This window comes from Mustela nigripes, chromosome 8 (assembly GCF_022355385.1).
Source record: "Mustela nigripes isolate SB6536 chromosome 8, MUSNIG.SB6536, whole genome shotgun sequence".
Classification (NCBI taxonomy): Eukaryota; Metazoa; Chordata; class Mammalia; order Carnivora; family Mustelidae; genus Mustela; species Mustela nigripes.
The window spans coordinates 34,192,154-34,480,511 of NC_081564.1; the positions used below are offsets into that span (position 1 = coordinate 34,192,154).

At 45.1% G+C, this 288,358-nt stretch overlaps 2 protein-coding genes and 1 pseudogene across 9 annotated transcripts; 1 reads left to right on the forward strand and 2 right to left on the reverse strand.

Moving 5' to 3' along the window:
- Positions 1–24,949: 24,949 nt before the first annotated feature.
- Positions 24,950–149,135, reverse strand: MTCL1 (microtubule crosslinking factor 1). Of its 8 annotated transcripts, XM_059409206.1 has the most exons (17): positions 147,682–149,135; positions 137,740–137,964; positions 135,708–135,866; positions 75,542–75,601; positions 73,977–74,054; positions 68,992–70,329; positions 67,741–67,872; positions 60,182–60,274; positions 57,992–58,222; positions 56,558–56,755; positions 48,238–48,405; positions 44,542–44,796; positions 39,217–39,513; positions 37,512–37,543; positions 31,684–33,208; positions 28,885–28,941; positions 26,055–26,146 (listed from the first exon to the last, which is right to left on the reverse strand). In XM_059409206.1, the coding sequence occupies exons 1-16, from the start codon at positions 148,750–148,752 to the stop codon at positions 28,903–28,905; spliced, it is 5,901 nt and encodes a 1,966-aa protein (XP_059265189.1). In that variant the 5' UTR covers positions 148,753–149,135; the 3' UTR covers positions 26,055–26,146; positions 28,885–28,902. The 8 variants fall into 8 exon arrangements, with proteins under 8 accessions (XP_059265186.1, XP_059265185.1, XP_059265187.1 ...); XM_059409203.1 differs by lacking the exon at positions 28,885–28,941 and having other exon boundaries at positions 24,950–26,146; positions 73,977–74,051; XM_059409202.1 differs by lacking the exon at positions 28,885–28,941 and having other exon boundaries at positions 24,950–26,146.
- Positions 149,136–157,335: 8,200 nt separating this feature from the next.
- Positions 157,336–158,502, forward strand: LOC132023895 (dnaJ homolog subfamily A member 1-like; annotated as a pseudogene).
- A 40,837-nt stretch (positions 158,503–199,339) lies between these two features.
- Positions 199,340–224,671, reverse strand: RAB12 (RAB12, member RAS oncogene family). Its single transcript, XM_059409210.1, has 6 exons — positions 224,122–224,671; positions 210,473–210,533; positions 203,587–203,725; positions 202,493–202,582; positions 201,759–201,863; positions 199,340–200,543 (listed from the first exon to the last, which is right to left on the reverse strand). Exons 1-6 carry the CDS (start codon positions 224,642–224,644, stop codon positions 200,430–200,432), a joined length of 1,032 nt encoding a protein of 343 aa, XP_059265193.1. The 5' UTR covers positions 224,645–224,671; the 3' UTR covers positions 199,340–200,429.
- Positions 224,672–288,358: the final 63,687 nt, after the last annotated feature.

A 288,358-nucleotide genomic window follows, 5' to 3' on the forward strand; every position in this document is an offset into this window, starting at 1 on the left:
GTCTATGGTGTATTTGTTATAGCAGCCAGAGCTGACTGAGACAGTATATTTTTACCATAATTTTTACAGAGTGCAAAATGACACAGCACTCATCCTCTGGTTCCCTTTCCTGTTCTTTCTAGATTAAGATAATTCACTGGGGATGACACCTGACTTATGTTTTAGCCAAATGTCACTGTGTTGGGGGGTAACATGCCTAATGTGGGACTTGCTTAGTTTGGACCTCATTCTTACCCAATGTACACCAAGACCCAGACTGAGAGAATCTGTCAGGCCATCAATGTCATTGCTGGGTCATGGGGGTGAGCAGATGGCAGCTGGGCTGAGAGCCCAACAGGGTCAGTGGCCTCTTCCTTACCAGTCACACTTGCTTCCTGGCAAAGCAGGACATGGGCACAAGGACCTGACTGAGTCTCAACAGATGAGCCACCCCCAGCCCCAAGGAAGGAAAATGTATTTGCAAAGAACGAATGGAGATGACATCATCTCCTGACAGAAGAAGACTGTCCCTTGGAGCAGAGAACCATCGAGCTGGACAGCGGGGTCTCAGAAGGTGGTGGGAAAGCAGTCCGGAACTCTTTGTTGAAGGCAGCCGGAAGGCATGGGATAGAATGGGAGGAGGCAGAAGGGCCAGCAAGAAAGAGTGACAGGGCTTCAGGGATGCTCAGTGACTTTGTGAACAACCTGAAAGCAGGTAGGAGACAAGCCCCGAATGTCCAAAACACACAGGTGAGTGAAGGGAATTGGGGCTTCCATTCCCACCAGTGGTGGCATCTTTGAGATGCTGTTTCCAACATTCAACAACACAGAGGAGGCTACAAAATGTGATGTTGGACTGAAGAAGCTAGACAGAAGAGTGCATGTAGTATGATTCCATTTACATGAAATTCAAAGGCACAAACAAATCTAGAGCGGTGGATATGTGAGCAGTTATATTCTGGCTAGGGATGGCACTGTGGATGGGGAAAGGGAAGTAGGGACTATTCTGGGGTGATGGCTCTCTATCTCCACTGGGTAGTTGATACCAGGTATAAAACTCAATGAAGAGTTGAGTTTACTCAACTTACTTTACTATGCAGTTTACTGACTTATATTACACCCCAATAAAATTAATAATAAACACACACGATTATGTCCAATGTGGCACTCTCCTTGCCCTCAGAGATGACGCAACACACACACAGGTCGATGCACAAGCTCTTGTTTATTCCCTGGACGATCTCTCTTCTCCCCTTCTTTCTCCTTCCCCTGCTGGGAAGTTCCCTTGCCTTATATAGGGCATAACAGCCAATCACAGGGGTGTTCACGTGAACAGGGAGTATACAGCCAATCACAGGGCTGTTCACGTGGAGGTATCTGGGGCTCGCAGGCAGTGACGGCACATGGTGCTCATGTGATGAGCACGAAGTCACGTGTGGCCAGGGTGGATATTTTTTAGGCTGTCCATACTGCTCCGGCGCCATCTTAGGGGCGCGACCGGCGCCATCTTGGGGAGCGTGACCCTGACAGTCCAAGTATACAAAGTTTTGTGCTAGATGTCTGTGGGCATTAATCCGATGAGAATCTGCCCTAAGGAAGCGTGGAGCAGACAGTTGTATAGATTAGACAAAAGACATGGTCAAAAGTCATAGAAAAAGAAACCTGGTGATAATGTCCTTAGACAGGAAGGTACAAAAGGACACCAGAGGCTAGAGGAAGGAGGATGATTTCTAGTTGCAAGAAAGGTGTTGGGCTTCATAGTGGAGGTGGCATTTGTGCTGGGACCCTCAAGGAGTTGGGCAAGAACCTCCCAGGCAGAAGAAATAGCTGAATGAAGGCAGAGTGAGAGGAAGTCTAGGAAACAGCACAAGGTTCCATTTGGTGGAGGTGCAGATCACGAGACGAGAGCAGTGGAAGAAAAGGTTAGAAAGCAGGTGGGATCCATCTGCACAAGGGTCTTGAATGTCAGATGGAAAATTCTGGTTTGACTAGCAGGCGGTGGAGGATCTTCAGGAGGGGATGTGATACTGGTGTGATGTACAGGTTAGACTTGGAAGAAGGAGGCTTCAGGGTGAAGCTTGGTTTATAGTCATGCAGTGTCTGCTACCCAAAGAGCGACCCATCACCAGCAGCACCAGCATCACCTGGGAGCTTCTTGGAAAGGCGAACTGCCCGGTCGAGTCCCCCAAGGGAATCAGAATCTGCATTTTGGCAAGATCCCCGGGGTGTCCTTGTGCACATCAAAGTTTAAAAAGTACTGTCCGCAGATCAGATCATGGAATGATGGTCTTGTGTGAGAACGGATGGGGGATTCTGAATCCATCCTTTGTTGCCTGAAGTCCCGAGCCCAATGGAGGAAGGTATGTAGATGCTGGATCTTGGCGGGGCTTCAAGAATGGTTCATTTTCGGTGCCTGCAGAAGAGCAAATGAAACTCAGTATAAGGCTGGGGCAAAATATCCAAGGCAGGACTGCTGTCACTCCTCCATTTCTCATTGGCATCCTCCAGCAAAGTCCTCCATGGGTGAGTAATGGTAGAATCAATACTCTCAACTACAGAGAGTGGAAGCCAGGAGTGTACTTCATTTGAATTATTTATCATCCCCCAACATAAGGAATTGAAGACTTGCCAACCACTGAGTTCTTGAAAAGGTCATGGTCCCTTTTTATCTTTTTTTGTCTGTCCTTTCAGGCCAGCTCCAGCTGCCAGACTGTGTCAAGATAATTCTAGGACTTTTTTTTAAAACTATTTTGTCCACAGTGAATTTTCCTGTTTAAAAGAACTGACTTTTGAGCAGGGCTCTGTTTGGTACTGAGCACCGTGGGTGTCTGGTCAGTGAAGGCTATGGTTGCCGGGATCCCCAGTGTTTATCTCACTTGTCCTGTCCTATAACCCAGGTGCTTTGGTCCCTGTCCTTGCCCCCTGGCCTAGGTGAGGCTAGCAACTTGCCTGGCTCATGGAACAAAAATTTCCCCATCAATGTATATCATGAAATGTTCAGACACAAAGAAAAGTTGAAGGAATTTTATAGTACTCACTCATCTACCCAACCACCTAGACTTTGCTATTAATACCTACTATCCTTGTTTTATTCCGTATTTATTCATCTATCCCTCTCTCCAACCATCAATATGTTTACGTTTTCAGATGCATTTCGATTTTTTTTTCTTTTGAGGTAAAATTTACGATCAAAGCAAGGCTCACAGCTTGAAGGTTTTCACTTCTTGAGTTTTGGTCATTGCCTAAATCTGTGTAGCATAAGTGCCCACCTCCCAAGTGACAGCACATTCCTCTACCTTCATGCCCTTTCCCCACTGGTTTGCAGCTCCTCCCTCACCAGACACACCCCTGAGCTGAGCTTTTTTCTATCATAAGGTATCTTTTTTTTTTAGTAGATACTTTCCTTTTTTGCATATGTTCATTTTGTCTATTTTAGAATGTCAAAGAAATGGAATCCTATGGTAGGTACAGGTACCTGCTCTTTTCTGTCTGGCTTCTTTCCCAAGTGTGATGTTTTTGAGATTCAGCTGCATTGTGTTGTATATTGGTCATTTGTTCCTTTTTCTTGCTGAGAAGTGTCACGCTGTGTGAATATACCTCAGTTTGTACGTCCGTCTCTGTATGGGTGGACACTCGCGAGTCCCCAGTTTGGGATATTATTAATATCCATTCTTTTATAAGCCTTGTGGGTATATGTTTCATTTCACTTGGAGAAACGCCTAGAATGGAACTGCTGAACCAAAGGGCAGGTGTATGTTTTAGTCTACAAAACTGCCAGATACCACAATACAGCCGCCAACAATATACGAGTTCCGGCTGCTTCACTGTTGGGGCTGGTGTTTTTAAAATGTATTTTTTTAAAGAGTTTATTTATTTAACAGACAGAGATCACAAGTAGGCAGAAGAAAGGCAGGCAGAGAAAGAGGGGGAAACAGGCTCTCCACTGAGCAGAGAGCCCGATGCGGGGTTCAATCCCAGGACCCTGAGATCATGACCTGAGCTGAAGGCAGAGGCTTTAACCCACTGAGCCACCCAGGCACCCCAGGGGCTTGTGTTTTTAATTTCATCTGTTCCAGTGGCTGAGTAGTGCTGTCTTGTGGTTTTAATCATCTCTATCTCCCTGTGGACTAATGGGATCCAGCAATTTTTCTTGTGTTTACTGGGCATTTGTGAACCTTCTTTGCAAAGTATCTATTCACATCCTTTGACCTTTCTAAAATCGGGTTGTCTTTTTACTACTGAGTTGTAAGAGTTCTTGATTTGTCCCAGATACTAGCATTTAGTTTTTTGACTATTTTATCTAAGCCTATGGGTGACCTATTCATTTTCTTAATGGTCACTCGATGACCAAAAGATCTTAATTTTGGTGAAATCGAATTTCTTCTTTTTTTTTTTTCTTTTATGGTCACTATTTTCTGTTTCCTGCCTCAACAATGTTTTCCTACTCTCAGAGTCATAAAGATGTAGGTTTTCCCTTAAAAGCTTTATTACATTGTCATTAACATTTGCGTTTAGGTTTATGGCCCATCTCCGGTAACATTTTCTGTGCAGTGTTGGGGGGGTGGTGGAGCAGATACTGATGTTTATTTTTTCCACTGGGACATCCACTTATTTTTACACCATTTGTTGAAAGGGCTCTCCTTTCTCTTTTGAATTGCCTTGGAACCTTTGTAGAAAATCAAACAAACTTTTGCTTTTGGCCAAAACGGTGTAATGTGGACCAGATTTACCACTGAGTCATAAAACACTAGAAACCTGGACAAAAATCCATGAGATAACAGTTTTGACATTGGACAACAGTTGGCGCAGGAAGGTCATTCTTGAGAGAGGGGAGACAAACGAGGCCATCTTACTGTGGTCGTGGCTGACCCACCTGGTGAGTCTCCAAGATGCAGCACGGTGAGGGGGACCCAAATCGGGCCTGGTGGTCTCCCTCAGTGGAGGAGTCAGAGGAGGGGATCAGGGAAAAGAAGGCAGCTAGAATTTCCAAGGCAGAATGCCAGAGAGGGGAAGGGGGCACCCCAGTTCTGTCAGGCTGTGCGTGAGGGGTGGAGGCAAGTAGGTGTGGTCAGGTTGGGTTGGGGGCCATTGTTGCTCTGGTTACCTTCAGGGCACCACCGTGCCTTTTCAGTCTCTGCCTCAGTGGGCAGCTGTCACGCTCACGCAGGGCCTGTGGGGTCAGAGGCTTTCTCTCACCTCCTTCGTTGGTTCCTGCATGTCCACCATGGAGGGGGCCTCTCTGCCTGTTTGTGCCCTCCTCCAGAAGACTTGTGTGGCTTGTTCCTCTGTGTCAGGCTTGTGTAGGGGGATGAGGGCTCTCAGTTTTTTGGGTCCTTCTTCAGTGTTAGGCACAGTCTCCTGCCTGGCCCTAAATTTTCTCACAATGCCTGATAGAGGCCATGACTTTCCTGGGCTGCTGGTTGTCCAATGTCAAAATCATTCTGTCACAGGTTTCTAGTGTTTTATGGCTCAGTGGCTAATCTTGTCCCTGGCACACCATCTTGGCCAGTAGCAAAAGTTCATCTAATGTTTAACCAAGGGTCCAGGGCAACACAATGAAAAGAGCTTGCATGCAAGTGCAGACCACTGCCCCTTGTATCCAGAGCTCCTTATCACCCTGAACTGTGATACTTGGGCCACATTTCAGAATTTGTTTATTTTCAAGCTATTTCCTTCCTACTCGCTTCTCATGGCAGCCATGTGTTCCTCCATCTCTCTTAAAGGCAAATCAGTGATGTGTACCACCTTTTCTTAGCTCATCACTCTTCAAATTACATTTGCTTCATTGTCTAGTGGCTTTGTCTCTTTGATGGGCTCAAGAAAAGTAATGATGTTTTTAGAGTGTTCAGTTTTTTCTTGTTAGGGTGGAAGCCAGGAGCTCCCACCAAGGGAAGTGGAGCTCTGCCTCATTCACTTTAACACACATTTGTTGAATGCCTTGCTCGCTGGGCTCTGTGCATGCAGAGGAGATAAGACACGGTCTTTGCTGGCTGCTGGTTGAACAGCTCATGCACTAGGCTAGCAACATCACAAAAGGATGTGTTCACTGCTGGTATGCTTGGAAAGTGCTGGAAATGGAGAGCAGCCAGCACCCAGGCCTGTTGGGGCTGCCCTGGAGAGTTCAGCTGGTGCTGATGTCCTATTACATGGAAGAGCAATGACTTTCGGGTGGACAGAGGAGATGAGGACATTGTGGGCAGAGAATCACCATACCTATAGTCATGTAAGACATAAGAGCATGGTTGTCCCCAGCAGGGTTCCAACCTTGATTTCCAAATTTGCTGCCGGCTGCTGGAGCTCCCTGACAGTCATGTCTCCAAGCCCAGGCATCTCTTTGATACCACCTGTCACCTTGATTTTCTATCAGACATCAACCAACACGATTACAAGCCTGGGCAAATAGTCTCCCACTGTTCTGTCTGAGCTCTGTTACACACTCTCGTGCTATGCAATCCCTGTGCCTTTCTCACGGACTCCACCAGACCTCAAGGGCAGCGGTGGTCTTTGCATCTCTCCCTGCCAGGCATCCGGTTGTAGCTGGCTTGGTCCGAGCTCTGAGAGTGCTGTATGAGCTAAAATCAACTAATGGTCCAATCCACCCTGTCAGGGGCCAGCCCACTCTCTGGCTCTCAGGTCTGAATGGTACTCCTGCCAAAATCCTGTCTGGGAGATGAACATATAGATTCTGGAGTCAGTTTATTTATTTCTAATTGAAGAGAGGGGACCATCTTATTTCAGGCTGTATCTTCCTCTTGGAATTTGCAAGTCTGGTCTTTTCTAAATGTTAACTTTTCATGAGCTAAATTATTCATTCATTCCTCTAACCCAGTGACATTTTGATTGCTGCATTCACTGTTTAAATTTTGAATGATCTCAGATTCTCCTTGCACCGGTCTCGGCATAGCGATTAACGGCAAGAGGAGGGGAAGGAATTGCTTGCTCTGCAAACACTTGTCCCAACTGTACTTCTACAGAGTAAGTGACACTTGGTCCGGGGACACAAGGCATCTGTTTGCAGCTGTGACATTCTTTCCCATGGGAAATGCTTGCCCGGGTGTTTCACTCCTGTCTTTTGCTTTTGCCTCTTTGCCTCTTCCTAACAGAACAATGTCATATTTTTTTTTCCAGAACACAGCTCATTCTTGGTTGGGTACGTGGGATGAAATGATGTCTTGAAATATAAAACATGAAAAATTGTCTAACTAGCGGTGAATTTTGGAAGACTCGGGGTCACGGGAGGCAATGTAAAGGATAGTTTCTCTACATGCGCTGTTCAGTAATTACGCAGATGTTTAAAATAAGTAAAGCAGCGGGCCACTGCAGTTGTCCTCATAGTCACAGCTTTGGGGACCGAGCCAAGGCAGGAATGAAATCCCGGCAGTAGGAAGGGAAAGTGGAGCCATGGCTCCAGGAAGTCAGGGCGAGGCTGGTTCTTGAAGGCCGGGTCAGTGCTCCTCGGGGATGATCTCCCAGATGAGAGACAGCAGGTGGCAGGCAATGCGTTAGCTGTGGTCTCAGAGTCAATCTATGCAATAGGAACGAAATACTTATTTTCCTCATCTCCCCCGTTTTACATATGGTTTATTTTTACCTTTGTTTTTCAGTGAAACCATCCCACTACCTAAATTAACATGAGCTCTTTCTGGATGATCTGTTCACCTTGCTGTCCCTGCCTTATTTAATCTCTCCATCCCATTTCTGTTTGACTCTCCTTGCTTTTGTGATTTGGCTTCACACCCTTCCCACAGCACTCCAGAGGTCCTCTTTCCCCCTCTTGGGTCCCGCGACCTCCCCTGTTCCCTTCTGTCTGCTGGCGTGCAACGAGGCGGCAGTTGGCCATCTCCTTCTGAAGATGAACATGACCGAGTCTGGAGAGATCAGCAAATATTTGCACCAAGCTCTGTTTATATTTTCCTCACGAATATCCCCTTAGCAAATGTTTGGTGAATACCTACTATGGAGACAGGCACAGGAACAGAAATCCTCATATGTCTTGTCAAATCATAGGTGATATGATGTATTAGACACAAGGTGAAAGCGCTGTGTGACCCCAGAGGGCTGCCCTTCTGGGCTCGTGGAAAGCATAACAAGAGTGGTGATCTGGGGCAGATGGGGAGGGGGCTCAGGCTTGGAGGGCTCTGAAGCTCATTCAGTTTGGATGGACTTTTAACCAAAAATATCTTCTATTCTTTTATACAAACACGAAATATCCATGTAAACACATGGCTCCACCCTCCCATGTTGTGGTAGTAGAGGCCCATGTGAATGCAAGTCCTGAAGCTTACATTTCACTGGCTTCATAGTAAATCTGTCACTGGAGATGATGTTTGAATTGTTTTTTTTTTTTTTTTTTAAGATTTTATTTGTTTATTTACTTGATGCAGAGAGAGAGAGACAGCAAGAAAGGGAACACAAGCAAGGGAAATGGGAGAGGGAGAAGCAGGCTTCCCGCAGAGCAGAGAGCCTCATGTGGGCTCCATCCCAGGACCCCGGGATCATGACCTGAGTCAAAGGCACACGCTTAGTGACTGAGCCACCCAGACCTCCCTGAGGTGGGTTTTGAAGGCTGTGTAGGAGTTTGCCAGATAAGGAAAGAAGGCAATAACCCACCTCGCGAAGTTATTAGCATTCGTAAAGGCCAAAGATGTGAAAATGAGGTGTATGATGGCACTGATTGATTGGGATGAGTGATGGGGGATGACACTGGAGAAAGAATCCTGGGGTCAAATTGAGGATGACCTTCATGTCTCAGGGGTTTTGATGATACCCTATATCATATGCTAAGAGAGTTTTACACAGAAGTATCATATGGGCAGATATGTTTTTTCAGACAACTGTTCCAGAGCAAGACGAATAATAGCTTGTTATTGGAAGTACCTAAAACCGTTGATGACTGATACTGTCTACTTACGGAGTCCACAATTACTATACTGAGGTTTCAATGAATGAATATATTTCCAAATAAAGAGATCCTGGAAACATACAATGAAGTGGATAAAGCAAGTTGTGGAACATTGGAACAGAATAATATCATTTATGTAAAAATTGTATAAATCCTACAGAACCACACTGTGTCCTGTTTATGGATGCACACACCAGAGGCTCTCAAGAACCTCACCACATTTCCCCTGAGAATAATTGGCTAATTAAGCGCTCATGGCAACGCTGTAGAATGTAACGACCATCGGTAATGAGAATCAGTGTAATTTAAGTAATACATAAACATCAGCAAATGTCAGCTACTCGTTTTTTTTTTTAAAAAGATTTTATTTATTTATTTGACAGATAGAGATCACAAGTAGGCAGAGAGGCAGGCAGAGAGAGAGGAGGAATCAGGCTCCCCGGTGAGCAGAGAGCCCGACGCGGGGCTCGATCCCAGAACCCCGAGATCATGACCCGAGCCGAAGGCAGAGGCTTAACCCACTGAGCCACCCAGGTGCCCCCAGCTACTTGTTTTGAATACTGGATCCACAAGTACTGTTCTATCATTCTTTGTTATTATTTGTATTTTGTTCAAAAAGAAAAGAAACGATTTGGAGTATAAACACGGGATAATTAAAAAATTTTTCTTTCCTGTTAACTGATACTAGCTTGATACATACACATACAATTCTTACATTAAATAATGTAATGAGAGGTCCAGGGCTTCTTAATCAAGGATTTCAAGGGAGAAGCCCAGTGAAGTCATCTTTAGCGCCACACAAACATCCAGGCTTGTTCTCAACCTTTGCATCGGTCTCCGATGGGACCCATGCACGCTTCACTCGCTGTAGAATCTGTGTTCTGATTTCCATGAGGCCTCCAAGGCATTCTGATCCACCATGGTTGGCCACACCTCACCTGTTGGTCTTTTCTAACCCAAAGACCAGAGCTGACAGAAGCTGCACGGTGAGAGGGGACAAAGGGGCTGGAGGAAGACAGAAGCCGGCCAGAACCGGGCCCCTGCCGGGAGCACCAGCCAAGGCGAGGCTTTTGGAGCCCACGAGGCAGCTAGGAACAGAGCCCGGTCCCTGCGTACCTCCCAGCTGCTCAGAAGGTTGCCTTTTAAGTACCTGGTTCCTCTGGAGGCCAGGAGGTTGCTTTTCGTCTTCACGGGAAGGAGAAAGTGGCTCTTTCTCTTTCCAAATCAGCAGATCTTGCTGTCATTTAGTAAAGACTAGAGGAACCGAGGCTATGTCAGCAGCAGACACGGCGCTGTAACTCTCGGGCCTATTCTCGGGCGATCGTAGCAACACAATGGACACAAAACTGCCCTTATTCTTTTTTCTATTAGATATTTTTTCCTAAACTATTCTCAATCTTCAGAGAATAAAGGAGTTGTCCGTTAAGCTGGGCAGTTTACCAAAATGCTGCTCCAAAGCTGAAAGACTGTTTGTCGTTTTCCTAATGCTGAGTCAGCAAGGGCTCTGCGGGGAGAGGATGGATTCGGGCATCTACTGGGATCTGGTGAGTGTTTGGGGTTTGTCCACTCAACTTCTGCTATCACCCGGAAGGGTTCCATCTTTGAGACCCTTAACCTTCAGTATTTTGCTCAGGCCATTTGCAGAGACTGCAACAAAGCCTTCAGTGGTCACTGTTCAGAACGAAGCCTGCATTTTCTAGTCTCCCTTCCAACTAGGTGTGGCGATGTGACTCAGTAGCACTCGTTTGATGGGATGTAAGAAGAAGCTGTGTATGCAGTTCCTGAAAAGTGTCCTCATAAAAAGGGGGCAATTCGTTTTTTACTCCTTCTTCCTTTGCACTGAATGGAATAAGGCTGTGATGATTGGGGCATGAGCAGCCATTTTGGACCCTGAGATAGGAGCTATCATTGAGGTTGAGGGTGACAGAGCTACCTTATAGAAGCAGTTTGCCTCCTTATGATTGTGGACACCAGCCCTGCTTTGCCTATGTTTTCATGACAGGGAAACAAGCCTGTTTTGTTTCTAGTACTGCTCTTTTGGTCTTGTGTCCCTCACAGCCAACCTCGATCCTTGTTTATTTATAGCTCTCTTTTTCACCATTATGTTTGCATCGCAACCTGATCAAGACCTCCATCCTCTTTATTCCAGATTCTCTCTTGATATTATTTCCTTCACTATCCATACTCTCTTTCCAGCCCATGCAAAATACCTCATACTATGCCTCAGAGTCCTATGGCGACCTATTAGTCCTCAGGGCCTAAAGAAATTGATCCGCCATCCTCGTGGCCATGCAGTGGGGTGTGTTCGTAGATCAGCTTCTGAAGGAAAGCCTGCTTCTCTCGTGGCTGTAGCTACAGCCCAGGGGATGACAATTTTATTAAGACCACTGATCCCGCAAAGAAAGCAAAGGCACCAAACACAGCTCTGGGCTCTGTGGTGCTTTATAGATGGCGTTGGGCTGAGCCTGAAAAAGGATGCATGCTCATTTAAGGAGACCAGTAGATATCAAAGGTTCTTTTGGCTGTTGCCTCAGCAGAAGACTCAGGGGTCTGAGAGCTGCAGCCCAGACAGCGAAGCACTGCAGAGAATGAGGGGGGACTGGACCCTGCCCCCGTCACATGGGTTAGGAGGCACCGCCACCTCCTTAATGAGAAAGAGAGTGTGATCTGCAGTCAGTGTTTATGACTCTGATATGGATGCTATGTTGGAATCTTTCTTAACGTAGATGTGAGCTCAGTCAGTTGCAGTAAACCATTTTGTTATCCTCGTGAGCTCTGAATTTAAAAACCTAGTTAGATATATTTTATATGGAAAGTAGGAATTAGAAGGGCTCCATCTGAGTCAAGAATCTCATCCCCACATCGGATAAACTGAGATAATGACGTCTTCGTGGGGTTCACCTCTGTTCGCCTGGCACTCCCAGAATGAGGCCCAGCCTCCTACATGATTAATGCTGGGGTACCCTGCATGGCAGTGAAGTGCAATTATGCCTTTCTCTTCCACTGGACTCCGGAGTCCCTTGACACAGGTTTCTACTGACTCATCTCCATATCCCTGCAACCAAGGCTGCAATGTAGGAGATGGTTAATGATTATTTGTTGATTGTCCAAGTGAAAGAATCTGGGTGGTAGGGATATGTAATTAGACCTTATCTTGAACACATAATCACATAATAACTCAGATGAATGGATTTATTGAAAGGAAAGATTATCCACAGGCCCTGTAAGATGAATGCACTTCCACTCATCTTAAGGTCTGTAAGATAAATATAATCCCTGGGGTGATTTAGTGATGGCACATGATCAGAAGTCGGAAGGAAAGTTGTATTATGGTTGCCCTTGTGGTCCATGTAGAATTATGTTATGATGAATAGAATGGCACAGTAGGCCCAGAGGATCTATGTTCACAATCATCTCTTGCACTCATGTGTATGAGAAAGAACAAGTGGTACAAAACAGTGTGGTTCCTTATCCCAGGAGATCCTGGCATATAGCCCATAATAGGAGATGCTCTGGAAGGAGGAGGAAGGTGTGTCCTAGCTGCTTAGTGTAGGGTAGCCAGTTAGCCTAGAGCTATGGTTCCTTGAGAGACGGGCTGGCCCACTCAGGGGGAATTGTGGTTTTGGGGTGACACAACCCTTGGGGGACATCTTAGGTAGGGGATGGCTGTTAATGCCCAGATGGAGGTTACCAAGTGGCTCTTCCTTGCGGGAGCCATGGATCTGTTTACAGTTAGGACTTTCCAGAAAACATCATCTCACAAACTCCACCAAAGGTCTCTTATTACTCATACAGCTTCCCCACTACCATTTTCTCCTTTATTTTCCTATAAAACCATCCCTTCTTCTGATCTGGGAGACTGTCCTGGGGATCTCTGAATAGCCAGTGTCTCAGCATGAACAAGAGCATGAAGCGAATGGAGAAGGGACAGATGGGTGGCTGGATGGGCAGGTGGACAGGGAGACAACTGAACAAACAGGAAGAAATTGATGATAATAAGAGGTTAAACCAGGAATTAAGGCAGAGGCATAGAACACCTTTGTGTCATCTCGTTTCCTGGCGGATAGGGACCTAGTTATTGAAGTCCAACAGTAGCCTCAAACAGAACCGGGATTTGAAGCACGCTCTCATCTAAGCCCTTCTCATTTGCTACCTGGTGCTTGTAAATGCTTCATAATGGCATAACCTGCACAATTAAGACAACAATGGACACTGGAAGAGCGGTGATTGGGGGAGGAAAGAAATGCGTGTATATTTCCTAGAAGATTTTGAAAAATGGCTTATTCATGGGAGTCACCTATTTTTGACAAAATATCATCTTACAGAAGCACAGTACTTGACAAACGTCAGCTCACGAATGCTCCTGGCCTCAGGCCACCCCAGATACCGGTGTGCCTCTGTCCTCAATTGCCCCTGGTGTCTGGTGCAAGGGCTTGGATGGAAACCAGCTTTGTTTGCCACTGCATGTTTGCCAACATTTTCAAATGGAACCACAATAAATCTCAATATGTGTTGATACTGTAGCAAATGCTGGGCTGGACAGTTTTTCTCCGTGATAGGTCTGGTGGCAAAGCTGTCGGCAACTTGCAGGCAGGAACCCAGTCAATTCCAGCTTCCACCACGTGCCCAGGTCCAGCAGAGCGCCCAGAACTTGGTAGAGGTCAGGTGTTTGCTGAACTACTGAACAAAGGCACCACCATGAGGAGACTGGGGTGGGACATGTCTTTTCAGGTCCTGACTCCTCATATGCCACCTGTGGGGCTTAATCAGTCTTACTTGAAGGTGACCACGGAGGGTGGAGCTTCTCATCACCCCAAATGGTGCATGGGTAGGAAACAGATTACTAATGATGTGTCTCGCACACATTTAGAAATGCTACTGGAAGGTTTCTGCGCTGAGCTGGGACAGGGTAAATGGTGCAGAAGGAACACCTGCCGGCTGCTGGCTGTGAGCACAGGCTTTGGGTCAGCTGATCCAGGATCTGAGCTGCTGCTTCCACATTTATTGGCCATAAATGGCCTAACCCCTCTGAGACTCGGTTTCCTCATCTTTAAGATGCATCTATAAAATTGTTTATTAAATGTGATAATACCTAGTACACAGTCGAGTGCTCAATAAATGACCACTACTGTGTTAGTGATTAGTTATAATTTCTGGATGTATTAGGCCCAGCCAATAATTGTGGGGCTCAGGCAGAGGACGAACACAAACTGGCCAGGTTATTGGAGGCAAAGGGAGATGTGAGGCTTCTGATACCTCCTTGTTCCAGTTACCCATGGTGGTCTTCTCTTGAAACAGCTCAGGATCTGCTTGGCCCATAGTGGGCAGGGTTCTCTGAGAGGTGCCCCTGGAGCAGGTAATGGCCAAGTGACTGGAAGACTTGCATGAGGGAAAGTTTGAGAAAGGACTGAGAAAGAATGACTAATGGGAAACAGGCACTATATTCAGGCCCCCAGATCATAAATGTATTAAAGGAATGATGTGTATCAGAGCACTTTGTGAAACCACGGGTCTGTCCATAAACCATAGCTATTAGAATTACAATGTGCTTATTACCGTGCCGTGTGTGTGTGTGTGTGTGTGTGTGTGTGTTTATGCTAGGCAGTAGGTCTTTCAGGTTACCTGGGTTAGGCTCTATTCCTTAAATGTTAATGCTTTTATTTATATTTATTTAATATTTATTATTCCTTAATTGTCTCCCCCCGCCCAAAGTGGAAATGAGAGTGCTGGATCCAACAAGCATTTCTTGAGGGTCTGCAAATTTCTTGAGGGCACTGTGAAGTTACAAGGAAGAGAATCCCTGCCTTCATGTGGCTCACAGCCCGGTGCGCCTGAGAAGCCACACTGCCTTAATTCAGGTTCCAAGGAGGTCAGGAATAGGTCCCTTTGGCTTTCATCTCATTGCAAGTGGCAGAGCAAAATTAGTCTGCAGGAAGCTGGAAGTATAAACCAGCCTTCCTTGGCAAGCGCACAGCCACCTGCTAGGCTGCGCCACCTGCCTGGGCACACATGGGGTGTGCTCCTGACCAGGGGGAAGCAAAACAGGTCATTCTAAATGAGAAGAGGAGGCAGGTTTCTGGCCTCCAAAGCCCCATCCGCTCTATCTCCCACCTGCAGCAGTGACTTAAAATCCATTTTACCATTTCAACCCATTTTGTCGAAATGCCAGAGTCCTCTGCTCACCAGATGTCGCTACTGATGCTCATGAGTGACGTCTGCGAGGTGTCACTAGGCAACCAGGTGGCGCCCCGCGCATCCCCCAGCCGCTCTCGCAAGCGCGTCACCATCCTGCCAGCAGCCCTGCTGGCGCCACTGCGCACAGGTGTGGCCCCAGCCCTCGCCTTGACCACCACCAGAAGCAGTTTGCTGCCCATCTGGTCTCCCAGGCGGCGAGTTGATGTTGGATCCAACCTCCAAAGCGGCCACTGGCTGCTTTATGGGGCATCAGTGCCTTGAGTATGGTGTCCCAAATTTCATTAAAAAAAAAAAAAGAAAAAAAAAAGTCCGCTTGGTTCTGGCTCCTTCCCTAAGTGGGTCAGGGTAAATTTAGACAAGATCTTGAGTGTCTCTGAGAATTCAATTCAATTTGAACTTGACCTTTGAGGACACAGTGTTCTCAGGGGGAAGATGTTCCTGCTTTGTTATTTTGGGGTTTTGCTTTAACCAGTTTGGCCTGGAAATGACCTCCTTCACTGAGGTGTAGCCAACAAGGCAACAAGTGATTGGAGAGATCCCCTTGCGGCTGAGAGAAGGGTGGCTTTTCATACCCAGAAATCCTCTCTGCTTTCTCAAGGCATCAAAATCGCCAGCACAAGTGACCCTACACCCTGCAGCCTGAGAATCCATAGGGATAAATCCCATCTTAGCCAAGCTCCAGCTGCTCCAGAATTCCTGGAGAGCCCAAAATGAAGAATTGGGCTTCATTCTGGTTGAATGGGGACTGGGAAAATTCTTGAAACTGCCCAATAGCAGTGAGAAGTCAATTGTTCCTATCTAAGTAAAGCAGCGAGGGGATAATAGAGTTGAGAGGAGGTGGGCTAAACAGCTCTGTCTCCCCCTCCCACGTCTGCCCCAGCCAGCCCTGGTGCTGCCCCCACCAATGTCACAGTTTTGCTCACACAGCAGGTGTGAGGTTGGAGGGCATCTGCAGCAGGGCCCTGGCCCCTCCCCTCCCCATGATAAACACATATTTTAAGTAAACAAAGTAAACCTGTGGGTCATCTCCAAGGGTGCTGGGGGCCCCATCTAATTCTGTGGTTCTATACTTTTCCTTCAAAGGATCACATTCTGTGATATAGGAGTAAATGCCTTGGGCAATTTCCCTGCCTTCTCCGGAATCTATGAAGCAAATATAAATAATGTGTCCCGAGTGCCCGAGTTCATCCTTCTGTGCAAGGAGTGATGTGAGGGTTTAACAGGCCATGATACCTTTGGAAAGTGTACCATATTAATATAAGAAACAGTTGTGAGTAACCATTACGTTTTGTGATCACACCGAGAAAAGGATTCTGGTAAATAAGTCAACTGAGGCTATGTTACAATCTTGAAAAGAGATGACGTCAACGAGATTTAAGACATGACTTAGTCTCAAGCTCCAGGGCAGAAGCAGGTGAGCTGAGTTGGGCCAAGGTCCACTGGACCACCTAAATGTGCTCCATAGTGGGGTCCTTTCAACATGGCGGCCTGGCCCCATGTGGTTAGCCCGGGCGGGCTGGGGAATGGGGTGTGCTTGAGGCAGCTGCAAGTATCTGTACAGTAAAGCCCTGGGATGACCCAGGCTTTGATAATCATCACCATGTTACCTTGAGGCAACCAACGACTTTTCTGATCCTCAGTTCCTTTAGCTATGAGGTTAGGACATCATTTACAGAATAGGCGAGAGAATGAAATGAGATGATACTCACTTGTGTTTCTTGAGCAGTTTTTGCCGGACACAGTGCTGACCCACTGTTTCAGTCCTCCTTAGGCAGCAGCTGTGGTTATTTCCATTTTACAGAACAGGAAATCTGAACTCCATGGAAAGTAAGGACCATGCCCGCAGCACACACTGTGGGAGAGTCAGGATTTGTGCCCACGTCAGACTGAATAGACCCGAAGCTCTTAAATTTGGTTAAGACTATGGCAGCCCAACTGTGTGCTGTAAAACAGAATTAATTCTGATGGGGATTCATTCTTTGAAATTTTCTTTTTAAATTTTTATTTATTTATTTATTTATTTTTGTCTTTAAAAATTTCTGACACCCAGGTCTCACGAGAGCAAGTCTATCAGTAAGACTGGGAGAGACAGGCTTTATTTTATTTATTTATTTTTAAGCCCCGGGTGATGCCAGTGTGCAATGACATTTGGGAACCACGAGGTTAAGAAATTCTCTTCTGATGGTTCTCGAATTCCAGCTGCACAGAACAACCAGGGAGACATCTAAAATATATGGATGGCCACACCCACAGAAGTCTGACTTACGCAGTTGGGGGAAGGGGCTTAAGTTACTCTGGGTGATTCTCAAACACAGCTCAGTAGAGATGGTTGTGCTAAGTTACAGAGAAAGCCGCCCCAGAAAATGGTTGCGATCTCAGTTACTTAACACATCAGATAAGGTTAGGGCTTGGCCAAGATGCTCTTAAGGTCTCTTCTAACCTGTACTTGTAATTCCCTGGACAATCATTACTCAACTTCGTCTCAGCTGGCTAGCTCAAGAGCAGAGCTCAAACTATACTTCTCCAACAGCAAGTGAAGGTAGGAAGAAGCAAAGGAGCAGGAAGGAGCATGGCTGGGATATTTGGCGCATCTGGTTCTGTTGCATACAGGTAGTCAATTAGTTCTGTATTAAGCACAGTTCTGCCTTCATCTACCCTCTTGGCTAAAAGAACTGGAAATTTCTTTTATTCTTTTTATTTCTTTTATTCTGAATTCAATGAATTAAGAAAATGAATTAAGAAAAATAATAACCATTTGCTTAACTTTAAATTCTCTTATGTCTTTGTTAGCATTTCCTTATGCTGTGAAAATTTGATCTCCTGCTTGGATTTCTTTGTATTATTCATACACACATTTACAATTTTGGGGGACTATTACTGGAGTCAGGATGGGCGAAGACATGCTGTTTTAATAAGCAATTCCCAAATCTCAGTGGCTTAACACAACAAAGACTTCTTTGCCCCTCATGCTACATATTTAAAGTGGGCTTGTGTATGACAGTCCTTTGGGGGCCCAGCTGGATGGACACCTGCTACCATAACTGTCAAGGCACAAGGTAGGTGGTGTGCTTACTGGCTCTTAAAATTTTAAGCAGGAAGTGACACCTGTTGCTTTTTATTCACAATTCATTGGCAGACAGCCACACCCAACTTCCAAGGGGGTGGGAGGAGCCATTTTATTATGTGCTCAGGAGTACATGGAATATTCATGAAGAACTCTCACGACTAACACAAGCTCCCTTTTTATTAGCACTACCTTGAGAACACTAGTACTGCCCAGAGTCTAACTCGCATGTCCACAGGCATGAACCCATGATAAAAAGAGTAGATGAGGTTGCTGGCTTCATGAGGAATGCCACGACTGAGAGTCTTCTAGTGGACAAGAGTAAAAGTGACTCCTTCTCCAAAATGCCATAGAGGATGGTATACTCAGGAAGGAGTAACTGGCATTCCTGCTAGGGCAGTCCTTATTCTGGGAAGACTATGTCGGGATGGATGGCAGCATCCTGAAGGTCGAGATGGATGAACAGCTTTTCTCCATCTGGTTTTCTTTCCATTTAGCATGGCGTCACATAGATGCAGTTGGGGGAAAGGGCTTAGATAAACCTACCAGTTCAATATACAATAGTCTTTGAAAATAATTGTGAAACTATCTTGGAAAATCTGAAAGGAGCATTACATGCATAACTTTGATAGTACCTCTTAAATTTTTTCTCATGCTCTTTCTTCCTTCACTATTTCCACCTGGTGAAACCTCCCACATTCTTGAAGACTCTTACCAAACAGTCAGCCTGCCGTCCTCCTAGACCATCACCCCAGGCAGAACTAATCCCTTTTATGTGCTCATTCTACATATAGTATTATGACTTGTTATATTGTATGATAATGTGGCATTTATAGAATTATTTCATTTAACAAAACATAGCACCAGCCACTATTCTAGGTGCTTAAGAAGCATTATCAGCATAGCTTACCTATTATGTGATTACTACTATTCTTATTTTTCATAGGAGGAAATAGGCTCAGAGGGCATAGGTAACTTTCCCAAGGGTGTCTGGTTAGAGAGCAATGCAGCAGAATTTGAACCAAAGAAATTGGATGCCCTTGCCCTGGTCATGAGCCTCTTGGGGGCAGAGAGGTAACATTTATGTTTACATTTCCACAGGCCAGCCCAGTCTCTGTCGCTAAGACTGATTTTTAAACGAATGAGCACAGTATTCAAATCTGTTGATGGGCTCTAACTTATTAGCCTATTTTCAAATTTCTCTGTATAATTTGTGCTGTCATAAAACCTGTTATACAAATTACCTTGATGTCATTGGGGTTATTTGGGGGTAAATTCCCCTAGGTGAAATGATTCAGAAAGTATAAACAGTTTTACAGATAATTGCTTAATCATGCCCCAGAAACTTGGGATTTAGAATTTACAATTCCACAAGCTGTTTTTAGGTGTGCCTATTTCATCAGAGTATCTTCAGGACTTTGTTTTTATTTTAATCGGTTAGAAGTGAATTTGGGGGGGGGGGGGGCAATGCAGGCCGTGGGTTGACGAATGATGAATTGCTCCAGGATCACCATGGGAATGATGAACTTTGGAGTCCTGGAGACCTGCCGAAGTTTATTAGCTCACTGGGAAGTTACAGAAGCTCCACTGGAATGGAGTGGGTTTGTTCAATCTAACGGATGGAATTTGGCTTACGAAAAACAACGGCTGGCTTGCTTTGTGTTCCCATCCCGTTCTTTGAGATTAGGTTGCTCAGGCCCTATCAGTACCTCCCCAGCCTCCCCAACCACCCCGGTGCCTGGAGTCTTAGTCGCCCCCTACAGAGACAAGCCACTTCTATTAAGTTACCCACGGAAGGATGAATAGCGCACAAGTGCCAACTTCCTTGGGAAGGATCAGACCTTAAAAACAAAACAAAACAAAATGCAACCAGACGGGAAAGGAATACAAACCATGCTGTGTGCTTTTTCTGGCCCCGAAAGGATGGGAGCGAAGAGGGAAGACCGGTTCTTCAGGGCGCGCGGCCGTGGGCAGGACAGCCGGCCCGGGCCCGGGGCCTCAGAGGCCGCAGAATAAATAAGGGCTTCCTTCACTTTTTATCCGAACCACGGCGGCAGATTCTGGAGTTTGGAGTCGGGGCCTGCGGAATCCTCAGCAGCGGCTGCTAATGGCTGGTTCTTGACGAGCAGCACGTGGCGATCCTGCTGGCGACGCGGCTAATAATAACAGGAGCGGAAAAGCGGTCCGAGTCGCCATCGTGGCTTCTACGCGTCAACACAAATGTCTTGGACCAGGATGCCTTCCAGCCTTGCCCCGTTCTTATCCTTATATCATAGAAATCTTCTAAAAAGTAATCCCCCTGCTTTACCATCTTCCAACGGATTTCTCCGCCCACCTAGCTGAAAATCCGAACCCTTTTCTGGGCGCCATGTGGCCTCTCCCAAGCCCCCCGGTGTCTCCCTCTCGCCCAGGCCACTACGGCCGCCTTCCGCTACCTGGAACATCCCAGGCGCATGCGCACTCCTCCTCCCAGCCTTACACCTGCGAGTCTCTCTGCCGGCCCACAGCTCCACGGCTGCTCCTTGCTCAGGCCTCTGCTCAAACGGTAGCTCCCCAGGAAAGCCTTTCAGGACCTCTCCACCGCACTCCCACCTGTGTGCCCGGGGTTCTCACCACTACAACGGAAGCTCTGCAAAAGCAGGAGCTCGAGTTTTCTGTTCATGTTTGGTGTTCGCACCCCCCTAGCAGAGTATCTTGCACACAAAAACCTGGATCCTTAACACGCCTGGGAAGTAGACATTATTGTTGCTGTTTTTCAAATGAATCTTCAAGAGATGGTCCAAGGTCACACTCCTGGAAGTGTTCAAACCAAAATTCAAATCCAGATTTTTCCACTCGAGGTGCCACACTGATTCTAGTGACCCAGGGTGTATTAAAGACCGGGTGTCATCAGATCCATTCAAACAGCCAGATCGCTCATGACTCAGCCTGATTTCTTGCTATACCGGTTTCCAGGGCACACTGCATTCAAAGAAAGATGTGCAAAGGACTAAATGCAAACCAAAGACAAGCAACCTGAGCAGAAGACATACTGGGGGCCTCATGAAAACAACTATGCCTAAAAGTTAAAGACTCCGAAGTGCCTCAGTGCTTTAAGTTCACTGATAAATGTCTTAATTATTCATGAATTGCCTCCTTTTTGGCAACTGGGGAATGCAGAAGGTTGATTAAAATAACCAAAGCATGTCCTTTTGGTTTAAAAATAGACACATTACCATCAACTGATGAATAAACAAACAACATGTAAGGGCATCCATACAATGTAATAGCGTCCAACTCTAAAAGGAATGTGGGGCACCTGGGTGGCTCAGTGGGTTAAGCCTCTGCCTTCAGCTCAGGTCACGGTCTCAGGGTCCTGGGATGGAGCCCTGAATCCGGCTTTCTGCTCAGCGGGGAGCCTGCTTTCCCCTCTCTCTCTGCCTGCCTGTCTCCTTGTGATCTTTCTCTCCATCAAATAAATAAGATTTTATTTATTCTCTCCATCAAATAAATAAATCTTTAAAAAAATAATAAAAAAACCCGAAGCTCTGACGCATGCGTGCTACAGTATGGCTGAGCCTCGAAAAGGCTATGCTAAGTGAAAGAAGCCAGACAAAAAGGGCCGCATATTGTGTGATTCCATTTATGTGAAATATCCTGAATAGGCAAATCCACAGAGACTGAAAACAGATTCATGGGTGCCAAAGACTGGGGTGACCGACTGCCAAATGCCTACTTGCGACCCTGGGAGTGGTGGGGTAGGGTAGGAGGGGGAGGGGGAGGGGCGCTGGGGAAGAGGGGTAGGCCAGAACAACATTCTGGGTTTAGGCAATGTGGATTGCTGCACAACATTGTGAATGCTCTAAAGGCCACTGAATTGTACACTCTAAAGTGGTTAAAATGGTAAATTTTATGTTATGTGTATTTTATAATTTAAAAAGACCAGTGAGTTAGAAAATAGAAAATAATAATTGTACTTCTCAGTTACTTTTTGAATGAAAGAAATATGCTTAATTCTGGCAAGTTTAATTTTAAAAGAGGATGAGGAGCACCTGGGTGGCTCAGTTAAGTGTCTGCCTTCAGCTCAGGTCATGATCCCGGGGTCCTGGGATGGGGACCCTGCCTGAGGCTCCCTGCTCAGTAGGAAGTTTTCTTCTCCCTCTCCCCCTACTTGTGCTCTCTCCCTCAAATAAATGAATAAAATCTTTAAAATAAAAAGAGAGAGAATGAAACACAAATGTACTAAATAAAAATTAGAATCATGGAGTGTACAGATAATGAAAAAGAAAAAAGCCCAGGTTGAGTATAGTTTGATGAGATCTGTCTCTGGGCTGCTGGTGCTGGTCCTGACCCAGTGGGCAGGGCACGCCCCATGTGTGAGGGGTGATAGCTGGGCTCCAGAAATTTTCTTCTGCCTCTTTCTTCAGAACACAAAAGCAAGTGGCACATTGAGGACAGCTCCTGAAGACATTAACACACACTCCCTGCAGGCCAGGCCCTGGTGCACCTGCTCCCCTTCAGAGCCCAGAATAATCCACTTAGCTGCCTAAGGCGTTCATTTGGGCAGGAGTCTAGAACATGATTCCATCTGACTTACAGTCTTGCTTTTGCAGGTGTTGGAGTAGTTCCACAACAAAGAGACTCAAGAATATCTATGCCCAACTATTAGAAAATTGGATGGAGGGGCACCTGGGTGGCTCAGGTCATGATCCCAGAGTCCTGGGATCGGGTCCCTCATTGGGCTCTCTGCTTGGTGGGGATCCTGCTTTCCCCCACCCCACCGCCTACCTCTCTGTCTACTTGCAACCTCTGTGTGTCAAATAAATAAAATCTTAAAAAGAAAATAAAGAAAGAAAATTGGATGGTTGGAGACGTTCCAAACCTGCTTTCAAGGTACTGGCACTGTGTCAGGTGGTTCTGCTCACCCCAGGGTCTGCTTCCAGCCCCGTGAGCCTGTCACTGCTCCTGTCTGATGTACTTACTGCCACCACCTCACACTCTGCTCCTCCTGGTCTCCCAACCCCACGACCCCTCCCTGTCTCCACACTGAAATCCATTCTTTCTCAAGGTCCAACTCAAGCCCTAGTGTCCTTAGGATTTATACCACAGCATTTCTACATTTTGCTTTAGTGCTTGGGAATCTTATCTCCTCCAACCAGACTGTACCTTCTCTCTCTGATGACCAGACCTTTCCTTGTTAACTCTGGGGTGCCCTGCCGTCGCACACCGCCTTCACTGCCTGCCATACACCTTCGCCTCTATTCTGCCAGCCCCCTAGTTGTCCTCTGCTGGGCAAATGTGTCAGCAGTTGGCTCAGGGAGCGATGTGTGAGTTACAGGAAACCCATGAGATTTAGGACTCCTGGGGCTTTGGCTGGTGCCACCCATAAGAGATCTTTTTTCTCTAGGAGTTGAGCAACAAAGAGGAGTTGCTGGGGGCCACTGTAGCCGACTCTTGAGACCAGGGTCCTGAAGGCACTGTTGGAGGCCCAGCCCTGTGATGGCACTTCTGGCACTTTTCCAGCTATGAGTGCCAATGACTCCCCTTCTTCCTGCCAGCCGGCTGCTTCCAACTGGAGAAACACTAATGCACCTTCCAGCATTTACTATGGGCACAGAAGTAAAGTTTGTTGACTTGTTAGGAGGAGTATTTTTTGCATTAAAAATTGTTACTGTGGTAAAATATACCTTAGCATTCACCATTTTAGTCATTTTAAGGGTAAAGTTCAGTGGCATGAAGTACAGCCGTGCTGTGGGACACCATCCATTTCTAGAACTTGCCCATCCTGAACAGAAACTGTACTCATTCAACACTTACTTCCTGTTCTTTCCTCTTCCCTTGTAACCCAGTCACCATTATTCTCCTTTTTGTATCTATAAATTTGATTACTCTAGGTACTTCATAGAATTGGAACCATACACTGTTATTTTTGTGACTGGCCCATTTCACTTAACATGACGTCCTCAAGACTCGTGCATGTGATAGGCAGCACGTACGTGCCGGAATCTCCCGGCTTTCTAAGGCTGAACAGCATATTAGCGCATGGACAGACCACAGCTCGTTTATTCGCTCGCTGATGGGCGGGTTGTTTCCGCCGGTTGGCTCCGTGGGTCACGCTGCCGTGAACATCAGTGGGCTGAGAGCTGTTCAAGTCCCAGCTTTCAATTCTTCTGGGCCTACGACCACAGTTGCTGGAGCACAGATGATTCGGTTTCCCTTCAGGGCCGGTCATGCTGTTCTCCACAGTGGCTGCCCCAGGAGTGCCCCAGAGTTCCAGTATCTCCATGTCCTCACCAATAGTTGGCATTTTCCATTTTAGGGGGGGGGGGATATTTAAAGGTGGAATATTTAAAAGTGGGAACGCTGGGAACAGAGTTTATTCTGTCAACGAGTCTAGAGAAGGACATTCGGCCTGAAGCAGTTCTTACGCTCTGTTTGGCAGCGTCACCTCTTCATAAACCCCTACTCTGTCACCCACTAACAGCCCGGAGACATCAGGGATGGAGGCACCCTCCTGGTGACTGGCCACTCCCGCTTTCCCAAAGAGGGGAGAAGGAGAGAGGCCGGGCACATTTGGACTTTGGATATGAGTTTCCTCATACCTCCATGCCTGCCATGTTTTCAGTCAGAATGAAGTTGCCTTTTCATCTATCCCAGGACACTCTTCCAGAGAACAGGGAAGCTGCGGAGCACCACATGCTCACAGTGTGCCCCAGTGAGGTGTGTCAGGACCTCCCCTCTCCCTCATTCCCCTTGCTATGGAAAACTGTCACTTGAGCCCTTAGGAGAGGGTGCAGGGCATGTGAAACACGAGGTCCCGGCACAGGCCACCATCTTGTAAAGGTTTTATTTCTACTTCATCATTGTCTCATACAGACTCTGAGGCACCATCCTTTGATTCAGTGTGGTACCCTCCTGACTTTTTGTAGTGCTTTTCCTTAAACAAGAAAACTTTGAGTAAACACTGCATATTGCCAGTTCATCGTTAACAATAATTTAAAAATGCCATTGCTGTTGTATCTCAGTGCAGGAGGACAACGATAAAAATACAGTACGAGGGATTCACAACGTATTACGGTGGGACAGGTGACTCACACTTAGGCGATGGCGAGACCACAGCAGCAGTATGTACAGGCACCCCAGCGCTTCGAACCCAAAGACGTGCAAGTCGAGTAGAGTACGTGGATTATACAGCAAATTTGGTAAGCCCAGCTGAGGACTCTGTACCTTTTCAAGAATGTGGACGTGTATCCCCTCACATAGAGAGGATGTCGGTCTTGTCGACTGGCTTCATGGCTTTTTCACTACAAAAAGTTCACTGAATCAGACAGTCTGAAGCATTTCAAAAATTCTTAAAAACCCAAGACACTGACAAAATAAAATTAACTTAACACACCCCAATTCAACGTGGAAATTAACCAAACCAAAGTTTAACAGTGCAAATTTAACAGAGAGGCAGCCAGTATCGAGAGCAAGGGTGTTCAGAATCTCTTAAAATGTACATCTTTAAAACTTTTATTGTTTAAATTTATTTATATCTTATCTAGCTTTTTTCTTGTTTAATATACTGTGTGTAAAAAAGATGGAGACAAAAATAGTTTTCTGAGCTATGAAAAAAATTAAGTTATTACAGGCACGTTTACGGTTTCGTTCTGGAAACATCTCAGGTTCACAGGTTGGACATTCAGCAGCTGTGTGTTTTTTTAAAAACATTCTTTGACCTTGGGAAAGCTAGATCTCTCCTTGTGGGCGGAGCTTGGTTGATGACGACAGTGTGGTTATGCAAATTACAGGGAATTATTCCCTGATAATCCATGCAAACTTTGCACTCGTCACAGGTGTGTCTTCTCCCCTGGTGGCTCCTCGTCGCCGAGCTCCTCCAATGAGGCTGGGTCTCCGGGTGACTGAGCCGGTGAGGCAGTGGGGGAATGTGAGGCCCAACGGGACGGAGGGCGACGGTTTGCTGGTCTCTCGGGCCTGGAGAAGCAGGGTTCTAGGGATGGAGCTAGTGCGGAACAAGGTAGTTCCTTCAAAGCCAAGAAAGAGAAAGACAGGATTACTCACACTGATAGGTCCCCTGGATTGGGGTGGTGGGGGGGGCGTGGGGTGTGACTCTCCTCAAACACACTTCTCAACAGACTCAAGTTCAATGCAATGGGTCAGGGGCAACTTCAGAACGTTAATTCATATTTTGCTCCAGGAGAATAACTTAAAGTGTTAAGTGAAAAATTCAGCACAGATGATCAGTGACATAGTAATGAGAAGATAGCAACGTATGATCAAAACATGGCAATGCAATGAGATGGGTTTTTACATGGCGTCTTCCAGATTGGGCTGGAGCCTATGGAGGTGGGGAGAGCCACCCGTCACCTGGTCACATCCTAACCCAGTTGATCCCATCCTTTTGGTCTTCCTGAATGATCTACTAGCCACAGTGACCTGGCCCTAACAGGCCAGCCTCCCTACGCTTTGGTCTGTTGGGAGGCCCACGAAGAGACCCATGATTTATCCAGCTGCATTAGCAACAACACTCACCTTAAAACGAACTCTGCTACTGCTTATTCTAAGTTGACTGGCAGTGGGTTAAACAAACTCCCATGGCATGGAAAAAAAAAATGCTGCAGGCAGAAATTTTAACTTCGTTCTGATTTTCTTTAATGATTCTTCCTTACTGCAGCATTTTAAAAAGGGGAAATCAGAGTGTGCTTGCGCTTGTCACAGGGATCCTACGCCCTCGAACAGATCGTGCACAACACACTCAACCAGAGGGCCAATGACCTGTCGGACTTCTCAGGGGCCTGCGCTCCTTTCCTGGTGTTAATGAGTGTAGAGCTACTTAGTCTGCAGGACAGGAAGCAAGGATGCCCACACTTGGGAGCATGCCGGTGCCCAGAAGAGAGTGGTGGGGGTGTGAGGAAACGGTGGGTTCCCTGGTGGGGGGGGGGGGCAGAACCCGCCCCCGCCCCAAGTGACACTCAAACGAGAAAAAGCTGAGATGGTAAGCCACTGTGATGAAGAACGACAGAGAACACAGGATGCTCAGAGCCTGTCAGGAGGGCGGCGGAAGACCGACAGAGATGGGACAAGCAAGCGCAGAGGCCAGGATGAGGACGGTTTGGTCTGCGGAGCAGGGAGTGACAGCAGAGAAGAGACAGTGAGCTATGTCGATGAGCAATGGGAGGAGGTGGGAGGGCGGAAGGCGGAGCACGGCGTGGTCCTTCTGGAAGAGTGATGGAGTGAGGTGGTTCCCGCCTCCCCCGTGGGCCCAGTGGAAAATGGCTTTAACACTGGAGACGACTCTTAAACATCTCCTGCCTCTTTGTGACTCTGCGTCCTAGCAGAGGATGGGGAAGCCTGGATTAGCAAAGCACTCGGCTGATGGGAACCATGACAACCAGGAAGACCTCGCCCACGAAGCCCAGCCTGAAATAGCTGAGATGCAAATTGAGGGGGTTCAAAGTGGGGGAGCTGTCCTCCCCTCCCCTCAGCCCGCGGGTGCACATGCGCCGGGGTTGCGTGGCTTGGGAAACCTGCCACGGCTTTGTCTTTTTCTGTCTCTGCTCCTGGTATTAAGATTTGCATGTTGTGTTCTGTTTGTATTTTGTGTGTGTTGTGTAGTGTACGTGTGGGATCGTGTTGGGTATGAGGGCTGCGTTGTATGTGCCGTGTCTGAGGGCATGTGGCGTGTGTGCACTTTGTGTCATCTTGTGTGTGTCGTGGGCTGTATGTGCTGTGTAGGAGTGTGTGATGTGTGTTACATGTGTGGCAGGTATGTTGAAAATGGGGATGGCTGCTACCATAGGTTTTTTTCCCCTGACTCCACAACAGCCCTTTTCTACCTGGCTGATGCTGGACCAGAATGGGCTTTTTGATTAGACCGTGTGAACCCCTAATAGGAAGAAGTGGGGGACCATGGGTTTAAGCATGAACTTTCTCTTTAGTAGTATACCAGTATATACAAGCAAATGATCTTGTCCTTCCCTGAGAGGCTACTGCAACGGGCTGTGTGGCCATTTTATCTTGGGAGCACCTCCTTCATCATTGAGAGCCAAGTGCATTTTTGTATTTAGCATTCCGAGTTAAGACCTGTGGGTGAGGTGGGTGGGTGACCAATTCTTGATCAAAGGTTAAGTTGGGATTTTTTTCCCATGCCTCCATTCAGGCTCAGATGACAATCATGAGGCTATTTTTTTGGACCAAGGGATGGCTTTGTTGTTGATTCATCCAACAAATATTTAGAGAGCGCTTACTAGGTCACCCATGGTGATCATCTGGAAGGACAAGATACATTTGGATTTATTCCTTCTGGTGCAGTTGTTGAAAGAGAGAAAAGCCTCATCGCATTATGGTCACAGCTCATTATAGCATCTGGTGGCGTGTATGTGCCTTAGAACACCAGCAAGCAGGTACAGGCCGACTGGGAAAAGGCTGGGCTCACAGACCCCCCATAGGCCAGGCCTCTGTGCCCGACACAGTCCCCTCTCCGGCCAATATCCCTTTGCCCTCTGGAAAGCAGAGAGCAGAATCGTTAGCAGGATTTCTTCACAGTGAGCACTCGCTACTCCAGGGAGCAACTGGGGATGTCTACGCCTGCTGACTGGCTCCTGAAGATGGACTCCAGGCCAGGGCAGGCTGGCAGCGGGCTCTCCGGACAGGGCAGATCCACCTGGCATGATTCGGCCTCATTTCTGAGTGTCAGATACCAACCCCAAATTACACAGAGGACCTTTCCAGACGGTGTGCAAAGAAGGTAGAAAGCACTTACGGCGTGAGGCAGGCAGGGCTAGAGTCCCCAGGGGGCAGTTAGTAAGACAGTTTGGTTCTGGACAGAACAGACAGAGAAAGAAAAGAAAAGCAAGTAGGTTGGAAAGTAGTTTTTAAAAAAGAAGAACAGTAAAGGTTTAAAGTCAATAAGTCTGGTGGCAGCTCCAGGGACAGCTATCAGGAGAGACGTGAGGCCTGCAGAAGTGGGCAGGTGCACGCGCAGGTACGCAGGCCTCTCTCTGCCGGGGTCCCGGTGGTCCAGCGCACAGAGGGACCCTCACGACAGAACAGCAACAGACCTCTCCCTCCCGCTTTCTGTTCCTCCCTGATTTGCCCTGTGGCGTTTCACGTTTCAGAAACCCTTTGGCGCGCATAGGGATAGAAGCCACATGACTGCTGTATTTGAAACAGAGGATTAAATGATCTGTTTTAGTTGCAACGATCACGTGGCCACTGCTCTCACTGAGAAGTTCCCTTCACACTGTGCACTAGACACGGGAAGAAAGAATAGCACTCCATTTCCAGATTGTTCTCTTCTTTCACACCACAACTCTCCTCTTAGCTTCTCTGCAGGGTAGAGCTGGTACTACAGCTTCAAGAGAAAAAGAGGATAAATAGAACCATGGGGGCCGGGGGAGGGAGAAAAGACAAGGGAGATTTCCCGTTGTGCCCCACCCCCGCCAGGGAGGTCCCCTGATCGGGCATCCGAGGGTGTGGACAGGGAAAGGCCCACAGCCGGGCGCTTGGGGCAGGCTGGATAATCAGCATTAGTCCTGGTGATTCCGGAATGAAAACCCAGAACTACTTACTCCATAATTTATGGAGTGGTGGGAAAGTTTCCAATGGGCCTAATACAGGAAGTCAGTTTAGACAAGGAGGAACTCCAGTGGAATCAAGAGTCAGCAAAATTCCAACAGAAAAGGAAAAGAGAGCCCACAACATCTAATCTCTGCCACTGCGCTCTGCGCAGGTTCTGAATCTCCGAGCTTGGCCAATCATCTCTTTGGTAGCAAGCACACCCAGTGAGAAGAAAATCTATAGCAGACATTCCACAGAGGCCCTGACTGGTAGGCGGACAGGCCTAGTTCAGTCCTGATAAAACCGGTTTCATGCCTCGTGGTTGTGATTTACATGAAGCGGTTGTCTTTCTACTATCACAGATTGCCTGGAGCGGTCACTGTAACTCAGAACCCTTTTGGGTTCCTAAACATTAATTTCTCTTTAGTTTCTAATATTAATGGCATTAACTGCAGACACAACCAGGTAATGTTTTGGGTTGGAGCCCTCATTTCACCAGATGCTTCCAGAGCCTTAAGAAGGTTAGGGCATCCACCTAAATAAGCCCTTTGTGGCAGGAAACTCACTGACCTCAGGCCCCTGGAGGGATGGGGTAACAGAAGTCCACACAAGACACCATTTGTCACCTGAGAACACTCAACCATGGTATTCGTTCTTCTCAGCGTACTAAGCAGCTTTATCACAAAGACACCTATTCCAAACGTGGCCAATATACTATCATTATGTTGAAAGAAATGGCCACTGCCATTTCTGTAGGGCACTGGCAATGCCACATGGTTTAAACTCTACATTTTGAGTTGACTGTTCCTGGGTGGGTTTCACTGGGAGCCACCGATTCCGCACCACCCCCCCACCCTGCCCTGCACCAGGAAAATGTGGAAACTCGCCTGCCTCGTCTCCCAACAAGGCTGTCTGGGCCATGGCGAGAGCAGGGCCACAGCCTGAGGAGTATGTCTCTCTTCTCTGACCCTCGCCATATGCAGGAGCTACCTGGAGAATGGTGACAGGTATCTGGACTCCACGGGGCTGGAGTCTGTCCATCTGGGCTAGTGGTGAGCCGGCCTCACCCTCCAGTCTGCACGCGGGATCCCCGACCCAACAGTGTCTGATGGAGGCGGGGACTGTGCGCCGCCCTACCGCACCAGGCCCCTACGCGTCTGGTCCCAGCATAACCGTCAGACTTTGTTTTGTTTCACTCACTCTTGAAGTGGAAATGCGGACTGTTCTTAAAGTGGTGTGGTGTGGACATATTGCGTGTGGAAACACGTGAGATCAAAATTCAAGGCCGGCCCATTGGTGAATAATGTTAAGGGGAATGTAATAATAATTGCATAATAATCACAGGTGCTGGCATGGGTGGTCATATACAGTGTGATGGTCATACGAGAGACGTAAGGGGGATAACAGTAATCATCACATTGTAGGAAGGCAGGATTTTTGATCTTATCCATCTGCCTCACCCAGTTTTATGGCCAGGGAGACAGAGGGCTGCTACTCTGTACTGAAGCCAGCACCGGAGTCCAGACCTCCTGGGACGTTCCACGTTATCAGCCTCTCTGGTACACCTCTTGTGTTGTCCCAGATAAAGATGTGGAGCACTCAGATAGCCCTGATGTGACTCCAACACACCTCTCACACACGCACATTTCTAGGACACAAGTTCACACAGAAAGAGGACAAATTATAACCCCAAGTGAAAGGCCCAGATAGACAAGCATCAATCACCTAGACCAGAGAACCTGAGTCAAACCCTGAGCTACATCTTCAAGAAAAGATCACCGAGGACAAGAACATGAACTTTTCTTTAGGAGTAACCCAGGGCTTGTGTTTCTGCCTATCCAGTTCTCCCAGAACTTCTGCATCTTCCAGCTCACAAGAACCCATTACAGATAAGGATTTTTGAAATCAGATGACCTAACAAAACCCCAGGTTTACACATCTTTTCTGAGCATTTAAACAGAAGAGCTGGTGGGGTGAGGGTTGGAATACTCAGCCTTATTACCTCGATGGACCCTGGTTCAGCTTTGACTCTTTCTCCCGTGTGGTTGTCACTGTTAAGACTTGGGGGCGCGTGCCTCCTCTCCTCCTTTAAGGCATGCTCCAACAGCTTCTTGTTGAGGATCCGGGCTACGTTCTCAGCGAGTGTGTAACCAGGGGGAGCGGATAAGTCCTGCCTCAAGGGCGTGCCCTCTCCCCCTTCCTCCCTCCACGTCTCTGAGCCAGCCCCGATGGGGCTGGGGGACCGTCCTCGGGAACTGGGGCCTGTTTCCTGGCCTGGGCCCAGGTCTGGCCGAGGTTCTGCTGAGCGAGACCGACTCCCGGCCCGTGTCCCCTTCTGGAAGGAGTCCTGCACCACGGGGCTGTGGTCGATGATGTTGAAGAGGCTGGAGAGGCCATCGTTGATGGCGGTGTGCACGGGGCTCTCTCTTGTGGTGGTGGAGCGGGCCCAGGCTGACTCGCTGCACCCCTTTGGGGCTAGCCCCAGGGAGGTCCTGCTGTTTGGCGGATCGGCTTTGGGGAGGGGCTTCCTTTGCAGCTTGGGAGACCCATACTTGGGGGAGCAGCATGTGCGTTCAAACTTGGCCTGCACCTTCTCGATGGCGGGGGCCACCTGCCTGCTCCTAAGGCCACGGGAAGGAGACGACGCGGGCGTGGCACCACCCCCTGCCTTTGGCGTGAGACACTTATGGGGGCTGCTGGTGATGGTGCTGCCACGTAGGGCTTCGGTCTGCAGGCCAATGTTGATGGTCTGCACGGTCTGTGTCCCTGTTGTCCGGGACCCATTGGTCTGGCAGGCCATGTCCTTGACAGGAGGCTTGGCGGGACCGGAGCATATGGCATTCCTAACGGAGAAGGCCACCTCCTTCATGTCATCACTCATGTTCTTGGACAGACTGTGTAGTGGGGAGGCGAACCCCAGGGGGGTGCAGAGGGGGCTTTCCAGGGGGCGCAGTCCTCCCTCCACATAGTCCCGGGGGTGTCTGGAGGGGGCACAAGGCCTCCTGCTAAGCACGTGTTCTGAGGGACCCCCCTTTGCGTCTCCAGCGCCCCCCCTGGCTCTGCTCGTGGGAAACGGGCACTCGGGCTCCGACCGGCCCTTGCCCTCACCCCCGGCCACCACGATGCTGTCCATCCTGCGGACGGCGGGCGGGCTGTGCAGCACCCGCACCCCCGCCTGCTCGGCGCACACGTGGCTCCGCAGGGGCTGCTTCTGGCAGTGCTCTGGGCTGGTCATGGTGTCCGTGGTCATGGTGACACTCGTGGTGAGGTACCAGGAGGAGTCGGGGAAAGGCTCCGCGCTGGCCTCATTCCCTGCCCGCCCCCCCTCGGTCCTGTCTGCCCATGGCTCCGGGGGCCTCTCCTCCCAGCTCTTGCTGTTGAACTCCTCGATGTACTTCAGGTCGTCCGGAGACAGGGGCGGGGTGACGTCCTCTTTGCTGTTGGCAGCCGGCAGGCCCTTCTCCGGCAGGAAGGGAGAGACGTCCATCAGACGCTGGAACTCAGACATGGAGGACACAGACACAGCCCTGGGGAAAGTGGGAGAGAAGAGGGTGTCAGCTGCCCGCCAGCCGAGAAGCGTGCTCACCGCCGCCCCTGACCCCGCAGCTCGTGGGTCCCGCCCCCGCGCGGCCGACTGTGCGTCAGTCTCCATCCGCCTCCACTACCCGCACATCTTCCAGCCGCTCGATGTTCTCTGCTCCTGAGCCGCCCCCGTGCGTGTTCAACAGACTCTTCATGGCTCTGGAATTGTTCCGGGAGCCTTGTAGGAGTCAGAGTTTCATACAGGCGGCCCTCAACTACCATGGAACGAGCAGGAGGCTGGGGTCTGGGGGATGGTCAGAGCTAAGCTCCAAACCCACTTTGGAAGGCTTTCATTTTGGCCTGTGGTTGCTCCAAAGCAAGAAGGACACCTGGCTGACGAGTGCCTTCAATCCCTAACCCAAAGGAGTTTCCAAATCCCCGGCACCGAGGCAGGTGCTCGAGCTACTGACGGAAATACTGCTCCGTCCTGATCCAAACCTGGCAAATGGTGTGCGCCAAAGGGGTCGATATCACAACATCACAGGTATAATCTGACATCCTGTTCATCCGCCAGCCTCATCCTCTGCTGGATGAACTTCTGGTGAAATACCATTGACCCCTGAACATCACGGGGGTTAGCTGGTCCCATCCCCATGTAGGTGAAAATCACGTACAATTTCTGACTCCCCCCACACTTAACTACTCATAGCCTACTGTTGAGCAGAAGCTTTATTCTTAAGATAAGCAGCTTATATAACACATACTTTGGGGTATGTATTAAATACTGTATTCTTGTAATAAAATAAGCTAATGAAAGAAAATGTTATTAAGAGAACCACAAGGAAGAGAAAATACATTTACAGCACTGTACTATATTTACTGGGAAAAAAATCCACATCTAGGTGGACCCGTGTAGTTCAATCCGTGTTGTTCAGGGGTCAACTGTACTAAGGGTGATCCCCAGAGGCCAAAGGGAAGATGTGGAGCAAAGGAGGGAAGTGGAAGGTGTGACAGGTGGGCACGTGATTTCCAACTACGACTTCCTACAGAAACTCCATCCTGCCCTGCTGAAATCCACCACCAGGGCTCAGGTCTCCCCTCCCCCCACCTGCTCCCTCCTGTACAGCCCAGCCTGTGCTGTGTTCTTGCTCCTCCTGGATCCTTGGACGAGAGGAAGATGCCTGCAAACACTCAAACACATGGGAGGGTGAAGAGGTCTGAGCTGAAGGGACATCCAGGGTCGGGGGAGTGCTGCCCGATGGGCGTGGTTTTGGATGTAGATTCATGGATAATTAGTGCTTTCATTCCACGTATTTCTAGTTGGTATGAATTTCCCTACTGCCTCCTATAGGCCAGGGCAGGCACCATATGAGGTGTTGGGGATTCCAAAATGCTAAGACAGGAGGTTGCTGGAGCGCTTAGGCACCTTGTCAACCCGCTGGACCTTCTGGCCAGAAATGGCTCCTGTCGGCGTGCAGGCAGGGGCATATGCAGACTCACTCTCTCTGCAACGAGACCACTTTCTCATAGGACAACATATTCCTACCTGCACACCCCAAACAGAAGTTTAAATATTTAGGGTTTCAGACCAGCACAACTGGGTCCCAGAAGGAGCGTGCATGGGCCAGTCTACTGCAGAAACCATTAATGATGGTGAGGCTAGAACTGGGGTCTGTGTACCACATGGACTGGATCACAGAACCGGCAAAGACCTGGGTACCTTTGCCCTCACCCTGGCTTGCCACCCTGGGGTAAAAAGACAGAAGGCTACAAATGATACCCATAGGCTTTCTATCTTGTTATTTCTCACTAGAGGCAAAATTTAGTGATTTTTTGTTGTTGTTAGAAATAATCTACAAACTTTCCCATGGGCCCATGAAGAACAGCAAGCTGGCTACAACTAGCACTGAAAAGAAAAAGAAATAGGAGGGATGGGTCAGTTTATCATAGATATGAAGCCTTCCAGTAAGTGTGATTTTTCTCTTCTTGCCTCTAACCAAGTCAGGGAGTTGCTGAATTAATAATGAGCTTCAGATGCCTCGGTGGTGTGGTGGGTTAAGCAGCTGCCTTTGGCTCAGGTCATGATCTCAGGGTCCTGGGATCGAGCCTGGCATCAGGCTCCCTGCTCAGCGGGGAGTCTGCTTTTCCCTTGCACTCTGCTGCTCGCCCTGCTTGTGCTCTCTCTGTTAAAGAAATAAAATCTTAAAAAAAAAAAAAGATAAGCTTCAGAACGTTGTTCACTGGGGACTGGAAATGCCCCGTAGGTACTGAAACCCCAATCCTTTCCACATTTCTTGAACATGGCTCGTCTGAGCCCCGTTTCTGCCCACAGAGGAACTAGCCTCAGAGTTAAGCCAGTGCACCGGTCTGGGGCCTTTTTGCTCCCAGGTGTTGGATGGATCTCATGGAACAGAGGTGACGTGGGCAGAGAAAGGGAACACATCAGCCTTAGCAGCGGCCAAAACAAAACAGATACAAAACCAGGACACACTAGAAATGTGCCAGTGCATAAAAGCGCACAGAAGAAAGTATTTGGGGGGGGGGAGACAGGAAACTGCTAGAACCAAGAGGGAGAAGGGCATAGTGAGGAAAACACGTGTACTTTCTTGCCTTAGACATTTTGATACGTACTTTTATTTTATTTTTTTTAAGATTTTGTTCATTTATTTGAGAGACAAAACACAAGTGGGCAGAGGGACAGAGGGAGAGGGAGAAAGAGACTTCCCGCTGAGAGGGAGCCCAGCACTGACCTGAGCCAAAGGCAGACCCTTAACCAACCGAGTCACCCAGGGACCCCTAAAATGTAAGTTTTAATATTTCTGATATTGCGTTAAGTTTTAATTTAGGATTAATTTTCTAAGTATGGATCACTTTTGAAATTAATAGCAGCAATAAGATAAAAAATAGGGGGCACCTGGCTGTCTTAGTCAGTAGAGTGTATGACTCTTGATCTCGGGGTTGTGAGTTCGAGCCCCACATTGGGTGTAGAGATTAAAAAAATAAACTTTTTAAAAAAGATAAAAAATAAGAGCTACTAAGTGAAGAGTTCTGTGAAGATAGCTAAATTTTGTTGACCACTTACTCTGTGTCAGGCACTGCTCTGTTTTATGTGGAGTAACACATTTAAGCTGTGAAGAAATGGAAACACCTTTTGTTTACAGATGAGGAAACCGAGGCACAGGGTGGTTACCGAACTCATGGCTGGCGAGAGCAGATGTGCCTTTGAAACCAGGCTCTGGCTCTTGAATGCTGCCCTGGACTGTCCGAGAATGACCAGACAAGACAATGTCTGAAGGACAGAAATACACCATAGGTGTTTTGGATGGCTTGGGATGAATCCAATACCGGGCAAAATGGGAAGGAGACAGTAATTCATGGACCCGAAGTTCACAGGAAAACCAGGAGTGAGGAGATCTGGAAACAGCGAACTGCCCTGAGGAGAAGTTTCCTGTGGTGGAAATAACATGTGTTCGTCTATAAAGAAAAAGCATGTGAGTGGGGATGGCGGGAGTTGTGTACAGGAAGTCTTTCCTCTCAGTTGTGTTTTCTTTTCTTTTTTTTTTTTTAAAGATTTTATTTATTTATTTGTCAGAGAGAGAGCGAGCGAGAGCGAGCATAGGCAGACAGAGTGGAAGGCAGAGTCAGAGGGAGAAGCAGGCTCCCTGCGGAGCAAGGAGCCCGATGTGGGACTCGATCCCAGGATGCTGGGATCATGACCTGAGCCGAAGGCAGCTGCTTAACCAACTGAGCCACCCAGGCGTCCCTCAGTTGTGTTTTCAATGTTTAAATATAAACAAATTTGCTTAGATATGTCTTTTCAGATATATCCTATCATACAAATGACCTAAAATGGATGATAATGAACATTGCCAACATCACTCACTTTGTATTTACTTTAAGGTTTACGGACAGGAAATATGTTAATAAACTCTCCTGGTAGAACTTTAAATGCACAGTATATAAAATGTCTCCGAGCACACTGGAAAGAGGGATTCTTTCCAGACTAAATGAGAAGGGAGGGGTTTCTGTGGACTGTTCAGAGACCACTAGACACAACATTCCTTTATATACACGATACACAATTGTAACTGTTCTCACCATGACACTAACACCCACAAGAGTACAGCGTCTCCCTGGCCTTTCTATGGCAAATAATCAATAATAATAAAACAACTACGTACTCAGAAGTCTTACTTTAAGTCATTCTCAAGAAGGTGGTTACCACAGGTTCTGGTGACAAGATAGAATTTTAAGACTGAGAGGTTTTAATTTCAGTAGCTGACTATTGTTTTCATCAGTCTTACTTACCTTTGAAGATTTCCTTTGTGATTTTCTTCTTCCTACAAAGAAGAAGGTAGATCATCTGAATCAGTTAATATGGTTGCCAGGCCCTTTCAACGTGCTAAGTAATCTGTTTTGCGCTTTGGCCACAGGAAAACCCCATTTAAAATGTACACCGAGGCCAAGTTTTGGTCAGGAATGCTCCTGCCCCTCAGCCCTTTGAAGTATAATAATAAAACCAGAACCCACAGTGTGATGAGGGGTTGGAGCTCTGGCAGTCCAGGGAGGTGCCCATGTGAGTGAGAAAAATTGGCTATATACTTTGTCATGAAGAAAGTGCTTTCCTGGGTTTCTGCAAAGGAAGCTACCTGTGTAAACTTCAAAGCTGGCTTTTGTCATGACCTGAATACATCTGAATGTGTGTGTGCGTGTGAGAGAGAGAGAGAGGAGGAGGTGGGAGAAGGGAAGATGTGCACTCCCCCCCAACCCCCCGCCCCGGAGAGAGGAAGGTGGCAGCTATGTCCCTCAATCTAAGCCTCAGTGTAGAAGGTGATGCAGCAGCCTCTGGCTTGAGCACTTCTGTTGCAAGCTTTGCCATGTGGAATCAGAGGCAAGCTTACAAGAACGTCTGCTCTGTGGCAGCTCAGTATGGGGCCCGGTCACTGTGGACTCCCGACCCGGGTTTGCTTCCTCTCTGCTGTGCAGCTGCACCATGGGAATTGCCAGCAGACCAAACAGGATGGCATCCTAGTGATGGCACCTGGCCCATACTGCCAAGAAGGTATTTGACCTCACAGACACCAGACCGAAGTCTAACTGGCCCCCATTTCAACACTACTTGACACCAACTCTTCGAAGTCTGCCTTTGGACAGGTTAAGTGACAGGTACAGCAGCTGTTAAACTGACTCACAGGTAATGATTCCTAAAATCCAACCCGGTTTTAAAACCCAGTTGCAGAAGGGCACCTGGGTGGCTCAGTTGGTTAAGTGTCTGCCTTTGGTTCGGGTCGTGATCCTGGCATCCCAGGATAGAGCCCCACGTCGGGCTCCTGGCTCAGCAGGGAGCCTGCTTCTCCCTCTCCCTTCACTGTACGCTCTCTTGAATAAATAAATAAAATCTTAAAAAAAAAAAAAAAAACCAACAACAAATAACAAAAAACAAAAACCCAGTTGTAGAAAGGGCATAACCACAAAAACCTGACATTGAGCTGTGGAAATCTGAGCCCAGAGTTGAGCTTACTGCATTGTTGATCTAATTTACGCACAGCTTCTAAGTGCTGGATTTCCCCCACTTTGCAGAGAATAAGAATTTACAGCATGTCATTGTTTAGTAACACTTAGCATTTCCCAATGTGAGGTACCTTCTTTGGAACAGATTTTTTTCTGTTACCAGTAAGTGTTAAGAATCAGAAGGCTGCGGTGATTTAAAGAGAGGTTGCAGACCTATACTTCCCAGAATGAAAGATCTCTGTGTGTTTTCCTGGACCTGCTCATGGGTGAGACCAGTGTCTCCAAACCCCAGACATGTTTGGAAAGTGAAAGTGAATGCAGCTCGCCCTAGGAATTTGGAGTCGGGACCACCAAGCAAAGATCTTGGCACTCTGAGGGTTTCCTGCCTACTCAACCCAGAGGCTGCAATTTGCAAAACCCGAGCCTGCCGGCCAGATGGCCAGCTCTCCTGACAACCCCTTGGTCCTGCAGCAGTTAACTGGACCCCAAATCCCAGGCCGACCTGGGGAAGGCAGTTCCTGAAGTCCCGCTGGGGCCCTCGGGCTGGAGGCTCCTCTGGCTCGTCATCCAGAGACAAGGCGTCCAAGTAGAGGTTTTCCCGTGCTGAACATCTGTCCGATTCCTTCAGCTTGGACAGCGGCCGGTCTTCAAACGGGGCGGAATCGGTGTCTGCGCAGGGCCACACCCCCAAGGGACGGGGCATTCGGGGGCTTCCCGGGTGAGCAAAGGGGTGCATGTTGCCTTCCTTTTGATCACAGAGGAAACTGCCACTTCTCCGGGGACTGTTTTCTTTCTGCAGCTTGAGGGTTTTAAAAATGAAAACAATGAGCCTCACTTTTCTGTCTATTGGTCTCCCTAGACCACTGCTTCTTCACAGTTTGGAACTACGTTTGGGTCCATCAGAAAGACTGTAAATAGTCAATGCTCTTAAAGTTTTGACCTTAATTTCAAAAGTAACACAACATTACAGATGCTTTTATTTAAAAAAAAAAAAAATCACAATTTTATCCAGCCTGGAAAATGCATTAACCATACACATGAACCTATTTCCCATGAAGCTGTATCATTTCATATATATATATATATATATTATACACACACATATATATCACACACATATATATATCATATACAATACAACTTCATGGGAAATTATACATTTATTTTTAAAAAACTGACATTGTTACATGACATATTTAGAACTCTTTTTTATACCTTTAGAACTTAAGGCACACTCACTGGGAAACCATCAGTGATAGCAAACTTCTGAGGGGAAATTTGATTGTCCTAACTAGCAGGGTATCCTCATTTTAACGCTATTATTCCCAAATCATTTGGAAGGGGTCCCATCCATAACCCAAGTGATGAACTGGGTTGTAACCACTGGGTGTCAAAAACAACTTCTAACTTTGCTCGAGGGGATTACAATTTAGCTATCAAGTTAAGGAAAGATCTGGACTGACTGAAAAAGGAAAAGCCACATCCTATAGAACGTAGTTGTTTGCCTGACTTGGGAAAGGGAGGAAGCAATAGTGGGGAACATACAGGCACCCCTCAAGTGAGGAAGGCCTGAGTTGGAGCCACTGTTCTGTGGCTGGCTGGCAGAAGAGACGTCCCCAGAGATCCCCAGCTCAGTGTCCTCATCTGTAAAGTGGGGACCTCACAGCTGTGAGGGGAGGAGCGCAGGGGCCACCGGCAAGGCAAGCTCAGCAGGGCTCACTCTTCGTCCATGAGACCAGCACTGACCTCCCTGGGGTCTGGGTGCGCGGACACGCCTTGTTGATTTATGGCACTAAAAGGAACCATGTGGAGCAACTCAGGAAAGGAGCCAACGTGAAATCACTGGGAAAGGCAGGGAAATGGCGAACTGGGCGGATGCTGCCTCCCTGGAGAAGCCGTAATGGACTACTTCTCCCCAGACTCTCCAGAGCTTTCCTCACCGCCTTCCTTTCGAACCGTGCACACAAAGGGCTGAGGAGACCCCCACCCAGGTATCTCCACGATGGTCTTTACTGGGTGACACGTCACACACCCCACCATGGCAGAAGCTCTCCTGGCTAAGAAAGTTACCTGAAGGGCGGAAGTGACATCTGGATTTTTCAAAGAAGAGAGATGATGGGTCCTCAAGGGCTGACATGGCGCCAGGAAGTTCTAGAACTCCCCCAGAAGGACTAATTTATTTTTTAACTGAGACTCTTTCACAAATTACACCTCTGTGTCCCAACTGAGGCCTTCATCCAGGAGCTGGAGGTAAGTATGGCCTGTTCATCATCAGGAACCAAGCCATGTGAAATAATCTCCATTATTAAAAGGACTTTTACTCAATTTAAGTAATTTCTGATATGGTGTGTTATCTTCATTTTCTGAGAAAGATGGAAATTCAAGCAGCCAGAGCTTCAGTGTTAGAGTCTGAGGTGGGGTCAGAGTTCAGTTAGGGAACAAGCCAGTCACTCTGGGTTTCAGCAGCACGGCCCCTCTCATCTCTTCCCATCCCCCCCACCCCAAGGCACAGTTTTTCCCAATTCTCTTAAAGATACTAAATGTTTTCTTTACAACACCAACAAACAAAAAACGACAACAAAAAGGGAACGCTTTTTATTATGTTCATCTAATGCATGTCAACGCAATTTCGTTCTAACACATGATCATCTCAAAGCTATTCTGGGCAAGGAATTAAAATGCAAGAATCACACTTGGAGCTGTAAATGTGCACCGAGGGTGTGTGTGAAGAGGAGGAAAGAATGACTAAGGAGGAGGCTTTGAACGAGCACATTCTAACTCAGCACAGGGGGAATTCAAAAATAAACACAGGCGGCCAGAAGCAATGCTCACTAAAGCTGGTCAGTATTAGGTTTCCTAAAAATGAACTGGAATGGGTTTAGCTGGAGGGTATCTGCTGCTAAGATGCCTCTGGGATGTTGTAATAGAATAATGGGTCCTTAAAAGGATAGGGTTTCCTAGGACAGTCATTTCAAACCAGCCACCGGTGCCCACTGTACTTCGAATCCTGCACTAGAACAACTTTTAATGCAAATAGAAAACTGAAAAGACTTGCATTTCAAATAATACAGGAAACAATAAGCCCTCCACAGTGTCACCTTACCTGAGCTGGTCCAAAAAAAAAAGGTCGCTTTGTGAATGGGTTTTAAAAGAAAGGCCTTTCAGGCTACAGAGGTAGTTGATTTAAGAAAGTTTCTGGAAGGAGACCAGAATGACGCATGGTTTTCCCTGTAGGTCTTTAGTACAGTGGCGAGTCCTATATCATCTGCATGTTAACTGGGATCTTAATTCTAAGGAGAAATGTAGTGTGACTCCATAAAAGTTAACTATCGCCCAATCAAATCTGGACTGTGACAAGGGTTGCTGATAAGATAGATGACACGTGTTATGTGACCTTAATTGCATCCCCACAGTCATCTGTCATATGAAATGCCTCATGCAACGCAGAAATTATGTAGGAATTTAATGACACCGGACAAGTATGAAGCATGTGTTCTGAAAGTGGAAAATGGATTTAGTGTTACTTCCTTCACCAACTATATTAGGTTATCACAGTCAAGGTTACGTGGCTCACCAAGTAGTCAAATATCAAGAGCATATATTATGAAGAATGTTCACCTGTATTTCTTATTTATCTATGGAATGTGGAGTTAAAAATTAAATGAATGATAAACGAAATCTACACCACACACACACACACACTCTTTGGTCGATTTCTTCTTTCCAGAGAATGACTATAACTGCTTCATTTAATTTTTGGGATTGGGCACCAAGATTTATAAAATCTTTTTTTAAAATGCTGACTATTTGGGGGAAAAGGTTGGATTTATTTTTGAAAGCCACAACTGCATATCTGAAGCGTCATTCACTGGCAGCAAATCCTCTTCTAAAAACAGTGGTGAGATCATTGTGCAAAGCCTGTGGGATCTACCACACAGATTTCAGGAACAGATGAATGCCTGGAACCCACGTGTCTCGAATCCCTTATACTCAGAGACATTAACCTTGAGGACTCACATTCTGAGGCTATCGGCTCGGCAGAACCACAGTCATTCTGACTCGAAAGACAGATGTGAACCGGAATTGGGGTTCAGCTCACGCCCAATCTTACCCTTCAAGATACAGTCTTAAAATGGGGCCACTGCTCCTCCCCTGGTCATTAACTCCTCAAAAGTTGACTATCATCAGATGTCCTACTACTTTTTCCTTTCCAAGGAATTCCTCATTCCAAAAAGTAAAAACCCTAAAAGACTTGCTTAAATTATATCCAAGCTGTGACTTCCAAAAAGGAGCTATGATAAGACCACAGCTAACAGGCAAAGGGGACCCCAGAAGGGCTGTGGCAGGGATTGTGCTAGCGTTACTGTGCCATAGGAGGGATGAACACGGTGAGGGCTCCTGGAGGGGAGGCCAAGGGGGACCCTCCCTGATAACAAGGTGCCTGGCATTTCTGAGACACTGGTTAACCAAAGCTAGATGTGATAAATCAGTGACCTCTTTGTGAGAATACGTGCTATTTCTGCCCCTGCAATTTCCACCTAACCACTGATCTGTTCAGGAGAGCACAGGCACACGGGGGATTCAATACAGAAGATTCTTCTCAAATGACGCATTTCTAGGCCAAACAGGAAGTGGCCACCTTTCTTTTGCTAGACTTTGGGGAATTCTGAAATGAGCCACATCAAAGACCAATATGGTGACTCAGGTGGGTGAGTAATCAAATCTAGGAAGAAGGTCCGCTCCATTCTATTTGCAGTGTGCCTCCTTCTCAACACTTTCTGAGCCAGAGAATCCTGGCTTTTTTTTTTTAGTCCATTCTCCTTCTCTCCCTCCCCGACAGTGTGCAGAAACTAACTTTGGCCATTGCACCGGCATAACACAGGTATCTCACACATTTTCAAAAGGCTCCCACATCAATGCAGGCAGTATGGGTATTTGTAAGAGAGTAATAAGGTTATTTTCCTGACCTCAGTTTCTTATTGATTAATTCATTTCCTTGAGGTCTCATAAATTTATAAGTGGGGCAGGCTGAAATAAAAAATAAAAATAAAAACAAAAACCATATATGCTATATAAAAATCCAGCCAGAGAAGAAGTTTAAAACTTCATCAGTTTAATATTTAATATTTAATCTGTGCATCACTCGGGCATGACTAGAAACTATGCAAACAATCCTGAGTCTGACGCAATGCAGAGAAGACTCTCTGGGAAGTAGAAAAACAACTCCTCAGGCTCCCCCTGAATTCGTCTGGGTGTTTGAATAGTTTGTTTAGCTGAAGACAATGAGCTACCAGCCCCATCCTCTGACTGTGGTCCTCCCTAATCACAGCTCAGCAATAATCACAGGTGCAACCAGCCTCATTTCCAACTTAACTTAATGCAGTGATTTCTTTCCTAATGGAGAACAACTCCATTCAAGTTGGAGCAGCCACTGTGACCACATCTTTAGTGATAAACTTAAAAGGTAGTTTGCTTTTTGGCAGGAATCACCTTAGAAGGCCTGAAATAACCTCATGTTTCAAGCGTAGTCTTTAAATTCCTTCAGAATATTACCCACCCCCACCAGCCCTGACCAAAGACATACCACACATATACACACACACAAAGAAATTACCTACAAATTTAGCAATAAAAAGATCTGTGTAATGCAAGGGCTGAGTGTGGGTCGCCAATGCTAGAAATTCTGTGATTTTTTTACCTCTTCCTCCAGACGCCCATGAAACATTAGCCTGATTTTTTTTTTTTTTTTCCCCTCTAAGGGCTCTGATTTCAGTTTAGTTATCTGTACTCTCTTTCCTGTTCACTGGTCCCTGGGTACTCCCTTTACCTGTTCTATTCTCCACAGGAGCTCCTTCTTCTGCTGCTCCCACTCCTGCCGGTCTCTGTCTAGACGGTCAAGAAGTTCCACCTTCTCCCGGTTCCAGTTCTTCTCGCTGTGATGAATCTGCCAGCGCAGGTCCATGACCAGGCCATGACTGTCAGCAAGGAGCTTCTGGTGTGTCTCCCTCTCCTTTCTGAATGCTCCTTTGCTGTCAGTAAAAGAGCCTGCTTCTCCCAAGTTCTTCTCAGTCTTCTCTTCCAGCTGGCAAGGAGAAAGGACTTAGACCTTAATCTCTGGAAAATCGTACATGAACAGGTGAGGAAAATCTTACCACATTTGCATATTATCCTCAGAAACATGTTTAAGTCAAGATTTGACCAATCCCATGGTGGGGGGGGGGGGAACAATTCTCATTTTTAAAGCCCTAATTACGAACATTTGACATAGATAGTCACACAAAACATAAGGCAGTGAGTCCACTTAGCTTCCTGTGGTCTGCCTCTCAGCTCCACGTCCTGCCTCAGTTACCACCATACCTTGCCTGTCCTTCTATAGAGCTCCCTGAGGGCAGGTCCATATCTGTCCCCAAGTCCTCAGCCCCCACATGGAAATGAGGGATGGGCCAGCAGTGGGACTGACCCGTCTATAATAAATATCCATTAAACATCCTTGAGATCAAATACCAAAACAAACAAATATGTGAAAAAACTTCCATCTAGACATACCATATTCCAATTGCTAAAAACCAAACAGGAAACCTTAGAGGCAGACAGACACAGGACACATAGACACGAATCAGAGCCCACCTCTCCTCTGAAACCATCCAAGTCAGAGGACAATGGAGTGGCATCCTTGAATGGCTGCAGGGGAAACTGACCGACTTCTATGGTCAGCAACAATATCTTTCAAAAATAAAGGGGAAAAGGGCTTTCTCAACAAATTAAAAAAAAAAATCACTGCCGGCAGACCTGCACTTCAAGAAATGATGGAAGTTTTCAGGCAGAAGGATTAGGATACTAAGAGACACTCTGATCTACACAAAAAATGAACAATGCAAATGACAAAAGAAATACAAATAAAAGCTCATTTCCTCCTATTTTTAAATTTGCTTTAAAGTATTACTGAATGTCTAAAGCAAAACCAGTTGCAGTGTATTGTTTGTTTATAGAAGTAAGGTATGACAACAAGAGCAGAGGACAGGAGGAGGGAGTTGGGAACACACTGTTGCTACAGAACATGATCGATTTTAGTGAAAGATCTGTGAACGTAAGGATGCATCTTTTTCTATTCTAGTTCAGCAGACTGCAGGATTTTTACCTACGGACCATGTTACTCCATTCAATTCTAATGGGTTCTAATCCATTCTTTTCCTTGAAGCCAGAAAAATGTTTTAAAAATGTAAACCAAAATGCTTTACTTCCATGATAAAATCAGGATTAATGTTTCAATCTTTGGCACATTCTTTTTCCTCATACCTGACTAGGTGCAGGTCCTCAAAGATACTCCTTTTTTCATGATGTTTTTTTCCTCTGAAACATCCTTTCTCTCCTTTTCCAGGTACTCACTCATATTCATCTTCTGAGACTCATTCTAAGCAGGACTTTCACAAACAATCCCTCCCTGAAGCCTCAGGTTGAGGTGCATGGCCAACATACCCCCTACTTCCTGACAGCACTGTGTATAGGCCTGGTGGGGCACTGATCACACTATTATAAATTACAGCCCTGGTCTGGGTCTCCCACTGCACTGAGAACCCCTTTAAGAAAGGTCTTCTCCGTTGCTGGATCCTTGGCATCTAGGACAAGGTCTGACTTGGGAGTGAACTGATAGAATCGCCAATTCGGCCAGGGACACAACATGACCTCCATGGAGATAAAATACTTAACTTTTGGTAGAATTTTCCCGTTTTGCTTTTAAGTAGAAGAAGAGTAAAGATGGGAGTATTACAAAGAAACTAGCTTTAGCCCACATTCATTGTTTCTTGGTCTGCAGTGGTTTCAGAAACTTCTTAAAATGATCTGGGCAGAAGATGAATCTTTACCTATTACCACCTGGCTTCTAAGTTGGAAGTCCTAATTTTATTTCATGGTGTCTAGTGATTCTCCCTGAGGCTTTATGTGTAGCATGCACGTGGGTGGCCACCAGGTTTCTCTAAAACAAAGATGAAATATTTTGAAATTGGCTCACATCAAAGATTAGGCCTCCTTTCTTTAGCTACATTTACATCTGCGAAAATATTTAGCTTTCTCCCCCATAAACATATTTTAAAATAGGTTTCAGCTCACCAGAGAGCATCTTACTCATTTTGTCTCCACTCCTGACTCTTCAGGCTGTGCACTAAGATAAACAGAGCCTCTAGTAAGACACCAGGAAGGAGACAGGATTTGTAACTGGGTCAGCGGCTCCAGCAGCCCGGCCTGATGCTTCCGTTTTGCCCTGCTTTGCTGCTTCCTCTGTGGAGAAGGCAGTGTCTCCACTCTACTGGGGGCTGCGAACCTGAATCCAGGGCTCCCCTGGGGCAGCTGGCCATGCCACTGAACTTGTGGGTACCAGGCCGGGTGGGGGGTGGGGGGAGCATTGTTTTCTTTTGACATGACAGGCTCTTTCATCTTTTATCAAGGCCACTTGGAAGATGTCTCCTTTCTGGGCAATTTTTTTTTCTTTTATGACCTAGCCAATTCATATAAAATTTTAATTTAAGATATGCCTCAAAATAGGACTTAGAAAGTAGATGATCAAAGATGCACAGACTTTTCCTCCCATTGTGACCAAGGGGCTGGAAGAAACCTGGAGAAATAATCAGAACAAGAGGATCTGGGGCAGGACGTGATATTGCTTATAAGGGTTTCCAGGGAGAAAACGCTTAGAAAAGAACGTTTCTGGTGATGTCTGACCTTAACAACTATGGCCTTGGTCTAAAATCTCTGAGACGGCTCTGCTTGGTTGGGAAGATGGAGGTAAGACCCCGTTCTCTCTACTCAAGCACTAAAGCCTCCATGATCTGAGACCAGCCACTTCCTCTGGGCCTCCCTTTCCTCCAGGGGAAATAAGGACCGAGATACTAATCAGATTTCCAGGGCTTGTAGTAGAAGGTCTACAAGCTCTTTTCAGTATTTGGAGAAATCTAGAGGAATGCATGTTTGCCTTTTTCAAAGATAACTAGGCCACGCTCTGCATTTTCTTTGCACCTGTCTATGACTGTGTGTTCCGATCACCACTTCATGTTGGCCACCCCTTGATGGGGCTAAATACAGCCTTGTTCAACACAGAATGGAAAAATAAATGCTGCTGTCAAAAAGCGCTTGGCGGGGACTGTGCTTCATACTTGGGAGAGGGAATAGGAGGGAGAAGAAGGTGCCTTGAAAAGGCTGGAAATTTTTTTTTTTTTTTTCCTAAGCAGGCTCCACGCTCAGCATGGAGCCCAAGACAGGGCTTGAACTCATGACCCCAGCGATCAAGATCTGAGCTGAGATCGAGAGTCAGATGCTCTACTGGCTGAGCCACCCAGGCGCGCCGAAGCTGGGGATTTTAAAAAGAGCGAGCGAGTGAGCAGGCAGCTATTCCCGGCTCCCCCCCACCCCCCCGAGTCCTAGCTCTTTGGTCTACCATCACCAAAGATTTGTCGACTGTGTCTTCTCCCCATCTGGCCCAGATGACAGAGGCCCCGCAGCGGGAGCAGGGGGGACCCCCACGGGCAGGTACCTGTTCCAGGCGGCACTTGAGCGCAGCCCACTCCACGTCCCAGGCGGCCTTGTCGCTGGCATACTGCTGCTGCAGCCGCCGCCGTGCGTGCTCGTCCTCGCGCAGCTCAGTGCGCAGGTCCTCCAGCAGGCTCTTGAGTGCCCCGAACAGCTGCTGGTTTTCCACCACCTGCGAGAGCGAACATGGAGTTGGTTCTGTCATGTAAGGTTATTCTTTAGGTCATGGCATCAAGGGGGTGCTGGGTTGCGTCCAAGGGGCCATTGCAATGGGTACACAACAGGCGGAAAGTCTGCAGCTTGTGGGACAGAGCCCTAGGGTCCCTATGCTGCCAGCTGTCAGGCTCCCGGAGCTGAAGCCGCTAAGGGCCTGGTGGAACAGGAAGGGGGAACCCCACACTCAGGGCTGGTGCTCCGGGCCCAGAAACAGAAGGGAAGAAGCTGCAGGAGGCCACAGGGCGTCCGGAAGGCAGGGCTGCGAGGAAGCCCAATGTGATTTCAGACATCTGCAGTGAAGGTTGGGAATGCAGATCTGGCAAGATATAAACACTCACCTATATATGTTGTCATTTTAATACCAGCTGTTGAATCAGAAGAGAAAAAATAAAGGTTCTGTGTCTCTTATCAACATAGGGTGGTCATACTCTAACTTGGATGGATAAGTATGGCCATGGGGGAGGCCATTTTGAGCTTTAATCAAAATCAAATGTAAATGTTTAACATGCATGATGGCTTCCTCATGGTCTTCTGAGACAGAATCACTGTGTCTCTCCTTTGGGCTGCACCAACATCACCAGTAACCATGCACCTGCTTGTTCTCCCTGTGCCTCCCCTGACTACCCCACCACCAATGTGAGTGCATGGAGACAGACAAAACCCAACCCACAACCATGTTTCCTTGGGCCCACACAATGCTCATCTCAAATGAAGTATGTAAACAGGTGTGATAAATGAAAAAAGGATTTTTATCACTAATCTGCTTACACCTAACTTAAAAGATTTTTTATTTTCTAAAACTCACCCTGCCCTTGGAAAGCACATTTCAAAAGCATGACTGCTGTCTTTGTACGTTTCAGCATGGGCATTGTATCAGAAAGGCCGGTCCAAGCGAATTAAATACTGAATCAATTACGATATTTGGATAGTAAAAATGCCACGAGCTCATCCCTTCCAATCCAACAGAAAACACTAAAAGTGCATCCTGAGCTCCCAGTCTGGTTCCAGGGCCATCTTGTTGGGTTCATGTACAAGGCAGGTAGAATCAAAGCTCTCTCGGTACTGCTGGAGTCAGACTGTCTCGACTCTGGGGACACAGAGCACCTTACTCTCAGAGATCCCCCCACCCCACTGCTTGTGCCCAGGGCAGCAGGACGGAGCCCCCAGCTCTCCTCCACCAGATGGAGAGTCTGTCATGCTTCTAAAACCATCTCATTAATCCCTTAAACACCCATGCACAGAGATGAAAATGGACAGCCACCTTTGGGAAGAATTTAAGATACTCTGGCTATCTATATGTTTAGATTTAGAGAGAGTAGAATTAGAAAAGAGAAGCTCTTTAACATGAGTTTTATTACTGAAAACGCCCCAGTTTTCCCTGTAAATTGTCTGCAGTTCTAATATTAGATGCGGTAGACTTTCAATGGGGGTAGAAAGGCCTGTTTGTTAACATTTATAGCTGTTTGGTTTTTCTCCCCTTGACCGTCAATTGTTACTTGAATAGCTCTGAGACTAAAACCAGTAAGAGTACAATCTTGACAACGTCTGAAAGATTCAGCAGCCAGAGAGCCTTCTAAAAATCCTACACGTTCCTTCCAACCAAAATGTAAGTAAATTAACACTACACTCAAAGAGGTGCTCAGGATACATATACAACTGTAATAAATGCAGAATGGTTTCTTTCAACTCTACACCAAAGGTTTTTAAAAATTATGCAAGTGCAGGTGAGTCAGAAGTGTTGCAATAATCTTTTCAGAAATACATACCTTTTTGAGTACAGAATTTGAGAAAAACTATGCTTTATAGTAGATTCATACGCAATAGAAATATCTAAAAAAAATTTTTATTTATTTGAGAGCAAGAGAGAGCACAAGCAGGGAGAGCAACAGGCAGAGGGAGATAGAGAAGTAGACTCCCCCACCGAGCAGAGAGCCTGATGTGGGGCTTGATCCCAGGACCTTGGGTCATGACCTGAGCCAAAGGCAGATGCTCAAACGACTGAGCCACCCACACATGCCATCATAAGCTCTTTTCATCTTTGGATTTTAAACTTAAAAAATCACTACTTTTTAAGTCAGAGTATTTTAAGCATAAAGTAATGGGACTAATTTTGATCTAGTCTCTGTGTAGTCATTTAATTCTCACTGATGAAAACAAAGAAAATCATGTAATCAATTCTTATATGTAATCAATATCTCCTTACGAACCTTACTTTGTGAGTATCATCAAACTGCGGGGTTTCTAGCCCCACAACAAATGGTTCTGATAACATGAGGACCAGAATTTGTGGTCCTTGAAAGGAGGAATTCACAGAAAAGTCTTTTTGCAGACTGAAATTTTGATTCTTCTGGAAATAAGTATTTTCTGGCATTAGCAAATACCAGATTAAATAAAATTAAGCCTTAACGTTTTCATGCACAGTTGGGTCAGTATAATTATCATAATGTGCTATTATACCAGCATAATATTGATCGCCACGGAATGAGTTCAAAAATTGCTCTGGGACGAAGGTGGCCAAAGGGAGCAAGAGAGTGCACGGAATGGATGTTATTGTACTTGTGATAATCACCCAGGAGCAGCATGTGTCACTGCAAGAAGCCAGACTAGCTCTCTCCACCATTGGTGTACAACATCGAGAACTGAGGTCCAAATAAAAATTTCTGAAGACCCAGATGGGCAGGATACTTCAAACCTCTTCAGGTACAAAAACCCAATAATGAAAAGTAATACTAATTGTCTCTAATAGAGGGGGTGCTAAGTCAGGTGTGCCCATCACTCACCGGTAGGATCTCATTGGCCTCTCTCATCAATCCTGGGCGCGTACCATCCCGTTCCCTGGGTGACAGTGGAGGAACCAGAGCATGCGCAAACGCAGCAACCGCCGGGCTCTCCCAGGCAGGAGGTGCACAGCGCAGACTGCGCTCCCGGTCTGTCCCACCCGAGGCTGGACAAACGGAGCCAACCTATCTATATCTAAATTCTGACATTATACACTACCCAGGCTTTTTTGTTTTTGTTTTTGTTTTTTCTTTTTCTTTAAATTTTGCCTAAGAGAAGCCACCTCATCTCTGGAAACAAATTCCATCCCCAGATCAATGGAAATAGTATTAGTAAGCCATCCTGAAAGAATGCCTTGTCTCACATTTTTCCTCTGTGGGGGCCCTTGCTGGGCAATGCTTTCAGTAAAAAGACGACCCTAATAACGTTAAGAACGGCATCAAGATTCTTTGGGCCATTTAGAGGTCTTTGGGTGAAAGTCATCTTGGCTACAGAACTTTCTGAAACTTCTATGCCAGGGGCCCAATTATGCAACCTTTTAGTTTATAGATCTGTTAAGTGTAGGTCAATTTCAATCAAAAACACCAATTTTTCAACCTCTTCAAGATCAGCTGGCTGGTTTTCTTGTGTAGAAGCAGGATAAAATCGCTGCCACCATTTCCTTTCCTGCAGGCTTAGGTTATTTCGGCCGTTCCAAGTTCATCTCTCTTTGGCAAGGCTTGCAATGATCCCAAAATTGGGATTAGGAGCTTGACTGTGCTATAAAGTGCTAACTTTATTACAGGTTCAAGGTTGGGCTTCTGCCAATAAGACTACTACCCAAAAATACAATAAATATTACTAATAGAAAGTAAAAAGGAAGCTTCTGGGAAAGAGAACACACCAAAATATTTGTGATGTAATGACAACTACTTCATAAAATCATTCTTGCCTAAGATTTCTAAGATAAGGTGTTTCATAATTCTATGAAAGACCTAAACTACCACCAACCACTTTGCTTGTCTCAGAGCCGTTAATTTGGGAGATGGGTTTAATAGAAAGTTGGAACAGATACACTGACCGGCCACTAAAGGCTGACCCACAGAGAGCCAGGTGGCCTCTACTTCGTGCTCATCTAGGCTAGCAGACATAGGCAGGGAGTTCCAGAATGCTATGGTAGCTGTGCCTGACCACCAGCACAGGCGTAGTTCCTATTTCATACTTATAAAGAGGGGGACCTCATATCCTATTCAATTCCTCTACCTGCAAGAATCCCAGGATAAGTCCTTTACTGTGAGATCAGACCAAAAGGATACATTGACACATTTTGATAAAGAAGCCATTTGTCATTCTTACTTTCATTGTTTCATTCAGATTAATTTTAAGATTCTTTTCTAAAACGACTCTCCTCCCACAGTTAAGAGAATGAGTCACTGAAGACCAGCCATGAAAATCCCCGGTAGAGGGTTATAGAGATGAGAAATTCATTTATGTACAGGGGCACCTGGGTGGCTCAGTGGGTTACCTCTGCCTTCGGCTCAGGTCATGATCTCAGGGTCCTGGAATTGAGCCCCACATAGGGCTCTCTGTTCAGCGGGGAGCCTTCTTCCCCCCTCTCTCTGCCTGCCTCTCTGCCTACTTATGATCTCTCTTCCTGTCAAATAAATAAATAAAATCTTTAAAAAAAATTTTTAAAAATCATCTGTCCTTTGGCTGAGAACATGCCCGGTGATCCAGGCCACAAGGGCTTCTCAGGGCAGGTCACTGTAATTTTCAGAGAGCTTCCCAAGAATAGATGTGGGCTTGTGAAAGAAAGGATGGACATATGTTTAGTAAGTTATAACACAGGTTATCAGCCAAAGGCTCCAAGAAAACCAGGGCAGATGTGATGAAAATCAAGTGGCCAGAGGGGAAGAAATCACTTATGAGCAAGGTTTAGGGTTTACTGCTGATCGTGGCTGATGCTGGGAGGCAGGGCAGGGGTCGGAGAGTCCTTTCCTGAGTATCCTCTAGTACTTGTGGTTCTTCACTCCTGTGCCTGTGCTATTTGCACAGTAACAGTAACAGACAAAAACACATCACCAACATAAAATGTTTCATAATCATAAGCTTTAGTCTGGTTCCTTATACAAAGAGTTGCACGTCTCTTAGGGGAGGTTATAAAGTTGTAGAATCTGAAAAATGAATTATGGTACATACAAAATTGAAGGTAAAAGTGATCCAGGCTCAAGAGGAGGGCTTCTTTATTGGGAGGGGGGAATAAAGTCAGAGCAGATCAGTTTCTGACGTACAGAGGTGCTCTTTCTGGAAGTTTCCACATCTTGGGCAAAGCAAAAAAGGTGGGCACCAAGGTGAGTCAACTGGGAGGCCCAAGGTGCCAAAGGTACTCAGTCTACAAGAGAGAGGCTGACTTCTACCGAGGGGGGCTTCTGAAGGCCCTGAGCCCCAGACGAGTCCTGGATGAGCTGAGTGACAAAGGTCCTGGGGAACAGATGCTAGTCATTTCTAAAGCAGGTCCTGAGGGGGGAATCTTCAGGGAGCCGCTGTAGGTGAAGACTAACGTGAAACATAATTTCATTAGCTCTTGCTCTGAATTTTAAATTAGGTTCTATATATTTATGCTTAGCTGCTTTAATAAAGAATATTATATCCCCTCCCTGGATGAAAAAGTAACTTCTCTCTTTGAATAAATTAATCCAATTCATAGACAATTAGCTAGTGGAATCACGAGGCCATAATGCTGGGGCTCTTAGTCACCTTGCATTAAAAATCTTGATTTGGGGAACTCCTAGTAAGCATAAAATGCCTATGTGGGTCTCAAAAGCTTCATGTCGTGGCCAGCGTCCCGGAGCTCAGTGAGAGCGATACAATAAGCTCTTGCCTATTTTCCAGCTCTTCCAGAAGTCCGGGCAAACTGAAAGTGCTTTCTGTTCTTGAGGACAATCAGGTCGCGGCCGCTAGATCACTAGACCTGTAACTAAAAATCAGTCGATGGGGAACATTCACACGGCTGAACATTTTCCAACCTGATGATCTTTTATGAACTATTCCCAAGGGTGACTTGATACACACACATTTTTCTTTTTCTTTTTTTTTTAACCACTTTGGACAATGATGCATTTTGCCATCCACTGTGTTCAACTGTGAGAATGCTCACTATGACACACAGCGGAAGTCCAAGGCCTGGGGAATTAGGTCCCTGGCGTGTTTAGCCTTGGGACAGGAGGTAGGCCACGTCACCGTGCTGCTTATCACCTTGGCAGGTTCTCAGAGTTTCTGAATAGGGTGCGGCTCTCTGGGACACGTGTCCCTGCTCTTGCAGGCAGGCTGCCTAGCTAATACCCATGCCATGGAAGGGCAGGCAAATCTGCTAACGGAGAACGTTCGCTCCCAGGCTACCAGCTGTCGTACAGTAGAGCGCATTAATCTTCTGTCCTCGGGCGGACGGCTTCGTGCACTTGACTCCTGTAGACAGACGGGGCCATGAAAGGCCACCTGGATTCTGCCAGGCCGCACCCTGTCCTGCAGGCTGCCCCCCGCCCCCGCCCCATTGGCCTCTTCTGCACACCATACAAAGTGGAAATTCACGACTCCCACTGCCACTTCCGAGGGGATAACGAAAAAAAATCAGCTTTGGAAGGAGAGGGCAAAGAGAGATAATGTTAAAATATGCTGAATGTGAGGTTCCAGCTGACTGACTTTACATTATTTTCCACCCCCAGGGTAACATTTTCCGTGAGAACTGTTTAGAAAACCAGATGTGTTACATTTTTTCCCTTTTCCTAAGCGTCTGGACGCACGGGCTGGAAACACCCAACACGTGACCTGAGACACGACAGGTTTAGGGCTAAGAGGCAGTCAGTCAGTCACTGGGTGCTCTCTGAGTTAATCCCAGATGCTTTAAAGAACTGCCTGACATCTCTTTGAAAAATGGTAAAAGCGGTAGGTTTTTGAGGATTATTTGCAAGGTAGCATTGTATTTCCTAACTAGAGCCATTGCTGGAAAACTCACTCCACGCGTTAAGAACTCCCCAGGGACCCTGGCATAATGACAAACTTCCTAATAAGTGTAATTAAACATTCATTTGAAAGTGCAACCTCTTTCTTGAGTCATATGATTCAGGGGAAACGAAGGGCGGATGGGCGTGCAGAGAAAACAGCTCTTTAGTTGTGAAAATCTGATTTGTCTAAGAAGAGAAAGCAGACCGGGGCGGCGGGGAGTAGGGTTGGGGAAAGACACACAGCCCCGAGGCCTGCGCTCAGACATCACGATTTTTCTCATTTGGAGCTGAGCCAGAGTTCTGATGACAACCCTCTCCCACTTGACCCTCTGAGGCTCGGAGGGAGGAGCCGCAGCTGTGGGGTCCAGCACGCAGGGCGTGGCCAGAAATGTCTGTGGTCCGGGAGCCACACCGCCCCACCCCGGGTCACTGTGCACTTCGGGCCCACCCGCACCTGCCCCTCCCTGCCAGAGCCAAGAGTCTAGGGCTTGGGGCTTCTGGCTCTGCCCTGCAGAACCCTCAAAGAAGCAACACAGGATTGGAAAAGACTCAGACCAGGAAGGCTGCGAGGAAGGAAGCTTTAACACTGGGTACTTCCCAGGGTCTCTCAGCACGCCAAAGCCGACACAGCTGCTGTTTTGTAATGGGCGGCATCAATAGTATCTTCTGGCTGATTAAGCAGGGGCTATCTGCTTAATAATTAATAAATGTGACATTTGGTATTCATAATGATTTCATATTATGCACTGAAATCCCATCTCCATATACGCTTTTCCGTTTTTCTAAGTGTCATCAAAAAAAAATTTTTTTTTCGAGTGGCCCAAAAAGAACTTGAAACACTTTATACATGTTTGGGATTAAAAAAAAAATACTTTTTCTTTCCTCCTTATGCAAGAGGTTGCCTAATTCGTGAGGCTGCCGATATCCATTCAGCCAAACATCAACAAAAAGAGCCCCTGTACCTTCTTGTTCTGGCCCCGAGGAGGGTGCTGCCCCCGGTAAAGTCTCTTTCGTGGAAGAACAGTCAGCCTTTCTGAAGTCACAGATCCTTCTACACACCACTCTATAAGTCCCCCTTCTCCTTCTCAGGTACATTTGCCGGCCCTTCCAATTGATCGGATCCTACCATGCCCCTTATTGACATGTGTAAGGCAAATGGACCAATGGGCTGATGCTGAAATAAAGCCTTAATGATATGATTTCTAGCACAAGCACAGTGACAGGCCACCACAGGCGCTCAGTGTTTTCCGCTCCCCAGAACACAGCACATAAAGTACGATGACCCAGACGTAGGCTAGGAGTCTATTCTCAGGTGTGGGTCACATGAGGAGCTGGAACCTTGGCACCCACCTGCCTGTGGAGCTGTCCCCCATGTGTAGGCTGCAGCCTCGATCCGTGGTCACCCGTTTGCACCGCGGGGTGTGCAGAATGCTCTCCCATCGAAAAGCCGCAGCCTGGACTGTTGTCATCTCGGTCTGGGCTGTCCCCCTTGGGCTCCCCCTGAACTCCAAGCTCACCGAGCCTAGGGAGGGTCTCTGGATGCTCGCTCTGAAAACAGCAGGAGACAACAGTCACAGCTCTACCCAACCCCTTTGCTTGCAGCCTGGTTTATTGCTTGAGGGTAATTCTCCCCTTTATGGGTTATCATGTCTTGACTTCTCAGCCCTTTCCTGAACATGCTCAGTTAGCCCATTTCATTCACTGGCCACTTTCTTCACGGAAACAGCACACTGTGGATATGCAATCGGTCAGAAAAGATCGGAAATTTGACTGTAACTTATTTTGATAATGAAAAGTTTTATTATTTATAAATCAGTATTGATGACTGGTACGGTATTATAAGCTGGAGAAGGAGGAACTCCAAAGCGCTGATCAGCAGTGAACTTTACAACCACTTCTAGGCTTTGCGCAAAGGTGGTTTTCAATGTCAAGGTTATCTGGAAGCAGGCTGAATTAATTTGGGAGGACTTTCCTCCCTGAAGAAAGAAACAACGGTATCTGCCCCTTCCTAGGATGACTTAAAATTACGTACAGTGAAAAGCAGATGAAAACTCTGTGGGGGCTAAGAGGAAACCAATATTCACGAGGCCCTGAAGCAGCAGACAAAGGAGCCAGGGGTGTGGCTGCCCAGTGCACACCCCATGGCAGTGGCCAGAAGGCAAGGCCCGAAGGAGCCCACAGGGCTAAAGGCCACAGGGACTGAATCAGTCAGAATCAACCAGAAAGCAAATGACTCTTTGCTATTTCTGTGATGAATCTGGGAGTGCAGGCAGAAGGGGGGCGGGGCACGTATGCAAATGTCAGAGGTGGCAAAACGCAGACCCATCTGGAGCAGAGCAGAGACCCTTATCAAACCACATGGGCAGAACGGGCTCTAGCATTTAGGAACAAAAAACCAAAACGGAAAGGAGACAGAAAGATTCAGAACTCAGTCTGACAAACCAGCAAGGCTTCTCAAGAGACACACAGGACCTCAGGGTGACAATGCGCATGACTTCAAAGGTCAGCAAGGGGAAAAATGGCCACACAGCTTCGCAGCACAGTGGAGTTCGAGACAAGGGCTCTGACAACGAGGCCAGGGGACAGCACAGAATTCTTGGTCTAATGTAGAACTGGACAACATGTTGCATTTCCCGTGCCTGGATTGGGCTTGATAAAATCATCCTAAGTAACAGAATGTGACTTTGTGTGTAGGGGGGTAGAGGGACAGCAGGGCCCGGGGGTCAAGAACAAAACGGACACAAATAAAATGAACTCTCCGTGGGGGCTGCAGGGGAGGGTTACCTCAGTGAAGTCCTCGCCTTCCTCCTCCATCTGCTTCCCTTGCCTCCAATGCTTCAGCAGCCACCGGAGTTTGACATAGAACAGGAAAATGTTCTGCTTCAAGGACCGGAGCTCCTGCTGCATCAGATTCCTCTCGTCACTCCAGGTTCGCTCATGGAGGGTGTTTTGCAAAGCCAGGCTGTGCATTTCTAGTTCTTTCCACCTTAAGGCATAGAGGTGCTCCTCCTCCATCTTGAATGGAAAGAGAGACACGAGTGTGAAGGCAGCTATTCCAATGTGCCGCAACACCAAACCAAGTTTTGATCAAGTTGCCCCTGGGACGGGAAACACAGACTCCCCCAAAGCCCAGGAAACTCCTTGAGAGGTGTACTATTTAGGAAACCTCAAGGGTTTTCCGATTCGGAAGGGAACGCTATTTCAAACCAAGGTGCTATCGTCAGTTCTCCTTGTCAAGTCTCCCGTGGTGTTTTTTGGAGGTCTCTAAGCTTCAGGAAAATCGTTTCTCGGATGGACGGCTCACAGCGGACTTCCATGCCCATTCCCTTTGCCCTCTGTTTGTGGGCCTGCAAAAGGCACACTGCAATTGGAAGCGGGGGTGGGGGGGAGGTTAAGTGGAAACCCTTCTCCTTGGTTTCCTAAGCCTTCTAGTGTGCACCACCCTCAGAAGACAGGAGAAAGCAAGCTGATGGAAAGGCCCACAGAGAGCGGGAGAGCGAGGTGGGCGGATGGGGGAGCAGGGATTGTCCTGGAGGCAAGGTCCTCGGCCACAGATGGTGGGGAGCAAACAGGAAAGTATGCTGAGAACCTCCTTCCACACTTAGCATTCCACATTCTCATTGGCTACAAGTAACTCTTAGGGAAATAAAGCATTGCTGAAAAAGAAGTGTTTTCCATTTCTATGCTCAGTTCCTGCTTTTCAACATGGGTACAGGCGCTCTTCCAAGCAATAAACAATGACTATGTCGGTAATGACTAAGCAAAGGGGTGTGAATAGAATCTTATTGCACAGAGAAGGGCACAAAAATAATATCAATAGTAGCTAAATGAAAGCTTTCTGTTCCACAGACTGGGGGTGGGGGTGGGGTAGGATTCTAATGCCAGCCTTGTAGTTATCAGCTGTCCTCTCCCAATTTAACACTCCCTCTTGGCCAAACACCAAGGCTTTGAGTTTTGTTTTGTCTTATTTTCCTAAAGGACTCCATTAGTGCTCCAAAACCCATGGAGCTGTGACTACGGCTGCCTGTGGTCGACACCATCCTAATGTGTTAATGCCAGTGAAGAGGGAGGGGCAGCTCTGGGAAGACCCCGGCTGTGCACAGAGACTGGCGTGGTCACTGTCAAAACACCAGATCTTTCCTGCACTGCAAGCTGGGAGAACACAAACATAGTGGTGATTTCATTCCCCATCTCGGCAGCCCTCAGAGTCCCACCGTGGGTTCTCTTCCCGGTGGGCACAAGAGCAGGATGAGCCGGGAGGGGGGCAAGTCTTGTCTTCAATACACTCCTTTGTCTTGAACCCAAGTACTATCATACCTGGGACCCTGCTATTTTGCTCTTAGCATCTCCAGGGATAAACTCACTTCCAGGGATAAACTTTTGGTGCAGGGAAAAAAAAAAAAAAGTTAAATTATTTAGGAAGTGAGGGCTCGTGTCTGTGACTCCCTTCTCCTAGCAACTCTGGGAATTAACAGATTCTGGATTTAACAACTCTGATTTAACAGATCATGGATAATTAGCCAGTAACTAAGCGAGGAGAGTTAATAAGGCTGCAGCTCAATCAATGGCAGTTTTCTGAAGACAACCGTTGAGGGTGGGTCTGGTATTTCTCTCAGAAAATTTACCTAACATTGGGAAAGCTTACAAATCTGATTATTATGATTATTATGGACACCCTTTCCTGTCCAGGTGTGTTAAGGCCCTCTGTGATGCTCCTTTGCTGGCTACGGCTACATAGGTCAGATGTTAGGAAGAACTTCCTGAGACCACAACATAAATAGTGAAAAGCATGTTTTAGAGGAGGAAGATGGACAGCTGTCTTCATGAGATGTCCTCAGGGCAGCTCAACCGGATCCAGGAGTCCAGGAGCCTGCGAGTGACAGACAACGCTCTTTCAAATACATCCTGTCACCTGTCTCCAGGGGGCTCTGCGCTCAGAGCCCTGGTTGTGCTGAAATTGTGTTACATATTTACCTTCCGAATCTTGTTTGTAAATTTCTCTGTCTCCTCTTGATGCAGTCTGGTCGCCCGCGTAAGCTGACCCTGCAGCTCCTCTAGCGATACACTCTGTTCAGGTAAAACAGGGGGGCCCCTGAGCTGATCGGTGGGATAAAGGAAGGGGTTTAGTGGAATCGAGAACTCTGCCTGACGGGAAGACGCAGGACAGACATCTGCACAAGCCAGGGACACACACGGAGCGACACAGCATGGGCGGGCGCTGTAGCAGTGGAGTGAGTTCAGCGGCAACTCAGGGCCCTGGGGTTGTCTGTGATGGGCAACCCCGGCCGTCCTCAGCTCCCACCTGGGAGACAGGTGCTTAGCGGTGCCTGTCGCCCGAACGTGGGCTACCACCGTCCCCGCCACCCAGGCCGAGCCAGGGGTGGCAATGACCAGCTCACACAAGTTGGTCTTTAAGATTCACTGCCTGAGTTCATTCCAGGTTGCAGCATTCATTTGCTCCGAGGCTTTCCTTGCAGAGATTTTCCTGCCCTGTCAAGAGTGCCTTTGTTTCCTCTGAGCACCCGGGATAAGTGGGGTGGGGTGCCTTTGGGGACCAGAAACCTCTTTTGAGTTGTACACATTGCCTAAGAGGAACTGCACAAAGATCTGCTTATTACATTTTGGGTTAAAAATAGCTAAAGGAATCCTTCTTCATGCCCTTTACTGGTAAACTCTACCTCTTGGTAAAAGCCTGTCTTTTGTGCCTTTTATGTCCAAATGGCAATGATCAAGAAGTAGGGGCTATTATGTTTTAAGTAAAGTGTATTTTTTAAGAAACGGAAACAGTTATATTTAAAATTCTCAGGCATTACTAAAATCAAAGCATGACGTTTTACCCACTTGGTTTATGTTGCTTGAAGGCAGGGGTTCATAAATCCAGGAACTAGAGTGGATTGTTGCAATTAAAATAGAACCTACTGGTTCATTCTGATGAGCTAATCTGTCCTTTCTCACAGAGGATACTGTTCGCTCATCCTAAATGGCTGTGACCTGGGTTGTTGGGACCAAATATCATGCCCCAAGAACAGGAAACGGAGGGGAATGGAGGGAAGTGCAGATCTCCTCCTTTAGCACAAGGGATGATCAAGAGTTTACAGGAAAAAGGATGACGACAGAAAATCAGAGATGCTGGGGATTTGCCAACTTTTAGGTAACATTTCGGGAAGCTAGATATTTCAGGTTCATCCTACTTTCAAGAAATCAGGAACTACTGAGGACCATCATGCCTCTTGGAGTTGCTTGTTACTAGAGATGATTACTATAGACTTTTATATTTACTAGGCTGGGCTTCCAGTTCTCGCTGAAAAGAGGCATTTCTCCCCACATTAAACTTATGCCAAGGACTAGTTTCTCATTTTTAAGAGAACTACTTTATTGTTTTTTAGAATGTATGGTCTTTTACAGTAATGACTTAATCTTTTCTCCTGTTTGCCTGCCTTTCGAGGTTGTGAACACACCTAATTTGTCATCTCTGATGTTCTAGAAGAATCTCAAGGCGTATCTGGGAGTAGAATCCTGCAGTTGGCCATCAGCTAGCTCTTGCTCCAGAAGCGTGTTTTGGGCTTGTGTGTTTGCGGTTTTGCACTGTGAGCTCATCTTCAGTGGGGATTAGCTATGATCTTGTATGTAACCTGGGTTAAGGATGGGCCTCCAGGACGGATTTGTGTTCCCAGAAGCCAGTGACAGAACACCAATTCTCCTTCCCTTGGGGACTCCTAGCCAATAGGTAACATCAGTTCAAAGTCTGATCCCGGTGAGGCTGACTGTCCGGTATGGTTATGTAGGGGGAGACTTCAGGCTGGTAGACAAGCTTCCCTCTACCAATAGGCAGACATCTCTCCAGCTGAGGCTTACACAGTGTGCAGCCCCTGGAGGCCCTGGGTCATTGCTCTCTCCACCTGTCTTGGGCCCAAGGCCCTATGTCCTGTTCCTGTGCAGCTGTTAATGCCTAAGGCTCTGGGTTCCCAATTCTGGCAACTCTCCCCCTAACCTGCTCCTAAAAGCCACAGACACTGCTGCTCTGATGTTCCCTTCTCAAACCAATCCCAACCCCTGAAGATTTTCCTAAATCTGGGGGAGAATTCAGCTACCTATTTAAAGAGACATCTTTTATTAGGCAGCACTTTATTCAATAAGTATTTATTGAGCACCTATAGTACTCGGAACTATACTAAGGATTTATGAGTACATAAAGCTGCCCCAAATTCCTGCCCTCCTGGGGTGTCCCACTTTGCACAGAAGTGTCTTTATGTGCCTCAGGCTACTTTCTTCCCAGTTTTACTTTTTTTGGCTACTCATTATTCTGTACATTTAAGATATAAAAATCCTCCATATTTGGATACATCTCCTACTAGTCCAAGAATCCTCCATATGCAGAGATGTTGAAAAGGGCATCCCAGGGGTACCTGGGTGACTCAGTTGTTACGTGTCTGCCTTCGGCTCAGGTCATGGTCCCAGGGTCCTGGGACCAAGCCCCACATCGGGCTCCCTGCTCCACAGGAAGCCTGCTTCTCCCTCTCCCACTCCCCCTGCTTGTGTGCCCTCTCTCACTGTGTCTCTGTCAAATAAATAAATAAAAATAATTTTAAAAAAGAAAGAAAAAGGCATCCTAATTAAGCCTAACTTTCAAGAAAACCAAAGACGTGTTAATTTAGTTTCTATACATGAAACCAAACGAGTTAGTTTGGCTTAAATCTTAATGAATAATGTAGATAAACTGTTTTTTATTTTAAACAAATCTATGAGCCTCATACCTAAGCACTGATTTAAAAATGTGTCCCTCTATTGGAACCACAACTTCAAAGGCTCACCTTGAAGATGAAAAGGACCCTTGAAGTCCTACGAAGTCATTCATCTGGGGCATCTGGTTTACCTACAGTGGCTCCCTGTCACCCGTGGAAATGTGTCAACAACAGAAACTTCCTCATCTGCTACAAGTTTTATTTTACTGTCCATTTTTGCTGATGGAATCTTAAAACCCCTCAGGCAAGTTCAGTGTTCCTAGCTGGGATGCCGTCACTCCAGTGTTACAAAAAACAAAATACGAACATGCTACAGTCCAAGTTTCTGTCCAGAATTATTCCACGGCCACACAATTGCATCCAACCACATACATTAGGACCAAGTGTTCACATGACACATAGATGTCCTCTAGAAAATAGATACTTCCCTTCATTACCAAATTCCCAAAGGGTTGATTCTAAAAGCCTTCCTTGGCCCACTTACCTAAGATTCTGATTGTACATCAAATTCGCCTTGACCTCTCTCTACGTAAGGCAGTCTATTGCAACAAATACCATCCTTACTTGATCCCAAGGCTGTGGAGACGTAGCGAGCTCGATGTCACAACCACCTTCCCTGGCAATGTACTGAATGCCACCACTCGTGCTTTCCCCAGGTGGCTGAGTCCCACACCACTTTACCATGGGAATTTCTGGACCTCTTCAGAGAAAGTGGCTTATAGATCACTTTCCACACTTAAGAAGTCGCCTGCATTATCTCGAAGCAAAAACAGGAGTGCTTTTCATTATAGTCGCTATTAGCAATGCTCCTTAAATAACAGGACTCTATTCTACCTCTATCCCCAGGACTTCATTTTCTGGTGAGTTCCATTTTGTTCTGGCCAGTTTTGTAACTGCTTCTTCCAAAAGCCGTAGAGGAGGTCAACGCCCGTGTACACATACTTGGCATAAAACCCCACATCATTTTACCACGGCTGGTATTTCACAGCTGGGGCATGAGGGGTCCCAAATGCTTCGTGTATGTCGTTGATTAAGGGATCAAAGGAGGAGCTCGGGAAGAGAGCTCTTTGAAATTTCTGATCTAGAAATTCAATCCTCTGGGTATGGGCTCGGTATCATTTATATCTGAAACGTGACCAGGGCCCATGCTTGGCCACTTCTCATTCAGAACTATTTTTAAGGCGCCCCGCACATTCCAAGCTGCGTATTCTACACACTGCTCTCTCTTAACAAGTCGGAATCTCTCAGCAGATTTGTCAGGACCTGCAGGGAGCAAAGTCAGGGAAGAAATCTGGTGCACGGCAGGAGCATCTAGCGAACATCTACTCAGATGAATAGGCACCAGAAATATCTGTCCTTCTGAAGTCTGGTTTTTTTTTTTTTTTTAACCTCTGAGCTAATTTTGGTGTGCTTACATTAATGGGTTAGTGGGTTCTAGTGCCTTCTGACTTCAGCTTGTTCTGCCTCTTCCTGTTTTAAGAGTGCTGGGTGTGGATATTCCCTTCGCTCCTGAAGATGTACGTGTGTCCCAAGCAGCAGGCCTTCTGCTGCACAGATACGTCACCTCCTGAAATGCTCCCCTGTTCGAAGGTGGTTTTTCCTTTTCTCCTTCTTGGTGTGCTTGCTCTTACCAGTGCTAGTACTGCGAGTAGTGGCTTAACCCAGCCCAAACACCCAAATCGTCCAAAGTAAGAATACGCCTTCTCTCCTCTTACCCTAAACACGAAAATCTACACAGATTTCAGAGAGGGCATTTCACAAATGGAACTTGAGAAATTGATCCTTTGTTAAAACTTCAGCTCGAATTCAGAAAGTTTTTTTCCTCTTTGAAGCTGTTGATACTAGGCGTCCTTTCGGCTCCCCACTCCCAAGAATTCAGAACAGAGCTAAAGAAAATTCACACTTGCAGAGTATGAATCAGCTTGCACAGACAATTAGTAACTTCAAGGGCAATGTAAGAGAAGGAAGAACACTACTCGAGGTACATTGGCTTCAGTCGTGGGCCCATTCTGGATGAAAGAGTCCGAGTTCACCTTTTCTGCAGTTACAGGGTGCTCTAGGGTGTCAGGCTGTGTGCACGAGGCTCCATCGGGAGCTCCTTCTACGTCGGGCTGCCCCGCTCAACGCAGGGGAGCTCTGTGCTCCGTTTCATGACAGCTTCATTGGAAAGTTTTGGGCAACGGATCTGAAGATGTTTTCATTAAGAGGCTTTTACGAGTTCTGCCTCTAGCATTGTCCATTGTCCAGTTCTTTAACCCCCATGTAATACTGGAAGACCAAACTAAGCAGGGGACACCCACCCCAGGGACTGAGCAGCTCCTCTAAGACCTCCAAGGGGTTTATGCTGGGCTTCTATCATAAAAGGAAAAACTACAGAGCTGTCCAAGTGATTCTAGAATACGTCTTATCTTTTTAAAAATTTTTTTTAAAAATAGAACATGTTTGCCTACATAATTGAGTCTTCTGTGTGAAATGCCTTAAGGGATAAAAAAGTCAGAACAAAGGATGTTTCAGTCCCAATGGATACTAGCCCCCTCTTAGGAAATGATGCTCTCTGGGCCTTGCCTTTCACCGTGAGCTTTTTAGCTTTCTCATCAAACTCTGTAAAATTAAAGGAAACTGAAGATGTTTAAAGGAGGTGACACAGCATGGCAAGAAAGCTGGTTTTCTCCTGCACGGAAGGGGGGAATTTGCCTGAAGACCTGACATTCCCTTCTGAGCTATACTGTGCAGTGATCCCAAGTCACCCCATGGCACTGGCCAGCTCTGCTGATCTACTTCTCAGGGAGGTGTATTTTCCCAGAACACTCAGTCTGAGTGAATGAACTAGGTTTCTCTTTCCCAAGTCAATGGTTTCTGAAGGTATGCGATGCCATGTGTGTATGTGGCAGGCAACGGGGAAACTTATCAACACCCCAGTGTTAAACAACAGCTTATCAGCGTTTAGCTAAACAAGGCGACGTGTAACACGCCTTGAGCAATGAACATATGGGAGGGAAGCAGCAGTTAGCCTAAAACTGTTATCCTGGAGAATGGGGCTGCCATGTTCAGCCGGAGCCATGCCTGTGCAGATCGGGAAGCAGCCAGGGGAAGATGAGAAAGGGCTACAGTGGGCAGAGGAAACTGGTTCCAGAACTAGGGGAGCTGTGACATCCCTTCCCTCCTGGCAGCCTTCAGTGGCAGGACACCTTTCCCCTCCTTATTATTAGTCAATTACTCCTTATTATTACTTTCCCACAGCACTTAGCACTGTTCATGCTACTTTCTCAGCCAACAGTTCCCCGGCTTTGAGAATCATCCACATATAATCACAGGAGGTAGCTAGGACAGTATTTTTCTTCCCATATCACAGATACAAAAACAGAGGCTGAGATATGCTTGAGAAACAGAGCCAGTAATGGACAGAACTGGGCTCAAGCCCAGGGCAAGAATGGATTTCAGCACAGTGTGGCCTCCCTGCTAGAAAGAGCTAGGGGTGCGGTATTCACTGAAGACTAGGAAATGTGTCTCCCTGGGAACGAATCATTCACTGGTTTTGAAATGTGCATAACTGCGAGCTTGCTACTGCCCAAGCAACCAGCATTCTCAGACGAAGCCCCTGTGTGGGGCACAGGCTGATCACCGGGGTTTCCTGCAGAAGTTTCACAGGTTATAAGACACACCAATCCCTAAATCCACATATGCTTTTACATAAGCTTTGAGGGCAGTTTTCAGGTCACTGTGTGCCCAAATCAATGAGGGTAGAGATGTGACCTACTCTCCCACAGGACAGAGGAAAAGCCCACGCTGGACATCTGGGAACTCAGGTCTGGGTGAACCAGGAGTCCCATGTGCCCAACTGGGACCAAGGGACCCACAGCTCATCCCAGCATTGGCCGCAGGTTGAGCTGAAAGGACGTGGCTCTACCCCAAGAGCCTCGGCGAGCATCACTTCCTAGTCAAACGCCCGACTTTTCTGCTGAGTGAGCTCAGTGTGCTTCCAGGAGTGAGTCCCCTGTCTTTGTCGCCCCTGCCGTCACCAGGATTGGTTGGAGCTGAGCAGTAACACCCCTACTGGGACTGATGAATTAAGAATTTCAGCCAGACCTTGTCTAGTGTGGAACATGGTACTCTAGCCCTGCACTAACCTGCCTTGACGAGCAGCATCAGAGAGAGGAATTCATTCCTTGGGGACACCTGTCTCTCTGTCACAGGTGGAATTACTTGCCAGGAAGAGCTTCCACCGACAGGATTGCCGACCCCTGTTTCATATGATGGAATATCTCTGGTAGCCTCGATGGGGGTCGGGAGTTTTGCTACCAAGAGGATGCTATGGCAACAGAGAACCCCCAGGTCGGTAGTGCACTCCCTGATTCTGCCCATTGGCTGGAGCCCTGCCACCAGAAACTACAGGACAGGCCACATGAGACACAGGGAAGGACAGTTCCCTCCAGCCCAGCAAAGACAGTGCTTGGCTTTCATGCCTGTTTTCTTTCCTGTTTGACATGAAGCTACAGAACACTCACAGATCAGTCCCCTGGGCCTTGCTGAGTTTCCAAGCGTCCACAGGCAGGACGATGCTTGTCGGACAAAGGAGCTGGCGGTCTGCCCGCCTTCACGCTGTGTGGACCCTCCCATTCCAGTCGCATGCAATGGATTCTGATTTTGCGGGGAGTCCCTCCTGGTTCCGCACCTGCCCACCACGTCCCTTAAGGGCCCTGGACCCAGGCAGGAAACATCACACGACCACACAGCCGAAGGAGGGGTGGAAGGGCGGGGGTTGCTGGCCAGTGGGGCCAGGTGGTTGCTGACCTCGAGACTGAAGCAGCTCTGGCCTCCCAGCCGGCAGCTCCCGGCGTCCCCGTCGGCCCGGCGGTGCAGAGGCTCTGGCTCGTCCCCGTGCTCCTGCCCCGGCTGCCACTCCAGCTGACCTCTCAGTTTGGACTGTCAGGTGCAGGGGAGGGATTCGGATTTGTTTTGTCTTTAATTTGCAATAAACAACGAAGGAGCGGGGAGGGGGGAGCGGGGTAGGGAGGAGCAGGGAGGGGGTTGCTCAAGGAAACAGACGGGTGAGGTAGACGAAGGAAACCACCGGAGGAGGAAAAGCATGAATGGACACAGCGCCGCACGAGAGGGACGAGCACAGACCCACAATGAGGATGAGCAAAAGCGATCTGAGAGATCTGCAGAGCAAACAAGAGACACAGAGCGGGAGGAAGGCAGAAGACCGGTTACACGGCACATGCAACGGGGATGCGTGAATCAGAGACTCGACCGCAAGCACGCTACCCACGAAGGATACGGAAACAAGGCTCCTCCTTCCTCGCTTGTGGTCGAGCAGCAAAAGCCATAATCCAGGCCGCAGCTGGGTCATGCACCCAAGGGCGATGCATAGGAAAGCAGTCCTTGGAAGGCCACTCCACTCCGCCCTCGCCCTCGGCTCGGGGAGGGCAACGACCTTCTCCGTCCGCGCCATCCTTTTCCCGGGCCGGCTCGTCTCCCCACTCTGGCTCATCTTCCAGTGGGAGCGGGTGGGCCTGGCTGCCTAGGGCCTCTCGGACCCACACTGGGCCCCTCTGGCCATCATCAACCCAGGTAGGGACGCATGTGCTCCTGAGCGAGTCTGCTAAGTATCCTGACTGTGAAATGAGTTTGTACTTTGTTTTAAACTCCTCTGCTTCTTCATCGAGATGGCCAGTCGTTTGAGGCACCAAAAAAAAAAAAAAAAAGGAGAAAGGATGGACTGCGTCGATCCCTATCGCTTCCATTGGGGTGAGCCTTGTGTCGTGAGGGAGGGCCTCTAAGCCAAGAGCAGCGGCGCAGTTAAAAAAAAATAAAGAGGAAAAAGGAAAAAGAAACAAGAAGTAAAAGAAAATTTAAAAAAAAAAAAAAAAAGAACCCAACCAATAGAAAGGGTTTGGTTGACACTTGAGGCTTTAGTACAATGCAGGTTTGAAATCATAACCAAGCAGCCGAGAGCAGAATGAGTTCAAGTGCAGCAATGCCAGCGAGGAGGAGGAAGAGCAAAACGGAGCAGGGAGGCGGAGCCAGAAGCCCCCTTACCTGCAGGTCCGGGACCAGCTCCTTCCCCAGGTTCCCGACCGGGGAGTCCCGGGACACGGAGGTCACAGTGGAGAGAAAGCTGGAAGACTCTGTGAGGTGGGGCAGCGGGGACAGGCCTTCCAGGCGCTCCCGCAGGCCGTCCCCGATCCGGTTCACCTGCTCCAGGAAGGCCTGCAGCTCCTTCCTAAAAGCCTTCATCCTCGCGTTGATGGTCCCCAGCAGCGGGGGCTCCTTCTTGCCCCCCTCGCCCGTCTCCCCTGCCCCCTGGACGTCAGCCCCCGGTGAGGCCTCCCCACTGCCCTGCAGCCCCGCGTCGTCGCCGAAGCCGGCGGTGTCCGTGATGAGGCGCTCCACGGTCCGCTCCAGCCGCTCGGCCTCGTGCTTTATGCTCGCCAAGCACTCGGTGTCCTCCCTGGCCCGCAGGAGCTCCGCCGCGCACGGCTCGCTCGCTTCCGAAGGCTTGCCGCTGCCGAAGCCCGACGTCTTCTCGAACATGTCCTCCGAGTCGCTCTCGCCGCCGATAGGGCCCTCCCGCTTGGGCTGGGGCTGGCGGCCCTCCTCCCCATCGCTCTCCTTCTTGCCCTGGTCGCTGTCGGCGTCGCTGTCCCGGGGGCTCGGGGCGCGCGGGCCCAGGTGCGCGGCCAGGTCGTAGCGCTGCACATTGGACAGCAGCACCCGGTTCTCGTACTGCAGCTTCAGCACCTTCCCGCTCAGCTCGTTGATCTGCAGCCGCGCCGACTTGAGCTCCTCCTGCAGAGGGGCCCCGCTGCCCGCGCCCTTGCCCGTGCCCTCCGCCAGCCACCCGGGCTCCGGCCGGGGCTCAAACTTGAACTTGCTCAGCTCGTGCGTCAGCTGCCGGTTGTGGTCTTCGATCTCGGATATGGACCTCCGGAGCAGCTCGGCTTCCTCCTCCACGAACTGCAGGTGCCGGCGGAGCTCCGCGGAGGACTCCAGGGAGTCGCCGAAGGGTGAGGTAGGGATGCTCGCCACGTGGTCCCGGCCTGAACCCTCTCGCTCATACTGGACCCGCAGGTCCTCCATCTCCGCCTTGAGGCCCCGGTTCTCCACCTCCAGCTCCACGATCTTCCGGCCCAGGATGTTGGCCTCCTCTTCCACCAGCTTCAGCCGCAGCTTCAGCTCCGCCTCCCTGGTGCTGGGTGGCCCACCTGCTTCCCCGGTGGGCAGAGGGCTGTCCACATCTCCATACAGGGCCTTGTACTTCTGGAGCTCCTGTTCCAGCGCATCTTTCTCCCTCCCCAGCTTGGCCATCTTTTTACGCATCAGGGAGCCTTCCTCTTTGGCAAACTGAAGCTGGCACTTCAGATCGGTACTGTCATCCTGCCGGGAGAGAACAGCCCAAGAGAAGGGTTATTTGAAAATACCACATGTCCGTATTTTCTTAAAATTTCCCTTGCACCTCGCCCTCCAACACACACATATGCACACACACACACACACACACACACAATGATCTTTCCATTAGCATGTTGAGTTACAGGTCAAAGGACCCAAGACAATGCCATCATAAGCCCAGGCCTTCACGGGCCAGACACGGCAAAGGCCTATGGCCTGTGGCTTTGTCTCAGAAACCGAAGAAACCAAACAATTCATTTGGGAACAACATGCACGTGGAACCCATGATACAGGTGACGACGGCAGAGGACGTAGAAAGCAATGAGACCCGGTGCCTGTTAGCGACACAGCAGTCCCTCGCTACTGTGTGGGTCTATCCGACGAGTCACCAGTGCTGGTGAGAGATGCCGGAACTCTCACGAAGCCTGGGGTAGCAGACAGGCTTCAGAAGTGAGCTCGACGTGTTGCCATTCATTTCCTCCAGTGTGGACCTCACCATCTAAAGCAGCCAGCAGCCCACAGGAGTTACCAGGACGGGGAGGCCCTATCAGAACCCGACACTGCACTGACTTGCTGAGATCCTGAGGTGTGGCAATTCGCCTCTACTCCTCCCCTAGTCTCTCCACCCCATGCATATCACAAGGAGGACAGGAGGACAAGGACATGGGATGACAGGCAGGAGGGGGCTTTTTGGAAGCCATGGTGTGGAGAAAGTACATGCTCTTGCAGTTAGGATAAAAGGTCGCAGACCTAACACCTGGGTTACCCCAACCTTTCACCAGGCAAGGGCAGGCAACGTGAGAGCCTCCGCTCCTGTTCCACTCCCTTTACTTGCTCTAACACAGCAGGAAGTGAAACTCAGAAACCCCAGGCCAGAGTTAAGTGTTTGAAAACCAGAGATGTGGTTCTCACTGGACTCACTACAGGACTCTGTAGGGTCACCAAAGCAGACTGTCACTAAAAAACCATACTTGCGTGGCTGAGGTCCTGAAGGCAGGTTTTGGACCATTTGGAAATCTGATTGTGCCTTCCCAGGGCAGATCTCCATGCCTGTGACCCATTCTAACAGTTTTGTGGGTCTGCAGAAATGTTTCACTGGGCCCATTCATGAATGGGAGAAATGACGGATTTCGTGAAATCATTGCTCTCTGGCTACTACAAATTTCCAAAGGCTGCTGTGGGGACAAAGACTTTGGCAAAGGCTTCCCCACCACGCAGAGAGACCGAACAACATGGTAGCTGTGCCCCATCAGCCCTAGGGGAGGGAGAGGCATCAAACCAGTCTCCCGGGGGGCACCTGGGTGGCTCAGTGGGTTAAAGCCTCTGCCTTTGGCTCAGGTCATGATCCCAGGGTTCTGGGATCGAGCCCCGCATTCGGCTCTCTGCTCAGTGGGGAGCCTGCTTCCTCTTCTCTCTCTGCCTGCCTCTCTGCCTACTTGTGATCTCTAAAAAATAAACAAAATCTTTAAAAAACAAAAAAACAAACAAAACAGTCTCCCGAACAAGTCAACCCTCTGGGGAAGAGTGAACTTTCAGATCCTTGTGCTCAAAAGGTCCAGCAGAGTTACAGGCAGGTTTCACCCTCAGAGAACAGGGCTCATTCTCTGCCCTGTCCTGGCTGCACACTTGCCATCGTGTAGCAAGATACAGAAATACCCACCTTGGTGCCTCCCAACTGTCCTCCTTCTACCTTACCTCGATCCCCCCTCCTGTACCCCAAACCCACGGAAGGAAAAAATAAATGATGTGGCAGGGAAGCCTCCAGGAAAAATCCAAGGCCAACTGTGAGCCAGTGCCACGTGGGCAGGAAAGCCATACTATATATAATCCTAAGACTAAGGGAAAAGCATGCTTGTTTGTTGATTCGTTCATTCTTTCAGTGAATACGGAGAATCCACCATGTACCAGAAACCGGCACGTTACTTTTAAATGACCCCAGTTTCTTAAAACTTTCAAAATCAGATCAAATGCACCCTTTCAGTTATTTGGTAAACACAGATCTGCAAGAAGTCGATGCATCCAAATGCAGACAGAGGGCTCTGCCGTTCACATGATGGGACAGAGTTTAAATAAGCAAACAGACGTACCAGGGGAGACAGACTGTCAACACTTTGTAAATGGATTAGCTTGAGGGTGAAGAGCCTAGGATGGGAGACAGGGCGGTGCCCTCAGCCCCAACATTCCACTTGAAAGCCCGTGTGTGTCCTTAGTCCAATATCTCCTAAATGATTCTGTCTCCACCTTGAAGCACAGAAATCCACCTCTGTATCTGAGGACCGCAGCCGACTTCATGGAAGAGAATGTCGCCAGCCCCAAGAGAACACCACCATCTGCCCACCTTGGGCCTGGGCAGACCCAGGAATGGGCAGGGCCCCCTGCTGGGACCAATGCCCCACCCTCCCGTCCATGGACACCTGCAGTCCTGAGGCCCTGGAAGGTGGAGGCCAGGCTGGACATGGGCGGACAAGGGGCACTATTATCTGCATAGCTCAGACCAAGATCTGGGAGTCTCAGGTGATCTTCCCTGAGGATCTTCCCCCACGAGCTGAACTGAGAAACCGAGGCAGGCGGTAGCGTCTCTGAGAGGCCTGCAAAACCCCGGCCTTCCCAAAGGCTCTGAAAGGCTTAGCTCTAACAGCTTAGGGTAGGCAATCCAAGAGTCCTCACATCACATTGATTTCTAGAAACCCTAAACCTCATAACCCCCGCCCCCACCCAACCCTCCCCACAAGTCTGACTAAAACCAGAACTGCTCTCCCGAATCTAGACCCCAGTCTGTTAGAGAAGCAAGATTCTATGACACACCCTAAGGAGAGTCCGATTCATAGATTACCTGAGGATTGATAAAGTATCCAAAAAGTCTTCTTGTTCCTTAAAAACAGAAACTACACACACACCAGGAATTCTAAGGCAATGCAAGCATGCTGTCACGTCTACTCAACACCATGCGCGACACCAGACCTGCCACCAATGCTAAAGCCGGTTTCCAAAGAAAAGACAATCTCTGGAGCCAAGGGAGTCAGATTCGCGAGAGGGTCAGATTCACTCACTCTGGTCCAGGCAGCTGGAGCTGGGCGCTGTGCCTGCCGGCCAGTGGCAACCCTGAGAGTGGGGGTGGGGGACGGGGTGGAGGAGGGGCAGAGAGAGGAGGCACAGAGAGAGGAGGCCCAGGGAGCCGGGCTCAGTCTGTTCTGGTGGCAGGGGGCCACTCCTTCTCATGAGATGGGCAATCGCAGCCTCAGCAGAAGGAGCAAGAGGCGGGATCCCCATCTTACCTGGCAACCACACGCTTTCCAAAATCCTGCCAAAATTCCCGGGGAGGGGGCTAGGCTGAATCGTAAGGATATCTGAAGGATATCGAGCTCTGGTTTCAAGAGATCATCAGCTAGCTCCAGGAATGCAGTATGAAGGCAGACGGTCCAGTCAGACTTTCCACACCACAGGCAGAGAAGGCAAGCACAGCACAGAGGGGAGGACGCACGTGGGACCAGGACCACCACCGCCACCACCACCACCAGCAGCCGGAAAGGCCTTGTCAAGCAGCAGAAATATATCGCTCTGGGTATATATTCTTTGGCTTGCAAGTCTGATGTCTAGCCAGCACCCCAAGCGCTGACTCCTCGCGTTCCTACCTTGCGCCGGGGTGCCGGTTTCCTTTGAGTTTTGGTTGCAGACCTGCAGTTTCCAAGGTGCTCGGGTCCACTGCTCTGCTGGACAGAATACTCCTTTCTCAATGATAGCGCAGGCGGAAGGGGGATTCAACCCATTCCCGGTGCCCGGAGTAATTCTCAAGACACTCCCGAGGGCAGTGGCACCTGTTTCTCAGCCCGCGGCCCCCCCCCCCCCCCCACCGCCCAGGGAATGCAGTGCCATATGGCTCAGTCCTTAATAGGGAGGTGGTCACCATCTTAAGGGAGATCTGCCCTGCTCAGGAGCCAGGAAGCTGAGACACACTCGACGCCCAGGAGGGTCCAAGCTCCCAGCCCCGGGACTGCGGATTTTAATTTCCCCATTATCAGTGGGTGGCAAAGTGAGGTGAGGAGAGTAGCGAGGGCAGAGCAGAAATGTTAATCTTGGGCACTCCTGCTGTCCCATGGCCTGGTTCTCCTTGAAGGATGTTCTGGGCATCAGTGAGTGGCTAAAGGCGCAACAGAGCGGATAGAGTGTGGAGTTCATGGGCAGGTCGGCGGAGCTCTCGGTTACCCAGATTTCTTGAGCCTCTCTAATTACTACTTGTGCTAAGAGCTCAGGGAGCTGACATCCCACTCCTGCCTTTACTCTCTCCCAATACCTAATGCCAGTAGCATTCATTATTTTAAAAATTCTTATTTATTTTTTAAATTTCTTTTCAGTGTTCCAGAGTTCATTGTGTATGCACCATACCCCGTGCTCCATGCAGTCCATGCCCTCCACAACACCCACCCCTGGGCTCACACAACCCCCACACTCCTCCCCTCCAAAACCCTCAGTTAGTTCCTCAGAGTCCACAGTCTCTCATGGTGTGTCTCCCCCTCCGAGTTCCCCCAACTCCCTTCTCCTCTCCATTTCCCCATGTCCTCTGTGTTATTCCTTATGCTCCACAAATAAACAAAACCATATGATAATTGGGGGGGGGGGGGCAGAACAAGAAAGGAATCCAGGAAAGCAAGTGTTCAGAAGAGTTCAGGCATTGCTGCAGAACACACACCATGTACATGGAAAGGGCGATGCTGTTACCACCCCCAGCAAGAACACTGCACCTTCAATTAGGACAGTTTGGATACTGTTTGGCTTGCACGTTAAAACAAAAACAAAAACAAAAACAACCCAACACCGAAAACATTGCCTTATGAGTGACCCAACACCACACAAGCTGTACTGTTTTACTGTGTGAATGACTGAAGGCCAGAAAATGTTTCGCCAGTTGTGAGTGCTACCAGAGAGCCCTGAATTACACCAAATTATGCTTCACAGAGTCCGTCTGTCCTTGCCTTTCTTGAAGAAACCACCAGCTTCTCGGTATGAGAAACAAAACGAAAGAGCTGGTGGGTTAGAGTGAACATTTTCACCCCATGGAGGTTTTGAGTGAGTCCCCATTTTTGGAGCAGGTCATGTTTCTTTGAATATTTTAAAGGCAACACGAGCACTTTTGAGACAATTCAGAATGAGGTGATTGCCCCTCGAGGAGACATAACATGAGAAGGATCCTTCTGCTTACCTGGTTAAAGGTTTTCTTTTCTTTGTATGTTTCCCGGCTGCCTCTTCTTTTCAGGGAACTCTGAAATAGATCCAAGGGACATTCTGTTAGGGAGGGGTCACGGGCAGGAGCCGGCACCAGGCTCACACCATCCCCACTAGTAGGGGACACACCCAATGGAGAGAGGCTCTTCCCCATACCCTGTACTGGAATCAAGGAACTTTTTACAGCCAATGTTTAAATGCTACAGAATAAGCTCGGCAAAGTCTCTGAACCCTCATGATTGTACCTGGAGTGTTCCTCAATTATTCAGCTTAATGACAAGAGAGGTAGTTTGGATAATTTTAAATAGTGGGGGAAAGATGGGAGAAACGTAGGCATTTTAGGAAACAGGTATGTAATGTTTCTGGAGCTGCCTTACCTTCCTAATTATGTTTTGTTGGGGCAAATATAAAAATTAATTGGTATGTCCTGAGTGCCTATGGGTAAATGGCCAGATATTCAAATGGTAGGAAAGGAGAGAAGGGTGGCCTATGTTTAGGGAGAAAACCTCATCCAGGTCACAACACAGCCCCCTTCGACTCATGACTAAACCTACATCTTCAAGTTCTTGTAAGTCCATACGTGACTCATGGGACATGGCCTTGGCTGTGTCCTTCAGTGGGCTGGGCCCCTGCCTAGTTCTACATATGGTGCTGTTCACTTCTGCCTGCTATCAGCACGAAATCCATCTGAAATACAAAGAGGATTATAAATAAAAGGCCCGGGGATGTCTGAAATGGAACAGCAGGAAGCCAAGACAGTCCCTGTTAAAGTATGAAGACTGAAAGAACCAGCCAGCAGTTCAAGAAGCATCACAGCGGGAGACAAAGGGACGTGAAGCCTGCAAAGATGAAGGGAATCCTGAGATAAGCCAGGAGAAGGTGGTTTCGAAGGTTACAAGACTTGCCAGCTCTCATTCAGACCCCAGCAAAGCCTGCGAGTGGGAAGGGGCTTTCCTTGCCCCCCGGCCCCTCCCCTCCACAGCCCTGCCGTACAGGAAGCACCAGGAACAGACCTGGAAGCTTGGATCCTCTGGGAGTTCCTGTCAAGGGGGCTCAGAGCCTCTCTGCTCATTCCTTTGCTGCCCAAACAGCCTGGGAAGGAGGCTCGCACACATCACTTACGTCAAGGTCAGACCTATAGTAGTGAACTCAGTTCTGTTTACACTCCAAGTGACTCACTCATAGAAAGGCAGCGAGTGCCATTTACTGGATGAATTTCAGGGTTATGAAATAATTCCAGCCACCCCTTACCCTCTAGGAGGCCAGAGGACTGGAGAAAAAATAGCAGTTGAGAGAGGGTGAGAAGGTTACAGAATCAGCATGGAGTGTGGGTACTCCTGGGTCAGCCACGTCGGTGTGTACGGAAACTGATTGTTCAAACCCAGCTGCAGAAGCAGCTTTGTTTCTTGTAGCCTTTTTGGTAAAAGCAGGGTCAAAGTAGAAAGAGAACCAACGTCTTCCAACAAGTTATGTTAAGTCTGTGTTAAGAAAGGCTTGAGATTTACTACCCAGAGTCCATAGGCTTTCCAAGATTTTTCACGTGGCAATGAAGGGGCTTCTTTGATTTGAACGAGCTGAACAAGATGAATGCTTCTGATGATTCGTGACAGAGAAGAGTTACAATAAAGAAGCAGGGAGAGAAACCATTCCCAAGGAAGGCTTCAGCCTATGGGATTTAATTCTGGGACCGATGTCTGCGTAGTCAGCCTGCTGTCCCAGAGTCTCCCTCCACGGCATCATTTGCTACCCAATGACTGCAAAACACATTGTGCACACCCAAAAGGAAGCTATCTGGAAGTGACATGAGAGCTAGAGGTGGAAACAGAGGAATTACGGTGCTGCATTGGTTGGGGGTAGGGGGGAACACCTGGGCCAACCAATGGGGAGCCTGTCTGTGCACAGATCCCTCCACCCGACCTGATGGGGTCTCCCCCTTGCTGAGCCCTGAGTGCAAGTGCGTCAGAGTCCCGTGATCCTTCTAGCGAATCACAGAAGAGGTGGGGCGGGGAGGGGAGGTATGGGATCCCCCACAGAGGTCCCAATCACAGCAACAACTACAGGGAAAAACCATGCCAAGATTAAAGTTAACCAGAAACTGGCAGGAACTCTATGAAAGAAACCATACAATTTTGGTGCTAGACATAAATGCTTGATGCTGTCTGATGGAAAGACCCTATTTTATCAAGATGTCACATTTCGCCCATATCATTGTAAGTATGATGTCATGTTAACCAAATTCCTTTCTTTCCATATATATAATGTAATATATACACATATATACATGAGAAGTATTTATGAGTGTGTATACACACATGCACACACACATAGACTCACACACACAAATGCTATTTGTGCATATGTGAGGGAGGTAAGAATATGGAAAGATTTGACAAAATGATTCAAAAATTCATCTTGAACAGGGGCTGGCAAACTAAGGCCTTCAGGACCAATCAGCCCACAGCCTGTTTTATAAATGAGTTTCACTGGAGCAAAGCCTTGGTTATTACTGTCTACTTTGTACTACGGAAGGACATCTGAGGAGCAGTGACAATGGCCTCCAGAGCCTGTCGCATTTACCATCCTGCCCTTTTCAGAAAGTTTGCTGACCTCTGACCTAGAAAAATAAATTGGTAAAAACAGCCAAGAACACTCTGCAGAGGAAGAATAGGACAGCAGCTTTGCACTATTAGGTGTAGAAATACAATATAATGGTTTGGTGCTGGTACAAAAATAGGCAGATAAATGGAACAAAACAGAAAGCTCAGAAATAAATTTGAGACTATATGAGATTTTAACAGTTGATATGGGTAGCATCTGAAAAGTGGGGGGAGAGAATGGACTGTTTGGTACAGGCTGGATAAACTACTGGCTAGCACAGGGGGAAAAAAAAGCAAGATCAATACCAGGTATCCCCCCCCAAAAAAAAATCCACATGAATTAAAAATCTAGATATAAGAAATCATAAAGGAACTAGAAAAAGAAAATCTCTATTCTTGGGCACAGCCTTTATAAACATACACAAAAAAGCCAAAGCATACAAGGAAAAGACTGATCAAGTGGACTGGTAAGATTTTAAATTTTTATGTTTCAAAAAAAAACCAATAATTTACAGTATTAAAAAGCAAATGACAAAATGGAAAAAAGATTTTTCTAGTACAAGACAGACAAAAGAGTAATATTTTGCAAGCAGCAGGAAAATCATTAAAAAATAAATGGCCAACAAACACATGATTACTAGCAATTGAAATAAAATGCCATTTTTTCACTGAGAGGTTTAGAGACCAAAAGACGCAGAACACCCAGTGTTGGCAAGTGTCCACAGAGGCAGGCACTTGTATCCAGATGAGTGAGAGTGGGCATTACATCCCACAGCATTACCGGTGGGAAAACGAGCCCGATGAACGCACACACTGAGCCAGGAATCCCACCTCTGGAAAGAAACCACTAAGTTCCCATGACTCAGACAGCCTTCACTCACTCAGTATTAACAGTATCTACTATGTTGCCTTGTCTGAGCAACAGAGTAACAAGTCTTTATTTCTAAGGAGGGGTCATGAGAGTGTGGAGTCAGACAGTAAGAAAGGAAACAACAAGAACAAAGTAATTTCTGCTGGCCTAAGGAAACTGCAGAGATACTGAGGGAAGACTTTGGGTAAGAATGCTGATCACACTACCTTTTCTAATAGCGAGTGAGTACTGTGGATGGTGTTAAAATTATGTTTTTGAAGAATACTTCCAGATTCAGGAAATAGAACACATTAAAAGAAAAATAGAGGTTGCAAACATCATGTATTTTGTGATTTCAATTTACATCTAATAAAATATCAATAGCGATATGTCAGAAAAGCAGACTGGCAAAACAGATACCAAGTGTTAATAGTGTTCATCCTCAGGTTATGGAATTATGAGTGATTTTTATTTTCTTTTTTGTGGCTTTTTATAGCATCCAAATTACCCACAGTAAATACTATTTCCTTTACAAGTAAAACAAAACAAAACAAAAACAAAAACAAAAAAAACTGAGGAAATTATTAAAGAGGTCAGAGAAAAGAGGCTCCCACTGATATCTTATGTAGGATTGCCGTGTTTTTTTTTTTTTTTTTTTTAACATATAATGTATGACTTGTTTCAGGGATACAGGTCTATGAATCATCAGTCTTACACAATTCACAGTGCTCACCATAGCACAGACCTTCCCCAATGTTCATAATCCAGCTACCCTATCCCTCCTTCCTTCCCCCTCCCCTCCCACAACCCTCAGTTTGTTTCCTGAGATTAAGAGTCTCTTATGGTTTGTCTCCTTCCCTGGTCCCACCTTGTTTCATTTTTCCCTCCCTTCCCACCATGGCCCCCGTGCCCTGCCTCTCAAATTCCTCATATCAGAGAGAGCTCCGATTGACTTATTTCGCTCAGCATAATACCCTCTAGTTCCATCCACGTCATTGCAAATGCCAAGATTTCCTTTTCTGATGGCTGCATAGTATTCCATTGTGTGTGGGGTGTGTGTGTGTGTGTGTGTACCACACCTTCTTTATCCACTCATCTGTTGATGACATCTAGGTTCTTTCCATAGTTTGGCTATTGTGGACATTGCTGCTATGAACATTGAGGTGCACATGCCCCTTCAGGTCACTACATTTGTATTTTTAGGGTAAATGCCCAGTAGTGTGACTGCTGGGTCATAGGGTGGCTCTATTTTCAACTTTCTGAGGAACCTCCATACTGTTTTCAAGAGTGGTGCAGTGGTGTTTCATCAGAAATTATTTTCCAGGAGCACCTGGATGGCTCAGTAGGTTGAAGCCTCTGCCTTCGGTTCAGGCCATGATCTCAGGGTCCTGGGATTGGGCCCTGCATCGGGCTCTCGGCTTAGCAGGGAGCCTGCTTCCACCTCTCTCTCTCCGCCTGCCTCTCTGCCTACTTGTGATCTCTCTCTCTGTCAAATAAATATATAAAATCTTAAAAAAAAAAAAAATTATTTGCCAGCTTCTTGGATCTCTTTTTGTGAGCTGACATTGTTTTTATCAGCCTGGTGCTTCAGGCATAACTATATATATGTATAATCCATATGTATATTGTTTTTAAAAGACCAGGAAGCCCCCTGAGGAGTGAGGGAACCCACCAGGTGCCCCACTCTACCACAGGTGCCTGGCGTCTGGCTCCCTCACTGACTGACAGACGGTCACAAGGCCCCCAGCCTGGGGTATGGTGTCTTCCCAGGCTCACCTGCTACTTTGGGTCTCCTGGCCAAGGGACCCTGAGTGTAGGATGGTTTATGTGCATGTGATTCATGGCCAGTTCATTTCTCTAGAAGATTCAGAGATCCAGTGGAGAATCTCTTCCAAGAAACAATAAGAAAAAGGGGAAAATGTTGACCATCAAATAAACCAAACCCAGAATGGAGGACTTGCCTGCTGATTCATTAGACTCTTTCTTTTTAGTCTGGCCAACAGCCAGCAAATCAACTCTAAATTCCTATTGAAAGGAGAAAAAAACTGAATTTCTCACTCCAAATTGAACCCATCTAAGGCTGATGCATTTGCTGAGTATTGAAAATGACTAAATAAAATATGACGTTAGGCAATTATTTGGACTTTCAAGTCATTTCTTAATATTTCCTATTTTAAGCCAACCAGTTTCTTCCAGGCAATTTCAGAAAAAAAATGAACAAGCTCTCAATTGCTTAAGTGTTTCAGAGACAGGCTTTGGGCTTAAAATTCAGATTAGTAATAAAAAGAGACAAAAATCATGATCCTGTGAATCATGAGTGAGGATGGGAAGGAAGGTACGGATGTAGACAGGTGACTCTCAGAATTCTTAGAGATCCTTTTTATCTAGAAAGCTGTTTAAGTTTTGGGGGGCTGATGTACAGCACACGTGCTTATAAAATCTTATAAAATCAGAATAAGAAAATGAAGAGGCAGAGGCCTTCTTTCTGTTTAGGAGAAAGTTACCAAGATTCTCTTACCCACATTAGTCTCCACCGAAGGGTTAGGAGAAGGTAAGACTTACGAGCTTCTCCTTTAGTTAGAAGCAGCAGATCCTGGCTGGAAAATAACCTTTTATTCTTCCTTCCCCTCCACTAGCCTCTTGATGGCTCCCAGGGAGACTGGTTCCCATCCTGCCCTAGAATCATTGCACTCAGCTCAAGCCCATGCACCACTGTTACACTGCAGAGCCTTGTAAACAGAGTCCTCTGCGGATTCACACCCTCCATGGCCACAACCGAAGGAAAACACTTTCTCCTTGGCTGTTTGGGAGAATAATGGTGGATATTAACAATTACTGTTTGTTGGGCACACATTCACATCAGGGGCAATGCTAAACCCTTCCTTCCTCCCTCCCTCCATCCTTTTCTTTCTGTTAGTTATGAGAAAGAAGGGTGGTGGGCAGAGGGAGAGGGAGAATCTCAAGCAGACTCCCTGCTGAGTGTGGAGCCCAACATGGGGCTTGATTCCACAACCCTAAAATCAGGACCTGATCCAAATCAGGAGTCAGATGCTCAACAGACGGAGCCACCCAGGTGCCCCACTAAACTCTTCCCTTATGCGTCTGATCTCATCTCATCCTCACAAAAGCCCTGAGAGGCGTACGTTATTACCACTGATGAACAGAGGAGAAAACAGTCCGAAGTGAGATGAGGTTTCATGGTGTCCCCCACTCCGAGATGGGGCTCCAACCTGAGCCAGACTCCACCCCCTCATTCACAGTCCCAGCCCTGAGAGCCTCCAGGCTGCCTTCTGTGCTTCTGACAGCACAATCTGCCAATCTAGGCTGCTTTTCTTTTAGTTTTCGAGGTTTCTGAGCCCCGAGTTGCTAAGTCTTCTTGTACAAAGAGTCTCTCCTTTCTCTGGCGAAAGAGCACAAAGACCTATTACCGGAACAGTTGCAAATTGCTATGCTCACGAGGTACCTCATGGCTATGAAATATTTGTTTGCACTGGTAGTTTCTGAGGATCTGAGGCTGCAGACAGCACAGGTCCTTATATGGAAAAGACAGAAGCTATTATCAGAGGACAAAATGCTACAAAGTAAGTGAGAAGAGAAGACTCTATTGGGCTGTCCAGCTCAAGAAAGGTACAGCTGGTTCAGATCCCAGCACCAAGGCAAAGAGGGAGAAGGCCAGAAGGACAACAGCCTGGCCACAAGCCACACAGTCCAGGCTGCGAGACCTACCTGGGAGGGACATAGACCACTGGCACACCCAGGCTGCCCACCAAAGGCCACCTTTGCTTGGGGAGAGAACATGGTGATAAAAATGACAGGTTGCTGCTTGTGCACATTTGGAAACATGACACGTATCTGTTTCGCAGTAGGGGCTGGTTGTTGCATTTTAAGCCCCAGAGACATTTATCTTGAGGCCCAGTAATTGGAAAATTGTGGTGAAAACATACTACAACACGGCAGTCCCAGCCAAACACAAAATAAATGAAACTGAAGGTGATAAAGCGACGGGTAAATTATCATTACTCTGCAATCAGAGAAATGGAAAATCATGACTATGGCAAGACCGAAACAGTGATGGTACAAAAAATAAAGTGTTCTTACCCCAAATTATAGGAATTCCCAGTGTATACACACACACAGGCACTCAGCAACACCATCAAGCAGTACACGAAATATTGAATTAGAATCTATATTTCAGAAGCTTCTACGGACTCACTGAGTAGGTGACAAATAAGTGGCTGTGGGACATTCACAGATGTTGAAAATCCATATAAATATATGCTATTTGCCGATCAGAACTGAAGGTAAGGTTTGTGTCTTATTATTAATAATCTGTTCCTGGCTCCCACTGGTTTAGAAAAAATATACTAGTCCATGGAGAGAGGCAGATTATTTCCCAGTCTAACAAAATAATACAAAAAAGTTAGAAGTGCTTTGAAAAACAAAGTTGGGACACCTGGCTGACTCGGTCAGTAGTGCATGGCACTCTTGATCTTGGGGTTGTGATTATGGGCCCCACATGGGGCATAGAGCTTGTTTTTAAAAAAAGAAAAGCCAGGGCACCTGGGTGGCTCAGTGGGTTAAAGCCTCTGCCTTTGGCTCAGGTCATGATCTCAGGGTCCTGGGATCAAGCCCCACATTGGGCTCTCTGCTCAGCAAGGAGTCTGCTTCCCTTCCTCTCTCTCTGTCTGCCTACTTGTGATCTCTGTCTGTCAAATAAATAAATAAAAATTTAAAAAAAAAAAAGAATACTTGTAGAAATTCTTTAAAAAAAAAAAAAAAGAAAAGCCAAAAAATATAAATAAGGGGCGCCTTGGTGGCTCAGTGGGTTAAGCCACTGCCTTCAGCTCGGGTCATGATCTCAGGGTCCTGGGATCGAGCCCCACATCGGATCTCTTCTCAGCGGGGAGCCTGCTTCCCCCTCTCTCTCTGCCTGCCTCTCTGCCTACTTGTGATCTGTCAAATAAAAAAAAATTTTTTTAATTAAAAAATATATATATAAACAAATGTTAAAATGTTCCCCTTTTCAGAGAAATTAATCACTTACTTTTCTTTCAGGTGCACATAACTTAAGAAAATACTTAGTACTTCAAACAAAAGAGCACATGAAACACTTTTAAATTACTTACGGTATATTTCATAATAATGAGCCATCACATCCTTTGGACCTTCTAAATTGACTCCAAGTATTGTTCTAAATAACAGAGTGTGCTATTATACTATTAAAATGTATGCATACAAGGGCGTCTGGGTGGCTCAGTGGGTTAAGCCTCTGCCTTCGGCTCAGGTCATGATCTCAGGGTCCTGGGATCGAGCCCCACATCAGACTCGCTGCTTGGCGGGGAGCCCACTTCTCCCTCACTCTCTCTGCCTGCCTCTCTGCCTACTTGTGATCTCTCTCTCTCTCTCTGTCAAATAAATAAATAAGTAAATAAAATCTTTATGAAAATGTATACATACATTTGTCAAAACTCAATGAACATAAATTTAACACCTGTGCATTTCAATACACATAAATTAACAAAAAAATATAAGCAAAATTAAGTTCTAGTTAATAATTATTTATTTAAGGTATATTTAAGGTAAGTGAATTGGTGCCTACATTTTCAAATGTGTCAAAAAAAGAAGGTGGGTTAATAGATAAATAGAAGGCTAGATAAATATCTGATGAATCAAATATTGTAAAATGTTAATGCAGAATTTAGATGGTGAGTATACAGGTGTTCACTATAAAATTCTTTAAGCTTCCCTGTATGTTTGAAAATTTCCCTAGCGTTGGAAAAAAACGCATTATGCACACAAATTCCCGATTTCACTGAAAACAGCTGCTATAATATTGTACAGCCATTAAAAATTATGATTACTAAAAATTTTTAATAACATGGGAAATTTTTCATAAAATGCCCACCTTTGAGATGTAGGCTAAAAACATAAATTTAATTATCTCATCAAGATTAAATACTTCTGTCTTTGAAATATTTAGAAGCAAGTACACTAAAATGCTAGCAGGTCTTAGCAATGGGCAGCAGCATTATGGGTGACTCTGTGTTTTTCCTTACAGATTTTTTTTCCAGGAGTCAAAATGATTATATATTACTTTTCCAGAAAAACCCTTTTAAGGATAAGAGAACTGACCCAGAATGCAAACACACCCACTAAACCTACCACTGTGTTACTTTGGCCCCATGTCCCCCGGAAGCAAGGCACAAGACTGATGGACTTTCCCTCAAGGGAGACAGGAAATTAAGCTAAGGGATTAGCCCCTAGGCAGGATTAGCTCCGTGCTGATGGAGATCATCAAATATATTTTCACACGGAGGACAAAGGAGGGCCTAATGGACATGGGGGGGGGGGTGGATAGCAAATGGATCTGAGATTCTAATCACCTCCCCAGCCGAAGGCTTCATCTCAGAGACGCTCCCTGACCAGGCGGAGGCTGACTCACTGACCCGTGTCTGTCCGGGAGCCCTGTTATCTGAAAGCCCTGCTCGCCTCCATTAATCATCCACCAAAGGCTCTGAGATCTGGAAAGCAGCCCTGGCTAGCATTCTGCCTAAAGCCAACACTGTCCCTTTGGTAAATAATCATCTGGAATTCTCATCTCCAAACCAGAGCACCTGGGATTCCCACCACTAACACCAAGGCACACTCTTTAGGGATTGAAGAGGGGACAGGAGATGCTGACCCCACAGTTTCGTGACTCCTACGGAGCCAAAGCTCTCTCTAGTCCCTGTCTGCACCACCCCGTTTGGGGGACTGCAGAGGATTCAGTCAAGCAAGACAGCCACTGCCTTTCGAGGTGGGCCAGCCAGTGAGCATGGGGAAAGTAAGGGGCTTCCAGCAGAACGTAATCTGGGAGGAACAGAACAACATCACGGCAGGAATACCGACCTGCCCTAAGTGCAGAGCCGAGGGAAGCCCCGGGTTGGGGGCAGCGCTCTGTGAAAGCAGGTATCCCTGGGGTCCAGCGATTAAGAGCAAGGAAGCCCACTCTGTCATCCGTGGTGCTGTCTTCTGTGAATACACGGGACAGAAGCCTGATGCCCGAACCGTGCATATTGCTGCCGGCATGTCGTATCCATGCAACAGACCATATAGACAGTGCTCAGAAACACGATCAGCCACCAGAGCCGGTGTGGCCTCGGCAGCCCTCAACAGTCAAGCCAGAGCAGCCACCGTAAGAGCCACTGTCGCCTTCAAAGCCCTCACTTCAGGATCGGGCGGTGACAGTGGCCGTATCACAGAGCCCAAGGGCAAACGTGTTATTTGGACTTGCAACAGCCTTTTGTTAGGATGGTTCCTCCCCAGGCTGTGTATAGATCCATTTGTGCCATCAAGCCAGATCCTAATGGCTCCTGAGTCGACAGAGGACAGAGGCTTAATCAGGAGGCACTGTCTGCCTGCAAGCTTGTCCTGCTGCCTTCTCTGACGCAGCTTTGGGGCCGCGACCCGCTGGGCGGATCACTCATCTCTGACGAGCCTGCGTGCCTGCTTCTGAGCCCTCGCCTGTCCCAGGGTGAGAGCAGATGTCCCTGGTCCCTCCGACCTTCAGACCCTCCGAGTCTCCTCTTCAGCGGAATCACTCCCTCCCATAGCAGCCTGGGTTGGGAAGCGTGTGGAGGAGGAGGGGAGACCACACATGCCCACAGCACCTTCTGTCTCGCACTTTCCAGAACGGACAGCAGGCATGGCAGTAACCTTGCAAAGGTTCCCTGAAGCAGCCAGGGATGTGGGGAGGGGAAGGTTACACCTTACTTTGGGGTGTTGTCCCTGAAGTGCAGGGACAACTTGGGGTTGAGGTGTTTTTGCTTTGTCCGACAGCCCTCTGTTCAGACATCTCTGGCCCCTCAGGGGCTCCAGTGCCAAGTCCCTGCACTTGGGATGGGGCCATGTTTCCATTCTCCTCACACCACCAAACATTTTGCACGTTTCCAGGAGGAAAGTCACAGCTAGGGGCCTGCCATGCCACTTCTGCCTGCCTGGCCAGCACCACACATGGGCTTGGGGGGAGGGGGTGCACGGTGCTTCAGAAAAGTAGCTGATGCTCCCACAAAGAGTCCTCTGGAGGTTTAAGTAGCAAGTAGCCTGCAAATGGGAAAAAGCTGCCGGAGAGGCCTTGTTTTATCCCAGAGGATGTCCGCTGACTTCTGTGTGCCGCTCAGCTCACACTTCACGGGGTTCTGGTCACACATCTCTGTACTCCACTGATATGCTGTGACTCTCCTTTTAGGCATTTTATGTCTTCCTTTACCCTCTGGAGTACCTACACCTAAGAGCTCTCAGAGTTGAATGTGTAATTTCAATTGTTTTTTTTAAGTAAGAGCTACATCCAGTGCGGAGCCCAAGGCAAGGCTTGAACTCATGACCCTGAGATCATGACCTGAGCTGAGAGAAAGAGGCACTTAACAGACTGAGCCACCCAAGCATCCCCTCAGTTGGCTTTGAAAAGCGTTCATAGTATGGCTTTAGGGAAACTTCATAAATTTGAAGATTTTTGTCATCCAAAATCTGTCCACATCTTTATGAATTTTTAGTTTCCCAGTGAGCATATGAAGACCTGCATGTTATATGTGTAAAAGGGAAAAGTGGGCGAAGACCATGGGTATTCACATCCAAATCCAGGTAAATCACTAGTAGTCTGTGACCCTGGGGTAGCTCCTTGAGCTCCTAGTACCCCAATTTCCCTATTTAAAAGTGGTAATAATATTAATGCCTACTTTGTATAAAGGTTTCTTGTAAGGACTAAATGAAATAATATGCTTAATAAAGTGATTGCCATGGCCACAAAAAGCAAACATTAGCTAACCATTTATGATTCTTTACTTAATATTTTCAGATGCTAATCACCTTTTTTCCCCCTAAAGTAGAGGGGGGAAAACCATTATTATTCATTCCAGCTTTCTTCTCTCTACAGGAGCAAAACCAGTGTTCACAAAAATGTCTATTTTACTCTACATGAGGAAAGTATGTTTGAAGTGTCAACTTTGTCAACTGTGTTGTTTCCATATATTCTCTTATTTTTGCACTTTTTTTTTTTTTTTGGTAATAGAAATTGGCTATTTCAGGATGCCTGGGTAGCTCAGTGGGTTAAGCCTCTGTCTTTGGCTCAGGTTGTGATCTCGAGGTCCTGCGATTGAGCCCCATGTCAGGCTGTCTGCTCAGCGGGGAGCCTGCTTCCCACCCCCACCCCCCACCTGCCTCTGCCTACTTGTGAACTCTCTCTCTGTCAGATAAATAAATAAAATCTTAAAACAAAAACAAAAACAAAAGAAATTGGCTATTTCAGAACTTCAAATTCATATCCCAGGTCACCTAAAATCTCGCTATTGTCACTGAGGAAATTTTACCTTAGAAAGAAATCCTCTCTCACACTGAGTGGACGTTACTTCCATCGCTTCGGGGAGGTGAGTAGGTCAGATTTTCCACAACACACTTACGTGTGCCAAGAGCCACTGGCAAAGATGCGTAGGATGAGTCAAACCGTGAGGAGACAAATGAGGACACGTGCTCTCCCTCACCATCAGATCCTATCATAGCCTAAGGCTCAAAGGGAGACACGCCTCTTTGGGACTGACAAGGTTTTTCTTTGACACAGTCACATAAAGTGTGTGGCATCCCCAGGCGCGAAGGCATATTTAACTACCCAGACCATCCCCCACAGCACCAGGGGCTGGTTCTCGTGGCAGCAAGGGGAGGTCATTTATTGATGGGGCCCGTCACCTTCTCTTTGAAAATCTCAGCCTTCGGAAAGATACCTTCTAAAAACACTAATTATCAGAGTCACAAACGGACACTCCTACGGTAATGTTTACTGCATCGTTATTCACAACAGCCAAACGAGGGAAGCAATCCCGGATGAACGGATAAGCGGAACAAGTGGTCATCATACAATGGGAGGTTATTCAGCCGTAAAAAGGAAGGACATTCTGATACACGGGTGAATCTTGAAAACGTGGTAGGTGAAATAAGCCAGACCCCCTCCCCCCCAAAAAGGAAAAAAATTGTGTACTTCCCAATTATGTGGGATACCTAGATTAGGCAGATTCAGAGAGCCAGAAAGTAGACGAGAGGTTACCAGAGGCTGGGTGAAGGAGGAACGAGGAGTTGCTGTCTAATGGATGGAGAGTTTCCGTTTGGGATGATGGAAAGTTCTGGAGATAGTTGCGATAGCTGCACAACATGGTGAATGTCTCCAATGCCACTGAATTATACACTTAAGAAGGACAAAAATGGTAAATTTTATGTTCCGTATATTGCAGAACAGTAAAAAACAAAACAAAATCAAAAACAAAAACCTCCTCCATCTCAAATAGCCTAAAAGCCATAGCAAAACCCTCCAAACAAACCTCTAGCTATATGGATCGCTACAGCTTATATTTTGGGTGTCACTATAAGATCCTGTGATTTATTTCATTTTCCATGTGTACAATACTATAGATTCTCTCTCTCCTTTTATGGCTAAGAAGCTAAGATTCACTAGTACTGTTTTTAATCTGTAAAATACACATTCAGATGGATTCAAACTGCTAATAAATGTTTTGAAGGCAGCTTTTAAACAGTGACCAAAGTGTTAGCAGGTTTTTTTTTTTTTTTCCTCCAGGGCTTTGCTTTTTTTTTTTTTTTTTAAAAACAATGGCACATTTTAAAATTCTGTTTTATTATATCACCAAAGGTAGTTTTTCCCCACTGATGTTTTAGATCCATACATTTTAACCAACTACTACCTGCAGGCTCTCTTCATAAGAAACACATCATTTCTCTGTGGTCATAGCATATTTGTAGAAAAAAAAATTTCCAAACTTACCAGAACATTTGGATCTTTTTCATGGCCGTATCCAATCTTAAAACTTGCTGGAAGCAATGCAGGAGTATCTTCTACAATACTTTCTTTTTTGTACATATGTACAGAAATACATTGCTTTTATGGAAATATGGGAAGTAAAAAGAATGAAAGGAGAAAGCAGCTGGAAAGACTGCAGGTAAGAGAGAGGGACAAGACCAGGGAAAAGGGCAAGCCTTATGTTCTGTCCCTAGACAGAGCTCTAGCTGACCAGCTGCCTTATTAGCCCTTGTGTCAACTGAGAGGTCAGGACCCTGACACTTGCCTTCTGGTGGGTCAACAGGGAAAACCTGGTGACGTGACAAGACACCCAGCAAAGGACCGCCGTCCAGAATGTCAGGAAGCTTAGCAGACTTGCTGCTTCTATTCTGTATCTAGTAACTTGTTGCACTACGGCCAAAGACCTTGTATTCAAGGTCTGGCCTCCTCACAACACTTCTGGGAGATGGGTGTCATCATTTGCATTTCATATGTGAGGGGAAGTAACTCACCCACCGCTCCAGGTGGGGCTTGAACCCAGGCTCTCCACAGAGCTGAGCTGGCTGTCTGATGAGGGAGCTCAGATGGAAGAGGGGTCAGAACCCCAGCGGGCCACTCATGTCCATGCTGACTGAGCTCATGTTCCAGTGGAGCAGAAAAGTACACAACAGAAGATAATGCTGTGCCCTTGATATTTTGGGGGCTCACAGGGGGGTAAAGAGGTAGCTACACACCCCTTGCCTCACTAGAGTCACTTCATGTTTGTCTGTCCTTCGTAATGAGAGCAGAGCAGCCTCTAAGGACTCAGGGGACCTAGAAGGATGAGCCCTTCGGGGCCCCCTGCAGAAACCGGAATCCCAAACACACTACTGTCCTCTCAATCCGGACACCCACAGCCCACCGCCGTCTCCCACTTTGCCCTCCTCAAGCCTGGGCACGCTGCAGACCCGAGTCTAGTGTTCTCTGGGTACTGGTGGGCACAGAACACCTACTGTAACAAGAGTTCATCATTTATGGACACGATACTCTGCTCTGGAAATTTCTGCCGGTTACATGCTTCTTTAGAAATCCTAGGTTTGAGAGGACAATCTTCTTTTAATCAGGGTCTCACCATGGAGTTGTGCTTTTTAAGCCTCCTTTCTTCCCAGGAGACTCCTTCCACATTGGGACAAATGAGAACCCCTTCAGCTCCCCCATTAGAAGGGTCGCAAAGGGTCCTGGGGGTGAGGGGAAGTAGTCTCACGTAAATTAAGAGCACAGAAAGAACGGGAGAAAGAACCATTTCTCCTGTGGATTCTTGGCTGCATGGAAGAAATCATGAGTAACTCTTGAACTTCAAGGAGTCAATTTCCCACAGTCTTTGAAATCAACGGTATTCTTTCCGAATGCCTCCTGAACTTGGCTCCTTGGCACAGCCAGAGATGATCTAGGGCCTGAGGATGGTTGCGAGTGCTGAGCTCCAGGAAGAATCCTGAAAACACGTCCCAATCTTCCACCCCCCGGAGAAGCAGGAGCATTTACTTGTAGACCTTTGCCCACACAAATGCACTTTACAAAAAGGCTTGTCAGATGCTATCGATGAGCTTAAAAGCACTCGGCATAATTCGTGTGTGATCTGCTTAAGTCTTTCCACTCAAAGGCCATTTTCCTCCAAAAGTGATCCCAAATGCGGAATTACAAAACAATAAAAATGCCCCTTAACCCACTCCCCATCCCTTTTAACCTTTTATTCTTCTGTTCCTCTATGATTACTGTCCAGGACTGGGATTCTGGAGGAGGCATTTCAACTACATTGTACTGAATGCAATAAATGGAGAAGAGGAGGGGTCTTTGAGAGAAATCTACAAGCCTGGTATATTCAGCCCTCTTCATCTCTCTGGAACCCTGAACCTGGTTTCCCCCATTCTCGGCACAATCTGCAATAACAGAGTTTTGTTTCCTCGGGCCACTTATCACTGTCTACCTATTGTGTGATCACAAGCACCTAATAGCCAAGAATTCACAATTCACTGAGGTCCCCTGGCTCGTGAGAGGTGAAAGAGAGCCTAAATACAAAATAAGCATGAACAGTTTTTAGAAAAACTTCAAGAGCACAAAGTAACACAATCCTAGCTCAAGTTAGACTGGATGTTTACAGCCTTATCAAGTCAGATGCGTTTAATGAGTATCCTAAGGCACAGGGCCAACCTCATCACAGATGAGATTAATCATCCTGCAAAAGTTCCCCACTGTCTCTACTCTAGATCCTACAGATTAAGAAAAACCCAGGTGAAGGGCACTGCTGTCATGTATGAACCTCACCTAGAAAATGGGAAGTGAGCCACAGTTAGATAACTGGAAAAATCTCTCGGGTGTTGTTTACTATCATTCTTGAAGAAAGGATTAGCAGAGTGGGTGATACCATCTAGATTATGATTATTATAAAGCTTTCTTTCATCTTTCTGAGATAAAAAGTCTTTAAACTCATCTTGAAACCCTTGTTTAGCCAACTCCATAGGTATAAAACCATTTAAAGAAAGAACATCTCTATCAAATGAACATGTGCATTTTATTAATACCAAAACAATAAAAGTAGGAAATAAGAGCATTTAATACAGTAAAAACATATTCCTTTTAACCAACTGAGCCACCCAGATGTCCCAAAACATACTCCTTTTAAAGAACTGGGACACTTCATCAGACTTCCTGTGTTATAAGACAATATTCCACTGAGATACTGTGATGTTTGATAAATACATATTTGGTCTTCATTGGTATTTGGTCTTTCTGGCACAGACCCTGGAATTTTGTAAATGACAAGAGTCATAAACATGTGTTGATATTCATAATAAACCCCTGTCAACCACACCTGAATTTATGTTAATGAGGTGACATTTGGAAAGCTCCTAGAACATCTTAGGAAGATCTTAGATGGGGGCTGATCACCAGAAGAACCATGTAATAAGAGAACCTTCAGTCCCATCCTCAGATCTTCAGGAAGGAGAGAAGGGCTGGAGATGGCCAGTGATCTAATCCACTGTGTTTATATAATGAAACCTCCATAAAAATCCCAAAGGATGGGTCTGGGAGATTTGGAGATTTGGAGATTTGGAGAGTGGTGCTCCCTGAGAGTGTGGAGGCTCTTTGCCATTCCCACGTATCTTGCCTTATGTATCTGGCCATTCCTGAAGTATATCGTCTTATAATAAACCGATAATCTAGTAAATAAGATGTTTCTGTGAGCTGCTCTAGCAAATTCATCAAACCTCAGGAGGGCATTGCTGGAACCTCTGGTCCACAGCTGGGTGGTCAGAAACATAGGTACCTGGCCTTATAATGGCATCTAAAGTGGGGAAGGGCCACGAGGGCAGTCTTGTGGGACTAACCTGCTATCTCCAGGTAGACAGTCAGAATTGAGTTAATTGCTTGGTGGGATGGACAAAACCCCACGTACCAGAATTCGTGTCAGAATCAAATCTTCACAAATCACTTCAAAAATGCAAATGATCCCTTTTTACTAAATATATATCTCCAAACACACCTTTGTGTCCTGCAACATTTTATGGGTTAGAACCTGAGGGCATAACTGTTTCCTGTCACATGCCCTTGGAACTTCCAAGATCTTCCCTGGGCGGTAATATTCTTATTTCACCTGCTTCCAGGTGTCCCTGCTCCCTGGCCTTCTCTAGGTTTGTTACTGTCCCCTATTTCCTGTCAATCACCTGTTACAGAGTTGACTGGGGGTTGTCTCGGTCACCAGGACACATGTCTTTAGTTCCTATAGTGACTATTTGCTATTCGGGCATTCTTGGGGAAGGAGGGGTTCCAGGGATATGAAAGATTTCCAGGGACATAACACTTTCCTCTGTAGAAGCTAAAGCTTCAAACAATAAATAAATGGCATTAGTCATTAAAGGTAACTCAGGTTCTAGAATCCTGAAGTTTAGAACCCAGTAGGAGAGCATGATGGTAGCCCACAGGCCTCAGCAGTGGGAAAGCTAGTACTTTTAATTTCCAGCTACTGTTTTAGAAAATACATTCTGCTTTCCCAGCCTTTTTAAGATTTTATTTATTTATTTGACAGAGAGAGACCACAAGTAGGCAGAGAGGCAGGCAGAGAGAGAGAGGAGGAAGCAGGCTCCCCGCTGAGCAGAGAGCCCGATGCGGGACTCGATCCCAGGACCCTGAGATCATGACCCGAGCCGAAGGCAGCGGCGTAACTCACTGAGCCACCCAGGCGCCCCTTTCCCAGCCTTTTTAAATGGAATTTACAGAACACAGGTCAACTTTGTTCTCATGTCTGGGGCTCCATTACCAACATTTGGGGGGACTCTGCCATGGGCTCTCTGGCTGACTATACCCGGGGGCCAACTCACTCCTAAGAGGTGACCTTCCCCACTAAATGCATCACTAGGCATCCCAACAGCCTCTTTGGGGCTTCAGAGCCTTTTTTTTTTTTTTTTTTAAAGCACTCCGAAGTTTATGAGCATGTTCCAGATGTATATAAAGCTGACAACACCTGAATTCCAGATAAAGACACACTCTCATCTTTCATATTTTATCATCTTTTTGTTCCTCTCTTGTAGTCTCTCAATTTTTTTTTTCCTCCCAAAAGGTTGCCTCTACTCTTCCACATTGTGGAAAGGCTACATAATGGGAAGCTGAAGCTCTTGCCACTGATCTATACAATTCTTTCTCCTGGCTAGCTACGGCTGAAATCTCACACCGTTCCTTAAGGGAAATGTGACAAGGGCTGAAGTCACCGAACTGCCTTAATGACCTCCAGAAAGTCCGGTGACCCTCCAACAGGGACCACCGCACTCACGTGCAAAAGCTCAAACATCCCACTCCTCAGACAGAGCTGTCTGCCCTCACTCCTTGCCTGCTCGTTCTAATTCTGAATACACGTCTAACAAAACTGATGAAAATAATCGTATTTGTGTGATGTTGCATGACTTCCCATACAGCCTCTACCTCAAAGCCCTGCTTCACGCACAACTCCCTGTGAGCACATCATCTGAGGACTTTATAGGACTTTTCTCCCGGAGGGGGATGGTTTGTCTTTCAAAGGTGCCTGAGACATTAAAAATAGTTATGACCCATCACAAAATAGGTCAGGTTATCCTGGGGGCCCCAGAGAGATGTCCTGGAATTCTAAGAAGCGGCACTGGTGTCAGGAGGATTTTCTGGGACAGAGCTGGTTCCAGGGAAAGTGAGGAGAAGGGCATGCGATGCCCGTGAAGTGTCCTTGATGGGAAAGAAGGCTTGCTTGGCTGTCCCTTGCTCCTCAAGAGGAACAACCACACACTCTGCAAGTGTCAGGACCACGGAATTACTTTGCCACCACTCCACCACTTGCTAAATTTGAGCCTGACACGCCAAGATCATCAAGGACTAAAGGCCAGGTTTTTTGGCCCAGGTGGGAGTTTTCATACAAAACGATAACAACAAGAGTCAAAGCCCCAAAAGCGCTTGTGACCCTGGCGTCCGAAGGCTTGAGTCCTGGACCCTGTCATGTCACTTGTTGTGTGATGTCAGGCAAATCCCTTGGCATTCCTGAGCCACAGCCTCCTGTGGGTAGACCTGTGGGTAGACTCACAGAGTGAAGGCGTGTGAGGAGCGAGCGGCCTGGGGCGTGGACCCACTTGGTGTTCCTCAAATGTGCTGTCTCAGTCTGCAGCCTCTCAAACCTAAAGCCACTAAGGGACTGTAATATTTTCAGTGACTTTCAAGTTAAATGCTTCCGTCACCAACAGAAGCATATGGCACTCAAAGCCAGGAGTCGGGGGAGGGGGGAAGGGGGCGGGGCTCTTTGGTATTATCAGAAAGAAAGCTGGGGCAGAATTAGGGAGAGTTGTTTTTTTCAGGTGAGCTCTATCTGCAAGCTAATTTCTTCCCACCAAAAAATCTGAAAAACTAAACCCTGTTTCCATAAATACTCCTATGTGTCACACATCAGAGAAACAGAGACAGAGAGAAATGAAGAATAAGAGAGCACATAAGACACAGAGAACTGGGCAGGGCGGAGGCATTATCAGGTAGCAGGCATTCTGCGGAATTACATGTGTCTGCACTCCAGCTATGCGCATCCAGAGTGGCTTTGGCTACGGGAATATATATACCAACTAAAAAATATGTAACCATTCTTGATAGAAAGGTAACAACATGATTTGGTTGGGTTTTCCCTCTGACATCACTGGTATTTCATTATCAAGCACTTGATAGGTTTACTTTGGTTGTTCCAGGTAAGCCCATCTCATTCTTCTAGAATGTTCTAAAACCAAGGGCAAGGGCTGAATCATCTACCGCCTCCAAACTCCCAACAGCACCTGACGGGATGTTACGCACATAGGAGATACTTTATAGACAATTGTTTAAAGTGGGAGAAACATTTTTTTCAAGCAGTTGCTTCACATCATCTGCAGGAAAAGCAAAAGGATTTTCAAATCATTTGAAATAAGCATTTCTATATATTTTAAATTTGAAATCTATATAACTGGATTAAATGCTATAAAATGGTTCTTTGTTAAACAGATGCAAATTTTACTTTATTTATTTATTTTTAAAGATTTATTTATTTATTTGACAGAGAGAAATCACAAGTAGGCAGAGAGAGGAGGAAGTAGGCTCCCTGCCAAGCAGAGAGCCCGATGCGGGACTCGATCCCAGGACCCTGAGATCATGACCTGAGCCGAAGGCAGAGGCTTAACCCACTGAGTCACCCAGGCGCACCAGATGCAAATTTTAAAACGTCTCTCAGATGTTCACCTATGGCACTGTCATATTTCTTTTTGTTTCATTTTTACATTATTTTATATTCATTTATATTTTATTTTATTATTTATTATATTATTTATATTTATATATTTTTATTTTATTTTTATATTATTAGAAGACCATATTTTTTTTTATATTTGAATACTTTTGTATGATGAGAAGACCATTTCCACAGGTCTCTCATGTTTCTATGCATCATGCTGGACCAAGGACACAAGAGTCGGACCAGTCTTTCCCTGGACCGTTTCTCAGGACTGTGCTTGCAGTGAGCGACTTGAAGATGAGGTTAATGCTCCCTCTGTAACAGAGAGCAGGCATGTTGACTGCTGCTGTCAATGCTGGGTGCCCCCCACCAGCTCAGTGCTCCCCAGAGGCAACACAAGCCCACTGTGTGCACATCACCCTTCTGGGCCCTCTGGGTCCTGCTCCTTGGACTTGGGGGACCAAGGGGGGGCTGACTGATGATGGCTGCCTGGTACACCGCAACTAATAAAGGCCTTCTCTCCCACACCAGAGTCTCACATCTTCCGTCAGCATCCCTGGAACTGTTCACAGGCCAGCTAAAATGCTTGTAACTTCGGTAAATAACACGGATCCATCCGTATCTTAGTTCAAATATTGGGTGAGTGTCTCCAACTGACATTAGAGTTGAGTAAAGGAAATCTGGGTTAGAAGGTCATGCCTATAAAAATGGAATTCAAGATTTGATATATTTTTTTTTAAAGTGATTTTTGACATTTCGGAAAAAGTTTCCTGCCCACCTCCGGCTCTGCGGTATCGGGTTCCGAGTGTGCGCGCAAACATGTCTATGATGTGCCCGTCTATCTAGCCAGGCACCCCTGCCTGAGCAGTCTGGCCTTACCTGACTCTGCTGCCATCCCTTTCTGAGGGCTCCCATGACACTGCTAGAGGCAGCTGGTCTCGTAGCCCGGGGATCAATAGTAAAACGTCAAGTGTGGCCAGCCTCTGCCCTTGGCCTGGCACCAGCCTCCTTCCTCCCCACAGTGGCAGGCCAGAGTGGCCACACCTGTTGCCAAAGCAAGTCATGAAGCTTAGAGACTGATTTTTCTATTTAAAAGTTATCAGCTGTCAGCCCTCTCTCAGCACGCCGCCCATTCGTGGAAGCTGACTGTTCAAAACGTTTAACCAAGTTTACAAAACTGCCCAGGAGCTTCATGAAGCCAGGATACTTCCGCATCTCACTCAAAACTATAGACGGTTCCTGACTCGTGAGGGTTTGACTTACGTTTTTTTAACTTTACGATGGCATTTAGAAGGCGCTACGCCATTGACAGAAACTGTACTTTGAACTTGGATTGTGTATGCTTTCCTGGGCTAGTGATATGGGATGATCGTCCCCTGGGATGCCGGGCACATGGGCACAAGAGTCAATGACCGACCCGCAGCTGTGCTGTACCCACATGGCCATCACTGGTCCCTTTTGGCATAGGATTCTATAATTACACAGAAGATTCAACATCTGATTATAAAATCGTCTTTGTGTTAGATGAATCTGCCCAGTGGTGGTCCTGCACACAAGGAAGACAGGCTGGGTGGAACTGTGACAGGCCAGGAGGATCAAATGTCTTTTCACCTTAACATGTTTCCAACTTAACGATGGGTTTCCTGGGACATAACACATCGTAAGTCAGAAAAGTTCCGCATTTTGATGTTCTCATTTAAAATACTGGATAATGTATAATTTTATCTCAGTCTCCAAGTCAACCTTGTCCACGGTGTCTTCTCCCAAATCAGTCCCCTCCTCTCTGTCCTCAAGATGTCCCAGATTCTAAGCCCTGGAGTCCTCTCCAGTTCCCTCCTTCCCTTCCTGGCAGTCTTACAAGTTGTGCCTCCTTTCGGGACATGTCCATGTTCATCATCCCTCCTTGTCGTCAGCTTCACTATCTCCATCCAGCCCAGGTCAATGAAACAACTTTCCAAAGAGAATGTCCCTGACTCCATCTGTCCCAACTCAATGCATTTCTAACCTAACCTAGTCTTCAGCATGACAACAACAAAGAAGACTATTTTTCATTGTGATGTCTCCCTCTTCCAAAAAAAGCCAATGGCTCTCTTTGAGCCAGGAACCTTCACGGGTGCTGACCTGCCCTGAATCTCACCCCAACACCTAGCCCCAGCCTGCACTGGATCTATAGGATCCAGAACAGTGAGAAAGTTTGCCCTGGGTCTTCTTGACTATTTATGGGCATGCAGCAAACCCCCCCCAAGAACAAAAAAAATGATGGTTTTTTTAGTGTTCATCTACCAGAAATGAGTGTCAAAAACAGCAGAGCAGTGAGAAATTATGACACAAAATTTAAGTGACCTTGTTACTTAAAAGGACTCTCCTGGAAGGACTGAGACGGACAACTTCTGAGCACAGCCCAGAACAGCAGTAGCAGCATGACCAGCCTCCCCAGGAGCACAGATAAAATATCACATTACACTCCTGGGTGGTCACAGAAAGAGATGTGTTTAATGTCTCTGCCCACAAAACTTAAAACAGAGCACCAAGTGGCTAAAGGAATACTCTTCTGGAGCTTTCTTTTGACAGAACACAGACACGCTATGTCCAAACATGTGCAAAATTCCTTATAAACATTCGAGTCGAAGCGCACTGTCAGCAGTGGCTTGAGCCTTACGAACCTCTCTTTTGCAAATATCTTCTTCTTGATAGAATCCAGACACACGCACACACATGTGCACGCTGTATGCCGAGAGACACGTATGTGGAGCAGGGAGACGCTCGGTCACATGTCCACACCCACTTGTGCTGCTGTGTCTGGTGCCCAGAGGGTCTGCCTAGCCAAGCCTGAAGGGTGGCATGGGGACCCATAGGGCAAACCTGGCCAAGGTGCCCACCGCGCGGGGATGTGGCCCACTGCCTCACAGCTGCCCACCATCCTCCCCGTCACCTTCTCCCGCTCGTGTCTAATACAGCAACACCTTAACACCTTAACAGAAGGTGGCTCTGCAGGGCTCAACCCCAGTCACCTTGTGACTCCCAGAAATAAATTAAGTTTTACAGGCAAGTTGCTTGCTGGAATGAAGATAAAGTACTCTAATTAGCCAAGAACTCCCTCAAGTCAGGGGGATAATCTGATTACAGCGGCAATGCATTCAGAAAGCTTGTTCATAATCTTGTTACAAGTCCTCCTACACCCAGAAGAAACATGTTCTCAAGCCTTCTGCAGAGCCATGTCCTCTGGGCTCATTCATCTAGGGTCCAGCTTGGTAACCCCGAGGAAGAGCTGGTGGCGTTCTAGAGCTCCTCCCTGCCCTCTGTCTGAGGACAGGCAAGACACTTCTCCTCACCCAGCCGGCCAGCCAGCCAGCCAGGAGACAAGCACACACTGCCTGGTGCCGGGAACCCATCCCTCAGCCAGGGACACAAAAAGTGGCCAAGCAGGGCCCCGCCAGGGAGAAGGGCTCTCTCCGAGCCCACGGCTTTGGCAGCCAGACGCAAGGGGCCAACCAGCTGACAATTTTAATATTCCCTATGGATTATCAGAAACAAATTCAAAGTGTATTTTTATGTCAGCAAATCTTTACCCCATTTAAACATCATAACGCTCTTCCGAGGTTGGTGCTATTGTCTCTATTTTATAGCTGCCTACACCGCAGTCGAGACACTCAAGCAGCCTGCCGCCGTCACCTAGTTATGAAGTGACAGGAGGACCCGATGTCTGAGTGGAGCCTGGCGTGGGCTGGCCAGCACCACACACTGAGTTCCAGTGGAAGACACAGTTCCCACAAGTAGTTAGCAGGTGGCCAAAGCCTTTGCTGGCTCACGGACCTGCTGCCACGGCACCTGCCTGGGCAGATCTTGCCATTCAGATCGCTGCGCACAGCCTCCGAGCCAGCGTCCCTCCGCCCGTGTCACTGTGTCGTCACTCCGCTGCCAGTGATCAGCCAAGGAATGCCTCTGAGAGTGGCAGGCCCCTTTGGGAGTCCTCCTGTGGCGCCCCATGGCCTTCAACATAGCATCCTACACTCAGAGCCCAGACAGGAGATTCACGCCATCTGTCCTTGGTCAGTCTGACCTGTCCAGCCTCACTTCTGGCCGCTCCACGTGCCGCATCCCTTGCGGTTCCATGCGGTCGGACCCTCTGCTTCTCCTCCCAGGGCCCCATTACTGTGATGCGACGTCATCACTGCCGGGGACCCTTGGCCGGGGCCACCGCCCTTGCTATTTTCTCATTGCTCTTCAACACCTCTCCGAATGAAGTGTGGGGACACTGCGCAGGGAAGAATGCCCCGCAAATGGAAAACGTGGCTGGCTGCTCAAAAGCTCCACCTTTGGCTGCTGCCAAACAAATAAGGCAAGTGGCCAACTATCTCAGAAGGTCATCTGAGGCCAGTCCAGGGTCTCCATTTATAACGGAACTAAAAGTAGAGATGAAGCATGACATTGGGAGGGAGGCATCACATGCTAGTGGGGCCAACGGAGGACACTTTGCTCATCCTTGTGCATGAGAAAGTGCTTTGAAGGGACTGGACCTTAAGTGACCGTGACAATCCCTGGGAAGGAGCTGCGACCACTGAGGACGTCCGGCTGCAAGATGCAAGGGTCTCACATTGGTTCCCATTTATAAACCATGAGGCTTCCCTCATCATCAAAGTCTTACACTCAGGCTGGTGATTCTGTCCCGAAGACAGAGGGGCTTGACCCTGCACTAATGTAAAAAAAAATTCTGAAAATCCATACCAACATATCAATAAACTTCCCTAGGCCTAATGGAAACACACATATTATATATCTGTGCATATTTTATATTTATATTAGAATACATAGAAAAGGTATAGATCTCATACCTCAGCTTCCGAAAATGTGAATCAGTGCTATTTTTCTGTTGCTCTGAATTTTTATCCATCCTCGGTTGTAAAATAAGTTTCCATTGATTATTTTAGTTTTCTTTCTCTTCGTTCTAAATTGGTTTCAAGTTTCTTGAGATTTCTGTCTAATATTGTCTCCAAATGGGGGTTTACCGTACTTATTACATATATTGTGCCGAAGTCGCAAAATATTTCATCAACTATCCATAAAAAGAAACCAAAAACCATGAGAAATCTTATGGGACTTAGTAGAAATGTTCCTGGTTCCAAAAAAATTATGTGCTCTCAAGTTATCATGTCGGAGCCAACCACGGATCTGCTGGTGATGCCGACAAGGTCATGTGCCCAGCTGGAAGGCAGAGGTCATGTGCCCAGCCGGGACCTGGCTCCTGGGGGCGCCATACCAAGAGCCCTCACCCTTACAGAGCCTGGCCTCAGCTGCTGTGCCCCCGGGAGGGTGCAGCCCGACATTCATTCGTGCACGCACACATTCAACAAGTACTCATCGGAGGTTTACTAAGGGTTCAATCATACCCCACTGTGATAGAGACAGAAATGAGTATGACAGGGTCTAGCCGAGATGTTGAGACCGATGCCCAAAGAACAAAACAGGGCAGAACGTGATGAGGGTTCGAGCACTCACTTCCAGCTGGGATCCAGAAGCCTCCACGGGGAAAGACTGGAGGGGAGAGGGCCCCATGGAGGTAGCCAACTAAGGGAGCTGTGGTCCCAAAGCAGGCTTGTACAGGGAGGGGGTGTGTGACATGTGTGGGAGTGTGGTCACGAGAGTTTCTTGGGAATAGGGTGGAAGACATGGGTGGGCAAAACTCAGGCCAAGGAGGCCTAATGCCAGGGTAAGAAGTTCAATTCACTTGCCAGAAAGAGAGTCCCCAGTGATTTCAGAGCCCAGAAGTGACTGCCGTGGAAACTGTGCAGAGCTGGGTGGAGGGGCCGGACCAAGGCAGGGGTCCCTCACGGGACTACTGCAACAGTTTGGAGGAGAGGCTCAGAGAATGGAACAGAAGGGGCAGAACAATGGGCCCCAGAGTTCGGAGGGGCTGCTTTGGGAACTGAAGACCAGTGGTGCCACCACCACGACACAGAGGTGAGGAAGGGGAGCTGGTGTGTAGATAATGTCCAAGATGTTAGCAGGGGTACTGGAGGGAGAGACAGTGAGGAACAGAGCCCCAGGACAGTGCTGCCCAAGCTCTCTCTCCAGGGACAATTTAAGAAAAATACGATACAATGAATTTCTGAAGAAAGAAATAGAAAATGCAAACCCGCTGGCTGTGTGCCTGGATGTCACGGCAGGGTGAAATTCCCACAAGAATTTCTAAGGGCTTACTCTCCACTTCTGGGCCTGTGTCCCAAAAAGACACACTGAGGTCCTAACCACCACTACCTACGAATGTGCCCTTAGTTAGAAATAGGTCTGTACAGGTATAATTGAGTTAAGATGCATTCGTCTGGTGTAGGGTGGCCTTAATCCAGTCTGATTGGTGTCCTTCTCAGAAGAGGAGAAGAGACAGAGACATACAGAGGGAAGGTGCCCTGGTAACATCAGGGGCCAAAACTGTTGCTGGGCAGCTGTGAGACAGGAGTGGCCAGGAATGCCCAGGACCATGAGATGTGAAGAGAGAGGTCTAGAACAGATTCTCTTCTACAGCCTGAAAAGAGAGTATGGCCCTCCTAACACCTTGATGTCAGACTTCTAGACTCTGGATCTGAGAGAAGACGTTTCTGGTTTTTAAGATGTGCAATTTGTGGCCTTTTGTGATGGCAGCTCAGGGAAACCCAATAGTACCCAGGGGAGGGGTGGGACTGGCCAGCACCAGGAGCCTGGCAGGGAAGGTCTGGGGTTTTGGATCTAGTCACTCCAGAGGCTGGCCATCCTCTCGGATTGCCACCAGGAAGAGCTAGGCCATTATGGTTGCTTGGGCACAGTGAGCTTTGTGATTTACACAGGGGCTCCTGGCGACAAGGCCCAGTGTTACTGGAAAGAAGGAAACTAGCAAGTCTGTATCTCCAAGCTAAACCTTAAACTGACTCCCCTGTCCATTCAGCTTTTGTCTCTTTTCTCTGACAGAAGAAAATACCCCTTTTTACATGTACAGTAAGTCTCATTAGGACAGATGTTTCCCATGGGAAGCCCAGAGAAGTCAGCCCAATTAAAAAAGAATCCTGTTGAAGATTCATCCAGTCCTCAGGTATTTATTCATTACTATTGAATATAATGAGATAATTATCTGTTTACTCATCCCACATCAATAACCCACACCCACCACTTCAGGGGTTCTGGGTTCGGCCACAGCAAAGACTCCACTCTTCAGGGAAAGAGCACGAGAACCTTCCGGCAGGGTCTGGAGACCCTAAAAGTGCAGACACCCCCGAGAAAAAGCTTCTTCATGAAAAGAAAAACCACCAGTTTAGTCCCAACCTTATTTTTACTCCAAACAGGATAAGGAACTGTGTAGGAAAACAACTGCTTTCACAGCTTCAGGTTTTTCAGGATTTAAATTGCATACACACACACACACACACACACACACACACACACACACACACCCGTGAAAAACAACTCTGCTAAGAGCAGCGACAGGCCAGGCATATATCCTAGGCAATCCAGATATGCCTCCTCAAGTCCTCTCAATGACCTGGCGAGGGAAGCACAAATGACCCCAATTAGAAAAGAAAACGCCAGCCTCCCAGAGAACGATCATCTCCAGCGGGGACATGGTGGGGAAGGGGTAAGGGGAAGCGATCAAGAAAACACCTGCCGGGCGCCTGGGTGGCTCAGTGGGTTAAGCCGCTGCCTTCGGCTCAGGTCATGATCTCAGGGTCCTGGGATCAAGTCCCGCATCGGGCTCTCTGCTCAGCGGGGAGCCTGCTTCCTTCTCTCTCTCTGCCTACTTGTGATCTCTGTCTGTCAAATAAATAAATAAAATCTTTAAAAAAAAAAAAAAAAAAAGAAAAGAAAACACCTGCCAATGGGTGAAACAGAGGAAGGGCGTTAAGGCCACACTGATCACAACGAGCACTGAGTAATGCAGAGAACTGCCTAATCACTATACTGTACACTTGAAACTAATACAACATGGTTGTTAATTATACCTCAATTTTAAAAGTTAAAATTAAAAAAAAAACTGTCCTGGGAAAACCAACACGGTCACCCCTTTAGTTCTGCATGGTGTGTGTTTCATCACACCTGCCTCCCCGCTTCTGGGATAAACCTGCTGATCACTTCTTATGTCTTCCAAGTGCAGACACAGAAAAGTATTTAATACAAGACAGCGGTGCCAGATCTGACCCCGAGAAGGCTTCCAAGTACCTCTACACAGAGCTGAAGGGCTATTCTGACGAGTAGAACCATGTAGTACACCTTTTGCAATCCGTGAGTGTGTAAAATATTCCCCCACTGTGGTGGCAGTTCTAGGGGAAGAGCAGAAAAGTCAGAGTCTGCTGGTGTGTTTTTCAGAAGCACTCACACACATACACACCTGTTCAGGATTCTGTTGTCAGAACAGGAATGTGTGCAGTTTGCAAAATCTCCCTGATGACTCATGGACATGACCCACTCTAAGTTGAGACTGACTACTCTAAGAAAAGATACAACGAAAGGGGCTGGGACAACTGGTCACCCATGGAGGGCGAACGAAGAAGGCTCCCTCGCTCACACCCTACCACAGAAGATAAATCCCATTTGGGTCAGGAACTTAATTGTGAAAGGTGACAAATCTATAAAATCATTGAAAAATATGTTCATGGCTTTGGAGTATGTGCCATGAAGAATAAGACTGACAAATTTAACCACAAGAAAATGTAAATTTCTGTTCAAAAGTTATTAACTATACTCTGCGGTGAGCATTGCATAATATATAGAATTGTTGAAGCACTCTGTTGTATGCCTGAAATGAATACAATGTTGTATGTCTACCTACAACATTGTTGTATGTCTACTAATATTTTAATTTTTAAAAAAAGAGAGATTACTAAAAAAGTGAAAAAGATACACCACAAACCAGAAGACAATTTGCAGCTTCTACAAACTAAAACCTATGTCATTTCATTCAGAAGACTGGCAAAAATTTTAAGTCTGACCATGCAAGAGTTGGCATGGCTGTCAAAATTTTCATGAACTGCTAGTGACAGACAAGTTAGTTGTTACAACCACTTCGATAAACCATTTGGCATTAGCTGGCAATAATGAACTTATGCAAAGGACTTGTATAGACATTTGGCCAAAGAAGACATAGAAATGGCCAACAGGCACATGAAAAGATGTTCAACATCACCAGTCACTAGGGAAATGCAAGTCAAAACCACAATGAGTTACCTCTTCATAGCCTTTAGGATGGGTACCATAAAATTACAAAATAACAGGTTTTGATAAGGACATCTAGAAATTGGAACTCTTGTGCATTGCTGATGTGAATGTGAAATGGTGTACCCGTATGGATAAAAGAACAGTCGTTCCTCAAAACATTAAAAATAGAATTACTTCTGGGCACCTGCGTGACACAGTCAGTTGGGCAACCAACTCTTGGTTCGGCTCAGGTCAGGATCTCAGGGTTGTGAGATGGAGCCCAGTGTTGGGCTCAGTGGGGAGTCTGCTTGAGACTCCCTCTCCCTCCCTCCCCTGTCCCTTCTCTCTAAAATAAATAAATATTTTTTTAAAAATTGGGATTTTTTTGAAATTGGGATTACCATATGATCCAGAATTCAAAGTGGTACTTGAACAGATACTCATACACCCACGTTCATAGCACTATTATTCACAAAAGCCAAGAAGCAGAAGCAACCCAAGTGTCTGTCAGATGAACGGATAAACAGAAATGTGATACCACACATCCCATGGGATATTTTTCAGAATGAAATTCTTATACATGTTGGAACACAGATGAACCTTCAGGACATTATGCTCCATGAAATAAGCCAGATATAAAAGGATAGATACCGAATGATTCCACTTATAGGCAATACATAGAGTGGTTAACTTCATCGGGACAGAAAGTAGAATGGTGGCTGCCAGGGGCTGGGGGCAGGCAAAATGAGGGGTCACTGTTTAATGGATAGAGACTTTGAGTTTTACAAGACATAAAAGTTGTTCTGAAGATGGATAGCGGTGACGGTTGCACAATTCGATATGAACTTAATGCCACTGAACTGGTACACCTAAAAACTGTTGAAATTATCCTTTTTATGATATGTATATGTTACCAAAATTTTTAAAAGCTAAAAATTAAAAAAGCTAAACGATTAGAGAAGTTCCAGTGCATGGAGTTGGGGGGAGGGGTGGCGGGGAATGAGGCACATGCACAGAAACATGGTTCTGTAATCAAACAAACCTGGAAGCAACCAACCAACTAAAAAACACAAAAAGAAGAGATCCTGACAATGGAATAATAAAAAGGAATAACAACGTGTGAACTCCAGGGATACGCATCAGTGTAGACAACTATCAAAAATGCACTGTCACGTGATATACCGTGTCCTAGAAGAGTATCTACAGGACCATCCCACTTCTTTGCTTATTTAACACAAGCAAAACTAAATGACACACTTCTTTGGGATACGTAGAGAATTGGCACACAAGAAAGAAAAGCAAGGAAAAAATCAACACAATTCATGATAATGTTGAGTCAAGGGTAGGAGACAGTCATAAGTGGATTTTCAAACCAACTGGTAATGTTCTAGTGCCTAAGATGGGCATTCTTGCTTTTCTGCTTTAAATTGTACAGATAAAATTTACATATAGGACCACCGGGGTGGCTCAGTTGGTTAAGCAGCTGCCTTCGGCTCAGATCCCAGGGTCCTGGATTCAAGTCCCAATCAGGCTCCTTAGTCAGTGGGGAGCCTGCTTCTCTCTGCCTCTGCCTGCCACTCTGCCTGCTTGTACTCTCTCTCTCTGACAAATAAATAAAATCTTTTTAAAATTTTTACATATAAAAATTTAATAACATGTGTACCCTTATGTACATATACATATATGTATATACTTACAATACATTATTTTTATATATAAGGCAGTTCATAATTTTTTCAAAGATCATCCAAAAAATTAACACATTTAGAACCCTCTCAAATATCAGGAGGCAAGAAGGATGCCTTCCTCTTACCCACTCTTTGCAGCCCAGGCAAGAGCCCACTGCGGGTCCTAAGATCAGTGAGACTCCATTTCAGTGGGTTGGCTGCCCGGCTCCTGGCTCCCAGGCTTTCCCTACACAGGCTTCTCGTTGTCATCAGAACAAGAAACCATGGCGCGGGGGGCGGGGATGAGGAACTCTCTTAACAGAATTTCAGTGACGCCCTGATCCTTGCAACAAACAGAAGGAACAGAAAACAGCATGGGAGTGCCCTGGCCTTTGACAAAGGGGACCTGACAGATACCACACCATGGTGCAAACGGGACATGCACAGATTCGAGCTCATGCACTCTAACAAAAGTATCCAGATGAGTGAAAGTAAAAAATAAAACAGACAGAAGGAATGTGTCCAAGACAAAAAGATAAAGAAATACGGGACTCAGCTCTACGCAGTGGCAGGGCGCAGGGCGCAGAGCGAGGAACGGAAACCAGGTTAAGTTTTTATCTCAGAATTTCCACATAAACCTTCTGGTGTGTCTGAATTGGGTAATTTACAATAAAAATCATGCTCTGAGAGGATGGAAAAAAAAATATATGGTGTCCCCTTACAGAAGGAAATCAGGAGCTCCAAAAGTTAAAAGGGCTTAAAAATACCAAAGAGACTCAAAATCAAAAAGGAACTCCTGGAAAACCTATTATTACTTGGATCACTGGAGGAAAATATGAGCTAGCAGAATGGCATAATGGAAAAAGAGCACCAGACAGGAACCCGGAGATCTGATAGGCTACCACCCGCACCCAGCACACAGAAAACGTACTACATCTAACAACTCTGGGTGAGCGTCTCAGCTCTGCCACTTACACGACAGAGGCCAGGTCTGTACCCACTCAGAACCTCAGTTTTCTTATCACTAAAGTAGGAATATAAAAATGCCCATTTCAACGATTAGAGGAGCATGTGGGAGCATTTAATACCCAGGGATACCTAATAAATGTTATACCCCAGGCCTCAGTTTCCCAACTGTGCAAGTTCGAGAAGGAAGAAATGAACTATAACCTCACAGGCTCTACCGTTTTGTTTCTCTACTGTGGTAGGTAGACTAATCCCCCTTCTCTCCCCCAAACATGCTCTTCCTTGATCCAGGGGATCTGGGATGGCCACCCTTCGGCAGAGGGTAATGACAGTTGTTAAGCAGCGGACCTTACAATAGAGAGATTATCCTGAATTACCTAGGTGGGCCCCGTGGAATCAGAGAGACCTTCAAAATGGAAAAAGGGAAGCAAGACAGAGAATCAGAAATCTCACCCCACCATTGCTGGATATGAAGATATGAAGATGGCTGAAGAGGGTTTTGCACCAAGCAAGTTGGATGTGCCGAGAAGCTGAGAAGGGCAAGGGAACAGATTCTCTAGTCAAGGCTCCGGGAAGGAATGCAGTCCTGCAAAACCTTCCTTTTAGCCGGTGAGACGAAACTTCAGACTTCTGAACAACAGTATCTTGAGGTAGTAAGTCTGCCCTGCTTTGAAGCCACTCTGTTCGTAGTCATTTGCTACGCCCTCTGCAACTACACAGCTTTACTGGTTTCCAGTAGCTTTCCCTGAGACCTAAGCGCTCCCCACACAGTGTGGCTGAGCCCTGGAACGGGGGCCCTGGCTTCTAGCTGCCTCAAGGCAGCTTGTTCAAAGGGCCTGACGTCAGTCTGTGATACTGGCTGACCGCCTATGCTTGGGACTGGACCTACATGGTGCTGGGGAGGAGAGAACTATGAAAAGAAAGAAAAAAAAGAGGATAAAACACTAGCTCACCAGTAATGGACAATATGATTACATGTATCCGTTCATGTATAGATGGTGTAAATTTGCGAGTGGACATATAATTTTCAAAAAATTGTTTTTTAAACCTTACAAAACTGCTAGAATGGTGTTCTATGCTGGTGATGCACAGCCTGTATCCCTGGGGCTAATAATACATTATATGTTAATGAAAAAACAAAAACCAAAGCAAAACACAACAAACCCAGGAAGCTACCCCTGAACCAAGGTTAGAATGTCTTCTCCAGCTTCTCCATCCTGGGCTCTTGGCTCTGGGCTCCCCCCAAAGCAGTTTAAAGTAACTCATTCGGGACACCTGGGTGGCTCAGTTGGTTAAGCCGCTGCTTTCAGCTCAGGTCATGATCCCAGCATCCTGGGATTGAGTCCCACATCGGGCTCCTTGCTAGGCAGGGAGCCTGCTTTTCCCTCTGCCTCTGCCTGCCACTCTGCCTGTGCTCGCTCTCTCTCTCTAACAAATAAATAAATAAAATCTTAAAAAAAAAAAAAAGATTGTATAAAGTAACTCATTCAAATTTCCCATGTAGTTTTCAGTTAGTAAGATGAGGTACTCTGAATTGCATTAACTAGAAAAAGAATACTATTGATTTCTATTACTAACCCCTAAGGAAATGTCTGAGGCATACAGACGGATGAACCGCCTATGCATCTTGAAAATGCACAGCATTGTGGCTGTTGTTACACTTGGCTCCCTGCAAAGTCAAGGTTTGGGGAGCTTTGCTAGGGGAAAGGCATATGTTATGGGCTCCTCAAGTTTGTTCTTCTATGCTCTCCATTTTTTGTTGGAAAAATAAGCGATTCAGAAGTACTAAATAGAAGTATGCGGAGATATTTGGAACTGGCTTTGAAATACTCACCATAAGGGAAGGAGGAGAAAATGAAAGAAGGAAGAGATACAACAAGGTGGGCAAAATGTGAACGGTTAAAGCCGGCTGACGATCGTTGGCCGGTTCACTACACCATCCGCACAAGTGCTATCTATGTTTGACACTCTCTGTAACTAAAACCAACTTTAAATCAGGTAGGCTTCCCACCTGTCGATGCACGCCCACCAAACTGGGGCCGGGCGTCCGGGGGAAGAGGGGCTTTTTGCCGCTCTAAGAGGCCGGGCGTGGTCCAGGCTGGGGGAGCCCCTGAGAAGCCGGGCGGCAGCACCCAGAGGCCGAGCTGAACTGGGAGGAAGGAGAGCAGCGGGAATAGGGACAAGGGTCACGGGAAGCAGGCACTTCTTTTTTTTTTTTTTTTAAAGATTTTATTTATTTATTTGACAGAGATCACACATAGGCAGAGAGGCAGGCAGAGAGAGGAGGAAGCAGGCTCCCTGCTGAGCAGAGAGCCCGATGCCGGGGCTCGATCCCAGGACCCTGAGACCATGACCTGAGCCAAAGGCAGAGGCTTTAACCCACTGAGCCACCCAGGCGCCCAGAAGCAGGCACTTCTTGAAGACACAGCTTTACTGGTTTCCAGTAGCTTTCCCGGGGACCTAAGCCCTCCCCATAGAGTGTGGCCGAGCCACGGGAAACACGGGCCCAGGCTTCCAGCTGCCTCCAACCAGCTTGTTCCAAGGGCCATTTAACTCTCCATTAACTTGATTTGATGAGCTCCTGGATGGCCACCAAGTGCACTGAGGAATAAACTCCGTCCAGCAAGCGCACTGAAATTTACCGAATCCATTAACAGATATGTGAGCCTGTAGCCCTTGGCAAAAGGCAAATCACTGCTGTTTTCTGATTTCCCCTCATGTCCCTCCTGGTCTGTGTGTGCACTGAGCAGACTCCCCTCATCTCTCATGGTTTTCTCTGTAACTTTATTCCGTTTATGTTTCCCATCCCATAATCTTTTATTTAGTTACGCCATTTGCTACCACCACCCGTGTAATTATTGCGGACCTGACAGACGTTTCAAGGCAAAAATCCTACAGTCCTCAAACCATGCACTCATCCCACTTCCAAAGGTTCACAGAACCAAGTAGCTTTAGGCACGAGACCAGAGCAGTCAACTGGGACTCAAGAAAAACTGTAAACATGTCACTTAAGCGTTCTGGGCCCTGGCACTGAAAAGGAGAGAGCCCAGGGTGCTTTGTGAAGAGAAGACGGCACCTGTGGGGAAAAGAACTTAGAGGCAAAAGATCCATCTTAGTGCTCAGTCTTCAACTCCACTCACTGACTATAAGAGCAACTACACTCCAGACACCACCCTGGCCCACAGGATACAACAATGAAGACAACAATCCCGCCTTGAGGAAGTGCACAGCCCAGCCGCATCTGGCTTTCTGAATCAACAATCTAACATTAGTTCTTGGATTTCCATGGGCTTCAGGGCATCTGTCCAATGGGTGCTAAAACATCAACCAGCTTGCTGTAGGAGCTATAAAATACAAGTAAACCACAACCAGCTTGCTGTAGGAGCTATAAAGCACAAGTAAAACCAAAGCATGAATGAAGCACTACCCTGAGATGGTCATTACCTTATTTCTCAAGGATTTCTCATGCCTGAGCAGGTTCCTGTTTCCCTGAATGCATAGGCACAAGAGAACACTACAGACTGGATTTTGGTTAGTGGAAGAACAACCTAAATAAAGTTAAGTGAGTAAACAGAGCAACATACAACTGTTTCTTTACTCACCAACTACTAGGACAGTTTTGCCTGCGAACTCAATCAACAGAATGGGCTCTGGGAAACATTAACATGTTTTCCAAGGAGAGAACATTTGTCATAGCCCTAAGAAAGGAAACGTTACTTTCAGCTCTTTACAATCGCAGATATTTACCGAAACCCTTTGTATGGCCCTTAACCATGCACATAGAACTCCCTGTGACCAGGGATCTGGCGTCAGGTGGTGGTGTTTCACCAAGGTGATGATGGTCTCCTTGACCTTGTCAGTTCCTGAATTACTCAGATGTCTCTGAATACAAGACAGAGATGCTGATGTTGGTCTCTGGAATATGTATCCTTTGGAGAAAGCATCCCATCTAGGATATGATGTCTTATAAACACTACTGATACACATAGGGATTTCTAAGGGAAAGTCATTCATGCATCTAGCAGAATACCTTTCTGTCACCGCCTCTCCCCAACTGTGCGCACGCACATGCGTACACCCCAGTACTGCTGGGGGACATGCTTCCGGTGGAACGGCCCCTGTTTGCCCCTTTTTGTCCCAACACTTTAGCGCTCACATTTCAGAGTACGTTTTTCAGATGAACTTATGACATACACCAAAACGCACCATTTCCAGACTTCAAGGATGTCTTCTATAGCTAAGCAGACTCTAACCTTAACGCAGTATCTGTTACTCAAGGTTCTGTGTGTGGTTTCTCATTCTGTTGAGCCTGGTTACTGAGGTATAATAGCTGCTACAGAATCATTCAGGGTAGAAGTCGGTCAAAAAGGACTCTGTAAGCACCCTCTTCCTCTGCCAAAGCATCGTATTCTACCTCATGCCCAGACAAGGTCAGTCTAATCAGACTTTAAAAGGCAGTTCTTGGACAAAACCGCATATATTACGTGGAAGGATAGGAAGACAGTATCAAAAGAAACAACTCCGCTTTCTAATCTGAAAGCAAAATAAATGTCATGTCTTTGTTCTCTGCAAATCACATGAGGTCAACTAGACCTTCACAATCTCCCTTAAGATGGTTTTCTAATTACTTGTGTTATTGGCCAATATTTCGCAGAATATTAAAGACCACCATCTCAAAAATCATGCTATAAGCCCAAAGGGGTTCACACTGAGAGTAGAAAAAGACTATAAAAAATAATTTTCCAAGAGAAGACAAAAATCACCTTAGTTGTCCATTCTTTGAATTCCCTACTATATGTAAACTAGGGATAAAAAATACATCTGTGATCTAGAATGACAATACTATTTTACAGCAGATAGCGCATAAAAATTATTATTATTATTTTTTTTTTGAGAGAGAGAGAGATCGTGTGAATGTGGGGGGGAGGGCCAGGGGAGAAAGAAATAATCTTTTTTTTTTTTTTTAAGATTTTATTTATTTGACAGAGAGATCACAAGTAGGCAGAGAGGCAGGCAGAGAGAGAGAGGGGCGGGAAGCAGGCTCCCACTGAGCAGAGAGCCTGGCATGGGCTTCGATGACCTGAGCCATCACCACCTGCCATGACCTGAGCCAAAGGCAGAGGCTTTAACCCACTGAACCACCCACGCACCCCGAAAGAAAGAATCTTAAGCAATCTCTACACATAGCTCAGAGTCTCGATGGGGACTCAATCTCACGACCCTGAGATCATGACCTGAGCCTAAGTCAAGAGTCAGATGCTTAACCAACTAAGCCACCCAGATGCCCCTAAAATTATCTTTTATGAGCTACACTAGTAAGCTTGGCACAAAGGCAGAAAATGGGCTCCTAAGCTTCTCAGTCAGGTGACTGCCCAAGAGATGGAAATGAGTATGGAAATGAGAGACCAGGAAAGATGTTTTTGGAGGGAAATGCCATTAGCCATGACATCATTGGACTAAACTATTCCTCCTTGAATACTATTGAAACAGGAAAAATAAGAAAGTGAAAATAATGTTTTTTAGACCAGATGCCCTCTATTCAGATTGACATGACACCCTGTATTTAGGGCATACAGATTTTTTTTTTTTTTTTTTAAAGATTTTATTTATTTATTTGACAGACAGAGATCACAAGTAGGCAGAGAGGCGGGCAGAGAGAGAGAGGAGGAAGCAGGCTCTCCGCTCAGCAGAGAGCCCGATGCGGGACTCGATCCCAGGACCCTGAGATCATGACCTGAGCCGAAGGCAGCGGCTCAACCCACTGAGCCACCCAGGCGCCCCAGGGCATACAGATTTTAACTTCTCGAAGCTCTGACTGAAATCTTTTGCTATCGGTCTCTGTACCATCATATGGGCCCAACAGACACTGCTAGGCAGCTGGACCTGGACATCAGGCAACCAGACCCTGAACCAGGCACGATGGGCCATTAGATTCAAAGTGATGCCAAACACAAGAAATGAGGAAGGTGCATGGACATGCCAAGAGGAAGTCACAATAAGGCTCATCATAGTAAAACTACAACAGGAACAAGAAAATCTGAAGAAGAACCAGAGGGAAAAGTCAGGCTACCAACAAAGAATGACAATAAGCTAAGGAGCTACTAATAGACACCAAAAAAAAAAAAAAAAAAAAAAAAATCAATGCCAGAAATAGATTTGGAAAATAATGGAATCAGACCTTTGGGAATACTGAGACAAAGTAACTGTTAACCTAAAATTCTCTACCAAATTAAAGTATCATTTCAGAGTCGGGGCAAAATAATGCTGTGTTCTAGATACAAAAAAGACCTCTCTTAGAAATGATCTCCTACTTAAGCTTGTTGAAATAACACTAAAAGAGGCCTTCCAGCAAGAGGGAAACAGAATCCAGAAAGAAAAGTAGAAACTCGGGTTGGTGGGTGTAGGTCTAAATGGGAAATCCACACCAGGACTTACAACGAAAAGAGAAACAAATGGATGTTTAAGATTGGGCGTGGGAGGATGAGAACGGCCTTAGATGTCCGTCTGCAAGTCAGAAGGAGCTTGTCTCATTCAAGAGGACGGTAAACACACTTTAAGAGAGTTTATTCAAATTTGCGAAGGCGATCAGTAAAAGAACAGAGAAAAGAAGACAGGACTTCTAACCCCGCAGAGGGAACAAGAAACAAGTCCAGTGTTTTTGACAGAACGCAGGAAGGTGGGGAAGAAAAGAGTAAAACCACGGTAGCAGGAAATGTAGAACAGGGCAGTAGAAAGAAGTCTGGTTACAAATGCAATCACAAGGCTCTAAATGGAATACACGCTCCCTCTTCGGACAAGCTCAGGGTATCTCACACACGCACACCCATACATATACACAAACACTCAAACACAGACAGCGCTGTGGAAAACCGGGCATGGAAAAGCTAAAAACAAGTAGAAAAATTACACCAGCAAAAACTACCTAAAAGAAAGCTGACATAGCACCAGTAATATCAGACAAACTGGAAAAAGGCAAAAGCATTAACAGGGATGGAAAATATATGAATAATAGGAAAAGAACAATGTACCAAGTTCTAAAAATCACAGATTTCTATGTGCCTAATAATATAGCAGCTAACACTTCCCCCAAACGAAGTCATTTCCTTTATTTTACTTAAAGGCTCCAAAACAGACTCCTGGGTGGCTCAGTCGTTAAGCACCTGCCCTTGGCTTAGGTCATGATCCTGAAGTCCTGGGATCGAGCCCCGTATAGGGCTCCCTGATCAGCAGAGAGCCTGCTTCTCCCTCTCCCATCCCCCTGCCTGTGTTCCCTCTCTCGTTGTGTCTCTCTCTGTCAAATAAATACATAAAATGTCAAGTAAATAAATAAATAAATAGCCCCCAAAAGCCACACTGGTCGGATGGAGGTTGTCCCTGATTTAGCGGCAGATTCTTCCTGCAGGTGGTCATGGAGCCCTGAGTGTTTCCAATTCTCTAGAAGTTCTGAAGGTATCAAGGGCTGTTTTCCTCCTCTATGTGTCAAGGGACTCAAATCCAACCAAACTCCTCAGAGCCGAGAGGAAAACAGGGGGATTCAAATGAAGGGAGACACCCCCTTGCCCAGTTGCCCTGAAATTAGACAAGTTAGACAAGACCTGCTTGGTATCTTCCGTGGTTTCTGCTCACTTCGAGGGCTGTCAATGAGCTTGTGAAGACAGTTCCGAGAACAGCCCCACTCCCCACAGCCAGCCCAGCCCACTGGCATCTGCCTCTTGCCGCCAGGCACCTTTCTTTGTCCACACTCCGGAAGCCAACTCAGCCAGCCCGGCCTTTAAACAGGCAGAGGTGACATCACCAAAGGCCACTTCTTATTGCCTTCTTGAAACATCCTTAAAACTCATTAGCTTGAAACTTCCCTGTCTCTATTTAAATTCTTTACTACTAAATGTCAAAACAGAGCCTAGTGCGAGAAATAAACAAAACTCTTTGTAATGAATGTCAACCCCTCTACTAAGTTTAGTTTCATCTGTTTGTTGTTCTTAAGATGAAAGCAGGAAGCTTTGTGTGAACGTCTGGCCTCCAGACTTCCCACCTCGTAAAAGGAACATGCAGGGTTACTAGACAGGCAGGACTCACAAATATAGGACTATTTATATAAAAAGGAGCTAAAAGATAGCTTTCCCAAATCTTACAGGAATGTTTTAAAATACCTTCATGTTTCCTTAGGTATCTAACTCAAGTGGGAAGTAATTTGGGCATGAGACACAATAGGGCTTATCCAAGGGAATTAAAAAAGTATATATATGTCATATTCCATTGATTTTAAGATACACACTTTCGCATTTTAACATCTCGGAGCTGTCACATGGTATGATCTACGGCATGTCATGATTTCATTCATGGGCAGTTGATGTTATCTGTTCTTAATGTTACACATTTTCATCAATGACCATCAGTGAAACATGGCCTGTCAATGGAAATGGCCACAGCCAGACAGACTCTGTGACCCAGGATTTTTAAAAATGTGGTGGATTCCCTCCTTTATCCTGTTTCTTCCACACAGAGATGCCTTAATGTGTAACAGTGGGCACGTTTATACGTTTCACACATACACCCCCCTTTTCTTCCAGAAAGGGAAAGGTCGTTTGATCCAAAAATATAATAAAAGCATTGGCTCTGTCCCTTATCAAGTCAACGTTACCCACTGGTGTGAGGTCCTGTTTGCTTACAAGCTGTGTGACCTAGGGCAAGTTTCTTAACATCACTGAAAATGGGTCTGCCCCGCCCGGCCCACTCGGGGTTGCTTAGGGATGGAACTAGGTGAGGCTCTTAAAGAACTGAGTGCTGTGTCTGGCACCCAGGAAATGGTCAGTCGTCTCTGGGAGAGGGCCTCTTACCTGCTTCTCCCCGCTGCCCATGGCTGCTCCCCTGTCCACTCCCTCTAGAGGAACTCTCAGCAGGTGAGATCCCCCCGCAAGCAAACCACCCTTCACTCTTCCATCTTTCTCCTGCCAGGGTGTTTTAATGCCCCCAGGGCAAGTAAATACACCAAAACCCCAGCACTCAAGGTGCATGTTTTCCAAGGCCCATGCTGGGCCTTCTCCCCGCTGCCCACAGCAGTTCAGAGGCTGCTGGAGGTGGACAGGAGAAAGGGACAGATGGACATGGGAATGCCACTGCATTCTAATGAGAGTTCGTGTCCCACCTCTGCCCTGGAGGCAAAGAGCCACTTGCCAAATCAGTGATCAGCACCATCCCAGACCACCAGAAAGGGGTGCTCTCTCGGTGAGTGACAGGGGACAAGGACAGGAGAGGAAAACAAGCTCAACTGGGGGGTGGCGAGACAGAGTATGAATGGGATGAGGGGTGGGTTCAATCAAACCACGGCCAGGCAAAGGCCACTGTCATGCATCTGCCAGGATCTGGCCTCTGACTTGCTTTAGGAAAACTGTAATTAATGGCCAGGGAGCCGCGCAGTCACTGCCCTTGACAACTTCTGCGGTCATAAATGCCCGGCTCGAGACTATGAGTTGGCGACCTCACTGGAGCAATTATATGGTGTGGCTTGGTGGTCTGGGGCCTTGGCTTTGATGGAGAGGTCACTCCAAGGCCTCATCTTCCTACTGTCCTGGCAGGGACCACTGCTGATCTAAAGATTGCCTGGGGGGGCGCCTGGGTGGCTCAGTGGATTAAGCTACTGCCTTGGGCTCAGGTCATGATCCCGGGGTCCTGGGATCGAGTCCCGCATCGGGCTCTCTGCTTGGCAGGGAGCCTGCTTCCCCCTCTCTCTCTCTGCCTGCCTCTGTCTACTGTGATCTCTCTCTGTCAAATAAATAAATAAAATCTTAAAAAAAAAAAATGAATAAATAAAGATTGCCTGGGGAAATTAAAAAAAAAAAAACAAAAAAAAAACATGATGCCTAGGCCCCCCCCCCCCCCCCGCCCCCAGGTGGTGATGTAACTGGCCTGGGTGTGGCTTGGGCATCAGGACTCCCAAAAGCCCCCCCCCGCCCCCCCGCCCCACCCAGGGATTCTGTAATGCGGCCAGGGTGGGGCACCAGAAGGCTAAAAGGTTCACAGGCCCAGCTCAGGTCCCTTTCACTACCCAATAAAAAGCAGTGGAGCGAAAGACACCTTGTTACAACCTGCTCTGAGTGCGGCTGTGCTCTAATCCTCCTGCAAAAAAAAAAAAAAAAGACGCAAATGTCTACATGATCCTTTCAAAGGGCACCTCTTAAGGTGTCTTGCAAGCATCTGACAGCGAAGGCAAACACGCTGTGCTCACCTCCGAACCCACCTCTTCACAGGATTAAGAAAACATAGGCCGGCCCCACCCTCAGCAAAAGAGAGTTGGGAGCCAAGCTCTGGACTTCTAGGACTGGAAGCCAGATACAGAAAGAAGAGAGCTAAGAGAGCTCGCCTAAGGTGCTGGGCAAACCTTGCACATTTCCCTCCCGATCGGGTCAAACAAATCCTTTAGGGGGAAAAAAAACTGACACCACGGTCAGGGCCAAAGGTACCCACATTACCACGTGCTTGCCGGGTCAATCAGGACTCTTCCTCTGAAGTTCCAGCGGGGGAGTTGGAGGGAGTGCCCAGCTTCGTCTCTGGTGCTCCACTAGTGGAGGGGTTGGTCCTCCTCCAAGGACATTTGGCGATGCCCATTGACACGGTCACAGATGGGGAGGGGGGCTGTTACTTACATCTCATAGAGCAGAACCAGGAGTGCTGTTCATCACTCTGTAATGCACAGGACAGCACCCCGCAACAAAGAATCATCCAGTCCCAAGTGTCCATACTACCGAGGCTTAAGAAGCCCAAGTGATTTCTTTTTTTTAAAGATGTTTGTTTATTTATTGGAAAAAGAGAGATACAGATAGTGAGAGAAAACAGGAGCAGGAAGGAGAGGACTTGATCCCAGCACCTTGGGATCATGACCTGAGCCAAAGACAGGCGCTAGGTGCTCCGCCCAAGTGATTTCAATGTGTGATGTTTTCATGATGGTTATATGACATCTGGTGACCCTATGAGTAACCTTGGTTAAAAATAAATCCAAACCCAAACCCAAACTCTTGGGAAACAAACAAGAAACTCCCAGCGTTACTTCAAACTTGAAAAGCAAAAGAGTCACATGGTCCAGCCCCTAACATGGACTCAGTTCACCAGTGGGAAAATTGCCTCCAGTTCACATGAGAGAAACTTCCTGCAAATCTCCTCTAGCAGGAGCCTTTAAAGCTCTTGATCATTAAAAGTGTTTTTTTATTTTTAAGATTTTATTTAATTATTTGACAGAGAGAGAGAGAGCACAAGTAGGCAGAGAGGCAGGCAGAGGGAGAGGGAAAAGCAGGCTCCCCACTGAGCAGGGAGCCCGATGCGGGACTCGATTCCAGAACCCTGGGATCATGACCAGAGCTGAAGACAGCCACTTAACCAACCAAGCCACCCAGGTGCCTGTAAAAGTGTTCTAAATACATGTATTAGACCCAAACCAAGGAAACTCTTGACTAAAATGACATCATCTTTAAATCATGCTTTTCCTATGATTTACAAATACAATAAATGAAAAACTCTCAGAAATGACTGTTTTACTCGTTCATGGGAAAAGTCATTAATACCCATAAACAAACACAGACCATGAAGCATTTGAAAGCCTCTTCATATCCCGACTCTCCATGTGGTCTTTGAACTGACTGCAGGGACATGCCTGGTGCCCTGACCCTTCCCCCCCACTGGTTTCCCCACACTGCCCTCTTGCCAGACCTCTGACCAGAGAGACAAAGCCACATATGACAGGAGGACAACTGCTGAGGGTCTTCCCCGACTCTTCAAAATGAAGTCATGAACACAAATGCTGCCTTGATAAATAGACATTGCTTTGTCTGGGCCACCAGCTCCCATCAGCATCCAAAATCGAACAGCAGCCCAGTTCAAATACCCCATGACGAACACGCCCTACACTTTCCACATTCCCTCATTCCAGGAAAATGACCGTGGGTCATGAGAAAGAGCACCTGTGATGTCGGGGAACACACGAGAGCCCACCCATCCCACACAAACGTTCTTTCAGTAAAAGGATTAACCAACCTGTACAAATAAACAGTGAGGGAAAGTGCCCCCGGGGAACTTAGGGTCTCTCTTTTGTCTGAGGCTCATCCTTAGGTCAGAAATGCAAATACTGCCAGAGTAACTGCTCAACAGCAGGACATTCCGTGTGCTTGAGCAACTGGACGCCAGTCCCACCTGGAGCCTTTGCAATGCTGAGTAATTTCTGATGACTAGGGGGAAAAATGAAAACTGCTTATTTGGCTCATAATCATACCACTCAGCGTACGATGACTCGCACTTGAGTCAGAGAAATACCCAGAAAGTATACTCGGGAAACAGATAATACCATGTGGTGTTTTCTAAGCATTTCTATCTCTCTGACTCTTGACTCTGCATCTGAAGACAAGTTACCTAAAGTATATCACATCAATAACGTGACTTACAGCATGGAAATTTGACAGACTCGAGTATCGACTGCAAACTTTGAAAGGAGACGTATTTTTATTCAGTCCCATAGCGCAAACTCAATGCAGTTAACATTCCAGTGAAGTCTAGAGCATAAATACATGCTGTCTCTACTTTGATCATTTTTAAAGACAGGCAGTGGAGAACACAGTCTATCTCACTGTAATACACAAGTTCCGGGTCTAATTGCTTACACAGCAGTAGGTAACATGTTTCTGCAATGCACCCCACATATAAAAGATCCCTCCACATTATAAAAGTGGTATTGAGGAAGAGGAGAAATAGGTGGGTCTAAAATCTCTGAGGCTTGCAAAGCAAAGGCTGCTCACACAGCCTGGTTGCTTCTGATGTGGCCACTCTGGGGGGGGTCACCCTCTGCCCAAAAGGTCAGCTGAGCCCCCACAGTGCCTGCAGGTGACCCGCTGCAGGAAATAGCTATACAGGAGCCCACCCAGCTCACCAGGGACAACTGAGTGTGGCCCGATCCCAGTGATGGGCACCCAGAGCCTGTGTGAATAGGAAGCAAGCAGACAGAAAGCAGCTTTCCTTATCGCTAACCAAACAGGGTGACTTCATAACCCACAAACAGTCATTGTCAAAATACTTGATCTAGAGTGGATTACTGGTTTGTACGAACTGTCCTGGGGTAAACATTTACAGGATCGGAAATTCCTCACCAGGAGGTCTGTAAATATGTTACAGCTCTTTCTCAAGGAGAAATAAAGAGAATGAAACTTTCACCCATTCAACACGTATTTACTGAATGCTTGATAAGGGCAGGGATGTGCAGAATACACCTGCGTCCTACAAGGCAGAGACAGGAGTGTTCTGAAAGGCCAGTGAGGGGTCCAAGGAGACTCAAACTAATGGCTGGAGCAGACACAGCAGTTTCAAGATTTATACTGCTATGTCATCAAGACTGCATTGGCAGAGATCGATGGAACAGAACAGGATTGAACAGGATATGTTCAACTGAGTTTGACAGGGTGCAAAGTAATTCAATGGAGGAAAGATAGCCTTTTTAACAAGTAGTGCTGAAACAATTAGACATCTGTAGGTTTAAAAAAAAAAAAAATGAACTTGACCTAAGTCTCATGGCTTACACAAAAATGAATTCAAAATGGACCATGGACAAGGATACAGAAAAAGGAAAACCCTCTTATACTGTTGGTGGGAACACAAACTGCTACAGCCACTCTGGAAAACAGTATGGAGGTTCCTCAGAAAGTTAAAAATAGAGCTACCCTATGATCCAGTAATCACATTACTGGGTATTTATCCAAAGGACACAAAAATAAGGATTTGATGGGACACATGCATCCCAATGTTTATCAAAAATAGCCAAACTACGGAAAGAGCCCAAATGTGTATTGACTGATGAATGGATAAAGAAGATGTGGTGTATACATGCAATGACATATTACTCAGCCATCAAAAAGGATGAAATCTTACCATTTGCAGCAATGTGGATGGAACCAGAGTATTATATTAGGCGAAAATGTTAGAGAAAGACAAATACCATACGATTTCACTCATATGTGGAACTTAACAAAGAAGACAGGTGAACATATGGGAAGGGGCAAAGTGAAAAATGAGAGAGGGAAACAAACCATAAGGACAACTGAGAACAAACTAGCGTTGCTGGAAGGGAGGTAGGTGGGGGATAGGTTAAATGGGGGATGGGTATCAAGGAGGGCACTTGTGATGAGCACTTGGGGTTGTATGTAACTGAGGAATCATTGAATTCTACTCCTGAAACCAATAGTGCACTGTATATTAACTAGAATTATAAAAAGATGGACCATGGATTTAAATGTAAAACATAAAACATTTTAAAAAACAGAAGAAAATATATTCAGAATCTAGGGGTAGGCAAAGAGCATACCATAAAAGGAAGCATTTATAAACTAAACTTCATCAAAATTAAAAACATTTGCCAGATGGGGTGCCTGGGTGGCTCAGTGGGTTAAAGCCTCTGCCTTTGGCTCAGGTCGTGATCTCGGGGTCCTGGGATCAAGCCCCGCATTGGGTTCTCTGCTCGGCGGGGAGCCTGCTTCCACCTCTCTCTCTGCCTACTTGTGATATCTCTCTCTCTGTGTCAAATAAATAAATAAAATCTTAAAAAAAAAAAATGCCAGGAGGGAGAGAGACCCCACTGAAAGGACTAAAGACAGGCTTGGAGTGAGAGAAAATACTTGCAAACCATATATTCAACAAAGAACTAGTATCTAGAATATAGAACAAACTCTGAAAACTCAACAGTAGTTAAAAAAAAAAACAAAAACAAAAAACAAGCAAGCAATCCAATTAGACAACGGGCAAAAATTGTCAAGAGACGTTTCACCAAAGAGGAAACACACATGGCAAACACCACAGGAAAATATGTCCAACATCATTAGCTATTAGGGAAATGCAAATGAAAGACACAATGAGGGGTGCCTGGCTGGCTATCAGTGAAGCACGTGACTCTTGATCTCGGGTTTGTAAGTTCGAGTTCCCTGTTGGGTGCAGAGATAACTTAAAAATAAAATCTTAAAAATAATGATAATAAAATAAAACCACAATGAGGTATCCCTCATTAGAATGACTAAAATAAAAAACAGCGCCAACACCAAATGCTGGTGAGGATGCTGGAAGCAGTGTTAAATGGAGCGGCCACTCTGGAAAACCGTTTGGCACTTTCTTAAAAGACAAAACAACACAAAACAAAAAAAAAACCCAAAGAACAACTACGATACTACCCAGGAAATGACATCCCAGGCATTTATCCCAGAGAAATGAAGATTTACGTTCCCACAAAAACCTGCACACCAATGTTCACAGTGACTCCATCTGTAAAAGCCCCAAACTGGAAAAACATAACAGATGTCCCACATCTAGCGAGTGGGTAAGTGACTACACACTAGGGCTCATGCATGCCTTGGAACATCTCTGGGGAATGCTGCAGAGTGAAAAAGCCGATCCCAAAAGGTGACATAGCAAATGAGTCCATTTATATAAAGTCTTGGAATGACCAAATTATCAAAATGGAGAACACAGCAGTTGTGGGGATGGAGATAGAATGGGGACAGGAGGGAAGCTGGTGTGGCCATAAAAGGTCACCATGAGGGATTCTTGTGGTGATGGAATTATTGTTCTCACAGCTGGACGGAATCAAAGTGACTGTCCTAGTTCTGGCACCATCCCAGAGCTTACCACCTGGGGAAATGGGGTAAAGGGTACGGGAGACCTCCTGTTAACTATTTCTTACAACTGCCTAGGAGTTTACAAAAATCTCAAAACAAAAGGTTTAATTACAAATAAATAATACTATACTAAAAACACTATACTAAGAAGTATAGGGGCGCCTGGGTGGCTCAGTAGGTTAAAGCCTCTGCTTTCGGCTCAGGTCATGATCCCAGGATCTTGGAATGGAGCCCCGCAAGGGGCTCTCTGCTCAGCAGGGAGCCTTTCCTCCTCTCTCTCTCTCTCTGCCTGCTTCTCTGCCTACTTGTGATCTCTGTCAAATGAATAAATAAAATCTTAAAAAAAAAAAAAAAAGAAGTATATAGGGTGTATTTCCAATTTCCTATGAAAAATAAGGTGTATCTCTGGGATGTTAACATAAGGGAAACTTTCTCTCTCTACTTTTTGAACATTCTCTAGCCAACATGTAACAGTTTAATCACACAGAAATGTTTGTTCAGAGGTCAGAAAAGTGTTATAGAAGGCTTTGGGGAGGAAGTGGCATTTCTGGGAGAATCTTAAAGAATGGGCAGCATTTCAACAGATAAAAGAGGCATCTTGGAACAGTCCTGGGGAAAGAATGGCCAACACCATGGAACAAGATGGGAGGGAGAGGGCCATAGGAGGCCCCCATGGGAGTGAGTGGTAAGACAGACGGGGAGGCCTGTGCTCACTGCCTTCAAAGGTAAATTCTGATGTCCTTCTTCCTGTAATTTTCTCTGTAGAGATGAAAGCAGCAGCTTAATAAATACTTCTGAAAGCAGAAATTAATTTTATATGGCAGCATTAATGGGTCAAAGAAAGACACAGGTGCTCTTCCTCACCAACACACTGAAGCAGGGAGCCTAGAGCTGCTCTCTCCTCCAGCAGCTTGCCCTGAAGACCACAGTCAAGATGGCCCCATGAGTGCTTACCTCCGGTCCTGACCTAGGAACCTGCCTCTTCCTCCTGAGCCTACAGAGAAGGGAGAGGGTGGGGCTAGAGATAAAGTCCTAAGGAAAGAAGGAGTAGAGGAGGGTTTCTGGAAGCCAGGAGACCTGGGGTAGCCACCATTCACAACCTACCCAGACCTTGGCTTCCTCGTGTAGGTGATGGGGAGGTCGGCTAACTCAGCTCTAAGATTCTTCTGGCTCTGATGTTCCATTGGCCTGAGGTCCCCAGGCCTGGGTCTGACCACGCATGCCAGATCCCAGGAGAGCCACCAAACTCAGTTACTCCTTCTAAAGTCCTGCCTGTGTCTTCACCACCATTTTCTTTCTTTTCCAACCTAACCCCCACACTACGTGGAAGTAAAATAGTCCTCTGACAACAAAATTTAACAAAAAAACTCAACCCAAGAAATGAAAGTATTTCGAAGACTCAAACCTGGGAAAGCCACCCATTGCTGTTGGAGCCACCACCAGAGCTCCAAAACAGAAGCAAATGTGACTGCCCAGGGAGAGCACCAGACAATCCCCAAGGGAGAGAACATGCGGACCATTGCCAAGTGGGTCACAGGACTTTTACTGGCCTTCTAGAAGACCTCAGTATGATTCTGTCTTGACTTTGACAAGAAATCGCTCCAAGGGCACCTGTTCTGAGTGACCAGAACAGACTGTGATGGGCTCTCCCTGTGCCTTTCCAGTAACAGCATGAAATTAGCCATTAGTACTATTTATCATTGTTTAACTGAACACAAACCCCCCTTCTTCCCAGACACCCAAACTGTTCCATTTACAGCTTAAGCATTCAAAATTATTTATGCCAAATCTTCCTACAGTTGCTGGACTCTTCCTAATCCTTCCCAGCCTGTGAAATCTGGATTTTCTGGCCCAGTATTTATTCTCTTGGTTGAAAGGGCTCTACTCTAATTCCATCCCCGCCTACTAGTCTGATGAGAACCTACAAAAGGCCATTTCCCTCTAGACCCCTGTGCAGACACTGCATGTATATGAACACACACAGATACATACACAGATATATATGTGTGCATACACACACACACACACACATACACACCCCCCAGACTGTACTTGTATTTTAGTGTTTGGGAAGAAGACTTAACCAGACACCCTGATTCTTCCTGCTCCCACTCTCATCCCATTTCATTCTCATCCCGCCCTCATTATTAACCCAGCAGGCCAGCTAACTGGGATATCATTCAGGGCACTGCATTTCTCCCCACTTCCTGTTCTCTAGTTAGAATCACCCTGCCCCCCCTCCCCCGCTCCCAACTCATGAGACCAGCAAATGGAACCAGATGTTACTTATTCCTCCCGAGGTATCTTGGAGAGCCTGCCAAGCTAACACAAAGAATGCCTGCCTGGACTCTGCGTGCCCTGCCGGCCCGCAGTCTACCATTGACTGGGCCAGGAGCGAGGCCCCGACTGACTCCACAGCAGCTGCCAACAACCTGGTCGGTGTCCAAGGAGATGCCCTGGCATGAGGACTCGGCCCAAAGATGCTTTGCACTGGCTCACTCAAGCATATCTTTTTCTTATGGGGAGGACCATAAAGTCTGGAGACATAGATAATGTTTTATTAAACTATAGCGTAATAGCAATAAACCATTTATTATGTCCGTACACCTATGCTTCCAGACTTTAGGGCTGTCTGAGAGTTTAAATGCAATGACACACAGAGAAAACTCCTCACCCACTGGTTGAGAAAAAAGCAGAAAGACTAGGTCTTAGTCTGTTCAGGCTGCTGTCAAATACTGTGGACTGGGTGGCTTAAAGGACACGCATTTATCTCACACAGTTCTGAAGGCTGGGAAAGCTAAGATCGCAGTGCTGGCAGATTGGGTGTCTAGTGAGAACCCACTTTCGGGTTCACAGACGGCCATCTTCTCTCTGTGTCCTCAATTGGTGGAAGGGGCAAGGGAGCTCTAGGGTATCCTTGAAAAGGGCACTAATCCCATCCACAAGGGCTCCACCTTCATAATCCAACCACTTCACGAAGGATCCACCTCCTCATTCTATTCTATTGGAAATTAGGATTTAACTAATGAATTGGCAGGGGCTTGGGGATATAAACATTCAGTCTCTAGCAAATACCTACAGAGAATGTAAGTAGAAGCCATGATATAATGAATCCATGAGTTTAAAAAAAAAAAAAAGGCCTGGGGCAAATGGGAACTAGTGAGTAGCAGGGTAGAAGTAAATGAACAGAGAGAGGCAGGGACAATAGTGCTGAGCCATGAAAAGGAAGACCACGGGGGTTACTCATGGCACTCCAGAGTGCTACTAGAAAGCTTCCGCTAAACCCCAAAGGATCACATCCTGTTTTGGCAACACAGCACACTGAGCCGTCTTGAGCCTTCCCCCCAACAAACACCTAGAAATGCTAAAGAAAACATAAAAAGCAGAAATTCATACACAGCTGACTGACAGAGTCACAAAAGGAAAATTCCCTAGTATCAGAAATGCATTAGGGATTAAAGAGGTAGAGGGCAGGAGGGAATGGTGGCAGTTCTCTTACCCAGAAATAGGCACTCTAGCCAGGGACGTGAGAAGAATCTTTGATAAATGCCCCAGACAACCCACTAAAGGGATGCACACCACTGAAAGTAAACTAAAAATCACTTGGGAAGTGGGAGAGTAATAACCTGCTACGACACTGGCAGGTGACAAAAAAAAAAAATCTCCTTAAAAGTATAAAAATATTTAGATGTATGCCATATATAAGTCTGATAACCAACTGACACAACCCCTTTGGGACACAACTCCATGAGCCCAAAATTAACAAGTGTATTTGAACCAATAATGCTACTCAGGCACATTTGGAAAAGACCAATGCAAAAATCTCACCAAGTGGAAATTTCAACAAGAAATGAGCTCATCTGAAAGCTCATAAAAAAATCCACTTTCAGTGAGAGACAACAGATCGGGAAAAACTGAGGGACTGGTAACACACAAGAACTCAAGAAAACAGAACAAACTGAAAGAGGCCGTGACTTAAAAATGTTTCAAAATTTAAGGAAGAAATAACATACGGTAAGGGAAAAAAGAAATTTATGAAACAAAACAAGCAAATTTCAAAATTCATTTCATTGAAATGAAAACTTAGTGGATGAAGAAAAGAGTAATTCTTTTGTGAAGAAGAGAATTCATAACTTGGACAAGAAATGAAGTAATTATTCAAAATAAAGCACAGTGGGGCACCTGGGTGGCTTAGTCAGTTGAGCATCCAACTCTTGGTTTCAACTCAGGTCATGATCTCATGTCCTGGGACTGAGCCCTACCTCTGACTCTGCATAGCAGGAGGTCTGCTTGAGATTTTCTCCCTCTACTCCTCCCTCCCCACTCTCTCCTGTGAACAAGCATGCATGCACATGCATATACTCTCTCTCTAAAATAAGTAAATAAATAAATTATATATATATATGTACATATATATAAAACACAGATAAGAATAATTAAAAAAAAAAAAAGGAACAGTTAGGTGAGATGGTGGATGGAAGAAGAATGGCCAGCAGAAGTTCCTACATAAAACTAATAGGAATTCTAGAAGTGATACAGAAAATGGGGGAAGAAACACTATTTAAAGACATAATTTCCCTACTGAACGTTATTCAAAGAGTGAGAATTTTCCAGATTTCACAAAAGACATAAACAGACTGACAATGAGTGTTGCCTAAAGTATAAAAATAAATCTAGACACATCTGGTTGAAACTGCAGAATACCAAACACAAAAAGAAAAGCATAAAAGTAACCAGGAAGTAAATAGAGATCATCTACAAAAATGAGAATTATTTGACAGCAGACTTCTTGACAGCAAAATACAGCCAGAAGATAATAAAAAATACTATCTTCAATATGTTGGGATCCTATGCCCAACTAAATATGTTTCAAGACTGAGGATGACATAAAAGCATTTTTAGACAATACCATTTACTGAAAGAAAACACTCAAGGACATGTTAATGGATCAGTAAGAAGAAAATTGAACTCACAAGGAAGGAGTAACACTCAAAAAGCAATGATAACCAAAAAAAAAAAAAAAAAAGCAATGATAACAGACTGGAAAATATGTAAATGAATCTAAATAAGCATTAACTGTTAAATTAGCCAACTTTTGGGGGAGATGCTTTTAAAAAGATAAAACTAAAATGATACTACATAATAATAGTATGAAACACAGGAGCTCACTGGAGTTGAAGCTTTCTAAGATGCTTAATATTATTAAGGAGAAGAACGGGGATAATGATTAGTTTTAGATGCTAAGTCAAACAGGCATGTTAAATATGTAAGAGTAATTTTTAGAACAATAATACAAGTTCCTAATCAAGAAAAGAACTTGAGAATTGAAAATTCAATCAAAGAGAAATCGACATAAAAAAATAGAAAAAAGAAATGAAGAAAAGGCTTGGAATTTACAAACATATAAAATACAATGATAGAAATAAATTCAAACACATCAATAATCATAATAAATGTAAATGGGTTAAATTCACAAGTTTTTGTTAAAAAAAAAGATAGTATCAGATTCCATTTTTAAAAAGAGAACTATAGGGGCACCTGGGTGGCTCAGTGGGTTAAAGCCTCTGCCTTTGGCTTGAGTCATGATCCCAGGGTCCTGGGATCGAGCCCCGAATAGGCTCTCTGCTCGGCAGGGGGCCTGCTTCCCTTCCTCTCTCTCTGCCTGCCTCTCTGCCTATTTGTGATCTCTGTCTGTCAAATAAGTAAATAAAATCTTTAAAAAAAAAAAAAAAAAGAGAGAGAAAACTATAGACCAGTCACAAGAAATACATCTAAAACATAATGACTCAGAAAAATGGAAAGTAATGGAAACACAAAAAAGCTATACCAGGCAAATTTAAAAAAAAGAAAGAAAGAAAGAAAGAAAACAGAATACATTAGAATAAAGAAGTCATTATCAAATGATAAAGGGGAAACTTCATAATCAAAAAATGGTTCTAAAAAAAACCTGTTCTAAATCTGTATGCATTTATATTCAAAATATATAAGCAAAATTGGCAGATTACAAGGAAATATAAATACAAAATTATAACAGGTGATTTTAACATACCTTTATCCTAAATAGATCTATTTAGCAGACAAAACAAAACTATAAAGGATATAAACAATTTGAACAACACAATTAACAAGTGATCTAAAAAAACTTTCCAAATTGTTGCCATCCACATCACTGTAATTGTTTACAGTCCACATGGACTGTAAATCAAATGTATAACTACCCTTTAAAAAACAAAACTGTAACAGAATGGTCAAGTTTCATTCTTCTACATATAGCTGCCCAGTTTAAAAAACAGAACTGAATAGAACTGAAAATACCAAAATGCGTCCCATATGGCAAAGATAAGCATTATTTCGTGAGACCTTTATGTTTGTATTTTGAGTGATGATATAAAATGTACTGCTTGTTGTGAGTTCAAATTTGGAAGTATTCAATCTAATGGATTTAAAGTCTTCACCCCAAAATTGGAGCATATGCTTTCCTCTCAAGCACTCAAGAAATATTTATAAAATTTGAATCATTTATTAGCCACAGAAGAAATCTCAACCAAACCCAGAGAATCAATACACATCCTGAATGGTGCTGAAAGATGGCCCGCAAGAGCTATCTGGCTGCTAACTGGTTCCCTGTGGCTTCATTCAACAATCCCTAGGGTGGATGGGTAGGAGGGGTAAGGGCAATCCAAAGATACAAACTTCCAGTTATAATAAATAAGTCATGAGATATAATGTACAGCATAATGACCATAGTTAACAATACTATACTGCATATTTGAAAGTTGCTATTAGAAGTTCTCATTACCAGAAAAAATATGTTTGGACCCATGTGTTCAACAAGGAATGTTAACCTACTATTGGGGTGATCATTTTGCAATATATACAAATATTGAACCATGACACCTGAAACTAATATAATGTTATATGTCAATTATACCTCAATAAGAAAAAAAAAAAAAAAGAAAATCCCCATTCCCTGGAATGATCTAGAATGTGTCTCTGTCCCTTCCAAGTGCCAACTAAACTGGCCGGTTATTATTGTGTCTAAGATATAGAAGTATTCAAAAACTTTGGTAGAATGAAATACTGCTCAGTGAAAACAATCTTTAAGACGTTGAAACTAAGCTAAGATTAACCATTTTCAACCTGTCCAGATAATTCATCATAGAGTTGAGTACTAGAAGAAATATACTCCTAAAAAGGCAAAAATGTTTTGAGCTTGCACAAGTGGAGGGGTGTACCAGAATTGGGTGCATGGACCACGATGCAAAGAGGCACAAGGAAGCTGGCTAGACAGAAGGGACAATTCCACATAGTTTCATATTGCCAACCCTCTTTAATCATCTTATCTATCAATGGAGACAGTGACTCTTCTAAGACCCTCTCTGTTCAAAGGAGACCGGAAGGCACAGATTATTCTCATCTCGCTCTGCTGCCTTTCTTTCATTCCAGGGTTTGCAGCAAGGGGTGGGAAACCCAGCCGGGAGACAGGGATGATCCCCAGCAGAAAGCGTCCTCTACGTCACACTAGAGAGTCAGCCAATCAGGAGCCAGGGCAAATTCATGTGTTTAAGCGGAGAGTCCCATGGTAGGCATTGGGGGAGCGTTGAAGGTGAAACAGAGAAGGGAGAGACTGGAAGTAGTGTCTGCCTTTAATGTGTGACGGCATAGAGTCGGCTCTCAAATATTCACTTGAGAGAAGACTGGTCAAAGTATGGGTAGAATAGAGAATCTAAAAAATCTTATTTGAGGTTAAACCCGACCACCTTAAAGTACACAATTAAGAGGCATTCACAGGGTTGTGCAGCCATCACCTTTATCTACTTTGAAACCTTTTTGTCACCCCAGAAGCAGACCCCATACCCATTAAGCAGTCCTCTCCCTTCTCCACAGCCCCTGGAAACCACTGATCTGTTTTCTGTCTATGGATTTACCTATTCCGAATAAATGAAATCATGCAATATGTCCAGCTTCCTTGGTCTCTTTTCCTTGGTCTATTTTCATGGTCCATCCACGGTACAGCATGTGTCAGTGAGAGAGAAAGATGAAATCTTGCTATTTGCCTCAACGTGGATGGAACTGAGGGTAGGATGCTAACTGCAGTAAGTCAGAGAAAGACAATTATCATCTGATCTCACTGACATGCGTAGAATTTAAGGAACAAAGCAGAGGATCACGGGAGAAGAGAGGAAAAAATAAAACAAGGTGAAATCAGAGAGGGGGACAAACCGTAAGAGGCTCTTAATCATAGGAAACAAACTGAAGGTTGCTGGAGGAGGGGGAGGGTAACTGGATGATGGACACTAAGGAGAGCGGGTGATATAATGAGCACTGGGTGATATATAACACTGATGAATCACAGGCCTATACCTCTGAAACCAACAATACATTATATATTAATTAATTGAATTTAAATTAAAAAATGTTTTGAGGGGCACCTGGGTGGCTCAGTGGGTTGAAGCCTCTGCCTTCGGATCAGGTCATGATCCCAGGGTCCTGGGATCGAGCCCCACATCGGACTCTCTGCTCAGCAGGGAGCCTGCTTCCTCCTCTCTGGGCCTGCTTCTCTGCCTACTTGTGATCTCTCTCTCTGTCAAATAAGTAAATAAAATCTTTAAAAAAAATGTTTTGAAAAAAAAATCATGTTTTCAGGGGCTCCTGGAATGGCTCAGTTGGTTAAGCGTCTGCCTTTGGTTCAGGTCATGATTCCAAGGTTCTGGGGTCCAGCCCCACATGGGGCTCCAGACTCGGTGGGGAGCCTGTTTCTCCCTGAACCCCTCCCCCCACTCATGTGCGTGCACGTGCTCGCTCTCTCTCTCTTTCTCTCGCTTTCAAATAAATAAATAATCTTAGAAAGAAAGAAAGCAAAGCAAAGAAGAAAATTCCTAAGACCGCAAAAGCATAAGGGCAGAATGTGAAGGCATTCTCAGCGCCAGCAGGAAGAGAGGTCAGGGCACCCACCAATGTTCCCACCAGAGGGACCAGCAGAACCGCAGCGCCATGGACACAAATGGGAAAGACAGGGAAGAGTCAGGTGGGGCTGAGGGTGGCAGGTCTGATTCTGGACTCTCTGAGCGTGAAGTGCTTGGGCAAATCCATCTGGCAGAAGCCCACCGGGCCGCCACAGGGACAGTGTGCAGTTCCAGGAGAGGAGCCCCCCATGGCAGCAGCTACGGAGCCCAAGAGGCACGGAGATGCCCTAACTGTCCTCCCAGGCTGAGAGGGACACGGTCGTCTGCAGCTACTTCCGTCATTCAGAGACACAGGCGACGCACGAACTCCCCTTGCCTTTTCCGGAATGTGACTCATCCGCTTACGAAACTTCAGAGGTGAACCGATAAGAGTGGGACTCAAGATCGAGAAAACAGGACAGTCCCTTCGCAGCAAAGCTCCTAGCGCCTTCCCTTCCCGCTTTAGTAAAGAGAATCCACTCACGAAGCCACAGCTAGCACTTTCCAGTAATTATCTCCTCTACCACCTTTGAACCTCGGGTCGCCTGGTTCCATCATTCTCTCCTTCCTGCACTGTCTAGAGCATCTACCTTCTGTAGAGTCTGGTCAGTTTTAGGGTTTGTTTGGAATCGTGAGGTTTGGTGCCAAGACGCCATCCCGCGGCTGGACTGCAGCTCTCCAGGTAAAACAGGGACTGTAGCCCAGCTGGGCCATGCCTGCGGGGGACTCTAACCCATACAGGCAGGGAGGCGCCGGCCTGCCACCTCCTCTGTGTACATCTAGCCTCAACCAACATCACCGTTCTCTAAAGACCCCTGCTTCACCCTTGCCTGGCGTTGAACGTCAGTCATCATTTCTCTCCCTGAGGAGCTATTTGTGGCCTGATGCCAAGTCCCACACAAATCCAGCTCTTTGGGGGCAAGAGAAACTGCCTGCTTCAAATATATTTATTTACTTACTTATGTGTACATATAATTTGAATATTTGTATGTAGGCATTCACACATACAACATTTGTAAAATAGACTCCTAAGATGTTTTCTGCACCCTCAAGGTCAGGCTCAAACTGGAAATCCTGAGGAAAGAAGCCATTATGGCAAACCTTCTAGCAGACTTAGAGCAAAAGGGAAAGAAGGAAGTAAAGGACGGGGGACTCTAAGTGCAGAGGTAAGAGACCCACAAAGAGAGGAGAAATCCCCCCAATCCCTTGGGGTAAGTGCACACCTAAGTTAAGGAGCAAGGGTTACGCATGATGAAAGAACATTCTCAGACTCTACCTCCTCTGTGAAGCGCGCACGGAGTCCCCAGGCGAGCTGTGCTCACCACAGCTCCACCCTCTCGCCCTCCATTCACTCCCTCACCCTGCACGTCTCCGACAACACCTAAGTGCCAGGCACTGTTCTAGGCACGGAGACCCCACCATGAACTACGGAGACACACCCTCTTCCCACAGAGCTCAAGTCCTGGAGGCACATTAGTGAAGGCAACAAAGAAATAAAACCCATGGCATTGTCAGACAAGCGCTGGCAATATACAAGCGAGTCACCAAAATCCACAGCATGTCAGATGGGAAGGCAGATAGGGATGGCCAGGAGGGGGGAAGCAGGAACAACTGGGAATGTGTACGTGTGCAGGGCCAGGTGGCTGAAGTGGGATGTCAGCAGAGACCCGAAGGTGAGGGACTGAGCCCCAGGGCTATTGATCTCTGAACAAAGAAGGTTGCCCCTCACCCCCCTGCCAACCTCTAGAAACAGCAGGGCACCTGAGTGGCTGTTGGGGGGATGGGGTGGAAGAAGAGAGCCAGCAACACCGGCTCCTTTGCCGTGATTACTTGTTTTGCTAGCCACGTGTCAAACTGAGCTGTAAACATCTTGAGAGCAGAGCCTGTGCGGCCATACTCACACCTGCCTCCCCAGGGCATGGTACGGAGCCTGAATTAAGTGTGGGCAGGTAGACAGCTGGGTGGATGAGGAACAACTGGGTGACTCGGGAAACTTGTCCAAAGGGAACATGCACTAAGTGAGGCTTTTAGCAGGTAATAATGCTGGCTTCAGCCATCACTGTAAAGGCTTCACCAACAGTTTCTAACTCCAACAACATACAGGCTATTTTCTAAGAAAATACACAGCTTTAATCTTATAATGGAAGTAACAATAAAACAGCATTTGCATTACTATATGCAAAGGGGAAAAAATATATATATATATTTATGTATTCATTTTCTTGACCACTTTGCTAGAATACATTCACTCTCTAAAATAAAAAGAAAACCCTGTATTTAAACCATGTTGCCTAAATAACAGATAGAGGTGGCATATACAGATTATTTGTTTACACAGCTTAATAGACAACCAGAACACATTTTCCAGCTCATTGGAAGAGGAGACTCGAGGAAAAAGCTACTGCTTAATTTTGTATTCCGGTAATAATATTCTCCATTTAGACCCATAAAAGGAATTAATGGCCAGCTCATCTGAATGGAAATGATAAAAAGTAGTTTTAGACCACGGTTCACCAAGCCCTTTCTGTAGAGGGTCAGACACCAAATATTTCAGGCTTTGTAAGCAACATATAGTCTTTATCAGTCTTCTTTGCTTTTTTAGATTTATTTTTGTGTGATTGTTTTTGTTTTACAATGCTACGAAAAATGGAAAAACCGTTCTTAGATTCTGGGCCCTACAAACAAACCACAGTTCAGCAAATGGGGCCCTTGGAGTGCCAAGCTCCTAACAATTAAACCCAAGAAAGAAATCCCCGTATGTCTTGGGATTACCTCTTTCAGTCTCTCCAGCTCATTCTGGAGGGCTTGTTTGGATATCTCCACTTCAATCATCTGCTGTCGGAGACTTTCATTTTCATCTTCAGCTTTAGCGCGCTTTTCCTCCACGGTTTCAAGTTCATGGTGCAATCGGACAGATACATCTTTGGCTACCTGTATTGACCCACGGAGATAGTTATCAGGACATGAAGTTTTGCTGTGTGCTAAGGGCACATTCAAACAACTTCAGAGGCAGAATCATTAAGTGATATGATATCGCCATAAAGGGCAAAGACCTTCGCTGGGCAAAGACCCCAGCAATATTAACAAGCCTATTTTTAAAGGAGGAGGGTATTAGTTTCAAACATGAAATCTACATTATAAGCGAAGCTATGACCCTTATCTGGATTAAAAGGCTACTGTGGATAGCTCTACCTCGTTATAGAGTATCACCAAGAATCCCAATTCTGCTCACACACACTGCTTTAATGATAAATTAGAAATAATAGTAACAATAACAATAAAAATGGATCAATAAACATTTCTGTTCCTAAGGCATACTAAAACTACTTGCTAAAAACAAAAACACAACAAAATAATCCTGTAAAATAATGTAGTCAAGTTTTATCTTGTCTACTATAGTAAAATATCTGAATGTTAAAAGCAATTAAATGTTTTTACCTTCTAAAGGGAAACAAGGAATGAGATTTTGCAAGAGAAATATAAATTACCCTTATATCCCCCTGAATGACGTTTTGTTAGTGGTTTATAGATTTGACAGAATTACACAGATTCTTTTCCTGTTATCATAATGAAAGGCGAAATGAGATTTCATAAGTACTCCCATAATAAGGAGGACATTATGCATAATTCATCTCTTGATAAATGATTTGATAATTGGAGCACAAGAGAAGCCATGCTACCCTCGGAGATAGCAAATGGTATAATGTCTGGAATTTCTTCACCTCATTCCCACCTCTGCCAGTGGTTTTCAAAAACACCTTAGACAATTAGCTTTAGACAACTAGTTATGGTCCCATTTCTCTTTCAGTTAAATCAAAACACCATCCTTGGGTTATGGTCATTTCAGGTTTCCTGCATTCCAGAAACTTAAGTAACGATAAAAACATTAAATGATTAGAATCAACCTCTATGAGTGGTCTTTGACTATAACTGAACTGATCATCAATAGATTTTTTTTAAAGAGTGTAGATCTTTAGAAGGCATTTTTGTACAATTCTCCACAACTGTCAGACCAAGTGGCAGATATCTTTTTTAAATTTATTTTTAATTATTCATTTTTTTTTAAGATTTTATTTATTTATTTGAGATAGAGAATCAGAGAGAAAGAACACAAGCAGGGGAGGCCCAGAGGGAGAGGGAAGAGCAGACTCCCCACTGAGCAGAGTGCCCAAGGCAGGGCTCCATCCCAGAACCCCGGGATCATGACCTGAACTGAAGGCAGACACTTAACTGAGCCACGCAGGCACCCCAATTCTCTCTTTTCTTTTAAATTGTAGATCCCTGGGCGCCTGGGTGGCTCAGTGGGTTAAGCCACTGCCTTCGGCTCAGGTCATGATCTCAGGGTCCTGGGATCGAGTCCCACATCGGGTTCTCTGCTCAGCAGGGAGCCTGCTTCGCTCTCTCTCTGCCTGCTTCTCTGCCTACTTGTGATCTCTGCCTGTCAAATAAATAAATAATTAAAATCTTTTTTAAAAAATAAATTTAAAAAAAAAATTGTAGATCCCTTATTACAATTTGTTTTCTTTTCCTTAGGTTTTAAGATTCCAGTTCATGGGACAGGTTTAAAATCTTGGAATGTCAAAGCCATATGACTACCCATACCCTACACACCAGCAGGTGAATGAAGAACGTGTATGCTAAAATCTGCTGAGAGAGAGAACTACCCTCAGAACGGCAGGACCAGGTGTGTAGGTGGGGCCCAAGGGCTGCCGGTCCCCAAATCTGCGATCCCCACCCACTATCATCCCTGGCTCCTGCCGCCCCATCTGGGAACGAGTGCCCCCTATCAGCGACGCTCACTCACCTTCAAGTCCTGCTCCAGACTCCGGATGAGCTCGCCATCCACCTGACCAGTCTCAGCCACTTTCAGGCTCTTCTGCTCGGCTTTCCTGAGGCGGTACTGCAGGATTCGGCAGTTTTTGTGGGCGCGGTCCAGCTCCCGCCGAAGCTCCTGCAGCTGGTAAACATCTTCCTCTAAGTAACTGTCTCTCATCTCTTCCATCTCAGCACGGAGTTCATCCAGCTCGTCCTACACAAGCCAGATGGAACAGAGTTATAAGCCAGGTCCACCCGGACAAGGATGGGGTCCCCCGTTCACTCGGCAATACTGGACGTCCACAACCTGTGCGCTTACCCCGCGGAGGATGGGCGCACCTACGTGAGGGGACACAGGGATCTCTGGGAAGAGTCCCACAAGACAATATCTTCACATGTCCGTTCAAATCTCATGGGTCCAGAAACTCAAAACCAGGATGGATTATTCATTGTGGCCTCCCGACATTGATTTCACTCCCAATTTCTTACATAATCAGAATCATAGATGAAGTCAACTCTGCAGATAACTGAAACTTTAGATTCAAACCAAACCCTGACCTAAACCTTATCTCCAGGGCACAGGCTTGGGACAAAGAGGAGGGGCACAGAGCCCCGTCTTCGAAGGACGTAAACAGTGCAATCATAACAACTGCCTTGGAATTACGACACACCTGCAAAAATGTCCCTAAAACGTGGTTCCACCATACACGTCTCAGCACTGGCTATGTGACTCACGATTCCAAAGATATAACTTTTGCATTATGTCAAATCCACACTGGGTTTGGTTTTTTCCATTCACTTGGCCTTCATTTCCCATCTCCATTTTACTCTGGCATCAGCATGAAGACATTGTGGGTACAGGAAAACCCAGCACTTGTTCCCTGCTCCCCACCCCCTGCCCTCCCATTCCACAGCCAAACCAGTGCCGTCAGCCCAACAGCAACATATGTGTGGGGCACTCTCTCCTCGGTGGCTGCACACACCACAGCTAGTCTCTGCCTCCGTCCATCCCCAGGGAGCAGGTGCACACACAGGTGAGTCAAGTGGGGCTCTTTGCTTCCCTCTTTTTTTTTTTTTAAAGATTTTATTTATTTATTTGACAGACAGAGATCACAAGTAGGAAGAGAGGCAGGCAGAGAGAGAGAGAGGAAGGGAAGCAGGCTCCCCGCCGAGCAGAGAGCCCGATGCGGGGCTCGATCCCAGGACCCCGAGACCATGACCTGAGCCAAAGGCAGAGGCTTAACTACTGAGCCACCCAGGCGCCCCACCTTGCTTCCCCTTTAACCAATTCTCCACCCAGAGTTACCCTTTACTGTGGAACTCAGACCACGACCCTCAGACCTTCCAGGGGGCTTCCCACTGCCCTGAGGAAATCCTTCAGAGTCCTCCCCAGGGCCTCTGAGCTGCCCTTCTTCCCTGCCACACTGCGGGTCTCACAGCGTCTGGACGGCTGGAGGCCTTTCCACCTGCTCTCCCCCCTCCTTAAACCGTCCCTTCCCAGCTTTTACAGAGCTCGTTGTTACATCATCTGGAAGGTACACACACAGCGCCTTCCTTGACCACCCATCCCCCCAACCCCTCCATGCTTCTAACCCTTCTTGCCTTGCTCTGTTTTCTTCCCACCTCTTATCACCGGCTACTGGTTCTTTGTGCTTTTTCCTATTCCTCTCTGTTGCCCATACTGAAATGTGAGCTCTGTGAGGGCAGACCCTTCAAGGGGCTTCTCCGAATTCACAGCACCCAGAGGGGTGTGAGCCACACAGTAGGCCCTCCATAAGTATTTGTGGGAGGAACACACATGAACATTGGTCAGTCCCGACAAAGGCCAAATTGTAAAGACTGACCAAAATCGGACACAAATGCACCTTTGTTTTGTTCCAGTCTTGTAACCTAATTACCAAAAATTCTTCCCAAACCCACAGACATGGCTGCAATATGCAAGACAGAAATCTATTGAAGGATTACAAAAGATTTTAACGAGGAGTAATTTGGAAGGTGGGAGCTTAAGAAAAGCATTCTAGGAATTTTTTTTAAATATTTTATTTATTTATTTGACAGAGAGAGAGAGAGATCACAAGTCAAGTAGGCAGAGAGGCAGGCAGAGAGAAGGGGAAGCAGGCTCCCCGCTGAGCAGCGAGCCCGACGCAGGTTTTGATCCCAGGACCCTGAGATCATGACCTGAGTCAAAGGCAGAGGCTTAACCCACTGAGCCACCCAGGCGCCCTCTAGGAATTTTCTTGATTATTTGATCATTGATGGCTTAAATGTCTCCAGACTTGGATACGCTCAGTCATTCCTTTGTGTTGTTCAATTAACACTGAGGGTGAAGGAAAAAACTCTCCATGATGTGGATACACTAAATTGTCAGTTCGTATCCCACTATTCAGTTTGTCCTTGATTCTCTTCACTCTCACTAATCCTGTGTTTGTTCTTAAAAGCAGGGATTTGCTTGTAATAAAGAACAAGAGCTTCCTAACATCAAAGCCTCAGGCAGACAAGAAATTGACCAGAAGGGAATCTCCAGATTTTAACCTGGAAAAGTTTAGGTGTAACAAATAAATTGGGACTCCTTATGGAAAAGTATAAACTGGCACAGACGGGATAAAGACAGTTGCCTAGCCAACCTCTGCCATATGTAGGGATCTCCTGGAAAGAGCACTATAGAGCATTTCATTCCCCCAAATCCCAGCCTGTAGCTTCTCCCCAGTCTGTCCACACTACCCTAACCAAGAAAATGGCCTACTCAGCTGCCCGTGACTCCAAACGGAGCCTGTCTGAATGGACTGCCAAGAGGAATGATGTTAAAGAAGAAAAGCTTGACCACGTCCCAAATGGTATTGACAAAATTAATAAAGTGGTTTTCTCAACTTCTGAGTGTTCTCACAAAATTTCTAGAGCATTAAAAATATAAGATGTTCTCCTGTGTTTAAGAAAAAGGAAAATCTTAACCTTGAAAAGTGTTGCAAAGTATAAGCAAGTTTTGTTTCTTTTTTAAGATTTTATTTGTTTATTTAACAGAGAGAGAGAGATCACAAGTAGGCAGAGAGGCAGGCAGAGAGAGAAGGGGAAGCAGGCTCCCCACTGAGCAGAAAGCCTGATACGGGGCTTGATCCCAGGACCATGAGATCATGGCCCGAGCTGAAGGCAGAGGCTTAACCCACTGAGCCACCCCGGCACCCCAGCAAGTTTTGTTTCTGGTCTGTCTTCCTTCATGGAGAGCTCTTCCTATATATCTTGTTTCTAGTAGGAAAATTCACCGGGACTGGGAATTCACAGACCAAGCATGGAAGCCAGTCAGTTGAACATATGTGAACAGGATGGACAGGCTGAGCTCTTCAGGGAATGGGAGAACACAACTCTTTCAGGAAGGACCTTGCCAACATCAGCAAAGAGTAAGTTGGCAGACTGATGCCAGATCCCGACACTGGAGCTGTGATGCCGCTGTGTAAGAGCCATGGCCCTGACCCGCCCCACTGGGGGAGACCAGCTGCAGACAGAAAGCTCTAACACAGGCCTTGTGGGCGTCAATCTTCTGGTAAAGATTAGATAATTAGTCCTGAAGCTTCCAAATCAAGGTCAGGTTTCACCTATGGATATGATGGGTCTGACTTTCAGGAAGAGCCTATTCTCTACACTTAACCTTAGAGTATAGTTAAAAGGTAATTGTTTCGTTGCGTAACTAATACGGAGTTTAATACAAGCAAGAATCATTTGTATGGGGGCGCCTGGGTGGCTCGGTGGGTTAAGCCTCTGCCTTCGGCTCAGGTCATGCATGATCTCAGGGTCCTGGGATGGAGCCCTGCATCATCACAGCATCGGGCTCTCTGCTCAGCAGGGAGCCTGCTTCTTCCTCTCTCTCTGCCTGCCTCTCTGCTTACTTGTGATCTCTGTCAAATAAATAATAAAATCTTTAAAAAAAATCATTTGTATGTATACATACAAATATACAGTAACTGTGGCCATTCTGTTCATGGAAGGAATGGTCTGTGATTGCTTTTCCTTCTAGAAAGCTTACCTATAAAAGCCAAGGTCGTTAATGCCTAGAATTACCTGTTATTCAAACAAAAGTTTTCAAAGTGTGAAAACGGTCATCAGAAAACATTAGATACAACTTTCAGGTATAAAACTGTCCTCCAGTTTTCAGATTTTGTACTAGGAGGATGCTCACAGACGCAACTCAACAATGGATCCATCAAACAATGAATATGTTCTATAGATGCATAAACAACCACGCAAGCTAAAAGAGACAAGTGTGTAAGGGCTCGATGAACCCGCACCTCCAAATCATTCAGTAGGTCAGATGGAAACAGCTAACATTTTTTGGCATAAATAATCACCAATAGTAGTTGCACTGAAAGGAAAATTAGGGAGAGCCCATAACTGCATGTATTTGAATCATTGCCTTTATAACTCATATTTTATCTAAAATTTGTAGAACAGAAGACATCTCATTCAGCACTTTACCTTCATTACTAACCCTGTTCTTATCCTGCCAGGAACATATGGCCCATTTCATAGACAAGAAAAGCAAACCCAAGCTGGTTAGCATGTCCAAAGCCTCATAGCTAATAAGCAGAAGCTAGACTGCAAACCCAGGTGCTCTTCCCAGTAAATACTATAAATTATTTGCAACAACCAGGACAAATGAAACAATAATAACCCTTAAATCACTCTTTTAAAAGCCCACCCTAGATGTGACATAATAAAGCAAGTTAACATTTTTAGACCTTGACAACTGTCGATGTATGAGTATATCCCTTATCTCAACTGGCCCTCAGAAAAACACTGCAATATGCAGCGAAATTATTAATATCCCCATTTTAAAGATGAAGCAATTGAGATTCTAAGCATTTAAATGGCTTTCAACACCAATCTGCTGCAGAGATGGGACCAAGGCCAGTGTCTCAACTCCCTTCACAGAGCCTTGAAGAAAAGCAGTTTTCAGGTTCAGCGAAAAGAAATTACAAGAAAAGCAAATTATAAACCATGTCAGCCGGCAGCAGACATGTGAAAAGCAAAAACTGTGATTATTCAGATGAGGGTCATGATGGATGGTGATTTTCAAGCTACCACTACGTTAATTTTCGGACAGCACACTCTAATTTAGACTGTGTTGTGTTAAAGAAATCCGAAAAATGTCTGCTGTTTAAATGTTTAAGAAAACCAAATCAAGCAGAACATATAATGTGTCTGGCAAATATAATTTAGACATACAGGAAGTAGACGGAGAAAACTGCTGTTGTTTTTTTATATGCAGAAACTAAGAAGACCTGTCCTTAACAGTTTTATGTAAAATTAACGCCAGGTTTATTTGCATACTTCACTGTTAGATCATTACTTCATTGAAAAGCTAATTTAGTTTTAATTAAATCTATTTTTCAAATTCTGTATATAAAATGAAACCTTGAAGGTGAGTGAGGCTCCCCAGCTACTCCCCTTTGCCTGCAGATAGCAGCTCGAGCCCTATTATACACATCAAATTATAGAAATAATGAGGTACCCTGTGTGCACTGGGGTAAATGAAGATTAAAACGAAGCGTTTCAATGCCAAGCTCCGTGAAAACAGTTTTATCCACAAATAAAAAATAAAAAGGGAATCCACAGTATCTTAATTGAAGGGAGGCAAACTCTTGATCATACTGATTGTTGATGGAAATCTTAAAATCTCCCTCAAGCAACCTGAAAATCAATAACTAGTTCTACATTAATATTTTAATAACCCTTCTTTAAATAGACCCCAATTTGGACAGGGGAGCAGTCATCTGGCTACTGTTGCAATAATTCCATCTTCTGGGAGTTGTAGACAGAAATGATTGTCTGCTGTAATATACAAATAATCCACCTCATTTCCCTCCGGACAATGGAAATGTTCTCTGCACAGTCCTAGCTGTAGCAAAGAAGGCACAGGGGGCCGCTAACCATTGTTTACCAAGTGACAGTTCACCCAGCAGCTGATGGGCTCTGTTTGCCCTTGTCTACATGATCTCGCCTCTAAGACTATTCCAGCCGCTCTTTTGCGGGCTGAATAAAGAATGGGTGTGGAAAGGGGAATGTCAGGAAAGAATAGGAGTGCTGTCCACTTTAACCCTTCCAAAAGAAAGGCAGAAGAGAGGAGGAGCTCAACACGTCAGCTGTTCAGAACCGTGGATGCTGCTGGCCTCAGCGTCCCCACTCCAGGCCGGAATTCAAGGCTACTCAGGTGAGAAACGGAGTGGTCAGGCTAGCTCCGCGGTCATACACTGCAACCTATAAAACCCCAAACAGCCCTACCCAATGCTCTCCCTTAGGAAACCCCTCCTCTCAAAGGATGGGATATTGCCCGCCCAAGTAGCTAGCCGTGATTTTTGTCTGAAACAAAAAGAATTCTTACGAAATCACTGAGAAAGCAGAGGAAAACAACAACAACAGCAAAAAGCAGCCTTTCCCCACACCAACCCGCGCCCATCTTGCAGGACACTGGAGCTTTGGAGAACATGATTTGGACACAAGCAGAGGGGGACATGGTGAGCACATCACCAGGAATCCAAAGGGCATTTTCAAAACGGGCCAATAAGCTCAAAGTGATTAATTCCTCCTGAAAAGCCAGTGGAAACGGAGGACATAATTAATATGTTCCCAATGAGCACTAAGGCTGGTCTGATGGGCTCAGAGCACTCGAGCAAAAACCCGGTGGTGGCAGGGCAGCTGGCAGGCAGAGAACACACTGGCAGCATTTCATAGATGCTCTCATCCCTAAGAAACATACCTGGGTTCGGTTTGAAAGTGAAGCAAAGGCCTTTGGACCATTGAACTCAACCGCTCACCAGAATGCATGAACACGTCCAAATATATTTAAGATCATCGGGGTAAAGGGACAAGACTGCTTTTCTGACTGTGTTTCCACACAAAAAGCCAGCCACCTAGACTGCATAATTGTGTGTTTTTCAACTAGCCACCCTGGTGCCCTTTGACGAAGGCAGAAGAGGAAGAGAAGGCAGAATCAGGGATGCCCCAGACATCTCCACACAGCTCAACCCAACATAATATACTTGTCTGTTGACATCTATTTTAAAAAATACAGCAGACCAGCTAAAACTCAAGAGAATTCCACTTTGATTTTTCAATCACTAAGACATCCCCCTGGGGCTCTGCAGGCCTTATGTATCTGCTGGATTACCTTTTGGTCATTCTACCTCAGGAAGTGTGACCGCCTTGCACAGTAATGGTGACAGAACTGACATAGGAGAGAAGGTGACCTTTAACATGGTCACAATCCCCAGAATACACCCAAGTAAAATTCCTGGACCAAAGCTCTTCTTGTTAGGGAACATTTGGCCAGAGGAATGCTCTGTCTAATCATGAGAGCTCTGTGCAACCTTCCCCAAGAAAGCAGGAGGTCAAGGATGAGCTTCTACTGACCATGAGAAAAAAGTACCAGTGAGCAATGAGACCAATAAAAAGATAAGTTTTGATTTAGAATGTACACACTCTACACACCCTGTGCCAAGGTATGCCACCCGCCTCTGCCCCTCGAGGTCACTTGTGATCACAGCCCCATTTTGCACCAGTGGGCATGCCCACTGACCTTAATCTACCAGGACTGCTGTGTTTTCTCCCAAACTGAATGACTGTAACTTAAGCTCTTGTAACTGTGCAGACTTCTGGTTTCCTAGCTTCCTCCTGAGCTCCTCTACCTACTTCTCTCTCCTGCTGTCAAAGGACAGGCTGGGAGACGCGCTCAGGCAGAGAGAATGGTTGGCCGTGACACTTTCTCCACAGGAACCAGCAAGCGAAATTTCCCACAAATTAAACATTGTCAGTGGGATTTATATGACCATCTGTACACAGGCTAGTGGAGAAGTGTTCATTATGGCCCTTTCACCTAAAATGAAAAGAGGCCCCCTAGGAAAGCTAAACATTGGGAACATTTCAAGCGAATAAAACAATAAGAAAGCAAGCGGTATACACTGAAAGAGGCAGCCTTGCTGTGAATAGAAATGCAGCCTGGTGTGGGCGGCGGAGGAGGGGAGTAGAAAAGTTGCACCCCCTACTTGCTGTATGGCCTTGGGCAAGTCATTTAAGTTTTCCAGGCTTTCAGCATTCTTGTCCATGAAATTGGGGGTTATGATAAAAATGACCACAGCTATACCCTATGTTGTGAGAACTCACTGAAATATCAAATATACCAAATATCAGACTCCAGGGTCAAACACCTAGTTCATTCAGAGACTCCACCACCGTGAAAGGATAAAGCAAATAAACAGTTACCTAGGAATGAACTCTGAAATGACTATTGAGCTGCCTACCTTAAGATCAAAGATGCAATGGGAAACATCCTTTCTTTTATGGAACCCTCAGTTTCCTGTTGCTTAGCAGGTCATAATCTGGATAAACATCATTTAATCAGAAACACTGTAGGTCAGGGATCATGCTTAGAGCTGGCTCTGTAGCCCAACGAGATTATCTTTCTGGCTCTTAGGGTGTTTACATTTGCTGAAGATCTACAAAAGCGCTGATTTCAAGATTTCAAGATACAACATCACCAGCCTTTCTCTTCAGCACCTTTGAAATTCACTCTGTTTATTACGTGAGTGGGAGACACCAGCAAATGTACTGTTTGAAACATCTTGCTCCAAAGTCCCAATCTGTTCTCACCTCTCCTCCTCTGCCTCACTGCTTGCTACCTCTTTGCAGGCAAAACTACCACTGGGCTCAGCTGGGGTGAGCAGCTCCTGTAAGAGGCTGAGGTTTAGAACATTCGGCAGCGAACCTATTCCAAAGACAGCTTGAACTGCACACTTCACCACCTTAAATAAGCCCATGCCCTTGGTCCCACTGGCCAATAACCAGGCCTCATTCGGGTAGGTTAGCATTTGCTGAGAAAAAGTACAAATCACATAACCCAGATAAAGGAAGGCCGTCCACTGGTTTGGGAGGAGACCCATATCAGAATCTTAACAGAAACATGAAAACAGTTATACCACTGTAGCTATTTACTAACTTAAAGACTATAATAAAGCCGTTGCCCCAAATTCCATCCCCCTTATTTTCTCTCAAGTCACTTCAGTTGTCTTAACCCCCCTTCTCCCCCATACACATACACACACACTAAGCCCTTCATTCTGCAGGGCCAACCTGCCCGCCTCCTGGGAGAAAAGGCAGAAGTCAGATTGAGGGCCCCAAAGCTAAGAAGACCAGGAGGAGTTCTCTGCTAGCAGGACCTGACAAGAAATACTCAGAGATTGGGCAACGGAGGTTGCAATTCCCTTGAAAGTGCTGGCGTGCAGGGGGATTAAGTGGCCTCTCCTGACAAGCAAAACCGGCTTATGGATGCCTACAAAGGACAGGCGGACCAAGCCCACCAACCCCCCAGTCCCCAACCTAGGGCACACTCATGGGACCCCTGAACTTAAGGTTTATCACTGAAAACTGGGAGGTGCCCCCACCCAGAGAAACAGAAGGGGCCTCACTCTGTACCACTGCAGGAAAAGCATCTGATGCATCCACAGCCTGGCCCACAAAAGGCTCCCCAATCTACACACCACTGCCCAGGCGGGGAGAGCTCCCTGGCCGGGGGTAGCCAGATCCCACAGGTGAGAGTGGGCACATTTTGGCCAGGCAGACGGTCAGCAGTGTATCCAAAATGTAATTCTGGCCACCTCTCCCCCAGCACATCTACAGAGCCAATGGCATCAGCAAGAAGAAGCAAGACCCAGAAACAGGAAAAGCTAAGTGGGGTGAGGACCCGCCCAGACCCACAGATCTTGCTGCTCCTTCCAGAAGTTTTAGCTTAAGTTCCCAAAGCCCAGTGTGTATGCGGGGACGGGAAAGTGAAGCGCAGAAGAGAGAACGTGCTTGTCAGGACCCGGAATGTTGAACTCGCGCCCCCCACCCCGCACCCAGACCATTTGGGGTCGCCTCCGGGACACCTGAGGCCGAGCCGGCTGCTCACCTTGAGATAGTCGTTCTCCGAGCGCAGCTCCTCGATCTCCCTCAGCAGCTCCTCCTCCTCCGCCGCCGCCGGTACCAGTCGGGTCTGCTCGCCCGGACCGGGCTCCTTGGGCACCCCGGGGACCGTTCGCTCGAGCGGCGCGCGCCCCCCGGCATCCTCTGCCACACCCATTCCCAAGGACCCCGTCGGGACCCAGCCAGGGCTGCTCCGACCCCCGAGGCAGGCGCCGGCGGCGGGAGGCGCGGCGAGGAGCGCAGGGGGTTCGGGGCTGCTGGGCGGCGCCCCCCGAGCTGCCGGGCTCGTCGTGGGGGCTCCTCGCAGCGGTTCCCGGTCGCTGGAGCCCGTGCCAGACTCGGCGTCGCTGCTGGCGGCGGGGAGCAGGCGTTGCTCGTCGGACAGGGGTTCGGAGGGGCAGTCGGAGAGGTCGGAGCTGCTGTCTGTGTGACTGATGCGCGAGCCGGGAGCAGGGGAGCCGGCCGAGGAGGTCACAGCGAGGATCACGGCGGGGATTGGAGCGGCGGGGGCCGGGGGCCCGGTGGCACGGGCGGGGGGCACCCCGGGGCCGCGTTTGGCTTTGCGGCCCTTGGCAGTGGCGGACAGCGGCTCGGTCCCGGGCGGCGGCGGCGGCCTCCCTGCCCGGGGCAGCAGCTCCGCGGGCGCCGTGCGCGCCGCCCTCCTGAGGCCCGGAGCGGCCTTGGCGCCGCCCGCTGCCCTGGCCCCGGCGCCCGGTGGCGGCTTGTCCTTCGCTCCAGGGGCGCCGCCGCTGCGCCGAGAGAGGCGGCCGGGCGCGGCCAGGGTTCCCGGTGAGGTCGGTGCTTTGCCCGCGAGGTTGGGCGAGCGTGGAGCGCCGGGCGCCGGGGCTCGGGCCGAGGAGGGGGCCGCCGGAGCCGGGCCGGACGCCGGGGGCCGGCCGTGCAGGTCCTTGAGGAAGGGTCTGGCGGGCGAGGGCGCACGGTGCAGCCGCCTACGCTCGGCCAGCGGGTGGAGGTGGTGGTGGCGGTGGTGCTGGCCGGGCGGCAGCGGCTTCGCGTCCGGGGCGCCACCGCCCGCGAGGCCGTTCAGCGTCTCCATGGCCGGCTGATCCCGGGCCGCGAGCAGCAGCTCCGGCGGCAGATGCTCCGGGCGGCGGCGGCGGCGTGCAGCCTCCCCGCGCGCCCGCTCATCACTGTCCCCCAGCCCCGCCCGGTCTGCGCCCCGCGCTCCCGCGCCGCCGCCGTGCCCGGCGCACCCCTAGCCCCTAGGATCCCCGCGGGGCTGGCAGCCGCCGCGTCCCGCTCTCCCCTCGCTGAGGTCAACGCCGCTCGAGTTCACCCGGCACAGCAGCGCGGCGGCTCCGCGCGGCTCGCATCACCTAGACTCGGCGCTCCGGGCTCTCGGGTGTGCCACCGCGGCCTCGCACACCCGCACTCGCCCGCTGGCGGCGCGCTCCCCGCTCCCGCGTCCGGCTCCCCGCCCACGGCAGCCCTGCTCCCGCAGCGCCCGCCCGCTCCGGCTGAGAACTGCACGCGCGTTCCCCCGCCTCCCCTAGCCCTGCGCCCCGCCACCGCGTGCGCATGTCCCGCCTCCCGCCAGCCGGCGCCGGGGGTGGGGCGGGGCCTGCGCTCCCCAAGCTCGCGCGCCTGCTGCGGCCCCCGCCCTTCTTCGCCCTGGGACCCTCCTCGCTTTTTGTGGCTCTCTGGACAGTGCCTTGAGCTGGGGAGGGGAGGAAGTGAGCAGGGGTAAAGTGGGGTGGGAGGGAGGCGGGCCCTGACTCCTTGCGGTATATTGGAGGTCCGGGAAACGTGAGCGGACCCCTCCGTAGCGCGTGCAGTGGGGTGCTCCCTCTCCCCCTGTTGTCAACCAGCGCTCCCCACAAACCCCTCTATCCAACCCCTGCCTTCTAGGGCCCCTTAGTTCCCTTCCCGCTGTCTTCTCACAGCTGTGCCTGTAGTCCCCGCACTTCTTTAAGGATTAGCTGGTACCCGATGCAGCTATCACGTCAAAACGGGCACGGTGCTCCACAGCTGGCACCCCCCAGTGGCCTCCCGAGCTCAGAGAAGGAGGAGCTGCTGTAGAAATAGGAGAAGCAGCTCGCCAAGCTTGGGGTCAGAAAGGGAACTCACATTTATAGTGCCGGCTGGGAGCCAGGCACTGTGAGACACTCCATAGGCATTGTTTTATTTAATCTTCGTAACAAGCCTGAATTGGAATTACTGTCTTCTTTAAGGATGAGGACACAGGCGCAGGGAGGTGAAGTCGGCTTTAGGCAGGCTATGGCCGAGGCGGGTGGAGGGGATCACATCCAGTCGGTAGAATTCTCTGTCCTAGGTGCTGTCCCCTCGGAGAACCCTGGCTGTGAGTACCTGTTCTGCCACCTGAGAGTCTAACGTGGGCCAATGACCTTTTCAAGCCTCAGTTCCCCTGCCTGTATAATTAGAAAATTCTGCTACGTGACTGTTGGAAGGATGACTGTTGGGCAGATGTGAGGACCACTGTGCAAACTGTAGAGTACTTTTCAAATATCCCTGGGTGCAGGTTTTGGATGTTGGGTAATACTCAGAGGACTAAGGCCCAGCCTGTCCTCTAGATTTGGCTTTGCCAGAAGGCAAAGGGACAGGCAGTAATTATGAGTTGCTGGGGTAAGCATTTGCCCGCCACCTGGGAAGACTGGTGTTTTCCTGGAGTGTAGTTGGGTGCCCAGGATTTACAGAGCAGGGATTGCAGGTGACAGAACCCTGGAGGGTGTGTGGGACCAAATATCCTGCGGCTATTATCCTAAAGGCTGGAGGAGCCTTTGGAGAATGGTGAGTATGGCTGATCTTATTTGCCTAGAAAGATCCCAGTGGCTGCGGCAATGAGGAGAGGGAGACGCATGAGGGGAAGCAGTCAGTGGTGACAACAAGCACAGGCCAGGGGTATGGGATCGAGAAAAGAGGGCAGACTTGTAAAGCTACAAGGAAAAGGAGACTCTAAGGTCTATTATCTTAACCACAAATTACCCTACTGAGCCACCTTCCTCAAAAAATACAGGATAAAGTGATTTTTTAAAAATCACTGTAAATCAGGAGAGCATACTCCCAGAAGACATCCTGTCTGCTTCTCCTTAGATGCCGGCAGTGATCCTGAGCCATGGCTAGCTCTGAGTGCACTGGGACCCCATCCTCTCTGCTGCTGTTATGTTTTCTACGACTCATTTATCTGGCAATTCCTCTGAATGTGGAACAGCACACTCAGAATATAATATGTACTGAGTCTCCTTTGACTCAATATCTAATAAGACCACAGCCATATTTCTTGGAGTATTTGAAGAAAAAGAACACTGGTAGGCAACAACACGGCAGCAGAAGGAAAACGAGGACGTCAGTGCCCAGCCAGGGCTGGTGGGGGAGCGGCGGAGAGGTGGGGCCGGGCAGCCAGCTTTCCCCTAGAGGGCGCTCCAACTCTCAGTTGGACACGTGTGATTTTAAAAGATTTTTGTTGGTCCATCAAGTTAGTCTAAAGGTGTTAGGGGTTGCTATAAAAAAAAAATAAAAAATAAATAAAAAATAAAAAATAAAGTGGGCTTAAGGAGTGTTTTTCCGGAAAACAACAAAACCCCATGTGGGTGTGCCTGTCTGGGTGTGTCTGCCCTCAGACCCAGTCCTTGCCCTTCCCTGATGGCTCCTACAGAGGGGGAGCAACTGACGAGGGCTGGTTTTTTAGATTCCTGGCCTTGTTTATTGGGTTTGGCTGGTAGAAATTGTAAAAAAAAAAAAAAAAAAAAAGTGTAAAAGCAAAGGAGCGTAAAAGCAAGGGAGAAACCAGAGTTATTACCTTCTCTGCCTCAAGTGGCTTCTTCCAAGTGGCTCAGTCTCCTTTGTGGACTGGCTTCTTGGGGTTCCAGCTTTCGCTGAAGCCCTGAAGCCCCTAGTAACTTCACCTCCTCCTGTTGCCTCTCCATGAAGGGTACTAGCGCCTTCTTATGGTTGCACATCTCTGGGTTACTTCACTGTCCCCTGTTTGGTTCTTGATCCCTCCCCCACTTGGCAATCAATTCCCCTGCCTTGTAAATCCTGTATTATAAGCACTGGCACTACATACCAAATTTCCGATTTTCTCATTCTTTTGCAGAGGCCTAAGTACAGGCCTAGAGAACTGCATGCACTAATAGGTAATTTGGTAGGACTGTATCCATGAATTCCTTGTCAAACAGCATGCGGTAGAGTGACAAGAGCTGAGGCTTCCACGCCTGGTAATCCGGGTCCTGATCCTGCCTAAAGCACTAGCATGCTCTGTGCCTCTGGATAAGGTATAATTATCGCTATCGTCATCGCCATGATCTATTTTATACCAGTGGAATAATCAATACTCTTTGAAAGGTGAGCACACCCAACTTGGAGTGAAAGTTAAAAAACCTAGACTGTGTCTATACAGCTCTATGAAGAGAAACGGATTTTTGTTTACCTTGTTTGACACATAGTGGAAAAAATATGACATGGGACTACACGTCCCTTACCGCTCTGTGCACACAGGCAGAATTATATATAGGATTTCTGCACCTTCGAACCCTTGTCCAAACCTACAGACATTCTTTTCCAGTTTTTTCTGCTTATTTTAACACAAAAGTGCATTTAGAATATGAAATCATGCCTCGATTAAATAATAAGAAGTAATCCTCTTTGAAAAGAGTAGGAAGAAGAGATTTTTAACAGAGTGGGGCTGTGTGTCTGTATGTGTGTGTATGCACACGTGTGTGTGTGTGTGTGTGTGTGTGTGTGTGTGTGTATGTGTCTGTTTGAGGAGAATTGGGGTTAAAAAAGGAAACCAGAAGTCAGTGGGCCACCCACCTGAGGTTGAAGCAGATGTATCCAACCCAAGGAGGTGTGTGGGGGTGCCTTCCAGCTTCTCCCGCAAGGTTACTGCCCAAATGTCATGTGGGAGCTGAAGCAGGCCAGTCCTACAAGGACCCACGGACCTCCTCTCAGGGCCAGATCGGCAGCTCTGCATAGTGGTGATGGTGTGATGACTCAAGGGCCTCTTGTGGCTAGAGCACATTCATAGCATGTGAGCTAGTAAAAATGCAGATTCTATGGGGCCACATGCCCCAGAGATCTGGTTTCAAAGGTGTGAAGTGAAGCCCTGGAATCAGTATTTTTAATACATATTTTTTTTTAAACATTAACTTTTTTTTTAGGTTTTATTTATTTACTTGATAGAGATCACAAGTAGGCAGAGAGGCAGGCAGAGAGAGAGGAGGAAGCAGGCTCCCTGCCGAGCAGAGAGTCCATGTGGGCCTCGATCCCAGGACCCTGGGATCATGACCTGAGCTGAAGGCAGAGGCTGCAACCCACTAAGCCACCCAGGCGCCCCTTTAATAAATATTTTTGATGCAGGTAACCATCTGACCACACTCTGAGAAACCCTGTATTGGTATTTCTAACAGGGCACCAGGTGTCACACATTCTTCCTTTGCATTTCTTCCTGTTTTGTTTCCTTTTTTAATTTAAGATTTTATTTATTTATTTGACAAAGACACAGCGAGAGAGGGAACACAAGCAGGGGGAGTGGAAGCGAGAGGAAGAAGCAGGCTTCCCGCTGAGCAGGGAACCTGATGCGGGGCAGGGGGGTGGGGGGGCTCAGTTCCCCGACCCTGGGACCATGACCAAGCTGAAGGCAGATGCTTAACAACTGAGTCACCCAGGCGCCCTCCTCCTGTTTCTTTTTGAAATTCCTTCCAATGCTGTATGTGAAATTCTGGATGATAGACATGTAGAGACGGATACAGAGATGTACTCTAAGTCCGCTTTCCCAACTTCAGAGATGTACAGCGTCCCACCAAAGGGCTCTCTCGGGGCCAGGCGTGTGGGGAAAGAAGAGAATCTCCCTCTCATCTGAGAACTAAAGGAAGATATACCTGAGGGTAGAAAGGAGGCCCTTTTGCTCTTGACCGGTCATTCTCAAATGAGAGTGGAAGCACCTTTAGGGGCATTTTGGAAGTTTGCTGGCATGACAGATGGGTTGTGGGGGCACTTGTGGAATTTAAGAGAGGGTGTCTGGAATGCTAGTGTTGCAATATGCCTGAGAAGAGCTGTTCCATACACTGTCCAACTTCCAAATGCCCTTCTGAAACATTCCCGTGGGTTAAAGACCAAACCAAACCAAACCAAACACTGTCACTATCTGAGCCTAGAATGTAACTATCGATCCGTTTGGGGAGCTATAGCAGAATACCGCAGTTTGGGGGGCTTATAAACAATAGAAGTTTGTTTCTCACAATTCTGGAGGCTGGAAGTCTGAGCTCAGGGTTCCCATATGGTCACACTCAGGTGAGAGCTCTCTCCTTGACTGCAGATTGCCATCTTCTCGTGTCCTCACGTGCAGATATGTGTCTGGTGTTCTCACATAGCAGACCCCTCTGCGGTCTCCTTTATAATGGCACTAATTCCACTCATGAAGCCACTACCATGCTGAGCTAATCACTTTCCAAAAGCCCCACCTCTTGAGACCATCACCTTGGGCATTAGGATGGCACATGAATTTGAAGGTGAGAGGGACATGAACATTGGTTGATAGCACTATTTTACACATAAACACAATACTTTTATGTATAAAATGGAGTTTTTAGGGTTGTTTTCAGAGATACTAGATTTTTTCTTTTCTTTTTTTTTTTTTTTTTTGAATGAGAGAGAGAGAGAGAGAGCAGAGGTGGGGAGGGGCAGCAGGAGAGGGAGAGAGAATCTCAAGCAGCCAGCATGGAGCCTGACGCAGGACTTTCTCCCACAACCCCGAGATCATGACCTGAGCCAAAATTGAGAGTTCGATGCTTAACGGATAGAGCCACTCAGGCACCCCATACTGGATTTTTTTTTTTTTTAAGGAATGCAGCTGCAATAGAAATCAAGACTGATTTAAATTTATTTGGAGATTTACAATGACTTCTTCACGTCCCGTCATTTTGTCATCGATGGCAACGCCCCTCAAAGTATCTGAATCATCACATTAACACACTTCTATCTGTCTGCATTTTAGCAATTGCCTCTATGTATAGAATCTGACTACTCATTATATATATTTTCTATATTTTACCTAAGTTTTATATGTGGAAATACATACTACTTTGTTATAAATCACTTTCTTATTACTTCTTTTATGTGATCATTAGAACACTATATTAATTTTATAAGATATGTATGATACATAATGAGTGATACACACATAATGATTCTCATAGCAGAACGTAGGGACCTTTGTAAGAAAAGGGGGTGCTGTGTTCTGACATGTGTGAGATCCAATGCTCCTATGGGGAAAGAGCTAAGGCGTGTTGGAGGATGCCCCCTAGTGGTAGGTGTTGTGATGGCACAACCCTTCCCCAGCACGCAAGAAAATGAGTCTCCACGTGTTGGTGATTCCAAGAGACTTCCTTTCATTAAAAGAGGCAGTATTCCCTCATAAAAGCTTTTGATAGGTTTGCGAAATTCATGGTTAGAAATTTGGGCTCCCTTCTTCTGACAACATAACTGCTAAAATTTTTTAAATTATTTTTTAAAACTTATTTTGGGATTCTAAGCTTGACGCACAAAGAAAATACATTGTTAAATAGGGAAAACTAATCAAAATTAGGTTTTTTAAAGATTTTATTTATTTATTTGACAGAGATCACAAGTAGTCAGAGAAGCAGGCAGAGAGAGAGAGAGGAAGAAGCAGGCTCTCTGCTGAGCGGAGAGCCCGATGCGGGGCTTGATCCCAAGATCCTAGAATCATGACATGAGCTGAAGGCAGAGGCTTTAACCCACTGAGCCACCCAGGCACCCCTCAAAATTAGTTTTGAAAGAAAGGCAAGGGCCCTTCCTGATAAGCAGCATGTATACTCTGAAAAACTCGGGGAAATTAATGTGCTGTGTTACCACCCCTTCAATTTAGAACATTACAGATTTCACTAGGCAGCTTCTGAAATGTACAGCACATGTGTATTTGCTTTTATTGTAACTAGTATTTCTATCTCTACCTATACAGTTACTACCTTTCAAAACAGAAATGGGGATGTGAAATAGAAGACGCCATTAGCCACTTCATCTCACTGGTCCGTTTTCCCAACTTCAGAGCTCTTCTTTCCATATAAAATAAGTGCAGGTTTACAAGGAAAGCAAAAATGGAACAATGGATTTATAGAAGCTTCCACAGCACATAGTACGTAAGAAATAAGCTTCCTGATTAATTCAGGAAATACAACGCTACAAAAGAGCATGCCTATAAATACATTTTGATTACTATTTCTATGTAAAATTTCTGTCATGCAGATTTCACCAGTGAAGTGATAGAACAACGTGGATTCTATGTCTCATCACAATGATTTGTTCATTTACCTCGGAGAAAATAGCTCAGTCTTCCTGGACCTTTGAGGCCTCATGTATAAAATTAGGGAGTTGAACTTAAGTGAGCTTTAATGTATGTCCCAGCTTCATGAATCTGGGGGTTGAGGGGAATTTGCATGTGCTATTTTAATTGTCGGCGTGGGATTATCTGTAGCAAATTGTAGGCCACCTCTCTTCATTCTCAGACAAAATGTACCAGGCAATATAAACCAATTTTAAAAGAATAGTATAATTAAGAAGGTTAATATGATGGAATAAATATGACAAATGTTAGTTATACATATTCCTGATTATCCTATTGGGGCAGACTATTGAGAGTTAATTTTTTTTTTAAGATTTTATTTATTTTATTTTAGAGAGTGCGGGTGGAGATGGGTAGAGGAACAGAGGGAGCGAATTTCAAGCAGACTCCAGGCTGATGTGGGGCCTGACTCAGGGCTCCATCCCATGACCCTGAGATCATGACCTGTGCCGAAACCAAGAGTCGAATGCTCAACCAACTGGGCCACCCAGGCGCCTTGAGAGTTAATCATGTTTTTTCAGTGGCCCTCAGTATTATTACTTAGAATAAGTTCATTTCACATTTGTCTCTTTATATTCTCCCCCACAGGATCTGAGAAACTGAAAGCAAAAGAGGTCTTGGAGAGCATTGCCATTCTGTTCTTTTGTCAGCCCCTAGTTAGGAACCCCCAGCATAGGGACCCACTGGTTGTTATTCTGAAGCTGTCCTCTTGCCTATGATTAGGGTTATCATGATCAGACCATAGAATATTTGAGAACGGAGGAGAGGTGGCTACCTGAGCTGCACCCAGCAACACGCTCCTTCCTGCTCCCCCACATCAGCCTCAGCCCTCTCACCAGCTGTAGAAAATGGTGAAAGAAACCACTTACTATGGGGCACCTGGGTGGCTCAGTGGGTTAAAGCCTCTGCCTTCAGCTGAGGTCATGATCCCAGGGTCCTGGGATCAAGCAGCGTGGGGGGAGGGGGTGTCTCTGCTCAGCGGGGAGTCTGCTTCCCTTCCTCTCTCTCTCTCTGCCTGCTTCTCTGCCTACTTGTGATCTCTGTCTGTCAAACGAATAAATAAAACCTTAAAAAAAAAAAAGAAAGAGGGGCGCCTGGGTGGCTCAGTGGATTAAGCCACTGCCTTCGGCTCGGGTCATGATCTCAGGGTCCTGGGATCGAGTCCCGCATCGGGCTCTCTGCTCAGCAGGGAGCTTGCTTCCCTCTCTCTCTCTCTCTGGCAGCCTCTCTGTCTACTTGTGATTTCTCTCTGTCAAATAAATAAATGTAAAAAAAAAAAAAAAAAAAGAAAGAAAGAAAGAAACCACTTACTATGATATTTTGGGGGTCAAACCCAATGCCACCCTAGAAGAATTGAAAAAGGCCTCCAGGAAACTGACCTTGAAGCACCACCCTGATAAGAATCCTAACGAAGGAGAGAAGTTTAAACAGATTTCTCAAGCTTACAAAGTACTCTCTGATGCAAAGAAAAGTATGACAAAGGAGGAGAACAGGCAATTAAAGAAGGTGGAGCCAGTGGTGGTTTTGGCTCCCCCATGGACATCTTTGATATGTTTTTTGGAGGAGGAGGAAGAATGCAGAGAGAAAGGAAAGGTAAAAAAGTTGTCCATCAGCTCTCAGTAACCTTAGAAGATTTATACAACAGTGAAAGAAGAAAACTAGCTCTGCAAAAGAATGTGATTTGCGATAAATGTGAAGGCCGAGGTGGTAAGAAAGGAGGAGTTGAATGTTGTCCCAGTTCCCCAGGTACTGGAATGCAAATAAGAATTCATCAGATAGGATCTGGAATGGTTCAGCAAATTCAATCTGTGTGCATGGAGTGCCAGCGCCATGGGGGAACAGATCAGTCCTAAAGATAGATGTAAAGCTGCAATGGAAGGAAGATAGTTCGAGAGAAGAAAATTCTAGAAGTTCATATTGACAAAGGCATGAAAGATGGCCAGGAGATAACATTCCATGGTGAAGGAGACCAAGAACCAGGACTGGAACCAGGAGATATTATCATTGTTTTAGGTCAGAAGGACCATGCTGTTTTCACTGGGTGAGAAGACCTTTTCATGCGTATGGACATGCAGCTGGTTGAAGCACTGTGTGGTTTTCAAAAGGCAAATATCTACTCTTGACAACCGAACCATTGTCATCACCTCTCCTTCAGGTCAAATTGTCAAGCATGGAGATATCAAGTGTGTGCTAAATGAAGGCACGCCAATTTATCATAGACCATATAAGAAGGGTCACCTTGTTGTCGAATTTAAGGTAAACTTTCCTGAGAATGGCTTTCTCTCTCCTGATAAACTCTCTTGACGAAAACTCCTGCCTGAGAGGAAGGAAGTAGAAGAGACTGATGAAACGGACCAGGTAGAACTGGTGGACTTTCCAAATCGGAAAAGAGGGCGTCATTACAATGGGGAAGCATGTGAGAATGATGAACATCATCCCAGGGGTGGTGTTCAGTGTCAGACCTCTTAATGGGGCCAGTGAATAACACTGCTGGCACTTTTTGTGCAGTAGTGAATGAGTGAAGGACTATAATCATAGCTTACTACTCGCTCTTGTTTTTGTTTTAATATTAAACTCTAGTAGTGTTTTAAAAGTTAAATGAGGAATAAACTCAAATATAAAAACTCAAAAAAAAAAAAAGAATATTTGAGAATGAAGGGACACTATTAATAATGACATGAGACAACAGGCACAAGCTGGACCTGAGCAGGCAGCTCAGGCTATAAGGTCACCCCATGATGCATGCACATTCCTCAAGGTAAGAATATTCTCCAAACTGGATCAGACAGACTCCTGTTTACATCCAGCTTCACTAAGAAGACATGAATTTTTCATTATGTTTAACTTCTTTACATATAATTGGATAGAAGACTGTTCGAGAGGGCATCTGGGTGACTCAGTAGATTAGGTATCTGCCTTGGGCTCAGGTCATGGTCCTGGGGTCCTGGGATCAGTATAAGGCAAGGCATCAAGCTGAAACAGAATAGAGCAACCATTCTCTGTTTTACAAATATATGAATCGGTGAAGCACAATCTTCGTGCTTTAACGGGTCGCGTTTGCCCTTGAAAAAGACTGTAAATATTGAAAAATCATTATATATTTAACGACTGCAAGTCTCTGAGCAGCTAAACCTTCTTAGTAACTGTCCAGATCAAAGCCTACTTTGGAGATGATGCGAAATAGACAGTCTTTTAGCTGCACGAATTGCTTTTGTCCTACAGTGACATGAGGATCTTATTTTTTGCACCAACGTAACGCCATTTTATCACCTAGGATACAACATTTGGTAATTTCATGAACTGCCCATTCCTCTCTGCCATGCAACCTAATTTGCTTGCTTATTTCTGTTTTCTCTGTAGGGTGCTTCTCAAATATCATCAAGGAATTTAGAAACTTATCAAGTAATGAAAAACGAAATAATCATGGAAGCATAGAAAGAGGATATAAAGAAAATAAAAAGTCATTGTCTAGTCAGTATTAACACACTATTTAAAGGATTTAATTGTTTTCATCCCTTAAAAGATAAGTGAAATAGAGTGGAACGGGCTGTCTTTAAAAGTACCGTCACAAGCTCTCCGGAAAAGCGTTGCCTAGGCTGAAGGCGATGTTTCAAAAAATGCTACAGAGAAGATTGTTATCTGGGCCAGGGGTTCTCTTTCAACTCTGTAGATGTATTCTTGGCTGTCTTCCAAAGAGGATAACCTTCTCAAGTACAGAGCCACAGGGCAGTACAGAAATCTGCACGCACTAGGTAGGTGGCAGATCTCTGCCTATTTTCTAACTACTGTAACTCACCACTGGAGCAAGTGGGAGGTCAAGACGGAAGACAGCCAGGAACTTTCAGAGCTGGAGGAGAGAGCTGCCGCCATTACTGTGGCTCTCCTTCTGGTCTTTATTCTCAAAGACGAAAAGAGTCATATCTTTGTCATTGTCTGGCACCTTGAATATTGCACATACTGAGAACATTCTACACGCATCAGGATTTTATGTAATCATCAAAGTTGCCTTTCTCCTCCTTTCCTTGCTCCCACTCTTGAAAGTCTCTACATATGTATCATCAAGGTCAAGGGACTGGTTACTTAAAACTTAGAAGAATTGCCGGTCTGTGCAAATTCCTCTTCGGGGACGATGCCCTTCTATCTCTTCACTTAGCAAGATTCCAGGGTCTTAGAAAATGTTCTACAAGGAGAACATTCTGGATTTCATTTTTGGCTTTAGTCACTGAAAATTATGGAGGCCAAAGCATTCTTTTCTACTATTTCTACACATACTTCCGGGGCGAGAAGGACAAGAAGTATCGTCATCCTACAGCTTTTCAAAGAAAAACTCATTTTAATCTCAGTTAATGAAGTGTGGTAAAATCAAGATCACAAAAACCAGCAAAGAATTTGTCCCAGATGCCTGAAACCTGTCAGAGTGAATTACAGAGCAGATTCACACCCTTTAAAGAATTTGTAATTTCAGGCACTGCTGGGAACAGGTGAGTGAGCTGCTGAGAAGCCCAGATCTAAGACTCAGTAAGCAAGGGCTCCGGCAGCACAGAGAGGCTTTCCTTTTGAATCAGGAGCAGCCTGGACCGCCTGGTATAGGGTTCAAAGAAGCACGAATGACCTAGGACCTCTATCCTATTATTTTCTCTTCTTGTCACTTCCTGGTGTTGGCACTTCCGCTGAAAGCAATGACGTATGACATCAAAGGAAAAGAGAAGATTGGCAACCCCTAGTTCCTTTCCTGCTCCTCCTAAGCCGAAGGCTGGGCGTGTGGGGAAAGATATGCAAATATCAAGCAGCAACAAAATAAAAACAGCTGAGTTTGGGGCCACGAATGTCATGCAAGGTGCAGTGAGAGGCAGAGGCGAGTGCTTGCCCCATTACTTCTATGAGAAAGCATAAGCCAGCGACTGTGAGCTGGGGCTCTGGCGCCAGACCCCAACATTGCCAACTTGTATCCTCGGAGGAGTGTCCTACTCTCCGTGTTTCAGTTCTCTTAAAAATAGTGATGATAATGGTGCCTTACTCACAGGGCTGTTGTGAGGATCACATTTTTTAAAAAGATTTATTTATTTACTTATTTTTGAGAGTGAGAGAGAGAGAGAGAGACTGGTTACACCAGGGTTTGGGGCAGAGGGAGGGGTTGAGAAAGTCTCAGGCAACCTCTCCACTGAGCACAGAGCCCCACGTGGGGCTCGATCTCATAATCCTGAGATCAGGACCCTGGCGGGAACCAAGAGTCAGATGCTTTACCCACTGCAACACCAAGGCCACCCCAAGATGACATTTTAATACGCAGATATTGAGAACCCTATTGCTGGGCATCCAGCAAGACCTAAATAAAGATCCCAGCTATTATTAGTGAAGATGAAGGTTTGAAGCAATATATCATTGATTCATGACACGAGCAACTCTCAGTCTGGGCCCACCAACCAACCTTCCAATGGTAATTTAGCTTTCCTACGTAAATCCACCTCCGGGGAAAGAATGTGCTCGGTAATACATTTCTTTCTTTCTTTCTTTCTTTCTTTCTTTCTTTCTTTCTTTCTTTCAAATATTTTATTTGTTTACTTGACAGACAGAGATCACAAGTAGGCAGAGAGGCAGGCAGAGAGAGGAGGAAGCAGATTCCCTGCTGAGCAGAGAGCCCGATGCAGGACTCGATCCCAGGACTGAGATCATGACATGAGCCCAAGGCAGAGGCTTTAATCCACTGAGCCACCCAGGCACCCCGGTAGTCCATTTCTTACTGGAAGATTATGAATAGGTATTCTGATTTGCAAATTTTTTTTTAAAAAAGGAAGAAAACATGCAAAGAGAAGTCATTACGCCTGGTCAGGCTTTATGGTGGAGGTAACAAATGAGACTTATCAAAGGGAATAAGGGGACCTAGATATGCTGTTCTCTTCCTTCTTTTTTTTTTTTTTTTCCCAAAGATTTTATTTATTTTTAAGAAGTAATTCCTCAAACCCCACAGCACCATTGAGTGCCAGAGCCAAGCTTTGCCCTCAGGAGTTCTCACCCACTGCCGTACCCTGCACTACCTTCCAGCATCTGCTCCTGCCTTCCCCACAGGTGGGGCGACCCCGGGGTGGCAGGATCCCGCAGAGCAGCAGGGGACCTTGCCTAGGGGTGACAGGGAGGGGACTTCGCGAGATGCACAGAGGACCAGATGTGTGAGAGAGGCAACGGGAAGAAGAGAACGAACCATCATCAAGCAGAAATAATAACCGTGGATGTCTTGCTTCTTCATGGGAAATTTAATGCCTGATATCTGCTCTCTGGGTTCAGAAAGCCAGGAGTATTTCTAGAATTTCCATTCATCAGTGAGATGATGGTGGAAAGAGAGTTTTATATTTAGCAGGAATCAGAGATCCTTGGGAGTGCATGGAGTCCATACAGGAAAAATGAGTTCTGCTCAAACTCTATATAAGTTAAAATTTGAAAAGGTGGGGAAGCAGTTTTTTTAGTTAAAAATGTGAATACGGCCACTGAGTGAGGAGAGGCACAATCCCTGATCTCTGTATTGTGACCTAGGGAAAGGCTGACCTTGAGCCCCTGAAACAACCAGCTGTCTTTTTTTTTTTTTTTTTAAGATTTTTAAAAATTTATTTATTTGACAGAGAGAGATCACAAGTAGGCAGAGAGGTAGGCAAAGAGTGAGAGAGAGGGAAGCAGGCTCCCTGCTGAGCAGAGGGCCTGATGTGGGGCTCGATCCCAGGATGCTGGGATCATGACCTGAGCTGAAGGCAGCGGCTTAACCCACTGAGCCACCCAGGCACCCCACAACAAGCTGTCTTTAGGTCCATTCAGAAGTTTACGTGTGGCCCTAGGAGAGCGTCATTTGAGAGGAGCCAAGGAAGAAGCAATTAGATTCTTTGAGACTTGGGAAAACAGGCATGAGGGAAATGACTTGAGATTTTCCCGTGTCCATTTGACAACACTGCTGTGTTTGGACCTGTTTCCCTTTGTGCTCCATGGTGAAATTCGCAATGGACAAGGGCCAGCCCACCAAGATTGCCCTTGGGTGGCACTTACCTGCTATCAGATGAAGAAGCATGACTTTGATCAGTGCCTTCAAAAACTGTAAGCATCTCCTTCTCAGACATTTATTCAAGTGCAGAGATAATGTGGTCAGATCCAATGCTGATTTAACAAAATGCCTTAGGAAAGCCCTTAATGATAGCAGTAGCCTTTGTAGATGTGAAAATCCTGTGGGTGCCTAGGTGGTCCCATTGGTTGAGCATCTGACTCTTTATTTCAATTCAGGTCATGATCTTGGGTCCTGGGGTCAGGCTCCTGGCTCAGAAGGAGTCTCTCTCCTTCTCCCTCTGCCCTTCTACCCACACTTTCTCTCTCTTTCTCTCTCAATAAATAAATAAATATTTAAAAAAAGAAGAAGAAGAAAATCATGTCATCAGTGTGCATGGTGTAACTGATGATTTCACATTTGTGTGTGGAATTGTCTTAGCATCTCTTGCCCCAGATTTGGATGTTTTCAGTTCCTTGTCCCCCCACGGCAGTGTTTCCACATTGAGAACTAAGGAGAGAGTTGTCACAATCCCATCCCTCTGTTTGTCTGCTTTGGAGGACATTGAGGTTTTCCTGGAACTATGTGCTGTCTGAGGGTTGATCGAAGGAGGTAGAAAGATGGCCAGGAGTCTACCTGGAAGGCACTTTTAGAGGACAAGGCTGATGCTTGAGGGAAGAGAAGATGCTTCTCTGTACCACTTTTCCTGATCCTTTAAGTTGGTTCTGGGCTCCAGAAGTTTCATCTTTCTCCTCTCTCTGCTTGCCCAATGACTTCTAAGCCAATCAATCCAGAGAGTATGTTTTCTTTGAGCATTTTCTATATGCAACACACAGCCATCACCTATCTCCTTCACCGTGCCCCTATCTTAGCCCCTGAGCTCTATCCTGCACACTGTCCAAGCTCTCAGAGGTTCTCTGGGTGATGACTGATTCCCATATCCTGTCATTGCAAGGTTGGCTTGCTTCAGGGCACAGCATGGGAGTGGAATGCCTAAGCTGGACTTACGGCATACGAATTGCAACACTTCCATATTTATCCTGCACAAACAACCAGGACCAGATTGTGTACACATTTCAGGGTAAGTCTGAGACATGCCCTGTCAATCACTAAGAAATTTCTTAAATAAAGGAGAAATGAATTCATTCATTCATCTACCCACCCATTACTTCTACTGTGCAAAAGTGTTAAGTACGCCTCTCCAAATACATAAACATGAATGTTTCCTTTTCTAGTTTTTGAAAAGTAAGGACAGAGAGGGTGCTGGGTGACTCAGTCAGTGAAGCATCTACCTTCAGGTTGGATCATGATCCTGGGGTCCTGAGATGGAGTCCCTGCCTGGGGCTCCCTGCTCAGTAGGGAGCCTACTTCTCCCTCTCTCCTTGCCCCTCCCCCCGCTCATCCTCTCTCTCTCTCTGCCAAATAAAATACATAAAATCTTTTTAAAAATAAAAATAAAAAAATAAAAGTAGAGACAGAGAAGATACTGCATCATTTGCTGCTAGATACACTACTAATCTCAAATGAGGGGGAGAATGGAAAGGAAAATTTTATACATTTTTTTTCTCCTGATTCACAATGTTAATAGAATCTTTGTTCTTATTTACACAGCTTTAAATGGAATTAAATATAAAAATCTTCGTAATAGTGAATTTGGTTGGGTACTAAACAGAAGACGAATTTATTTTCTTTTATTATTATTATTTTTTAAATAGGCTCAATGCCCAATGCAGGGCTTGAACTCTCCCTCCTGAAATCAAGAGTTGCATGCTTCACTGACTAAGGCGGCCAGGTGCCCGGAAGGCCAATTTGAATTACAGAAAATTTATAGGTTTTTTTTTTTTTTTTTTTCTGATTTAAGAAACCAGACTTTAATCATGTATAATAGTAATGGGAACTAGGTGGGGCGCCGGGGTGGCTCAGTCGGTTAAGCAGTGAAGCATCTGCTATCGGCTTCAGGTCATGATCCCAGGGTCCTGGGATCGAGCCCCCTCTCCCTCTGCTGCTCTCCCTGCTTGTGCCCTCTCTCTGGCTCTCTCTCTCAAATAAACAAATAAAAGTCTTAAAATAATAATAATAATGGGAACTAGGCAGCCCACGATCATTGTTGCTTTAACATCCAGTTTGCTCTGCCCTTGGCAAGCAAAGAAGACGTGCCGATGTCCTTCTTGGGGACCAGACTGACCTCAAAATCTCAAAAGACCACAGGGGATCTTGTTAGCTGAGTGAATCTGGGCAAACTATGCCTTAATTTCTCTCCATGTAGCTTCCTTTGTCCACCAACAGCAAGACAGTAATAGTGATAAAACCCTCCCCCAAGAACTGTGAGGATTCAATGAGATACTGTATGTCAAACCTTTTCTACATTCAAAACACACAGACAAGTTCCAATTCATGAGCTACGTGACCTTCTGGCAAGTCACTTAACCTCACCAGTTTCAATTCTCTCCGATTCTAAATTCTCTTTCCAAACAGCCTCCTTGGATTTTAGAGAATTGTAATTAGCATATCAAGCACCAGCCTAATTTGTGCCAGCTCCTGCTATCACTGCAATTACACTGTTTATATGTAAATGGCACCCTGAGTCCCTGAATGGAGCCAGGGCACACAGCTAAGAAAACAGTGTCTAATCTTATTGACACTCCTCCTTTCCTTAGCAAACCCTTGTTCCGGGAGAACACAAAGGTACACTTCTGAGCAGCCCCTAAGGCACTGATAAGGTGGGGAAAAAAATGCAGTTTGAATTCTCAAGATTTTTCTTTGGTTGAGTGATGGGAACAGAAATGACCCTACACACACCTTCCTTTAAGAGTGCTTTGGAAGCTAATTCTATTTGGATGGACTGTTGCAATTAGCTATGAGAGCCAGTTGAAGCATTTTTAAACTGAAAGGAAATGTTCATGGACCTGAACTCACCATTAGGATGAATGTTTATGTCTGGAGGGGGCGGGGCACAAGTATGCATCCAACAGAAATCTGTATAGTCAGGAAGGTTTGACTGAATGAGTCTTAGAATCTGCTGGTTGATTCCGTTTCCCACCCAAACATCTGAGTCAGCCCTAGTTAAGGCTCATTCATTTAGCACAAGAATTTTGCCAAACACAGAGAACACAAAAATGACTATTCATTGCTTTGGCCCTCCAAGAGTCTTGTTCAGGAGCCGATTTATAAGCAAGGATGATGTATGATGATGTGTTAGGGGAGATGGATGCCACTATGGGGCACGAAAGAAAGATCACCTCTGTCTCACTTGACTGAGTGGGTGGGTGACAGGTTTCCCAGACCAGTCTTCATGAAAGTTTATCATATGGGGCATCTGGGTGGCTCAGTCGGTTGGGCATCTGACTCTTGGTTTTGGCTCAGGTTGTGATTTCAGGGTCCTGGGATCGAGCCCAGCATCATGCTCTGTGGTCAGTGGAGAGTGTGCTTATCCCTCTGTCCCGCCCCCCACTGTGTGTGCACACTCATGTGCTTTCTCTCTCTCTCTCTCTCAAATAAATAAATAAAATATTTTAAAAATTAAAGTTTATCATGAAATTGTTTTAATTTGTTTTTTTAATCAAGAATGCTAATTTCTGGGATGCCTGGGTGGCTCAGTTGGTTAAGTGGCTGCCTTCAGCTCAGGTCCTGATCCCAGCGTCCTGGGATCGAGTCCCACATCAGGCTCCTTGCTCGGCAGGGAGCCTGCTTCTCCCTCTGCCTCTAGCCTGCCACTCTGTCTGCCTGTGCTTGCGCGCTCTCTCTCTCTCTCTCTCTCTAACAAATAAATAAAATCTTAAAAAAAAAAAAGAAAAAGAAAAAAGAATGCTAATTTCTTTCCAGAAATTTGGGAATTACATCATACAGAATTAGATTCCCTCCCAGACCGAGTTTGGGACATATGTTCTTTTATACCAGTAATACAAGGCACTTGCTTAACATAAATAGAAGGTGGTTTTATTTCTTTACTCGGTAGATACTCCCTCAGGCCTCTAGGAAAGGAAATGCTGTCACACCACATGCAAAAGAAAACCAGAGTTCCTGCCTTCCACACAGCTAGAATTCCTTGTCTGGCCTTCTGTCTGTAAGCTGTCTCTTGGCTCACTCACTTGTAGCTTTCCCTGTCTCTGGCTTTAGTCTGTGAACCCTTGGACTGTGAACACTTAGGACGTTATAGTTCTGTTCTCCCAGCTAACTGACTCTTTTTCTTGTACCCATGTTCCAGAACTCTCTGGAGAGAAAATCTGATTGACCCAGCTTGAGTTAGGGGTCTGCCCTGACCCAGTCAGGGTTGGGAGGCACAGGACCTTTAGTAGCTTTGGGGCCATTGACCAGTCCAGCATCCCAAAAAGAAAGGGGAGTCTAGGTGGGGAGGCAATGATGGACGCATGCTCAGTAGACCATATACATCCTGTCACGCAGCTTTGCATACAAGGCACTACGCATGTAAAGCACCGAGCTAGACACTCAGTCAGGACTAGTTTCCTTTCCACCTCATTCTTCTTCCAGAAAATTCATCAGGAATTCGGGGAATGAGGTAGAGGAATCTGGTTAACTGTGTCTAGCAGTAGAGCACAGGTGGGAAGGTCTTCTGAACCCCTGATCCGACTTCCTTGCTGGCTACACAACTAGTTTGTTGCTCAGTCACGATCTCGGTCTGAAGGCTCCCCAGGAGAGGCAAAATCTTCAGGTCTGCCAGTTCAGGACATCAGGGAGCCATCACACACCTCTGTTTCTTCACACTTCAGGAAAGTGTGACCGTTTGTCAGAGATTTTCTTTTTGCGGAAAAGGTGACAGAAAAATTATGGATGTTGTTTAAAAAAAAAAAAAAAGCAGAATTCAACTGAGTACACTCACAGATTGTAATTTTTTTTATTCCATGATTCATAGACCGGGAAGCATCCCATCTAGCAAGTGGGAAGAGATCTGAGCAGCTGGACAAAATGGACGTCTTCATAGGCCGGAGGGGGAGCAGGGACAAGGAAGTCAGGAACAGAAGGATTATTTCAGGCCACATCCCCATCCTTTAGGGTAAGAGCAGGGCTCTACAGCAGGTGCTCTCACTAGTGCGGATCAGGTAGTTCCCAGCGTGTTGGTTTAAAGTCCACTCTGGGGAGAGTCTAAAACTACAGTTAGCACAGGTACTAAGTCTTGCTTTGCTGGCATGGGGGTCAGCACACGTGACTCCATTTTGGCCCTCTTATTTTTTTTCTTAACGTTGTGTAAAATTGTACCTTGATCTCAAAGGTCTAAACCATGGGCTTAACTATAAATCCAAGTGCTTGAGTGCATATGTGGACTTAATAGCATGTCTATTATTTTGTGCCAATTTTGGGGGGGGGGACCTTTTGTAATTACAAAAGAGACAATGGCTCTTAATGTTAGCATTAAGAGCTTATAAAGGTGTGACATTTAATTCAAGTCTTTGTTTGGGCATGCTCAATTCAAGGAGTTCTTACCTTTCCTCTGCTCCCTTCTCCTCCCTCCTTCCTTTTCTGTTTGTTTTTAAATTTTACCAAGGTATCTAGGACTTTCTGTCAGTAGAAATGGTCCTTTTATTGGTAGAGTTTTGACCCATCACAACCCTACACAAAAAGGCAAGATGAGAATCCAGGGCCACAGTAAAAGGTCTTTTGGACATTCTTGTCCTACCACGGTGCTGGAAGCCCTCACTATTGGGGGGTGAGGGAGGTCTGCAGCAAGACAGTGGCCAGGGGGACAGATGGCACCCCACAATGTTCCTGTCTACACAGTGCACCTCTAGCCTCAGGTCTATTCACCACGGCACTGTGGGAAGAAGCTCCCTGGTTTAATTTCAAAGTACCTGCATTTCTACCTGTGGTACAGTAAGCCATACATCAGTTTAGCATTTATCATTTCCTGAAGGTTAAAAAAAAATTCTTCTTTCTCACATTTTCTAGCTTGTCAGATCAGCCAGCTGACTAGCTACACACCAAAGAACATATAGAAATTATCTCCTTTGGGAATTGCACTGTTTTTAATCATTTTCATGTTGGCAGGAAAGAAAACACTGAAAATACATTTCACTGTGCTTATTAGAGAGTTTTCTATATTCACACAGTGATTCCTAAAAGAACACAGAAGAGGAAACTGCAAAATGAGAAGTTCTAATTAAAACGTAGCCCTTTCTCTTTTGGGTTGACTGTGATTTTTCAAATCATGTGACCAAATTCTAGAAAATAATACTTTATCCAGTAGTTCCAATGAAGCTCTGTGCACGGCAGGGACCTCCTCCTTCCATTTATCTTCTCATTGATTTTAGGAAGCAAAGCTTTTATCCAGCCTTCTTCCCTTCTGTGTTTTGTTTTGTTTTCCTGCTTTGTACTGGCCTCTGAAGAGGTCTTCTTAATTTGAAAATAATCTTTTCTCTGGAACTGTGGGGCCGTGGTTCTCAAGCCTCAACTTGTATCAGAATCGTCCGGAGGGTTTGTTTGCACAGTGTTAGCTGGAGCCTGATCCCACAGTTTCTGATTCTGCAGGAATGGAGAGAACTTACATTTCTAACACCATCTCAGGTGCTACTGTGGCTGGCTGCCCCTGGGTCTTGGGGGCCACACTTTGAGAACTGCTGGTCTAGATAAAAAGCAGGCAGCATTCCCTTCCCAAGGTCTGCCTAACTGCCTGCCCGCCATCCCTCTTGTCTCAACTTCTAGGTCTTGGCTCTGGGGGAGGGGGGGGACGAACAGATTGGAGGAGACTCCAATTTCACTTCTTTTTTTTCTTTCTTTCTTTCTTTTTTTTTTTTTTGGAGATTTTATTTATTTATTTGACAGAGAGAGATCCGAGAGAGGGAGTACAAGCAGAGGGAGCAGGAGAAGGAGAAGCAGGCTTCCTGCTGATCTAGGAGCCAGATGTAGGGCTCCATCCCAAAACCCTGGGACCATGAACTGAGCTGAAGGCAGACGCTTACCATCTGAGCCACCCAGGCACCTCCCTAGTTTGACTTCTTAACGGGGAAATAAATCTCATATGTAAATCTATCTTGCAATAGTTTACAAATTCTTTTGTTACATTGTAGAAAAATGTGACAGATTTTGTATATCATATTGAGCTCCCTAAATTATTTTATTTTTTTAATTTTTTTTTTTAAGATTTTACTTATTTGACAGAGAGAGAGGGATCACAAGTAGGCAGAGCAGCAGGCAGAGAGAGAGGGGGAAGCAGGCTCCCTATTGAGCAGAGAGCCCATGCGGGGCTTGATCCCAGGACCCTGAGATCATGACCTGAGCCGAAGGCAGAGGCTTAACCCACTGAGCCACCCAGGCACCCCCTACATTATTTTAAAGAGGAAAGAGAGGTTTAATCATCCCTAAACTTCTTCACAAGCTTCCTTATCCCTATGCAATTTACTTTTTATGTCTTGCTGTCTCCCATTTATTTATAAATACAAGTTCAGCCCCAAATTAAGGAATCCTCTTTTCCAAACACTGAGAAATTCCTGAAGAAAAGGGGAAGCATCAGGGTGCCTGGGTGGCTCAGTGGGTTAAACTTCTGCCCTAGGCTCAGATCATGATCTCAGGGTCCTGGGATGAGCCCTGCATGGGGCTCTCTGCTCAGCAGGGAGTCTGCTTCTCTTCCCTGACACCCCCCCCCACCCCCTCCTGCTTGTGATCTCTGTCTGTTGAATAAATAAATAAAATCTTTAACAAAAAAAAAAAAAAGAAAGAAAGAAAAGAAAAGGAGAAGCATCAGCTACTGAGCCCCACTGATTTTGCCCCATAAGGCTATGTAACTCTGGGTGAGACTTTCAAGGGATAAGGAAAACTATAGCTTTGGCCTCCAGAATTGAAATACTTCTTGTAAGTTTCCCATCCCTTTTATACCAGAAAAATGGCAACTGGGCAAATGAAAGGATAAACAAACTCTCATAAGTTAAATATTTTCTTAACCAAATGAAGTTCAGTCAGCTACTGATTTAAGGAAATATTTCGCATCTTCTTTTTTCATCAGCTGGAGAAACCGATAACACACATATATTTCATTTCTAAGTGCAAAAATTCAACCCTACTTTCTCAACCTTATTAACGTTGAGAAATTTATCAATAATACCTCTGAACTAAAACTGGAACCACTCAAATGTGGGACAATTAATTAACCAGTGAATATTTACAGCATGACAAATTTCTTTAGATCAGAAATGGGAGACAACAGTGAGAGAGAGGTCATCTTTTTCTACCATGAATTACAGACGTGTAGAATAAAAGTCAGTTGAGGAATACATAAGTAGGGGCATCTGGGTGGCTCATTCTATTAAGCACCTGTCTTCAGCTCAAGTCATGATCCCAGAGTCCCTGGATCAAGTTCTACATCGGGCTACCTGCTTGTTCTGCCTGCTTCTCCCTCTGCCTGTGCTTTCTCTCTCTCTGACTTACAAATAAGTAAATAAAATCTTTTTAAATTTAAAATAGAGAACAAGGGGCACCTGGGTGGCTCAGTGGGTTAAGGCCTCTGCCTTCGGCTCAGGTCATAATCTCAGGGTCCTGGGATCGAGTCCCGCATCGGGCTCTCTGCTCAGCAGGGAGCCCGTTTCCTCCTCTCTCTCTGCCTGCCTCTCTGTCTACTTGTGATCTCTATCAAATAAATAAATAATTAAAAAATAAAATAAAATAAAATAGAGAACAAAAATTCTCTACAGAGATTTGCTCACATTTCAAGATAATGACAAAAACGGCTCTTTCTCTGGAAAGGTCAAGGGTTCTTCTGCTGTGAAGTGGTGCCCTGTGTGTTCTGCCTCACTTAGCCCCACGCTTAGCTCTCACGGGACTTGGAAGATAAGAGAACGGTTCCAACAAGAAGCTCAGGCTCTGTGCTGTGCCTGGAAATATACGCTGTCTAAATCCATGAAATGGTTGCCTGCCTTTTGGCCAGGACCACGAAAGGGTGACAAGTGTCCATGCTCCTGCATCCCACTGTTTTTCGGAAATCCATGCCTGCTCATCACTCCGTCCTGAAATCCCTCTTTTATTTATTTTGCCAACTTTCTGCATTTTCTGTTTGTTGCAATTCTTTCCATACAGTGCATGCAAGACCTCTGTCATCTAAACGTTACGCCCTACGGTTGTATTTGCAGATATAGAAGCAGAAATATTTTTTTTTAGAGTATAGTATTTAGAGATAAAAGCACACAAATCATAAGTGGACATCTTGACAAATTATCACGGAGTGAATACACCCAACGACCATCCGGGAACTAGATGGATCCTAGCAGCCCAGAAGCCACTCCAGCACGTGCTACACACAGCTGGCCCCTCGCCAGACTCCCAATGCCAGAGTTCAGTGGACCTATTTCGAATTTTACAGACATGGAGCCCTTTGGTGTGTTTCCTTTTGTATCCTGTTTCTTTTGTTCTTGTTAATGTTTACGAGTTAATGTTAATGAAATATATGTAAATGAGTTTATGAGTCTGTATTCCATAGAATACCTCGTTCTATGAAACTCTATTTCATTCTCTTTCCTTGCTCCATAGAATTCCATTTTAGGACATCCACGATCTATTTATTTATTCTGCTATTTGCAGTCACTTCAATGGTTTATGTTTGGGACTATTAAGAACAACACTGTTAGGAACATTCTTTGTTGCGCATGTGTCGTGCAGTTTTGCTGGCTGTTATTTTAGGAGATTGTGCAGAATTGGTTCTGCAACGGCCAAACCGAATCATACTCCCACCAAAGGGTACTAGTGTTTCTGCCCCTCCGGCCCATGGCATTGTTCTTGCTATTTAAATTTTAAAAAGCAACCTGAGTTCCAATAAGCACCCACAGGTCCGCACAGCATACACACAGCACTTAAAATTGGCTTTGAACTGGGGCGCCTGGGTGGCTCAGTGGTTTGGGCTGCTGCCTTCGGCTCGGGTCATGATCTCAGGGTCCTGGGATCGAGCCCCGCATCGGGCTCTCTGCTCCGCAGGAAGCCTGCTTCTCTTTCTCTCTCTCTCTCTCTCTCTCTGCCTGCCTCTCTGCCTACTTGTGATCTCTGTCTGTCAAATAAATAAATAAAATCTTTAAAAAAAAAAGTTGGCTTTGAACTTACTGCTCTCTTCTTTCCCTCTCTGTAGGGCCAATAGAACCAGGACGCATTTTAAAAAGATGTTTAGGGTTAGGAAGTTGGGAGATGGAGAGAAGGGAGTTGGGGGAAATCGGAGGGGGAGACAAACCATGAGAGACTGTGGACTCAGAAGCAAACTGAGGGTTTTGGAGGGGAGGCGGGTGGAAGGTTGGGTGAGCCTGGTGGTGGGTATTTAGGAGGGCACGTATTGCATGGAGCACTGGGTAGGATGCATAAACAATGAATCTTGGAACACTGAAAAAAATTTTTTTAATTTAAAAAATAATAGAAAGATATTTAGGGGCACCTGGGTGGCTCAGTGGTTAAGCCTCTGCCTTAGGCTCAGGTCATGATCCCAGGGTCCTAGGAACTAGCCTCGCATTGGGCTCCCTGCTCAGTGGGGAGCCTCTTTCTCCTTCTCCCTCTCTGGTTCTCTCTCTCTGTCAAATAAATAAAATCTTAAAAAAAAAAAAAGAGAGAGAGAGAGATTTGAATTCCTAGGTTTGGAAGGACAGATGTCATTGAAATGTGCTATTCTGTAGGGTCGTTGTTTTAAATTATGAGGTCATGGACTCCTTTGAGAATAAAACCTAAGTCCTTCCCCTCTCTAAAATGCATTTATGCACAAATGCCCAGAAAATTCTGCCTGACCTTCTGAGGAGACTCACAACTGCCGGCAGCCCTTTCGTCCCCGACTTCCAGATCAAGGCCTCCCTCACACAGCGCTGACTTGAGCGGAGTAACTGTTCGCACGAGATCTTCTAGTTCTTATTCCAGCCTTGTCGTTCTCTTCCCGCCCCCCTCCCTTATTTCCAGCAGAGAAAAGTTCCAACTTCCTACTTTGAAGAAGTCCCACCTCGATTCAAAGAGACCAGGGCCTGTCCCCTGCGTGCACACTTGCCTCGGGAAAGCTGCGTTTCTTCTCCCTCGTGGGCAATCTCTTCATCACCCTGCTGCTCGAGCTCTTTCAGACTGTGGGGCCCATGATGCCAACTCACACACACACACACTTTGCGCCCCAGCCTGACTCCCCGCACCCTCCACCAAGCCGCCGGCTCTCTCTCTCTCCTCCTCACCTCCAGTTTCCAAGATGGAAACATTATTCCTTCATATCCACATTTCCGGGAGAAAAACATGGCAAAAATGCCACATAGTCCTGAGACCCCGGCATTCCTGCTTCCTGAGAATCATCCAGATATATCTATATCTATATAGATATAGATATAGATATAGATATAGATATAGATATCTTTATATATATGTATCTTTATGTGAGGTATATATATATATATTTTTTTTTTATTGAACTCTAATTCACATATGAAGAATTTGTCCATGTAAAGTATACAATTCAGTGTCTTTGAGTGTTTCATAGAATTGTGCAACCATCACCATAACCTTACGTTTAGAACACTTTCATCACCACCCAGGGAAATCTCATACAGCCAGCAGTCATTCCCTATCCTCCACCCTCAATCCCAGCCTCTGGCAACTATGGATCTACTTTCTGTCTCTATGGATTTGCCTAATGTGGACATTTCATATGAATGGGATGACACAGTATGTAGATCTTTGGGGGCTGGCTTCTTTCACTTAGTGTAATGTTTTCTAGGCTTATCCATGTTGCTGCATATATTTCTTTTATGGTTGATAATATTCTTTTTTTTTTTTAAGATTTTATTTATTTATTTGTCAGAGAGAGAGAGAGACAGTGAGAGAGTGAACACAAGCACGGGGAGTGAGAGAGGGAGAAGCAGGCTTCCTTCTGAGCAGGAGCAGAGAGCCTGATGCAGAGCTCGGTCCCAGGATCCTGGGATCATGAACTGAGCCACCCAGGTGCGCCTGTTGATTATGCTTTTGCTGCCATATCTGAAGCCATTACTACCAAAGGTCATGAAGATTTACTCCTAAGTCGTATTCTAAGAGTTTTGAAGTTTCAGTTCTTAGATTTAGGTCTGTGGTCCATTTTAAGTTCATTTTTGTGCCTGGTGTGAGGTAAGGGGTCCCAAACCTTTTGGATATTCCGTCTTAATCAAGAATTGGAGTTTCTGGGCTCCTGGGTGGCTCAGTGGGTTGGGCCGCTGCCTTCGGCTCAGGTCATGATCTCAGGGTCCTGGGATCGAGTCCTGCATCGGGCTCTCTGCTCAGCGGGGAGCCTGCTTCCTCCCCTCTCTCTCTCTGCCTGCCTCTCTGCCTTCTTGTGATCTCTGTCTGTCAAATAAATAAATAAAATAAAATAAAAAAAGAATTGGAGTTTCTATTACCAAATGAAAAACGTTTTAGATTTTGGACTACCGTACTTAGATTTCAGTGTGGCAACTTGGGCTCATTATCCTTGAGAAAAGTAACAAAAAATAACAAATGACTGCCTTTTGCGGCAAAGACAAAATAAAACGCTGATCTCTTAATTTGCTAAATGTTTGCTTCTCTTCCCATCTTTAGTTCTCTCTTTCAAAATCCTTACCTTTTGTTTATTCCCCTTTTCTCCCCCAGTCATTTGCTGTGTTGTAATATTACAAGTACATTCAAATATTAGGAAAAAAACCACACACACACACACACATACACTCCCTTGTATAAAAGGGACTGTGTAAGATCAATCACAGATATGAGAATGATTTTGTAAGTTCAGTACAAATTCAAATACTGTACTCTCCAAATCACTCATATTTGATTTACCCCCCACCCCCACCCCCTTAGCAATGCCCAGCCCATGGGAACAGTGGATGAACACTCACTGTCCTCATAGCGGCTCCAGTTCAAGCAGCAACTGGGGTAGAGGAGACCCCTGATGGCTGGATGGGTGTGGGGAAGGTCCTGTCTCTGAGCTGGCACATGAGTGGGCATAGCAGGCTGACACAGATAAGGTCTTGACCTCTAGGAAGCACCGTTGTTTTCATCCACTGCTTTGTGTCCACAACGTTTATGCATAATCTCATCTCATCCATACCACACGCTGCGCTGCGCAGTAGGTCCTTCACCAGCCCAGTTGTCTTTCTGACTCTCCGGTGAACAAATGGGGCTACAAGGAAGGCGGATCCGTCTCCCAGGCTTTTGGGTCCTTGCGTGGCCATTCGCCTGCCCCTTGCCTCTGTCCTTTGCTGGCCCAGCTCCTCTGGGTTGTTCCTGCTCCAAAGTGCATCCCAGCACCTGTCCCCAGAGCTGGTCTCTCAGCAACCCCTCCTTTGCCATCAGTCCTTTTCCTATGAAGACCTTGGCTTTTCCTCATGCCTCTTGGTACCTCCTTGGTCTGCTCACTGCTTTCGGAAGACCGGCCTGTGAGGCATGGACCCTCCACTGCCTCCATAGAGCCTCACCCACTCCCCACTTCCCAGCCCATATCTGGGCACTGGCAGGTGCTCACAGAAGTGCTGTTTAAGATCATTAACTAGTTAGTTGCTTTCTTGGGTATAAGACATACATATATAGAGCTATACATAGATATAACTAACATTAACTAGTTAGTTGCTTTCCTGGTTATAAGACATACATATGTATAGCCTCTCTTTGGACAAGTATGAAGCAGCTTCTTCCTAAGATTCCAACTGTCCCTTAGGGAGCCTTGGGCATGGGTGTGGCCCCTGGTGTTGAAACCAGGCTGTGCTCAGGAGGGGACAATTCAGGACAAGGAGCCAAGGAACCACAGATGGGGAGGGCGTGGCAGTCCTTCATCCAGGAGACAGAGAGGGAACGGGTGTTGGGTAACAGCTATCCTGGCAGACCTTAGTGTGGGCTCTGAACCTCGCACTCCTGTCCACGTCTCAGACAGAACCTCTCACACCGCTGCAAGTGTGGGATTTGGGGAGCAGAGGGTCGAGGGTCTTGAAGCCAGATTATGTCCTAGCCCAGCCACCCCTGGCCCTGGGGCTGGACAAACCCCAAGATCTGTGTGTCCGTGGGTCCCCAGATCTAATCAGAATACGAAAGTGCCCATCTTGAAGGCTGTTGTAGGAATTAAGTCATTTCATACAAGCGATGTGCTTAGGATAGCACCTAGTAGCTTACCATGTCAGTGAAGTGTTAGTACACTAAGGGGAGCAGGAGGAAGGCGGGGGAGCCCAGTGATAGAGAATGCGTGCAGCTGCTGGGCTCTACTGTGCCTACCCTGGGACCCCGCGCTTTGCATACAGCTGGAGCACAGACTCTCCCGACATAAGTCCCTGAGCCAACTGGCACACCACTGGGGCGGAGAAAGGAGCCGCCGTCGCCAAACCCACAGAATGAAGATTTAGCCTGCTGACAGGAGCCCTGGGATTCCTTTTGTCCTGGCACACTCTCCCCCACTCCCTTTTAAATTAACACGACTAAACTGGGAATCCAAGGCCTTTGTCCTCTCAATCCGTCTCAAGTTCAATGCTCACCTGCAGGCTCTTTGGGAAGTTGGTGAAAAGAAAGGTGGTCAGAGCAAAGCAACCACCCAGCCTTGCAGAGGTACAATTCAGTTATTATTATTTTAAATCCTGTTCCAAACAAAAACATTTTGCAGCCTCCTGCTTAAGGAAATGGTTGTGTTTAACAGCTTAAACAGGCTCCCAAGGGCTCAGTCCTCAGGATGTCAGGTGGGTGGTACGGGCCCGGCACCTTCATTCTCCCTCAACGGATTAGCTTTCCGTCCCCGGGGCAAGCTCACCCAGAGCCCAGCTGCAAATGCAAATTTATAATGAGAAAGGGTGCTGCCTTCAATCTCTATCTGCCAGCGGGAGCCAGTTTCCTAGGTGACAGGCGGTGCTGTTTTCCTGGGTAAATTCACAGGGATGGGAAGGAGGTAAAAAATTAGTAAAAAAATGAACCTGAGCAATGAACTAACCCTTTTCATTCATAAAGGCTGACCTCCAGCAATCACTGGGAATTGTGGACTGTATTTTAACACAGTCTACCTCCCTAATCCTTCTTTCCACCAATACCATCAATTGCAGGTTTGATTGTTCACTAATTTATTATTCAATTTGTAGTCATAGGTTAAAAAAAAAAAAAGCACAACTGCACTTTGTGTTTTCACAAATGAGTTACATTTGCTTTCTGTGTAACAATTAATGCTAAATTCTCAAGTTACAATAGGACAATGAGGCTTGCCTGAGCGTAAAGACTTCTCTTTCCTTGCCTTAGAATTACAGAGAATTCTTTCCTTCTCCTTCCTCTCTCCTTTTCTTGCCAGATATATTATTATCTGCATACATTCATCGAATGTTTGCTTTGGCTGAGACACTCATTTTACAAAGACTGACATGTCCCCTGCCTTCCTTCATCACCTAGTTGGGGACACAGGCACAAAAAGTAATTACAACCCCCATGTCAAGCAGTTTTCACCAGCTGGTGGAGTCAAGAAGGTAACCTTAGGCTATCCCCAATTCCTGTCCTGGCTCCCACCTCCACGCAGAGCCTGGCACCCCACGGCGTTTCCTCCTCTCCCCTGTAGCCGGAAGCTAAAGCAGGAGAAAAGAATAAATCGCTGAGTGAATGAAAACATAAATGCGGTCCAATCAAGTATTTTTTTTTTTAAAGATTTTATGGGGTGCGTGGGTGGCTCAGTGGGTTAAAGCCTCTGCCTTTGGCTCAGGTCATGATCCCAGGGTCCTGTGATCGAGTCCCACATCAGGCTCTCTGCTCAGCAGGGAGCCTGATGTGGGACTCTATCTTAGGACCCCAGGATCACGACTCAATCCAAGGCAGATGCTTAAAAACACCCAGGCGCCCCAGGTATGTCTTGATATAGGCATGAATGTGTTCCTGCAAACTGGTTCCATTTATTTTGAGAGTGCATGCTTGAAAATTCAGAGAGTGAGCTTTCTATTTAAAGGAGTCTACAATAAATAAATAAATAAATAAATAAAGCAATCTTGGCAAAGCAAGGTAATTACCAGCATTTTGTAATGACCCTGATTAACCAACTTGATTTCATTTACTTTCACATCCAGATTTTTCTAGAGTGCACCGTTCTCAGGATAGCCCCGAAAATGCTCCAGGAAGCCGTGAGGATTGACACAGTGGGAGCCCAAGGAGGCCCCGGGAATCTGCCCTGGCTGCTCCCTCCACAGGCTGGTGTAGCCTGCACCCTGCAGAGGGTCAGGAGGAGCTCTTGGGAGCACTCACAGGTGGGAGAGCTTGAGGCTCTGGGTCTGGTTCCCACAAAATCACCCTTAGGCCTCCTTGGATGCTTTACAGTAATCTTTGACAAGCCTCCAAATAGCCCTTTAGAAATCTGTGGAAGCCAAGGGCCTGCTTCAGTTTCCCAGGGAGGAGAGGCTGCTGGGCCCCCGGAGGGTGGGACAGAAGCAGAGACGGGGTGGGGGGGGAGCCACTGAGGTTTTGTGGGGGCTCTGGATTGGCAGGAATGGTACCAGCCTCCCTGCCGCTGGACCTGGCTTCCAGGTTCTCTGTGGCGCTAAATGGACAAAATTGGTTTTGTTTTGTTTTTAAAGATTTTACTTATTTATTTGAGAGAGAGAGAGAATGAGAGAGAGCGAGCGAGCCCAGGAGAGGGGTGAGTCAGAGGGAGAAGCAGATTCCCCCATAGAGCAGGGAGCCCTGGCAGGACTCGATCTGGGACATGACCTGAGCCAAAGGCAGTGGCTCAACTGACTGAGCCACCCAGTGCCGGAGATGGTGGGAAATGTGAACGCGCCCAGCCAGCATCTGTCCCCGGAAGTCCACACAGAAGCTGTGTCCTCCTCATAATCTCGTTTTCTCGATGGCTGGAGACAGAGGCTGGAGGAAGTTCAGGGTGTCTTCCAAACCCATGGTCAGGGAAGTGGGAAACTTAGAGCTAAAATCAAAATCCATTCAAACTCAGGAGGGTCCTTTCTGAGGGACAGTCAGTGGATGTTATGAGCTGAGCTGGCTTTTTGGTGTCCCCAGACAGGCGAGCTGCGTCACCGCCAGCCACCCTGTCTCCAGCCGCAGCGGCTTTTATTTACAGGCTGTGAGGAAAGGGCCTCTGGGTCTGAACATGGCTATTAATATCAGCATCATTAGCAGCTCAGTCACAGGAGGCAAAGAAGAAGGTCTTTTTTGCTTCATGATCTAGAAGTGCCCAGACAACCGTCAGATCAATAGCGATTTTTATCTTCAGGTCAGACTGGCGGCAGCTGAGGCCACGCAGGCCCAGCTCTGGGGCAGCTGCTCCCTCCCCAGCTCCCTCTCTGGGACTTGTCCTGGTGACATTGACATCTTTTGTTACAAAGTGGTTTATAAAGGATTGTGGAGCCCTCCCTGTCGTTTTCCAGCTACTCCGCAAAGAAGCACTGGAGAGAGAAAATTCCACGGGGTTCATGGGAACCCTTCCCTGGGAAGACGGAGCTCTTCGTGTCATTTGAGAGCAGCAAGATGCTGAAAAGACGATAAAAACTGCCCATGAGAGAACATCTGCATGGATTTCACCCCTCCCATTTCTTCTTCTGAAGATTTTCTTTATTTAACACAGAGAGAGATCACAAGTAGGCAGGGAGAAAGGGGGAAGCAGGATGCGGGGCTCGGTCCCAAGGCCCTGAGATCATGACCTGAGCAGAAGGCAGAGCTTTAAAGGGCAAAGCCTTAACCCAATGAGCCACCCAGGTACCCCTACCCCTCCCGCTTCTTAGGAGTTCTTCTCTTCTCCCTGCCCCCAGCCAAATTCCGTCAGAGGACACGCAGACCAGGTGGAAACCATTCTTTCAGCTTAAGGCAGTCGGTCCGGGCTTTTGGATAAACCTCCTGGGAGGACAGAATGGGGGCTGATTTCCCCGTAAGGAAAAGAGCTAGAGCGGCCGCTGGCCCCTCACTGGGCGGGAGCTTCATCGCAGGAGCAACTGCCCAGACAAGCGAGCGCAGAGAGCGGACCGGATCCTGCTGGGACTTGTAGCGCGGAGGGAGGGTCTGCGGACCCGGCCCGCGCCCCAGGCCCCAGCGAAGCACGCCTGGAACTAGCTGACTCTGCAGGTGGCTCGTTACCATGGCAACTTGACCCCTCCCCCCGCCCCTGCCCGGGAGACGCGGGTGGGGTCCTGCAAGGTGGGCCGGGCAGCTGCAGGGCTTGCGCGGCGGTAGGCGGAGGGTGGCGCGTTGGGCTGCGCTGTTCTGCAAAGAGCTTCGCGTATAGGTAGGACCTAACAGCGTTTTTTTCCTAATAGGAAAAATTATAAAACGTTGATGAAGAAAGTTACAGCAACGGCAGAGAAAAGCCCCAGAACGCCTGAAAGGGACCAGCTGCTGGGCATTCAAAGGGGAGACGTAGCAGAGTGAGAAAACACGGGCACGGTGGAGATTAAAATCTACTACCCGAGGACAAAAGGCAGAGAAAATAGGGAGCAACCTGGATCTTTTGAACCGAGGGAGAAAGTCAATGAAACTGTCCGAGGCAGCTTCCCTCAGCCTGCAGCCTGGGGCGGTGAGTGACAGGGAGGGGCTGGGAGTGACCTTGGCAATGACAAAGCCCGGCTTGTGCTAGAAATGGAGTAGCGAGGTAGCAGCAGCCGCCCTCAGCCAGGAGCACACCCAGACTTTTCCATCAGGGCCGGCAGATGGCTGGAGAATGTGCACGGCCTTGAATTTTTTAATATTTCTTCCTAGGAAATCAGATCTTTCTTGTAATGTGAAATGGATTTAATTGAAGTGGCAGTTTCAAGTAGTCCTCACAATTGCTGCTAGGCACAAAAAAACACCAGAGTCAGGACGGTTGTGAGCAGGCTTGCTTTATTCTTAGGTGAGGTCCAACCAGCAGGTGTTCCTGGTTTCTGTCAAATCTGTTCTCGGAATGACCAGTCTTATGCACCTGGTGAGATCCAAATGGTGAGCCATTTGAAGTGGGGGGGAAGTTGGGGTGAATGATTGGGTCTCAGTGTTGAAGAGAGAGGACTCAAGGGGCCACCTGCCAGGAGTAGCAGGCCTGGGATTAAAACCCCAGTCAGGGTCACCACAGAGAAAGTCTCTGGCTTTCCTGACTGTCTCAATGGACCAACCTGAAAAGCCCCAACTCTTGAGCGACAGTGGCTAGTTTTTGCTTTATAAATTTATCTGAATGAACCTAAGTGTTACTGATTCCAAAACAGGGAAACAATGCGACCACCCTGGTTAGTGCCTGGCTGGGGTCATAGTAAAGGGGGTCATTAGCCATAGATGAAACTTCCTTGCTTTGCCAGCACATCATGAGGACCACAGTTGGAAGGAATGGTTCATTCCAGAACTTGCTCTCAAACATTTGGTGACTTTCTTTGGAAGACGGGACAAAAAAGTTGTCCAGTAAAACACAAAGTCACCTATCCTTTAGATTGAGGTTGACTTATGCCCTTGTTTCGTGGAACTGATCCAAGCAAGGTTGTGTGGGCATCTGCTGCTCTCTGAACCATGATCCTGGGAAGCCTCCTGCTACCAAGTGAGGGCTCGCCATTTTGGATTTTCTCCCTGAGGCTGTTTGCTCAGAGACCTTGGGTCCTCCGTTGTCATGAGTCAGCATTCATATTAATGTAAGAATATTTTAGGGGAGTATCCAGTAAATATAAAGAGCTTCTACAAATCAATACATAAAATGCAGACAATGCAATAGGAAAAATGAACAAAAGAGGAGAGGAAAACATTAAAACCACAATGAAATACCATTATATACCCATCAGAATGGAGAAGATGAAAAAAATAGGCAATGTCAAGTTACTGAGAAGTTATATTAATATAATTAGTAGTTATATTTGATGATTTGAATAATTATAATATTTTATTATAAGATAATAAAATTGGTATTATTTTAGTAATATTAAATACCAGCAGCTTAATTGTAGAGCTGCTGATAAACACACGCACTGTAAATTGGTAGCAATACTGTGGGGAAATTCTTTGCCAGTATCAGTTAAAGCTGGACATACATACCCTGTGACCCAGTAATTCTACTCCCAGGTACACCCATCTGAAATGCATACCTGTGTTCACCAAAAAAACAAACAGGAATATTCACATCAGCCCTATTTTTATTTTTTTAAGACTCTATTTATTTGTCAGAGAGAGAACACGTGTGCACAAGCAGAGAGAGAAGCAGGCTTCCTGGCAAGCAAGAAGCCCAATGTGGGACTCGATCCCAAGGACCCTGGGATCATGACCTGAGCTGAAGGCAGATGCTTAATTGGCTGAGCCACCCAGGTGTCCCCAGCCCTATTTTTCATAACTGCAAGCTATCCAAATGTCCATCTACACAGGGTAGATTAATCACAGTTGAGTCCTACAATGGATTACTGGACACGATGAGGATGGACACGCCATGACTTGCTGTACCAACACAGATAGATAAAGCTCACTCACATAATGTGGAGCAGAGGAAGTAGCATGAAAGAGCGATTGAATTATGAAGAATTCATTAACTGAAAGTTCAACACCCAGCAAACCAGTGTCTGGAGCGAGAAGTTGGGATAGTGTTTAAGAGGGTTCTTTGGAGGCCTTGCCATTAACCTTTCTTGCTCACTGCAAGAGGAGTCTACCAGCTATGCAACTCGTGATTTATGTACGTTATCCTGAAGTGAAGATCACAGAGACGGGGGCATCTGGGTGGTGCAGTCCGTTAAGCATCCAGCTCTTGGTTTCAGCTCAGGTCCTGTTCTCAGGGCCATGAGATCCAGCCCTGCGTGGGGCTCCTGGCTCAGCAGGGAGTCTGCTGAAGGCTCTCTTTCTCTCTCCACTCCTTCCCTCCTCACTCCCTCTCTATATAAGTAAATAAATCTTAAAAAAAAAAAAAAAGGATGATGAAGTCAGAACAGAGCCAAACTAAAACTAAAAGCCTCTGGGAGAGCCTGCCCCTGAGAAGTGTTGTTTGGTCTTCCAGAACAGAGCAGAAGTGTTCCCCGTCTCCCAGGACCATCATCCCCCTGGGAGCTACTAGTGGCCACCTTCTGATGACTCCCTAACTTCTGAGAGGCCCAGGGAGAACTACCTTTCTCTGCTCAACTCCTGTTTAACCTCACAACGGCCTCACCCAGAACTCTCTCTGCCTGACCCCTATTGCCAAGGAGAAACCAGGGGAAACTTAGTATATTTTTCTTACATCCTAAACCTAATCATTACCTAAAGCCATCGTGTAGCAAGAGAAATCGTGCTTTATTCCCAGGTGGTATAAGCTAGATCATAACTCTTCAAGGTACCGCTGCCAAGGTTCTTAGAATATTCATGATAGTATCCGCTCAGATCCTCCCTCTCTTTTTCTCCTTCTCAGAGGAGTGTGTATATTTCCAGTCCCCCTGTTCCTCACGCTGTACCTGACCTTGTGGTGTCCTCTCTAAAGTTCTTTCCCATCAGCAGAGGCTGTGCTACCCTCTGGAAACCAATCCTCTGGCTATCCCCTTCATGCTGCTTGAATTCCTTAACCATCACCCCCTGGCTGTGTCTCCTCCCTTTTCCTCACCTGCTCCTGCCACATATGCCCACAGCCAGGAGTCCCGATCTGGTCCGGGGCCAAATTTACGAAGCAAATTGCCAAATCAGTTTAGAGAATAAAATAGGTTTTTTTCTTTGTTTGGGTTTTTTTTTTTTTTTTTTTTTTTTTTTGGTCTTCCTTGAGTGACACCTAGATAAAAGCCAAACAATAGACTCTATGGAAAGAATTATCTTTAAAACTACCATTATACTTTGTCCACTTCTGACACTTCTTTATGCATAAAAATCTTCAGTTTTGGATTTAAGAAAATTCCCCTGAGTTCAAATTGAATTAGGTCTTCTCAAACTACAGCTAAAATGTAGGGCATAATCTTAAAATTTAACTTCCCTTTTCTAAGCTATACCATCTATTCAAATGATGCCTTTTATATGTGGTAGAAAACATTAAAATAACTAAGACTCCAATTTAGAAATAATGGTGCTATTTGTAAATGTTGTTTTAACCTTCAGGGAGTGTTCTTTTGCTCTATCATTGGTGCTCTGGCTCCCCCTCGTGGGCAATTTGCACTATTGCAAAAGCACTTCAGAGGTTTTTTATTCCAGGACCCTTAAGATATTTCATTGTTTATAGTCCAAGTAGTTTCCCTAGGGGTTTGAGGTGACTTAATTAATATACACACTATTATATAGTGGGGGGGGGGAAGAAATTCAGGCTTTAGAATGTCTTCAACAACATCCCTTCACTAAAGGTAATAATGGATTCCACAAGAGGTTTCCTACGTTAGTTGAAGGCATGACTTTCAAGCACAGTGAAGACAATTGCAGGGGTCAAGACGATGAGTTTCTTTCCTTCTTTAAAAATATTTTTCTTATTTATTTATTATATATATATAGAGAGAGAGCATGAGAGGAGAGAGGTCAGCAAGAGAAGCAGACTCCCTGCTGCACAGGGTGCCCGGTGTAGGATTTGATCCCAGGACTCTAGGATCATGACCTGAGCTGAAGGCAGTTGCCCAAACAACTGGCACCCAAGACAATGAGATTCTTTACCCAGCTCTCCTATGAGCTGTCTCGACCTGGGGAGTAATACAAAAGAAAGGAAGAGAGAGTCTGACTTTCGAACTCTGAGTCTCAGAATTTTTGATAGAGTCCAGCAGCAGATATTTGAAGCTTGTGCTCAATTTCAACAGCTTTGAGTGTGGGTAATTTGTGGAGCTGATTAAGAGCAATCCATATGTTTTTAAATCACTAGCAGATGGAAGGGCTGCCTTCATTTCTGGTGGAAAATAAAAAGCCTAATGAAAATACTAGACCGAATGGATACCATACACCATCATTCTTTGTATTCTATTTATGGACAATAACTAAATACTTTGACTGGCTCTTCTCATATAGGCTGTGGTAAGGTATTTTCAGATCCGTCATGGGGGAGAAGGAGAAGGAAGTGACTTTTCCTCTTCTGTTTTCTTCTAGAATATTTGTAGTTCCAAGTGTCACATTTAGGTCTGTGATCCTTTCCCCCCACCCCACCCTCTGTGATCCTTTTTGAGTTAGTTTTTGTGTAAGGTGAAAGGAATAGATTGAGGTTCATTTTTTGCATGGGGATATTTAATTGTTCCAGTACTATTAATTGGGAGAAAACCCCCTATCTTTTCTCCATTGAATTACCTCTTTCTACATTTGTTGAAAATCAATTCATCATATATGTGTTGGTCTATTTCTTGACTTAATTCTGTTCCACTGACCTATATGTTTTTTTCCACCATGTCTTGATGACTGTATAGTTAAGTCTTAAAATCAAGTAGTGTGAGCCTTCTAATTTCGTTTTTCTTCTAAATTGCTTTGACAACTCCAGTTCATTTGTTTTTACATATGTTTAGAATACATAGTTTAGAATTAGCTTGTTGATTTCTACGAAAATTCCTTTAGGGATTTTTATTAGATTGGCATCAACTCTATAGATATGTCTAGGGAGAGTGGACATCTTAATAAGATTGAGACTTCTAATCCATAAAAACAGTAATCTCTCCATTTATTTAGATCTTTTTTCTTTGATTGAGAGTTATAATTTTTGCATACAGATCTCACATATATGTTTTTAGATTTGTATCTAAGAATTTCATGGCTTTTTGGGGGAGAGGTGCTATTTAAATAATATCATAAAATTCAATCTCAAAATCTTTATTGCCAGTAAATAAAAATACAGTTGATTTTTTAAAAAAATTTATTTATTTATTTGATAGAGAGGTCACAAGTAGGCAGACAGAGACAGAGAGGGGAAGAAGTCTCCCTGCTAAGCAGAGAGCCTGATGTGGGGTTCAATCCCAGGACCCTGAGATCATGACCTGAGTGGAAGGCAGAGGCTTTAACCCACTGAGCCACCCAGGCGCCCCAGAAGGCAGAGGCTTAACCCCCTGAGCTACCCAGGTGCCTATAGTTGATTTTTGTATATTGACTTTGTATCTTGTGACCTAGCTAAAGTCTATTATTAGTTTTAATAACTTTATTATAAATTCTCTGTGAATTTCTATGTCGACAATCATGCCATATGTGAATAGAGATAATTTTATTTGTATTTATTTCCTTTTATTCCTTTTCTTGCTTTATTTCAGGCTGGCACATATAGTATGATACTAATTGCAGAACAAACATCCTTGGCTTGTCCCTAATTTTAGAGAGAACACAATCAATATTTCACCATTGAGTATGAAATTCTATGTTGGTTTTTTATAGGTGAGCTATAGCAAGGTCACCTATAAATTTCTTTTGAATGAGTTTTTAAATTAAATTAAATTTAATTTTTTTAAGATTTTATTTATTTATTTGACAAAGAGAGATCACAAGTAGGCAGAGATGCAGGCAGAGAGAGAGAGGAGGAGGAAGCAGGCTCCCTGCTGAGCAGAGAGCCCGATGTGGGGCTCGATCCTGAGACCCTGAGATCATGACCTGAGCTGAAGGCAGAGGCTTTTACCCACTGAGCCACACAGGCGCCCTTGAATGAGTTTTGAATTTCTTTTGAATGAGATTTGGCAGTTTGTGTTTTCAAGAAATTCATTCCTTCTAATTTAACTTGTTTCATTTATAGGCATAGAATAGTTCACCGTGTTTCATTTTCATTCTTTTTTTTTTTTTTTAAGATTTTATTTCTTTATTTGACAAGGAGAGATAAATCACAAGTAGGCAGAGAGGCAGGCAGAGAGAGGGGAAGCAGGCTTCCCGCCTATTGCCCTCGCCCCTCAAGGACGACAAGAACCCTGGTTCCGATGCATCTTCTCTCTATTTCCGCAAGTCTACACACTTATATACGCTTACATGACCAATCAGCGAGCAGGGTACAGGAGGGAGCGAATCAGGCTGTGCACCTAAACGAACAACTTCGCTAGCAACCAATGCTGTTTACTTCCTCTTTGGGCGTTCCGCTTAGTCTCACCAGGCAATCCTCACCTGGCAACTAGCCAGGCGCCATCTTTTAATGGCAGAGGCCGCCCTGGCCAGGGGCCTGCCTCCGACACCCGCCAAGCAGAGAGCCCGATGCGGGGCTCGATCCCAGGACCCTGAGATCATGACCTGAGCCGAAGACAGCGGCTTAACCCACTGAGCCACCCAGGCGCCCTCATTTTTATTCTTTAAATATCTTTACTGTCTGTAATGACGTCTCCTCTTGCAGTACAGGTACGGATAACTCGTGTCTTTTCTATTTCTTGGTCAATTTGGCTAGAGGTTTATCAATTTGTTGATCTTTTCAAAAATAATTTATCCCCCCATTTCATTAAAATTTTTATTATGATAAAATATATAAAACATAAATTTACCATTTTAACTATTTTTAAAAAGATTTATTTATTTATTTTAGAGAGAGAACATGCAGGAGTGGGGAAGGGCAGAGGGACAGAGAGAGAATCCCAGGCAGACTCTGTGCTTAGCGTGCACCCCATGGGAGAATCAGTCCCATGACCTTGAGATTGCGACCTGAGCCAAAATCAAGAGTCAGATGCTTAGCCAACTGAGTCCCCTGAGCGCCTCCCATTATAACTGTAAGGACCTATTTAGCCAGGGTGACTCCATCTTGGTTAAAAAGCTATTTTGTTGTTTGTGCAGTAAAACTCAAACTAACCCTGCACCCCCCGCCCCCGAAAAACTTACTTAGAAGCAAGTCTGGGAAACCAGTAAAATATGGTCGGCCAGTTCCTGATAATAGAGCCCAGAATACAAGGACAAGTCAGGCCAGGTGGAGACTTCCAATCAGTAAAACACACATACTGTCTCCTGAGCCACCAAAGAATGTAAACCCCGCCTTTTGGGTGCCATACTTGAGCGACAGTCCTGACCAGAGTAATAGGTTAGTTCAAACAGCTACTAAAGGGTAAACTATAATTCAGTTGGCCACCTGTGTGTGGCCTAACATGACTATGCAATGTTACAATCTCATTGGTCACCTATGTGTGGCCAGGCTTTTGCTCTATAAAAGTTAGTCTGTGAGGCTGGGAGGGGTCGCTGTCTTCGGAGGCAGCCCTGGCCGGTCAGTCTAACTTCTAATGCTTGGCATAGAATAAAACTTTGCATAACTTTAACTTTGTTTCAGTCTCATTCCCCTGGCAAATCAGTCTGACTTCTAATACTTGACATAAAATAAAGCTTTAAATAACTTTCACTTTGTCTCAGTCTCGTTTCATTTAATAACGGACCTAACAGTAACTGTCATTAAATGTACAGTTCAGTGGCATCAAGTACATTCACACTCTTGTGCAGCCGTCACCTCCATCCAATTCCAGAACTTTTCCATCCTCCACAACTGAAACTCTGTACCGGCTGAACATTCACTCCCTGTTCCCCCTCCCCCAGACCCTGGTAACTCTCATTCTACTTTCTGTCTCTATGAATTTGACTACTCTAGGGACTCCATATGAATGGAATAATTTATATGTCAGTATTTGTCCTTTGTGACTGGCTTATTTCACTTAACATAATGTCTTCAAGTTTCCTCTATGTTGTAACATGTGTCAGAATCTCCCTCTTTTTTAAGGCTGAATAATATTTCATTTTATGTATATACCACATACCACATTTTGTTTATTCATTCATCCAACAGTGGGCGCTGGGTGGGTTACTTCAACCTTTTGACTATTTTCAATAATACTGCTATAAACATGGATGTACAAATTATCTGTTTCAGTCCCTGCTTTCACTTCTTGGGTCATAAACCCAAAGTTGGATTATATGGTAATTCCATATTTAGTATTTTGAGGAATCCCCATACCTTTTTCCACAGAGGCTGTACCATTTTACATTCCTACTAGCAGTGCATAAAACACATTTCTCCATATCCTAGCCAACATCTGTTATTTTGGTTTTTCCGTAACAGTCATTTACATGGGTGTGAAGCGGTATCTCATTGTGGTTCTGTGTTGCTTTTCCCTAATGACTATTTTTTGTCCATTTTTAAGTTGGGTTGTCTGTTTTGCGTTGTTGTTGAGTTGTATGAATACAGTTTTGGGTTTATTGATTTTTTCCTATTATTTTTATGTTCTTGATTGCATTGATTTATGCCTCATCTTTTTTTTTTTTTTTAAGATTTTTTTTTTATTTATTTGACAGAGATGACAAGCAGGCAGAGAGGCAGGCAGAGAGAGTGGGGGAAGCAGGCTCCTCGCTGAGCAGAGAGCCCGATGTGGGCTCCATCCCAGGATCCTGGGATCACGACCTGAGCTGAAGGCAGAGGGTTTAACTTCGAGCCACCCAGGCGCGCCTGATTTATGCCTCAACTTTATCACTTGTTTCCTCTTCTCGCATTGAGTTTAACTTGCTTTTCCCCCCACACCTAGTTTCTTAAAGTGAGAACTTTGATCAGTTACCTAAGACCTCCTTTCTTTTCTAATATAAGCTCTTCATGCTTTAAATTTTCTTCTGTATACTGCTTTAGCTACCTTCCCCAAGTTTTGATATGTTGTATTTGCATTTTCATTCATTTCAAAATGTTTTTTTTAATTTTTAAAAAAATATTTTATTTATTTATTTGACAGAGAGAGAGAGAACACAAGCAGGCAGAGACAGGCAGAGAGAGAAGGGGAAGCAGGCTCTCCGTTGAGCAGAGAGCCCAATGCGAGGCTCAATCCCAGGACCCTGAGATCATGACCCAAGTCGAAGGCAGAGGCTTAACTCACTGAGTCATCCAGGTGCCCCAATTTAAAATGCTTTTAAATTTAATTTTTTATTTCTTTTTGACACATGGGTTGTTTAAAAGTGTATTGTTTATTTTCCAACGATTTAGAGATTTTACAGATATTTTCTGTTATTTTTCTAGTTTAATTCAGTTATGATCAGAGAACATACTGTATGTGATTTACTTCTTTTTTTAAAAAAAAGATTTTATTTATTTGACAGATGGAGATCACAAATAGGCAGAGAGGCAGGCGGAGGGCAGTCTCCACTGATGAGTGGAGAGCCTGATGGAGAGCCTCTGTCCCAGGACCCTGAGATCATGACCTGAGCCAAAGGCAGAGGCTTAACCCACTGAGCCACCCAGATGCCCCTATGATTTACTTCTTTAAAAAAAGTTTAAAGTTTGGGGTGCCTAGCTGGCTCAGTTGGTGGAGCATGCCACTCTTGATCTTAGGGCTGTACGTTCAAGCCCCGTTTTGGGTATAGAGATTATTTAAACAAAATCTCGTTGAAAAAAAATTTTTTGGGGGGGGGTGCCTGGGTGGCTCAGTTGGTTAAGCCGCTGCCTTCAGCTCAGGTCATGATCTCAGGGTCCAGGGATCAAGTCCCACATCGGGCTCTCTGCTCAGCGGGGAGCCTGCTTCCCTCTCTCTCTCTGCCTGCCTCTCTGCCTACTTGTCATCTCTTTCTGTCAAATAAATAAATAAAATCTTAAAAAAAATTTTTTTTTAAGTTTTTTTTGTTTGTTAATTGAACCTCTACACCCCACATGGAGCTTAAACTTGTCATCTCAAGATCATTCTCTTCTAACTGAGTCAGCCAGGTGCCCCGATTTCCTTTCTTTTGAATTTATTAAAGTTTGTTTTATGGCCCAGATTATGATCTATGTTGGTAAATGTTTCCTATGCATTTGAAAAGAATATATGTTCTGTTCTTGGATGGAGTTCAGTTTGGTCAAGCTGTTGTTCAGGTCTTTGGTAATCTCACTGATTTTCTTGTCTGCTTGTCCTATTGATCATTGAAATGTAACCACAATTGTGGATCTGTTTTTTTTTTTTCCTCCTTTCAGTTTTACCAATTTTTGCCTTATGTATTTTGAAACTCTGTTGTTAGGTGCATGCAGGTTGAAGATTGTTGCCTTCTAGGTGAATTCATTCCTTTATCATTATATAATGCTCCTCTTTTTTTCCAGATGATGTTTCTAAGTCTGAAATCAACTTTTTCTGATATTAATATAACCAATCCAACTTCTTTCGGTTAGTGTTTTCTTGACATAACTTTTTAATCTTTTGATTTTTTACTTGTCTTTATCATATTTAAAAAATGTGTTTGTTGTAGACAGCATTTAGTTAGGTCTTGCTTTTTTATATGACAATCTCTATCTTTTTTTTTTTTTTAAAGATTTTATTTATTTATTTGACAGAGAGAAATCACAAGTAGATGGAGAAGCAGGCAGAGAGAGAGGGAAGCAGGCTCCCTGCCGAGCAGAGAGCCCGATGCGGGACTCGATCCCAGGACCCTGAGATCATGACCTGAGCCGAAGGCAGCGGCCTAACCCACTGAGCCACCCAGGCGCCCCTACAATCTCTATCTTTTAATTTGTAGGTTTAGGCTGTTTATATTAATATGATTATTATTTGGTTGGAAAAAATTTCACCATCTTAATATTTGTTTTCTATTTGCTTGTTTTTGTTTATTTATTTATTTAAAAAAGATTTTATTTATTTATTTGACCGATGGATATCACAAGTAGGCAGAGAGGCAGGCAGAGAGATGGGGGGAAGCAGGCTCCCCGCTGAACAGAGAGCCTGATGTGGGGCTCAGTCCCAAGATCCTGAGATCATTACCTAAGCTGAAGACAGAGGCTTTAACCCACTGAACCACCCAGGCGCCCCTATTTGCTTGTTTTTAAAAGATATTTAAAGGGTTTGTTCTAGAATCACATTGGTGATTTTTAGAAAACTATAATGACTCTAAGAACCAAGCTTTTTGGGCCATCTTCCCCGTGAAATGTGGCAGGAAGTAAATTGCCCATTGAGTGGTTAATACAAATAGACAAGGAACATGTTACTATATATTTAACCCAAAGTGTTACTAAATCTTTTCAAAGACTGTGAGAGAAGGCTGCAAGGAGTCTAAAGACTTGGGGCTTGGTCTTAGCTCTACCCCCTGCTAACTCTGCAGATCTGGACAAGTTCCAAATCTCCTTGAGGCTCAAATAGATGAAATAATACAGCAAATGATGGAAGGAGCTATCTCTGAATCTTGGATAGAGCTGGGGAGAAAAATCCCTCCACTTGGGGAAAATATTCTAGACAAGATGGGATTTCTGAATGTGTTTGGAATTTAATAAATTAAAAAGGAATTAATAAATAGTCATATTCGACTTGAGAGGTTTTTTTTTTTCTTTTAAGACAAGAAGAATAATTATTAGGATGTATATACAAACCAATGACTCTTGTAAGAATGCAAGCAAGGAACCATGAGACTTCAGATCATTCAGACTAGAGAGAAGACTCGTCCAAAAGGGCGTGAAGACCAACTGGAAACGGAGGATAGAAAAGGGAGAGGTCTAGAGCTGACTGCAAGTTTCAGACCTGGGAAATGGGGTAGATAGTGGTTCTTTCACTGAGATACAGAATACGGCACAGGTTAGAGGGGCTGGCTTAGGAATAGGTGATATTGGTTTCAAATGAATGTCAGTTGAGTTTGAGGTGTCTGTGGCCAACCAGGGTGGAAGTGTCAGGAGATAGCCTGATCGATGCATTTGCAGCACATGAGGGGTCTGGGCTAGAGACTTGGAAGCCATCGGTATCCAGGTGATGGTTGGAGCCTTCGGCACGGGTGACTGCATACACTGGAAACTGGGCTGAGTACCGACCCCTGGGGTGTTAGTGAGGACACTTTCAGCTGTTAGTAAGGAACATTGCAACTAAAAGTGGTGTAAACTGCTATCATCTTACGTAGCAATATGACTCAGTTAACTCAGTGGCTCTGAAACTAAAGGGCCTGTATTCTTTTTTTTTAATTTAATTTTTTATTTATTTTCAGCATAACAGTATTCATTGCTTTTGCACCACACCCAGTGCTCCATGCAATCCGTGCCCTCTATAATACCCACCACCTGGTACCCTGACTTCCCACCCCCTGCCCCTTCAAAACCCTCAGATTGTTTTTTAAAGATTTTATGTATTTATTTGACAGACATCACAAGTAGGCAGAGAGGCAGGCAGAGAGAGAGAGAGAGAGAGGGAAGTAGGCTCCTTGCTGAGCAGAGAACCTGATGTGGGGCTCGATCCTAGGACCCTGACAGATGTGGGAGCTCCAGCTGGGGACAGAGGAGCATCTGCCCAAAGGGGAGATCGGAGCTAATTTTGGTCCAGGGGCCAAGCCAGCTGCAGCGAGAACGGGAACTCACAGGAAAGAGGGATGCTTGCTGGTGGATGGGATTCATCCTGGGCCTTGGGGTTCTGTGTGGGAGGAGGCTGCGAGGCACCTCTGTCCCAACCTGGCAGAAGCCACGCAGGGAAATGCAAACTTGGTCCCGTTGTCTCTGCTCTCCTTTTCTTTCTGACTTTCAGGTGCCGGGTGCCATCCCCCTCCAGCTGTCACCAGGTCTTTCTACTTGTTGGATGATGGATTACGCTTTGATGGAATCCAAACTAACAGGCTTCATAGATTAAAACTTCCTGCTTTGAATTTTGAACACCTGCTTTTCCGAGTTTAGGGCATTCCAACAAATTAGGGCAGAGGTCCTTTCATGGGTTGAGGGGCCCAAGGCAAACCTAGACTTCACTTGCTGACCCAGAGGGTAAAGCTGAGGAGGCCCGAAGGCTGAGACATACTGGGACCAGTGTCTTCCTGGGAGCGCTTCAGGACTGCCATCCCTGATTGGACTTATCAACCCCGCGTTCTTCTCCAATATAAAGGAATGTAACCTATTTAATCACAAGCATTTATTGAACATATCTGGACTAGCATCAGAAAGGTCTGTGATTTCTTTAAAGAAAGAAATCCAGTAAAATCTAGGGATTCTGTTGTTAAGCGTGGTCCACCGAGATCTAAACACCCAGCCCCCGGCAGTGGGTCAGTGGCCGTGACGAAACTCTCACAGCTTTGGGACCGCCTGTTGTTTTCGCTGGGTGTGCACGGTGAGGAACTTTCCTTCCTACTGGACATGTGCGGTGAGTTGTTTTCACCAATAGCAGATGAATTGGGGCTGTTTACCCTCTCGGTTTGTCACAGGGTTGATTTAAGCCGTAGGAACAGGGCTGGCTGATCTACAAATAGATCAGACGCATCAGCTTCCCCTTGCTAAAAATATGAGGCAGATTTTTCAGAACTCTTTTCAGTAACCATTGCAAATGTATTGGAATGAGACACGCTTTCCTTTTTTTTTTTTTTTTTGTATGCATGCAGACAGTTCCACTGTATTTCCAGTAATTATGTTCTATCATGAAAACAGGCTTCACCAAACATTTACAAGAAGCAGCCAAGTGTTTAGGAAGCTATTGGAATGGCTAACAGTGCATGTTTTACTACATAGTCTTTTTCCAGAGGTTTCCCCGGCTCTTTGGATACACTATCTGGCCAACAGTCTGTCCATAGCAAATCATTCTTTTTTTAAAAGATTTTATTTATTTATTTGACTGAGAGAGACATAGCAGGAGAGGGAACACAAGCAGGGGGAGTGGGAGAGGGAGAAGCAGGCTTCTGGTCAAGCAGGGAGTGCGAAGGGGGGCTTGATCCCAGGACCCGGCGATCACAACCTGAGCTGAAGGCAGATGCTTAACGACTGAGCCACCCAGGTGCCCTCAGAGTCAACTCATTCTTGAGGGTGAGGGGGAAAGTGTCCCCCCACCTCCCCACCTCCCCACCTCCCCCCATCCTGGCCTTGGCTTCTCCCTCCTCTGCTTTCCCCGGGAGTCTCTTCGTTGTTTAACGGTGTCCCTCTGTCTCTTGTATTTGGACTCAAGGGCGGGGACTGTCTGATTTCTCTGGCGTACCCCCTGGAGCACCCAGGCACAGTGTTCTGCATACAGCCACCACCCAACACATTTCAACTCGGCCAACTACAGTACTGCAACCAAGTAACGGGCTGTGAACCACGTCCTGACCACGCTGACCTGCAATCTGTGGGCCCAGTTATACTATCAAGGTGATCCACACAAGTACTTTCTCTCTCCCCTGAGAGTTGCTCCTGAAAAAAAAAAAAAAAAAAACAAAACGAGCAAACAACAAAAAACAAACAAACAAAACCAACAACCAGTGTTAGGTATTTTGTTTACAACCTGGCCTAAAGCTCAAGTTTTATTGTGGCATCCACTAATACCAACCCTCTGTTTTAATATTCAAATCTGAACCATTAAAAAAAACCACTTGCCAAACTTGAAATAAGCACCAGGACGGAGGAGGCAGAAGTGAGGAGCGTTTTCACGCACAGAAGCACCACGGCCTTCCCCTCCTGCATTCGAAGTAATTCATTCACTGCTGACTCTCTGCGAAGCAGGTGAATCCAACCTCGTTTACTGTCTACTTCACAGACCAGTGATAGGATTTTGTGGTCTTAACAACGTCTATAGATCTTGGGGCGATAGGTGGTTCTTATTTGTACTTTCTCGGACTTTGTTCTTCTCTGCCTATGCAGACAACTAAAAATTAATTTTACACCGGTCTCTCTACTCATCTCAGTTTCCGAGAATCAAATGGGCACTCATCTAAGACAATGAGCCGCAAAAACATAATGGCGTTGTTTACAGCTGTTTTTCAAAAGGAGAGAGACCTTTTTAAAAACCAAGAGGACGTTGAGTTTCCGCTTCTTACATGATGGACCATCGCTGTGGGCAAGATGGGCCGTGAGTCAAGAAAACTGCTCACAAAGTTGATATTGAATCACCCGCCCCTAAAGAACTGTGGAGGACTGTAGGATAGGACATCGTGAAGTCCTCATCACACTGTCTAAAGTCCTACTGATCAGAGAAAAACCCTAAAAGCATACTGGAAAACGAGAGCCGAAAAAGTTGGAAGAGCGTACTGAACACTCAGGAAAGCCAAGAGCTGTGAACCGCACAGAGACATCTTGCAAAGTCCTACCTTTAACCCCCAAACTACCCCACTGAACAAGGGTGCTTCTGTTGATACTATAGCGGACAGGCACAGATGCAAGAGTGAAGATTTAGTTGTTCATATAAAGGCCACAGATCACTGAAGTAGCCTCAAATGCCTAGGGCAAACAAACGTTTTCTTAAACGCATCTTTGAGCCTGTTGCCTGAGGCCACACCCAATACTGCGCCCTCTGGCGATCAGGAAAACAGAAATCAGGTATTTTTATTTTTTTTTAATTTTAAAGATAAATAAACTTATTTATTTATAAAGATTATTTATATATTTATTCATTTGACAGAGATCACAAGTAGGCAGAGAGGCAGGCAGAGAGAGAGGAGGAAGCAGGCTCCCCGCTGAGCAGAGAGCCGGATGAGGGATTCAACCCCAGGACCCTGGGATCATGACCTGAGCCGAAGGCAGAGACTTTAACCTACTGAGCCACCCAGGTGCCCCCCAAATTTATTTTTTAAAAAAAGATATTTAGTTATTTGTCAGAGAGAGAGGGAGGGAGGAAGTGGGGGAGAAAGAGCCCACAAGCAGGGGGAGCAGCAGGTAGAGAGAGAAGCAGGCTCCCTGATGGGCAAGGAGCCCAGTGTGGGACTGGATCCCAGGACCCTGATATCATGACCTGAGCCGAAGGCAGACACTAGACTGAGCCACCCAGACGTCCCCATGCATTTTTAAACAGGGATTCACTACAGGAAAAGAGCCACATCATTTTTTTCTTTCACACTTAAAAAAAATTTAATGGTGCTTTTTAAAATTTAAATTCATTCAATTAATACATAGTATATTATTAGTTTCAGAGGTAGTTTAGTGAGTCATCAGTTGTAATAACACCCAGTGCTTATTCCATCAAGGGCCCTTTTTAGTGCACATCACCCTGCTACCCCATCCTCCCACCCCCTCCCCTCCATGAATGGATGAAGATGTAGTAATACACACACACACACACACACACACACACACACACGGAATATTACTCAGCCATCAAAAATTCTTACCATTTGCAACGGCATGGATGGAACTAGAGGGTATTATGCTAAGTGAAATAAGTCAGTCAGAGAAAGACAGTTATCCTGTGATTTCACTCATATGTAATGTGGAATTTAAGAAATAAAACAGAGTAACTAGGGGAAGGGAGGGGAAAAATAAAATAAGACAAAATCAGAGAGGGAGACAAATTGTTAAGACTAACTACAGTAGCCACACCATTGTTCAAATGCTAACCCAACAGAGGGAACCCGAGGTAATCCCATGACAGCTGAAGGAAGCACCAGTGCTGTCAGCTCGGGGGGGGGGGGAAGTGAAAAGGAAGAGGTGGTGTCGCCCAAACTCTGGAGCTCGGAGAAAGGACCCCTACTGGCCTGGCCTGAGCTTCTGAGGGCGCTGCCACCCTGGCAGGTGCTGATGCTGAGCAGGGGCGGGAACCACTGGGCAGACGGGCATCTGGGGAGGGGGTCAGCAGGGGCTGTGATGGTCAGGCCGGGGCCCAGGAGGCAGGACGCCTACCTATCCCAGCCCCAGTGCTGCCCTGCGTGCTGTGCGGGGAGCGGGGAGCACTGGTTGCTGGAAGCCCAGCATGGGTTATTCCTGCAGGTGCTGATGGGAACAGGAAAGTGACAAGCAAATCCCTCCTCCTTCCAAGTCCCTCAAGTCTCTCCCATCAGCTGGCTTAAGAGGAAGAGGAGGGTCTGGTGAACCCAGTCCCACCCCTGCATCAGAGCGGAGCCATGAGGGAAGGTATGACAGTAACACCTAATTAATCCACGGAACCCATGACTGATCGTTGGCCTGGAAAAGGTCACGTTAACATTTTCTTGAGGACAGTATATATAAGTAAATATGTATTTAGCTGTTGTAAAGCATACAACACTTGAATGGCACTAAGCATAGTCACATCACATACAACCACCACCAACAACCATTGCCAGAACTTTTTTCATCTTCCCAAACTTTAAGATTGTCGCTATTTCCTCTGCTGTTGGTTCAGGTCATGGTCCCAGGGTCCTGGATCGAGCCCCGTGTCGGGCTCTCTGCAGAGAGCCTGCTTCTCTGCCTACTTGTGACCTGTCAAATAAGTAAAATCTTTAAAAAAAAGTCCCTATTAAACACTAACTCCTCATTCCCCCCTACTCTCAGCCCTTGGCAACCACCATTCCACTTTGTCTATGAATTGGACTCGTCTAGGTCCCTCATATCATTGGAATCTTGTCATTCTGTGCCTGGCTTACTGCACTGAGCAGAATGTCCTCAAGGTTCGTCCATGTTGTGGTGTGGGGTGAGGATTTCCTTTAAGGTTGAACAATATTCTGTTCCATGTAGAGATCACTTAGGTTTACCCACTGATCTGTTGATGACATGTGGTGTGTTTCCCCCTTCTGGCTATTGTGAATAATGCTATGAACACTGTTCTATAAGTCTGAGTTTGGGTCCCTGCCTTCTATTTTTATTTTGGTATGTACCTAGAGGTGGAATTTCTGGGTCATAGTTCTTCTATGTTTAACCTTTTAAGAAGCAGTCTGGCTGTTTTCCATAGTGGAGGATGCTGTATTCTTCTCATCTAAAATGCTCAAAAGATGTGAAGTTTTGGAAAATACTGTCAGATGTATAGTTTGTAATTACACAAAGGAATGTGGCCACTCAACTGTCATTCATAAATACAAAATTTTATTTGCACTTCATTAGTGTAGAAAGACCACAATGCTTTTCATATCACAACACTCAAGACACGCCAAGTTATTCAAATACATAATTACTTATTTACTTTGACTAAACAAAACAGTGCAGTTTAATAAAAGATATACCAAAGATAGAGTTCACAAATTCATTATCAGACCAAAAAAAAAAGAACACAGTCTAGGCTTAATAGGAATAAGCTTCACCATAAAGGGGAGAAGTTTTATCATTACAAAGGTATAGAATGTTTAGGTAAATACATGTATGTTCTTTGATATAGTAAAATGTATCTCTTTAAAATTCCTTTAAACAGGATTTGTTTAGCACAGCAGCGTTGTTTTAAAATCTTCTATAGTTTCAAAAACACTTCTTTCTTTATTGAATCTTTGTAGTTCTTAAAAGCACAGGGTATGTCCATTAGGAAACCATAAGAGATTCTGCGGCCTCAGGACCAAGTCAAACCCCTACTCTCTAACTAGTAGTACTCTACCATAACATAACATTAATAAATACCCTTCAAAGACGGCTATGAATGGAGCTTTGCTTTGTGGCAGAAATACTCCCATACTTCAGAGATGCTACAGCTGGGGTAAATGTCTTGTAGATAAAGAAAAAGCACTTATGATAGCTTTATTTTTTTCCCAAAAAGTCTTTAGTTTTACAAATTTTCTTTAAAACAGTAAGCAAAGCACCACTTTCTTTCTTCTTATCAGAATATCTTCTGTCCTCATAATATAATTAATGAGGACAATTATATTATTTATTTCAAGAAACATTATACCTTTCATTTCTCCCATTCTTCATATTAGAAGTACTATGTTTCCCAGTGTATGTCCACTAGATGCTGGGATAATGAATGAAATATAATAATTTGGAGGGAAATATGTAATTTATAACCCAAACTTACCCAGGATTGCATATTTGCATATTTACAAGTTAGTGTATAGCTGTGACTTGGATTACAAAGTGCGAAAAGAAATTGTCAAAATGATTGTAGTGCAGAAGAGAACATTCTCCCCTTTCCAGGAATCATTTCCACTTTGTCTCCAAAGTAGGAAATCAACAGCATCGAACATGTGGTCTCGGTGGAGGCAGTTCTGGTGGGATCTCAGGTTCTGGTTGTAACGAGAGGATGCTATTGGACAACTCATTCCTTAAAATATCCAGAGGCATCTTAAGGATAAAGAAAAAAAGACAAATACATTTAACCCTGCAATGTATCTGGAAGTTCTGCAGATGACACGATTCTTTTTTTTTTTTTTTTTTAAAGATTTTATTTATTTATTTGACAGAGAGAAATCACAAGTAGATGGAGAGGCAGGCAGAGAGAGAGAGGGAAGCAGGCTCTCCGCTGAGCAGAGAGCCCGATGCGGGACTCGATCCCAGGACTCTGAGATCATGACCCGAGCCGAAGGCAGCGGCTTAACCCACTGAGCCACCCAGGCGCCCCTGATGACACGATTCTATATGAGCAAAGTATTTCTACTAAAGGTTTATAATCATCATCATTTAATTAGATGTTCAGGTATGAAGCCAAACAATGAGGGCCAGGTTCAGGGTGTTCTCTGCCACACACAAATACTGGCCAGTCTCAATCATACCCTATGTTCAAGGAAAGGAAACCAGATGGATTTCTCTCAACAACATGTATTTTCACAGAACATAGTAATAATGGAAATTTAATGCATTAATTCAGGGGAAAAAAATGGTTCTGCATTCTTAGGGGTTATTACCATCACTAAGGGAGAAATAACTTCTCTTAGCAATTATATAAACAATCGTTTTATTAGAAGCTACTGAATTGTTTGAATTAGCAGATTATATGTAGTAATAACATAAACTAAGTTCTTATAAAAAAATCTCTGAATTTAAGCCTACAGATGCTTGAAGAAACTATTCAGCAAAGCTGTCCAGCAATTTTCCTGCAGCTTAGTGTCACAGAAAGGCCTAGGCAAGGGAACTGGGCCACGCGGGGAGCACAGCATGGAGGGCGAGGTAGGTAGGACCCAGGGGCTCCCTCCTGAGACACCTGCACACTCCAAGAGGTCCCCACTGCCTGTGTCTTAATTTTTGTGGGAAAATGGGAAAAGAACAAAAGGAAATGTTAAATAAACATGGCACACTGTTATACCTGCTCCAGTCACTTCACCAAACCATCTTCAGGGCTCAGCACACCTACGGGATGCCAACACTGGACTCGGTGGGGCCCCCCACGGACATGGCGGCTGCCACAACTGGAGGCCTCCAGCCAAGGCAACCACCTCACCTGGTTCTTCACCTCTGAGTAAGTTCCCTGTCTCCCTTTCTAAGTCAAACATTCTCAACCGAGACATTGTAAAGGGAACAACAGGTCTCACACGAGATAGCTACCTGGTATCATTATTTTACCTTTTTCAGAATGTCATCAACAAGCTTCAGAAATATCTCGTCCACATTGAAGTTGTCCTTGGCACTTGCCTCACAGAACCGCATTCCGGTGATCTGCTGTGCGAACTAAGAACACAGGGTCATGATTTCTTTTGGGGGGGGGTGCCACACAATGGAGTAGGTGGCCAGGGGGCCTGTAACCAGGGCAACCAAAGCGTGGGCTCCTGCTTGAAGGGAGGGATGGGCCAGGTCTGCCGAGCCCCATCTAGGCTCCAACAGAGTTCGCGTGTGCGACACCCCCGAGGTGGGTAAGTAGGCACATGGGGCAAACCCCGCCAGGGTTAGTGAGGAACGACGTGGAACAAAATCCCTGAGGTGACGTGGGGACATTCAAGTTCCAGAGCGGTGATGTACCTGACATTTACAATGGGAATATCACTGGTTCTCCACGGAAGGATACAATACCCCAGGGCAAATCATGAAAGCAATTTTACGGCTTAAAAAACGTTTCTCTGTAGGAGATGGTGGGTTAGAGAACAATGCCACATATACTGATGTGGACCCTCCGCTCTCCCCCCGCTCCATTTTGAAACAATTTTTAAAACTTCCTGCTCCTTTACGTCCAAACAAAGGAGATGGACGTGATTGTATAATTATTTCATCATTAAAAAAAAAACTCCTTAAAAACGTCTCCCAACGGCAGACGGCACAGCAGTGTGGACGGCGACGTCCCCTCTACTCCCCATTCCTCTCACCTTTTCACCTTGCTGCCTGGTGATTTCTCGGTCAGTTTCACAGTCCAACTTATTTCCAACTAAGAGAAGTTCTGCATCTTCTGAAGCATACTGTGGAGTTTTAGAAGAAGCTGCATTTCAAAGGTGGGCACTGTCGTATCCTGACAGGTAACGTACACCACTCTGCTGATTGCTATCATTGTGTTCATCCACACCCCACATCCCACCCCACCCCCCATCCCGCCCCCCATCCTGCCCCCCACCCCGCCCCTGGCAGGACTGACGCAGGCGGGGTCTGACACAGTCCACACGGGGCTCAGGGCTTTGGAGCGTAATGCAGTAACAGGTATTCTGAGCTTCTGACCAGTAATTTCTAAGGATCTATCCTAAGCAAATGATTTACATCGCAGGCAAAGCCCTATACTTACAATGACCATCAACTGAAGAAAGTCCAACAAAATAGATGGAGAATGAAATAAGTTAAGGTACATAAAAAGAATGCAGCCATTAAAAAAAAAAAACAAAACAACAACACCCAAATAAATCATGCATACTTTGGAAGAAATTTCAAAGACACAGGAAAGCTGGCACGACAGAACATTCAGTGAACTAAGCAGGCTTTAAAACCACATGGAATATGGATTCAGTTTGATTTTTCAGAACAGCAAAAGTATACATTTTTTAATTTACTTCTGTGCTTGATTTTCCAAATTTTCTATCGTGACAAGGTATCATTAATCTTACATTCAGGAAAAAAGTTAAGCTACATTTCTAAGTTAAAAAAATAAAATAAAATAAAGCCCCTGAATGGTGTGACCTTGGCCGAGTCACTCAAGGTCTTGGTCTCCGTCTCTGTGTGGAGTACGGGAGCAGAACAGCGCCCATCTAGTGAGGCTGCTGCGACACAAGCATGGGAAGTACTCGAGAGTACTCGAGAAACAAGAGCACTTGTTCACAAAAAGGCAAAAAGCAAAAGTATAATAGGGGGCAGAGCGTTATATTTAAACCTCAGCAGATCCACAAACTGAGCACCTCACGGGGCCTTGAGGCTTGAGGCCATGGCTTTTCGGTCTATGGGATTAATACAGGTTCTCACAGGAAAACGCAACACCTACCTTATCAATCATCTTCATCCATTTTGGCAAATCATCAAAAGTCTCCTTCTTCGTGATATCATATACTAGTATGATCCCCTTGGCACTTCTGTAATAAGCTGAGGTAATGCTGTTGAATCTCTCCTGACCTGCTGTGTCCCTATGAAACAGCAGCAACAGTCAGCTCCCACACAGTGACCAGAGGGAGCAGCTCCACCTTCCAACACGGATGCCCCACCCCCTGCATGCTGCTTCTAGTCCTGTCCATCCATAAGCATCAGTATTAGTGGGGGGTAGGGGGTGAGAGGTAGTTTTTCTGAGTTAGTTACATTCAGACAAAGACAGTCCCAATTTCTCTCAAACCAAGATTTTGAAAATAAGAAAACAATGTAAAATGATGGAAAGTGTAACCCCATACAAACTTTTTTTTTTAATAAACTCATCTCTGTGTTCCACGTGGGACTTGAACACACAACCCTGAGATCAAGAGTCACATGTTCTACCAATGGAGCCAGCCAGGTGCCATCCCCCCACCCCCAACTCTCGCTTAACCAACATCAATGGTTATATCTGACTTTGTTGAGAAGATGACCAAGAGTTGCTCGCTAAGGAAAAGTACTAAAAAATCAGTCTTGTTACTGTCTTAATCCTTCTAAGATAAAAAAGGGGTCAAAGGGGGCAGGGAATAGGTTTTCAAATATGGTAAAGTTCATTATTGTCTGACTGCTACTTTAAAAGCCAGAAGTTGTATTTATTCTCCAGGCTGAAGTCGATCATTTCAACATGAAGAATGATGTAAACTCATGAACAGTGTATAGCAGCTGGCTGAGACATTATTTTCTCCATCTAATAAGCCAAGAAACTGCTGAAAACCATCATGTATTTATGAATGAGCTCAACGGAGCAGGACTTCTGATCTGGAGACAAATTTCTCTAAAGATAATGTAATTTAGCTCTTCCCAAAGACCCTGAACTCACAGCACACTCCCGGGGGGCGCATATGAGACCGGTGGGTCCTGCAGTAACACTACTGGGGGCCAAGGCACTGAAAATAGGCTTCTTCACTGCAAGGCCATTCAAGGTCTCCCAAATTGACAGTGTGTGGGTTTCCGAGAGGTAGAACGCGCAGCTTTTCCCAGATGCATCTGATCAAACACTACTTCCCTTGAGCTGCGCTTTGTGGGACTGTTTCCCTAACGTACCCTTCCCTTTGGCAACTGTGTTGTAATTTACAGCTTTATTCACACTGGTCTTGCCCCCAAATTAATTCACATTAGTGATGGCATTGTTATGCCAAAGACACAAAAAAGCTTGTTGGCAAATTCATTTTCACATAAAGCAAAGCCATTTGCTTTGTTCCAGAGGATATAAGAATCCCCAGTTGCCTCTGACTGGAAGGTCCAAGAGGGCCAAGGCTGGTCTGTTTCTGTCCACCAGGGTCTGGCAGGGTGCCTGGCCCGTAGCAGGCTGTCAGTAAGCAGGTGCTGAATGAAGTTTACATGTTCAAAATGGGGGAGCTGATGCCACTTTAAGACAAAATAACTTAAAATGCCCCAAACCTGGAAAACTGAATAGGATCGATGGGGACTGAATTCTTCAAGATTCCTAAAAAACCTTAAAAGACCACACTAATGGGCACTGCACCTTCAAGGTTAGTAAGAAGGAACTGATTCAGGTACCATTTCATTTACACAAGGAATCAATGATTAAAATTATTTCTGGAATCCTAGGGAGACAAGGGTATAATATACATATTTTAGGGGTGCTTGGGTGGCCCAGTCATTAAGCGTCTACCTTCGGCTCTGGTCATGATCCCAGGGTCCTGGAATCAAGCCCTGAATCGGGCTCCCTGCTTAGAGGGAAGACTGCTTCTCCCTCTCCTACTCCCCCTGCTTGTGTTTCCTTTCTTGTTGTGTCTCTATTGAATAAATAAATGAAATCTTTAAAAAAAAAACCAAAAACCAACACTTTTATTTAGAAGGGGATGGGGCAGAGGGAGAGGGCAACAGGGAATCTTAAGCACGCTCCATGTCCAGTGTGAAGCTCGACGCTGGGCTCGATGCCAGAACCCTGAGATCATGATCTGAGCTAAAATCAAGAGTTGGATGCTTAAGTGACTGAGCCACCCAGGCACCCCCTATAATTAATACTTTTGAATCAATAAGGAATTAAATCTTTGAGAGCATGGTTTCCCAGTCTATCACAAGTTATGGTTTGATCAAATTAGGATCTGATCAAATATTTTTAATACTTTAAAAAAATATGCTGTGCTGTTTGGATACTGTTAAGAAACAGTATCTCATTTCTTTAAAAAGTCAAAAAAACTATACCTTTTTCTACTTTAAAATTTTTGGTTAGCATAGTACTTTAACAATTTAATAGAATAAACCTTTATTCTAAGCAACTTTAATCTGGCTGTTTAGTGCAACTCAACTGACATGAATTTCTGCACACATTCAAAGAATCAGAATCTAGACACTGGGGGCTCAAAAACAGTGAAATTAGAGGTAATGGGTTTTTGTTGTTGTTGTTCTTAAAAGATTTTATTTATTTATTTGACAGAGAGAGATCACAAATAAGCAGAGAGATAGGCAGAGAGAGAGGGGGAAGCAGGCTCCTTGCTGAGCAGAGCCCGATGTTGGGATCAATTCTAGGACCCTGAGATCACAACTGGAGCTGAAAGCAGAGGCTTAATCCACTGAGCCACCCAGGTGCCCTGAAGTAATGGTTTTTTAATTTAACCATTTTTTAAAAAAAAATTTTATTTGACACAGAGAGAGAGCCCAAGTAGGCAGAACAGCAGGCAGGGGAGAGGAAGAAGCAGGTTCCTCACTGAGCAAGGAATCCAGTGCGGAACTTGATCCCAGGACCCTGAATCCGAGCTGAAGGTAGCCGCTTAACCAAGTGAGCCACCCAGGTGCCCCTAATTTTAAATGTTTTTATTTATTGTGGTAAGATGACCTGACATGAAACCTACTCTCCTTTAACTCCTTTATTTGTGTGTAAAATATTGTTATGTATAGGCATGAAGTTGTACAGCAGATTTCTAGAATAAAAAATAAATAATAAAAAAGCCAACAGCTGAATGATAGGGAGAATAAAGGGCATTTCTCATAAAGTTAAAAACACCTGTCGCCTGGGTGAGGCAGTCAGGAATCTCAGAAACATTAAGAAATTAGCGATCTTTGTTGGTTTTCATTCAGACACAGAGAAGAGGGCAAACCTCAAAATGCAAAATTAGAGGCAATCATTCTAACACAAATAACTGAGCCAGTAAGTACAGTTTACAAAAACCCCAAAGAGGAACCGTTAATCAATTTGCCACTCCCATTTAAGGTCATTCCTTAAATTCCGTCCACTTGTTTCCAGCTCTGAATGCTTGAGGTAGAAAAGCATCTTCCTTTGAGAGACTGTCCTCTATTTCCAAAATATGTGGGTCATTTCATGCAAATTTTTGTCTTCTATTCCTCTGAAGCTCTTCTGCTTAACTTATTTCCCCTACTAAATTATCTGCTATCACATACGGTCAAAGAGCAGGGAAATGAAATGCAGACACAGCTCAGCGAGTACTGATTACAGATCTCCTATGCGCCAGTACCACTGAAGTCGCAAGCACCCGAGTTCCTACTTCTCAAAAATTAGCTGCTAAGACCCCAATGCAGTGATCATACTTCTGTCTTTCTGTGAAGATGCAGAATCCTAGTATTTCCTCTTTATCTCCATAAACCCGAGTTTTCACTGTCGTGATAGAGGATTTCTCGAGATTTGCAGTGTACTAATGTCAGCTAAATTGTCATCTGCTGCTGTTGGAATATGCGGTGATTATTTCTCTCTCTGCTTTTTGGTGCAAACTGAAGAACTCCTGCAATTCTATTTCCCCAGTTTTGTAATAAGAGAATGCTTTGAAAACTTAGAGATTCTTACTTGTATTTAATACATCCACTTATAGACGTAATTATTAATTTGCAGGGCAGAAATCAATTTCTGCACACGAAATGTCCTCACTTCTTTCAAGCAGAGAACGAAAAGCAAGCCTTGATGTCGACATAAGAAAGCTGGCTAAAACCAAAGTCCCCCACAGGGAAGACTGAGGCGTGCTGTACAGGTCGGTGGGGCCCTTATATGATGCATGTTAATTCCCGGTGTTTAATCTTCAGGATGGCATCTGAATGTCAATTCATGAAGCAGTCTTCTAGCTGACACACACTGTTTTAGCTACACTTACACAAAAAAGCACTTTTAAGCACAGAGATGAGAAAAGTCTTTTTTTCTGGCCACAGATAATCAAGGGACTGAAAAATATGGCAATGATATAAAATGTCACGTAAAAGTGTGACAATGCCATCTGGAGCTTTCGGTATCTTAAACTTTTAGGAACCTCTGGTTAGTATTTCCTCAGCTCGGCTATATCCAGAAAACATCAAGAAAAAAAATGCATTTCTTCTAATCAGATCTCTGTGAAAACCAACTGGGAATGTCCATGGACTATCATCCTAGAAAATCAGAGCACAGCTATTCTTAGCAGAGCAAGGCTACTGAGGCTCTTTGAAGAGCCCTCCTGGCCCCTCCTGGGTCATCAACTGCGACAGCAAAGTGGTGACATCGGGCTTGCAACAAAGCAGACTATGACAGCAACGGTGCGAGCGCGGCTTCTCTGAAATGAGTCCTGTGTTCCTTTAAGCAGTGAGCCTCAACCCCCATACTTGCATTCTATCTACTCCGTTAACAATAATGAAGGAAATGTTTAAACCTCTACACAAAATGCTTCAGATGACAACAATCTGGCTTTGAGTTTTGTGTGATTAACAAGTGGCGGGCATTTTGTGGATGTGTTATTCACTGCTGAAAACCCCTTTAGGAAAACGTATGTCCTCCTCCTTCACTGAATCACTGGAATGTTCCTGGTGGAAAACGTGTAATCAACCTTTCCTTCTTTCTTTTCTTTTGATTTTATTTATTTGCAAGAGAGAGAGACAGAGTGAGAGAGCATGAGAAGGGAGGTCAGAGGGAGAAGCAGACTCCCTGTGGAGCTGGGAGCCTGATGTGTGACTCGATCCCAGGACTCCAGGATCATGACCTGAGCTGAACGCAGTCGCTTAACCAACTCAGGTTGCCCCAGGTGCCCCATAATCAACTTTTCAATACAGTCACTAAATCTCGATTTCTTTCCTCAGTTGTATTCTTCAGTAGAGTCAAGGAGAAGCAGAGCAGTTACGCCGGGGAATGCATTTACTTCCCAGAGAAATAATGGTTTTCGGAGTGTCCTGTGCCTTTCCTAGAACTGTCCCAGCATGCTTTTCCCCACAGGTGGGAGTCACAGGTGAGGCCCTCTTAGAGATATTCAGAGGCACTGTCCCGAGATTCCAGAAGGAGCCAATGTCATGGGCACAGACAGTTTTTGTGGGCTGAATTCCAGGGAGCCACAGGACATTTGAACATACTTTTTATAGGTCAGATTACTACTGCCTGAGATGAAAACTGAAGTATGAATTCAGTAATTAAGGTACATCTGCTTAGCCAGGCCATGATGTCATCACCTAGACACTGCCGTCACTCATGAAACAAGCTCCACAGATGGCCTAATATTAGCTCCATCACCCTCTGTTCAGTAATGCCCTTCAGATAGGATCTCACCCACAGGTGCTAGGCAGAGATGAACCACTGGAGTAGTCCTTTGAGAGGTGGTCTTTACCTGAGAGAGCTTACAATCAGAAACAACAGCTCATGGGGAAGATACTTTGTTGTCCCTTCCAGAGCTTAAAAACTGGGCAGCAGATTTTCCAAAAAAAGGGCTACTAAAGTAAGAAATACCCATTTGTTTGGTCATTAAGTATTTAGGCAAGAGTGTTAATGTTTCATAGCCAAACCAAAGCCCAAACCCCCAAACCCCCACACTCCCACACCCAAACAGTCCTTATGGTGGGTCACACAGTGGCAGGAGACCAAACAAAGACATTACCTCAGACCCCTCTGGTGGGCAGCAGTGCCCACCCAGGGGCGCGGGCGGAGAATGAAGGCATGGCATTAACATTCAAGCGTTAGGTGACCGATGATGCCACAGATGAGGAGCAAGGAACGCAGATGAAAGCAAACACACACATGGTGGACAAACATTCAGAGCTGAGGTGGACCTGCAGAGGAGTTAGTAGGCTGAGTACACGGCAGCATATGTGACCAACACAAGGGCATCCCGGAGCCCCTCGGCGGCGCCACGCTGAAGCCAGCATCAGAGGGGCTCTGCGGCCCGTGGGTGGGCTTCTAGGGCCGCCTGTGGGCTGCTGGGTGCCCACAGCCAGTTCCTAGTGCCCCGCAGGTCCCCTACGGCGACCTTAGCTGCTCACCCGTGACACTGTGAGAAGGGGCTTCTCTTGGGGGCTCTGGATGCATTCCCAGTTGGCACAGGCGGGGCTCATGTCACGCGGTATGAGCCACGCGGCCAGCGGGAGCATGCGTGTCCCACCGCGGTGCTCACACGGCGCCACCCCGGGCAGCCCCCGAACCGTCTATGGGTATTCCGCTTTGAAACCGCACAGATTGGGTCGGCAATGGGCTGCAATTTTTTTTTTGCATACTATCAAACAAAATTACTTTAAAAATGTGAAGACAATCATTGGGGCAATCACCTTGGGGATGACAAATTGGCTATGAATACAAATGATTGGGAAAGAGGCACTGAGTCCCCAGTTAGCTATTATTAAGGTAACATTCTTTTTTCACCATTCCCCAGGTGCAAATGAAGGATGAAATAAGTAGTCTTTTCTAAATTTTCTCACTGTTCATTTTATTTAAAGATGAGCAAGAGAGGAAAAGTAGGAGAGGCAAGCCAGCTTGGACAGTTAATTTTATTAGACAGGCGTACAGACTGTTAACACACATGGTGGTTACTGGGGGTGGATCCCCCACTTACCAGATCTGTAATCTGATTTTCTTTCCTCTTAGCTCTACAGTTTTGATTTTAAAGTCAACACCTGCAAATAAAACAAATGACAGTGAAGCAAAAGATAAAGATCAATTTTCCATAAAAAAGAATCCTATTTGTACCTTTTGTATCGTTATCAGTAAAACAAAAAACCTGTCACTAAATCCTAAAAGGAAAACAAAAGTCCACCAATGCGTGTGGCGCCGAGTCTACGCTTCCACAGGCAACTGAACGAATCAACCTACGCCATGTTTTACCAAGAACTACCTATGTAGCATTTGTTAAACGTAGTATGATTTATCACTACTACAAGTTCAGCATAAAAGCCACTAAAAAATGCATTTGGTAATTACATTAACAATTGAAAGGTTTAAAAAGAATGATACACTGGGGGAAATTCTTACAGGAAATGGAGGGAACAACCTTAATTTCAAACAGTCTCAGCCTGAATTTAGAAATTATCTTACCAAATTCTGTAGCATTCACAACAAATTTAGTTAATATATAAACAGGACTTCTTTATTACATTGTCAACAGCTACAATAGGAATTATTTTTAAAAGACTTACTTATACAGGCTAACATACCCAATTTTAATTTTTATTCACAGGTGAGGACCTCAGATTTTAACACTGAACAAAACATCATGTATCACTCACTGTCCTTTTCTAATTAAGCTCTTAAAGCTTCAGGTAACTTTTTAAACCAAATTTTCATTTGTATATGTTACCTGATACAGGTCTCAATTATAGAAAACTTGTAGATTTATTTTTTTTAATTTTTAATTTTTTAAAAAAGATTTTTATTTATTTGACAAACAGAGATCACAAGTAGGCAGAGAGGCAGGCAGATAGAGGGGGAAGCAGGCTCCCTACCGAGCAGAGAGCTCCAATGTGGGGCTTGATCCCAGGACCCTGGGATCATGACCTGAGCCAAAGGCAGAGGCTTTAACTCACTGAGCCACCCAGGCGCCCTGAAAACTTGTAGATTTCAAAACAATGTTTTTTTACACCATTTTCTCAACTAACAAAAACAAACCAAAGGGATGCCAATGGAATCTGAGAGTTAGAAACACTCCCTCCAGGAACCACTTCCTGCCTGTTTCTTGAGATCCAGGGTCGCTGTGCTGCCAGGCCTCTTAACGGGCAGGGGCCCGCCGCTGCCAGTGAGGGCTCAGCAGCCACCCAGTGGGTGAGGACCCCCTCCTGGGCTCTCCATCTCAGGGATCTGTTGCAGCACTGCAAAGTCAGATGATGTTCTTGAGGTGAAGCGAAAGACATGTGACTGACTTTTATAATTAGTAACACACTGCAGATACCATTGCAATACAGAAAGACATGTTTACAACCCGGGGTTGGGGAGGGCAGCTCTCGGTCTGTACAATGAAGAGAAATGGCAGGAATATAAACTCTCACAAGAGAACAGAGCTAGGGAAAATGTTTTAATTCTGAATCTCTTAGACCAGCCATCATTTCAAATGCCACGGAGTGAAAGCTGGTTAGTTCCATCTCACTTTCAGTTCTAGAACCGATTTGCTCTTCAAACTCAAACGACACTCGAAACCAGCCTTGAAACAGGAAGCGTGTTTGTGGACTACCAGTATCCTCAGAGTTCCTGAATGACTCAACCATAGGGAAGAACGTCACTAAAGTGATATTCTTCTGCAAGGCACAAGAAACAGCCTGGAGATATTTGTTACGTTCTGATTTTAAACACACACACACACACAGCTTAAGGACAAAACAGCCACTCCTGCTATCAGCTACAGTGAGGGCCTCATCGTGTTACTCTGTGATAGCAAACTACAAATCAAATTCATATTTTTGTCATGACCACTATTTTATTTTATTTTGTTTCCAGATACCTTGTGGGTTTTTGGGTTTGTTTCGTTTTTTTAAGTTTCAGCTAAGGGGGCTGTAACTTCGGTAAAACTTGTTACAGAGGCTGCTACTTTGTTAAAAGAATTGGCAGATGATTCCTCTTTGGTGAGCTCTGCTTCAGGTCAGTTGAAAGAAGCCCTCAAGACAGCCAGCACCAGTAATTTTTGTTTTGATTAGGCTGTTTCCTCTCAAGAATCACTCTCAGCCTGAATATGTCAGACACTCTTTTTCAACCTACTTGAAAAACTTAGGCAATTTTTACGAACAATCCTTTGTAACCACAAAGCCCAATGAATAAAGGTAAAAGCTAAGGCTGTCAGTGTTCAGAATCAGGAAATAAGCGGTAATGTTATCACCATGTGGCAGTAGGTACATTACTAATTTAATAGGAAAACAAAACGAATATGAATCGACAGTGAACAGGATTAAGAATCTGCTGAGCCAAATTGAAGATTGTCTAGTTTCAGTGAGATTAATGACAACTTCACAAAAAAACCCAGAAAAATAGCCCTTGGCTAAATCTAAAACCCCATAAAAGAAAAGAGCCCATTAAAAGAACACTCTCTCTCGAATGCCATATCCTTTACCACATTTAACTACCATTCAGTAGCCTGTAACAACTGGAAACTTACTCCAGCTTATGGCTTTTAACAACTAAATGTTTCTTAAAACCATCTTACATGAAGAAAAAAAATCTCAGAGTTGCCTATTTTAAGATTTGCATGTCAGAGAAGTTATAATAATCCTTCATAGAAGGTAGTAAGTCTTCCACAGCCTCAAATATTCAGCGGATTCATTTCAGGAACGGTCAGCACAGAGCTGGCCCGAGGAGCTGCTAGGACCGATGTTTAGGAACAGGCAAGGGGCAAAAAGAGTGGCATCTCCATCTGTGGCCCTTGTTGAAAACCCTGTTTCCTACAGGTAGCCCGATGACCAGGGAAAGCCATCAGCCCTACCATCAATTGATGGGGACAGTCCCTGCCCTCAAAGGGCTCAGTCATACTGACCTAAATCACCAGCCCATGCAGTTGGCAAAGAAGTGCCTTTCTTTGCTGTTCTCTCTTCTTAGAGCACCTCCTTGTCTGTCCAGAAACCTTTCTGGTCCCAGGTGATTCCCCATCTGAACCCTTCTGCTTGCCCCCAAGTCCCAAGTGTGCACTCTGTTCTTGGACCTGAACTGTCCTATCCCTTCTTTGTTGTGTTGTGCCTCCCCAAGGATACAGTCGTCTCTGACTCCCTGCAGTCTAGGATACAACCTGGTACACACAACAGCAACTCCATCAATCTGATCAATGAAATCTGATCGATGAAAGCCACTCCTTCTTCTCTACCAAACATTGGACACATAAGGAGAAATGCTGACTCTTCTTGGAAAGCTTAAGGAAATTCAGGACTGATCAGTACAAACAAAACAATACAATAAAACTCACAAAAAACACCTTAGTAAGAAGGAAAGACAGATGTCCTGAGGGTCTGGTGACACATAAAGTCACCTAGAAACAAGAGTGTTTCATTTCTCCTACAATTCCAATTGTTGATGGTAAGTCCTTAAAGGACGGGGCAGTCCTAATAAGCTCATACTCTCTCCCTCCGTGCCCTCACCGCAGGGGATTATTATGGTAATCGTTGATTCAGTCACTTATATGGGAAGTGGTCCAATAAGTGAATTATTCTAGCAACAGGAGATACCTTTAAGCTTACTAATGCTATAAAAGTCTTTGTAAAAATATTTTCATCAGAAAGGACACAATTCACAGAGCTATAATTCCTGTATCAATGGGCACAGATGGTTCTATCTGAGTCACCATGTCTTCTTGATCTTACTTTTCTTCAGCAACAATGATAGTGGACATCTGTCAGACCCTCTGTGCTGACACGGGATCCTGTGGCGGCCCAATGAAGTGGGCATTATTATCCTCATTTAACAGAGGGAGACACCAGTGTGGAGAGAGGTCAAGGTGCTTTGCTTTAAGGTCATCTCACATGCTAGCTGAGTGGCAGGATCTAGATTCAAATTTATAACACTGCCCACAATGAAAACTTGTTATAATGAATGTCATACGCATGCATAAAAAGGGAAGGTGTGAAATGTTCTGTAAATGACCCAGAACCACCCTAACTGAGCTGTAAAAGAACAAAGCTTAACTTTGCACTTGGCCTTTGTATTTGTCTTTCATAAACCTTAGCAATAGCATAAAGAATTGGCATATTTACTGCTGATAAGATTTCTAAGTTCCCCTTCAGGCAAAACATTTCTAAAACATTACCATAGTTCTCTCTGCCAGGCTATAAGAAGTTACAAAAAATGAAAATGGCAAAAATAAACAGAAGCCTCTTTCTTCACATTCCTTTCCAGCAAAAAGCTAAACACATAAAAGCAAAAATAACGCCAGGATCCACCTATGATGACAGCTGAATGGACTTCTCCCCTTTTACTTCTTTGCCCATCTCCCCTATAACCCCAAGATCTGAGTTTATTTTACTTAACTTTCAAGAGGTTGAAATATTTCATAGACTTTGAAATTAAATTTGTCTCCATTCAAACAGTGGTTATGATGTTACTGCCACTTTAAAATAACGGTCTTAAGTTTACACAGTGGCTTTTCTTCCAGGGATACAGATTTTATAAGGTGTCCTTCAATCTCGGACATGATATTTCTACTAAGGGAGAGGATTTCCAGCGTCTTCATGGAGTAGAGAGTGGGAAAATAAAGAAAGGAGTCAAAGTCACACAGAGAGAGGTCAATTTAACATTGGAAAACAAGTCGCCAGCACGTGGGGCCAGTCTTCTGCCCAAATACCACCTACCAGAGGAGAGTACAACCTAAGTCCCCAGAGGAAAGCACCATGTAAAGAAAAATAGGATTCAATGACGATTCAACGCAAGAGAAACCAAGTGCTACGACTGTAAAATACCCAGCAGAAGGTACTAGTATTAAAATGGAAAAATGATGGTATGACATTAGAAATGCTCACTGGGCCAAGGACATGAAGGCTCTATCCTATCAGTTAAGAGTTATCCTATCATTCCAAGTTGGACGCGCCAGCTAGTTGTCTCCCTGTCCTTGACACACGCAGTGCAAAGAGGGAGCCGTGCACTTGACTGGACCAACAAAGGGGTACCACGAGGTGCATGAGTCAGGGATGATCTGAGGGGTTCGATGTCAAAGGAGAGGCAGGGAGGGAGGCAAGTATGTGCACCCACAGAGCCCGTGAGAACAGGTAAGCATTTTCACGAAGCATATACACGTAGGAAAGACCTTCACAGGAGGGCGTTTGTTCCCTTCCTAATACAAATATTAAGAACTCTTCTATGTTGTTTACTGCGCTTCGGTACTATTCTAAGGGTTTTATGTTCATTAATTCACTGCAGTATATCCTCTTAACAATTTTATGAGGCAGGTATTATTGTCCCCATTCTACAGATGAAGACACTGATGTCAGAGGGGCTAGCAGCAGCCCAGTCGCCAAGCAGGTAAGTATAAAGGGCACTGATCTGAACCTGGTGGATGGCTCCAAGCTACACTCCTCCCACCTCACTGTGCAGCCTCACAGACGGGACAGCTGGAAGGTATAAACGTATCTTTAGATTATATTAGTTTTGCATTGCTAGGAAAATATTTTTAAAAAGAAGAGTGAGGCTTGCTGGCTGCCTTGGACAACAGTTCCTGCACCAGCAAGGCTTCCTCTACTCCCGGTTACAGACAGACCCCTCTGAAAAGGCAAAGTTAACTCGCCTTTGGTCTTAAGAGGAACAGAATATAGAGGGAGGGGAGGAGAATCTGGGGAAAAAACCCCAAGCCCCAGAAGATCAACAGTGGACCAGTAATACTTTCGTCATATGCACAAAACATTAACTTACTCTGACTATTACTCAGATTAGGTCCATAAAAATGCAGACTGTCAAATGCATTTTGCACTTCACCTGGGTCACGTGTTTACATTTATTTCTTAAAGATCTGTTTATTTATTTTAGAGAGAGAGCATGTGTAGGAAGCAGGCAGCGGCAGAGGGAGAAGGAAAGAACCTTTAGCAGGCTCCATACAAAGCATGGAGCCCCACACAGGGCTCGATCCCAAAACCCTGAGATCATGACGTGAGCCAAAATCAAGAATCAGATGTTCAACCGACTGAGCCACCCAGATACCCCTACATTTTGATTTTCGCATTCACCTATATATTTCAGTATGTCTCTCTAAAGGATAAAGATTTATTTGTAGAGTGTTTCAGAGGTTTTGCATCTATGGCATAAATTAGGAGAAGGGAATATAACCGATCCTTATAATGGTCTCTTTCAGGCCAGGTACCCAAGATATTACACTCCCATTTATTCCTGTACCAGGAATAAGAAAAGCATGTAAGTCCTCCTTATTTCTTTCCAAGAATGAGGAAACTGAACTTAAGTCGCTCACTTAAAGACACACGACTGCTCGTGTGAGAGAGGGGCCTCCCACCCGGGACCCTGCGTCCACCTCTCAGACCCACTCCTTCCACTTATCACACTGAGGGGACTGGGGGCGGAGGGGCCTCTCTAGAAGGAGTAGTGGCCAAGGAGAAGGTGGAGAGGTTTTCTTTAGAAGTTGAAAATTCAAAGTGAAAGACGGTAGGTGTGATTGGTTAACAGTCACCCAGGCCCGAGGTTCTGGTGCAGGCTTCTGAGGACAAGAGAAGGCCTGGGCACAGCCCTTCACCTGGGGCCTGGCTCAGTCTCAGGGGGTCCTGAATCCTAAAGGAAGGTGGGAAAATGAGAATTTTATTCATCAGCTACTTCTACCACAGGCCTGCCTGAGGTGGAGTTGTGGGCTATTGTTCAGTTTTGCAAACTAAGAAGACATTATTATGTAAGCCCCAGAAACCAAACAGTGGTGGCTGCCAGATTTTGGGTGGGGGGGTGGGGTGGGGAGGAGAGGGAGGAGAAGGTTTTCCATGGAATATAGTGTTCTGTTGAGCTGGTGCTGTGTTTTCTGGTTTTAACGGATAAGGAGTTTCTGAAAAACATAATCACATTCAATCAAGGGCACTATTTTTTAGATCTGTAGTTTTGGTTTTTCAAATGTCAAAGCTGTACAATCAAAGGACAAAAGGAGAATAATCAATTTCTTCCTCTGTTCAAGTACGGCAACATAGCATTTTATCTCTTTCCCAACGTTTTATTGTGGCTGCTGCCACGACTCTGTCTCTTGCCCTTCTAAAAAGGACAAGCCGGGTAAGGAGGCACTAGCTTTGTGCCCTACAAAATGGCTAGCGGAGCGTTGTCTCACATAAATAAATACAAACAGCCTCTCTGCTAATACCTACTGACTGACTGCATTACACAAAGCTACATTTACTTTACACATTCCAACAAATGCTTAATTAGAACAATGTACCTGGCACTCAAGGCTGGAGAATACTTTGGACTTAACAGTTCTCAGAGGAGCCTACTCTGCCTTCTGAAGCCAGTTCTAAGATCTGCTAGCAGATGGCTCCCGGCCATTCTACGTGGCTGGAGGGAGAGAAGCAATCTTCAAGAATCTCGATCTCTAGCATGCATAATGAAACCTTTCTTCTTCCGTGTGGCACAGAGAGAGAAAGGCTGAATGCACTTAAGTCAGGCCTTTAAACAGATTTTTATTCAACTTCAACAACCAGAAGGCAACCAAATTTCCATACTTTCTTTGAAAGCGAACTATTCCACAAGAAGGGACACGCTCTCCGTTTGCACCCAGTTCATTAAATAAATCAAGCTAATGACAATGCATAGCATCTGCTGGTATAAAAACGAAACGTTAACCATCCGCATCTGTTCCTTTCACACTCACATCTCCCTGAGTCATCGTGTTACATCATTTTGGCAGGGCAGTGAGACAGCACTGAAGAGGCTCTCGGTCTTGGGCTCTTGGGGTGGGAATTCTGGACCATGCTCCCTAATTCTCTTTTAAGTGAAAACACTTAGGCAGATCAGCCATGGCATGGAAGACTGTGGAAGACTGCATAAGAGCAAACAGGAGCAAAATAAAATACACGATTTAGAATTTCAATCCAGTAGTAGATGCTCATTCTGGGTTTTCCGGCAAAAAAGTCTGATCTGTTTCCAGAATGAAGCACAAGCAGTCAGCTTCCCCTGACGGTGCTTTCACTGCTATGAGGTAAAGCTGACCAGACCCTCGTGGGCTGCATTTCACTCAGCGCGTCCCCTAACACTCGAGGCCAGAACCACAGAAAGCCATTTCCGCAGGGGCTTAGTGTTCACCTGTTTCCTGCTAAAATACTCTCCCCTACCTGTACCACCAAGTTTCCTGCCCATGAAGCAGGGTCCCCAGAGCACCTTCGGCTTAACTCTGGACTGACAGAAGCACCATTACCTACGAGCACTTACTCCTGGGGCCAGCCGGGTTGGCGGGGTGGCGGCGGGAGGGTGGGGGTGGGGGGTGGGGTAGGGGTGTGTCTACTGCACTGCTGCACAGCGAGGAAAATGCAGAGTGTTAAGGTCCTTGCAACTGAAGTCAGAGAACTTTTAATTCTGATAGTATGTCTCTCCTAATAATTTTTTTGTCTACTTTACCTTTTTTTCTTATTCCTTTATTTTTTGAAAAGTTGGTAACAGCAGAGTTTCAAAAAATGTCTTTAGTTGCCAAAATAGAACAACTGGTAGCCCCAGGCTTCCACTGCCGGGGGGATACCTAACCGCCCGAGAAAATTGGAATTCTGGTCTAGACTGCCTTACTCCTACTTTCCCGGAGCGTACATATAAAATTTTGGAAAATTTTAATAAATATGTAAAACGTTGAAGATGTTTGAATGTCTGAATAGTTAGGTAAGAAATCTAATTCTTAGGGCATATTTTAAAATCCAGAATGCAAGTGATGGGTGATGATAGCGGCATAGTTAAAGAAAGTTAATTTCAGTGATACCATAGGTCAACGATCTTGCCATCTTCCCAGGCCTGCAGGGGGACCAGATTCCATTAAGTCTTGAAGGACTCTGTGATGTCTGATTGTGAGTCACAGAATTTTCACAGAGCAAAGTAACTTTAAACCTTAGAGTAAGCTAAGGAACAAACAGAAAGAACTCACTTATAGTCCTGGTCCTGACCAGCTATGCCACAGAGGGTAAGGTGCTTACCTCTCTGAAACTTTGCTTCCTCATCTATAAAATGGGAATAAATTCCAGGATGGCTGTGAGGATCAGACAGTGTCCCTTTTGCTGGGATATAGTTAGTGCTCAATAAACAGTAACTACTGCGAATAGAATGTTATATTTTGTATGCAGAGACAAGGAAAGTACGTATCCAAAGTCACAAGCTAGTTAGTGACAGAGCCTTAAATCAAAAGCCCAGGCTCTTCATTCTTACTCCAGTGTTTTTTTTTCTAGAATGCAATGCTGCTGGTGCAAGGGGTGAAGGTGGATGCTACCTGGTAAAACCATTTTAATTCAAACAAAGTTAATAGCTAGCTTCCAACAAGTACTCAGAAATAAAACAAAGTCCAAGAAATACAAAATTTTAAAGGGCTTTCTTGCATGTCAGATAGTTGTAAATTTCTACAACAGAACCAATTTGTTTTCACTTCCTAAACTTCGAAACAGTGCTCCTGTATTTTTTTTTTTTAAGTTTATTTATTTAAGTAATCTATACACCCAACGTGGGGCTCAAACTTAGGACCCTGAGAGCAAGAGTCACACAGCTGTCTTCCAACTGAGCCAGCCAGGCACGCCTGCCTTGTACTTTTTAAAGGACTTGTCAAATTATGCTAGTTATATCAGGCTAATTCAATTCTGTGGATACAAAATCCTACTTGAAAATAATACTCCACCTAGGCAATTTCCATTAAACAGGTCAATTACTAAATAGTCTTTCAAAAGTTTTTACTTAAATATCTTAAGTAAATATAGTCTTTTTAGCCTTTCATGGCCTGGCGGATTTTGTGTGTGTTTTAAACCAAATGAACTTCGGATTTGATAAACAATACAAACAAAAACAAAAAACAAAAACCAACATTTTACTCATTTTACAAATTAAGTTCTTTCTCTCAAATCCCTTGGGATTTCCACTACACTCTTACACAAAGTTCAAGTGAATCTGAGTCTCTGTAACCAGGCACTTATTGGAGCCACTCTCCTCTCTGAGCTAGATGAGGCCGTCACTTGAGTGACCCACGGGGTGGGTGGGTGGGCGCATGCTCAGAGACTTCCCGGCCATGGTGTGGGGCCCGGGGTCTCTTCCACACTCTGCTGTCACAAGCAGCACACGTCTGCAAGCCGGACAGGGAAAGTTCACTGAGGAAGAGAATCTTCCTCTACGTGGATCCAATCTTGCTACTCTTGGAAAACTGCCTCAGAAGGACAACTGGCCATGACCTAAATTGCTCAGCAGGGAGGCATTCAGGTGAGGCGACCACAGTTCACCACACCCAACACTACATTTAAATAGCATTCTTCTAAAGGTACTTGGGGAATGAATTCATCTTTACAGCATGCAGACAACAAAGCCTCTTCCTGCTGCCCGTATGAGAGGGGCTTGCACTGCGTTCCTCGAATCTTCTGCACACGTCTCCATCACCGCTCTTAACAACATGGGTCATCCTGTTCCCCACAGGCTCTGAGCCACTTCTGGAGACCACGTCCCCTTTAGCAGTGGAACTCCAGTCAGTAGCACAGTACCTCACGCCCAGTAGATGCTCCGTAAATGATCTGATTGCAAGAAGGAACAAACATCTCAGAGGCAGAGACTGAAGGGGGGGGCTAGCTGGCATTCTTGAAGTATCTTCGTACTCTGAATTAGACCAGAGGTTATCAACTTTCTCTGAACTTCCCACAATTAATCAACAGTTAGAGAGCCAAGAACTATAGGCTATGTTTGGAAGAAACAAAAATGAGCAAGACAAAAACCCAACCACATAAGGAACCCCACAATGGTAGCAGCGTGGGAGATATGTGAAATGTATATATTTATGTTTGCCAGGAGGAAAGAGAACCAAACTGCCTGGTGTCCTTGCCTCCTGTTTCTTCATCATTCCCAAATAAATATCCTATGCAATCTTGCCAAATTAAGTTTCACTGTCTCCATGCCAATGCTATATTCAGAGGCCTTTCCAGCTCCAGTTGCTATGGGATAAGGTCCATGCTCCTTAGCATGGCAGTCAAGGTCTTGAAGCCTTATTCCTAAAGTCTATTAATGAGTCTTTCCCAGAATGTGGCCGTGAGACTGTGATTTATACTAGGAAATATATTTGGCCTTTGTCCACATTCCGGTCAGAGCTCCTAGAACCCTTGGAATTTTCTAGGGAGCAAATTATAAAGATGTCTTTTGGTATGTTAATGAGGTGACTTGTGGAATGCCCCCCAGGTCACGAAAAGATGGGGGCTGGTCAGCAGAACCAACTAAGTGATTAGATGATCTGATTTTTTTTTTTTTTAAGATTTTATTTATTTATTTGACAGACAGATCACAAGTAGGCAGAGAGGCAGGCAGAGAGAGAGAGGAGGAAGCAGGCTCCTTGCTGAGCAGAGAGCCCGATGTGGGGCTCGATCCCAGGACCCTGGGATTATGACCTGAGCTGAAGGCAGAGGTCTTAACCCACTGCGCCACCCAGGCACCCCAGAGGGCCTGAATTTTTGATCCCCGCTCCAAGGAGGGTAAAGGGGATGGAGACTGAGCCCAATCATGAATGGTTAGTGATTTAACCATGCCTATGTAATGAAGTCTCCATAAAACCCAAAAGCGCAGGTTCCGAGCTTGAGGGCTGGGGAACACATGGTATATGGGGAGAAAGTCATCCCCAGGGACCACCACAACACTTCCTGCATCACATCCTTTTACAATTACCTGGTCATCTACAAAGGAGAAGGTTTCTCTGGGTTCTGTGAGCTGCTCCAGCAAATTAATCAGACCTAAGGAGGTGGTTGTGGGAACCTCTGATATCTATGGCTGGTCCGTCATAAGTACAAGTGAAAGCCTGTACTTGCAGTTGGCGGTGAAGGGGGCGGGGTGGTTTTGCACGACTGCCTGCTTAGCCTGCTCAGAAAACTCTTCTTCACCTCTTCTCTTTCCCACTCTAAAGCACATCTCCGCCCATCTCCTATCCACACCCCACCCCTCCAACCTCTCATTTATCCCCACCTATCAGTGCCTGGGCTGATTTCTCTTTACCACACAGTGCAGTCATATTATCCCTTATTTTTATATATTTTGAAGTATGCAGTCATCAAACACTGTTACTTCTACTAAACTGCCTTTACCTCTTTTTACACCAGGTACTAAAATAACAATGTAAACCTCATTTGATCGTTCAGTAACTCCCTATCCTCTATATGGTCCAACTGGATATTTAAAACAGGTACAATAATGCTACTCAGTTTTATCACGGTCCCAGGAGTTATCATTTTAAAAACAAAGGGTACGGAGAGCCCAAGCATTTCCCAAATAGTCCATTCTAAAAAAGGACCAAGGAAAACACTTCTCAAAGGAGAAACAAAAAAGACAGTATGAAATTTGGGGGTTTTATTTTCCAATTAGACATTGAAAATGTTCTAATGTACGGTTCTGTTACATTTAAAAACCATTCTTCCCCAAATTGTACTGCCTTGGCTACCTCTGGTTACAAGGCCACGTATGTGGACAGGAACACGGAAGATATGTTTAATTCTGTACTTCAAATTTAATACTACACAATGTTTCTTGGACCTCCTTGCGGGAGATCCTTTGCTGCCTATCACTGAAGGTGACTGCCCTTTCTTTCTAAGTCTTAGCTCATCTATGTGGTTGCCCTAGGTTTGACAGCTTTAACGGGTTTTCCATAGGAAAAAACTATTACCCATACCAACCTGACGAACTTCCATACCAAGTCTCCTACATCTGACTTCATTAAACAACTTCCCCTCTGCAGTTTCCATTGCGGGTGAAATACTTTCTGACCTGGAGTTACCTCACGTATTTACTTCACTGCTGCACTTCACCCACTTAGGTGATTTTGGAAGACTCCTCCCCATTTCAGCAAGTCCCAGGGTTATTTGAGGTCACCGACAAGTACAGCTGAAGTCCCTCTGACCCGCATTGACAGTTAAAACGAGAAACTTGGTGTAGTTCTAGTCTTAATATTCTCCACAGAGCCTCCGCAGGGAATTTCAAACTTCATTATGTCGGCGCATTGGAAAAGTGAGTTCAAAATTAGCAAATAAGCCCTGATTCTCACAAGGCGAGCCTAAGCACCGGGATTCGCTATAGATGACCCACTTTGGCCATTTCGCCAGGCGCAGAGCTTCAACTTCACTACGCTGCCCGCCTGCTTCCCACCTCGCAGCACCTTTTTTCTTGGGTGAGTAATGGAAGGGCCAAGAGTTTCCGTGGAGAGATTCTCACCCTGTCCCTGAAAACTGAACAGGACCAATGCATCACCCCGGTCTCATGACCGGCCCTTGGAGGGTGCGAGAGGGGACGCTGGTTCAAAAACCAGCTGGGATCAGGCCGTGGGAGGGGCGTGAGGGGTTTGCGTCGTGGGAGGATGCACGGCCCGGAGGCCCCAAGGACAAGTCTGCGTGGAGACTACCACGAAAATCTCGGTCTGGCTTTAGAACAGGATCGAGGGACTTCCATTTGGAGCCGCCCTTCCCCCTAAATTTCACCGAGGCCCATCCACCAAATACAAGGCCACCCAGCTGGAGGGGGAGAGGCTCACAGACGCAAAGAAAACGCGGCCGGTAGGGCGCTGGGCACCGCGGAAGGGCAGCGCTGGCGACGGAGGGGCCCAGCCGGGGTCCGGCCCAGCCCCGGCGCCCTTACCCACGGTGGACTTGCAGGCCTCGCAGAAGGTATCGTCGGTGAAGCGCTCCATCAGGCTGGTCTTGCCCACGCCGCGGGAGCCGATGATGATGACCTGCAGCTTGAAGTCGGCCGGCCTGGGGGGCTGCTTCCTCCGGCGAGCCTGACCGCCCGAGAGCGCCGGGGAGCCCGCGCCCAGGCCGCCGCCGCCCCCGGCCCGCCTCTGCAGCGCGGCGCCCGGATCCATGCAGGCATACGGCTCCCGCTCGGCCCGCCGCCCGCCGCCGCCCGCTCCCGGGCCCCGCGCCCCGGGCCCCGGCGCCCCCTCGGCCTCCGCCGCGCGCCGGGGGTCGGCCCCGGGCTGGGTGTCCGTCCGCTCGAGCGGCCCCGGCGGCCCGTGGGCTCCGCGCTGCAGCTGCGCCGCCGGCGGGCTCCCCGCGCCCGCGTCCACACCACCGCCGCCGCCGCCGCCGCCGCCGCCGCCGCCGCTGCCGCCGGGAGAGGAGGAAGGGAAGCAGCTACTCCGCAGCAGCGGCAGCAGCATCCCGGACGAGGAGGGGCAGGAAGCGCAGGCGCGGAGCGGGCGGGGCGGGGCGGGGCCGCGGGACCTGCGCGGGGCGGGCGGCCCGGCGCTCGCGCGTCCCCTATCGGCCGGAGGACCGCTCGCCTAGCGCGGCTCGTTCACCCCGGCCGGCTTCACTTTTCGTCCTCCTAGTCCTTGCTCTCCCGCACTCTGCTGCTCCGTTTCCCATGCCCTTTCTTCCCTGTCTTTTCTTTCGGTCGGCTCTTGTAACTTCTCTTTCTTCTTCATCCTTCCCCCTTCTCCTTTTTCACTCCTCCTTTCCCGTCTTTCACTAAACACAGTCCCCAAGCACGACTGCAGTTCATTAGCCATCTCTCCCCCAAACCTGCTACGTTCTCAAGATAACATCCCCCAAATCACTGTTGCAAACTCAGAGTTGCTGGGACGCTCGCAAGTCCCCGAGCCAGGCCTTCTCGGTTACACCCTGCCAACTGCGGGCTCCCGTGCAGACCCCGTCAAGCTAAGGCCCCACCCTCTCCCCGTGGGAAGCAGGTTTCTTCGTCTTGCCGGGTCCTGTCTGCCTTTCATAGGAAGAAATGCCATGTCTTTTCCATAGGAAACACACGAAATCCGTTATTTTTAGCCCTGGTTGCTGCCTTATTCAGAGTTCAGCAGTTTTTATTCCGTTTCACTTTTAATATAAATATATGGCATGCTCCTTTGGGGGAGCGAGTGAGTTAAACATCGAACAGTGCTAAGAAAGGCCAAGATTGACACTCCACAAGTTTAGGAATTATAGACTCGGGCAGGGTGTTCTGGCACTTCTAGTTGAAAGGACTTAAGGATACAGAAAATCGCTGCTGTGATTCCTTGCCAGGGATTTGTTTAGCAAATTCCTCAGTGTGAATTTGAGCACCTCGGAACACAGGGTTCTAAATATGATAGGAGCTGGCACATTTGCTGAGAATGATCACGTAACCCACCGAATTTCAGCTTTATTTAGAACTGGGTTTGGTAATGCGTAGTACATGTGGATATTACTCTACAGACCGGATTTGTAAAACTCTTGCATTGCCCATAAATTAATGGGAAGTTCTCATTTGTAGGAGAGTCCTTAGCTTGCCAAGAGCAGTCATAATAGTTTTTTCCTTTGTTCGCTAGTTCTTACGATATTTAAAATATGATTGATCTCTGTAATTTTAAACACAGCTCCATCATTTACAATCAAGGAACCACTCTCAGCTGTGGATTTCTCTCCTCTGCTGTAGGAAGGAGAGCAGTGACCCCACTTACTGATTAGCAATGTCAGGAAGCAAGTACTTGCCTCTTGGTGAATACATGACCTCATCAGTCTTGACATCCCTACCAAGCTTTGATGGGAGTCCATCCTGTTCTCTGGTGTGTACCTGACAGACATGTTGGTCACTGATTATGATGCACACCTGCTATTTTTGTAGTGATCTGCGCGCTGAAGAGTGAGCTGTGAAGTTTGTGCTCTATGCAATTACTCATAGTTAATATACTGTGGTAACGGAAATTTGAGCCATTGGGGAAATGGTGTTATTTAACTAAACTGCGGTAACTGAAATTCTGCTTATCCGAGCCTGCAAAGAGAGTACTGTCTGTACCCAAAAGCATTCATTATCATGAGGGTGGGAATCAGATTGCATCGTTCATCTTTGTTAAAAAAAAACTCTTGAGCTTTGTCCAGACTCTCACACTGCTCTGTGAAGTCACCTGCTTCAGGTAAAGCTTGCCCAAGCATCAGGACCAGTGGGGGGGATGTTGTTTTGTCTCAGTTAGTTACTCAGATTCTATTCTCCTTGCCAGTAAGTGGCTCAGAAAAGGGCATATGATCAAAATCTGGTCAATGAGAAATGCAGGAAAATCTTTGGGAGGACAGAGCTTCTGGTAAAAGGTTTTGTAGCTCTTCAAAAGAGACCCAAGGTCGGGGGCAGAACCAAAACCAAAACAAAACAAAAAACAAAACCAAAAAAGGCCCCAGGAAGAGATAGTACCTCTTTTGCCTTTGACCTTTTGTGTGAAAGGTGTAATGCTTATAGGAGTTTCTGCCATCTTGCTGTCTTGAGGACAGCTAGCTCACAGGTTGTAGATGGTAGAGTGGACAGATGAAAAAAACCTGGGACTTAGATGTGGTTGTGAAGGCCCTGAATTTACTAATCATGGCGACAGCCCCGGCATGCCCCCACACCGCCTAGGGACATCTTACCATGTGAGAGAATAAATTCCCCTGTTATTTAAGTCTTCTGAAGTAGGTTTCCATATATGGAGCTGAAGGAATCCTAGCAAATATTGGGAGTGCATGCTTACAAATACGACATTAGAGAGGTAAGCTTGAAAACCCTAATCTTTTCTAAAGAATGTACTTTATCAGTAACAAATTACTTGTGATGTGGACAACTGATCACAACTGATCACAAAATCTGTGGTCCTGCCATTCAGAACTGGGCTGTGTACCAGCTAGGAAGGGAAGGCAACAGATGGGAGGAGCTAGAGAAGAATACCAAATTCAATATATTTCCCCAAGTTAGAAGTCAAAGTAACATTTGATTGGACCTGGAAACTGCTATAAAAAAGCATCATCTAAAAACTCAGAGTAGATCCAGGTTTTGCGGGGCTTGACATTTTGGGGGTCACTCTTAAAGACATTTCAAAATTACAAATGCAAAACTTTTGAGAAATTAAGAGCAGGGTTTGAGATGTTACATAACTTGCAAGCTAACAAATTAGCTCAACACAGTTCCATGGGTGAGAAGACAGAAGACTCCTGGGTCAGAGGCATGGACACATGGAGAGGCAAGCAAGTCTCAGTCTCCTTATTGCCAAGACACACTCCCCACCCCCAACCCTGAAGTTTTACTATGTAACTGACATATAACATTGTCTTAGTCCAAAGTGTCAAATGTAATTATTGGATATTTGTATATGTTGCAAAATGATCAACACAACAAGGTCAGTTAACACCCATCAACTCACATAGTTATAATTTTTTGTGTCTGATGAGACTTTTTTTTTAAATAAAAATTTTTAAAATAAATTGTTTATTTATTTGACAGACAGAGATCACAAGTAGGCAGAGAGGCAGGCAGAGAGAGAGGAAGAGGAAGCAGGATTCCCGCTGAGCATAGAGCCCAAGGTGGGGCTTGATCACAGGGCCCTGGGATCGTGACCAGAGCTGAAAGCAGAGGCTTTAACCCACTGAGCCACCCAGGTGCCCCCCTCTTCTTTTTTTTAACTCTTCTAGCAACTTTCAAATATACACCACAGTACTGTTAACTATAGTTTCCATGCTGTACATAACCACCATGACTTATATATCTTCTAACTGGAAGTTTCTACTCTTTGACCCTGTTCACCCATTTCACCTATGCGTACCTCCCCACCTCTGGCAACCACCAATCTATTTTTTGTATCTTTGACTTCGCTTTTTTTAGGTTCCACATAAATATGAGATCACAGAGTATTTGTCTTTCTATGACTTATTTCACGTAGTATGACATCATCAAGCTCCATCCTTGTTGTTACAAATGGCAGGATTTTCTTCTTTTCAGAGGCTGAATTGTGTGTATGTAACAAATTTCTTATCCATCCATCCATCCATTGATGTACACCTTGCTTGTTTCCATGTCTTGACTATTGTAAACGATGCCTCAGTGAACATAGGGCATATACATCTTTTTGGGCTAGTGCTTTTCTTTTTTGGGGTAAAGTCCCAGAGTGGAATTGCTAGACCAGATTGTAGTGCCATTTTCAGTGTTTTGAGGAACCTCCATACTGTTTTCCACAGTGGCCACACCCATTTACATTCCCACCAAGAGAAGGACACCTGTTACTTGTTAACCGTAGCACTTTAATACTCCCAACACAGTGGACAACATGAGCATCATATTCACCCCAGTTCCTTTGTCCTCAAGTGCCACAGCTATTGTGGGACTGGGTCCAAGTGGATGGTGCGCAGAGTGGGGCTTGCACGGTAGGTGACGAGCCTCAGGCTTGGGAACCCCAGTCTTTAAAGGGGCTGCAAACCAACATCCCCAGCGTTGGCCAGGAGGGAGTCATTGTCTCTATTATACTGGTCAGCAGTTAAATCTTCCCTCTGTCTTGAAGGGAGCCAGGATTTCATTCTTCCAAGGTCATTTGCTATACAAACATCCTGAAAAGATCGTTGGGAACAAAAGTTGTCAGTGCCCTTGCTTATAAGATATGTAGAAGCATAAGAGACCCATGGACAGTTATCTCCCAACAAAAATTAGATAAAAAGTAAATATTTTTTCCAAATGATAAAATAAACCATACTTCACAAATTTAAAAGAGCTGATAAGTGTTCTAAACAAAATCTTAAAACTTAGTATTTTTATTATTGAATTGCCCAAATCATGTCTGTAATTTTTTTTACTACATGTGTTGGCTGCGTGCATTTGATTATATTAAATGATTTTGTAATATCTTTTACAGTGAGACTTGAAATGCAGTCTTTCCTCTAGCATGGTGGATTTGAATTTTTAACTTTTTGTTACTGATGGTTGGAACACGTAAAACTCATGTGACTTCATATCCAGACATATTCTCTGTTCATAGTTCTGCCCTAGATTTTTGTCCTACAAACATAGGACTTCTGATCAACAGCATTTTCATTCAAAGAGAAAACAAAATGTATCATGTGTTTATAATGGTTTATACTTCACTACTTAAAAAAAGAGATTTACCCATTTATTTTGGGGGACGGTAGGGGAGGAGCAGATGGAGAGGGACAGAGAATCCCAAACAGACTCCCCACTAAGCACAGAGTGGGGCTTGATCCCACCACCAAGAGCTCATGACCTCAATCCAAATCAAGAATTGGTCGCTTAACCGACTGGACCACCCAGGTGCCCCATCTACACTTCACTACTAAGTGCATCCTTTACTGGAAAGAGTTTCACTTTGCTTGGGCACTGATGAGGACTAAATTTTCTACTTACAATTTTGTGCTCTGATTACTTGAAGGACACTCCTTGGGTGCCTTCTGACTACACCTGCCATTTCCTCTCCAGTGTCCATGTATATTTGGTGCCAGCTAGTAGGACATGTTCTAATTGCAATATGACTTCTGAATCATTGTGTCACAACCCACGTTGGTTGGCACAGTGGTCAGAATAATTCCTACTTGGAATTATTAGCAGTAATTTGATTGTACATATAAGTAACTGCGAGCAACACAGTATATCCCATTAAACCTAAACTAAAATATATGCCCAGTTCAATGTTCCCATAGGCAAGGCCACTCAAATGCCCTGATAGGAGAGAAGGCTTGGGCAGAGGCAGAAACCTTAACAAATTGCACTAAAGTTAATTTTCCTCTAAACTTTACAGACACATGGTTATGAGAACACCATGCTGGGACCCCTCCCAGGCCTCTGCAAACAAAGGGTCCTGAAGCTTCAGCTTCATTCCTTATGATAAATCTGCAGCTGTTTGTAAGTCCCAACTCCATACTTATATATTAACCAAAATCAAAATAATCTTTTCCTCCTCGTTACTCAATTAGGATGAATAAATGTCTCAAATACGAATGTATAAAATATACTTACACTTGAAAAAGAACATCTGCTTCATATTTGGGGATTCTGTGTAAGAATTTGTTGACAAGAGGGGCGCCTGGGTGGCTCAGTGGGTTAAGCCTCTGCCTTTGGCTCAGGTCATGATCTCAGGGTCCTGGAATCGAGCCCCGCATCGGGCTTTCTGCTTGGCAGGGAGCCTGCCTCTCTGCCTACTTGTGATCTCTGTCAAATAAATAAATAAAATCTTTTGAAAAAAAGAATTTGTTGACAAGAAAGGGTTTAAAATTTAATGTGGGAATAATTGATAGAGTCAGCCCTTGAGGAAATGGGAAACTGAGCGCTGCTGCCCCTTTCTTCAGAGAGGGGTTTGGTAGATGGTGACAAATGCTTTTGCAAGAATAGGGAAGAAAAGCATGTCAAGGAAGCTCAGGGTCTCTCAGCCATCATTATGTTTTTACCTCTGTGAAGTCCAAGGCCAGATGAGAACTTCAGAAGCCCTAAGCTCTGAAGAGTGTGTCTGTGCCGTCCACCAGGGCCTTCCCTGTATGTACTGCCAAAGACAAAGCAGAAGAAATGTAATATAAATTTAAGAAAGGTGTTAGGGGTTGAAATGTGTGCTCCAAAATGTTATGTTGAAATCCCAACTTCCAGTACCCCAGAATGTAACCTTATTTGAAAATAGGGTTGTTGCAGATGTAATTAGTTGAATTAAGATAAGGTCATACTGGAATAGGGTGGGATCTGATCCCACATGGCTGGTGTCTTCATACCAAAAAGAGAAGAGGCACAGACACAAGAGGGGGGATGTCACGTGATGACAGAAGCAGAGATCCAAGAGCTAAAGCTGCAAACCAAGGAAGAGCAAAGATTGCTGGCAAGGCACCAAAAGCTGGGAGATGCAGAGAAGGATTCCCCCCGCTTCAGGTTTCAGAGTGGGCTTGGCCCCGCCTGATTTCTCACTTCTCATCTCCAGAACTGGGAGAGAATATATTTCAATTTTTCTAAACCACCCAGTTTGTAGTCTTTTGCTGCAGGAGCCCTAGCAAACCAGAGTTGACCCTTGAACAATGTGGGGGTAGGGGTGCCGATGCCCTTCCCAGGCAGTTGAAAATCCAGGTACCCAAAATCCTTTTGACTCCCCCAGGAGTCACTCTTAACTACTGCTAGGTCACTCTTGACTGGAAGACTTACTGAGAACATAAGAAGTTGATTAACATATATTTTGCAATGTTATATGTATTACCTATTGTTTTCTTATGATAAAATAAGCTATGAAAAGGAAACGTTATTAAGAAAATCATAAGGAAGAGAGGATGTATTTACAGTACTGAACTGTATCAGAAAAAACCCATGTTATACCTGCAATATGTATATGTGTGTATGTTCAGTTTAAACCTATGTTGTTCAAAGGTTACCTGTTATACAAAGGGCCAAGGAATTCTGATTTTTTTGGTTATGATTCATTATTTCAATGCCTGTTTGTTTCTTTTAGAAAGTATGAAATTCTTTCTTAAAATTCTCTTCCTTGGCCATCTTTTTGGGTATCTTTGGTTTCCTGATGCTCTAGGTACAAACTTGGTCTGCCCTTTGTGTTAGCCAGAACTGAAGTTCTTTTCTCTGCCTTCATAAGATTTTCCGTGATGGACTGTTGTCATCCAAAACACTAGTCCATGCTCTGCTTTTTGGACTCAGTTCTTGGGTAGAGCCACTTACCGTGTTGGAATCATGGGAAGCAATCTGGCTGAACCCCTGCCTGGCCCTAGATGACAGCAGTGCCCTCAAGACCAGGAAGCCTGTGCTGGCGGACACAGTAGGTCCAGGGTAGGAGACTGATGGTAGTAAGTCGAGGTAAGTTCACAGCCAAGGCAATTTGTTGAGGATCGGTGTCTGGCCCCACCCCATACTTGATTGCCTACCACCTCTCTACCGTTTTGACAAATGTTTATTGGACATTTTCTCAATGTTATATCAAGGGCTATGCAAATGCAGCTGGAAGACAAGTCCCCTCATGACCTCTTCCAACTCACGTCCTTTTCATGCCGAGATCCAGTGTTTCCTCTAGAAAGAACTTTTAGAATTGGGGAAGACTGTCTAAATCTTTCATTGGCCAGAATGAGGTCAGATGCTTTGAAGCCAGTTGCTGGCCAAGGTAATGGGTCTGTCTTCAAGGGTTACTTCTGATCCTGGGGCTATGGTCAGTCTTCATGACTTAGTAGGTGAGGTCTGGACATTCGAGTGAACTCAGCACTTGACTGGCAAAGAAGCAGGTGGGAATGGATGTTGGGTAGGTATCCAATGGTTTCTGCTGTAAGTGTCAGCAGATAACAGCTTACTGGCTGCTCTCCTTCCATGCTTAGGAGCCCATCTGTCTATGACTCCAACCCCAGCCAGCTGGTCCTAGTAAGAAGACCCCGCCTGCATGACTGTCCCATCTTTCTTCTGCTCTGGCTTCCACTCTGCCAATCCTAGGTTTCTGGCTGACACAGCCCTACTGGTCAGGTGAGGAAAAGCAAAAAACAGTCTGAGCTGGATAATACAGCCTAGACAAAGATAGAGAGATGCCAATGCTTCCACATGCTCTGGGACCAATGAGGGGTCAGGAATTTTGGAAGAAGAGACACACCATCAGAGCAAATTAATGAACTCATTTATTCAGCATGCTTAAATCGATCACCTGCTATGTGCTAGGCCCTGAGGGTCTAATCCTGGACAAGAGGACACAGTCTTGGTGCTGGACATTCCCAGGGCCACTCTCCAACATCCTCCCTCAGTTCTGAGCCCAGGAGGTGACCTGTCTTGGCTGCCAGGACAGGCTTCTCCCACTCTGGCTCCCAGCTGGATTCGGCCCATTAGAGGCAACAGTAGGAGATGAGGAGTGCTCATATAGTGAGGGTGAGGTTTGATTCTTCAAGTTGCGTCCTGCTGGACTACTGCAGGTCAACCACATCTCTCTTAATGACATGCCATCTGCTCAGTTTATTACACTTTATCAGTGAGTTAATTTCTCCCACACGAAAATTTCCAGGTGAAATTTTTAGATCCTGTCCTTCATTTGAACTGAATACTTTTATCTGCATGAAATGGCTCAAGGGGAGGAACAGGCTTGTCTCCATTTTATCACTTAATAATATAACATATTATTGCAATTTATGTTGATTAATAAAGTGATCTTTAGAATATGTGTGTGTGCGGGTGGTGTCGATAAGATGGGGAATCGAATCATCCTGGTGGTCACTTCTATAACATGGTCTACATCAAAATCTTGCACTCTTGAGTTGTCAAAAAAAATTATACATGCATGTCTACATATGATGCTTAAAAAAAAGTAGGTACTTTCAAAGGCAACCATCTTTCTTTCAGTCTAGATGTTTTAAATGTGAGCTTCTTTCTTCAACGGAAATGAATAGGGATGATATTCAAGTTGGTGGTCTAATGCTGGTCACTCCACCTAGGGAGTTTACTGAATTGGGATCATTCCTTTAATAATCAGAAATTCTGCAATGGTCTGTTGTTTTTCATGGATTAACGGCTTTTCTTTTTTTTCTTTTTTTTAAAAGATTTTACTTATTTATTTGTGTGTGAGAGAGAGAGAGCGAGCATGCAGGAATAGGGTGAGGGGCAGAGGGAGAGGGAGAAGCAGACTCCTCGCTGAGCAGGGAGCCCGACATGGGGCTGGATCTGGGGCTTCACCTGGGGACTCCAGGATCATGACCTGAGCCAAAGGCAGATGCTTAACCCACTGAGCTATGCAGGCGCCCCTTTGTCTTTTCTTTTTGAAAGAATGAGATGTAGGTGATGGGTCCACCTTCTGTTTCTTCTTCCCAGTGTCTCCTGCCTCCTTGCTATATAAATGAGCTGAATGTGGCCTTCGTGTATCCGCCCCTATGTGGTTTATTTCTTCACACCAGGCAGAGACCCTTTAGCTCAAAATCTTGATAAGGCCAAGTAAATTTTTGTATATCCAGTTGATTTAAACATAGGCTCCATAAGCAGATTTTTAGCCATTTCGAGCCTGCCTGCTTTGTACAGCCTGAGAAAGTATGCCTGATTTCTGCTAACCATGAATCGGGTAAACTGGGGCTATGAAGAACCCAAGCTACTTTTCAAAGTGATCTGATCCTAGGGCTTTCTGTCCAGAGACATCAACTTTCATGGAAAGCCCTTCTCTGAACCTCTTCTCTGATTGCCTGGGTGTTCCCCTGTTGACCTGGGGTCCCTGGTACAGAAGCTTCTAGACAGTCTCCTGCCCTCAGGGACCCCCCACATGCGATCCCATCAAAGGGGTGCCTGATGAAGCTTGTGTGTCTTACTGTCCCTTTCTAGCCATGTCATTTTCTTTGCTCGCCTCTGAAATCCCTCAAACCTCCATACTACTCTATTAAAAAATTACCCTGAATTATTTTATTTTTTTGTGTGTGTGGAAGTCAAGTATCTACTCAGAACAGTACATGTAACATCACAAAATTCAGAAAGTGGGAACCATAGGGTGGCTCCGAAATGTCTATGTAGATGGCCTTAGTGATGATAGGAAAGGTGATGGCCACATTCTGGTTTTGGCATAATATGCGGAAGGCTGAATATGGATTTCAAATGGAAGGAGAGGAAGCAGCTTTAAGGAAGCTGAGTTCAGCTCAAAGCTTGGATGGTACCTAGAAATTGTTTCTTGCTTAAAATTCATGCAGAAACTCAGTAGTAACATTTCTGGTTCTCACAATTCTGGAAAATCACAGGGAAATTTTTGCTTTGTTTTTTAAAAAAGATTTATTTATTTATTTCAGAGAGAGAGGGGGAGGAGGGCAGAGGGAAAAGGAGAGCAGTAGGGAACCCCCCACCTGCTGCGGGCCTCAGTCTCGGACCCTGAGATCATGACCTGAGCCAAAAACAAGAGTTGGATGCTCAACCTACTAAGCCACCCAGGTGCCCCCGATTTTGGCTTTAGAGGAGTAATTGCCTTTATCAAGAAGTATTTGATGTAGAAATCTACTCAGATCATCACAAATCAAAAGTTGGAGTTTGTTTTCTTATATCCTCCTCCCAATGGGAAATATAACCAGGTGCCAGGCTGAGCTATATTTAGGAATATTGGAAGGGGAGACACAGGGCATCAAGGGCTGAATCATGTCCCTCTCCAGATCCCACAAATTCATATGTTGAAGTCCTGACCCCCAGTATCTCAGAATGTCACTGTGTTTGGAGAGGAGGCCTTTCAAGAGGTGATTAAAGTAAAATAGTGTCATATGGGCAGGTCCTAACCTGATATGACCACTGTCCTCATAAGAAGAGATTAGGACCCAGACACAGAGAGGTAAGACCATGGGAGGACACAGGGAAGAGAAAGCCACCTACATACAGGCCACCAGAGAAGTCTCAGGAGGAACCAGTCCTGCCAATACCTTGCTTGAGGACTTCCAGTTCCAGAATGGTGAGATATGGGTGTGTGTGGTTAAGCCCCCCAGTCTCTGGGACTTTGCTATGGCAGCCCTAGCAAACTCACATACGGATGTCACCAGATGATGAGTCCTCTTCTCAGCTCTTCTCAGCTCCATTGCCCCATTTATCTACATCTACAGATGGCTTTCTTGCAAGTGGTGCAGATCCGGTAAAGATGGTCTTGCTAGCCTTGATTCTAGATGAAGGCTCTGAGCTCCAGCCTCAAATCATCTGCAGTCTCTGGGAGGGAGAACCGGACTGACCTCCTTGGGTCAAATGTCCATCCTGGTCTAACATGAACTATGGTTGTTGGGAGAGGAGAGTCACGTGTGCCAGCATGGAAACCTGGTCCTTCCAGTCCGCAGCAGATTGTCTGCTCCGAGTGACCCTCAGGTACAGAGGTTGGGCTGAGGCAGGTGTCCCAAGGACTGAACTACTGACCCCAAGCAAATCTTAGAGATGAAAGTAGAACTCTCGACAAAACCCAGCTCTCAGACAAAACCAGCACAATATGGTCCATTGGGGTAGATCAAATATCTTGTATCCTCTTCCTCTAAACTGCCATTCAAAGTGGGCAGTGACATGTAATGAAGGGAGGCCATGGCTCCAGCAGCTTCTTCCAAAATATATAAGAAGTCCATGAGGATTTTAATCATGAGCAGGGAAAGAGCAGGACTGAGTCTCTCTCTCAATCTCTCTCACTCTCTCTCTCTCACGCACACAAAAATGCGCACGCGCGCGCGCGCGCACACACACACACACACACACACTCATGCACTCCTCAGTTGTCTTTTTGTGATTTTCCTCCCCTCTTTAATACTGTTATTTTATTTTAAAATGGGGGCAGAGTGGAAACGAAACGTCTGGTGTGCGTTCTTGTGTGTCCTGTGAGAGCAGATGGAGACCCTACATCTAAATCAAGATAGTTCTGGGACCCTGGGAAATTTGAGCTAAGCAAGCTTACGCGCCTTTTCACAAAAACAGAAAATTAGAAAATGTCAAGATAGCAATGAATGTACAAGGTTTCAGATTACAGAAATTGAACAGTGACAAGCTTTAGCAAAAATGGGGAATTGATTTTTAGGCTCTGGGCATGGCACAGAGAGAAATGCACGGGGGGCCCCGGGACTGAAGGGGAGCAGGAGACTCCAGGCCCATCAGGTCTTTCTCTCACCTTTCATCTGTGCCTCTCAGGGGTGTCAGCTCCATCGTTTATCTCTCGTGATCCTCCTCCGCTTCCCAGTTGTAAAAAGAGGAAAAGGCTGTTATCTGCAGCCCCTGGAAAGAAAGAATATAAACTCCATCTCTTTTTCTTTTGTCAGACTCCTAGGGAAGGCCTCTGGCAGTCCTGGCTGGGGTCCGAGCTCCACCTTTGGACCAGCCAAGATCGTCAGAGAACAAGACAGCTTGATGCGATCAGGTTCACAGGCAGGGGAGGCCAGTTCCAGAAAGGGCAGACGGTGGTGGAGCTAACGTGGGCTGTGAGCTGGGGAGACAAAATTATAACTGTCTGCTTCCACGAACAGGCAAAAGAGGGGAGAAGATTTATAATCATACCATATCCCTTTGGGATATTTGAACACCATTTTTTTTTCCCCACTGAGGAAGCACATTGTCTATCCACACTCTGAGATAGAAGCCGTGGTGGGCTTGTTGTGGATCTGCCCCTGTTCTTTTATATTCATTCAGTGGGACCAGTTTTTCTCCATACTGGGATGAAAACTCAGGACGCTTGATGGCTTTCAGGTCACTCTCAAGTGATACAAATTGTCTCAATACAGAAATGAGGATTTCCAGTCTCTGGCCATTTTCCAAGCTCGAAGTTAATTTGATTGAGGTGTCTCTTCACTATCAGGTGGGAGGCCTGTCACCGAGGAACATCCAAGGTTCTATTTTTTCCCAAACCCCGTCCATTTGCTAACCATGACTTCCAGCACCTGTAGGTTTGGGGGTTACCTGGGGACAATGGCGAGGCGAGAAGGAATGGTCTGTGTTATGCTGAGACTGCCGTGAGCTGGCTTCTTGCTCTCTGCTGCTGGCAGATTCTGTCTCCGGAGCCTTGGTGTGGAAGCCTCAGCGGCCTTCCTCCAGCCACCCACCCAAGCAGGTACCTCCTGTTTGCAGTTAGGGAATGATGATTTTCTCCTGGCCCATTGTTTGTGTTTTGCCTGGAGTTAAACCTGCCCCTCCTTGCCCCTCCAGGGGGGCTCACCTGGACAAGACCTGGCCAGCAATGGCTTTCTCATAGGGGGAAGCATTCATGTCCATTTGCTATAGCATCTTGGGCTGCGGCCCTCCCACACAACCGCCGTCCCTCCCCTGAGCCATTGGCATCTCTCATTCTTTCCACTTCCCAAGTGGGAATCCGAGACCCATTTCTGGAGCCACCGCTGCCTGGAACACCAACCTGCTCTCCACGGGGTCCCCTTCATGCCCCTCTCTGCAGTCTGAGTTGAGACCAAGAGTCCTCCACTTCTCTCCCAGGGGCTGGGACTTCAAGCCCACCCACAGTATTCTCTAGAAGTCCCCTGGACGAATCCCCCCAGTCTCTCCACATTCTGGCCTTTGATGCAGGTCAGCCCCCAGGTCCTCACGACTTCCTTTAAAAGTTAACATCCTTTTTTGGAAGCTCAGTTTGGCCTTTGATCTTCCTGGTGTCAGGTTCTCAGTCAAAAGTTGCATTTGTATACTCTTTTATACATGAAAAAATGCCCCTCTTCTTTATTTCAATTTTAAGTGAACAAAGGAATAAATGAGTAAGTGAGTGAATGAATTAAGTAAGTAAGTAAGAGATTCATTCTTGAAAGCTGTTTTTTGTTTGGAAAGTTTGAAAATGCAGCCATGCATTGTTGTCCCTGCGTCTGTTCCTAAACGTTACACATGTGAGGGGTTACATGGAGCTGTGCTTCAGCGTTAACACTGGAAATGATAATACTTTTCACTTATATAGCCTTTTAGAGTTGGAAAAAAGGGTGCTTCCAAATTGCTTGTTTCTGCATGCAATTGTTCAGAATTAGGAGACATAATAGAGCCATTAGAATACATGAATAATGTATTCTTTTGTGTCCACCTCAAGCCCGTAAATGAGAAAGTACATAAACAATTTTAAAAGTTTGGAAGATTGGCACCTCAATCAAGATGACCATTTTTTGAAAAAAAAAAAAAAAAAGATTTTTTTTTACTTTTAAGTAATCTCTATACCCAACGTGGGGCTCGAACTCACAACTCTGAGATCAAGAGGAACATGCTCCAATGACTAAGCCAGCCAGGCACCCGGAGACTATAGTTTTTTGTATGTTTCCAATATTCTTCTGGGTTTACTCATTGATGATTATACTGTTTAAAAAAATTGGATTTTTCTTGTTTTTCCTGGAGGCATTCAAATTTGAAGGTTAAAGTCAATGATGCAGTATTTTAATAACCGAGTATGTTCGATGGTATTAATGGTATGCTGGGGCTGCGCTCCAAGAGATGCTGGCTCTCAGGGAGGGTCTCAACCAAGCGAGGCTGTCCCACGCAGGCTGCTGTCGTGGAGGTCCGGAGCTGGGCCACTCTGTTAGGTGGACAATACACATTTTACTGCCTTTAATCACATTCCCGAAGTCCAAAATCACAGCTTGTCACTGGAACGGGCAGTCATTTTATTTGAAACAATGTTTCTCTCTCTCTTTTTTTTTTTTCTTTAAAGATTTTGTTTATTTATTTGACAGAGAGAGACACAGCCAGAGAGGGAACACAAGCAAGGGAAGTGGGAGAGGGAGAAGCGAGCTTCCCGCTGAGCAGGGAGCAAGCTGGATGTGGGGCTTGATCCCAGGACCCTGGGATCATGACCTGAGCTGAAGGCAGACGCTTAATGACTGAGACACCCAGACACCCCTGGAATAATGTCTTCTTAACGGTGGAGCTGTGGCTTTCTGCCACAAAAAAATGCCAATTAAAAAACGAAAAGAATCTCCCCTTCCCTTCCTCTCTTTTCCATCTTCCTCCTCCTCTTCCTTCTCCTTTCCTACCCTCTGTCTCTCTCTTTCTATTTTGTTCTTTATGTAAACTACCCATTCCAACTTTAGTCCAACTGAAGGTGGGTGTCTTAGCATTTGGCTGGTGACTGAGCCTGTATTTTTTTCCCCACGGGTGGTGAGGAACCGAGGTCCCCCTCCTCTTCCAATGGTCCTTCCTACTGGTGCCTGGGCAGGACGCACAGAAAGTCCCCTGCAGTCCCACCCACACAGCCACCCGTGGCCCCTCACCACAGAAAGTCACGAGCTTCTTTGAGGAAGTAGGTTAACCTTGGCCTTTTTCTCCTGATGACTTCTTCAATTTCTTAGCTCGGACTACATATGTAAGCCATACAGTGCGAGACAATGGGTTTCTCTAGCAGTAATATGGGGCCTATAAAGACTCTTAGTTCTGGGAGCCAGGGGTCCCGGGGCTGCCCCGTCTTCTTTCGCCCGAGTCATGACAGATGCCACTGTGGCTATGACCTCCTTCTTCTGTGCCTAGGCACGCTCAAGGAAGCCTGACTTTACAGCAGCATCTTTTCTTTAAGGGCTGCCACACCTGTGAATCGGACCTGGATCTTCCCATCTGATGTTGTTTCATCATCCAATCAGCTTATTAGTTTATGCAACAAACAAGTGCAACTGAGTAGGTCGACCTGATGATCCCATGTTAGCTGATGAAGGGAGATCCAGAAAAGGCTTCCTGCCTTTAAAGAACTCACGATGCAGTAGAAAGAGGTGTCCCTTCTGTATCTGCCTACTACCCTAAGGACTCAGTGCCTCAAATGCCTTTGGAGTCCCTTCAAATCCTCCTGATCCCACAAGGTGTCCTAGCTACCCTGTAGCCACCGGTACGGGCTCTGAACAGCTTTGTGAAGGGGCGACCTGACAGTGTCTTGCATCTTGACGGGTTCATGTCAACAGCCCCTCACTTCCTATAGCAGGTCGCTCCATGAGCATCTGGAACATTCAGGTGCTAACCCCAGGGGAGTACCCTTGGCCAATGAGTGAAAGGAGCTTCTTCCTTTCATGGCTTGGCCAAGGTAGAAATCCAGAAGCAATGCCACATCTTGGAAGAGAGTGCCCCGATCAGCACTACCACCAAGAGCAGAAGATGTAGGGGTCTGAGCTCCAGCATATCCTGTTCCATCCCCTGTTTGCTTCCTGCGCAATCCAGCGGTGTCACGGAGGATGGAAGTGGGTTACCTCAAATTAAACAAATGGCAGCCGAAAGCAGTGACTCTAATAAATGAACAAATACCTTTATTGGAGCTGATTAACCCCTTTTTTGGCACTTGGCATGCAGTTATTGATCTGGCAAGTGTATTTTTCTCAAAGAAGAATGAAGAACAGTTGACTTTCATAAGGAAGCTCACTGGTACTTTCCTGAGCCCCCCCCATTCTTTGTTGTCCAATGTTGTTGGGACATTGATTATCTTGACATTCCACAAACCACCATGCTGGTTCACTTTGTTGGTGATATGGTGCTAATTGTTCCTGGTGGGTATAAGCCAGAAGAACCCTTCACACCTTTGTAAAATAAGGTGTAGCTGACAGTTAGAGATTCGTGCCATCAAGATGCAAGAATCCACCACTTTGGTAAAGATTTTAGGGATCTAATGGTTTGAGGAAAGTAGGGAAGTCCCCTCTAAAGAAAAGGGGAAGTGGTTGCCCCTTGCATCCTCAACCAGGACAACCCCCCCAAACCAAAAAACCAAAAAGAAACCCCCAAACTAAAAAGACAAGGTGCTTGGTGACACTCTTTGGATTTTAGAGACATAGCACATAGCACACTTGGGAGTATGATTGTGACCCATTTATTATATGACTCAGAAGGCTACTGGTTTCAAGTGGGGCTCAGAGCAGGCAGAGCTCTGCAGAAGGTCCAGGCTAGCCATCCACCAGGCCATTTTCCTGGCAGGTCTGATGCTATTAGAGGGATCCGTGGAAGGTAAGGAGGCTGGATGGTAAGTTCTTCCACTTCTTTTTTTTTTTTTTTTTTTTTAAGACTTGACAAAGAGAATGAGAGTACAGCCAGGAGCTGGAGGGAGAAGCAGGCTCCCCACTGAGCAGGGAACCTGATGCAGGGCTCCATCCCAGGACCCTGGGATCATGACCCGAGTCTAAGGCAGACGCTTAACCGACTGCGTCACCCAGGCATCCCAAGTACTTCTATGTCTGAAATGATATCATTATGCAGCAGAGAACCACTGGCCATTTGCAAATCAATTCCTGGTGTGCTACTGGTTCCTAGTGGAGACTGACTTGTTTGCTAACCAGATGTTCCAAGTGCCTGGATGACCAGAGCTGACCAGCATGAACTGGTATGATCAGATCTACCATGTTATGAGCTTAGGAGGTAATGTACATTCGAGATCAGTCCCGGCAGGCTCAGAAGGCCCAAGTCTTATGTAAGCTGGTGGTCCAGTATCTCAAGCTAACCATCTCAAACAATAATGCCCAATAATCCCCAACTGAAACCTGTAACTTAACAGGGGTGGGGTGAGGTGGGAAGAAGGGTTTCCATCATTAGCTGGCAGAGGAAGAAAAAATTCAGGTCTGGCTGATAGAAGGATTTTTCTTTTTTAAAGATTTTATTTATTTATTCGACAGAGACAGAGTGAGAGTGAACACAAGCAGGGGGAGTGGGAGAGGGAGAAGCAGGCTTCCTGCTGAGGGCCTGATGTGGGCCTGGATTCCAGGACCCTGGAATCATGACCCGAGCCGAAGGCAGACCCTTAATGACTGAGCCACCCAGGTGCCCCTGGTAGATGGGTTATTATGATACTTTGCTGCAGGTCTGTTCGGGAGTGACCTTCAGGATAAGTGGTGAAGAAATCCCACCAGTGGGCAGCGGTGCAAGTGACACTCTTCTTTGCTCACAGGTGTGGAGATGTCATCAGAGGGATGGGTACGCATGGAGTCCCGGGCAGTGACAAACGGCTTGTTGACTGGGAGCCAGACAGCAACAAGATTTGGACTTCAAGGTATACAGCTGTACTAAAAGACAGTAGAGACACTGTATCCTTGCACAGACAGGGTATAAGGACCAGGGAGGCCTATGATCTATCCACTTAGAGATGAGATCCAGAGTTCAGTCTATACACAGTCCTGTGTCATAACCTTCTGTCAGCAGGAAATACGGCTGCCTGAAACCTGCTGTCGGGGTAACAGATTGCTGCTGCTGAAAAGTTGTTGTGTCTGCCTTAAGTGACCTTTCCTCCGGTAGGGTGGAAATTGACTTGGGATTTCATAGGGCTTAGAGAAGAGGTTTCATAAACCCCTTTGTGTCCTCTTACAAATAAGTCTTTATTCAGTATTTATAGGTGTTTAGGGACACCTGCGTGGCTCAGTCAGTTAAGTGTCTGCTTTCCATTCAGGTCATGATCCTAGGGTCCTGGAATCGGGTCCCGTGTTAGGCTCCTTACTCAGCAGAGAGTCTGCTTCTCTCTTTGCCTGCTTTTCCCTCTGCCTGCCGCTCCCCCTGCTTGGGCTCTCTCTCTGACAAATAAGTAAATAAGTAAGTAAATAATTAAATAAATAAAATCCTTAGAAGTGTTTAAATAATAAAAAATTTATATGTGTTTATATGTCTGTTTTGAGACATGGTTTCAGTGGACTCTAGCAGCAATGTTCACCCACCTCAACCGTTTTTGGCGGCTACCATCATTTACTACCAACCAGCCAAGGGTCCTGAGTGACCATGTTAGCTTAGGAAGTTTGCCACGCAAATAACTGGGCAAGGGTTAGGGTCTAGGGCTTGATATGGCCGAAGAGAGAGATGATGGAGTTGTCAGAGACACTTGATGAATCCAAAGTATCCAGAAAACTGGGCTCATTAAAATTAGCCAAGATCTACACAAATGCCCAATTTATTATTATAAAATAAGAATAATTAAAACAGCGTAGTACTGGTATATGGTTAGACAAACAATGAAGACAGAAAACAGATCCTGGAAACATGCATCTCAGCCTTTGATTAATGACCCAGGTGCATCATAGGACAGGGTGTTTTCCAACACCAGACCTAGGAGAGTTGGACTTCCACATGGCCATGAAGTGAAATTAGACCCCACCTCACACCCTCCCTCAAAACAAACTCCGGGTAAATCAGGGACTCAAACGGTAGGACAAAAACCACATGCAGCTTTCCAAGTTCACGTGGGAGAAAATCTTCATGATCTTGGAGCAGAAAGATTTCTTGTGCAAAACACAAAGAACTCTATGTATACAGAAAAAGACTGATACTCTGACAATAGGAAAAATGAAGGATTTCTGTACGTTGGGAATGTCTAAAGACCTATTGTAAATGAGTAAGAAAAAGACAGACAACCCGTCAGAAAAATGGACAAAAGACTTAAATATCTTACCAAGAGGTGTTGCAAATGTCAATGATCTCATGAAAAGAAGTTCAACCCCCTTAATCGGTGAAATGCGAATTAAAGCCACACACCCTTCAGGCGGGCAAGAGTGAACTACTGCTGTGCCCTCCTCTGTCATAAATTGATATACATATGTCTCTTTTTCTGGCCACTTGATTCTGTTCCAGAGACCCTCCGTTTTACCTGCCGAGGGAATAATGTGTTTTCTGTCAGATGGGGGAGAGGAGTTTCCACAGTATAGAATTACGAAGGGGGTTAGGATTTTTTTTTTTTTTTAAATTAAGCATATAACCAATTGTCCCTTTGCAGGTTTCTTTGCTTTATATCATGTTGCTTCTCAGCTTCCTTTGCTGCTGGCTTAAGATTCAATTTCCTTGGGTTTCCCGAGTAATCTATCACTCTTCCATCTGATGCTCACGACCAAATTTTGTTGTCTGTTTTTCATCCTTGAGGGATTATTACTTAAAAAAAAAAAACAACAAAGAAAAACCCTAAGCCTTTCTTATCATCTTAGTGGGATTTCAGGAGGAAGAGAATGCCTCTCTCTCTCTCTCTCTGTACACACACACACACACACACACACCCTTATCTCTGATGTGTTTAGACACATGTTTTTAAAGTAAGTTAGGAAAGAACCATAATATGACACCTCTGACTCAGTTTCTCATGGTCAACAGAACGGAGAACTGCATAAGAACAAATGATTTTATCTATTTTTTTAAAAAAAACTTTACTTATCCATTCATGAGAGACAGAGAGAGAGGCAGAAGCAGAAGGCGGCTCCCTACTGAGCATGGAGCCCGACGTGGGGCTCAATCCCAGGACCCTGTGATCATGACCTGAGCCAGAAACAGTCGCTTAACAGACTGGGCCACTCAGATGCCTGATTTTATCTATTTTTTTTTTAATCAAATTATCTGTCATTACTCTTTCCATAGCTTCTCATTTCAGCCCCCACATAGAGGAAAGCCATAATGAGGGCCTTGAGCTGTGTGCTAGAAGAACCGTACCAGAACTAACCAGATCTTTCGATTATGGTGTTTGGGTGGACTCTGGTCAATCTCCCTAAGATGTTCAGAGGAAATGAATTTTCCCTTTTTTGAGGAAGTATAGAGAGGTGGCACAGTTCTTTAAACCACAATTTGGAGGCTTACAATAAAATACAGTTTATGGGGCACCTGGGTGGCTAGTGGGTTAAAGCCTCCGCCTTTAGCTCAGGTCGTGAGCTCAGGGTCCTGGAATCGAGCCTCGCATCGGCTGTCTGCTTGGCAGGGAGCCTGCTTCCTCCTCTCTCTCTGTCTACCTTTCTGCCTACGTGTGATCTCTGTCTGTCAAATAAATAAATAAAATATATTTTTAAAAAATACAGTTTATTTGATTTTTACTGATCTGGTCTTTTAGCCTAGGGGAGGGAGCCAAAACTTTATTTAGTTTGGCCCAGTCTGCTTTGGAAAAATTTAGTTGTTCTTTGCCATATGCCCAATTTCAGTGGCCCTCCTCACCCCTGCTTCCTTTTGTTCTCCAGTGTTTGGGTTTGTGGAAGGGTTTATGGTGGCTTCTTCACAGAGCCGAGCCTTGGGTCTCCTGAGGTCTCTGGCTCAGGAATCCATGGATCAGTCATTCTTTTGGCCTGAGTGATTCTTCCAAGAAGCATCAAACACCTCCTTCTGGCTGGCAAGGCCCTACCCTGCCTCTCCCTGGTAAACAAAATCTGGGTACAACTCCGAGATCAAAGACAAGGCTGATATCCACGATGTCCAGGCAGCTTCCTGAGCCCAGGCTAGGCTAACCCACCTGCCCATGGAAGAGATACCATTCTCTCCAGTAAAACCTCAGCATCTTACATATTTCTCATAAAAATGCAATAAGCAATGATTTCCGTTTCATACAAATCAAATAAAGCGACATAAAAACAGAAAAGGTACATGGTCAATAACAATAATTAGAAACCTCAAATCATTAGGCCACAATGAGGATTTTCATGGATATGAAAATCTCAGTGTGGAATTCCAAAGCATAGTTGTTCTAGGATACCATTTTCCAGAAAGGATCATTAGATTTTTCTAGCTACGTTGTGTATCTTGAGTCATTTTTTAGAAGATTTTATTTATTTATTTGACAGAGTGAGATATCATGAGTAGGCAGCGAGGCAGGCAGAGAGAGAGAGAGAGAGGAGGAAGCAGACTCCCTGCTGAGCAGAGAGCCCGAGGCAGGGCTCGATCCCAGGACCCTGGGATCATGATCTGAGCTGAAGGCAGAGGCCTAACCCACTGAGCCACCCAGGCGCCCCTTGATGATTTTTTTTTAAAGCTTAATTTGGAGAAGCTATGTTCTGCACAGGCAGCTGAAAACGGTGAAGTTAGATTTATGTCAGGAGCTTCAGAAACACTCAGAAATGTGGCTGGTAAATAGTTGCTGCAAATAGGTGACAGTTCTTTAACAGGATCCTATTAGGTATTAGAAAATGATTCAAGTTCTTTCATTCTTCATCTTGACATCCTATTAATTTAAACGTCCCTTGCCATGTGTATCAGCCAATTTCAACGCAAACTTAGCATAGTTACAGGAGTTTACGTCTGCTATATTGTTCAAATTATGTATGTCTTCAAAAACAGTGTAAAGGTTATCATATATATTCAATTTTACAAAACTCTTTTTAAAAGATGTGTTGTTGTGGGGCGCCTGGGTGGCTCAGTGGGTGAAGTGTCTGCCTTTGGCTCAGGTCATGATCCCAGGGTCCTGGGATCGAGTCCCATGGCAGGCTCCCTGCTTAGCAGGGAGTCTGCTTCTCTCTCTGCCTGTTGCTCCCTCTGCGTGTGCTCTCCCTTTCTAACAAATCAATAAATAAAATCTTTGGAAAAATAAAGATGTTGTAGCTATATGGGAAAGAGAAAATTTAACTTTGAAATTTCATGTGGGGTCCTAAATGAGAGAATCTGTAGTCAAAACGAGAGTTCTTCCTTTTTCTAGCATATTCTACATTTGAAAAGTTGATTTCAGTGTCAGAAAAAGGCAATGTGTTTCGCCTAAAGAACATTAAGAAAAAGTAAATATCACTGCATTTTTCTTCAAAGAATTCCCTAATCCTTTTGATGCCTTTCACGGGCATAAATACATTACGTTTTTCTTACCGCCATCATTTTGCTTATAATGCTAATTTTACTTTAACCATGATTTCAAACGAGTACTGGGTAAATACAGTTGAAAACAGCTATTTAAAATCTTGCATTCTAGAATGTGTATCTTTGTATTTTCAACAATTTTTTAAAAAGATTTTATTTATTTATCAGAGAGAGAGAGAGAGGGAAGAGAGCAAGCACAGGCAGACAGAACGGCAGGCAGAGACAGAGGGAGAAGCAGGCTCCCTGCTGAGCAAGGAGCCCAATGTGGGACTCGATCCCAGGACGCTGGGATCATGACCTGAGCCAAAGGCAGCTGCTTAACCAACTGAGCCACCCAGGCGTCCCTATTTTCAACAATTTCTAAGTGGGTGAATCTGAGGCCTGATGGCATCCCCATCTTCTCGTCACAGATTTAATAGTTTCAAATTTTTGCTTGGCAAACGTGTTCTCAATACGGCCAATATTCACCGAAGCAGCAAAGTAGTTGTACAGTTCTCAGATATTGACAAAAATTCAGCATTGTCAAAAGTTTTTGCAGTAACATTCACTGACATATTTGACAATGTGCAAAACAAAGAATATTGAATACCCTGTAATTTCTTTTTTGTGACTCTACTCTCGCCTTCTGTTCTATTTTCTAGGCGTATCTGTGGCCTGTCAGATATTTCTCTCTAAATTCGAATTTGGTATTAGTCTTTTAAGAATATGCATAAATCCTTATCAACCATGTCATTTGTTGCATAAAATCCCACAAAAATCTTTGCACACAGAGTATTTGCTGTTAAAAATCTATCTGTTCTCCATCTGGGCTTTCATCTAAAACAATGGGGTATTATTTTGCCTTTATTACCTTATTCAAAATGATTTTGTTCACCACTTGTGGGGTTTTGTGTTTTATCCCCTAAATAATGTGTAATATTTTACATTGATCCTTATATTCTGTGTAAATGTTCTCTTATCATGTTTTCACATTTTGTCTTGGTTTTTGCCAAATGGAGAAAATTACCTCGATCACATTCATCAATGTTCCTAGGTCATCCTTTGAACATGAAACATTGTCCTACAGAAAAGCTGTATCATGTGTATTATTCATTCAGTGTGTCCATATTTTTTTTCCATTTTGATACAGTTTCTATTCTGTTACATGGACAGGCACATTTTTTTCCAAGTCAGTTTTTATTTTTAAGTACTTACTATTGTTGAAGATGTGCATTTCACTGATTTCTTACTTAGCAAGAACATGAGGCAATTGCTGAACACCTTTGCAATCATTCTCATTCTTTGGTTGACTGTTCTCATCCCTAAAGAGTTACCAAAATAGACAATATACTGAGTTTTCGAGATACAATAAAGTAATGAGGATCTGGTGATTTCTTTTCTGCACTGGGGAAGAATTTGTATGTAATAAGTTTCTAATCTTTTGGTTCACTAATATTAGAAGGGTAAAATCTCTTCATGTGTATAATTTCCAACAAGAGTCTTCAACAAGAAGGCCTGGTGTGTAATGTTTGAATCATATGGCCATGCACTTGGATGGGAGGAAAATATATTTGGTTTAATGCATTCTCTTAAAAAAAAAACTTTTTGCATTTCTTCTTGAAATGCATCAGTAATGGTTGATATGAAATTAATGTATTTGACCACACCCTGCTTGACAGTGATATAGCTGTGTTACAGTTTTTTTTAGAGATGCTTTATTTAAAAAAAAATATTGTATTTATTTATTTGACAGACAGAGAGAGAGCACAAGCAAGGGGAACAGTAGGCAGAGGGAGAGGGAGAAGCTGGCTCCCTGCTGAGCAGAGAGCCCGCCATGGGTCTTGATCCTAAGACTCTACCATGACATGAGCCAGAGGTAGATGCTTAACCTCCTGAACCACCCAGGTGCCCCATGGAGTTGTTTATTTTATTCTCACATTCTTTACTTACTTTCATCAAAGATTTACTTAATGATCAAGATAATTTTATCATTTTTATTTTTGTTTTGTGAAATTTTTTTCCTGCCATCTCAGAAGGAAACAGCATAATACTTTAGCATTTTATCTTAGAACTTATAACTTTAAAAAATAACACACATTTAACATGACTCTCAATTTTAACAGCCATTAATTTTTTTTACTGACAAAAACTTTTCTTTTTTTTTAAGATTTTATTTATTATTTATTTGACAGACAGAGATCACAAGTAGGCAGAGAGGCAGGCAGAGAGAGAGGAGGAAGCAGGCTCCCTGCTGAGCAGAGAGCCCGATGTGGGACTCGATCCCAGGACCCTGAGATCATGACCTGAGCCGAAGGCAGCGGCTTAACCCACTGAGCCCCCCATGTGCCCGACAAAAACTTTTCTAACAGCAAATTACACAATTGCAATATTGAAGTAGATCGTTTGTGCATTATTAATGGTAGATAAAAAGTTTCTTTCCTTAGAGATTTGTATCCTAACAGAAGTATCAGATTTTAACTGGGAACTCAGTTCTACTATTCTGGAAGAGTAACCAGTCAGCAGATGACCGAAATTGCAACAAGAAATCAACAATTTAGTCACTGCACTAGTACCAATAGGGGGTACAAAAAATTTTTAAAAACCCTCCCAGATTAGTATATCAGATTGAAAAAAAAAAAGCTTCTAGTTTGAAAGCACACATTTATTTTGATGGGCTAGATGATTAGGCTTTGATTATTGACTAATTTCCTCTTTAGAAGTTAACGAAGAATCATATATATCTATATCTATATCTCTCTCTATATATATATCTCCATCCTACACTCTTAGAATAAACTACTTTTCTTCTAGCTATCAAAACTTGTCCACATATACTGATTCTGTTAAAACAAGACACATTACTGCCATCTCCTGGAAAACTGTCATAATAGTTACACAAATTGCCCATCTTTGAAGTGTACAAAATATAATACAAACACAAACAATCCACAATAAAATAGATGTTTCTCATGTGAACAGCTCACACCTTGAACATGATGTCTTTGTGTAGTGCACAACTTGAATAACTGTCCATTTTGCTCTTAGTTAACCTTTTGGGTCCAGGCATATGGTTTTCCTGGACACCCTCCTTGTTAACAGTGTGACTCTGAGGAGTCTGCCCCCAGCCTCACTTGGGGCTGTTCTACCTGTATACTGACTTGCAAAATTGCTGCGTGGTTATTGTCCTTGGCCAAGCCCTTCAGTGCTGGGCCCCTACCTACTTCTCAAGCCTCGCCTTTCTTCCTTGCACTCTTGCCTCTGAGCTTTCACACATGCTGATCCTTTTCTGCCTGCCAGCTACTTCAAGGCCTTTAATTTTTGAGGATTTTATTTATTTATTTATTTGAAAGGGAGAGCAGAGTGAGCAAGAGATAACACGAGTGGAAGGAGGATAGGCAGAGGAAGAGGGAGAAGCAGACTCTCCACTAAGCAGGGAGCCCCTCTGCAGGGCTAGATCCCAGGACCCCAGGATCATGACCTGAGCTGAAGGCAGACATTTAACAACTGAACCACACAGGTGTTCCCAAGGCCTTTAATTTTTAAAGCACAGATATAAGCTTACCCAAATCCCTAAATGTTTTTATTCCTATATTAGAAGTAAAATAAATATATTCTCATCTTACAAATTTGAACAAACACCTCCAGCTTCCAACCATTTCTGTAGTGAATGGGTTTTGGCAACCCGAAACATTTTGGAAATCCAATGAAGGAAAATTCTGGCAATATGCATGCTGATTCTGAAATAGAAATCTACTAAAATCGGAATTAAGTGGATCAAAGATCAAAACACAAAACAGTATACAGCAGGACAGGCTGAAACACTCTGACATCAAAAGGCCCAAATACAGCTTTGATTACCAGAAGGCAGTGGGCTCCAAGCCCAGAAGAAATCAGGCCAAAGGAAGCCATGCTCTGGGAAAGTAACAATTACTGCAAACCAGTTATGAGCTCCCACTGAACCAGGATTAAGGCACTAACCACGCCCCTCTCTTTTGGCTGCAGCCTACCCTGTTCCCCAACCCTTTGCTATCACCATGGCCCCAGCTTGGGTGGTACCCACAACAATTCTGCAACGTACTGACAGCGTGACCTGAAGGCTTTATATTTTAGATATATTTATATAGGCCAGGATGTATTGCTGAGATCTCTGTTTTTAGAATTGATGGCAAATTAAAAGAGTAATTCTAATAAAAAAGTTAGGAGTTTCGTACAGGTTGATTTAAATCAACCTGTTCATTTACCCTAAAGATACAGATGCAGTAATCTAAAGGGGCACGTGTACCTGAATGCTTATAGCAGAAATGTCTGCAATAGCCAAACTATGGCAAGAGCCAAGATGTACATCAACAGATGAATGGATAAAGAAGATGTGGGGGATATATATATATATATATATATATATATATATATATATAATGGAATACTATGCAACCATCAAAGAACAGAAACTTTCCCATTTGCAACGACGTGGATGGAACTAGAGGGTGTTATGTTAAGCGAAGCAAGTAAATCAGAGAAAGACAATTATACTATGATCTCTCTGATACAAGTTATTTGAAAGGCAGGGCGGGGGGCAGGGGGGAAGGGAGGGGAAAAAAATGAAACCAGGGAGGGAGACAAACCATAAGAGACTCTTAATCTCAGGAAACAAAATGAGGGTTGCTGGAGGGGAGGGGCAGTGGGAGGGATGGGGTGGCTGGGTGATGGACATTGAGAGGGTATGTGCTATGGTGAGTGCTGTGAATTGTATAAGACTGACGATTCACAGACCTGTACCCCAGAAACGAATAATACATTTTATGTTAAAAAAAAATAACAAAATAAAATCTATCAACGTTCTTCTGTTTTGAGATGGTCTCATGCTTTGGGTGAGGAAGCCTCATAGTACGTGAATGCCTGGCCAGGCCCTCCTAGGTGGTGCTGATGAGATGGATGGTAGGAGCTTTACCGATACATGGCTGGCTGGACAGCAATCCTCCTGACCTATGCATGTTTAAGGACACAGGGTGTAAGGACATGTGTACCCAGGCCACAGGTAGAGCCAGTGCGGCACCAGACAAAGGAAGAAAGAACTCGAACAAAGCTTGAGATCCTGCAGATCACATAGTGGCCGAGTAGGTCCCCATCACCAGGCTTCGACAAAAGTGTGCCAAACAAATGAGAAGGAAGGAGGCAAAAGGGAAAGAGACACCTTTCCTCAAAGGAGCCTGTTTTCAGTCTTACATCAATGGGCAAACAAACAGAAAATCGAACCAGTGGCACCTTTGAAAGGGGGGCGGGTACATTTGTTGTATGAATGGCCTCAGGATCAACATTAGTCCCAAGGACTCAGGAAGCTCTATCTGTGGGTCATGCTCTCCATATCCCCTTTGTTTCCTTTCTCATTTCTGCTGCTTTTATTATTTTTAATGAATGTAACAAATTATAGCAAATACTCAAAATAGGTTTTTTTTTTTAATATTATTCTTCATTAATGGAATGACTACTCCAAGTGACAAATACTCAGAGAGAGAGGGAGAAGTGGAGGGAGAGGTACAAGAGAGGGAGACAGAACGGGGAGAGAGATTGATTTATTATTTAGAGTTTCTGGATTTATTTGCCGTAGACACAATCTATTAACTGTCAGTCATGGAAGCAAGGTTCAGTGTTCGAACACCCTCCCTGCTTTCCTGCCTCTCTCATTAGCCTACATTTTCTGGTGAAAATGATACTGACTGAATTTGCTGGAATTATCCCCCAGCCTTCTGGGTCACCTCTTCCACTGGTTCTGTCCTTTCCTCCATCAGCCCTGAAATCTTCGAAGTCATCAGCCTTGGGTGGGGTCTTCTTTGCATTCGTTTTTCTAGTATTCCGTGGGCTCTGTCTGGGAGCTATTTCTTCATATGCTGCCACAGTATTTGGATGTGGTTTTCAAATCCACTCAGGCATCACCCTTCAATTATTTCTGCTGCAATCGAAGAACAACATTGATCAAGTATGTAAAAATACTAAATGTTCCTCTTAAGGTGCCTTCTTTGCCACCCTCCATGTTAGAAATCACACTACGGTGATCTCTCAGGTGGAAAGTCCAGAATATGGAGGATTCTGTTCATATCGCTCAGCTGTATCGCTTGAAATCACGGAACTGGCCTTGCCGGGATTGCCAGTTCACGAAGAAACATTTTTGAAAACCTCATTCCTTTTTTCTTTCTTTTTTTTTTTTTTTTTAAAGATTATTTATTTATTTATTTGTCAGTGATGGAGAGAGAGCGAGCAAGCACAGGCAGACAGAGAGGCAGGCAGAGGCAGAGGGAGAAGCAGGCTCCCTGCCAAGCAAGGAGCCCGATGCGGGACTCGATCCCAGGACGCTGGGATCATGACCTGAGCCGAAGGCAGCTGCTTAACCAACTGAGCCACCCAGGCGTCCCTCATTCCTTTTTTCAACGGGCAGCCACGTCCAGAGGGGAGGGGAGACGGCGTGTGTTGCAGTGCCTGGGATTAGAGTGTATTCCTTTGGGGTGGGGGAGGGGAGGAGGAAGGGGTGGACTGACTGTTGACCCTAACTGCTCCTGGGGCTGGACTCACCCTGCCCACTGCCTGCAGAGCCTAGCCTGACACTGTTCCACCAGCTGAGATCTTGAGGCATCTTTTCCAGTCTCTGTCTTGACTCATATTACCGTTGTTAACCTCAACAGAGATACTGCTCTTGATGCATGAGTGTTCGGTGAGAAACAGAATAAAATGCTAGCTGAAAACTGGCTCTCGAATGCCTCATGTCTGCAGAGCCAAGCATGGATTCACTCTCTGCCCATGGTTTGCCCAACTGTCAAGTGCAGCCCCTTCCAGAAAGGATAAGGAACAGCAATTGCTTTTCCGTGTTATATGCCATCGACACAATGTCATACCCTACTGTGTCCTTTCTGCAAAGGGTTTTGCAACTGGCTTTTCTTCTTCCTTCCAGGCATAACATTTGTCATTAACTTTAGCACGATTTCCCCCAATCTCCCTAGGAATCCTGGCGTTTTTGCTATGGAGAATGCAACTTGTTTTATTGTTTTTCTTTTAGTCTTTTTTGCAACAAGCCCCCCCCCCCCCCCTTTTTTTTTTTTTTTTTTTTTTTACTGGAAATCATTATGTAGAGCATTTTTCCAGGAGAACTCATTAAATTCTACCAAAGAGATCAAAGAGTCTTAAAAGTGATATGACGGCTTCAGGGGTTTCATACTTTTCTTTGGCAGAGTTGAGACCAGACTTCACACTACCTATTAGCACCTTCCAGTGTTGGTCTCCTAAAAGGAAAATCATCCCAGTTGGAGATTTTCCTGCTCCAGCACACACAAACGCGCATTTCATATTCTCAGTGAAGTCATGTTCAAGACGTGTTTTTGCAGCATAATTCTGAGTTGTATTAGCATTCTTATTTTCAATACCAGTTTTATAGCTGGTGAACCGCTTTTCAACCACTGCTCCAGGTTTGTGAATTGCAAGTGTAAGATACACAAGGGAAGGAACAGAAGTGCCCATTTAATGAGCAGAAATGACCAAAATAACATCAGACTCCATTAGCAAACATAAGCTCTAAGCTGGTAGTTGAGATGACCTGACCCTACAGTCCCTGTAGCCAAGTCACTTTCTTTTTTTTTTTTTAGAATAGGGTGGACTTCTTTGAAAGTCACAATTAATTTTACATTCCAAATTCGAATGTGGATAAAGCAATCTTTCTTCTGTTTTGTTATCCCAAACTGCTAGGCTGCCTGCCCGCGAAGTAACTGGCAGATCGCCAGGGGCTGTCAGCAATCGAAGAACCACATGGTGAGAAATGCTGCTTTGTACCAAAGCGAAAATCTATCCAGCCCCAGCTCCCGGACTCCCTCATTTCTGTTCTGCAGGGAAGCAGGAGCGCCCCTGGTAATCCCATCTAGCTTTTCCCGCCGGTAACCCGAGGCTCTCTGACAAGTTCTCCCACGCAGGTGTTGACCAGCATGTCAACAGACTGTACCATGTTGACCAGAGAATGGACCATGAGCCAGGAGCACCCTGCTCCCTTAGAGACTGAGAACTCCCTGAGCCCCACTGCTCTCCAGGATTCAATGGAGGCAATACTTCCTCCCCTGCAAGATTTTGGGAAGGGAAGATGAGTTGAAATGTCAAACAAGAAACCCCTCGTATGGAGACTGGTGCACAGCAAGGCTTCAGTAATTAGCACCTATTAGAAGTAGTTTCTGTCTTTTAAAATCTGTCCCTGTAGCATTTGGGTATCAGAAGCTGAGATACCCCACAGTAAATGAACTTTAAGTTGGTTATGACAATCCAGGAGGACAGAGGAAGTCCTTCAGTAGCCTCCAGGCATGATGTCCAGAGGCCTGAGAAAGAGCAGTGGGGCTCTGTAGGGGCCACTTGCCACCAAGCTCTAAGAGGTGGGTCTGTTCTCTGTCGGTCACAGCAAGATTCTGAGCCTGAGAGGCTGCCTCGCAAAGGACGGTCTTGCTAGCCTTAGTGTCCTCCTGTGTATGTGACAAATCGTCTGTGCGGTCATTCATTCTTCCTGACTCCTCTCAGGGATTTTGTGTTTGCACTTCTCTGCCATGATTATTTATGGTGCTGACTCGGCTCATGAGTTGGGGGGCAACTCTCAACAGGGAAGGAAAGAGAAATAAGATCTGGAAGGCAGAGGAAGGTGGGAGGTGGGGCGGAGACACAGTAAACTGAAGCATAAGCATGCACTGGCCTTCTGGCTGGAGGATTGAAACAAGGTTCTGGAAGTTGCCTGGAAGTTTGGGACTTGAGGTCTTGAGATGGGTAAGAATGGGTGTTGTGCAATTTCACCTTTCTCTTTGGAAGCTGGACTCTTGTTTCCTGTAGATGCGACATTGTGCTGAGACAAGAGGCATGATGGGTGGCAAACATTGCCCCAAGTTTTTCCCATTTACATTAAAACCAGTTTACAACACAATTTTGCAAACGCATCTGTATGCACGGTCGCCATTGCCTGGAGCAGAGACAGCTCTCAGCTGAGCTTACCTCAAAATGTTAATCCTCAGAATTGCAAACAAATAAATGGGGGTCATTTTAAGATACTAAGTGTAGGAATGCTTTGTTATGCAGCAAAAGTTAACTGATACAGGCAAGAAGAACAAGAAGGCTCAGCACTTTATAGGGTTGTTTTGAGATAGTGATGTATGCCTGGTGCCTATGTGTGCTTACCAGGTAGTAGCCCATAGAACAGCAGGAAGAGTCAATTAAATGGAGCAAACACTAGAGAATTTGATCAGTATTAGTGTCCCTAGAGTTCAACTGCTCCAACCTGCCTGGCAGCCACCAGGCCCAGCTGATGGCTGATGGCTTCCTGGGGCAGAGATCCCCAGCTCTCCCTGGTAGCCCATTCCATTTGGAGAGTTCTGATTAGTGACACACCCTTTCTTATGTTTGGCTAAAAGCAACAACAGTGAGAATGAGGAAGGTATTTTACTTTTAGAGTAATCCTGACTCTTCAGAAGAGATGTGACAAGAAGAGAGACCCACATCCTTCGAACTTCCACTTCCTTTATCTCCTGTCCTCTGCCTTGAGGAAATCTGCTGGGTTCTAGAGCTGTGAGAGCCTCTTTCCTTAGGATTGCTCAGTTAGCTGGTCAGCTAGCACCTACCCAAGACTGTAAAGCCCTGGAATTATGGGCTGTGTGTACAAGATGAGATGTACATGGCCTATGGTGTATGATATGGTATATGATGTATGATATTATATGGTATATGGTATTTGGTATGATATGGTATATGGCACATGGTATGGTATGATATATGATATATTGGGTGGTATATTTGGTATGTGTTATATGGTATGGTCTATAGTATGCTTTATGGTATGGTATATGGTATGGGATGATATATGGTTTATGGTATGGCATATGGTATGAGATGGTATATGGTTGATGGTATATGGTTTATGGTATTGTATATGGTAGGTGGTATATGGTATATGGTGTGGTACGGTATGTATGTGTGTGGTGGCAGGTTGGGGAAGCCCATAGTCAGTAAGTCTGTGATATGACATGATTTTCTGTGCTCAGAGGACAAGTTACACAGGCTTTGCAGCTATAGGAAGTTGACATGGGTTGGAGTCAACTACTGTTCTCAAAATCAAACAGTGGAATGAGTGGGCTTGTCATTCATTCATTCATTCATTCACTCATTCGTTCATGCAGCAAACATTTACTAATACTAGGTTCTGGGGATTCAGGGACCAAAATATGAGGGTTATCTGAACTCTTAGAGCCTCCATTCTGGAGGGGGGTCATACCCAAAAAACAAGTTATTATATAACATGATTTGGGGGCATGACACAAGATAGTGTTTGTGATGCCTCTTTACATAAAGCGGGTAGGAAAGGCCTCTCTGAGAAGGTGAAATTCGAACAAAATCCTGACTTTGTGCAGGCTGGAGCCCCAGAGACTTGGGGAGGAGGAGCATCGGGCAGGAAGTGAAGCGCGCCAGCCTCAAGGAGGCGCTGTGGGCGGGGCTTAAGGGGGTGTGCACGGATGGGGCTGGTCTTGGGCCCCGCCTGGGGTGGAAGCCCCGCGTCTGTGTATCACGTGCTGGGCCTCCGAGCCAGGGACAGAACTTTGCGTTTGATTTACTGCGGGTGGGTTGGAGAACTTGGGCCGACTGAGAGCAGGAGAGTCACTCGATGGGATTTACGTCCTTACAGAATCTCTCGAATGTCGTATGGGAAAAAGGAGATTTGGGGAAGCCTTAGGAAGACGGAGCTGGGTTTGGGAGCTAGAACAGTGGTTCTACTACTGGATGACATTGACATGGAGCTTAACCTCTCTGAGACCCAGAGTCGTATCTATAAATTGGTGGTATGAATAGTACCCTTTTTAAAGCTCTAACCACTGTTTTTTGAGCCACTGCTCTGTGCCAGCCACACTGTGAGGTGCTGGGCTGCAGTGAGGGCTGGATACACACCTGAGAGCCCAGCATGATCTTAACACAGCAGAGTTCAAGAAATGGTGGCCATGGCTGTTTCCTTTAGGATTATTCAGTTCGTGTCCTGGTCTGATGGAGGAAGTGGCTCCGGGTCTTATAAGGAGGGCACCAAAGACACCTGCTCCTGGCCAGAAGTCTCCTTGGGCATCTCTTACTCCTGAAGACTCAGGCCAGCTTCTGTGGAATCATTGGCAACATCCTGGCAGTGGGTTTTCCCCCTGCTCCTGGCCTTCTGCCTTTGCACTTTTAGAATTCTAAGTCTTGGGGCGCCTGGGTGGCTCAGTGGGTTAAAGCCTCTGCCTTCCGCTCAGGTCATGAGAGCCTCACATCGGGCTCTCTGTTCAGCAGGGAGCCTGCCTCCTCCTCCTCCTCTCTCTCTGCCTGCCTCTCTGCCTACTTGTGGTCTGTCTGTCAAATAAATAAAAATCTTAAAAAAAAAAATTCTAAGTCTTAAAAAGTGATTTGCATTAATTTACCTTGTTTTTGGTACATCTTGCCCTTTGTACTTTTAGCATTTGAGCTTGACTTATTGTTGTTATATTAATGATCTCACTGAGTCAAAATCTGCTTTTCTGAGCTTCTAACATGCAAAAATGTAGAAATACCGGTTGGTCAGCTTTGGTATCTGCCATCTGAGGGTTACAACAGCATATTGTGTTGCGTTATTGTTTATTGTCTTTTTTTATGAACATGACCTTAGATAAAATCATATTAAGAAGCTCTAGTTTAGAAGGAATATATATTTTTGAAATTTATTTTAATTTTTTTAAAGATTATTTATTTCAAAGAGAGAGACCATGCGAGCTGGAGTGGGATGGGGAGCCCCAGGCAAAGGGAGAATTAGGCTCTCCCCTGATTGAGCAAGGAGGAGCACAATGCGGGGCTTGATCTCAGGACCCTGGGATCATGACCTGAGCCGAAGGTAGAGGCTTAACCAACTGAGCCTCCAAGGGGCTGCTTTAAAATCAATCAATTAATTAATTAATTAATGATTTTATTTCTTTACTAGAGATAGAGAGAGTGAGCACAAGTAGGCAGAGGGAGAAGGGAGAAGCAGGCTCCCCTCTGACCAGGGAGCCCAATGGGGGACTCCATCCCAGGACCCTGGAATCATGACCTGAGCCAAAGGCAGATGTTTAACCAACTGAGCCACCAAGGTGCCCCTCCCCATCAAAATTTATTGTGATGAAATACAAATGACATAAAAGTTATAACTACTTACTCTGGTATATATACTATTTACTATAGTATATGTATATGTATGTACACTACAAATACTACAACTATACTTAATGGTAGAGCTCAGTGGCATTAAGCACATTCACATTCTTTTGCATCCATGACCACTGCCCATCTCCAGAACTCTTTCATTTTGCAAAACTGAAACTCTATCTCCATTAAACAACCACTGCCCATTCCCTCCTCCTGTAGCCGCTGGCAGTCAGCATTCTACTTTCTGTCTCCATGAATGTGACCACTCATAGAAGAGGAATCATACAGTATGGTTTGGAATCATACAGTATTTGTCCTTTAATGACTGCCTTATTTTTCTTAGCACAATGGCTTTGAGGTTCACCCGTGTTGTAGCCTGTTGCAGAATTACTTTCCTTTTAATCTTTAAATGCTTCAAAACTTTTTTGAGGTATAATTGACAAATGAAGCTGTAAGATATTTCAAGTATACAGTGTGATGATTTGGGAAACGTATACACTAAGATTCCCATCATTGAGTTAAAAAGCATATTCATCACCTCACATATTTCCTTCTTTTTGTTTTAGGTGAGAACACTTAAGTTCTACGCTCTTGGCAAATTTTAACTCTATGTTACAGTGTTGTTAACTACAGTCACCATGTTATGCATTAGACCCTCAGCCCTTTCTCATTTTACAATGGAAAGTTTGTGCCTTTTATCTCCTTCTCCCTGTTTCCCAGACCCTGGCAACCATCATTCTACTCTGTTTCTAGAATTTGGCTTTTTTTTTCTTTTTTGGAGAGTCCACATATAAGTGAAACCACATAGCATTTGGAAATGAGAGAGAAAGCTCTCTGACTGATTTTGTTCATCACGATGCCTTCTAGGTTCAACCACATTGTCACAAATGGCAGGATTCCTCCATTTTTTTTACCCAGTGAGCCACCGAGGTGCCCCCTCCATTTTTTTTAAAGAAATAAAAATTTCCTTCTTTTTAAGTGGAATAGTATTCGATCATATATGTACTATATCATCTGTCGACGTTAGGTTGTCCTTAGGTTGTTTCCGTACTTGGGTTATTATGAATAAATGTTTCGGTGAATACTGGAGTACTGATACCTTTTTGAGATAATTTTCATTATCTTTCTTTTCATTTCCTTTGGACAAACATCTAGAAGTGCAATGGCTGGGTCATAGGGTAATTCTATTTTTAATTTCTTTAGGAAACTCCATTCTGTTTCCTGTAATGGCTGCATCAGTTAACATTCCCACCAACAGTACATGAGATTCCCTGGTGATGAGAAGTCTATCTTTTCCCCAATAAATGGTCTTGGTACCCTTGTCAAAAATCATTTGACCCTTTGTGTGAGGGTTTCTTTCTGGACTTTCTATGGCTTTCCATTGGCCTATGTATCTGTCTTTATTCTAGTACCACACCAGTTTGATGGCTGCCATTTTATAGTAAGTTCTGAGGTCAGGAAGCATGGGACCTCAACTTCGTTCTTCCTTTTTTAAGATCATCTGGGCTCTTTGGGATCCCTTGAGACTCCATATGAATTTCAGGATGAAATTTTCTGTGCCTGCAAAGGGGGGCGTCATTGGGATTTTGATAGAATTGTGTTGGATCTGTAGGTCACTTTGTGTAGTATGGCCAAGTTAACAGTACCAGGTCTTCTAGTCCGTGAGCACAGGGTGTCCTTCCATTTATTTATTTATTTATTTATTTTCATTTATTTATTTATTTGTCTTCTTAAATTTCTTTCAGTGATGTTGTGTGGTTTTCAGTGTATAAGTCTTTCACCTGGTTAAATTAATTCCTAAATATTTTATTCTTATTTGATGCAATTCTAAATGGACTTGCTTTTTAAATTTCCTTTTCAGATTGGTCATTGTTTGTGTGTAGAGACACAATTTGTTTTGGGGTGTTAATTTCATATCCTGTGACTTTGCTGAATTTGTTTAATAGTTCTACTAGCATGTAGTATGTGTATGTGTGTGTAAAGAATATGTTTTTGAATGCTTTCAAAACCATCTTCTCCCTATTTTTTGAAAGGCTGTGCATGAATGCTCTCAGCATCTAACAAAGACTGAATGTGAATGTGTAGGGAAGCCTCACCGCTCCATGCTGGTGTGGGTACAGATAGAAAAAGCAAACCACACAATTGGCAAGTGTGCTTTGAATCTGTCAGTTACACAAAAACAAGTGTGAATGGTTGATATTCCAGATTGAACATGTTGACAGAAGAGAGGAATATTCAAGAGATCTTTTTTAGATGTTTTCAATTTTCTTAGCATGGAAACGTGATCTCTGAATAAATTTGAATCATGCTTATCCCACCATGTCAGAAATTGCACAGAAAAACGGTAAATAATGTTTAGTAGAAAATTGCTTTGCTTTGTGGAATCTTCTACCACACCACAAATGAGGTGTAAATAGTTTTCTAATTTAGGAAAAACGGTGAAGAGAATTTCCTGCTGGAGAATGGAAGTTCTACCTCCTTTAGAAGTAATTGGGATGCCTGCCTGAAAACAGTAATCTGAGAACGCAGAGTTCAGAAAATTTCTGCACTGTCAAATAAAAGCTACGAATAGAGGATGCATGTACCGGGCTCTCCATATAGCTGAAAGGGAAAGGATATGATTAGAAAAGTGAAATAACTTGCAGTTGCTTCCACTTTTTAGGGGGTTGGGGTGACTCCCTTCTCTGCTGGGTCAGCCCTCAAGGTGATGGATCGGAGGGGAGAAGGTAAGCATTGCTCTCAATCTGGGATGACTTCACCTTGGCCCCATGAGTGTGTGGGCCCTTTGTCCTTATCCCAGACCAGGATTCCCTTGAGATGGTGGGGATTAGATCAGAGGGTGCATATGCCTTTACATCCCATTGCTAGCTCATCAGAGTTTGCAAGAAGCACCCCAGTAGAATTTGTGGCTCTCTCAAGTACATTGTAACCGGGAGTCAAAGCCCACTCCCTTCTTCCCTGGCCTAAGACACAAATGACCGCTGAGCTCCTTCCCAGACATTCCTCATTCCCCAATGGTGGAGCAACCAGACCGTGCGTGGGCCTGCCTGTAATTATGGTTTACTTCCATTTCTGTGGCTCTGCTCCTTTCAGCCCATTAACATAATGAGAGGTTCCGTAGCCAGGCAACTAGGGATAGGACAGGTTCAGTTCAGACTGACTCACTGTGTCTCATTGGGTCCAACTCCCATTGTGTCTTCTCCTGGTTTACCTCTCTTCTGTAGTCACAAGCATGCAAACCCCTCCACAGTTCTGCCAGGTGACGCTCCCTGCCTTTGCTACCCCTTTGCACCACGTCCTCCTCCAGTCCCCGACTCAGGCTGGCCTGCATCGTCTTCCTTGAGTGTACTGCAATGGCCCTTTCTGTTTCTGCTCGTCAATCCTGAGGACTTTGCCTTTCCTAATGCAGTAGATTGTCCTTCTCACCGATTCTGCCCACTAACAACTACTCCATTTCGTGTGCCTTTCTAGAGGCTTTTACCCTTTCGAGAAGCAGCCAATTTTTAACTTTCTGGACTGTAAAGAACTTGACTTTTTATCTGGACAATAAAGACAAAAAATACAATATAATATTTTTGGTACAATACGGTACAAAAATAGAGTAAAAAGACAATAAAAAGACAGAAAAAGACAATAAACTTGACTGTTTATCTTGTTTCACTTCTTTTGTGTAATTGTTTCACTTCCCCTTGGATTATTTTATGTCATAAGAAAAATAGGATACCCGCTATTATTATAACTCCCCATTCAAAACTAGGCAAAATACGAATTGTCCCAATTCCCTTTCCCAAAAGGAGACATCCTTTTAACTCTGCCAACTGATGCATCTGGAAAGATTATCTTTTGACCATCATAGATAACGTTGACCTGCTTATTTCTCCCATTGTTCTAAAGTGGGCCAGAGTCCTATGTTTCCCAATATAGTTCTTCTATATTTTTAAAAGTCTGAAATATTTTTAAGTTTAGAGGAATGTTGTAAGTGCAGTACAGAACTATTTTTTTCTAACACCATTTGAGAATAATTTGCCCATAGGATGTTCCATCTCCCCCAGATGTATTTGCTGGGTATCTCCTAGAGAACCACCATGTGGTTAATTGCTATGATACATTGTTACCATCTAATCCTCAAACCCCTTTACACTTCCCTAGTTGTCCTCATAATGTCCTATATGCAAAAGGATTCCATCTAAGGTTTACATTGCACACCATTATCGCTTTAGTTTCCTTCAGTCTCAAATAGTTTCAGTCTTTCCTTGATTTTCATCACCTTGAAGATCACAGGTTCATTATTTAATAGAATGTCCTTCAGTTTGCACTGGTCTGATGTTCTCTCATGGTTAGACTCATATGAGGCATCCTGGCAAGAAGATCATAGAATTGAGGTCACGGTCTCATCTTATCCTCTCACATGGCACATTTCAGTTTCTCTCATTACTGGTGGTGTTTACTTGGATCACTCATTAAGATGTCATTTGCCAGCTTCCCTCTGTAAGCTCGCTCTGTCTTTGCCTTAGTAAATAGCAAGTATTTTGGAGGAAAATTCACTGATTCTGTGTAAATATCCTATTCCCCATGAAACTTTCGAATTACTTATTTTCTTAATTATATCAACATGGACCTGTGGATTCTGCTTCTGTTCAATGGGTTGTCATCTGCCACTATTATTATCTATTTGTATGCTCAGAAATGTAGCAGATCTGGTCCGTGGGAGCTCCTTCAAGCCGGCATCTGTGTCCGTTTGATAGCTTCTCGCATTCTTTGAGTACTGTTATACTTGCTGGTGCAAGAAAAGATTTCAGGGTCATCTCATACTTTCCCTGACTCAGTTGTTGGAATCAGCCACTTCTCCAAGGTGACCTGGTTCTTTCTAGTGTAGAAAATGGTTTATAGAAAGGAAGACGTGAGCACTCAATGTGCTCATTGTTTTGGGGGCATTTGGTATAACCAGCCCTGTCAGTGCACAGGGCTAAGTCATGTATGTCTGCATGTGTGTGTTTCACATGTACACTCACATTTGTGTTTATTTTGGTGTCTATCTTTGTGTCCTGAAAACCTCCAATTCAAATCAAGCAACAACGTTCATGCTGGCTTTCCTCCCTTTCCACTTGTCCAATGCTAAGAAATCTGGCTGCCGTGATCCTTAATGCAGTTACTGATTTGATTAGTTTCCCAAGCTGTGCTCAATCTTGCCTTGCTGCCCCTGCCCCCAGCTGCATCCCTGTGCAGATGCCTTGCTCACCCCAAACTAGGCTGGGCCCCCCACAAGAAGGGCTTTCTCACTCTGTTCAGCTCTGATACCCCAAGCCAGTTGGCCTTGGGAGAGAGACATATTCACCCTTCTTGGGGCACTGGCTTTGAGGACAGCACATCTTACTCCCTCCCCCTACCTTAGGTAGACATCTACTTTGGTTTTTATTTTTATTTATTTATTTATTTATTTTAAATTTTAAAAATTTATTTATTTTTTTGGCAGACAGAGATCACAAGTAGGCAGAGAGGCAGGCAGAGAGAGAGGAAGGGAAGTAGTCTCCCCCCTGCGCAGAGAGCCCAACGTGGGGCTCCATTCCAGGACCCTGAGACCATGACCCAAGCCGAAGGCAGAGGCTTTAACCCACTGAGTCACCCAGGCGCCCCTCGTTTTTATTTTTTGGGGGAGGGATGGCATGCATTAGATATATCTGGGATTGAAGACAATCTGCTTAATAATTGATTCTTATTGTATTAATCATAACAAGATCTGTGAGGTCATTGTTGGCAGGGTAGTTTTAAGGTCCTAAACATATTCGACTTTAAGTAAGCAAATGTGCCCTTCTATATCAAAAGCTTACAACAAGTGTAGCTTCCCATAACAAATACCCTTAGTTTTGAGGTCCTACATCAATATTGCTTGCAACTGCTTCAACAGATCTTTCAATAAAAGAGGAATGCTCTTTGCTATTTTAGGTAAATATACAAAAACTCAACTTTCTTAAGACAAGATACAGAATACATATAGATTTCATTTATATTTTATGATAACTTGCACATGAATCCTTAACCTCCTTCTCTCTTTCAAAACAAGAGACAATGGGTAATGTAGGGTTTTGTCTTCTCAGAATCACTTATATCTACAGCTTTTTAATCTGCTTAAAGTTCCTACTTAAAACAAACTTGTGACTTCTCCAATCAGCTCCCTTTTAAATCCAGATTGAATAAAAATACATTTGGTGGGTCTGTTTTCAATTTCTGCAAGTATCTAGGTGATGCCCACAATAGGGCTGTGTGACCCATGGGAGGGACATTATCCACAAAAATAATGTGATGTTTGGTTCAGTTTGGGGAAAGTGATGAGACTAGAGATGGACTGGCATGTATTCCAATGAATGTGGGAACCAGAAACCCAGTTTTCTTAGCTATAGCCGCTGTGTTGTCCACTAAAAGCCAGACTTCCAATTTGACAAAAATGAGTATAAATGAGCTACATCCCCAAAGGGCTGCTACTCCATTTTCATTATATTTCTAAAAATATCTTCAAAAATTTACCTTTATATTAAACTTAACCTCTATAGAACTTTTAAAATCCTAAGTTTATCTTCAAAAGAAATCAACAACAGGGAAAAATTTAATTGACACTAATAATTTATAGTTTCATTCCTAATGATATTGTTTTTTTTTAAGTTTTAATTTTAGTTCCAGAAGATTAACATACAGTGTTATGTTAGTTTCAGGTGTACAATATAGTGATTCAACAGTTCCATACACCACTCTGTATTCATCATATTTCTAACCATGTTGTTTAGATATTAATTGATTTTTTAAAGACTTCGGGGTTCAAAACCTGATGAACATGGACACAAAAATTCTCAACAAAATGCTAGCAGATCGAATCCAACAGTATATTAAAAGAATCATTCACCACAATCAAGTGGCATATATTCCTGGGTTGCAGGAGTGGTTCAATATTTGCAGAGCAGTCAACATGATACACCACATTAATAAAAGAAAGCACAAGAACCATATGATCTTCTCAATAGATGCAGAAAAAGCATTTGACAAAGTACAGCATTCATTCTTGATTAAAAACCCTCAACAAAGTAGGGATAGAAGGAACATAGCTCAACATCATAAAGGACAAATATGAAATGCTTACAGCTAATATAATCCTCAATGGGAAAAAACTGAGAGTTTTTCCTTTATGGTCTCCTGACCTTAGTGATGTCCACTCTCACCACTGTTATTTAACATAGTGCTGGAAGTTGTAGCTTCACCAATCAGACAACAACAACAACAAAAACAACAACAGCAACAACAACAAAATAAAAGGCATCCAAATCAGCATGGAAGAAACCAAACTCTCACTATTTGCAGACAACATGATACTCTATGTAGAAAACCCAAAAGTCTCCACCAAAAATTGTTAGAACTGATACATGAATTCAGCAAAGCCATAGGATGCAAAATCAATGTACAGAAATTTGTTGCATTTCTACACACCAATAATGAAGCAGCAGAAATAGAAATCAAGGAATTTCACCCAAACCCTCAAGTTATCTAGGAATAAAACTAACCAAACAGGTAAAAGATTTGTACTCTGAAAGCTATAGAACTCTTATGAAGGAAATTGCAGCTGACACAAAGAAATGGGAAGACATTCCATTCTCATGGATTGGAAGAATAAACACTGTTAAAATAATGTTAAAATGTCTGCATTATCCAAAGCAATCTGTATATTTAATACAATCCCTATCAAAACATCACCAGCATTTTCCACAGAGCTGGAACAAACTATCCTAAAATTTGTATGAAACTACAAAAGGCCCCAAAAAACCAAAGCAATCTTGAAAGAGAAAAGCAAAGCTGGTGGGATCTAGACTTCAAGCTCTAGTACAAAGCTGTAATCATCAAGACAGTGTGGTACTGGCAAAAATACAGGAGCCTAGGTCAGTGGAACAGAATAAAAAACCAGAAATGGACCCACAACTATACAGTCAGCTAATCTTTTCCAGTGGAAAAAAGACAGTCTTTTCAACAAATGATGTTGGAAAAGCTGGAGGGACACATGCCAAAGAACAAAACCAGACCACTTCCTTCTACCAGACACCAAAATAAATTCAAAATGGACGAAAGATCTAAATGTGACACAGAAAGCCATCAAAATCCTAGAGAAGAACAAAGGTAGCAACCTCTGTGACCTTGGCCATAGCAACTTCTTACTGAATTCGTTTCCCAGGGCAGGGCAAACAAAAGCAAAAATGAATTATTGGGACTTTATCAATCAAGATAAAAAGCACAGCAAAGGAAACAATTGACAAAACTAGAAGGCATCCTTCAGAATGGGAAAAGATATTTGCTAATGACATGACAGTTAAAGGGATAGTATCCAAAATCTATAAAGAACTTATCAAACTTAACACCTGAAAGACAAATAATCCAGTTTAAAAAGGGGCTGAAGACATGAATAGACATTTCTCCACAGAAGACATCCACATGGTTAACAGACACATGAAAAGATACTCAACATCACTCATCAGGGAAATATAAATCTCAAACCTACAATGAAATACCACCTCACACCTGTCAGAATGGCAAAAATTAACAACACAGGAGATAACAGATGTTGGTGAGATTGTGGAGAAAGGGGAAGCCTCTTACACTGTTGGTGGGAATGCAAGCTGGTGCAGCTGCCCTGGAAAACAGTGTAGAGATTCCTCAAAAAGTTGAAAATAGAGCTACCCTATGATCTAGCAATTGTACTACAAGGTATTTACCCAAAGGATACAAAAGTACTGACTTGAAGGGGTACATGCATCCCAATGCTTATAGCAGCAATGTCTGTAAGCCAAATTATGGAAAAAGTCCAAATGACTATTGACTAATGATTGGATAAAGAAGAGGTGGTATATATGAACAATGGAATATTATTTAGCCATAAAAAGGATGGAATCTTGCCATCTGCAGGGACATGAATAGAGCTAGAGTTTATTATGCTGAGCAAAATAAGCAGTTGAGACAAATACCATATGATTTCACTCGTGTGGAGTGTAAGAAACAAAACAGATAAACATAGGGGGAAAAAGAGAGAGAGGCAAACCATAAAACAGAAACCTTAACTATAGAGAACAAACTTAGGGTTGCTGGAGGGGAGTTGGGTGGGGAGATGGGTTAAGTGGGTGATGGGCATTAAGGAAGGCACTTGTGATGAGCGCTGGGTGCTGTATGTAAGTGATGAGTCATTAAATCCTGCCCCTAAAACTAATATTGTCCTCTGTTAACTAACTGGAATTTTTTTTTTTTTTAACTAACTGGAATTTAAATAAAAACTTGAAACTAAAAAAAAAAAATACATGTTGCAATCTATATTAAAAAAAAAAGACTCTGTGCTCAAATAATGATCTGTAAGCAGATGGAATTGTTTCTGGAAATAGGTTAAAAATATCAATGCAGAATTCTGCTAAAGAAGTAAACAAAAAAAGTAGAAAAATAGATGTTTCTTCCAAACATATAAAATATGGGTCTTCTTCTTCTGAAAAGACATCTTAATTTAGGTCAGAAAATTATAGTATAGTGTTGGAAAGCAGGTGGGTGTGGTGATTTGTGTGGGTTTCTGTCACCTTTGACCTTGGCAGTTTCCTGGAGATGGATTACCCTGCCCTGAGCAAAGGAAGAGAATTGATCTCGAAGGAAAAGCCACAAATTAGACAGCAGGGTACTCCCATAGCAAAGAATGACGGGCAGTGGATAGTAATTCCGTGTAGGAATTCATGCAAATAAGCAGCACCTTCAAGCCATTTTGGCTGCCTGCAAAAGCCACCGAAGCATGGCTAATTATTTTTGTGATAATAAACCTTTATTCCAGTATCAAATGCATAATTTTTTGATGCATTACATTTGAAACACAATATTGCTCTTTTACTTAGGTTGGCATGGCTAGGTCATCTTCAATTCCATTCATTAAAATAACCACCAAATTTGATAATTGACCAGAAGATTAAATTAGCCTAATTAACAAGAATAGAGGAGGCATTTCTCTTTTTTATTTCTTTCTCTAATAGAGTCTAATAGAGTTTTTATTTCTTTGTCTAATAAAAGGCATTAAGTGTGAATTTTCAAAAGCCACTGTCCTGCAATGACACATTGACATACTCCATAAGCAAATGCCTGTGACTGAAGGTGATTTCTGTGATTATTCAGTAGAGAAGTTGGCCACTTTGACTTCATTGGACTTATTTTGTAAATATAGAAGTTACGTATATGATGACTAACAGCTGAATAAATAAATTCAGAAAAAAAAAATCAGTCTTTCAATTACCTTACGAACAGACTAAATTTCTTTCACCTTAATCCATTGTTTAACAATAATACAGTAGAGTCTGTGTTCTGGTCCTAAAATAGCACAGCCTGGAAAATTAGACAGGAAAAGGGGTTCACTTGCATCACTGCTTTTACTCATTTAATAGATATTTCCTCTTTCCCTGGCCTTTTTGTTTTTTAATTTTTTAAAAAAGATTTTACTTATTTATGGGGGAGGGTGGGGGAGGGGCAAAGAGAGAGGGAAAGAATCCTAAGCAGACTCTGCTGAGTGAAGAGCCTGATCTCACCATCCCAAGATGATGACTTGAGTTGAAGCCAAGAGTTGGATGCTTAACCCACTGAGCCCCTTTCCTGGTCTTTTTAAACTTGAGCTTGTCCCTAAGTTTGCCTGAGCTGACCTCAATGCATGTCCTTCCTACTCCCCATGCAGACTCCTGAGTCTAGGCTTAGCTCGGCCACAAGGACACCGTCCAAGGGCAGAATGCACCAGCCAGGTGTTGTGGAGTGCAAAACTTTCACAAGGATATAGGTCTTCTGAGGGATTTTAATCACTTGCCAAATGTTAATGTTAAGAAAAAAATACTAGTGGCTGCTTCTTCATGGGCGGGCAAGTTTGAGGGTAAGGTAAGTGGCAACTGTAGCCCATATGAGGGAGAGCACAGTGTAATCGAGCAGCAATATCTATGAGCCGCTGTGATATTGTATAGGAAATATGTATCTGGTGAAATTCCCTTTCACCTGGGTCCCCTTAATTAGGATAAGACGTCACTACATATCATAGAACACTTACCCTGTGAAAAAGTGGCTTAAAAAAGTTAAAAGTCCATTTCTGCTCTAGAGTTATCTGGGATGGTTTGGCAACTTTGAGCCATGAAGGACCAGACTCCATCCAGTTCTCGACCTCATTGTACGAGATGGCTGTTGGAGTTCCATCCATTGTATTCATATCTCAAGCAAAAGTATTGAGGATGGGGAGCTCTTTTTTCTTTCTATGCAATGCTTCCTCTTATATCTCATGGAGCCCTTGGCCATATCCTAGTGTAAGGGAAGCTGAGTTGTGCATCTTTCTGCTGCAGAAGGAGACAGACAGGATAGCTAGAGAATGGCCATCACCCCTTTCAGAACTTCTGTTTGTTTCGGTGGAATATTTGTGGGTCACCAACAATGTTCCCTGAAAATGGAACTAAAGACCCTGGTCAGATACTGTTAGAAACAAGGCACTGGAAATACTTGTCAATTACCTGAATGTTAGAGCCAAGATGATGACATCCAAAGGGAACAAAACAAGATCAGGGGTATGTGTTCCTGGTACAGAGAGCAGGTGGGCATGTGCAGTGAGCAGAGAGCAGGTGGAGTTTGCACAGGAGAACACAACCACATCAGCACGGCTCACTAGCCAGATGCCAGACACCATCTCATGAAAGCCATGTCAGTGCCTGGATGTCATCAGATGACAGAGAAGGAGAGAGGAAGTGTGGGGTGCACACATGTTCTGAAGACAAAAGCAGGCAAGTCAACAAAAAACCGGGAACTCAGATGTGCTCTCTTAGGAGATTCCTTCACAAACCAGTGGCTGGTATGCCAACCTGATGGCTTTCTGCTTTGATAGAATTGTGATCCAGCACTTCATACTGTCTTCATGGACTGGAACAAGTCATGCTCCTCATCTGTAACACTTACACTAGCTTTGTATTAACTCCATGTCCTGTGTCACCCCCTGGCCTATGAATCAGACGTCACAAGGCCTTTTTTGCCTCTCCGTTCTCCACTGATGCTGAGGTTAGGACCGTTTGCCGTGTTAACTGAGAAGGCAGCATGAGGCAGATTACCTTACACCATGAAAAAAAATACAAAGGGCCAGCAAACGAAGCCTTACATGCTGTGAATTATGAACAATGATGATGGTGTCAGGCAAAGTAATAGTGTCCTCTAAAGGGAATCATTTCAGACAGATGATTTGTTCCCACTAGAAAAATTGACTCAATATTTTGTTAGAAACAAACATCTGCATTATGAATATCTTGAAGCATCTAGAGATGTGTAAGGTTCAAGGACTCCTTTTATATTTATCTGGTCACATTAGTATTATCAGTTAACCCGTTTTATGGAGTGCTTCCTATGTGCTGAGGATATGGTGACCTGATGCTCCCTCCTAATAGCACCACAGAAAGTACTGGAACAGAGACAACATCCACAATGACCTCAGGGGCTGAGGGGGAAGCACTCCCTCTTTACCTTAAGGCTGTTATAGTATGATGGGAAATACCAGCCCCTGCCAATGCCCCAAGATATCTTTGTCCTGATCCCTAGAATCTGTTAATTGCAGATTACGTTATTTGGAAAGTCTTTGCAGTTGTGATTAAGTTAAGGCTTTTGAAATGACATATCAGATAGAGGACTAGTACCCAAAATCTGTAAAGAATTTATCAAACTGAACACTCAAAAAACAAACAATCCAATTAAGAAATGGGCAGAAGACATGAATTGACATTTCTGCAAAGAAGACATCCAAATGACCAAAAGACTCATGTGAAAGTGCTCAACATTACTAAGGATCAGGGAAATACAAATCAAAACCACAGTGAGATATCACTGGGTTAAGCAGTATGGCCTTAGACCAAGGACTGTCGGTAGGGAAGAGGCAAGAAACCAACTCTCTGCTAGAGCCTGGAGTATCTCCCTTTGGTACCTGGAGTATCATGAGTGTTAAAGAAGCAAGTCCAGAAAAGCCAATAAAAAGAGGGAACATTTAAATCTTTAAGGATCTCTAGGGGTTTTCCAGGTGGAAACGGCATGCCAAGGCTGTTTAGGCAGGGGGTGAGTACGGAAAGGACAGGAAATGATCACAAGCCTGCTGCCTTTTCTGGCGGGGGGCTCTCTGGGCCCCATCCTCCTACCTCATCCCTTTTTGCTGGTTCAGTGGATCTCAGATAGGGGTGTTGTTTGCTCCTCCCTGCAAGGAACCTGTGGCAGTGTCTAGATGTTTTTAGGTGTCATGACCTAGAGGCTGCTACTCCCCCAGGCAGAGGTCAGGGATGGTACTAAGCACTCTGGGATGCACAGGACAAATCCACTGCAGAAATTATCCTGTCCAAAATGTGGATTGTGTTGAGGTGGGAAAATGCCCTAGCCTATTGCACTTATTCTTTATTTCCATCTTATGGGTTCCTTCTTCCAGCCCTGATGAGGTCAGACCTCTCATGGTAGCCTATATTCCTTCTCTACATGCTCACTCTCAACAACAGGAAACCCTATAGACTGAAAAACAGGGCCTAGGTTTATGGAGCTCAGGAATTATCTGCTGAGTGGTGGATGAACAAGCAGGGTATTTCAGAGGCAGTCAGGAACTCGGGGTATAGAGGCTAGGAGGTTGGAAAGGACAGGAGGGTAACCAAGGGTTAGGCTGAGGAAGTGAGGCCATGGGCCAGGCTAGCTCACTAGCCTCCTTCATGCTGGCAAGGACTTCTGGTGCAATGAGGTTGTTCTCCTCTGAGTTAGAATGGCGGTGCTTGTAGCCTGGAGATTTATTAGGTGCTCTTGCAGTGGTCAAGGTGAGAAAGGACAGGAAGCATCAGGGACAGGCAGAAATGGTGAGACAGATGTGAGGAATGTGTCAATGGGAGAGTAAGTAGGATAGTGGAGGATCTAGAAGAGATCCACTGAATTTCAGAGGTGAGAAAGAGGAAGAGAGAGGGAAGAAGGAGAGAGAAAGTGGGATGGAGAGAGGAAAGGAGGGTGGGAGAGAGGGATGAAGAGGAAAAGAAGGAGAGAAGGAGAGAAATTAGGTCAGAGAGAAATGGACAGAGGAAGCAAGGGATGAAGGGAGAGAAAGAGAGGTGTCTCTGGCATTGAGTGCAACCAGAATGGTACTGTCCTCAGCCCCACTCCATATTGCCACTGTGATGCAGTGAAGAGTCTGAGACTGGGTACCAGTGATATCTCAGCCAGGGGCCCCTGGAAAGCAGAGTCCAGTCAAGAGTTAGAGTACAGATGCTTTATTTGGAAGGCTCAAGCCCAGGGCAATGAGAATGAGGGGGAAAGGTGGAGCAGGGTGAGGACAATGTGACAAGCCTGCAGTGCCTTCCCATGTGGGACAAGGTTCACAGTGTTCACAGTGAACACAGGGAGACCCAGAAAGGTGGAGCAGGGTGAGGACAATGTGACAGCCTGCAGCGTCTTCCCATGTGGGACAAGGTTCATAGTGTTCATAATGAACACAGGGAGACACAGAAGCCTCCCAATATGGCAGGCCTCTCCAGGGTCTGCAAGGGGAGACTGTATTTGGAGCAGTCTGGTGGAGGAAGGCGGGAGAGGATGGTGGGGTTATCTGCCTAGTTATCTTCTAACTTGTTTCCAACAGGTCAAGATACACACTGGGGAGGTGCTTCCATGCAGACCAACACCTGCCTCCTCATTGCCAACTTAGGACATCAGATCTTTGTGGTATGGCATTCTATTAAAGCCTGGAAGAGGAAAGGCAAGTGAGCCAGGGTCTGGGGGCCTGTCAGTCATGTGGACCAAGAAGAGAAAGAAGAAACTGGGAAGGTACACAGGGTTTGGATTCAATGCAGCGGGCAGTCCAGTCTTTGCTGAGCTGCTAACCAGTCTCATGACTGTGGGCAAATCACCTGGCATCCCCATTAGAATCCTCAACTACAAGGGGTGGGTGGGTTAGATGGTCTTGTGGGTCCCTTCAGCTGGGACCACCTTCCTCTGCAGGAATCAGCATTGTTCTGGGGGATGCTTAGAAATGTCATGTTCTTGGAGGGTGCTGCCATGTTCTTGGGGGTGCTTAGAAATGATACTGGAAGGCCAGGCTTTCAGCAATCCAGTTGCTGGCAGGGAAAGAATTTTCTTGGCTTAAGCAGAGATTTTGAAAAAGGTATGGAGAGAGCATTCATTGCCCTTATGCCCAAGGGGAAAGTATTGCTTTCACCCTGAAGGAGAGGAAGAATAACTAGCTTCAATGATTTCTTTGTCTTCTGAGAAATCTGCCACTCATATGCATTCAGCAGTCAGCACTCACCACTAGAATCAATCCAAACAAAATTTACAAAATAAATAATTATACTTAGCTTCAAAAGGAGTATAATATTTTTTAAACCTTTGGAGTGCAAATACGTTAATGTGTTTGGATCCAATTGCCAACAATAGATAAACATTAATGCATGTGAATATATGAACAATGGTGCCTCGGGGTGGGAGAGGTGGAGAATGAGTTGCTGGATGAACCTGGATGACGGCAGCTACTCAGTGTGGCTCTTCTGGAAATCAGGCCAGATGCCTCTGAACTGCACATGAGGTCTGGTATCGCCCCCAACAATATTGGTGCCTGGAGCACAGATATAGTCTCCTTTAGAGCAAGTGCCCATGATTTCCTGGTCTTGAGTTGCCTTCACCAGCAGGACTGTCTTTAGCAATTCCACTTCGTGTCCTAGGACATGGGTGCTACATCTCACAACCCAGAGGACACTGTAAAAATTAGAGTCAATGCAGGAATATGTGTGTTTGAAATGGGCTGTTGGTTTCCTTTTCTATGTGTGCTCATCCTATCAGGTTAAATACTGGACAATAGATGATTAAACTGCATATAGCTCATCACTTTCGATTAGGATTGCCATATTTAGTGAATATAAATTCAGATTGCCCAGTTAAATGTGAATTTCAGTTGAACAATAAATGATTATTTGTCTCAAATGTCATACAGTTGTAACAAATTATGTATTGATTATTTGAAATAATTTTTTAAAAGATTTAAAGACTTATTTATATTTTGGAGAGAGAGAGAGAGAGAGTGAACAGAGGGGGGCAGAGGGAGAGAATCTCGAGCAGACTCCCTGTGAAGCATGGAGCCAGACATGGGGCTCATTCCTGTGACACTGAGATCACAACCTGAGCTGAAATCAAGAGCTGGACCTTCAACTGATTGAGCTACCCAGGTACCCCTGAAATCAAAATTTAACTGGGCCTCCTGCATTTTAAACCTGACAGGTCTAACTCAAATATAGTATTTTTTGCATATATAAACATTTGTGTGGGTATACATATGTAAATACATTCATTTTTCCCACATAAACGGTAGCATATTGCACACTACTCTGACTTGATTTTATTATTTAATAATACATCTTATAGATTATTCTTTGTGAGTACACACGTATCTGCCTCATTATTTTTAATAGCAATTGAATAGATTACCATAGACATTCAGCCACCTGTAGATATTTACCCACAACTTAGAATTTTTTAAAGTAACTTTACCCCCAACATAGGGCTTTAATTCATCACCCCAAAACTATGAGTCTTATGCTTTACTAAGCCAGCCAGGCACCACCACCACCCCCGCCCCAGTTAGAATTTTGTGGTTGCCAAATAATGTAAACCTTTTTTATTTGTGCTACCTTCTCTAGGGAAGATCTAGACATGTCTAAGGAAGATGAATGTGGCCTTTGTTTTGCCATCCTGTTGCTGATGGAAACATATTGTTATATTTCTCTAGTACATTATTTAGTGTGCAATTAGCAGCAGTCATGATTGCTTCCTTGGATCTCTGCACAGTCCTATTTTAACAGGGACTGCTGCTTTCCAGGCATATACAGAGAGTATTCTGTGTCTTGTCTTCACTGCCACCATAAGTTGGATCCACTGTTTTCTGGGTCCTATGTCTTAATCTTTCTTGGCTTATCCTCTTATTTTATAGAGAGTATTATCTAGGAGTTTTCTTTCAAACACAGCTTACAAAGTAATATTATATGATTTTTCATGTTTGAAAAGATTTTATCCTGTTCTTAAATGCTATTGATAGTTTCACTGGGTATAGAATTATAATTTGCAAATGTTTTTCTTTCAGAATTTTAAGGAAAATCCTGCATTATCGTCTTAATTCTGGTGTTACTATTAAGAAGCCTGATACTATTCTGATTTTTGTTTATTTTTTAAAATGTAACTTTTTTTTTCTTCTTTGGACACATTTAGAATTGTTTCTTTCTGGTGAGGAGAAATTTCTTGAAGATATGCCTTAGTGTTGTTATTTATGGTATTTGGCTGTTGACAGGCCTAGTAATTCTAGAGACTTATATATCCTTCAATTTCATATACTTTTTAAAAATTTCTTGGGTAGATTAGTCTCAATAATTTCCCCTGTTCTCTCATTTCAGAATACCTATTTTTAGGATATTTGGCTTTTAGGGGATGAATCTCTAATTTTCTTATTTTCTAATTTTCCATTTTCTTGTCTAATGTACTTCCCAGGAGATTGTCCCACTGAGACAGAAGCTGATGGCACAATTCACACCTGGAAAAACAACCAAAAAAGGAGCATATGCAAACCACACATTGACTGACTCCTAAGCTTCTGCTTGGACAAATACTTCTGCCCCTGTTTTAGTGGCCAAAGCATGCACATAACTAAATCTGCCATTTATAGGGTAGGAAAGCATAGTCCTCCTTCAGGAGGTGAAATGAATCTTGTGGATAATAATACATTCAACCACACTTCACATTTTTAAAATTGCAAGATTGCATTCTTGTTTTCTGAGTCATCAAATTTCTTAATTTATGGGTTCAATATCATCTTGAACCTTTCTGAGGATATTATTTACATTTTAATTTATATGTTAAAGATTTTGCTTGGAAATTTATTTTCCCTGGTTCTTTTCTTTTTTCCATTTATTTGTTTGTTTTTTCCATTTATTTGCTTTCTTTCTTTGTATTGTGATCCTTGATCATCTATTCAGATTTAATTTTAAGTGAGTGTGTCACTTAAAAGCCACCTGGGTGGCTCAGTCATTAAGTGTCTGCCTTCGGCTTGGGTCATGGTCCCAGCCCCACACTGGGCTCCCTGCTCAGTGGGAAGACTGCTTCTCCCTCTCCCACTCCCCCTGCTTGTGTTCCCTCTCTCTCTGTGCCTGTCTCTGTCAAATAAATGAGTAAAATCTTAAAAAAAAAAAAAAAGCGGATTGAAAGTTGACTGGTAGGCTTCTTTTAAGTGGGTAGCACATTTCTTTACTGAGGACCAACAATTAGTCTGTGGAGGTTGTATCAGTCAGAGTCCCATCAGTAAATAGAATGGCAGTCAGAAAGGGGACTGGGAGAAAGTTTAACAATGGAGCTATTAGTGGAGTTAAGGGAACCAACAATGGATGGTGAACCATTCAGCGATTGGGAAGCCATTACCATTTGAGACCTGAAGAGACCAGGGAGATTAAAAGTTTCTGGAATCTCTCCTGATATGAGGAAGTGGATATGCAACATGGGGGCTTAAGTGGGTAGGAGAAGAATCAATAAAACAAGATGGGATTGGGAGGGAGACAAACCATAAGTGACTCTTAATCTCACAAAACAAACTGAGGGTTGCTGGGGGGAGGGGGGTTGGGAGAAGGGGGATGGGGTTATGGACATTGGGGAGAGTATGTGCTTTGGTGAGTGCTGTGAACTGTGTAAACCTGGCGATTCACAGATCTGTACCCCTGGGGATAAAAATATATGTTTATAAAAAATAAAAAATTAAAAAAAAATCTGGGGAAAAGTGTAAAGAAGAAGATAATGATCATTTAGAGTCCCATCACATATTTTTCCCATATAAATGGACATCTGTGTTTGAAAATAAAAGTTTGATATCTAAAAAAAAAAAAAAGTTTCTGGAATCTAGTAAAGCTCAAAGCTGTGGCAGAAGGGTTTCTCAACAGGAATCATTACTGTAGGTGGGGGAATGTGTCATGCCAGACTCTAGCATGTCATGAAGGGTGAGAATAAATACTCCAGCCATCTTCACCTTCCAGTCTTCCAGGCTCATGCCAGTGCACCCTTAACCCAGCAGAACCTACCCAGAAGCCAGCAGGAGAGAGAGCCCACATGACACAGTGTGTCATGGTTTACCGCCAGGAACACAAAGCATTAGAGAGAAGCCTAGTAGATCAAAGGACCAAGAGAATATCTAGCACACAGATCTTTTCTCTAGGGGGCAGCAGGGAGTCCGCTGATAGCCTTCTCAGGGTAAGTGCCTGGCTACCAGACATTCTGCAAACAGGGTGAGACAGGGAGCTGGGAGAGCAGTTGTTGTGCATGAAGACTCTTCTCTAATCCTCACCTCTCTTCTCCATGCCTCAGCTCCACACTCCATTAGATCTTCTGCCCCAGGTGCTTAGACTGTTCTGGGAGGGGTGGGATGAGCCAGCTCCTTTCTTGCTTGTGACTCCTGGGCACAAACCTTAGGATGTGGTTTCCTCTCCTCTGTCAGATCAGTTACCACTTCCCTTCCAAGACACTATTGAAATTCCTTGGTTATGCTTGCATTTTCTTTTTTATTTCTTTTACTAGAAAATGCTACTACTTAACACTTTTATATTTATTTTAATAAAAGGACATATATTAATTATATATAGTTCCTTTATGTTATCTATAATGTCCTATACAGACACAAAAGAATAATTAACTAAAGTAACAAAAATAATACACTGACAGTATAGAAGATATATTTTAAGGATGAAAAAAAGAGAGAGAAAGACAAAATTGTAATCTTGATATTGTATGGGTATTTTTTTTTTTAACAGTATTGGCATTTTAAACCTAAAATTCCTTGGATGTGAATTATAGTTTAGAGTATCCATGTTTTGGGAATCTTTCACTGTGGAAGAAGTGGAATGGGGGGAATTGTGGAAGAACAGAGTGTAGTTGGATTTGAGGTTATGGCTTTAAACACCAACAATATCTTGAGAAGTAGTAAGAAGTTCATAAATTCACCAAATAGTGTTCTTGCCAGGAATGTTTGACCTAAACATTATCACAAGGAAAGAGACAAATACAGAATGTAGGATGCCTTACAGGGATTCTTCAAAGAACTCACCATCATGAAGAACAGAGGGAGGTGAGGGGATTGTTCTATATTAGGGGAGAATAACAAGTCCTAATACCCATTGCACGCATATGAACCTTGACTACATTCTGAGTTAAAAGGAAGAAGAGTACAAAGGACTCCATTGGGACCACTGAGGAGGTGGTGTTACGTTATTTAGTTGAATGACACTTGTTTTTTAGGGGTGGTAGAAGTGTCGTGGTTGAAGCATCACCATCTACACTCAAATTTCTGATGGTCTGGCAAGAGGGAGGCGAGTATGCAGAGGGAGAGGTGAAGAGGGCTTGGCAAGGTATGCGAAGGTGATGGATTTTAGCTGGATTTTCACTGGATTGCTATTTTGAAAGGTCAAAACAAAAAGTGAATACATTTGAAAAATGTACTAAAAACATTCTAATGTTTCAAAACACTTTTGCAAGGATAGGTGTTTCCTCATCCCCACTCTTTTTAGTAGCCTTACTGAGTTTTGCTTTGTGAAATCACTAAAAAATGACGGAGGTGCGCTGAAGAAAGAGAGGAAAGGCAGGGAGCAGTAGCTCATGTTGAGAAATACAATTTTCTCTCCTGACGGGACTTTGTTTAAAAAGATGGCGTCTTGCATCTTTACCTTATTGCTTCCTGAGGCCAAACAACAAAACCCAAGCCACCTTCCAGTTCCCAATAAAGAGGATTGTCATACACTTTTCTGTGAGAAGAAGCAGCAAGCCCAGGAAGAATGGGACAGTCAGAGGTCTGAAGAGAGTGCCAACCTAGGATTCAAAACCAGAAACTCTTCCCAGGTGCACGGAAAAAGGAAGAAGCTAAAAAGCTAGACTTGTTTCAACTTCTGCTCATCACTGAGTGGTGATGGACAAGATCTCCATCTTCATTCTCACTTTGGCAAGCTTCCCAGAGAAGAAACACAAGAAAGAGAATGGATAAGAACTATGGGTGGTTGGGTCTACGGCCATACCACCCTGAAGGCGCCCGATCTCGTCTGATCTCGGAAGCTAAGCAGGGTCGGGCCTGGTTAGTACTTGGATGGGAGAACTATGGGTGGTTGGGATGTTTAGCTGCTGGAGCAGGAAGTGGAGTCTGCTCTGCCGAATTGTCTTCCATCTGCCTGTGAGCCTCTTGTGTAAGTGGGACTCTGACACCTACAGCTGCTAACACCCGACATGCAGTCTCCAAAGCGCTTACAGCATTGGCTTTACAGAAGGCTCTAGAATACCCAGATGGCAGCTGACCAAGGTTGCTTCCACTTCTGAATGGGTCATACAGACAAAAATCACATCTGCCACAGATAGGATGGAAGTGCACACACACGTGTGGTAATACCAAACACGCTTGTGCTTGGGGAAAGAAAGGTTTTGGTGGGGGGTTAAAATTGCTGCCTCCCCATCCCTGATCTCTCTGAAGCTATGCTTGTAGCTTGTATACCTGCTTATTTAGTATTTATTTATTTAGAAATGGTTGTGTTGGGGCTGGTATAGACACATCTGTCAATTTGCAGATATAGATAGGCTTAAAATGTAGGTACTCATGCTCCTAGGCTGCAGATAGATAGACACATGAACGTGTGTATGTCATTTGGAATAGTAAAGAAAAGTAAAAGTTCTTAGCCCCTGGATGTTTGTCTTTTCCAGCTTATCTGACTCAGGGTTTCCTCTTTCTGAGGGCAACAATCTTGAAGAACTATCCATCCTGCACAGAGGTTAGAGGGGAAGGAAAGGAAATAGGGACTTGTATTCTCTGTCACCAGAAGTGGTTCTTTAGGGTGAATCCTCAGGGTAGAATGTCTGGGCTATAAAGATAGGCTCATTTTAATTGTAGAACCTCCAAATTATCCTCCAATAATGTCACATAGATGTTCATTACCACCAGCAATGATGAGAATGTTCTACCTGCCCAACCCCCCCCCCCGCCACAACTTCATCAACCATTAACACTAGAAAACAAAAAATGTCTTATTACAATGGTTGAGAATGATATTTCATTTCTTAAAGTTTTCATTTCCATGATTCTTAATGAAGGTGAGCATTATTTCATATATTTATTGGCCATTCATACTTCATTTTCTCTGATTTTTCTTTTTCTTTTCTTTGTTGATTTTTTTCCTACTACATTGTCTTTTTTCTGACTGACTAGAAAGAGTTTTTTTTTTTTTTTTAACATATTCTCGGTATTAATATTTGTCTGTCATAGCTGTTGTAAATATTTCATCCAACTTGTCAACTTGTTTTCTGTTCTGTTTTAGTGTATATTTTGTTATAACAGGAGTTTTAAATATGCCTTACTTTTATAATCTAAAAAGTGTTAACCTAGAGAAAGCAAATGTTACTTCTAAATGTTTTTTCTAAACTTTTTGTTCTATTAAGCTAGAAAATTCAGATATGATTGACTGAAAAGAGTTATGTCCTCTAGTATAATAGGCACTGGGGACCTAGACAGCCAGCACATAACTCATGGCACCATCTTGCAAATCTCAATTGCATCTGATACTTTTGTGTTGTCTACGCAAGGCTCTTATTACCAATCACCTAACAAGTGACAGAGTTTTCTGACAACTGTGGACATGCTCTGGCTCTTTGGCAACCTGAGGCATTTAGTTAAGAGAAGAGGGCCTTCTGTATTACTTATGAGAGTCTAGTAGGATTGCCAAAGCACTCACAAACACACGGAGAACCATCCAGGTGGCCAAAATTTGCTCTCTCATGGGTCACTGATGTATGCAAGCTTCCAGTGTGAGAGCCTCCTTTGAGCAAAATTAGATAGAGAAGAATTGTTTTAGTATGTTTGGCTGAAAATAACAGGCATTTACTTATCACAGGTCTGGAGGCTTGGAAATCTTAGGTCAAGCTACCCGTTAATTCAGTTTCTTGGGAGGACTCTCTTCCTGGTTTGCAGATGGCTTCCTTCTTGCTATGTCCTCACGTGGCCTTTCCTTGGTGTGTGCATGTTGGGGGAGAGCTCTGGTCTCTCTTCCTCTTCCTATAAGGGCACAAATCCTATTGGATCAGGGATCCATCTTTATGATCTCGTTTAACAATTACATCCATAAAGGTCCTGTCTCCAAATACAGTTACACTGGTAGCTAGGGCTTCCCTACTTTCATATGAGATGAATGGAGAGACACAACTCAGTCCCCAGTAAGAGTGGATCTCCTAAGCAACCTTACTGAAGACCCCTACTCACGATCCCTGAATCAGAGGGAGTGGAGGTTTTAGAGAGGTCAAATATTTCATATCACCCCCGACATGGCCATGTTGTACTCGAGGCCTGCTTGATACCTTCTTCAGAGGAGAGGTATCCAATCCAATTTGCCCTGGACAGTTTGCCCTTTCTAATAGCCTTGGCTGTAAAGCACTGAAGGGCTTGTCCCTGCACAGAATATTTTCCTTTTTATCTCCTTTCTTTTGTCTTGACCACTTGTCTTTTTCTGATTGGCCAAAGTTCTGCCCCACTCCCCAAGCCCAAAATATAATATTCATGTGTCACCTAAGACACACTACATGGAGTCAAATGATGTAGAGGAGATATACACAAGGTGACATGCACAGAAGAACTCAGAGGTCCAGGTTCTGGCCCCAGCTCCTTTGCTTACTAATCCTGCGCATCTTAATTCCCTAGTTCTCTCCCCAATTTACCTCCATGAATGAAGATATTCCCATTTATCTCTGAAGACTGAAGTGTATCTAAAATCACCAACCGCTCTTCCTAGCTTTAGGTGCACATTTGGGTTCCTTGTTACTAGACCTCTTTCCAGATTGGGACATCCTGAGTTCTCCCGTTCTTCCTTCCCCCCAAGCCACAGACCATAGGATTTTAAGTCAGGGCAATTCTAAGAATGGCCCCCCTATTTTGGCCCCCCAGAGCCTATGATTCTCATACTCTTGCTAACTTGTACCAACTTGGCACTAAGACTCTACTCCTTGTGCCATCGCCCCACCTTGCCTGTTACCAGCCTGAGGTATAAGCACATGCTTATCCAAACAGTGGACCTGTTCTACTGTTCCCTTTCTAGAGAAATTCTAGACATTATTAAGATATTTTCTTTACAGACAAATTATCTTAGGATATTTGGTCCTCCTTGAGTCTTCAAATAAGTCTGACTGCCCCAAGCACCATGGTTGACACCCAGTATGGGCTTTGAGGATTCCAGCTCCATTTGGAGAAGCTGCCTGTGAAGCAGAAGCTGTCTGTGCCTTGCCCATAACCTCTTGGCACTCCCTGTTTTCAAATATGCAAACAGCTTCTCACTATAAGTCCTTGTGAGTTTGCCTGAGAGTTTTTCCTGGCTGCAAGAGCTTATCTGGCCAAGGGAGAGGCTAGACCTTTTGGGGAGTTTAAAAGCTGTGGGAACAGCCATCAATCGATGACAAAGATAAGTTCCTTGTCTTTGGGTGGGATAGGGCTGAGGCAAGGCCTATACCAGGTTGGCACTTTTCCTTAAAGTCGGTAAGAAGTACTTCAGTCTTTGAGGGGTATATGGTCTTTGTTGCAGCTACTCCTCTCTGGTATAGGGTAACAAGCAGCCCTAGACACTCTGTAAGTAAGAAGGGGTGGCGGTGTACCAGGAAAAATGTGAATTTCAGTATCTTGCACATGTCACAAACATTATTCATCTTTTCATGATCTATCAACCATTTAAGAACATCAAGACCTTTCTTAGCTGATGGGCCTTACAAAAACAGTCAGTGGGCTGGATTCAGCTTTGGTTGGCTGACCCTAGTTCTAAACTGTCCTACTGTGGCCTCCAGTGGGACGGAGCCCCAGCTGCTTCTATTGGCTTCTGTGTGCTTCCTTTCCTTCCTTGCATCACTATGCCCACTCCCCTGGAATCAACTTTCAAATAAGCAGCTTGCACTCAAATCCCTCTCAGAGACTGACTCTGTTCTTAAACCTCCTCTGAACTGGTAAACTGCATTTTCTCCTCTTTACAAAGCTACAGACCATAATGCTATAGAGGAGGGCAACTCAGGCTCCTAGACACTGGCTCTCCCCATCTGCCTTCCCTACCCTTTGTCTAGGCCACCCTGTGCTTGTCCTGCCTCATCCCATTTGCCAGTTGCCATATTCCATTTCTCCAAGGATACTTCCGTGAATAAGCTGGTCCTTCTCTGATACCATAGTGCTTTCATTCTGCTGGGGAATGGAGAAGAGTAAACTCACAATTATAACCGGTGAGATCACCAGGTTGGATAGGAGGGCACAGGGGTCAGAGAGTATTTACAAGAACTTTCTTAAGCATCATTTCCTGACCTGAAGAGGGGATGATCATAGTTTCTCCTTTATGGGGGTTTGGAAAGATGAAATTGATGTCAAATGCCAATCATCCGTTATAAGGCAGGGAACACAGCAGGGGCTCAGTGATTAGAAGTAACTGTTGTCATTAATGGACAAATAATGTTCTTCACAACGGAAGGTTCACTTGCTAAAGGCCAGCATAGTCATGGGAGAGGTATAAGTGGGTGGGGAAGACTGTAAGAAATGAGCAGGGTTGGGGTTGATTGCAATTGGGAAGAGAGCACTTCATAGTCATAGTACAGTGTGAGCAAAGAGATGAGCCCCCAAAGGTCCCACAGAAGAAGCTCCAATAACTAATCCAGCCCCTCATCCCTGGGAACACAGACCAAAGGACAAAGTGGCTCAAGCAGCTGGGACACACTTGTCAAACATGAATTTATCAAGTCTCTACTTCTATTGTAGGCAGTGTTCTTAGGGCTCAATAGATAATCTCATTTGATTCTTACAACTTTAATGAGACCAGCATTAACATCACCCACATTTTACAGGGAGGAAATGTGTGGTTGTAGGGGGGTTGAGGGGCCAGTTTGTCTAGCTGCAACAACTCTGTGGCTAACTGCCATGCTAGGATGATTCTGTGGCATGCAGGAGAGAGGCTGAGCTGGACTGGAGGCTCAGAGAAGGCATTCTGAAGGAAGTGATGTGTATGCTGATGTCTGAAGTTATCCCTGGGAGGGAGAGAGAGAGCACCCAAGGCTCTATCATATCCTAAGATTCAAAGGAATGCTGGAGACAGCAGAAAGAGTTTTCTCTGGCTGGCGCAGAGTGTTAGAGAAACATATTGGGGATGAGAGGAGAAGTCACAGGCTAGATGTTGGCTCATAAGGAGCCCTAGAAACTCTGTTAAGGAATCTGGACTTTATCCCAAGAAAATAGAGAGGTTTTGGAGGGTTTTGAATAATTAGAATTTCTTTCTTTCCATTTTGCTTTTCAGATAGCTCTTGGTGAGCATGGAGGGCCAGGACTGGAGGAAGGAGTGTTCATTAGAAGGCTGTTGTAGCTTTCCAGGCAGGGAAAGATGGTGCCGTGGACATGGAGAATGTCAGCAGGGATTGAGAGAAGGCAAATGTTGTGAGAGGGATAGAAAGAACTGGTGGAACATGGTGATTGATTGATTGGAGGAGGTGAGGGTAAGATAGTTGAGACTGATGCTTGGGTTTCTGCTGTGAGGCTGGTGGATGATGGGGTCTTTCCCACTAAAGGAAGAGTCAGGAGCAGGTAGGAGGACAGAAATCACTAACATACATTCTAGCAAACCAAAGGATATATTCCTTCATTCATCCAATACATGAATAAATTCAATAAATGTACTGCTTAGATCAATGGCAGCTGGAAAAGTATGGTTTCAAGTCTGGGGATATATGAGATGAATAACTGTGTCTGGTGACCCAGAATTCTAGAACATATACATTCTTCTGCTTAATAAGTGTAATTTAGGGGCATCTGGATAGCTCAGTCAGTTGGGAGTCTGCCTTTGGCTCAGGTTATGATCCCGGGGTCCTGGGATTGAGTCCTGAGTCTGGCTCTTTGCTCAGCAGGGAGTCTGCTTCTTCCTCTCTCTGCCCCTCCTCCTACTTGTATGCTCTCTCTTCTCTATCAAATAAATAAAGTCTTTTAAAAAAAGTGTAATTTAACTTTAAGTGAAAGGAGAGTACCATGGTATGTTGAAAACATTATTACATCTCTGTTTTACAAGCATACCAAAGAAAGTACAAACATCTATCGCATCATGACAACCTTTGGCAGAGGTACATCAGTGAAGAAAATGATAAATAATTTTAAACACCTCTGGTTTTGACCAAGTTCTTCAGCAGCCCTGGAAAAATCTGATGGAGGCAACGCTCCAGTGAGGCTAACAAGAGCATCCATTCACGAGGTGGGTGTCCAAGGCTAGGCTCAATGTGTGGATGCTGTTCCTTGGAGAGAAGGTGTGGCTAAAGGTAACATTTTCCATGTTAAGACTAACTTTTGGGCTTTGGAGTGTGTAGCAATAGACAGAGAATGATCACAGGATTACTAACAGTCAGGGATTCAGCCTCCATTATCTCTTCAATGCCCTGCAAAGTTAGGCTGGGTGCATTTCTGAAGCCTCTCATGCAGAAGTAAGCATTCTTCAACCACCAGCTGGGCTCATCTACTCAATGGAAATTGCAGATGTATCTTTTGATGAGTCTGAGCATATGTCTTCTGAAAAATCTGTGGATATGTCTTCTGAGAAAACTGTGTCTTTGGCTATAAGGCCATGTTCTATGATGACATTTTCAGGTCTCAGATCTGCAGTTCCATACAGAGGTCTCTGGCTGTGGAAGGATCTGGATGAATCAGCAGCGGGCTGTTCTGGCTTCTCACAAGTCCTGCAGTTTTGGGACTCCAACATCAAGAGCCAGTTCAAGGAAGTCTCCTTCTGCAAACAGGGGAAGTTTGACTTTAGCTTTGGTGGTGACATCCTGGCATTTTAAGACTTCAACTTTACATAGCTCACCTTGACTTTCAGCAGAAATGACAATCTTTATCAGCATGAGGAAGTGCTCCTTGGCAATGAAGGATGCAGAGGGCTTCATATGGTTATGTGTAATCTCTGGAGAAGCAGTGAACTTTGCAAAGTCACAGCTACATCAGATGCTGAGTTAAAGTCTTGGTCTTTCCTAAGGAACTTGCCTTGATAGGAACACGAGATAAAATGCTGCCTTTTTTTGCCCGTGAAATCTTCATGACCATGAACTTGTTACCTCCTTGGTCCTGAGCGTGGCTGGGAGTTGTCCACACTTAAGAGGAAGGGGCTTGCTTATGACCTCTTTGTTCTTTGGAAGTACCACTGTCCATTTTAATTTTCCGTGGGAATTTCCTTTTTTCATACTGTATATTTGTCACTTTGTCTTGGCTTTAAAGGGCCCACTTCCCATGGCTGTAATATCAGTGACATGCACAGCCAACTGGAAAGGAGGGCAATCTAGATTTACCTGGAGAAGCACAGTGGTGGGGGTATGTAGTAGGAGGTCTTCAGGAATGAAGCCAACTTGAAAAGAAGCAATGGTAAGTAAATTAATATTTGATTCATATTATTACAACAAGTAGAAGATAATTGGGAACTGTAAAGCTATTAGAAAATTTCATGGGTGGGTTATCCCAGTGACAGGTGTTAAGGAGGGTACATATTGCAATGAGCACTGGGTTTTACATACAAACAATGAATCATGGAACACTACATCAAAAACTAATGATGTACTGTATGGTGACTAACATAACGTAAGGAAAAAAAAGAAACTTTCATGAGATGTCAAAATTGAATAATTTGTCAATAGGATTATTTAGTGATTTCCCCCTTTGCTATATCTTCTTTTAGCGAGTACTTAAAGGCAAATAGGAGGTACTGGGAACAGTACCCTTTCTAAAGGTCACAGGGCTGCAGAGTACAACTTCTAGACAGAACAAATGTTCTCAGTTGGATGATGATAATGCCCTTATGCTACAAAGCTAGAGCTCATACAGCTAATACAACTCTCCCAACTACAGTCTTCGTGGATCTTCCATTACCTCTTGAGGCCATCGGGGAACTGTTACCACTTCCATTCTATAGATAGGAAAATCAAGGATCAGGTAGCTCTTGGAAGAATCAGATGGCACACTCAAAATGAGTAATTTGAGGGAAGTTTAAAAAAG

Coding starts and splice junctions, on each gene's coding strand:
- MTCL1 (XM_059409202.1), bottom strand. CDS start 148,752: ATGGAGACGCTGAACGGCCTCGCGGGCGGTGGCGCCCCGGACGCGAAG. Junction 58,223..60,181: donor TTACAAACAAGATTCGGAAG/GTAAATATGTAA, acceptor TTTCCATTCAAG/ATGGAGGAGGAGCACCTCTA. Junction 39,514..44,541: donor TCCTGTGGAGAATAGAACAG/GTAAAGGGAGTA, acceptor AAAACCCTCAAG/CTGCAGAAAGAAAACAGTCC.
- RAB12 (XM_059409210.1), bottom strand. CDS start 224,644: ATGCTGCTGCCGCTGCTGCGGAGTAGCTGCTTCCCTTCCTCCTCTCCC. Junction 210,534..224,121: donor GGCCTGCAAGTCCACCGTGG/GTAAGGGCGCCG, acceptor TTTTATTTGCAG/GTGTTGACTTTAAAATCAAA. Junction 201,864..202,492: donor CCAGGCAGCAAGGTGAAAAG/GTGAGAGGAATG, acceptor CTGTGTTCTTAG/TTCGCACAGCAGATCACCGG.